Consider the following 225,744-nt stretch of genomic DNA (forward strand, 5'->3'; position numbering starts at 1 on the left):
AATGTTAGAGCTGCTTGTGGCTGTAGGAAGACTGACCACTCACAAGGACCCAGCTCATGATTTTGGTAGGAAGAGGAGGAATTTCAGAATTTGGTTATTGAAAAGGCAGCCCAGAAGATGCCTCAAGGCTGAGTCACCCCACTGCTTGCTGCTCCCCAGAGCTCCCATTTTCTGAGCTGAAAGGTGGAAAGGGGCCCAATTTCTGCAATGAACAGGGACTCAAGTGGACAAAAGCTGAGGTTTGAATGTCCCGGGGAAACATCTGGACTGGGAATGGGGATTGTCCCTCATACCTGTACTGCCCTGCACCAATTTCCCAAACCTTTCCAAAGGCAGCTAATTGCTAATCTTCCTGGGCTCCAGCCTGGCTGTCCTCCTGCTTGCTTGGGCCCCTATGAAGCCTGTAATTACTGCTTTACTCCTTTTTCCCCCTGTAGTGGAACAGAGCCTACTTCAAGCACCAGCCTCTTTAAAAATACATCTGCTCTGCTCTGCACTAAAACACATAGAATAATAGAAGAGAGTCCGTCAGCAGGGGCATCCTTTACCTGTATGGCTTTCAAAGGCAGGAATCTTTTAAAGAACACGGAGCATTTTCTCTCCTCCAGACCCAAAGCTGAGTGCAAAGCTGTGACGTGCTGCCAATATTTGAACGAGGAGGTTGACGGTGTTGGTGGTCACCTTGCTGATCCCCCATGTCCTTTACAGGTCTGTGTGGGTCCAACCACATAGCTTAGAGATGGAGACATGGCACTCAGCAACTTGCCTTGCCCCAGTTCCCTTCCCAGAGGGACAGCAAGCACCTTGGCAGTGTGATTTGGTGCAACCCTGCACCAAATTGCTCTGCCCTAAGAAACAAATGAGGGACAGTGCTTCTCTACACATCTTCAACCACATCAGCATTTGCCTGGAGTTAGCAGACTCAGTTCAGCAGAGCATATATAACCGTCAGTTATTACCTGTATGCTCAGGGGAGTTTGGTGCCTAAATTTTCTGTGGGATTTGACTTTTATGGCAGAAAAACGCAGCAGTGAATGTGTCATGGAGCTCAACAGCATGAAAGTATAGCAAAACGATCCATCTCCCAGGGCTCACTGGGCAGTTTTCCAGCAGCCAGTGTCTGAGAGCTTCAGCAGCCATGAACCTATGGGAATCTTTCCTCAGGAAGCCCTTGCAGCCTTGTCCCCATTCGGAGATGCCTCCATGTGACTCGGTCATCCATCATCTCTATTGTGAGTGCGCTGTCTGTAGAGTACTATTCACAGTCATACAGAGATGGACTGCTATGTGGACACCTTAGTTCCTCTGAGTGGATAATGCACGCTCACCTGTGCAGCTCTACTTTGAAGCCCCATCTGTATCAATGCCCCAATCCTGTCCCTGGCTCTGCGTGAGCTGCGTGTGATGTTTCTGAGTCCCAAGGGTGAGCTGTGTTTCAGCTGCCCCACCCCATCCCCATCCATCCCATTCGATTGGTGGTAAACTGGGGACCAGGTCTCCAGTGTGGCCTTCACCATTCCTCTGACCTCAGCGCCAGCAGTAGCAGTGGGTGAGAATGCACTCTTAGAGATGGACAGCCTGCCAAAGCCACAGCTTTGATGAGCTAGCTCGTATGTTAAACCCCACATGAAGAAAAAAGTAAATGAGAGAGAGAGAGAGAGAGATGTATGTCCAGCCCAATCAATACTCCTTTCGTTCAATGCTATTTTGGCTTTAGGTCACAGTTCAGGGGCTTCCTTTCCACTCCAGGAACAGGGAGTGTGCATGTGTCATTCTACCTGTGTGTGCAATTCTGCTCCTTCTTGCACAGCTCTGCCTCCTTTCCCTGCTCTGGACTTTGCCCTAAACTCTCCCTACACTGAGTGCACTGCAGAGAGACTGCATTAGAAGGTTTGGGGATCTGCTCTGCTGTTCCTATGTTGAGACCCCTATGTGCCAACCCACTCACAACACCCCACAGTGGACAGGTTCCTCTCACCTCACATGCATTCACATCAGGGAAATAATCCAGTTTAGGATTGCGGTTGAGGAAAATCGCATTGCTTGCAAACTTTGAAGAGGGGACAAAGCAGCACCTGTGAGCCTGGGGCAGCAATCACAGCTCCACAGTGTTGTTTTGAAGCTGGAGATCCTGGTTTTGGACCTGTGGGTCCCAGTTTTGGGATGGAGGGCCACTGAAGAGGCTGTGAGACGGGAGCAGATCGGAGCGTGTTATGGCTGCGAGGGAGCAGAGGGAGGGATGTGAATGGGGCGCTGCTAATGCTGCACGGAGCTGATTCTCCAAGGCCCCCCCGGGCAGCACTCAGCATCCAGCCTTCATTAAAATTTCATTGCCAGCACTTGGCCAAGGTCTATTTATGAAAATGCGCTTTTCGCTTCATGGAGGGAAAAAAAAAAAAAAAAAAAAAAAAAAAGAACAGAAAAGAAAAGAAAAGAAAGAAGGAAGGAAAGAAAAAATCAAAACGGAGGAAAAGAACAAAGGAGGGGATGCGGTCTGTAAAACCCGTGCGGGCCGGGGGGGGCTGCAAAGTGCGGTGCTCACTCCGGGAAGCGTCTCCTCACCCAGCGTTCCCTGAGCGGCTCCTTCGGATGTTTTTCCCATCTTTTTTGCGGGTTACGGAGCCGTGCTGCCACTTGTCGTCTCCCCTTCCTCCCCCCCCTCCCCCCCTCCTCCGAGAAAGAGCCCGGGTGCAGCACCGCCCCGCGATGCGCGCCGTGCGTTCCCTTTTGTTTCTCCTGGAAAATAAAAAGTTACAAAACAAAAGCACGAGGACCCGTCACCCCCGTCGGTGCGTGCTGTGCCCCCCACTCGCTGACAGCTCCTCCCGGCCCCCCAACCTGGCGGCGGGGCAACTGCAGTGCGTTTTTCGGTGCGGTTTCAATGCGAGCGGAGTTACTCTGCCGTCTCAACGGCACCGCGGCCGGTTATCGTGCCCTGCTCCGTCCCCAGATCCACGCGTGGGGCTTCGCTGTGCGCATGGTTTGCGTGGGAAAAAATCACCCCCTGGCTCTGAACGCGGTTTATCCCTATTTTCGATGCTTTTCGCCTTATTTCGTTGGTCCACGGCCCGGAGGACGAAGGACGGAGCGATGAGGTGGTGTCCCGCGGCGGAGCCGGCGTCGCCCCCGGGCGCAGTAAGTGTAGGAGGCAGGAGGGGAGGGGTGAGGTAAAACGTGCATGGTTTATTTGAAATGCTGCAGCGTACACAGACACCAAATTTCATTCAGCACACACACAGCGAAACGAAATCTCGTTTAAATAATAATAATCAGAAGTTATTTAAAAAAAAAAAAAAAAAAAAAACAACGAAAAAAATCCCACCAACAACAAAGGATTCGGAGGCAAATTTCTCTATTAAATATGCAAAGAAAAAAAAAAAACGAGTATTCTTGCCTTAGAAAGTGCAGAGTTCGGTACTGTCGGGGACGCCGCGCACCGCTGCCCCGGGCCGCCCCCGGGAGCCCCGCTGGTTTGATTGTCAAAGCGTAGGATACGTTACAGTGAAATCATACGGGCAAAAACCAAAGCAAAATAAATTTCCTTTTTTCTTTTTCTTTCTTTTTTTTTTTTTTTTTTTTTTTTTTTTTCCCCCCGGAATAAATCGTGACTTCCAGGGAAGTGCCAAAAACAATTATTTTTTCTTTCCTTTTTTTTTTTTTTCATTTTTTTAAACTTTTTTTTTTTTTTAATTTAGCTGATGAGGTAGAAACAGAAACATTATTGCAAAAATGCGAGGGGACAGCGAACAAAACCATGCAAGTGCTTGTGTGTGTGTGTGTGTGCGCGCAGGGACCGGGCAGCGAGCGCGGGGGGGTGGGGGGGGGCACGGGCCGGCGCCTTCGTATTTACAGCCGTCGGGGCGGCTTCAGCTCGTTCCCTTTCTTTTCTTTTTTTTTTTTTTAAGTTATTTTTTTCCTTTTCCTTTCAGTTTTTAAAAAGAAGAAGACGGGACACTGAGGAGGGAGCGATGCCCCAATCCCCTTTGCCCACCCAAGCCACGAAGAGGCTGCGACAAAGCCCTGTCGGGCTCTCACCGCCGCTGCTCTGGCTCTGGGCACCCCCGTATCTCCCCCCTCCCCCCACCCCCCCGGACCTTGCATTTTTTTCCCTCCAGTTTTGTCTACAAAAGCAGTCTGTACCAGTCATGACAGCGGGGCCACTTTGCCTGCAGGGGCGAGGAGTGGGCACTGAGCTGTTCGCATCGCTTTGGGCAGGTTTCCCTTTTTAGGTTTGGTTTTTTTTTCCTTTTTTTTTTTTTTTTCCTTTTCAATTTTTGTAAACAAAACAAAAAAAAAAATCAACCCAAACCCTGCCCATTTCTGGGGGGAATATTGGCTGGGGGGGGGGTCCGCATCAGCTGGGGGGCCTGGCACTGCCCCTACCGCCTTCCCAGCCTCTTCTTCAGTAAGTGGCAGAAAATTTCATCCTTTTCTGCTTCTGTCTCTGATTGCAAAACCAGACCCTCACCACGTTCTTCTTCAAGTCTAACTTCTCGGCGATGGCGGCGATTTTCTCTGAGGAGGGCCGTGGCTGCACGGCAAAGTAAGCCTCCAGCGAGCGCTTTTCGGGGGCAGCGATGGAGGTGCGCTTGCGTTTCTTGTCGCCTCCCGTGTAGATCTCTGGTTTGGTCATTTTCTCCCTCTGGGCCCGCTCAGCCTCCTCCAGCCAGGCTTCCAGGATGGGTTTGAGGGCCACCATGTTGTTGTGGGACAAGGTGAGGGACTCAAACCTACAGATTGTGCTTTGGCTAAGGCAGCCCACCCCGGGGATCTTCAGGTTGGCCAACGCAGACCCAACATCTGCCTGGGTCACCCCCAGCTTGATCCTCCGCTGCTTGAAGCGCTCGGCGAAGGACTCCAGCTCCCGCGGGTCCGTCTCTGTCTCGGGGCCCGAGATGACGGCGTGGGACGCCAGGCCGTGGGGGTGGGACATGTTCATAGGTTGGGAGTGATGGGCCATGTGGTTAATGGCCGACATGTGGGAATGAGGGTGGGACGGCGTGGAGCCCACGTCGGGACCCGGCACCCCTCCCAGGGGGAGGGCAGAGTTGAGGTGGTCCAGGAGCTCTCCCTCCAGGCCCTGCGCGGGCTGGTGGTGATGGTGGTGGGGGTGGTGGGTGGTCAGCACGGATGGGTGGTGCAGGTGCACGGAGGACGAGGTAGGAGTGCAGGACACGCTGCTCATGGTGTGGTAGGTGGCATCCGGCTTGAACGGGTGGGTTTTCTGCGATACTATATCCACAGCGGCCAGAGCCTCGGCGCCCCGCAGCAAGGTCTCATCAAAGCCCGCAAAAATGTTACCCTGGATCTGGATGTGGGGTTAGGGGGATAAAAGGGCAGCAGAAAACAAACCAGAAGAATGGGAGAGGGTTAAAGGCAAGTGGAGTTACAGACAGCTTGCTCTGCCCCTGGGCCAGGTGAGCTGACCAAGCTTAGCCTCCCACCCAAAAAATGGAAGCAGTACCTCGGGCACCAACCCTTGTCATCCAGAAGAAAGCAAAGAGGATGGAGCCGGTGGGAATCCCAAGGAATCTCCGAGTTGGGCAGCGGGACGGAGCCACTCTGAGGACGCTTGATCCCACCAGCCCCATCGCACCACACGGGAACCCCAACACAACCCCAACCCAAACCCAAGAAAGACGTGGACCCCGACGTGGGGGGCGCCTGGCTTACCTGGGGGGCGGGCAGGCAGGCTCTGCGGATGGCTTCGGAGCTGGTGTGCAGGTGGGGGTACTTGGGCTCGTGCAGGATGGGGTGCATGCTGAAAGCTTGTTTGCTGTTCATGGACATCATGGTTGGGCTGGGAGCGGGGCAGGGGCGCTCCGGGCTGCCCGGCTCCGGGGGCGCGGTATTGTCTGCCTCTGCCGCCCGGCATCGAGGGCATTATAGCCCGGCCCCCCCGCCCCCCCGGACGCTCATTGGATAGGCTTCGCCAGGCCCCTCCCTCCGCCCGCCCCGTGGCCACTCCGCTCACCCCCCGACTGGGCCCCCTCCACTCTCCCAAAGGCAAAAAAGGCACCCGGGGATAAAATCAGCGAACAGAGAAATAAGGAAAAGTTTCACCAACTTTATTTTTTTCTTTATTTCTTTTCTTTTTTTTTTCTTTTTAATTTTTTTTTCTTTTTTTTTTTTGCATTGTCTACCCCCATCTGTGCATTCCTCTCTCCAGCCCCTTCAGTATTTCTCCATCCATTCGCACCTGCACGCAGCATCACCTCGTAGCATCTCCTTCCCTCTGGGTGCTTCCATGCACAGTTCCTGTCATTGCTCGAATGCAGTGTTTGGTGGCTGTGTGTCTGCCACCCCTATGGCTGCTCCCAGCCCTGCAGAGCTGTGATGGGCAACAGAACTGCTGCCCCAGAGCAAGGAAACCCCCAAAAATGCTGAACATGGAGACAGAAGCTGTGGGGTTGGTAGGAGGGTGCTTGGTTATACTCCGGGCAAATCAAGGGAGCAGCTTGCATTAATCCTAGCCAGAAAACCCAGCCCTGGCACCTGAGAGGCTGAAGTGCCCCCAAAGTACAGTACTTTAGGTCTGAATCTGCACAGGAAAAGATCAGATCCAGCAATAGGAGATGTGTGCGTCTTCTCAGATGCAGGCACAGCCACTGTATGATGCTCACGCAGCAAGCAGATCCTGTGGAGTTGCTTGCACACAGGGGCAGAGGGAAGGCCTCACAGGGCAAAATCCTGAGTCCTGCACCCCTGTTGCCACCAGAAAAACCTCATCCCTGTTGGCCTGAGGGATGGCAGAGGGACAACGGGCAGTCCCCACACACCCTAGTCCAGCATACTTCCTTCTCATCTACCGAGTGCCAGTGAAGCTCTGCCAACACGCTGATGCTCTGCCAATCCAGGAGCTCAGAAGCTTTTTTCCCCTCCTGCTTTCCACCAGCACAGCTCTGAGTCATGGTCTCCCCTCTGCTGCTTGCGCAGAGATTGCAGCATCAGGTGATGGGTAGGATGCGACTGCCAGAGCTGTTTGCTGGGAGCTCTCTGCTCTGTGGAGACACAGGCAGAATTATTGCGGAGGTGAATTGGCCCTCCTGGGTGCCTTGTGGTGAGCCCAGGCATTTCCAGCTGGCAGCTCCTGGTCTCATTCACTCTCTTTTGACATTCAGAAGCTTTCCTGAGGAGTTTTTATCCTCCTTTCGTTGGGCTCTTCCTGGTGGTCACTCTATTGCCCCTCTCCTCACTTTCTGCATTTCAGCAGGTCCTGGATGTAATTCCCCCCGAGGACACCAGCATCTCAGCAAGCTGAGTGATGCTGCAAGGAATCGAATGCAGGCTCTGCCCAGAATATGTCCTGGAGGTTAGGGACTATGTGCTCTTCCAAGCACACAAACCTCCACGTTTTGAGTGTTGCCTTGTCTAAACGACACAGCTCTGAGCACATTGCCCTGGGTTTGCTCCATCTTGGCTATGAACTTTCTGAACAACCCACGTTGGCATTTCCCATGACCTAATCCAGCTCTAATCCATGGATGAACCTGTCCTCCTTCTACCTCCTGAATGGGTTTGTGGTTTGTGGTGTACCCCTGTGCTAGCCTAGGCAGGGAACAGAACAGGTGTCCTTCATAAATAGTCCCAAAGCCTCTGGATTTATCTAGGACTTACCAGTTCCTTGGAAAGAACATATCTTACAACCAGGATGTGCAAAAACACAACAGAACAAGTAGGAATGCTTCTAAAGAAGTAGTAATGACAAACATTTTAACAACAGCCCCATAGGTTGGCTTTGGAAATTCATCCTGAGACAAACCCTTACACAGATGTGATGAGCCAGAAAGCCCTTCAGGTCACTGCTACTCCTTGTGAGGGTCAGATGTGGTGGTTATCTGCCACAGCATGCAGAGTTAGCAAAAGGAGTCGGGACACTGTGGTACCATGACACTTATAGATGCTCATAGGGAACCAATTGTCTCCAGCAACCTCGATGCCTAAGAAGTTCCTTTTCCCTGTTGTTTTTATAAGACAACTCATAATTTCTCCTTCTGTCTGTCTGCCTTTAGCCAACGAACCCTTGCAGTGCTCCTCCTAATCCCCACATTTTCAATCAAAGGGCACCTCAGTGCAGACTTTTCAGAGGATTGTCCTGCCTGCCATGTGGTTGGTGCCTCAGGCGGTTGCCTGCAGACTCCAGCTGTTTTTATTACCTAAGTGGGTTTGATTGCTCCTTCATTTGTGCCTGAATGAGAGCATTTGGCACCCTCATGGGCTTTAATGGGGTCTGTGTGCTCTAGCTACCAATTATACCCACTGGCAGCGATTAATAGGAACACAGAGCAAAGGGGATGCAGCTTTCCAGGCCTCCAGGAGAGGATCCAGTGGAAAAGGCACATGGAGGACTTTCTGCAGAATGTTGGATCAGACCCTACAGCTGCCCTTAGGTGACCACTGCCACAACCTTCTCATCAGCTGTCTAGGCTCACTCTGTGCAAGCTCAGACACTTTGGCCAATGGTGGGATGTTAAAGGTGGGTGTGTTGGTGGGAAGCCAATGGGGTATACCCACTTCCTTTTCCTCATGGTCCTTCCCAGAGGTTTAGCAGGAGTTGAGCCAAAAATGGTGAATTGATGAGGCCCTGGCACTGCTGCCCAGGGAGCTGTGGGAGCCCCATCCCTGGAGGTGCTCAAGACCAGGTGGGATGGGACCCTGGGCAGCCTGAGCTGGTGGGGGCAGCCAGCCCATGGCAGGGGGTTGGAATTATATGGGATTAAGATCTCTTCCAACTCAAACATTCTGTGATTCTATGAATTTCTAGTGCACTGGAAATTTTAGGTTTATGCTTCACTCCAGCCCTGAATAAGTAAATTTCTTGTTTCCCATCGCCATCACAGCTCCTGCACAGGATGGTGCCTCCAGCAGCATCTTCTCCACCCCAGGCTGCTGAGAGCACGTCTCATCCCCACCATCTGTGGGGATCCCCGGGGAGGATCCATCCATCAGAATTAAGATGTTCGGGGATTAAATGCTTCGATCTCATCGGAATTGACATTTTCTGATGGAAATTGGATTTGTCGGAAAATGTGTAAGAGGCTGTACCTGCACGGGTGATGGTTTAAATGGCTTGCTTGAGTGCAGGAGCAGAAAAATCAAGCCCCAAGCGCTTTTTAACGGATGCACTAAACTCTATAAGCTGTCTTGCTGCTGGGAGAGGCATCAAGGAGAACATTTCACAAGGCACTCACACTGATTTAAACTAGGTGTGTGTTATAAAGAACAGACCCAGGACAAGATAAAGTGATACCCCATTCAGATCTGGAGAACAGAGACTCCTCAGAGCCAAATTCTGCATGCTTTCTCACCCAAAATTAGGAGAATTAGAAAAAATCAAGTCGCAGCTCAAAATATCATGCTACACAGCAGCTTTTCCAGGAGACTGGAAGAGGGCTATGGGAAGAGTTCCCAATGATGACAACACGACTTTCTTAGCCCGATTACCAGAGTGTGTCTTACTGCACAGATGTAGCACTTGGGGTGTAAGAGGAAAACCTATCCATGCAGGCCAACGCTGCACGCCAGTTTGTAAAAATCCTTATTAAAACCCCGCTGAGCCTAATGGCGAAAGATAGCTTTTAATTAAAAAGTGCAACATTCAGCCAAGTTTTACAGGGAGATTGCTATGACCCTGGGAGATGCCAACCAGCAATAGACCAAACTCCTTCCGGAGGGAGGGATTTTTCCCATCCCTTGCCGTTAGCTGGCAGGGAGCATCTCCGACTGTTTTAAATGGACAACTTCACAAGTTTCCTGAGTGTGGTTTCTTCCATTAGGAAATGGGAATCCTTTAACAGCTCACCCAGGCAGCAAAATTCCTCCACTCCATCTATTGCATTAGGAGCCCAGAGTCCACGCTGCTCAACTCGGTGGAGCAGGGAGAGAGAGCAAGAGAAAAGAAAATCCAGATGGGGCAAAGTGTAGCTCGACTTTTTAATGCTAAATTATTTACAGTAAGTAAAATCGTGTGTGTCAATTGTGAAAAGAGTCCAATTTGTTTGATTTACATTGCAGGGGGGTGCCCTAGGGTAGGGGGTGTTTAACTATCTCCTCTAATGTAATTGCCTATGGCAGCCCGTTAAATATTTGATAGGCTGCCTGAGCAAAGTAAGGAACTTTGTCTGATACGCTCCTGCAACCCTTCCAGCGTATCGAATGTATCTGCAGCCAGAGAGTACCTGAGCCCTTTCTATTGTGTAACTGGTGCTAAGAGGGCTTATTTTAAGTCCATGTGGATTGCAAAGGGCATGCTTTAGCCCATTTCTGGGGGTATGTTTGGATAGTACGGCAATATGTGCTTCCCATCAGAAAACAGGGCTCTTCTCCAGTACCATTGGTTTTCTCATGCATAAGAAGCCCTTCAGCCACAGGGTGGTCTGTCCTCGGCTCACATTCTGGCTGCAGGTAGTTGGGATGAGGATATGTGAGATGTGGGAGGGACAGCAGAAGGGTCTGTGGGCAACAACAGCAGAGGTGGACTGCAAAATATATTTTAGGGGTCCCAGACTATGCAGCCCAGCTCCAAATCAACCTCTTACTGCCTTTGTATTATTAGTGTGCAAGGTGGACATGCTCAGAGTGATTTACGTGTGACTGAGGAGGCACAAAAGTTCTTAATGCTGCCCCACACATCTGCTGCATGCCTCCACGGGAAGGGCAGACTGGATCCTTACTCCCATCACGTCTGCATCCAACTCTGGTCCCTACGTGTGGAAGGGCAGCTTATCCTAAAAACTGATTGTAAGAGCACTGCTCAGCTCCTGGCCTCTGCCATCCACAGCTCTGTTCTCAAGAGGACAACTGTTCCTTAACCCATGAAAAGAGGAGAAAAATAAAGCATTTGACTAATCTGACCCTGCAAAGTCTGTTACCTGCCTTGTGGATTTGCCCCATATGAGCACTTTGGTTAGGCTGAAAGGCTGTGGGGGATGTGGACAAGACTCATTTGGTTGTAAGGGAACTTCTATGCTAATGCTCTCCACCACTGCAGGAGATGAATCCAGCTGCTTAATGAAATGCTGGAAGAGGGAACAATTTCACTTCATGTGATAGCTTTTGAGGACCATCTTAGTTCCAAGGATATTCATAATTTTTCCTCTTTCTGTGTGCATTTGTAGCATAACTGACTTGCAGAGCCTCTGAGAAAGGCAGTCATGCAAATACTGCAAGGCCTATTCCTAAACCAGAAGAATCTACAGTCCAGAAAGGATTATTGTCCTTGTATTATGCAGGGAGAATCACACCCTGCAAGTGACTTGCTCTGTACCACCAAGGGATGGACCTGGAGCTCATCAACAGAGTAACTTGAGACTCCGGGCAATAACAGGAACATCTGAATTTCAGCCCTGGTTGAACTGGGAGCAGGTGACAAACCTCAGAGCACAGCCTTCTAGAAGAGGACTCTCAGATATCCTCAGTGGTATATCCCAGCTCAAGGGACATTTTATTTTCTGTACCCGAGTGATGACCTCCTTCAGCCACCACTCAGGCTAAAGAAGAAAGTAGCTTGGAGCAGACTTGAGCCTGGAGAGCTTGAGTTGTACTGCAGATCAGGACTGCACCTTCATATCATAGAATCATAGAATTGCTTGGGTGGAAGGTACCTTAAATATCAACTAGCTGTGGGGTTTCATACAGACCCTGAGCTGCCTGTAGGAGATAGAAGTGCCTCAAGTTACTCCTTGCATCCTCCTCCTCCTGGGGAGGATGCAGGGAGCTGGAAGACTCCCCAGGAAGCCCTCATACCTCTCTGATCAACCTTACCAGACCCTGGGAATTCCTAGAGGGCAGGAAATATCATATCACCAGCCTGGGGCAGTAAATATTTAACAAGGGGAAAACCCCTTCCTTTCTCCCACCCCCTTCCACATGTATTTAGTTCCTACATCTCCTTCAGCTGATGGCTCTGCCCTTCAGCTCTCAGGTTTTTCCATCACAGTGCCATGGCAGAGCAGCAGCAGGGAAGGCCGAACCCCTTAATTGAGGTAGGCATAGATCAGTGACTACCATGACCAGGTTTGCCCAGCAGTAGATAAACGTGGAATAGCTTGTGTTCCCACTGTCAGACACCCTTGTCTTCTGCAGATGTGCTTCTGGGACTTTCACAAACTTGTGCTAAGCCCAAAATACAACCCTGATCTGCCAGGGCAGGGTAACAGCTGGTTTGGGTAAAACCATACCTTCTAGTCTAATATTTTTGGCACCCATGAGGGCTGTCCCGCAGCACTCCTTCACTCACTGCCATATCCAGACACACAGTGAGATGTGTTTCATTCAGATGTCCATCAAAAAAGTGAGATAAGGCAGAGCTGCACTGCCTTCTGGACATGACATCCTTGTCACAACAACCACGCCACGTCCCATAGTGGTGGGTTCTCCAGATCCTCCACTGCTTGGAGGGGTATGGTGAGGCAGAACTGGAAGAAATGGAAATGTCCAGCCAGCACCCTATTATGCAGGTTGCTCATGGCATTGCACAACAAAGTTTGAACATCTCTAGGGATGGAGATACCCTACTCTCTCTAGGGACCCTGCCTGGTAAGCAGGGAGAGGCTGTCAAGGATCTTAATCTACAAATGCAACCAAAGCTTGCCTGGGGGTCTTGCATTTGCCTGATATAGCATGCAAACACTGCAGGGGGATGCAGATGAAAGAAGTGGGCTCAGCTAGAGCCAGCACCCCAGGCAGAGAAGCGAAAATGAGACCCACACCAAACCATACACTTGTCCTTGTGAATGCACTGGGGCTTCTCAGAGGGTTCTTGGAGTGGTGGTCAATGGGAGGTAGGGATGGCTGGATGGTAAAAGGGGGATAGAAGACCATCAGGTGAGGATCAGGAGGAGAGACCTGGTGGGCTCCTGGGATGCAGACAGGTTTTGCAGAGCGTGGACAAGCAGGGATCCAAGCTGATGCTCCCAGGCCCCTGGGGACTCCCAGCCTGCCGACACCAAGACTCTCTGTGGTTCTCCATCCCTTGCTGTTTGCTCCAGCTCTTACAGAAACCAGCTCTATTAATATCCCCATCTCTTCCTCTCGGCCCATTATTCTCCTGGTGGCCCAAATTTCCAGTTAGCTCCTCTCCAAATTTAAACGATTGCTTCCCCCTCTACTCTCAGCACCCCCCCACCTTTCCGAGAGATGATGTCACTGATGACCTATATTCTCCTTCCTCTCAAATGGCTGGCGCCGGGGCTATTAGATCCCTGCTGCTGGGCTGTGATTGGCTGACAGCCAGTCCTAACCTCACAAGTAACCACGACCATTCACTACCAGAGGGAAACTCGGGCACTGCCAGAAAAACTGGGGATAGGAAGGAAGAATGGAGTGGCTAGAGCTCACTGCCACACAGGAGGGATGGTGGCAGTGAGGGGAGAAAGAGGAGGAAGAGTTGGCAGCTTTGACCAGAAGAAAGCAATCATGGGAGATGTAGAAAGCATCTTCAGTGCTCCACTTGCCCTTGGAGGCTGTGAGGATGGAGTGGCTGAGACCTCCATGGACCACTGGCAGGACAGCTTCTCCTTTCAGCTGTCTTACTCCTAAAGCACTGCAGATACTGATGTAGATAGCACATTGATACATGTTTGCACACCCCGTATCTTCTACCCCAAAGCCTGTAATAGCCCAGAATGCCAATTCAACAGTCCCTTGTGAGCCTGGATGTCTCAAGTGTTCTGTATTTCTTTGCTAGGCAAAACGCAATATCGAAAGTCAGTGTATTTTAGTGCTGTGTCATGGATCCATGGAGAATCTCAGCATCTACCTGCACAAAGTCATTAATCAACCAAGAGGCCAAAGCTCAATCAATCTAAGGAAGAGGAGCCCATGAGCAGCTGGTTAGAAGAGACCTTCCTGATGGTGAGAATAAACAGGATGCATGCTGCCCACGTCTCTAATCATGGCACTCCATTCCTAAGGCCTTCTTAAGGCATCATCTCTGGCTCTTCTCAGTACACAATGGTGCTTCAGTCCCATCCAGTCCCAAGATAGGGAAGAACTACCAAAGCCAATGCCTTTGGTACCACCTGGTGCTGATCAGCTGGAGATCACATTTCTGAATGGGAGGGAGAGGAAGGGGAAAGGCAGCCATGAATAGGAGTAGGAATACAGCCTGATACATCATGCTCATTTCTTGGATGCAGCAACCCCAGCAGACTCCCTCATCCATAAGCATACTCCATCATTACCAACTTCCACAGCTGGCAGGAGACTTATCTGAACAGGTGGAGGGCTCAGCCATGCAAGAAAGACGTCCCAGAGTCCAATTGTAACCTCCTAAACAAGTTACTTTTTTCTAGAAGTGAGCTTTTGGCTGAATAGTCCAACATCTAGCTTCAATGGCACTTCTATGCCACCCTTTCACAGGGTTCAAATGCTCTTGAGCCAAAGCAATACAGCAGCCACAGGGAACAAACCTGCAGTCTATCTCCTTAACCAAAGAAGATTCCTTCTGGGCCTCACTCTGGTTTGTTTAGCAAAGGGATTTCCCTAGATGTTAATGCATTTTGGATTTCCAGCCAGAGAAAGAAGGGAAAAAAAAAAGAAGAAAAAAATGATAAGAAAAAAAGGAAGAAGGAAAGAAGAAGAATAAAATGAGAAGAGGAAGAGAAGAAAAATAAGGAAGGAAAGAAAGAGTCTTGGTTTTCTGAGTTAGAAGCAAAATTATCTTGATTTCCGTTTGAATAATTCATGTTTGCCACGGGCCATGTATTCCTGAGCTTGGGTGTCAAGTGTTTATTGAATATATCTCTTGACAGGGCACTTGTGTGATATTCAGCCATTGCCAGAGCATTAAAAAAATACACACAACAAATGGAAAAGGGGGGGGGGGGGAAGGAAACACTGAAATGACGGCTTCCTCCACTTCAGTTTGAGAATAATTGGTCCAAATGAAGCCCCTTTCCTTTCAATAAAGTCTCCCCTGCCCCCACCCCTCTGTGGGGAGCTATCTGGGAGCCCAGCTCTGGGCTGGGACATTGTCCTTACTCCCCAAGGGAGAAGCACTGCTATAATCCTAGAAAGTGCGCTTGGCTGGTGCTGGAGGAAGCGGAGCCTTTTTCACCTCCTCAGGCTTTATCAGGCCATGGAAACCTGATCCAGAAGACCAGAGATGTCCCATCCCAAATGCTTCCACTTGTAGGATTGGTTTCTGGATATCTTGGTAAGGGCAGGGTTCCTCACCTCTGACAACGCTGTAGTCATTACGTTATAACCATGCTGCACTCCTAACCACAGCTCTGAACAGGACAGTGCTTGTAGGCAGTAATTCCTTTTCTCCTGGCAGTATTTTACCTGGAGGAAAAGCAGCAGCTGTGCTCACGTCCCAGACTTGCTGTTGTCTCCTCTCCTCCCTTAATGCACAGGGCAAACTTTGAAGACAAAAGGCTCTTTGTGGAGCAGGAAGAAGGACAGAAGACATGACATTTGTTGAGATTTTCTGCAATGAAGGTGCTGAAAACTCACCCAGCCAGGACAATCAAGCAATGCTAGGCTACTAGAGGACTTTGGCCATCTCACATGGCTTCTTCCATATGGTGTGAAAACTCTCTATGGAAGGCCATCGCTTTATCCACATCAGGGGAACACGTCCCCCCCACAGTGCTGTGCCATCTCATGTCCTGCCCCAAGACTCTACAGCTGCCCTGTCAGGCACACAGGCTGCCCCACAGCACTTTGCATCCCATAGCAGATGGATGGGGGTGAGGGAGCAACACTGGCAAAGGGGACAGAGGAAAGAATAAGGTAGGGATGCTGAGTGTGAGACCAGGACCACCGCTCTCATGAACACTCAGACAGCAAACAAGACCTCCAAACTGCGTCATGTGAACAACTGCTGGGGAAAAGGGAGGCAGCCAGACAGGGAGATGGAGCCCCTGCCGCCTGCTTTCTCCCGGCACCCAGCTCACAGCTGGTGCACCAGCAGGGATCCCTGCCTGGCCATATGCTCTACGTGCTGCTTCAATTACCCCTGGAGGAGCAGGGGCTGGCGGGGCTCCTGGGAGAAGGAGGAGGGGTCATGGGGGAAAGAGGGGGGGGGATCCGGCCGCAGCCTCCACCAGACGCAGCTCGTGGATGGGAAGGATGTGGAAAATGGAGAAGGGCCGGTGTAAGAGATGTAAGAGCATCTTTACTGTGGTCCATGAGGGACACCTATGGTGCACCCCCAGGGCTAGCCCCATGGGACACTTTTGTATAAGGAAGAGCATCCCCTGTATGAAAGCTTCCCCTTCACGAGAGCATCCTCAGCATACATACAAAAGCATCCCCAGAATTTGAGAGCATTCCCAGTGTTTGAAAGCATCCCCAGTGTACAATACATCCATAGCATACAGGAATATGCAGTCGGTTTTAACTGCCCCCACCCACACAGACTGGGAGGCACCCCAGGGTACGGAGCTCCTCTTGTAGGTTGGATGCTGTTCAGAAAGCTCTCAGCCAGAACTCAAGTCTTGGTAACAGGCATCAGGACTTAACACAAAACTGTAAGGGGATGTCCCCGGTTCTCTCCAAAACTTTCCAAACTGAGCCCTTGAAGAAACTGTGTAAGGTGGAAATCAAGTTTTTATACTCCTGCTTTTCATAGGTGCACCCTTTTAATTACAGTGTTCACGGAAGGGATCCTGATTCTTTGAAGATATATTTACTGGAAAAACCAAGGGCCTAAAAACTAAGATTTTTCACCTCCAACCCTCACTTCTTGTTCTCTCACCCCCTTTAACTTTCTTCTGAAATTGTTTGTGATTTAGAATTTAATTAGTGGAGAAATACATAATTGGGATTACCTGGTCAAAGTAAAAATTATTTGAGTTTCCTGATCAGTTCTAGTAAATGGCTCTTTCACTATACCTCACATTTAGATCTGAGGAAGGACATTTGCATGAGTAACACTAATTGATTTGGTGCTCAGTATTGCTTGGCCTCTTCTCATGAAAAGAAAATCTCCTTTTCAGACACACACATCTTTAACATCAATCATCAGGACTTGATATGAGACTTTTTGGATGATTTAGAAATTCACCACCTTCCTTTTGATTTTTTTCCAATAACTGGAAATATTTTAATGAGCAGAAACAGCAGAATTCATTCCAAACAATCATTGTGAAATATATAACATCAACACGTGCTATCAAGAAATCAGCCAACCAGGACACGTCAGCATTCAAGGCAGCATCTGGGGCCAACAAAGACTCATCCAGTGGGTTTTGCTTGTACTTGTTCTGATTTTGCTGCAGCATTTTGCTCCTGAAAGCATGAGAGCTGCCTCTACTGTGACTCTGGAGCACAGCCAGGTCTAAGCCTTGGTAGACACCCTTGGATTCTGATCAGTCTGAGCACAAACAAGTTGAATATTAGGAAAAATGTATTTTCAGAAACAGTGGTGAGGCAATGGGACAGACTGCCCAGGGAGGAGGTGAGTCACTGTCCCTGGAGGAGCTCAAGTAAAGGGTAGACATAGCACTGAGGGACATGATCTAGAGCAGTCACAGGCATGGGCTGATGGTTGGACTAGGTGATCTTAGTGGTCTTTCCAACATTAATACTTCTGTGATTCCATGACAATGTTCACCAACAGTAGTATGTTGGTATTGTGTTCGTAGTATGGAAACTCAGTGCAGGAACATGTTGTGTCATCAAAACAAAGTTAAGTGAAGGCAACTAAGCTGTGTCCTGGCAGGTGGACAACCATTCTCTGCAGCTTTAATTGCAAATAACACCCCACTGTATCTCTTCTCAAGCTCCTCATATCCACACTCTGTCCTTGCCACCTTGACTACAGCCAGCAGCTGACCAACACCAAACTATTGTCAGCATTCCTGAGACTACCTGGAATAGGAATGACAGTTTTTTCATTCCCCTGGACACTATGGGCTGCAAATCCTAAGATGCCAACATCACTAGCAGGAGACTCAGCCTGTAACCAGGAATCTCCCACCAGGTGTCTATGGACAGTTCAGCCACATGTCCATGACTACCTCCAACACAGTAGTAGACTCTTAGACCAGAACACATAGCAGAAACTTCCATTCAAATGGCAGTAGCACTTCGGTGTTTAGAAATCCCTGAGGGCTCTTTTCCCTTGAGATGTTGTGTAAGCATCTAGCAAATCCTACAGGAGAGACTGTTTTTTCAGAGAGGAGGAGGAGGGAAATGATGAGGGAAGCATTTCAGGGAGATGATTTATTTGATCTTCGTGCATAAGTCTTCGTTGTCCTTTCTGACAGGCTGCATTCTTGCAGGCAGGACCCAAGGGGGGAAAGGAAAGGATTAAGAGCTCTCCAGGCTGCCCCACAGCCCTTTCCTTCATTGTCCCTTTTCTTATCCCCGACCTCTGGGGAGATCAGCAGGGAGCAGATTAACCTGGTCTGTGCCTCACAGGCACTCTGGAGATGAAGCGTGTGGGACAGAGAGGCTGATCTTTGAATTCCAAAATACTTGTATGTCCATGGTCCAGAGGGCTGGAAGGATGCACAAAGACTGCAGAGAATATTAACCAGACACATCAGTCTTTTGCTCTAAGGGAGAGATGTCTATCCATTGGAACCTGTGCATTCCCAAAGGGGAACAGCACCTCAGAAGAAAAAAGGTCCCTTTGACGAGGTGCAGAAGCTTCAGGTATGGAATGGGAGTCATCAGGTAGACACACCTGGTGGTGTACAAGGCAGTGAGGAGCTCAGCAGCAGGCTGAGTCAGGTGGGGAAACTGCTGCCCACAGATCAGGGAGAGCTCATGTGAAGTTGGTGTGAGCTCTGGTCTTGCCCAGATGACATGAAATGGGCTGAACCTGCTGTGAACTACATCCTGGGAGCCCTAATTAATGCCCTCAGCAATGCATTAGGATGAAGGGTGCAGCTGAGCCATAGCCTTGCCATGATAGCAGGGCTCTGCAGTAGTGACTGCTTGGCTAAACTGAAAAATCAGGGATGGAGAACAAAAAAGAGATTTCCAAAGTAATTTGATTTCAGATATTCTTGCAAAAAACCTGAAAATCTCCCAAGTCAAGAAAACCATTTTGTCCAAGCAAAGCAGATGAGTTATGCAAAGCACAGGAGCATGAATGGATGGCAGGACTAGGGTGCATGCTGCTCACTAGGGCGGCGGTGAGAAAAGATTGCTTTTTTTCTGATGGAAAGTTTCAGTATAAGTCCTGAGCATGATTCCCAGCTCTTCCCAAAGGGATTTAAGAGAAAATCACTGCTGCTGGAGTTGAATCCTGATCTCAGGCCATACAGGGGCTCAGACCTCTCCATGCCTGTGAAACAACCTCCACTCCGTCAGGAACACTTCAATATCCACTCAGACCATGGGGTGATCGTGACTTGAGTCAATTGGTTATATCTCAGCTTCACTCCTTACACTTGTGATTTCTTTAGTGACTGATACAAAAGAAGGCAGCTCTCTGGGGAAAGTGCATCACCGTAATCTCCTGCAGCATAAAGGGAGACTTGGACTCAGCCCCTCCCATTGGCTGAGCAAGAACATGGTGTTGCTGTCTCTAGCCGTACTGGTTTATACCCATAATGGTTTATCTCCCTTCTCATCTTGAGGGAGATCACAAAATCACAGAATGTATTGGGTTGGAAGGGATGTTGAAGGTCATTTAGTACCATGCTGAGTGGTCTGCCTTGTAGTGAAGGGAGTCAGATCTCCAGTTCATTCTGGTTGGAGCTAGAGCTGGAAGCCATGAGGTTACCCCAAAGATTGGTACGAGACCTGATTCCCAGCCTGTAATTCAAATTTCTGCTGCTAAGAAAGAAAAAAATGCCAATTTGGAATAAATCATCAACAGTTACAATTCATGCAACGTTCTCCCAGTTTGACAAACCGAATGAAATTTTACTGAATGAAATGTCAGGGGAAACGTTCCCTGCAATTTGCTTTTGCTTTGAAATCCAAGGAGAAATCTCCACAATGTCTCCTGGTTCAGACAACTCTCCCCCAGAACTCAGCCAAAAAACACTTGTGTTCCCATGGAGCTCATCCATTTCATTACGGGTTTCATCTACACTCAGCCAGTCTGGAGGGAACCAGAGACAGAAAAGAGAAATCAATGGATGTGGAGCTGAATGAGCTGATACTGATGGGAGAAGCTGTCGAGCTTCATATCTGTCCATCAGATCTGGGCATCGTTGCCACAGGTGTGTAAGTGCAGCTGAGCTGGCACTGGCACGAGGCTTTCAGAGGCATTTAGGAGAATACCCATGATGTGAATGCAGATAAAACACCCAAGCAGCCTGGTTCTGAGTTAGCCCAAGCAGAAGAAGGGGCACAAACCTGCTGCTTGCTCAGTGCATGCAGAGCTGTTTTGAGGACAATTTTTAGCTGTTACCCCAGAAGATAAAGAGGGAAGAGGAGAGTTATGCAAGGGCATAACTAAACACATGTAGTGCCCTAATTCTGAGCCATAAGTATGATCTCAGCAACCTCTCACTTGTGAGAAAGCCCTTCACCCCCAAATCCAGCATCTCTTTTGCATCTCCATGTATTTAAACCAAAATCTTCTTTCATTGATCAAGGCCTGAAATCAATGGGCATCAGAGTGCTAAGACACCGTCCAAATAAAGATAATACAAACAGCAATAAAATAGCACCATTGATTTTAAAATACCCTATCTGAGCCTTTATAAAGTATTCATTAAATGTCTATTAGGATAAATTGAAAGCATTAGGAACATAGGTAACTGGTTATGCAGATTTGCGACTGTTTTTGGTTAATTTATAAACTCTGCATCCACATAGATAGAGAAGTAGAAATTGATATAATTATTCCAATCCGTTTTGTTATTCTCTCTACAGCTCTAAGTTGTGAATATCATGCTATCAGAACCAGAAAGGCAGTGGCTTCTTTCCCTCCTGTATTTGCAGGAGGTCAATAAGCTAAGAAAGGGGACTGAATTTTTCATCTGTTAAAAGGAACAAAGTCGCATTTAGCCAAACCTTTGCACGGCTTGGAGAGAATGGCAGTGCTTCATTAGAAAGGCCCTGATGCTTGCTGATTACACGGTTGTTAATATGGTCAGGAGGGTCACAGTTTTCAAGCACATGGTGCGTTGTATCATTTTCATCTCTTGCAAAGGGAAGCTTCTTTGGTAACAGTGGGGTGCGTGTCATGTATCTATTGGGCCATCAAGAAGAATGGTAACTCGCACTCATTTAATGGTTGTCAATCAACTGTGGGGAGCTGTGACGAATCCTCTCCTCAGCAGCCTCAGGAGGAGATGCAGCATTCACCTCTGAGATGTGGAGCTTGTGGATGGCCACAACAGGTGAAACATCTCTGCCTTGAAGACCTCACCAGCTACAGCGAGAGGCTGGTCCATGGGTCACACTGCCCTGCACAGACTTCTCTGCTGGTGCACAAAGAGATCATTGATGCCCGGCTCCAGGAGGGAGGGACAGGACCTTGTGTGGCCAGGTGTGTGAAGCCACAGGCCATAACCCCTGAGACATAGCTGTAGGGGAGCATGCCTGGAGTACCGGTGATCTTCCAAAGTCCACTTCTGGGGAAGACTGTGTCTCCCTGTGATTCACTTTCCCCCTTTGAAATCAGAGAGGAAATCTACCCTTTTCAGCAGCTGGAGGTACTGAAGATAACAGAATTACAGAATCATAGAATCATGAAGGTTGGAAAAGACATCTCTAAGATAATCTAATCCAACCATCCACATACCACAAATATTGTTTACTAAACCATGTATCTAAGTACCACATCTACCCTTTCCTCAAACAGCTCCAGGAATGGTGACTCCACCATCTCCCTGGGCAGCCTGTTCCTGTACCTCACAACTCTTTCTGGAAAGAAATTCTTCCTGATATCCAACCTGAACATCCCTTGGTGCACATGCTGAGAAACCCTTGAAGGAACAGTACCAAGCAGCCCATGATGCTTCATTTCTGCTCTTAGCCCCTTCCTTCATCACTCTTGCCCCTGCTTGCCTCCCCTCTTCCCTGCTTCTCCTCTCACTGAATGCTCTGAAAATACCTGGTTCAGTTGCTTTGTGAATTATTAGAGGCATTTACTATAGGCCCTCTCATTAATTATTCACAGCTGTTTTGTTCTGGGGCTCAGATGTAATTAATGGCTCAATTAATATTTAAATATTAACTATTTTTAAAAACCCAAGACATCTCTGTTAAGCTTGTCCATTGAGAAATAACATACTGGGCAGGCAAGGCTTGAGCATGGAAGATGAGCAGCTCAGTGTGGAATGGACATCTCAGTCCTGCAGGCACAGGTCCTTGTGGAAGTCCAGCCACAGAGAGGAGGCAGAGGGTGAGCCCTTGAGTCCTGTGAGGCTGTCCTGGAAGGGAAGGCAAGGAGAGAAGAGCAGGAGGTTTTGTTTTCTTGGTTAAAAATGAGTAATGCTCCATGAAAGCAGCAGCATGAAGGTGGACAAAGTCTTAGAATAGTAGAATCATAGGATATTCCAAGTTGGAAGGGACCCATAATCATTGAGCACAGCTCCTGGCTCCATGCAAAACCACTTGTGCTTGATGATCCTCATCATCCCAAGCCCACAGGGTGGGCGGGAACAAGAGGCACACGGCCATGCCTTCCCTGCAGGAGTCTGGATTTTCACTCCTGTGCAAGAGCTTCTCTGAATCTACCCCTCTACACCCACCAGTTTCCAGCCCCAGTGTCCAACCCTGCATGGCCAAACATCACATCCATGTAAACCCAAGTGGCCCTGGAGGTTTTGGGAAGCAGAGTGATAGTTTTTTTGCATTGATGGTGCTGCTGGAGCCCCTCCCCTCAATGGACATCCAATGCTTATATTGTTGATATTTAGCACATTTTACAGATGTGTTTGTAAAGAATATAGAGACATGAAGAAGCTTGTATCTGTGTTTGATGGAGAATGCAAAGACTGGATTTCCCTGTAAAAGACATTCTCTGGGAAGAGGGACTTGGAGAGAGTACTGGGGATATTCCAGTTTGTGACAATGACATTGCAATGAAAATGTTTTTACTTAGATTAACTGGAAAGGAAGAAAAGATTTAAAAGCAAAATTATGAAAAAAAAAAAAGTTGATTAAGAAACAGAAAATCAAAGTGTTGGATTCTAATAACAGAAGTTCATCACCATTAACTCCACTCATTTTTGTTTGCCTGCTTATTTCCAAACTGAGATCTCATCTGAACAGATTTATCCCTTCCCACCCCCAAACTCAGTGGCAGCAAAACCTTTCCCAGCAAGAACAGCCCTTGGGAATTTTCCCCCCAGGTACACTGCAGACATATTTTCTCCTGCTCCGCTCTGGTTTCCAATCATTTAACACCTTCAGGCCATCAGGAGGGAGTGATCTCACCAGAAACTCCTGGTTCATCCCTCTGAATGGCTTTTTGTCCCCCATCCATCTGGTGGTCAGGAAGATCAGACCCATTTCCCATTGCCTGACCCAGTGAGAGGTTGCCCACATTTCTAGGGAAGATGCTGGTCTCACCACCCATCCCTCTGACGGGAATTCATGGGATGGGTTTTGCTCGTGCTATATAAAGCATTACTGGAGTCAGGCACCTCCGAGTGGTTTCCGCCAGCCGTCTGCTTGCATCCTGAGATCTCACAGAGGGTGATTTACAGCACCGCCCCTGTGCAGGCACTGACGCCCACCTCGCGGGTCAGCTCGGCTCTGTAAGCCAACACATACGGTAGCACACGGCGGCTGAATAATAGATGGCTGGTGCTTTGTGAAGGCCCCGTAATCCGATCCTGGTGGCAGGGACACATGAACAGAAATGGAGCAGGGAAGCCGCCCGATAATGCGGAGCACGGCCACCCGATACGCCTGCGAGGCCATCCCTCGAGCACGGTCTGGTGCCTGGCCAATAAACGTCTACTGAAGAGGAAACGAGAGCCTGGTTTTTTGGGGACAGGTTGATGTTCGCAGCTGTGATGCGCTCGTGCCCTGCCTGCTGCCATCCCCCCGGCCGTTGTCCCAGCGCACTCCAGCTGGAGGCTGGTGGGCTCCCTCCTCACCACATGGCACATCCTCAGCATCCTTCAGAGGATTTGGGCACCTAAACTTTCAAAGAAGAACCACGATTGAGTCCAGAGCAACTATTCCTCTTCTGTTGCATCTTTACCTGTTTTATCCAATTTATTCTAAGAAATTGAGTGGGACAAGGCACTCCTCATGCTATTGTGAATTCTTCTCCCTGCGCTCTGCAGTTTTCTCCCATCCTTCCCATGAGGATGAGAGGCTCAGAGAAGGCTTGTTCCCAAGCACTGCAGTTGCTGCACCCTTTTCCCATCCCTGAGTGTATCCAGCTGGGAAAAGCTGAAGACCATCAGATCCTCAGTGAGCTGAGCCTTCAGACTGACAGATGGTGAAACAACCCACCTGAGCATCCAAGGGATGAGGATGGATGTCCCAGACCTACTTATGCCTGCTGTCTATGAAGTCCTCATGGCATGGTGCTGACCATCCCTCTCCCATGCCATTATAACTGGCTATGTAATGGGAGCTGCTCTTGAGAGCTGCCCTGTATAACCCACACAGAACTCTGCCAAGCTGCAAATCTCAGAAGGCAAAAAAAGCTTGAAGTTTCCTTTTTTTTTTTTGACACTCTCAGACACCTTCTGGTATGGTGTCCCCTGTGGTCCGTGTCATCACTGCATGGCTATGGTATGACACCAGGTGGGCTTTGGGCATAACCCCTTTGCAAAATGCATCAGGTACTGCAAGGGGCCATGCAAGACGGCGATGCTCTCAGATATGACAGCAGTGAGGGTTATTTCAGCACTATAAGGACAGACAGACGTGGCTGGCACTGCATGCTGCTCATGTGCAGGGGATGCTCACCTCCAGACCCGCAGAGAGGGTGGTTCGGTGAGACCGGAATAAAAATCAGCATGGGTGGCTGAGAGGGGAAGAGAGGGGTCATCTCCCGTGGGATATTTCTCTCGCTCAGTCCCGGCCCATCCCCGAACCCTCCCTCGCAGCACTTTAACCCGGGAATCCTGCTCTCTTCATCCGCACGGATTTCCATCTGCCGCCTGGCTTGGGGGCTGCGCCGCTACCTGCCATGCTCACCATATTGCCGACAATTTCCAACTCGCCGTAATTACCGTGTAGAGCTATTCTCCCCGCCCCACACCCGACAGCCGGCAGCTTGCGTGCTCAGCCCGGGCTTGAAAGGAGCGTGGTGGGGCTGCCTTGCTGCGGGCGGTGGCTGCTCCCATCCATCGCACGTGCGCTGGTCCAGCGCCAGACGCAGGGCGAGCAGCGGCGCGGGGACCCGTGGGGTCACCGGAGCCGGCGTCAGCTGTCAGGCAGGGCTGCTGGCAGCCAGGGGGCACAGGCAGGAGGTGGGGATGGAGAGGGGTGAGAGCGGAGTTGGAGCTTGGGTTATTCGGTGGGATGCTGAGATGGGGAGGGAGAACCGGCTCCTGTGCATTCCTAAAGCAGCTCCTGCGCTATCCTGGTCGTTGGGAAAAAAGCAGTTTGGATGCATGGGAACCCTGGATTTTTTAATTTTTATTTTTTTTCATCAGGGAAAAAAATTAAAAGGGTGCCTTATCCTGTTTCTGAACACAGCACTGGACTTCATTTTGCAGCTATTTACACTTCAATTTGTTTTCAGCTTGTCACTTCCCATTCAAGACTGATTAAGAATCATACTGCTCTTGGAAAAGAGCCCCCTGCTAATAAATACTTGACAATAATTTCTAATAACTACCCCACTTTCTTATCATGGAATCTTCTTTTAACTTGATCTGTATTTCAAGAATGAGTTTCAGTTCTATTTGGGTGAATACAACTTAAACCTGTTCATGAAATGCAAATCAAGTCAAAACTTTGCAAAACAGAGTCTTGGGGAGAAAAAAAAATAAAAGAAAAAATACATGTTTGGAAGCACAATTGATTGTGCTTTGTTCCAATAAAATGTTCCGCAGTGTTCCATTAAAGAAGTAGGGGAGAGTAGAGAAAGCATGGAAGATGAGAAAGAGAACACAGACAGAGGGGCACCCCGGGGACCCTCCTGATGGGACTGATGACATCAGGGAGAGATTTTGCTGGGGGAATCTCAGATGTCACAGGGCTCTCACATGGGGTAACGTAGTGCCTTTGGTTCTCCTCTGTACCTCAGTGCCACTGCTCCAGAGAAATCCCAATGACCTAATAGGTGAAAGTTGTTCCCACACTCACATCCCATTCCCCCATCCTGTCCTTGACTGCCTGTACCTATTTTCTGGTTCTTGTTCACAGGCTTTGCAGGGCAGTATCACCCTTTTCATCTTCAAAGGTCTCATCTATGTCTGCCACCACCAGCAGGTGATGACAACAGACCCATCAGTCACCAGGGTCAAACACTGGAAAGTGGGCACCAGCATGGAGAGGTGGCCAAAAGTGATGAGAACATGAACACTGCTTATGGATAAGCATAAAAATTGTGCTTGAGATAAATGGGAAGTGGGATGAAGGTAGATGGAGCTACAAGGGATATGGATACAAGTACATGGGATGGGTCATGACTAACCTTTATGGAGGGCTCATTAAGGTGAGAAGTGACAAGCCAAGTGTGAGCAACCCTCAGCTGATGGTCCATCACTGGGAAAGAGGAGGAGGAGAGGGGACTGGGCTGTAACAGGAAGGCTCCCAGGGCAGCCCTTATTGTCCACACAGTGCTCCCAGCTGCTTTCCTGCCCATCTCCATAACGGGAGCTGACACGGCTGCTGTGGGCAGGCGTGGGATCGAAAACCCAGCCTTCAAGCTCTCTAATTGGAGTTAACTTCTGCCCTGGGATGGACCCCATTACCAGGAAACCCCACGGAGGGGTAATGGCAAATTGGGGTTTGATGGTTCCAGAGTTTGTTCCCCAAGGCTCCCCTATTGCTTCACAGCAGACTTCCTCCAATCCCTTCTACTCTCACCAACCTCTTTCCTCTTCTCCTGATCAGCTCCTCCCTGGGTGGAAAAATATTGACACCCCACACAGATCCACAAATCAATTAGAGACACATTTAGCTGAAATATGGCTTTTCCAAGTCCATCGTCTTGATGGATACTGCAAGAGGGAATAAAAGGTACAAGCTGGAGCCCCAGTGTCCCACCCTTATGGACACCAACAATTTTTAGTGACCCTTTAAATCAGTTCTGCTGGAGGGATATGGATCAAAGCCATTATCCTGTGACACTTACGACCAGGTCTTACTGACCATTCTGTCCTGCAAGCCTGCTGGGTTTGTCCATCAGGAAATGAATAATCCTTGTCTTCTCTAAACATCAACCACCACAGCTGGGAGACAAGGAAGGCACCAACCAAACCAGCCGTCTACGAGGGAAGGGGAAGGAGGCAGCAGTTTTCCCATCTGCCCAGGGAAGTGGTGGAGTCTCATTCCCTGGAACTGTTCAAGAAGCACGGAGATGTGGCAGTGATATGGTTAGTGGGCATGGTGGGGATGGGCTGACAATTGGAGTTGGTAATCTTAGAGGTCTTTTCCAACATTAGGGGTTCTATGATCTCTATGATGGTTCCCTCTTCTCCCTCTATTTCCCCCCAGCTACATTCAAAGCTGTCCTTTGTACAGACAGACAGCCATCAGGGTGGACAGCAAAGCAAAGCACCAGCTTAAACTCAGTAAGCAGATTGTGAGAAAAGAGTCCTTATGCATCACAGAGGATCTTCTGCCTCCCCTACATCCATCTGATTTTTCTCTCCATTAATGCTAATGAAATGCCAAAAATAATGCTTAAAAAGCTTCCACAGGCTCCTTCAGGACAGGACCCAGTGCTCAGCCATTGTAAATGCAGACAGCAAGAAGTGAGCTGGGTAGCACAGGGACAGTGGCTGGGCAGGGGAAGAAGGAAGGGGGCAAGAAAATGGAGAGGCTGCTGTGCTTGGGCCATCATGTTTGCTGGATGGTTCGAGGCAAACCAAAATGGTTCAGCTTGTCCTAAATACCCACCTTGTATGCCACAAAGTCCATCAGCCTGCCTACCAGGACAGGTTGAGCTATTGGTACACTCCTGTCAGTATCTGCAAGCAATGTTCCCTGTATCCAGAAAATTGGGGTGAGGAGTTAAAATGGCCTTGTGGGTATTCACTACTTTGCATCCACATGCAGTAGCTGGGGGAGAGGTGACAGTACCTCAGGTTGCAGAGCTTCCATCCAAACTGGTTGCAGAACAAGCAACAGAGCACCCGTGTCACTTCCAATTTTGTCTGTGCACCTGCAGTTCCCATGAACATTGCAGGTATTTTTGCAAGAGAGAAAGAGAGAAAGAGAGAAAGAAAGAGAGAAAGAGAGAAAGAAAGAGAGAAAGAAAGAGAGAAAGAAAGAGAGAAAGAGAGAAAGAGAGAAAGAGAGAGAGAAAGAGAGAGAGAAAGAGAAAGAAAGAGAGAAAGAAAGAGGGAAAGAGAGAAAGAGGGAAAGAGGGAAAGAGGGAAAGAGGGAAAGAGAGAAAGAGAGAAAGAGAGAAAGAGAGAAAGAGAGAAAGAGAGAAAGAGAGAAAGAGAGAAAGAGAGAAAGAGAGAAAGAGAGAAAGAGAGAAAGAGAGAAAGAGAGAAAGAAAGAAAGAAAGAAAGAAAGAAAGAAAGAAAGAAAGAAAGAAAGAAAGAAAGAAAGAAAGAAAGAAAGAAAGAAAGAAAGAAAGAAAGAAAGATAGATGTGGGTCAAAGAGTCAAAGAGCGCCAGGCTCCTCATTCTCCTGGGCTGAGCAAAGGCACTTCGGTGCTTTTTGGGACAGGGAATGGGAAGTTACCTCTCGAGCCTCGCAGCTCTGGGGCTGCAGCAGCTGCTGCATCGCCCCATCTAGCGGCAAAGGGCGGCCAGAGGGATGGCTTGCGGCCCCATTAACGCAGGGGAGGATCAATGAACCGTTGCCCCTCTCCGAGTATTTTTAGTGTGCAGATGTTTCACGCTGTAATATATATCCCCTGGTTGGGGATGGAGCATGGCTCCATTTCCTCCCAGCATTACGAGGATGCCGCTGCAGCCAGACTGACGAGAGACGGGTTTCAATTATCACACGAGGAACCACATCTACGGGGCTGGTCCGTAAGGCGCTGTGTGGAGAGCTCGGGCGTGCTGCTAGTTCCAGTAAAGGTACAATGGTTTAAGTGGAAATGACTGGTATTGATCTTGGCAGGCAGAGACCAGCAGAAGTAAAAATAAGCTGCTCTCAATTAACCCACATTGATCTGAATTAAAAGAAAAATGGATCAGCCCTGAATAAAATACTAGCTTCTCAAGTAGGACAGACTAGTGGCGGATGGGTTTTTAGCAGAAACAGGTGTTTGACTTGCAAAGGAAATGCCTGGTTTTAAAGTGCAGTTCTGGTCAAAGAAACGATGGTTCAAGACTGGATGTTCCTCTTATATCCCCCTCTGGATGTCTTCTGTACCACGTGAGCCTCATTGGCAGGTGGAAAGAGCCTTTTTTGAAATGCCGGTCTCCCTGTGTCCATCAGCAACTTGTCCCACAGCAGCACCAAGTGCAAGAAACCAGAGGACGGTCAGGGGGCACAGATCCCAGTCACCCAGTGCTGGTAGCCTGCAGACCCTTTGCAGTGCTCAGCAGAGCAGGACCCACAGTGGGAGCTGGTGGAGGCACCGTCCCTGGAGGTGTTCAAGAGATGTGTAGATGTGGTACTGAGGGACATGGCCAGTGGGCATGGTGGTTGTAGTGCACAGTTGGACAAGATGATCATAGAGGTCTTTTCCAACCTTAATGATTCTGATTCTATGATCCAAGAGAGGGATGATGGATCTTCTTCCCTAAAGGCAAAGGAGCTTTTTGAGTACAAACAATGATAGAAAGAGCAGAAGGGAGATGCTCAAGCCCTGGCCCGTTCTCTCAGGGCAATGTTTTGGCTGTAAGGAGTCTAGTTCTTGCACCAGACATCTCATCCTGTTCTCCTAGATTCCAGGCTCTGTGCTACCACTGCTAAAAGCTCATTTGCATCAGTCTAATCAGAGAGCTGCCTTAAAGGCTCATGAGGAAGGCAGAGTTGACACACGAGCTGTGAAAGACTACATTATCTTCCCCCATGGATTTTATAACACACAGCACAACAATTCCTGAAGGGCTCTGAGCTGCCTGCAACCCCATCCCTGATTTATTTCAGGGCCAGCAAGTGAGAAGAGGGAGGGAGGAAGGCTTTGGGAAGGGGGGAATCATCTGCCTTCCCTGGACTTGAGCTCATCTGCTGTTTGAACCTTGCTGCTCTCTGCAAGGAAATTCACAGCATCATGAGGATAAAACACTTTTCTTCCCCTTCCCCAAACTTCATTCCTTCCCTGTAATCTGCAGTGTCACCCACCCATCTTCTACTGATTTGTCTACTGATTCTGGAAATAGGTCATTGAGAGATTCAGCTCAACTTCAGGGGAGCATCCAAGGGAGTATCCATTAGTGGGAGTGGATGGGAGGTCTGGAACAAGCAGATGTAAGGGATGATCAAACAGATCCTCCCTCAGTCCTCCTGAAAACCAGCAAGCCTTGGAGAAGACACACTTGGAAGAGCCTTCAGGGCTAGGAAAGGAGAGGTGCAGTGAAAGCATGATCACACACAGCTTCTGCAAGGGAAACCCAGTGTGTGCAATGGGTCCAAAGCATCCCATTGCAGCCTCAGATTGCAGTGCTGCACATCAGTGGCCAAAGCACATCCAAAAATAGGCCTGCATTACAGAGGTTGTTTTTCCTCAAGTGCAGAGACTTGAACAATGTTCTGACAGCTCTTTGGAGCAAGGAAGGTTGGCAACCATGGGCAATGATATGTGTGCAAATCCACTTTTTGTCACTGACATATAATCTCTGATCTATGCAAGACAGAGCCTGAAGGTTTCTCTGCTAGCGTGAGCAGATTAAGGACCTGCTGAGGACAGAGCAAAACTTTTGGTCCACGTTCAGCTTGGTTTCCAGTCAGTGCCTATGAGAAGTTATAATATCCACCAGTTACAAAGAGACACAGAGTCTAACTTGCATCTTGGCACCTTACTCTCATTGATTTCAGATAGGAGGTAGGTGCCAGAAGAGGAGCAAGAAGGAGCCACACCACCTGGCTTAGGGCAGAAATACTGCCACTTCCCCAAATCATTGCTCCTACACTATCCAGTCTGCATCTATTTCAGGCACTAATTGTGTTCCCAGACATACACCAGCTGCTGGGAAAAGAGTGGCCCAACAGTCTGGAGGTAAGACTAGGACTCGGAAGGCCTGGCTTCTAAATACAGAGAACAGATCTCCATCTGTTCACAGCAAGGCTGTGAACAAGTCACCACACCTTTTAGGAGGTAAGTTTCTTTATGTTGGAAAAATTGGGAGAAGAATTTCCTGAGCAACGTCCTGAGTTCACCTGCAGTGCACTCAAATTCTGGTGTAAACCTGTGTCTTCTCCCACATAGCTGAGTCCTGGGAGAACCCAGCAGAGGAAGGGAGCAGATGTGAATTCCCCCCAAGTCCCAGCCTCAGACAGCAGGACTGTTCTTCAGCTCCAGATGTCTTTCCCCTACATCGCCTCCTCAATTCGGGTGCCTGATGTGGGTTTGGATGACTTTTTTTTCAGGAGAGCACTTTTATTAGGGAAGCCCTTTAATTTTTCCATTTTGGAAGAACCCCAAATGGGCTTCCCGGCAAAACTAATGTGCAGGCACTCGGCATTAAGCACTGAGTAATCCTGGAAGTACAGACCTGATGTCTCTACAGGCAGCAATAAACTTTTCAGCACAATACTGTAACCTCAACTCTTCCTCGTTTAATGGCTTTTCTCCATGCCATTAGCATTGCTGCAGAAGTTTCTGTGCATGGCACACATGCACAGATGCATATCCACACACTCAGAGGAAGGGTCTTAGGAGTAAGGGCTCAGGTGCAGCCATTTCTTCAGCATCCTTGAGTTGGCATTTCACACTTCAGAGCAAAACACACAAAAATGCCAGGCTGAGTTTGAGTGCTTCCTGCCTTTGCTCTCTTCAGGAAATGGCCATAAGTTGTGCCTGGGGATGTTCAGGTTGGATATTAGGAAAATCATCTCAAGAGCAGTGAGATATTGGAATAGGCTGCCCAGGGAGATGCTAGAGACTTTGCCAAGGTGCCAAGGACCCCGTCCTTGGAGGTGTTCAAGAGAAGGGTCAGTGTGGCACTGAGGGACACTGTCACAGGTGTGCACTGAAGATTGGACTAGATGTTCTTAGTGGTCTTTCCAACCGTAATGATTTTATGATCCAGTGTCCTTGTGCTAGTTTGGGAGTGGAGAAAAAGAAAGGGGAAATGCTCTGCTTGGGTGCCACCAGAATCACACCTAGTGAGATAAAACTTCTCACCCTGGGATGTGTTGAGATATGGGTCATATACCACGCACACAGAAATCACAGTGGATGAGGCAGGCAGCACAGAGAACCATAGAATGGAATCATACAATGGCCTAGGTTGAAAATGACCACAATGATCATCTAGATTCAACACCCCTGCTATGTGCAGGGTCATCAACCACTAGACCAGGAATGCCTATGCATGGTAGTTCAGGTTATGTCATCAGCCACAATGTCCATGGTCTTGACCCCATGTTTGGGAATTGCTAATTCATGGCCTGAACCAATGCTTGGGCACCTGGTGGAGCGACACAGCCAGCCCTGGGAGCACAGGTGAAAGCAATTCATCTGTTCAACAAGGGGGGAACCTGGTTCCACTCCTCCATAAGCCTCATTTAAGGGCTGGCTGGCCGTAGGAAAAGTTCTCTACCTGGAGATTCTTCTTTTGGAGTGTTTGGCAGCCCCTGATCCTTGGGATGGGTAAGCACATCTTTCTTTAACTGGATTGTGACCGTCACCCTTTTTTGGTAAATTAGTACTGGTTATCTGTTACTGCCTTTCCCTACGCCCCAATACAGCAAGAAGCTCTTGCATCACTTCTAAGCCTCATCTCCTCAAGAAAAGGGCTGGGAGATCAGGGAAGGGAACTATAAGCTCAGCCAAGGGCTGAGGGTTATGAATGATCTTCTTAGCTCTTGGAGGTCTTTGTGGTTGGTTGCATGGCAGGTCCATGTATCAATATCTCTTGACTTCTGTACGCAGCTTCCATTAGCCATTCAAGTTTGGGCCCTGAAACAGACAAGGAAGGTTGCTTCAGGAACACTAAAGAGACCTTGCTCAGATTATGGTAACTTGTCTTAGGCTAGTCACAGCCTCCTGTTGAACTGCAGCATACCAGCAGGGAGCAGGACTTCTGCAAATAGCGGTTGATTGCCTCGTGATACCTCTTGCAGTAAGAGCAGAGGGATTCATACAGCAGTCTTCCAGGTGGGGTGGCCACATCCCTCATGGTGCTAAGGAGAGTGTCCCAAGAGCCTGTGGAGAACTTGTGCTAAGGCAGATAAAACCCACCAGTTTAGCTACAAACTGCAGCTGAAAAACATAATTTTGGTTAGATGGCTGGGGATGGGGTCTAGAGAAGTTTTCAACCACATGTGGATGGAAGCATTTACAGAAGGGAGCCAACTCAAATCCCTATCTTGGTTTCCTCCTGCTCTAGCTATTGGTGGCTGGGAGGGCTGTGGAGGGGAGGATTTGGCCCCTGAGAGCACTTTGTCAGCTCAGCTGGCTCCCACCAGTCAATTAAGAAGCACTATGGATTGGCTTGGAGGACAAGCCAGCAACTGAACCAAGAGCAAATTAATGCAAGGAGGAAGGGGAGTTCTCTGCCACTCGGCAGCCTGTGCTGCCCTGACACGAAGCAAACTCAGAGAGAGATGGGGCTGAGACCTGCTCTGCTTTTCTCTAATTGAATTATATTACATAAGATGGAGACTAGGGGAGTCTGCTACAAGCTGGCCAGTTTAGCAGGAGACTACAGGCAGGTCAGACTGCAGCCTTCCTCAGCAATTTGGTATCTGTAATCACGGAGAGGAAGACTTTTGAGTGACATGGGGGCACTGAATCGGAGGCAGAAGCATGGGAACCTGCATTAGCAAGTTTCAGCTCTCAGCTCCTTTTATTCTCAAAGGAATGAAAGATGTAACATTTCTCTCTGGAAGGGGAGAGAGTTGTGTTTTTTTGCTATAAAGAAAGAATTTTTGGGGAAAAAAAAGAACAAAAACGAAGTTTTCTTCTGAAATCAATTTTCACACCCAACTAGTAATATCCCAGATTGCGTGGGGCAGAAGATGCCTTCAGACCCTCCAGAAGAGGGCCTACAAGCTATCATTACAAGCAGATATCCATTTAGGGTCACCCAGGACATTGGTGCTGTCATCTGTGTTTCTGCGTTAAAAACTGAGGTACAATGAGTCTCTTCTATCCTGTTCAGGATCTGACTCTTCACCTGGTTCCCATGTCCTTTGTCCTCAGATCTGGTAGAAAGGAATACAAATCCCAGGGCTGATAGACTAAGAGCAAGATAAATACTCAGATGTTTCAAAATAACTAAATCCCAAAGGCTGGAGAGCCTGCCTTCTCCCTCCTGCTGCATGCAGGCAAGCCTAGGCATCATGAGGTACCAACCTAAATTAATCAGGAATGATCAGTGCTGCCCATATGCTTCCCAGCTGCTTTGGTCTAAAGGGAATCTTTACCTGAAATCTTTAAGTTCTTGCTTTTCCTCAAAGTTTCAGAATCAGGATTAAGGAAGACTCCCTGGGACATCCTGCTGAGGTTAGAATCTTATCTGCTTTTCACAAGGAAAGCAGATTCCAGTGAGGCTTGAGGATGATGCCCTCCCTGCAGTGATGTGCTCGTTCCCTTGGTTTTATGTCACAGTGAAACTCAGAGCATCAAAACATAACTCAAATCCTCAGGGTACTGCACCACAGTGATGGACAGGTCATGGTTTTCTGTCTCAGAGGGAGCTCAGCAAAAAAAAAAAAAAGAAGGATGTGGTCAAGGACGTGAGCTGACACGCTCACACACACGCAGTGCTAAGTGCATGAATGTGGCTCTAGCAAAGTAGGTCATGTCAACAAGAGGCTGGCTGAGCAGAACAGGATGCTCTGGTGTTCCATTAACATCAGCATTAGCATTAACATGATGAGTCGCTCGCTCCTCCCATGGGGTCCCCATGGATGTGGCTGCTCCCTCCCCTTGCTGGTGAAGCTCAGAAGAAGGAGGATGGCCTTGGGAAGAGATGCTGAGAGCCCAACCCTTGTGTGTGTGGAGGGAGGGGTTCTGGAGACAGATAGAGCCTTTTGCCCACAAGAGGTGGGTGCTGGAGAGAGGGAGCAAGGAAGAGGGGAAGGTTTCTAGCCCAGGGAAGGAGAGAGGAGGCTGGTAGGTCAACATCAGTACTCAGCATTGCTAGTCCCTCCTTGCAGGCATCATATATAAATTTAAAACATCTACTCATGGCTTGGGTTCACTTGTCAGCTTTCTATCATGCTCATCCCAATCTATTCCCCTCTGCTACTTGCTTCAGCCTGGGCAGCAGTGTAGGAAGATCCCAAGGCTGTGACCACCTATGCTGGTGTTTCTTTTTCTCCAGGCTGGAGCAAATAAATAAATAACTCATCCCTAAAGCTCCTCAAAGGTGCCATTAAGGAGCAGAGAGTTAGTGATTAGTGGCAACAGGAAAGGGGGGAAAAAATGATAAACAAAGAAGTCATTGTCTTGTCCGTGGGGAGAGCACTTCTAAAAATCCTTTAACAGGGCTCGTTAAATATTCATGGGCTCTGTGGCTGGCTATACATCCTGATTAGCCCATGGCTTCAGCTCATTGTGTCCGGGATGTTTCTGCTCCTCATGGAGGAAATAAAAGCTGATGGTCCATCCTGCACAGCCATTGGATCTGTGCATTGGTGTAGATTACTCACCTGACCTTCCTGCTGATGAGTATGGTACAGTGGGTGTGGAACAGGGCCACCTGAGTGAGGAACAGGGAGGTGAGGTGCTTAGGGATGCTGTGTATACCTTCAATTGCAAGGACTGGGTGACCAGAACTTGGGTGTGCTCTCTGCCCTCAGTCCTCCCTTGCTCTTCTGCTGAAGAACATGTGGTTCACCCACTCAATCAGAGGAGCAGTCCAAGGCCTCTTTCTATCCCCCATTCCTTTAACTATATTAATATTTTATTACTTTTCATTGGAAGAAACATGCAAATGAATGTGTGTGGGAAGGCCCTGGAGTCTTCCAGTGTTAACAACACACGTAAACAAGGATTGTTCCTCCTTATAATTGATGTTAACACAATATACAAGTGTTGTTCTACAATCAATAACCTCATAGGAAACTCTAGTGGATGGAGGCTCTGTTACTATATTAACTCATACTGTCATTAGAAGGTTTCTGCTTTACTGATCAGTTTTTTCCCCAAAAATAAGATTTTAAGCATTATAGGAGGATCAGAGAAACACTAGACTTCACAGGACAGCACAGACCTCTTCCTAGAGTCTCAGGAGCTTTCATAAAACTCTCAAATACTAAGGAGTGAGGCCATCCTCCATCCTAAGACTATAGCTTAGCACCAAGGCCATGGAGTCAATAGGCAAGGCAGATAACAAGACTTTGTGGAGCAGTGAAGCTGTTGTAGCAACTAAAAAAGCAGCAGAAAGCTGCTAGAAACTATCATAAACAATGTCTTGATATCTGCAGTGGAATTGCCAGGTCACAGCCTCAACGGGTGGTTGAGCATCAGGTGAGAAGATGTGGCTAACCCAGGGTGCTCAGGTACAACCCCTCATTTAAGGGTTAGCAGCCAAGGGAGCAGCATCTGTCTGAATAGAAACCACAGTCCTCTTGATCTGTCCCTGGTTGTTAGAAGCTAATTTTCCTTCTTTGTTACCTGTTATTGCCCTGTAGTGCCTAAATCCCATTCGAAGGGATTACAGTTACCTTCTTTTGCCATATGATATCTCTGCCTGGAAAGAAAGATGAGACCAGGAGTCTCATTTGGTCTTCCAATGCTTGAGCTAAAGGAGAGTATTGCTCTATAAAGGTCTTAGTCAGATTGGCTGCTTGTGGGAGACATGCTGAAATAAGAGATATGGGAAGGTGCAAGACCTTAGATCAAGATTTTATAAGAAACAACCATCTCAGGGCACTTGGGTAAGAAGGAGTGTGTCAATTTCTAGCCACAGATCTCAATATGTATCCTATTGAAAAGCCAAAGTATTGCACAGTGGGAACTTTCCTGACTCAGATTGATGTCCTCTAAACACCTAATTTTCCCCAAAATCATGGTAACTGCTATGTAGTATGTATGGGATCCACGAGGTTTTTTTTTTTTTCCCCGAAAAGTATAAACAAATAGGTCGATGGCATCAGAAAATAGAAGAAAACAAAGACAGGATTAACGTGCAGCAAAATCAAAATTACTGAAAGCAGGAGAGAGGTGCCAACAGGCCTGTGAGATTTTGCCCTGAAGGAAGTTTTTTTGGGGTTAGATTTTTACAAGAATTTGTAAGATTCATAAGAAAAGCTGTTTCATTATTTTGAATTTCTTCTGGTTTCAGTCATCTCTTCATGAGTCTTGTACATGAAAGGGGAAATTATTTCATGTGAAATATGGCTCATGTGGCTCCAAGGAAACAACTGCACTGAGCAGATGGGATGCTCAGGATAAGCACGGCAATTGTGGCTCTGCATGGCTAAGGCAGTCTCTTCCCAGACCCAAATCCCATGACTCCTTCAAACACTTCCATAAACATCTCCCTGTGAAACAGCAGCCTGTTTTTCTCACTGTTCAGCCTGACTTGGGCTGGTGGGTAGAGTAATTATGTTAATTTTACCATCAAAATGATTAACCATTCCATTTCAGCCAAGAAAATGCTGGAAATTGGCTCATGATTTATTCTGCGCTCTTATTTCATCTCATCCTTTTAACACAGCACTTTGGTCTCCCTGCAGCTTGCTGGCCAATTAGTCGAATCAAAGGAGACACATAGAAATGCAGGCCTTAAATGCAGCTCTGGTCCAGGCTTTGGTGGGATCTGGACAGATCCATGCCCCAGAGGGTTGGGGAATAATATCTCCTCCACCAGGCTGGACTTCATCTCCTTCACATTCAAGAAATCACCTCCCTGGGGGACAGGCAGCTCCCAAGTTCAGGGCTTTCTCTGTGAAGTGGAGAGTCTCTGAGCTTGGTGTAAAGATGAGACTGGTCTTTTGCCACCTAAAATAGTGATAAAACTACATGAATGGAAGTGAAGCCCACCCCAGCTGGAAGCAGCTGTGACTGGGCTGGAAGGAGCCATGTTCCTTCACCCCTGCACTGAGTTGGATGGCTTGCCACAACCAGAGCACTTTCTCTAATCTGTTTTGAATGTTTCCCCCCCCCATGGGATCTTCTGCACTTCCCTGGGAAACCTTGCATGGCCTGACGCATCCTTTTGTCAAAGACATTTCCCTGAGCACTTCATTTTCAGTTAAAAGTCCCATCCCTCTTCATTGTATTTTCTTTATGCCTTGACACTTCTTTTCCCTCTCTGCACACACGTTTTGCTTGATAGCAAGTCAGAGACCCAATCCCACATGTCATCCATCCATGTACTTTGTCCTTTCACCATCCTCTTTCCCTGCTCTGCCTCAATTTTCACCCTGACACAAAAATTTCAGACACTGCCCATACCTTGAAGGTCCATGAAGTATTCAGAGGGTAAACCAAGTGGATGTCCCTATCTGCCATACCCATAGCAAACCACTTGCACCCTGCTGTTCTGTGTGTTCTGATATGTATGTCATGTGTGTGGTGTGCTATCCAGGATGTGTTCACTCAGTGACACATGGCACTGTCCACAAGCACGTGCTGTGTCTACACAGCCAGGTTTGTCTCCTGCTCACCTGTCTCAGGCCAGTTCCTGTGGGCTGCTAAGTGGAAGTGACTCCAAGGTTCTCCTGGGGCTGCCTCCCCATTTATCTCAATGAGAGCAGTGACATCCCAGACTGTGATGCATGAGGCGTGCCACATTCCCCCACACTGTGACACCTCTGGTTTTTCTGCTTTGCTGCCTCTCTGTGGCATTCCCTCATGGGACACCCATCACTGCTGAGGGTGACAGCTCCTGTACCCAGTTCAGCAGGAAGCAATACATCCTGGGAGATAATGTTCTCCTTGTTTGCTTTTCGAGGAGAAAACACGATGTTTTCTGGAAGGAAAGGAAAAAAGGGAAGGAAAGGGAGGAAAAAGAAAATCTGATGTTCAAATACTTGCTTTTGAACTTTTTGGTTTCCTTCTGCAAAAAGACATAGCAGTCTCCAAAGAGGCCAATGTTTCTGGATATTAACTCCACGTATATATACTACTGCTCCCAAACCCCAAAATGAGCTTTGGGAGAAGGAAGAGCAATTGAGACTCTAGGTGTCTGGAAGAATACAGCAGCCACATCAAAAGGAATGTGACTGTTCAGATGTCACAGCTATGGCACTCAGGGCTTGGGGACAGGTGGCTTCACATGGCAACTTTGGCACAGGTACGTGGCTGAAGCCAAATGTCCCAGGCCCCAGACTGGTGAGACTAAGAGATACGTTATGCTTCAACAAGCTGCAAACCACACAGACCCAAATGACTTTTAAATTAACTTAGCAAACTGTTCTGGGAGGAGTGTTCCCTCTGAATAGCGTAAATGATGGAAATTTGGGCACTGATCTAAATAGTAACGCCTTTCCCAAATTAAAATACTACAGGAAGGTAGTGAGAGCAACATCCCCCCCGTGCCACAGCCCTGAACTTCTCTGCTCCAGAGCCAAGGGCTATAAATTACCAACAAGTGACTTTTCTTGTAAATGATTTTAATTTTTGTGTTTATGTTCGAAGGGGGAACTGCAGGATCTATAACACAACAGATTGCCACTGTTTCTTTCCACACTGCTCCTGGGCATCTCTCAGCCTTTTATATTCTGCTTTCCCATTAATGGGTAGCCCTAAAGCAAAGCCAAGGAGGCTCACTGTTGGTCAAGTCCATTCCCAAGACCAACCTGGAGACCAACAGATGCAGCCAGTGTCAAATAATGGTCTCTTCCACGCCACAGCAGTGAAGTCCTAAAAAGAGGTGCAGTTGCATCTGCCTAGGGCATCCCCTGAACATCTGATACTTCCTCCAGGCTCAGTTTGTCCTTGCTGAGCTGTTTTCTGTTCATGCACAGAAGAAGGGCATTCTGCAAAGGTAGGCAGGTGGATCTGGAGGAGGGGTAGCTGTGTTGCATACTTTTGAGACACGGAGAGGCTGGACATCCTCTGAGGAGAGGGTGAGCAAAAAGCCCACCTAGAGATGGGAAGGATTTTGAGGTCTGGCTGGAGGATTGGCACCGACTGTATTCCTAGCTGCAGTGCTGTGGTTCTTACATCCTTATGGCACATAGAAAAACATCTCAAATCACTATTTCCTTAAGTAAATAATATCTTCCTAACATCTAACCTATTGCCCTTATGGACTCTGGTCATTTTGTCTCCACACAAGCCCAGATAATTCCTCAATTGCTAGTTACTCCAATTGCTCACCTATCCCTCTCTCCTCCAGAAGCTACCAGCACTTGGAGGGCCCACAAGATGATCAGGTGGATGAAGCAGATGGAGATGCTGGGCAATCACTATTTCTCGCCCCGGAGAAAAGAAATCTAGAGGAGGAAATCCAATCATTGCCTTCAGCTATGTAACGAGGCATCATGGACAGGGAGGACCCAGACTCCTCAAACATCACTGCAAAAGGGCAATGGGAAAAGCTGAAATTGAGGGAAACTCCCATTGAAAGTGCAGAGCAGGAGGGTGACCCGCAGGCTCGGAGAGCTCTTGTCCTACACAACTTTTGCAGGTTTTTTTACTGGACCCAGCTACAACTGACCCAACAAAAATAGAATTTGCTGCTGGATCACTGCCTGAGCTTTGGAGGACTTGGTGGTGGAAACTGCGTGACGCCAATCCCATCCTTCCCGACAATTCTGCTGCATTTGTACTTTGGGTCGCAAGAGGGAGCAATTGCCTTACTTGTCGTTTCCTGGCAGGAAAGCGTCTTGCTGGCCTCAGCCCCTGGCTCCGGGGATTTGGGGCAGGCTGGATCTCAGAATAAGACCTAACAATATCCCTGTCCCCAGATTTCAGGTCTCAGCGAGGCTGCCAGAGATGAGCGTGACTGCACAAAATAGGCACAGATCATCAACCCACTCGAGCTTCAGAAGGTAATCGAGATCCCGTGTGGGATGCAGAGCCCACAGCCTGCAGTTTTAGGATGTCACTGCATCTCCTAAATCTCCAGGAGCAGTGGGGACAGGGGAAGAGCTGCCCTATTGCTTAGGGATTTCAGGACTGTTAGAGGCTCTCACTTCCCATAAGTGCTCATTCAGCTGGGAAAACTGCAAGAAAAACCCTTTCTCAGCAACTTAGTCAACCAGAGGCCAGGCCAGCAACTTCCCTTGCTCCCCACCCAGGCCATCAGGCAAGGCATGGCTGCACATACCCTTTGACCCCGTGCCAAATACTTTGTGGAAGTTCAGGGCCACTCAGCACAAAGCCACAGCTGTATAAACATCTGGACTCCGGGCCAGAAGCCTTCTTCTGGAATCACTGGGACTTCTCAGCGTGTGTGAGGAAGAAATGCTTGAGCTTCCCTGCTATTCCCAGTGGGAGCTAGAAAGGGAAAGGTTCCATCTTCTCTCCCATGGAGTTGCAGCTGGGTCTGTAGTGAAGGTTTTGATTTTTCAAACAACCCCTCTGCTCAACCGTCCATGTACCTCTGAGCCATTGACCTCCTGCACCCAGCTGCGGCCCTGCACGAGGTCCATCCACCATAAAGTAGATGGGTGGAGATGTCACCACTCACTTGGACTGTATTTGGCTGAAATCTGTGCTGATGGCTGGTGTGCCTGCAATCGGTCCTAAGGGGACGAACCTTCTCAGGATCCCATAGCACTTGCATGGGATAGCCTGGGTCCAGAACTCCAGTGGGTTTCCCCAGCAGAGCCCAAAGATTTGCTAACATCATCCATGGAGCAACAAACATTCCATGGGGCAGCACGCTGCTTTTCACCCCCTTCTCCATGAGACTCCCAGCTTGAGATGGGATGAGATCCGGACTTTCCCAAGCTGCCCTCACCTGCTGGGTAGCCAGCGAGGCTGAATGTGAAGGGCAGTGCCACCAGACCCCATTAACCGTGCACACAGAAAGCCCCAGAGTCTCATTTCCCTGACTGGTCCTTCCCATCCCCACCAGCTGCCCCAGCTGCTCATTCCAGGCATGTTTCTCATGGCCGTGGAGGAATGCAAAGCCCTGGGGTGTTTGGGAGACTAGCGCTGAGCTCTTCTGAAAAGGGACAGTGAGTGATGTCAGCGGAAGCATATTTTTAACTCCCGTTTGAATGAAAAGGAAACGACCCAGAGGAAACGCATCAAAAAGAAAAAAAAATTCCTCCTGACAATGAAAAGCTCAGCTTTACTTTCAAGTTTTGCTTTTCCCAGGACACTGACTGCCTTCTGCCCTCAGCCAGGAGGGGAAAGGCAGAGCGAGGGAGCACAAGCCTGCCTGCACACCCTGCAAACAGGATGCCTTGGCTACAGGGAGAGCAGGAGGCAAAGCAGCAGGATATGGGACATGCAAGAGTTTGTGACAGCCCCTCTGGCCACTGCCCTTCGTGAAAGTGGGCACACTGGCTGTCTCAGGCTGTGTGGAAAGGGGCAGAACTGATGATGTGCAAGCCATCAAGACCTCCTTTTTTGAGGCTGTGGACAGGTGACAATACAGTGAGATAAAGCCAAGGGAAATGAAGGCGATGGTTCTGCAAGGAAGAACCCTCAAATGTTTTCCACGCTAAGCCGTAGCTCAACTGGCAAAAATCCCTGCAGCAAAACCTGGTGGAAGCAGGGGCTTGATTGCCTTTGGGATCGAAGATCAAAGAATCATAGAATCACAGAATCATAGAGTGGTTTGGTTTGGATGGGACTTCAAAGACAGACTAGTTCCAACCCCCCTACCCCAGGCAGGGTTGCTAACCTCCAGATCAGGTTGCTCAGGGTCCCATACAGCCTGGCCTCTCATCATCCCATCAGAGTGCAGGCCATCATCCAACAGGACCCAAATTTCACTCCTAGGGAAAACTGTTAGCATCAGGTCCACCTCTGCCCCAGCCAAGGATGTTCTCTTGAGGGGAGGAAGCAATGGGAGAAATTCCACTTGCTCCGTAGAATGGAGCATGAAGCATCTGTTGAAATCTCTGCTGGAAAGGCTCATTAACACCACCAGATGCCCCATTTTTTGAGCAATATGTAGTTCCTGAAGAAGGGAGGGATACAGGAAAGTAGAGCTGGTACACTAATGTGGGGCATGCCCATGGTCCTATGCAATACCATGACCTGCATGTCAGTGGGGCCAGCATCCTTGGGCACCATCCTGTCAGAGGGCTCTGCCTGCCTCTCCTCATTTTCACAGGGCTGAACTCTATCCAGACCTGCATAGGGGAGTTATTTTTAGGCACTGCAAAGCAGGGGACAAGAAGGGTTTGGACTCAGCCACAGGAAAGTGGAGCTCAGTGAGGCAGGAAGAAGCTGCAGGGTGGATGTGAGCAGCACTCCCTGCCTGCAGCCGCGGCGGCTCCTTCCTCTATCACCAGCTTCCCAGAAACCACTCCCAGGAGAAGGCAGAGAAGAGGACAGAGGAGGGAGAGGTGGAAGGAGAGGAGCCCTCAGAGCACCCCATGGGACCCCAGCCTGGATGATGCTGCCAACCCTGAGCAATAGCAAACATTCCCATGGCAAATCCTCAACCTCTTTCCTTGCAAAAATGTAGGCAGCACAGGGGTGCCCATATCCCTCTTCTGCATGCACGTAAAATAGATGTAATTAGGGACAGACTGGTTGATATTTTTTCCTGCACCATATAAATCTCTGATCCGTTTGGTGTGCATTTCTTCTTGTGTGCCCCATATTTTTGGGAAATGCTGTCTGCCTCAGTGGTCTGCCTGCAAAAGGAGGTGCTTGTCCTTGCTGCGTATCTGAAGTTTCTGCAGGGAGATTTAATGTAGCTGGGACTTCGTGGCAGATTTATTTTTGTTTTAGGCAAGGAGATGCTCTGCAAGAGAATGCTGGGGTTTCTTCCAAGTCCTTCTGAGCTACCTCCATGACTTAGCAGAGTGCTGGTCCCCAGCACTCAGAAGCACATATCCAACCATGCTTGCTGACATACCACTCACCTGCTAAACCAAACTTTGGCTGCAGATCAGGTTTTTCTCTAAAAAAGCTTTCCATCCTCCAACATTTATCCTGCTGCAAGTTGGATATTGGGAAAACCAACTTCTCAGTTGTTCAAGCAGTGGCACAGGCTGCCCAGGGAGGCGGCGGGGTCACTGTCCCTGGAGGTGTTCACAAAAGTGGAGACGTGGCACTGAGGGACGTGGTTAGTGGGCATGGTGGGGGATGGGTTGGCGGTTGGACTTGGTGATCATAGAGGTCTTTTCCAGCCTCAGTGATTCTATAATTCTCTGATTCTATGAAATGGTCTCCAGGCTTGCATCAGCACGTTCCTTGTGGCTGGTGGTCCTGGCTGGGAGAAAAGCAGTGGGGTCAGAAGTTTGCTTTGCTGATGCAGTCCCTACCTCCTGCCCTGCAGGTATTCCCACAGCTTCCCCAGTTTTGATGGACAACTTCCTTCAGGCTGAGTGACACTTGGGGACCCACCAGGGTGTGCGAGGCGTTTTGAGGACGGCTGACCTGCTCTCCACCCTGCAACAGAGACAAGAATGAGCCCTTGCCCTCTTCTTCACCCACCTCCGCCCCATGGCCTGGAGGAGCCACTGAACCCTGTCCCTTGACCTGTGAAAGAGGAGGAGGATGGCAGAACCCGCGGAGGCTGGCTGCCACCAAGTGTCCCCCAGCGTAGCGGGCCACCCCCAGCATTGTGTGGGGAGGAAGGGGCTACGGGGACGGCCCCATCCCGCCCGCACCGTGAAAGCTGCCTTTGTCACAGGGCTGTCACCCGGGGCGAGGCATCATGGCCTCTGGTTTCCAGGGCGACGGGAGGAGGAGGAGGATGGGGAGGAAGGTGGGAGATGGCAACGGGGAAAAATATATTTTTAGCCCAATATTTATGGTCTTTGTGGCTCTCTAGTTCCACCTGATTTTCAGGGAGTTCAAAGGCATTTTCCTGCTTCCTACGAGCACAGGGCTATTGATGGCTGTGTCAGACACTGGCAGCCCAGCTTCTGTGGACAACAGCCATGGAAATGGCTCATTGCTTGGGAGCAATGTCAGAGCAGCTAAAGTGACGAGATGCTGCCTATAGCCCTGTACGTGAGGCAGCATCTCAAAGGGAAGGCACTGAAGAACAGAACAACATGCTATTAGAATTAGAAAAAAAATCCACAAAAACAACAGAGTTTACCAGGGAGATCTCCACATTTGGGATTCTCCTCAAGAGGAAGGATGCTAATCCTGCCCCATGGGCTATTTCTAGCAAAAGTAGCTTAGTTGCTGTAGCTCTTCTTGCTGGTTGTAGCTCTGGGGATACTCTTGTTCTTTCTTTGGTATTCAGGAGAGGATGAATATTGTATTTGCACAACATTTCTGTATATCTCAAAGCTCTGCTTGTTCTGTCCTGGATGCTTCTTAAATGAGAAATGGCTTTCCTTGGCTGGGGACCTGTTACCATGGGATTCCATGCTGCAAGATCCAAAAGGGTAATTTCTTACACAGGGAGGAACAGAAGGGGACCTCAGACTAGAATTCTGTCTTTCCATGGTGACCATGGTGTCCACGGAAGGACTGAGCATTTGGGTCTCTTGGAATTAGGAGAGTTGAACTGGGCATTGTAGGTGTGTTGCTTTTTTTCTCTATAAAAGACACGTGTCCCATATCACTGGGAGGACAGAGCAGGGTAACAGTGGGCATTTCAAAGCTTGAGACACCAGGGCTCCTGCATCCTTGTAAAAGAGCTTGCATACACCTTTCCCCTCTGCATTAGCTGTCAGCATATGGAGCATGGCAAACTATTTAAGGAAAACGCCCAATAGCATTACTATTACTTACCATAAAAGCCTCGTGTTTCCAATAACAGCCTAATGTTCCAGGCACCTGTCCAACAAATTCAGAGTTTTTCTTACCTGCCCACTGCAGGATTCACATCCCTCATACCTCCCAGCAAGCATCTAGTCTGGCACTGTACAACTGCAAGGCTCAGGAGGAGCTCAAACCCACTGCCACATTTGTCTGTAGTGGGGACAGTGGTCAGGAGGATCTCTCATCCCTACCTGCAGTCATCTGCATGCACTCTAGTGGGTTGCAAGCAACAAGCAAGAAGCAAAGTAAAATCCCCAGATCTTCTTGCAACCAGTTCAGCCTCTTGCTGGCTGGTGACATCTGCCCAGCTTTACTTCTGTTGTAGCTCCAGCATGGCCCCTGTATGACCACAATTTCTCATGGTAGATGACAACAGAGGGGCTGATGAGACCCAATGCCACTCTCGCCTAGTGACACAGTCACCCTGTTTCTGGAATGAGGCGGAAATGAACAAATGGATCAAAAACAAAAGGGCTCAGAAATGTTTTTCTTGATCAGATCCCATGAGCCCCATCAGCAGCATCCGCAATGGCTTTTACAGAGCAGGCTGGGCGGCGTGATTTTGTTCATGTTCCCAGGGAACAAAACAACATCACGAACATGCGTCTTGCTGAAAACACTCCCTCCGATCTGAAACCATGATTGTTCACCAGCAAAGTTACTCGTGGGCTTGGGAAATAATTCACAAGCAGAGGAGATGGTGTAACAGGATGTGGGCATCTAATCTCTCCGTACCAGGAGACAGTCATAAGCACTGGCACTTACCCAGCAGTCAGCTACAATTTGTTTGCACACAGGGTTTGCTGGAAAATTGCATCCAGCCGTCCAGTTAATAAAAATCATCTTCACACAGCTCACCGGCAGTGTTTGCTGAATGAGAGATGGCTGCTAAATTATTCACTCTGCACTACTGGAGTCTCAGCGGTGGAAGAGAGGGGAGGAAGATTTTGCTGCTGCTAGTCATGTTATGCTGTCAATTCATTCTCAGGGCTGAGAGTCTGCCATCTGCTACTGAACTCACCAAGAAAGATGGGGGGGGGAGAAAGGCAGCATTTTTAAGCACTGATTGCTCATCATATGGCAGCTCAAGAGCACATTTTCTAACATTCATGAGAAGTATGAATCCAGGGGGAAGCGCAGAGCGGAAGGGATAATATGCCATTTAGAGTATTCCACCCACACAGATGGAAAGGAAATATGTGAGGGCACAAAATCCCATTCTGCCTGTCCAGCCTGTCCAGCCTGGGAGGTCAACAGAGATGGTCGATGTAGCATAACCTCCTAGATCTGTTCCTGGGCTTCACATCAGGCACTTTCTCACTTCTCCAACCATTTAGTGGTCTCCTTGGCTGCCGAGCTACCTTTCAGCCCACTTGAATTTTGATGGATTTTAACCCTGATATCAGGAAAGTAAAAATTTTTGGATGGTGATCGGTGTTATGGAAGATCCTTATTGCTCGGTACACAACTGATAATGCCAGAGGAAACGTGGAGAAATTGCTCCTCCTCTGGTGTCAGTGTTGGTGGAACTGCACAATGACCAGACTCTGGATGCATCACCTGTGTCTGGAAACACATCCAGCCCTGCTGCATACAGCACCAAGCAGTTTGCTTTGTCAGATCTAACCAGAAGAATGCATTAATGAACTGAGCAGTGTGTGTCCCTGCAGGCAGAGCTGCAGAAGGAGATAGAGCCCCTTGGCAGGGTATGAAAGGAGAGCAAAAGAAAAGGAGGAGGCAACAAAAATCAGAAGGGAAAATGAGCTCACTGACTTGATCAGCCACAGACTGACATCATGGAGCAATAGAAATCCGAGGGTCTTCGGTCAAGGATGAAGTGGTGGAGATAAAGGCACCACATGATTCATTAATGTCTTCTGTGGCCTAGACAGGAAGGAGGGACAAAGATACAGAACTACCATGTGCTTTCCTATGCTGCATCACAACGCTGAAACAAAATATTCTGGGTAAGTCCATTAGTTGAGAGGCTTGTTCCTTTTCATGTCTTTTCCTCCAGCTGATCAACTTCTGAATGGCCAGCATTGCCCTGGGATGTGAAGAAGGAGCTTGAAGAACAGGTTAAGATCCTCAACATGCTGTAGTTTGGACTTAAAGCATCCACAAGACCCCAGGCATGTGTATGCGAACTGCTAAGTCATGGCCTGAAGCAATGATTGAGCACCTGGTGTAGGGACAGCCAGCCCTGGGAGTACAGGTGAAAGCAATTCACCTGCGTGACTGGAAGGAGCTAACCTAACTTAACCTAACCTCATTTAAGGGCTGGCTACCACAAAGGGAGGATCTCTATATGGAGCTCCCCCCTTCTGGAGTATTTAGTGAGTGTTGGTCCTTGGGATGGGTAAGCAAATCTTTCTTTCTTTAACTGAATTGTGACCATTGCCTTTTTTGGGTGATAATTTAGAACTGGTTGTCTGTAATTGCCTTTCCTTATAGCACAGTACAAAAACCTTCCTTAGGATGTAACCTAGACAAACATCCCATGAGTTCTGTTAGCTTTTTTTATTATTATTATTTATTTACCTATCACATAGGCTGCTTCTTCACCAATGTTCACGCCTGCTGTCCCTTAATACAAGAAGAATTCACTGATGAATAGGGCCAGAACCTGTTTTTGCCTGTTCTATCCTCAGTACCTCCTTATCTGTCTTTTGCCATATGCTCTGCCCACTGCCTTCTCCACCTGGCCATAGTGTCTCATAGCAGAGGAAGAAAGCTCTGAGACAAGCTTGAAATTCCAGTCCTCTTTGGCTTCTTGCACCCATCCCATCTCCTGTTCTGGAGCACAGACTGAAGATACTGCTCTCTTCTCATGCTCTCATCTTGCTGGTAAAGTATCACAGAATCATAGGATGACTTAGGCTGGAAGTAACCTTAAAGATTATTGAGCTGCATTGTCCCCACTGTGGGTAGGGTCACCAATCAGAAGAGATGCCTCTTGTGCAAGCGGAGGAGCTGGATGCTTATTTTCCTCTTCTCTCTCCATTTCTTTTTTTTTCTTTTTCTTTTTTCTTTTTTTTTTTTAAGTTCATCTTTCTGTGCTGAAGGACATTCAAAATAAAGACAACCTTCCCTCAAAAATAACAGGCTGTATAATCCCAGAGGTGCACCTTTCAGGTAAGGCACGAACATGCTCATCCCTTGATCAAGGAAAAGGCATTTTCCCCCTTATTTGCTCTCTACCTCAGACTCTCACAGCCCGTTTCTTTCCCTCTGAAATATGGTGGGATTTTGGTCTGTGTGCTGGGAAGGGGGGGGTATTTGATTTTTAATGCTTAGTTATTTATTTTTGACATTGCACAGGCCATTCCAGCGCCCGCTTTATCTCCAGTGATCTCTGACCCCTGCATGTCAGGAGTTCAATCTGGTACGTTCCACTCTTTGCCCCCACTTAATTCTTTTTTAGCTGCTCGGCCTTTGAAACCTGGTGCCATATGCCAGCCCCAAAGAGCCCTGATCAATACTGGGGGACCGCGTCCCTGTGACCTTGCAACCTGCCCCGTAAAGGGCAGAGGGCAGAGCAGAGTGTTGGCCATGTTCTCATTACGAGATTTCAGCTGCATTCGTTGGAGGGGGAGGGAGAGCCTTTCTTTCTCACTTTCTTTCTTGCTTTCTTTTCATGAAACTTAGACACCAGAACTCCTGGCTGTCTATTGACTCCTCGACTTCATTTAAGGAAAGTGAGCAAGAGAACAGCTGAAAATCAAGATGCCTGAGGATTTAAGATAGGAAGATCAGCAGCATGTCTTGGTGGAGGAAATGGACTGTTTGTGTCAATCCTTTTCAGGATGCTTTGGGGTGCAATGCCTTGGTCACCCTTTAAACAGGGGGATCCATTTAAGAATTGCTTGGTCTGCACAGAAGAGTCCTGGAGACACTTCAGAAAGAGGCACCCAATTTCTCTCCTCTTGCATGGCCTCTGTCCAAAGGAAGAGTCCATAGGAACATGCTGGGGTGCCCTATTCCCAGACCCTACACTTCAGTCATGGGGTAGTGCTGGGGGAGGGGAGGGGGTCCTCGGCCCATTCCAATGAGTGTGAACCATTCCTTCTTGGGCCACCACATCTTGAAGCCACTCCTTTTATAAGGCATAGATCTGCTTCTTGGTCATCTCTTTTTGGCTCTGTACAAAAAAGTAAATGTGCCTGCTTTCTGCCCTTGCTCCTTTCCTTTTTAGAACAAGGATGGAAATAAAAAGGGAAAAGCTTGCAGTGCCTCCATGAGACAACATAGCTTTGATGGGACAGCTTCCTAAGTAAGATTTAACCCAGCTTCATTTCCTCACAGAGAAAAACCCAAAGTTAATGCTGAGGGAGAGGCACTCACCCAGGAGCAGCCATCTGCCAGGTGATATGGGGTGGGGAGACAGAAATGCTCCTTTGGCACAGGATATCCTATGTCTGCCTCTGTGGATCCAATTCCCATAGTGATGGGGACCACAGGGTGGTTTGGTTGGAATGCAATTGGCTGCTAGTTTAATTCCTGGGGTCAGCACAACTGTGTAAACCCACCCCACGCTGCTCTTTCCTCCTCCTCTCCTTTGCTTCTACCTCTGCAAAGAGATGGACACACCAAGCTCTGTGGGACAAACGCTGTGTCCCATGCAGTGGTACTCCAGCTGACTCCCCCAGACCACCAGTTTAAGGTTAGGGGTTTCTATAAGCCTCTAAGCAGACTTCAGGGAGCATTTCCGAGCTGAGTTGAGAACTCCCTCATTCACCCTAATTATCCAAAGGATGAAAACATCCGAGCTCTCCCCAGGATATATTCAGGGATATTCCCTGAGGCTGGAGAGCAGAGAATTCCACATTTTGCATTGCACTGCAATCCAAAAGTTCACCCAAGGACAAGAGCAATGGGGCACTTCATCCTTCTGATTGAGTGCACCATACCCATGGGTGGCAAGGGGAGCCAATACCCCAGACAGAGGGCACTGCTGCACACCATCCAATTAACCCTTCTGATAGCTTCGATTAAAAATAAAGGGGCCTTCAGGTCCCTGCTGGAGTGGCCTGTTTTATGTGTGCATCTCCTTGGTTTTGCCTCAGTGTATGATGTTCAGGAAGCGGTTATTTCAGGAAAGGTATGCTATAGATAACTGATCTGCCAGCCAGGTGTCATATTCCTTCATTTATTTTCAATTACTTTGTCTCATTAGCTCCGGTGAGAACTGCCTGGTGTCAATTCATTTGGTCACCTCTGTGTGTGCTGCACCTCTCCAGAGGCAAGTCTCTGGTGTGGTGTGATCACTCCCTGGGGGATGCTGTTACAAAACAGCTCTGCTTCTCTTTCAGCTTCATCTTGTTCTCATCTTCCGGGCAACCCCCTGCTTTATGCCCCTCCTCAGGGTTTCACAGAGTTCCTGGACAAAAGCAGGTGAGAAGTGCAGTCTTTGGGATAGGAGCCACCCCTATGCATATTGCAGCAATAGGTGCTAACGTTCACAAGCTGCAAAGCCTTCTAGCAAACCTTGTTCCCAAGTCCAACTCCCTGATATGAGGTTTTGGTGGGTGGGGGTTTGTGCCTTCTCCCCAGTAACAGTGACAGGGTGATAGGTATTGGCCTTACATTGCACCAGGGGAGGTTCAGGTTGGAAATTAGGAAAAAATTTTCTTCTCCTAAGTAGTGGTGAGGCATTAGCATAGGTTGCCCAGGGAGGTGGTGGATTCATCATCCCTGGAAGTGTTCAAGATAAGGGTTGATGTGGCAATGAGGGCATGGTTTTGTGGGCAGTATTGGTGGGAGATTGACAGTTGGAGCCTACAGGTCTTCCCCAACCTTAACAATGCTATGATTCTCAGCACTGTCAGGATGGAGGTGAGATCTCAGGACCTCCTGGACTGTCATTTCATTCCCTGCGCTGTGTGTACACAACTCATAGAGCTGCCTCTAAGAGTGCACTTCTGGTCAATGCCCACGTTCACCCCTTTACCTAGAGGAGCAGTCATTAACACCCCAAAGCCACTATGGCTCTAGAGAAAGGTGATTTGTGCTGGTAGTCCCAGGACTCATCATGCTTCCTGCGTGAATTCTCTTTTTAGCCCTTTTGTTCTGGTTCCATGTCCATTCATTTATGCCCAACCTCATGTAACAGAGGCGGGGACAGATGCTGGAACAGATGGTAGCATAAAGAGGCAGAAGAAGACATCAATGCCATCAGATGCATATGGAAGAGAGAAACTAGCCCTCCAGCTCTAGCTGCAGATTCCTCCTACTTTTCAGCACAGCATAAAGCCTTTCAAAACCAAACTCCCTACTTCCCAAGGGATGTCCTGACCTACTGTTTGCCTCTAGGATCATCTCTGGCTGAACCACTCATGGTGGACCACCATGAAGTAGATTTGTGCTTGCTCACTGCACAAGGTTTTTGTGTTTTCAACTGTCCAAGCATGAACTGAACCATACCTGGCATGTTCCCCAGGGTGACATGAGCAACTTATCTGCCTGCTCACTGTCAGCCATGTGGCCAGCTCAGTCTGGTGGTGACAACAGCAAAGACCACAGAGGACATGATGTAATTTTCAGATCCGTTGGGGAGTTTTCAGCAGTGATGGCTGGAAAAAAACAGCAGTTTCTCTGTGAAAAAGGGCACATTCACTCTGGTTCCAATGAGAAAGAAATAAATAGAAAGCCTGGTAGTGACTGTCCTTAATTGATTAGTCATTTCTGCAGATGATAATTGCACATCAAAAGACAGGGATCCTACTGTTTCATGCAAATGTCCTCAAGAATAACAGCAAGACACAGGGGAAGTGGGTAGGGGAAATAAATCCTTTAAGGCGCTGCCCGGGAGAATTCAGAGCTTGAGTTCCATTTTGGAAAAACAATGTTGCTCTGAACATGTCTGGAAGAAATATCCTCGACCTCCTGAGTGCCAGAAACATGGAGAAAGAGGAGGACAGGAGAGTGCCCCAGCCATACCAAAGTATCACCTTTTCAGACACCAGTGGAGTGCTTGAAGAGCTGCTGATGAGACAGAGTTGTAGTTATTCATTGTGGGTTCTGCAGCGATCCCCAATTTTGGGTCCTTCCCACACACTGCAGTCTCCTGGGCTCTCTGACTTGTTCCTGGTGTGTCCAGTCCCATTCTGCTCCCCATGCTGCCACATCTGGGCCACAAGCTAAATGCCAACCCTGGGGCTCATTTGAGAACCTCCGTTCTCATTTAATTATTTCAGTGAAGCTGCTAGCCCTGGTGTCTGGCAAAAGAGGCTTGTGAGCATGACTCAGTCAGCCTCCAAAAGCAGCAGTGAAAAAACAAGAATCTGCTGTGAGCTGCATCTTGATTTTTTTAAGCCAACCTCGTGATGCTTTGCAGGGCCAAAGCACGAGTCTGTAATATCAGAACAGTGCTATAAACTGCAGGCGTTTTGGGGTGCTTATAAGAAAAATGGTCATTTTTCACAAGCACACAGCCACCACTGGGGTCGTGGAGACCCCCTTGTAGGGAGTGAGCCCCTCTGCATCACAGCTACACTGTGGGAGAAGCCTTTGCAGGTGTCATTTCTTGTGTGGGCAGTTTCCAAGGTTCCCAGCTGCCCTCCTCACTGCCCCTGGTAAATCCCAAAACTGTGATCCCTCCAGGTCCCATATCCCAAACTCCCTGAGCAGTGGTATGCAAAGCAGAGCTGGGGACAGCACCAGACTGTTATCTTGCATCCGCTTAGACCCACCAGCACTGGATTCTTCAGAGCAGTGGTCAAGGATTTTCAGGGCAATAAGCTGTCCTCAGCCCTACCCAAAGGATGACTGTGGAAGACCTAGCAGGCACTGGTGGTCGTGGAAAAGCCATTTAGCAAATTCCTCCAGCCTAAATTCCCACTCTGTGGTCCTTGCAGCCTCTGGCGGAAACGAGATCTGACCTTCCACCTCCTCCTATGCAGCTCTGCATGCCTGGATTCCTACATGCTCATCACCTTCAGCGCAGGTTAAGGAACAGCTGGCATTTAAATATTCCTTCATCACTCCATCCACGTCATCGATAAAGTCACAGACAGCGTGTTGGATCTGGAGGTTTGCCTTCAGATCCTTTACCTTCAGCCGTCTTCAGCACAGAGTTGCTGCAAGCTCCTTCCCCTTTGTAGTCAGCAAAGAGAAATAGGCGCTTTCAGGGCATGAGTCATCTGACCTATTTAGCCATCTTAGGAAGAGATGAATGAGTCCTTAAGAGGGCCCGTTTCTTACTGCTGTCTAGACAGCCAAGCTCTCAGCTGCAGACGCCTACCCTTGCTCTTCGGGCTGGGAAGGACTGCTGGCTAATGGTGGGCTCCCAGCTCTAGCAAAGCATTGGCTCACACCTGAGTACTGAGGAGAGATTTGAGCTCAGCCTGGCTTTGTTCCCTCTGAAGGGAGGATTTCAACACCAAAAAGGTGGAAACCCACTTCTGCTGTACCTGCAAGGGAGGGTTTCGTGAAACTGGGCTTCCTCTGCTGTGACAATATGGCACAGGGCATTTCAGGTCTGAATGTCAATGGGCTGTGTCAGCCAAGAGGAGGTGTTTTATTATTCTCAGCTAAACCAGCAAAAGGGGCTCAGTCATCCTGGTGGCATCGCTACGTGACTGTGACCCAGTGCCAACACCAGCTGGTCTGGGATAAACTTGAGCCTGTGGAGCACTTGGTCTTCACGAGGATGCAAATAGCAAAGGTCATGCAGTTCAAAGAGTCAGCCGGTTCTAAGAAGAAAGCCCAACCACCAGGACTGTTTGTGATTCCTGGGGCTATTATGAATTGCTCTGTACAAGAGAACAAAAGCGTCCAAGTGAGTGGTGACCATCTCTTTCTGATTGCCTGTGGGCCACTTGCCCGTGGCTCTCTGTTAATCTGCATTACCATTCTTTGCCTTGCCTTGCCTTGCCTTGCCTTTCCTTGCCTTGCCTTTCCTTGCCTTGCCTTGTTCATAAAGATCTGTAGATACCCACAAGATTGGTGGCATGGGCTGAGAGGGACAGAGTATGGAAAGGTGGTACTACACAAACTAAAAAGGCTCTAACATAGTTAAAACAAGCTGTGCATCTAGGAACCAAACTGGTTGGCTGTGCCTAAGAGGGACTCTGGCAGTGACAAATGGCCCAAAGTCATCTTTTGTTTTAGAAGCAGGGGAAGAATGAGTCACAGCAGGGACTGGACTCACATCTGTCCTCCAAAACCCTGAGGCAGATCCTGAATGCTGTGGTGAGGCCTTGGCATATGTGTTGGAAAGCATGTTCTGGTACCAGAGACAGGCTCCAAGGCCAATGACACAGCGCGAGAGAAGGCTCTATGCTGAGAGGCGTTAGAGAATGTACTCCAGAAAAGGCTTCAGAAATGTGTTTTGGGGACCAAACCCCAACAGATCTCAGGGATGTCTTACCTCACACCCTTCTTTTGCTGCCCAGGAACCCACCATGCTTCAGGGACCTGGAACAGCCACAGCAGGGAGTCAAACACTGAGATTTTTGAGGTTTTCGTTAAGCACCAGGAGAGGGGAGGTGTCACAGAGCCAAAAAGGATCCCACCAACACCCATCCCATGCCAGCAGTGCCTACACAGAGCCAGCACCTGTCCAGAGCCTTGCCAAAGCAGGAGCCTGAGTCATGCCCTGGCTGTCATGAAGACAAGCAGACACTTTCAAAATTAATATATATTTTTATTGAATAGTTGCTCTAACTGGGCTTGTGAAGCCACCCATAGAATTACTTCTTTCATCTCAGCAGTGGTTCAGTTATCAGTTATTAGCTTTGCAAGAGAAGAAAACCAAACAGAAGGAGGTGCATTAAAATAAATAGGTTATTTTTTTTTTATCTTTAAAATAAACTTTTGAAATAAATACTTTGTTATTTTTTTAGAGGTTTTTTTTGTTGTTTTTTTTTTTTTTTTTCCTTTTAAATTTACAAGAGTATTGTCAAAAAAAAAAAAAACAGCCATCAGGTTATAAACATGTATTATACCTTATAGAAAGGAACCCAAATAAAGGCAGCCAGGGAGGGATCTCTTTATACACTGTACAGAATGCCTTTGTACCAGTTAAATGGAGAATTAGAGGCTTCGGTTCTTGGTATGATGCTCTCCTTTGAAGCCAAGGGGACCTGTCTTCTTGGGAGAGTTTTGTGCTGAGGACACTGCAGAGGCAGGCAGCTACCTGCCCACTGAGCATCACGAAGGCCTGAGGGAACTGCCAGGAGGTGGGAAGATGAGGAAGAGAAGGTGGACAGGGAAGGAGGGGACCAGCCGCACCAGCAACTCATCGGGGAGGATTTGATTCCGCTCCTTTTGAAGCCCTTTGTGTGTTTGCAAGAGGTCCTGGTCCTCACTAAGAAATATCCTGAAGCATGTGAGCCTGTAGGAGGTCACAGCTTTGCTTCAGATCTGAACCAGCCACCTCCAGCTGCTGTACATATCTTAGAGGAGTGGGCTCCATGGGCTCCTAGGAGACCAACCTCACTTCATTTCCACTGAAGAACAAGATTGGGGTTTCAGGTGGGATAGGGGAAGATCTCTTCTCTGCCTTTCTTGTGTACTGATCACAAAAAGATAGACCTTCTGATATCCAAAGACCTCTCAGTGTTCTCCAGCCTCAAAATACCCGTGGACCGGAATGAGAGAGAGAGCAAATGAACAGTGCAGGTGCTGGAAACAGCAAGCTTGGGGCATGCCATGCTCCTTCCTGGTGCATCCCACTCCTGTAAACCCAGTTCATCCCTCTTTATTGCACTACAGCAGCTGTTGATAAACTCTAATTTTGTGCTTTGGCATCTTTTGGCCAATGATACTTCCCCACCATTCTTTTGGATCATACGTGAGGATAGGGGAGAGTTGACTCAACAGGATTTTATGGGAATCTGAGAATGAAATCTCAAAGACCTTCCCCTCCAAAATCCAACCCTGCCAACTGCTTTTTGATGTCCTTGGCTGGCAGCAGCTGCTTTCGTGGGAGACAAAGAGCTTTCACAGGGATGAGTGCCAACCTGAGCTACACCCCAAACATCACCTACTTCCACTGGGAAGACTGGGGGAACTGGGATAGGTTGTGTGCTTCAGCTTGGTCCACAGTGACTCCTCCTCAACAGTTCTGGGACCGATCACACTGTATTAAAGGAGTGGAACAGGGCTGAAAGAAGCCATGGCACAAAGCAAGCACCATCAGGAGTCTTTGGAGAAGATGGGAAGAGCAGAGCAGGGGGAGCTCAGGTCCTGCTCAGCAGCTCCTGCCCTGCCTTCTGCTCCTTGGCACCTGAGCAGCTGTCCTTAAATTTGCCCTAAAGCTCTGCATGTTTCCTGGGAAAGGAGCCCATGACCAGCACAGATGCACAATGTGGAGAAATGCTCTTTTGTGAAGCAGTTCCATCCTCGTCAGGTCCCAGGAGTGCATGGAAAACAGAGGACTTGTCATGCAACTCTCCAGACAGAAAACCAAGAAAGACACGTAGGGACAGAGAGACACCCAAACTGTCAGGGCAAGCAGCTGCACACAAACATCTGGAGCAGATGTTATCTGACTCATTACAGGGTGGGGCAGGAAAGGGGCTCACAACTCCAACCAAAATTGGAGCCCTCTCTGAAGGAAAACTGAACCATCCAGCAGCCAGAAATGGGAAGGGAGCAGGATGGAACTGGTCTGAAGACATTAGGAAAAGCTCAGGAAAAATAAACATGATTAGAGGCTACCCACAGCCTTCCTGACACCAGATGGGCTCAGTGAACTGGAGCTGGCATCTTTGGAGAGCTTTTGCAAATGCCAACTCTGAACATTTCCAGTCCATGCAACTATAGGACCTCAATGTGGCTCTGATTTACCTTCAACACAGTCCAGCTGAGGCTCTGCATGGTCTAACAGCCCTCTGTGCCCAAATGGGCACTCTCCAATTCCCTTCTACATGCCCCATATTCCATAAAATATATCTCATGAGTTTGGCTTTTACAGGAGGTGAGACATTCTAGAGACGTGGCCAGACTCCTCAGCCCTGCACTCCGGTATGGCATGATTCCCTATTGGGAATGGAACTTCAGTGCTGACCCAGAAAAAGCCCATTAGGTAGACAGCATCCTGGACTCCTACCAATTGCTGAAGGTAAATATGCTGCAATAGTAGTGCTGGGTTCCACCTCACTGCACTATGCCAAGGCAAACTGGCTCCGACAAGATGATATCTGGACAGCCATCTTCTCATTCTATGGCTCCAGCACCTGAAGGAGATCACCCTATGCTTGCATGATTTGAGAGGCCGTGAAAATTATGAAGCTTCACATGTTGAGTCATTCCACCATCAGGAGAGGAAGCAATGATTTGCAGAGATACAGAGGTGGTAACTAAATTTATAAGACGGCTCCACTTAAAAAGGAGAAGGAAAAAAAAAATCAAAGTAGAGCAAGTTGGAAAATTCTGTTCATTAGTTTTCTTCTGAAAGTTTCAATGAACTATTTCCCGTTCTTGTTGAAGTGAGCCAGTTCCTCAAATTCTCAATGAAAAAAAAAAGGGACTTTTTCCCCTCAAAAAGTTTTACACTTTTTAGGAGGAATAAATTTAATCAGCACCAATAGATAAGTGAAGAGAAAAGGAAGGATGCCTCTTGGTGGAAGTCTCTCCTCCAAACACCACTTGGAAATACCCACGTGCCAAGCAACTGCTGGCATATGGATAAATACATTTGTGGAGTATTTTGTAATTGCTTGCCACAGAGATGAACTGACCTTGTGTTGGTACAGACATGTACAGGCTACTGTCTGAGAAGGTCATTGCCTTAAAACCCAAATGGCAAAACTGCACAGGCATCATCTTCTCCCTTCTTATCAGAACAAGATCCTTGCTGTAAGCCACGGCATCATCCTGAATTCTCTGCCACTCACGGAGGTGGGCTTTGCATTTTTAGAAGCATCTTCCATCAACGCCCCTTGGGCTCTGAGTGAAACCAGGATCAGGATTTTGGTCATGCCCATACCACACCCCAGGCACAAACTCTCCACCAGGGATAGGATTCACCTCCACTTCACTCCATCAACATGTAGCTCCCTTAGAATCAAAGGAGTCAAGCACCAGCAGCACACATTTTAATTAATGTTTCTGAGGAGGATGAATCACTCCCTGGAACTGCTTTTTTTTTTTTTTTTTTTCCCCGCAACAGAGGGAGCTTGGATCAGCTGTGATTTTTAGATAGCAAATGTATGGGAAGATGAATCCCATCAAGAAATGCTACCTCCTGGCTCATCCCACAGCCAGCACTAAATCCTACTCCCTCTCTGCAACCTCTATACCTCCCTTTCCCCCTCACCCGACTACCTAGGAACTCAAGGTCTAGGATTAGCGATAAACAGATCGGGAAATCATCTTCCAGAATGTGGAAGTGTACCAGGAAGCCAAACCTTGCATCTGGCACCATTCACAGCAGTATCATGGATATTATTAGTAATAGTCCTAGCCATCCTAACGTTATATTTATATATACAAAAATAGATCCACAGAACTCTACGGAAAGAAGTGGCTGAGTGAATGCAATGGGCAAGCCCTGGACAGCAGATTCTTGGAGGAAGCCAAGGGAGACTTTGCATATATTTCTCCAGGGGACCCATTTACTTCCCTCTGCACACACTTGTGTCTCAGAGGAGTGACAGCCTTGGGACATAATCCCAGCTCCAAGCTCCCCTGACCCACCAGTGGCAAGTGGAGATGGGGCTGAGCCCAGGTCTGGAAGGATCTACCCACAGCTGCAGCAATGGGTTTGGCTTTTTAGCATCACAGCACATAAACCATGAAGCACTGATCCCATATCATGGTCTGCAGATGGCCCAGCCCAACGGCTCCATTCAGCCCCATCTCCACTGTTACAGAATACCCTCAGCAGTGACAGTGCTGTGGCATACTGATGGCCAAGGAAAGCAAGATGAGGGCTCAAAGGCAATTTCTGCAGGGAAGGAAGGTTAGGGTCCCATCTGCGGAAACCCCCTTCAACTCTTCCTCCCAGTGGGAAGAGCCATGGCCCAGGGACCCTGAGTCTCATTTTCCCCAAGCCAAAACAGGACCCCCACCTCGGATCAGTGCTAAGCAGCGGGGAGAGAAGAGCTGGCTGTCGACAGTTGGGTTTGGGGACTTTTTTAAAGTGATTTCAGTGCTGGTGGAAGGTACCAGACAGGCAGAAGGCAGATCTAGGGAACAGGGTGTTGGGACAAAGCTCTGTCCCCATGGCTATTTCACCCTACCTCGAGGACAAGCCTGGAAGTATAGAAAGGGAGCTGCATCTGCTCAGTGGTGGGATGGAGATGGGTGATAACATCATCTTCTCTCCCATCCCACCATGGTTTGCACTTTGGAGGAAGACCCTTCACCTCCAGGCATGAAGAAATTAATAGTTGTTCCAAACCAGCATCCTGCTCTCCATCACATCCCAGGGGAACCTTCCCCTCACTGCAGCTGGGCAGCAGCTGAAAGGTTTGAAATCTTCCCACAATTTCCCTTCCTCTTGGAGGCAGGAGAAATGAGGTGCCACCTGATTGGCATCTCTTGATGGCTTCCAAGCAGGCAGGGAGGCTGTTGCTGCTTGGTCGGACCCTGCGGCACCTGGAGGATGAGGGACGTAGGCAGTGGGAGAAAATGGAGACCACCCCTGAAAAGTGCTGGAAGGAGAGAACAGGTCCAGGCTCCTGAAGGACTCTAGCTTGGGATGCATGGCCCCAGCTCCTCCTCCCATTGGGAAGAGCCATGGCCCAGGGACCCTGAGTCTCATTCCTAGGAGGAAGGCAGGGGGCAGGGGAGCACTGCAGAGCAGGGATAGCCAGAGGAGAATGGGTACGAAGGGGAGAAGATTAGGAGGAATTGTCTGCTTGTCCTCCCGGGGAGGGTCATACCGGCTTATCCAGCGCCTTGGGGAACGGCGTGCCGCTGGAGGAGGAGATTTTTCTGCACACTGTGTTGGTGTGGGTCTGACAGCGGCAGCCGGGGCGTTTCAGGCCATCATAACCCCGCTGGCAAAGTTTGAGGCACCCCAAGGTGGGAAAGTAGCAGCAGAGGCAGGGCATGAGGAGGGAGAGGAAGCTCATGGCAGCCCAGCGGGCACAGCAGGAGCCCGGCCCGCAGGAGCATGGGTCGTCAGCGCAGGTGTCCTCGTCATCGCTGGAGCAGTGGTAGAAGAGGCCCTTGACGCAGCAGAGACAAGTCCCGTAGTCGAGGAGGCTCTCTGGGGAGCACAGGCAGCGCTGATTGCACAGCCAGCAGGAGGGCAGGCCGCGGGCGGCCGTGCAGCGGGCACACTTGCAGCGCCCGCACTCCTCGCAGACGAAGAGGTGCCCGCCGTGCAGGCTGCCCTTCTCCACCGCCCCTTTCAAGGGAGATTCCTCCGCTTTCAGCTCGCCGGCCCTGGGCTGCGTCCGGATGAGCGAGTGGCCCGAGTGGGACGGCGTCAGGGCGCTGAGCAGGCGCTGCTCGGAGGCTGTGGTGCTCTGGGACACGGAGCTGGCCGTGCTGGAGTGGCTCATGGCTTGCTGCAAGGGCGGCATGTGAGGCTGCTGGCTGTGGCTGCGGTGCAGGTCCTGCAGCGTGGAAGATGCCAGGCGGTCCTGAGTCCACTCCTGCTTGTGCGGTGGCTGCGAGAGGGACGGGTTGGAGCGGGCTTGCTGGAAGCAGGTGGCTGGCCTCTCCACGTAGTTGTTGCTGGCACGGATGGAGCGGATTTGGTCGATGGACAGGACCTGCTGGAAGTCTTCAGCCGGGGGTTCCATCGTCTCGTCACAGCTGAGTTCAGCCACGCTGGAAGAGAGCTGCATCGCCAGGAATTGGGGGAGCCTGCGGCATCAGGGCACATCTAATAGTCCTAAAGGATGAGGTGGGAAGAGAGAGGAGCATTTGTGTTATGCTTCGTAATGGTCCATCCCTGCAGCCCATTGAACTCCTAATGAATTTCATAATCACAGAACGGTTGGGTCAGGAGAGACATCAAAGCCCATCTGGTTCCAACCCCTGACATCAGCTGGCTGCCCCCACTAGCTCATGCTGCCCTGGGCCCCATCCCACCTGGCCTTGAGCACATCCAGGGATGGGGCAGCCACAGCTCTCTGGGCAGCAGTGCCAGAGCTTCACTGCCCTGAGTAAAAAATTTCTTCCTAACATTTTATTCCTAACAACTCGAGGCACTGCTGAGTCCAGGAGGATGTTGGCTGGACATTTCCAAACACTGGGACAGTGAGACTTGTCCCTTGGCTCAGGTGGATGCAGCATCTTCCCATGCTCTGTGTCCTCCTATGGAAGGTTCCCCAACTCATGCCAGCACCAATGGGCACTGCCTGTCCTTCCCTGAGGAGGGAAAGCTCAGTGCTGAGACTTGTCCAATGATAAAGCTGGGAACAGCATCTCCAGCTCAGGAAACTGTCATGAACCAGGGGCACAGGGAAACTGTCATGAGCCAGGGACACAAGTAAGGAGGGGAACCAAACACATTTAATTACAAGTAACAGCAACAAATCACCACTAATACAACGTGTACTTGGCCAGGGTCTGGGATTCCCTAAGACCTCACATTTTGTAGTGTCATGGCCAGATTTCCCATTCACATCCCCATCGCAAAAGGGCAGACTTCTATTTAACCCCAAAGGCAAAGCTGATATAAGTATCTTGCTCCTACATCAAAGCTGCCATGCAAAAATGGAGCAGCTATGCGGATGTGCTTCATTGCATGCCAGTCCCCCCAAGAACTTCCAGTCCAGATTTCAGTTGGATATGTGCTTCGTGTGCACAGCCAACTTCCCTGGAACAAACCTGTTCCCTGGCAGATCAAACATCTGATCCGCGGGTGACACTGGCATTGTCACAGTGCCCACAGGAAGGCTGTTCTATAGGAGCTCCTGTGGCCAGCAAAGGCCAGCAAGTAGGTGAGGGGCCACAGGTAAATCTGCTCATGCAGCAGAGAGAGGCAGAGGGAAGATTGATTTTCATTAGCTAAGGCTGACCTTGAAGTGCAGGAAAAGCAAAGGCAACTTACTTTGACAGTTAAAGCAAGAAGTGCCCTCTCCCATCCCCCTTTCCGGAAAGAAAATGCAAGCATCTGCTTAGATTTGTGGGCTTTTTTGGTTTTTTTTCCTTTCCAAGGACCCCACTTTTAAGCCATCCTGAGCAAGATGCTTGCCCCATGCAGAGCAATTGAGTGGTGGATGGCTCACTGTTGGATATCCACAGCCAACTGGGAGTGGATTTCTTTAGTGGGAATACAAGGTGAGCCAGGAGGGTATGGCTAACCCAGCATGAGAGCATGTTTCCAGGACAGGAATGGGCCATGCAAGCCAAGCTCTCACTGAAGCACAGTCAGAGGAGCTGCAGTCCCCTGGACCCCTGAAGAGATGTGATGCATCTCAGTCTGCAGATGGAACCATGCAACAGGGAGCATAGCAGCTTCAGTGGGTTCCTGCATCTCTCAGGGCTGGGATCCCATTTCAAGGGGCGTTAGGCTGACTGACATCCAGTGCAGCTGGAGCTCCTTACATGTCAGTGTCCATCCCCTTCATTTGGGTGCTGGGTTTGGTATGCTTGGGCATTAGGACTCGAACCAGGCAGACGTGGGGCTCTGGGCAGGTTCACATGGGGGGTTGAAAGTGAGATGTGACCCAAAAGGAGAGACCTGGGACAGCAGAGAGTCTGTGGGGATGGAGATGGTAGAACTGGGAGACTGAGAGCAGCCAAAGGGCAGCTACTCCCACCCAATCCCATACGCAATAAGTAAAGACATGCTTAGGCAGGAGGAGCAGTGTGGAGGATACTGCAACATGGGGGGGACAGGAGGCAGAGAGGAGCTGGCAATAGGAATACAGAACATTGCAACCTGAACACTTAAGATCTGGAGCCTGGACTTGGATGCAGCACCTGAGGCACGACATTTCCTTGGAGAACCCAGGGCACACAACATGGGTCCAGGTGCTCCTGGACCTACAATCCCCAGATGTAGGAGTTAGACTCTTCTCTTTCTGGGACCTGAGCGAACACGAGCTGGGGTGTCCACGGGGAGATGGAGGAGCTAGGGGTCCCCTGGTCCAGTGGAATGGTGGAGAGGGGGACTGAACACCCAAGGGGAGGACCCTGCTGTTGCCCCACAGAACCCCACTTGCTCCAATCGCTCCTTGCCCAAGGCACAGGGGGGCTGCAGCACGTCCCTGCCCTCTTCCCACAGCACTGCCACCCCCTCCCTGCCTACCTGCCTGTTGGGGGGAGCAGGGCAACGTGTCCCCAGCCTCCTCCTCCTCACACCCTGCCTGCCAAGCAGGCATGCCAGCTCCGGAAACCGGGAGCTTTATGACCGGCAGCAGCCCCAAACATATAAAGTTCGTGTGATAATGGGCCAGAGGAAGGATAGTAAAAGCAAATGATTTACAGGCACTGGAGGTGGTTGCGAGCTGGGGATGAGCTCTGCAGAGCACTCCGGTGGGAACAGAGGGGGCTTCCTCCATGCAGGACCCCCTCGTTCCCCGCGCATGGGCACATGCATGCCAGGTCTGCAGCCCCCCCACACATACCCCACTCCTGTCCAGCACTTCACGCGTGAATCCCCGTGAATGCTCCCCACGACCCAGCACCGCCACCGGCAGCCACGCGTATCCCACGCTCCACGCGTGACCAAAACCCCACGCACCCACCCGTGTCCCGTACCCCACTCACCCCGCCGGCCGCTCCATCCGCCGTGCCCAGCCCTAGGGGCCGCCGGGCGGCACGGGTATGGGGCACCGGCCGCCCCCCCCGGCCCCGCAGCCGGGGGCAGCGAGGCAGAGCCCTGCAGGGCTGCCCGGCTCGGGTTTGTGAATGCAGGCAGGTCCTTGTGAATGGGGGCAGCGTGGAGGATGGGAGGGAGGGAGGGATTTAGTGCTGCCCGTTAGCATCTCTCCCTCTCCCTCTCTCTCTCTGCCGCTCGCTTTCCCGGAGCTGGAGCTCTTAATGCTTACCTAAGTGGCGTCATCCAGCTGAAATTGAATCGGCCCATTAGCGGTCCCCATAGAGCCCTGTGCATCCGCTCCCTAGATAATGACTGCAACAGAGCCGAGCGCTGCGGGATGCAGCAGGCGCTATTTAAACATTTCCGTCTCTTCTCCGGCTCTGCTTCCCCCCTCCGCGCCCACCGGGACAGCCCCGCCGTCCCCGTTCCTCGGCCCCGGGGGACACAGGGACGGCCCCATATAGCCCCATCCCATCGGCACTCGTGGGTTCGGTTTATTTTGTCATCACCATGGGCATGGTGTGTCGGAAGCGCCTTGGCTCTGGCAGCACAAAGCAGGGGATGGCATCGACCTGTGCTGTCACGTTGATGCGTAAATCGCTGTGCTTTGGGCACTGTCACCTGCTCCCCGATCCCAGTCACCTCTTCTGGGTATTTGGGAGGCATCGGTGGGAGCCTGGATGCCATCCAGAAAGTTCACACTAATTCCAAATTAGAGTTCAAAGCTCAGATAGGATGGAAAGGAGCTTTTCTTTGCCACACTCTCCAAAATCAGCCCCACAGCCGCTGCTCTCCCAGGAACAAAATGCTGCAGACTCTGGGTCCGAGCAGGACATGGACCTTCTGTCACTCGTACACCCTGTGCTCCCTTCTCGTGCTGCCTTCTGTGAGGCTTGGGCACACTGAGGACCCTTATGACACCCCTGGGGCTCATCTAGAAATTAACAGGAGCTGGGTTAGCAGTCCCGAGGACACGAGGCTTCTCCTTGGTGACACTGCACACAGCTATGGAGGCAGCTTGAGCTCCTAGTCTCTCTATTTACCCCTCAGCTCTTCACGAATGCTGTCAAGCAGTGCTTTTTGGCTGAAATGGCTAAAAGCATTAGCAGTTTGAGGGGGCTGAGGACATATCTTCAAGGAATTAGGATGAAGGCACCAAGAACCAGCACCCTTTGCAAGCTCAAGCAGCATGGGAGCCTGCACCCCAGGGCAGGTCACCGCTCAGATCTGGGCCAGCAAGGCTGGATGTGTGGCTGGAGAAGAAAGATAAGGGTGACAAACAACCCTGCCACTTGTTGCCCAACAGATGGGCTTCAACCAGGATGACCCTGCTGAGCTCAGCGGCTCTCTCCCAGTGTATGCCAGCAGAAGCCCAGCACAGTGACGAGGCACCCTGCTCTCTGGTGGTACATTGATGTGCCTGTCCACACTCGTTTTTAGGCATTTCAATGCTGAGCATCCCTCCCGTGGGGATGGGGGTTCACACAGGATGCTTCTAGAGTTGCTGCACCAGGAGTGGGAAACGGACCCCCAGCAGCATCATCCCACAGCCAAACTGCCACATCTCGCTCCAATCAGTCCCTCCTCTTCATCACATCGCTCCCAGCTCAGGTTTTAAAGGCTCAGAAAGGACCGAGGTGCCCAAACCCCAGCGCCCGCCCCCAAAAAAGCACGTGTGCGCGTCCTCCTTTTCCCAGCCCCGATCTCTCGCTCCCACCTCAAGGCGTGCAGCAATTCGGGCTTTCCCTCCACCGTCTCGCAGCATCCCTGCAGCCCGCGTCGTGCTCGGCGCCGCTTTATTCCTCGCCTGCTGCCGAGGGAGGGCCGAAAGGCATGAATGCCGAGATGCCGAGACAAGTGGGAGGGTGGGAAGCAAAGGGAGAATAGCAGCCTCCTGGGGAGTTATTGACCACAGCATCTCCGAAGAGATAGGGCTGGGAACTGGGATGGATTTGCAGAGGAGGAAAGTTGAGAGATGCTCCCGTAGGGTCTGAGGCAGATCCTCCATTCAGGTGGAGTGTTCTGGTGGGAGTGGGGGGGTTATAATTGGGATAGGAATGTCGTCCCCCCCGACTGTGCACAGTCATAGCACAGAGGATGCTGCTATGACTACCCTGCTCTATGATAGCCTCTCCTCATGAGAGCAGAGGATTTAGCATCCTGCTGTGCCCGGTGTCCCCTGCTACCTGTGCCAGCCAATCCCATCTCCCCCTACGGCCCTTTGGGTCACTGCTCCCAGCTGGAATCTGTCACCTCTTAACCCCTCCAGCACCCCTGGGGTCCTATCCTAAGTAGTTCCCCAGACCCTGTTCTCTGGTCTTATTTTGGAGCATCTCCTCCTGGGACAGCTGACAGTATGGAGTTATACATCTTCCTATGCTCAGTAACAGCTCAAAAAGGTTTTTAGATCTATGCACAAATTCATACCGATTTTAACAAAGCCAAAAGGGCTAAATCTGGAGCCTGAAGTGTTCAGCTGGCATTTAAAGCAGACAGGAGAGCTTCCAAGCACCCCGGTCCCCCTATGCAGAACAGCTCATTGCTGTGATCAGCCCAGGGAGAAAATCCCACAGCAAGGCTGAAGGTGTCTGATCCTTTCTGGTGCTCTCAGCCAGACCTGGGCACCAGCAGAGGGAAGATTCATCTTTGGTTCAAGATGATGCAGGGGGAGAAGGAATAAGGGGGGTGAAGAGAACATATGATTCCCCTGATTAAATCAGACAGAAACAAAGAGGTGCTGGTGCCCTCTAATTTCTAGATTCACAGATTTTAGGGCCAGAAGGGACGGTGATGTTCATCTAGCCTGACAGTCTGTATTATGTGAAAGCCACTTGAAGGCAGACAGCACCAGCAGCTCTTCAGAAGCAGCAGCAAGTGCTGGGGAGGAATTAAAAGGCTGTGATTCTCCCAGGGTGAGAGATGTGGGGATCCCAAAACAAGCCTCAGTGAGGAAGAACCAGGTACATCCGCCTCACTGTGCACAGAATGAACAGACGGCTGCACAGGGAGGGGAGAATCATCATTTCCCTTCTGCATCGTGCAGTTCCTTTGCTCAGCAAGCAGGAGGGAAAAAAGCAAACCCTTTCTTGCGCTTTTATTTTGTTGAATGTAGACACTTCTCCCTATGCCCTGGTGCATCTGGTGAGCAACAAGTGCTGCTCCATGGGGTTCCACACCTCAGATTCCCTCACCTGGGTACCGCATTTCCCAACCCAGTGGACACAGCTCATCCCTAGGAATGAAGCAGGATGGCAGCTCCACCCTGTTTCTTTGCCTTCATCCCTTGGAGCTCCCATTTCAATGTCACTTTAACTTGAACGCGTGTGTACAGGGGAGAAAGGCTTGGTATTAAATTGCCAATCTGGTCACATGTTGCCTGGGATTTGGCCGTAGCTAAGCAGCACCACCCCCGCATTCACTTTTTTGGCTGGTGACTCCTCTGCTCGGCGTAAGGCAGAGCCGGTGAAGAATAGGGGGGGGAAAGGGAAAAAAAAAAAGAAAGAAAGAAAAAAAAAAAAAAAGGCAAGTCATTGTGAATGTCAGGAGCTCCTCAGCTGCGGGTGTGACAGCGATCCTCCCCCTCCAAACTCACTCCGGTTGAGAGCCAAAGGGAGAGGGATTTCATTAGGATCTGGTGGCGGGCTATTTTCAGAGCTGACATCCTACCCACAGCTAAAAATAGCTGGTCCCCTCCATGCAAACCAGGGTTTCTGTTCGGTTAAACTTTAATAAACCTCAGCAAGGCTCAGACCTTGCTTTCTCCCCACACTTTGCTCCCTTGCATGCTCCACTCCCATTGCTTTGCCCCGTCTCCATCCTTCATTCCCCCTCCTCCTGGGTGTCCTCGCTCATCTCTCACCCATTGAGAACCCATCCAAGGTTCTTGCTGGATCGTCCCAAAAGCACCAGGGCCACCAAACCAATTGCAAAGCAGCAGGACCTTGCTTTGTTCACTCACAGAGAGCCCAGGTCATGTCTAGGAGGAGCCTAGCCTAAAAACTGTGTCCAACCACCACTGCTGGTCCTCATTTCTCCATGGGCTGCTGGTAATTCCCTTCCTTCATTAGCACCGTCACCCCACAGGTATTTATAGCCATTTATAGCCATTTATAGCCCGCACTGACCCTGCTTTTTAACAAAAACATGAATTTAACTCCTTCTGATGCTCCTCTTTCCTCCAGCTCATCCTGGTGATCCAAAACAACCCAGTTTGGAATAACCAAGCTCTTCTCTTCTTAATGTACATTCCAATCCCAAATATTCCTTCTTTCTCTGTTCCCAGCATAGTCAAAATGCTTTGGGCTCTGCTGCCTGTAAGACAAGAGCAAAGGTTTATTAAAGGATGCTCCAAGCATTCCCAGTTCTTCCAAGCTGGGGAATTAGATCCATCTCTGCATCCTTTGCACCACATCCAGCGCAAAGGCACAGGGGTAGGACACAGGGGCAGTGTTGGAGGAGGGACAAGCTGGCATGCCATGAGGACAGCAGGGACAGTGTCATCGGGACAGGGACGGTGTGCTTGCCTTCTGCCTCACGCTGGGTGCACGCCGGCCCTTTGGAGCCACTGGCCGCCAGCCAGCCAGCCATTTCCTGGTAATCTAATAGCCGCAGCAGATGAACTGAAAATGCATTTCCTGCCACCGTGCTGTAAAATTTTTTATTAATGTAAGGAGAGAAACGCAGCCCTGGTCCAGGGCTGCCAGGGTGAGGGGCATCTGCCTTGGTGGAGAAAATGGGGATAAGGGACATGGAGATGGTGAGGAGGGGATGCTGTGGGAAGGTGGTGGGCATCCCCTGAGGACACACACAGAGGGAAGCACCAGGCTGGGGTTGTGTTGAAATCCAGCCTTTGGTATGGCTTCAGCTTCCCTGTCTTGCAGGAGCACCACGGTCACTTCTCTGCCATTTCCAGTATTGCTGCTTGGGGAAGGATGGGGCCTGAGGATGAGGTGGCCTTGGGCTGCCTTCTGCCACACTGGAAATTCACTGAAAATTCATGGAAAGCACGTGTCTTGGTTTACCCTGTTGGACAGAGACACATCCCTGGAGATCTGCAGTCAGAGTATGTGCCAAGCCAGGCATCACACAGGGATACTGAGGCACAGGTGAGAGAAGTGCCTTTCCTGGAGGCTGAAGTGCCCCAGCAGCAACTCCAAGGCAAAGGAACACCACAAGTGGGTTTGATGGCATCTCCTGGAGCATCCCCACCTCAAACCCCCACCTCAAACACCCCAGCCCAAGTCCCCTTGTCCCAGTTGAGGCCATTCCAGAGCCACCTTGGTGGACACAGCCCCAGGGCTGTGGGGCTGGAGACATTGGCGCAGCCCTTTTCCCACCCGGAGCCTGCTTCCTGCGCCAAGGCAGAGCTAAATTGGAAAAACACACACAATGACCTCTTGTGGAATGTAGTATGAATATTTGATAGGTCTAATGTAATCATATCCAATCGATATAGGCAGGAATATCTTTCCTCCCTCCTGTGCTCTCACTCTGCCCTGTCCCTTCCTCTCTTTTCCTCTCTCTCCCTCGCTCTCTCTTTCATTAATGCATTCTCCACTTTACATTATTTATTAACTTCCTTCCTTTTTTTTTTTTTTTTTTTTTTTTTTTTTTAATTTAGAAAAAATAAATTAAATAACAGTGGTTATCTGGAGGCTCAGCCTCTCCTGCCTAAGCGCTTTTGGGCCAAACAGTGAGCTCTTATGAGGTTCCCCAAAGGCCCCTGGGCATGTCCACCCATTGCACACAGTGGAGCAGATTTGTGCACAGACCCATCTCTCCCATCTCCCCATGGAGAAGTATAGCAAATTCATGGAAATCAGGAAATTAGGTTAGTTCATGGTTCCTGACTCAGTTTCCCTTTCCGGTAGGTATGGTTTATTCTTGGTCTGCAGCCACCTGGGAAGGACCCTTCCTGCTCCCATGCTTTGGGACATGCAGAAGATGTCCAGGGTATGGCCAGAGCTGGCTGCCATCCCCCAAGATCTCATGATCCTAAGTATCTTCAGCACGGACTATCTCAGAGCAGACTGCAAGTAATACAATGATCCAGTCTGTATTGATAGAACGAGTAGCAACAGCTTTAAAATGAAACACAGGAGACCTAGATTGGAATAAGGAAGAATTTTTTTTACACTGAGAATGGTAAAACCTTAAAATATGTCTCCGCCAACTTCTCCAGCCCCACAGCCCTGGGGCTGTGTCCACCGAAGAAGTTGTGGATGCCCCATCATTGGAGGTGCTCGAAGTTGGGTTGAACAGGGCTGGTGACAGATGTCCCATGTCATGGGGTTGGGCCAGAGAATCCTTAAGGGTCCCTTCTCCTTAGAGCACAGTTTGCAGGCTGGCCCTTGTGCGTGTCACCCAGCCCTGGCTTTTGCTGACTGAGGAAAATCACTAGCAGCTGTCTGCTGAGGACCACAGCCTGGGAGAGAGAACTGGGGAGGAGAAACAGAGGAGCACAAAGGGAGAGGGAACAGGAGAAGGTTTGGGCAGGGGAGAGCCATGGGGATTTATCTCCCATCCCTGGGGGAGGATTTACTCCACCTCCTTGCAGTTCCCCTGGCTGTTGCAGACACATGGGAACTGGAGAGACTTCTGCTTTAATGTGGATTTGCTTATTGACTCTGCAGAACTAAGGGTAGAAGATTGAGAGGAGGAAGTGTTGGGAAAGAGCTCCAATTAGGAGTGTTCAAGCTATATATTATCCTCTGAGCCAGCAGGCAGTGAGTCAGGGTGGTGATTGGGAGCAACCTGCAACCCTGTCTATCCTCTTAGGACCCCAGTGCCCATATCTGCAAAAGAGTGTGGGACTTGGGGTGGGTGCTTGAGACCACAGAGGGGTTTGGGTTCGACTCCCAGAAGATGGGAGCAGAAGATGGGAAGCAGAAGATGGGGAAGAGGGGACATTCATATTTCCCACCATCCTCTCCTAAGGAAAAGATCCCCCAGATACTCAGCTTTCTTCAGGGTTCCCTTTCTGTTCTAAAGCAAAGAGCACTGGTAGCTATTTCTCCATTTCAAATACAGAGTACCTCCCCAGCTGCCTTCTGTCCCATCATTTCCCACCTCACCTCTCCCTGCAGCATCTTCCATTCAACCTGCAAGAGCCTCCTGAACTCTTTCAAACTTATCTCCCACCCTAATGTTCCTGGGTGGGCGTTCTTCCCAGAAGAACTTCAGAGGCCTGTAATGGCCTCAGACATCACTGCAGTTGAGCAGGACCCACCAGTGTTATAGCCTGGACCACGGTTGGGACTGAAGGAGAACAAGGTGAAAGCCTGTTAGAAAAGTACAGCCCAGCCATCTTGTTTTAATTTCCTAGAAAGGTTTCAGGTAGAATCTTGGTTGGAAAGGGGGTGGGAAGGGGTCTTTAGCCCCTCTCCACATACAGTGCTAACAAGGCTCCCAATCTTTGATTCCTTGGGGATCAAACCAGGACTCAGAAGAAAAGGCTGGGACTTCATGGAGATGCTATCCTTGCAGATACCTGCACTGCTCTCCTAATAAAGGTCCCATAAACCAAGCAGAGCTTGTCAATTGTGGTGTTCCAGCACTTTCTTCTTGATCTCCACCCCTACTCCTACCAGGTGTCCCGCCATCATCCTACTGGTCCAGTCTTGTGCTGCCTTCCCATGCTTCCCACCCACATCTCAGGTATGGGGACATGATGACAAGCACAGGCGGCATGGAGAAGACAAGGGAGTGAAGGCAGCTGGCAGCCCCCAGGCCAAGCTAATCAGAGAGAAACCGTGACGTAAGGGCAGGGGAAGCGGGGTCCCGGCCTTTCCCAGGCTCTGCCGTGCTCCACACTCTGCTTCCCTGCCAGTTTATCAGCCACTGGAGCACGACCAAGGGAACATCGGCCAGGACAGAACAAATAAACATCCGAGTTTGGGCTTCCTTCCTTCCTCTGAATAACCAAAAAAAAAAAAAAAAAAAAAAGGAGGCAGGGGATTAGATCAACTTTTAAAAGATTGAAACAAGTCAAATAAATAATTATTTATTTACGTTTCCATGGGAACGTGATGCATTCCTGGGGACTGGGCAGATCAGCTCTCTGCCCTGACTGCAATCCCCAAGAGGATTTGGGCTCTGCCCCTTTGGCTGGTCATTCAGTCACCTTGAAACCCACTGTCCAGTATCACTGCGAGAGACAGACATTTGGAGGTGACTTTATCCATGGAAAGGGAGAATTACGAGGAGATGGAGGCTTAAATTAGCTTAAATTATTAGAAAATCCACTTGGACTCTCATGTCTTCAACACACAGCCACTTTTCAGCCATTCATAGCCAGTGTAGAGGTGCAGTCCCAGTTGATATAAGTTGTTTTGTTCTTATTGCTGTTTTGTTGCAACAGCCTTGCAGCAAGGGGAGCTACAGTCCATGGACCCTTCTTACCTTGACCTTTCTAAAAGGTCCTTCTGGATCATGCTGTGCTGTATATGATTTTGTTAAGCTGAGTTGAGTGTGGCTGGGCTGTATCACTCAGGCTGGCTCAGGTTGTATCACTGAGGCATATTTGACTGGGTTGTATTTGGTTGCACCATTCAACTTGTGTTGGGTTAGACAGTGTCACTTGTGTTGGGTTGACGTGGCCATTTTGGCTGGGTTGAGTTGTGCTCCTGAGTGGTGTAGCAGAAATGCTAAGTCACAGCTTGAAGCAGTGATTGAGCACCTGGTGGGAAGGCAGGGCCAACCCAGGGGAGCTCAGGTGCATGCAATGTACCTGAGTGACCAGAAGAGGTGCAGACAGGATCCACTCCTTCCCAGACCTCATTTAAGGGTTGGCAGTGGAAGCAAAGGTATTTTGCTGGAGATAGCTCTATATCTGTGGCCTTCTAAGGGTAAGCAGATTTTTTCCTTGGTTTCTGTGTCATAGTTGCTGTGTTTGCCAAGGACTTTAATACTCCTCTGTCATCGCTGTGCTTCCCATCGCATTATGGCATTACAGGTGGTAATGGGTTTAGCTGGAATGTACATTCAGGTTGGGTGGTTGCACATCAGAATGACACAGTGCCTACACACACACTGGCGCTTTTCAGTATTTTTGTTCCAATAACCACTTCCAGGAATATCCCCAATTAATCACTTTCTTTGTTCTTGCAGCTTGTGTGGAAACTGCTGTGTTTCCCATAAAACGTTAATTCCTTGTCCTGACCTGCGGAAATATCCCTCAATTTTTGTCAGTGCAAAGCTATGCCTAAAGATTAAACCTGCATGTGCTCTGCACGTCAAGGAAAACACCATTTGACATCAGCACCAGCAATGTGACCTCCAAGAAATCCCGCAAGCAGAGAAGGAATAGCAACATCTCATACAAGCCTTTGGAAGGGACTGGAGGATACATCTGTAGGATGTATAGTAGTGACGTGCTGCTGACCTCGCAGCCCTGGGGTGTTGGAGCTGGTGGCCAGGATTGGCAGGGCCTTTCCCATGTGGAGGGCTAATTCTGTACCCTCAGGACCGGATGCGGTATCTCGTCAGCAGCACCCGGCTGGAGAAGGGAAGAGCACTGTGTGGGCTGTTGCTTTTTTTAAAAACCACTTATGACCCTGGGAGGAGCATGTGAGCAAGAGGAGAGCATGTGAGCATTGCTGCAAGGAGGGGTGGAAACTGGGGAAAACTCCCAGCTCCCGAATCTCACAGGGAAATCCCTAGAAAGCTCCCTGGTGCCCCCTTTCTCAGCATACAAACTCCTATGCAGTGGGAATCAGGTGGGACCAGAAGCACTGGTGAACTCCATGCCACCCTCGCTCCTTGATGTGAAGAACAACCCCATGACCTTGCGGTGTTGCTGCCCACCCCATCAGCCAGCACAGGAAGGGCATCCTCCAAATCCCTGCTCTCCCTTTCTTTTGGGTACCCAGCAGCCCAGCAAGGGCCAGTGACAAATTCTCACGGAGGCTGAGATGCCTCTGCTGTGAGCTCAGTGACTGACTAACTCGTTTATCTCCTCTGGGAGCCGCACTGAGCTGTTGGGAAGCAGCAGAGCCCCGCCAGCTCCTCTGCCTGTTCCAGATGCCTTCCCCATCGCTTTCCTGAAGGGGGAAGAAAAACACACAAAAAAGCTTGGAAAACTGAGCTGTGGTGACATGCAATCGCTCAGGGATGGCACAGGAAGAAGGAAGGCTCGGAATGCCTTAATTTCGGAAAGACTTGGGTGAAAAATCCATGCGAGTGCGGATGTGGTGCCAGGGCTCAGCGCTGCTCAGGCTGCGTCCCGCGTTACGACAGGGCTGCGCGGTGCTGCGGGCTGTGCCATGAAGCGACAGCCCGGATCGAAACAAGCTCGGCAGCTCCGGTGCCACCACCGTGCCGCTCTGTGCCGCCTGCGGGCCCGCACTGCAGAGCAGCTCCGTCGGCAGGGCGGCCGAAGCGCTCGGCACCGGCAGCCCGCCCTCAGGAGCTGCTCTGCGGCAGGACACGCGGACCCGGCGGCTGCTATCGGCGGGACGAGGCGGCCCTCCAGCGGCCGGACCGGCACCGCCGCCTGCCTCGCACCTCGCTAAGCGCCCCACACGCGAGCCGTCGCTTCTCAGTGTGCAACTCTGCAGGTGTTTCCCCACAGAAGCCGGGCCTCCACCCCGCCCGCACCTCCGAGCGCGAACCCGACCCGCGGCCTCGGAACACAGCACCGTCGGACCGACTCAGAGCACTGCCCATGCGTGATCAGCGCCCTGCGGTGACTCTATCCCGCAACTCTCCTCTCTATGGTCTCTCGGCGGAGCGCTGTTGTTCTCTCCGCCCCCGCCAGCGGCGCTCTCCGCACTTCAGGCTCGCTCTATGGCGGGAGCCTTTCTATCACAGCCCTCTCCTCTCTGTGTCCGGAGGCGTTTTGCTCTCGGGTCCTCCTAGCTCTCTATGGTGTGCGGCGCTCTGCACCTCGGCCTCCCGCCTATTTATCGCCTCGCTTTCTCCGGCTGTTGGTGTTGAACGCGGCGCTGCGCGGAGCCCCGCAGGCACAGCGCGCAGCTTCCGCCCGGCCGCGTCCCCAGGTACGGCGGAGGCACGCGAAGCGACTCGGTAACAGCGCTCCGCTTTTCGGCCGTCCCCGCGCCGTTCTGCGAGGGGCTTTGCTGTGGGGCTGGGCTGGGGTTGCTGCTCTTCTCCCGCCTCGATGCTCGCTGGTTTGGGTTCGTCTTCCAGAGAAGGTAGAAATGAGAGATGTGGCACCTGCAGGCCGCCGTCCTCCTCCTGCAGGCGTTTTGCTGAGAGCAGGGTGCGGGCTGCGGGTCGGTGTGGTTCCTTTTTTTTTTTTCTTTCCCCAGTAGGTATGTATTTATAGATGAGAATATTTGGTTACTGCTTGTTTTCCAGCTCGGTGTATCTGTTTGCTCAACGTGGAGCTGCGGCTCTGTACCTGAGGGCTTTGAAAAGCACAGCTCCTTCCTGCAGATGCTGATTGCAGCGGTGAAACCACGGGCGGTCGGGCAGTCCCTGCCATCGGGCAGCCTGAGGGAAGCCTGATGGACACACGAGGCCCGCTCTTCCTTCCTCCTGCTCTCACTGCGTTTCTCTCGTCCTTACTCTCCCCAGAGCCCTGTGCTGTACTTCCGATCACAATCTGAGCTTTCTGCCTTTCTTGCAGCTCTGCCGTGGGTTCTGTGCGTGCTCCTGTCTCCCATTCACCAGCTGGTGGATTCTTGGATAAGTTGAGCCAAATGTTTTTGTGTGTAATGTCTGCACGGGGTCTTGTCTCCCTTTGGCAGAGGGGCAGAGTTGGAAATTGAAGATCTCTCGTATCTCAAAGTCCGCTTGCCTTCACGTGAAGGGTAGTTTGTTGTCCTCTCCTTCCTCCTGCCTGTTTTTTGTGAATTTCAAGGGAAATCTGGTCTTGGGACCTTGCAGCTGCTGCATTTCACAGGTACTCAGGTAAGGTGTGTGTGATGTAGGCAACATAAAGATCAGAAGTGCAGCAGGGAGGTAAAAAGGAGGACTGGAGGAGAGAGTTATCTGTTCGTATAACTAATTCCAGCCAGGAGAGTGTTATTAGCTTTTGTTAAACAAGCTCAAAGGCAAAATATAAATTCTCTCTAATTCTACAGATTTTTTTGTATGTCTGACTCCTCTCAGTTTTAATGCCTTTTGGAAAGGTTTAATTTATGGCTTCTCTCAGCTGTTTGTGGTGTCTACTTCCAGGAAGAGCAGCAGAGAAGCAAGAGGTCTCAGTGATTAGATTAAATATCTGGGTCACTTACCATTACCTGTGTTTATTCTCTGGTAAGTTTTGATACTGGAAGAAGACAGAGATAAAAAAGAACATGTGCAGAAAGAGATAACTATGGCTGGAGCTGCCCCAGGCAGAGGCCACTTTGTAAATGGATTTATGGATGAGCTTTTCCTATCAGTTTTGTGTCCTGTGCAAGGAGATATCAGCCGTGTGAAAACAAGGTTCTTTTTTTTTTTATATACTCCCTCAATTGGTGGATATTCTTGAGATCCAAAAGCCTAAATGGAGTGAGTCATCTTTCTTTCACAAAGCACAGTCTTAAAGTAACACGAGTGTTAACACTTGGTTTGGTGACTTAGCTCATTTCTTTAAACTTTGTAAACCCAACGATCATTATTGGTAACTCTTGGTTCTCTGTAGGTCCTCTTGCAGATTTCCTTCACTTAGTCATTATGTATCAAATTTGGCTAATTCCTTTTCCTATATTCAGTTTGTAAAGCATTCTCCCAAAACTTAGCATTGGCACAACTAGATGCCACATTATTTCTGCAAAACCTGACTTTCTAGTGCACAGTTTGTCTGCATTGAAGATGCTGGAGATTCTGAGGATGCTGCAGCTCAGTCAGCATCTGGAAGGAGATCCAGGAGCTTTGCAGGACACAAGATCAGTTAGCAGAGATCTCACTGTCTGCAGGTGTCAGGCAGAAAGCAGGGAGCAGCCAGCACTCCTCTGCCTGGTATGCAGAGTAAAACAGAGCTTCTAACCTGAATCTAGGTGATTTGCAAGATAGCCAGATTCCATGCAATCTGCTGAGGATGGCATATTGCATTTTAGCAGCCACAGAAATCAGAAATGTCTTTCTGCAGCTCTGCAACTGTCAGTGAGTGGTACATAGGCTGAAGCCAAGCACCTTACACAACTCAATGATTTGCATCTTAATCTGAAACTGCATTATCTTTATAAAACTGTTTCTACTTTTTTTTTCCCTCTGGAATTGACAGTCCACTTTTTTCATATTCAGCAAATTTTCTGGGAATATCCCCCTCTGTGCTGATTTTACTGTTCTTATTAACTTTCACCATTTCTGCACTAAGTCACCTATGAAGTGGAGAAGCAGGTTAGACAGCTGAGGCACCAACGTCTGTACACTTCAGATAAGAAAATGAAGGCAAATCAGAAAAGCAGGATAAGAAATTCTTTCTGTGCCTGTGTCTTGTTCAGTGATACTGCATTTCGATGTGCTTCAGATCAAAGCATTGTTAAAATTCTGCTGGGTTTAAGCCTGACCTCCAGAACCTGATGAACACATGACAGCGCTTAGTGTGGCTTCGGCTTCATGTCTTTAAACTTGCAGGATTTTGCTTTTGTTCATCGTCTTGGAGTGTTTTTATGAACCAACCTCTGGAATTCACCTTCTCATCTCTGGTCAAAAGTTAACCGTGGCTGGTTATTCTTCTGTGCTTGCTGTGTCCTTTGGCAAGAAGTTCTTCCTCCTCATTGTTCTGCATACTTTTTCTAGAACTGACCTAATTTCTTGATTCCTCTATTACTTGCTTTCCTAACCAAGGTCACTTTTCTCCACTTCCCTGATGATTACAGCTCTGTCTAGCAAGGTGGAATTCAGCTTGGGGAAGACCAGAGAAAGGACAAGTCTTGCTGCAGATAAGGTTTTGCCATTGTTTTGTAAAGGACTCTGAACACCCAGCTGTCTCTTCTGGAAGTGCTTTGCCTGATAAATCTCAGGATCTTATCTACTTCTCAGGACAATTTTCTGCTGGAGTTCATGTTGATCACAAAATAAACAAGATGTCCTTGTTTCTCCTCCTATTTCCAACTGATGTTCTGTGATTGGATTAGCTTATTTGTTTTAAAAATTCATCACCTGCTCTAATGCTGAATTCCCTTCTGTTTCCATTACACTCAGTTTTAGGGGCTTTTAGGAGTTTTCACGTACTGTCTTCATTGTCTTCGGTAGTGGTGGTGTCTATGAAAGTGTTCACTGTAGCTGGCCTAAGCAAGGGTACAGCACCCATTTTCATGGAGTAGGCTGCATGCTCTACATGTTTATACCAGAACAACAGTATAGCTGACTCTCTTTGTTCTCCTCCTTCTCCTGGCTGTTCAGGATGTGGTGCCGGAGGCTGGCGTGCCTGCTCAGTGTGCCTTGCCAACACACCAGACATCACTTGCTGTCCTGCAGCAGGAGGACCTTCACTGCTGCTGTGGCTCGCTGGCATCACACAGCCCCAGAGTCCCTCAGCTGTGCCTGGCAGTTACATGGTGATCATTTAGGTAGGTGTGTGCTTTTAAGCCTCTTTTTGGGTCTTTGGGGGAAGAGGGGCAAGATTTTCCCGAGTTTGTTTTCCCAGTAGTGATCCCCTTCTGAAACAACCCTTGTTTTTTAGAGAGATGTGTGCTGGAATTGGCGTTTTATGTTCCCTTTGGGAATTCCCAAAGGCAGGATGGAGCAGGTTTGTCTGCTGGCAGTAAGTCTTTTATAATAAGTGAGGCAGTGCTAACTCAAAAAGTAAGTGATTCCTGAACTGTTGTTGCATCTGAACCTTGCCCTGTCTGCCAGTTGTTCATTATGTCTTGCAGGTGGGATGGCTGATTCAGTGTATGTCCCAGCTCTCTGCCTTGTCCTCACTTGCAGGTTTTCCTTAAAACATCAGTCTTTGAAACAGAGTAGGTTAGAGCAGGCTTGTAGGCAACCTGTTTGTGTGTCTGGATGGCATGAGCAAGCCTTTTTGGTGTAAGTTGTTCCTCCCTGTGAGAATGCTGAAGGGAAAAGCAAGGAATGAGTGCCTCTGTGTGAAGTAGAACAGTTATAAATGCAGTCTAAGGTCAATTTGTTCTTAGTTTTTTTGGAGGTATTTTTTTTGGTTTTTTTTTGTTTTTTTTTGTTTTTTTTTTTTTTGTTTTTTGGACACAGCTTAGTAACTGAGACACATTTCCCCATGGTGTCTTTCACCTGCAGTTGTCCAGCCTCTGCCTTGTGATGTCTGCTGAGGCTGGTCAGAAGGTGTTGCTACTGTAGAGTCTCTTGTAAGCCTGTCTCAAAAGGGAATTGCTTAATATTTTATCCAATGTAGTGGTCCTCTGAGAAAGAATATTGTTTTACCACGTAGATACTTGGATTTCAAAGCTGGGAGGAAGGGCTCTCCTACTGCCTGTGCCAGCTCTGATATTCCTCTAAAGGACTTTGGGTATTCCTAAGCTTTCTCTGAAGGGAGCAAGGAGGTGACGACTCGAATGCTAAGAGGGAATTAGAGATTGTGATGTTGTTTGTAATGTGTGTTTAGTTTAGAATATTTGGCTGGTTCTTACCTGTGCTTGTGCAATGAGATCTGCAGCTACATGAGCACGAGCAATCTTGTTATGTACAGCGGCTGCTGGGTGGCTCTGAATTTACTACCCGTCGAAGAGACAAGGTAGACATGTTTGTTAACCATACTGCTTCCTGTTGCAGGAAGTAGGATAAGACTGACTGTGGACGTAGTAAGACAGGAGACCATGGCAGAATCACTGCCAGTGGTGCTCTTCACTTGAGATCTTTTGCCTGGTCATCATTCGATAAGCTAATTTGCACAAACTGCTGCAAAGTCTAAAAGGCTCTGCATCTCCTAGAAGTGACTCATAACCTATAGGCTCTTTGTGGTTTTTTTTTCCTTACTGTTGACACCAATGCATCTTCTGTGCCCGTGACTTTTGGCAGAGCTCAGGTATGCAAACACCTTGATGCGCTTTGATTTCGTCTGGCTGCGGGACCACTGCCGCTCAGCTTCCTGCTACAACGCCAAGACAAACCAGCGCAGCTTGGACACAGCTAGTGTGGACCTCAGCATCAAGCCCAAGGCTGTCCGAGTGGATGAGACCACGCTTTTCCTCACGTGTGAGTACCAAAGCACCTGCACCCTGTCTGTCAATGAAAAGCCTTAGTTGGAGTGAGGCTGGTTGATAGATCCCACTCTTAAGGCTGTCCCCTCCCAGGATACCTTATCTCTAAATCAGGAGCTGTTTTGTGAGGAGGCTTAGCTGTAAGCAGATTTTTAAACACTGCTGTTCTGAGTAGGGCTGTTTCTGTAAACACAAATCAGTCTTATTTATGTCTGTTTTTTCCTCTCCTTAGATTCTCTCTCTCCTCTTGGTTAGATATGTGTGCATCTCTAGCATCTGTGTAGCTTACTGGAGGAATGTGGCAGCAGTGCAAACAGTGAACATATCAAGAGCTGGTTCACTTTTTCTTTACTCTGTTTTATTTGAACTGATGTTCCTTATCAGAATTCATATCTTGTGTCCTTTCTCCCTGCTGCTTTCTTCCTTTTGCTGCGTTTTGCTTTCATTTATGGTACCTTCATTTATGGTCTAGTCATCAGTGCTTTACTTTTCCATGGAGTCCTGTCACCTGAGAGTAAAACTACTGAAATAGAAACACTTGGCTTTGAATTTGAGTTGTTGGCAATACTACCAGTACTTATGGCCTAAACCAAATACTTTTTTTTTTTTCTCTTGATACCAGCCAAAATATTACGTTGTTAGGCAAAATTAAAAGGGTGAGGACTGTCCTAGGTTGATGGTTGCACTGGCTGTGATTTCAGGCTGTTCATTGCAATGACTGTCTCTCCTCATGTGTCACAGGGCCGGATGGACATGTTACACGGTATGGGCTGCAGTGGCTGGTGAAGAACAGCTATGAGGGGCAGAAGCAGCAGGTCATGCACCCACGGATCCTCTGGAATGCAGAAATCTACCGCCAAGCCCAGGTCCCCTCTGTTGACTGCCGGAGTTTCCTGGAGACAGACGAGGGGCTGAAGGAGTTCCTGCAGAACTTCCTTCTGTATGGGATTGCTTTCGTTGAGAATGTCACTCCCACCAAAGAGGACACACAAATCTTAGCAGAAAGGATCAGTTTAATCAGGTAACTAGTAGTTCCCCAGGAAGGCCACAGACAGCTTTGTAGAACTGTGAATGATAGGCTGTTATTTCCTTTTTGTATGGAAAGGTGCTGCCCTTGTATTGTGCTCTGTTGCATGTTCTGCACACAAAGGATCTGGGTCTTCTGCAGTCTCTGGCAAGGACAGAGATGGAGTATTGCACAGTGGGATCTGATTCCTTTTGGGGGGGAAACCAGGGGTTACTAGGTTAGAGCTGCCACAGGAGCATACAGTGACTTTTGTGATAGTGGGACTGTGCACAGAGAGGAGTAACTGAAGGAAGTAGCCTGTCTGGGAAGACTTGAGCTTTGCAAGGAGAGAGATTTCCTGTTGTGACTTGAAAGGTTAAGAGGGCAGCCCTGGCCCTGGGAGCCAAGGGAGATCAAAAACAATTTGTAGCTCTTGCTAAAGAAAAATACTGGGAAATGTTTCTTCTGTGTTTGTTTAAAACACACCAATAACATGGCAAGCTTGGGTTTGGGTTTCAAGTTTTATGCAAGCTCAGAAACAACTTAACTTGCCTTGGGCCATTAGAAGAGAAGGGATTTCTATTTCTGTTGATGAATAGCTACTCCAAATAGAAATTAAGGGCTCTGAGGAATATCCATCCCACGTTTTCCTCCAGATCTTTACCCTCATCCTGTAGCCCTTGAGTATTGTTTGTCCCTTCTGGGTCCTTTCCTTCTCTAAACTCTGCCATGCACATTACAGGGAGAGGTCGGTGAAAACTCCAAATCTTAAGAACAAGAAAGGGAATTGTACCCACATGGGTACAAACAAAGGTTAGCTGCACTCTTGTAATTTCTAATGTTGCTCAGTCTTTCCACGATTTGGCTCAGACTCATCTTTGGAGTAAAAGGAAGATCTGTATTTGTGGAGGAGAAGTAAGACTTGCTCTGCATGTGAGATGGGCGAGAGTGACCTCGAAGTGCAAGAGAGGATCTGTTTTACAACAATACTGATCCCTGCAGCACTCAGTGATAACTGCCCACCTCTCTTGCAGGGAGACCATCTATGGCAGAATGTGGTACTTCACCTCTGATTTCTCCCGGGGCGACACTGCCTACACAAAACTGGCTCTGGATCGGCACACTGACACAACCTACTTCCAGGAGCCCTGCGGGTATGTGCTGTTGCTGGTTCACAGACACTCAGCACAGAAGGCAGGAGTGATTCACAGTGATGCGGTTTAGACTTGATTGTTTCCAGTACTGTTGATGTGATGTAGTGTTGCTAGTCATACAGTAATTCTGGATCCTGCTTGATTCGTTTGAAGTGAGGTAGTCTGTAGATGCCCTATGTTTGAAACTCCCAGCTCTTCCAGAATGCAGACAATGAAGGAGGTTTGGGTAGTCTTTGTAGTTGTACAAAGTTGCTGCAGAAGTTTGCTTCAGCTTAATCGTGCTGACCTGGGTAAGCCCTCCTTGTCCACATCAGCTCTGTGTTTCACTGGCAGAGCACTCCTAGTGGTAGCCTCTGGGGAAGGAGGGAGCAGCCTGTCTTGACACAGCCTGCACTATCTGCTTCTGCCCTCCCCAGCTGCATGAGCGGCAGCAGAGGTATGTGCTGCCCTCCTATCTGCCCTCTGCAGATGCTCTGCTTCAGACTGGTTGGGATTTGTATTTTGGCAGTAGTGCAACCCTGTAGGAAGGGCTAATCTAGCCCTTCAAAGTTTACACTTGTATGTGCTTTAAACATTTAAAAAAAAAAAGTTTGTAGCTATAACATCTCCCAAATGCAAATCTGCAGACTGCTTTTCCAGTATAGCCTATGGACCACAAGTTCTGTACCCAGTTGGAGAAAGAAAGGCAGCATCCCTGATCATGGTTCACACTGAAGCGCAGAAGGCTTAATTTCATCCATAATTATTATTATTAATTTTTTTTTTGTTTGCTTTCATCTCGGTCAAGATGGAAGTTGTGAAAAGGCCCTGGGGTTGAACTGCTGGAAGCATGGTGATTTTGTAGGACTACAGAGGAAGTCATCTTGTCCAAGCCTCCTGCCTTATAGTAGGATTAGCTCTTCCTAATTAGGCTGTTCCTAATGAGTTCCTGAGCATTGTAATGGGAAGGTTTTGTTAGGCAGACGTGGAAAAACAGATGAGGACCAAATCATGTGAGATGTTCTGGCTGAATATGGATTTCAGAGCAGCTCACTTAAAGCAGGAGAAGTAGTGCTACCAAGGAAGGCACCTGCTTGCCTGTGCCCAACCTAGCACAGAGTTTTTGGGTGGCAGCATTTGTTTTGAAGCAGCTAGGCATCAGGAGCAAGGTAAGCAGTTTCTAGTGTGCTCTGTGTAGCTAGGAGTATGTCTGTATAAAACTTAAATCCTGCCATGTGCTTCTGATTGGCTTACTTGTTTCCAGTGAACAGCGACTGTAGAACCCATATGCTTTCATTGCTTGTGCAGCCACCTGCTTGCTTCACTTGCTCTAAGAGCTCACAGAATCTCCCCAGCAATCAAATAAAAATAAATTAGTAATCAGAGCTTCAGCCTACAATTGCACTTTAATTGAACTGCTTATTGAACTGCAGAGCTCATTAGCTATTTCTGTACCTTTCTTTTGTGTAGGTATATTCTAGTCTGCAGCAAAATGAAATGTATCAAGCCATGGCAGTGTGGACTAGGCTAGTGGGCTGACTATTAATGCTTGCAAACTGTAGCTGTGCAGGTAAAACATGAATTTCTGGCTTTCCTGGGCACATTTCTCTGCCAGAAATCCTTTCTCAGACTGTTGGAGGCTTATTCTGAAACGTTTTAAACATTTTAAACTGTCTTTGACCTGCTTCTAAAGAAAGTGAAGTGTTTTTCAAGAAAGACATGTTTATTTGAATGTCTGCTTTTCCCACTGCAGTGAATAAAATCAACCAGATCTAACAAGTCTCAAATTAAATTACTACGAAGGGTAGAGGAGAGAAAATCCCCAAGACACAGGAGAGTGTGCAGTATTATCTCACTTACCAGGCAGCGAAGAACTTACTGCCCTGAGCTGCAGGAGGAGACTATGGCCTTGAAAGCACAGAGCCATGAGGGGTTGGGCAACCTATGCTCCTGCACTTGTGGTCTGAGTTGCTGTAATTATTCTGATCCTTCTGTGGATATAAAGGACAATTAGAGTCCTTGTGAAAAGGTACTGGTGAGGCTGTAGTTAGGAGCATCTGCCAAATCACTTGCTGTAGGGTGGTGTTAAGAGGCCGCAAAGGAAGATCAGGAGATACAGGCTGCCCTGAAAGATTACATTTGACTTTCTGATAAGTGAAGTTGATACTCTGTGAAAACTGACAGTATGTGACTCAAGGCAGCTCCTAGCTGTCTTTTCCTAATAATACAAGGTCTGACATGCTTGGATGAAGGGGAAGAAAGAAACTTCAGAAATTTCAGAAAAGAGCAAAAGCTGTTCAGCTGAATTGGACAGCTTCCTGCTAGGGAGGGGATGTCCTTATATGGAAGCTTCTCATTCTAGGACTCTGTTCCAGGCTTCCCAAGGGATTTTTGACATACTGTCACATGGCTTGTCTTGACTAGCTGTGGGAGACCAAGATGCATGTGCATTCATATAAGAGTGTAGTACCACCACCATGTCTTTAACTGCACTCTTGTTCCGAGTTATTCTAGTGGTCAGTTTTATGTTTCAAACCTCTACATCCTATTGCCTGAATGGACCTTGGGTGTCACATACCACACACCACTTGAAGTTTCCCTGCGTTGTGTCTTTTGGCTTAGGAGACTATGTAGACAGTAGCCCTCTTCCAGGAAAGCAAAGTATATGAGAGCTAAAGATACAGCAAGTAGAACTGCTTCTTCCTGGGCTGTCTTCATCCCCTGTCAGGTCTTAGTGAAATAAATTGTTGTGAGACACTTGTCAGTAGTACCACTAGAGAGAGGTGTTGCATCTATCTGGGTCTGCAGGGAGTGCATTTTCTTGACAGGACAGGCAGCTGAAGTCTTTCCCCTTGTGCTCTTACCCGTACAGCATCCAAGTGTTTCACTGTCTCAAGCACGAGGGGACAGGAGGGCGTACGCTGCTGGTGGATGGCTTCTATGCAGCGGAGCAGGTTCTCCGGCAAGCACCTGATCAGTTTGAGCTGCTAAGTAAGGTGCCACTGAAGCATGAGTACATAGAGAATGTGGGGGATTGTCACAACCACATGATCGGAGTTGGGCCAGTCCTCAACGTCTATCCCTGGAACAATGAGCTTTACCTGATCAGGTAACATCAGAATGAAGATGGGGAGGAGATGGGGTTGGGCAGACTGTAGTGATTTTCCAGAAGACAGCTTCAACAGAAAACCATTGCATGTTTCGGGGCCGGGGAGGTGGGGACCACAAAAACACCATGCATTTCCTTTTGGGCTTTGCAGTGATGTTTTCAAGAAAGTGTAAGAACCACTGCTGCTCTCTTGAAGCTTCCAGCTTGGCTTAGCGCTAACTAGTCTGCAGTTTTATTCTGAAAAACCCCTAGTCCTGTCTGTAGCTGGTGCACCTGTTGCATCCTGCCTCTGTTTGGAGCCTGGCGTTTCCTAAACAGTGTGGAGCTACTGACTGACCAGACAACTGACTTCTTTGCTTCTTGGAAGGAAAGAAGTTTTTAATATCCCAGTGCTGATGGGCTTCTCTTTTATTCCCACCTTTTTCTCCACTGCTGAGAAAGTACAGAACATCCTTCTGTGAAAAGCAGCAAAAACTGTTGGACTTAACAGTGAACTCCTCCTTGCTCCAAATGTTTGCTGCATAACCTCTGTACTCATTACTGTTGCCTCCTTTAATACTAATCTTACGGCTCCTGAGCTTCTCTCTAGAAACATGTGGCTGCACTGTGCTCTTAGGACCACATAAGTGATCTTTTCTCTTTTTTATTTCTAGATACAATAACTATGACCGTGCAGTCATCAACACTGTGCCTTATGATGTTGTGAATCGTTGGTACACTGCTCACCGCACACTCACCACTGAGCTCAGGAGACCAGAAAATGAACTGTGGGTCAAACTGAAGCCAGGCAAGGTAGGACTTTGGAGTTGGAGGCTCGTGTGCTTGGTACAGGCAGGCTTTGCCCTGAGTTGGAAAGGCTGATGCTGGGTGCAGTTTTAGAAAAGCTAGAGCTGCAGTTGTAGAGGTGTTACAGGGTATGTTTTCGTCTACCAGCTGTGTCTGCTTGAAAAAGTTTTTATTCCTGCAGGGTCTATATTCAGCTTGGGTCCCAAAAATGAAAGTGAAGCAGAAGTATTCATACCAGAATCATTTGCACCTCTCTGTTCTCAAGGCTGTCTGGGGAAATGACCTGACAGGCTGATGATGACCGTTTTCTGTTGTTGGTGAATTATGACCCAACATTTTTGGCAAAAAAAAAAAAAAATCAGAAGTACATTGCTAGGTGTTGTTTTATGCTATGGTTAGCAGCAGAGCTACTGGCATCAGGTGCAACATACATACTAGATCACATCAAAAATCTACTTATAGTTTCATGTGCTGTGTCTGACAGTGTTGAACTGGGAGGGTCAGACAGATGGTGGTGTATCCCTACCTACTCTTCCAGAGAGGGATCTCCAGAACCTGTCACATCAGAGGGTCCTGGCTCGGTGTGGTGCTCACCCTGTTCTGTTGGCTTTCTTCTTCCCATGCAGGCACTGTTCATAGATAACTGGCGTGTCCTGCATGGGCGGGAGGCATTCACGGGGTACCGCCAGCTGTGTGGCTGCTATCTGACAAGAGATGATGTGCTCAACACCGCACGCCTACTGGGACTGCAAGCTTAGCCTGGGTCATCTGCTGTGCAGAGGCAGACGGAGCTCCACGCCATGCTGGTGTGTCACCACGACCATGTTGCACATACCTCAGACACCTCCGCCCTCTCTGAGCAGTTCTCTCTCTGCCTGTGTGGGAGAGGGAGCAGGTGGAAGCCAAAGGTTATGGGAGCTTTATGGGACTGTATTCTGCCTTTTTCTGAGCTTGGTCAGCTCTTGCTGTCTGTGCACTCAGCCTGGTCTTTTCAGCCAGCCACTTTGTTTCAGCTCCAGTGAACTAATCACACTACAAGAAGTGCTCCTCCAATCAAGTGCCTTCAGAATCTGAAATCTGTTTCTCCCTGTTGTTTGGCCTTTTTTGTCAGTTACCATATTCGTTTTTTTTGGCATAACAGAGAAGAATGGATATATCTGGGATCTTGTTTCACCTCAGACCAGATGCCAGACCAGAGAAAAAGGAAGTCACTGTTTGTTGAAAGTGCCACTACTTAAATTGAGGGCTGTTGGCGTGTATCTGTGACTTCTTTCTTCTTAAACAAGTTGTGTACCCCTATCTGACGGGCTCTGGTACAAGCAATGCTTCTTGAGATTTGGCCTGGAAAGCCAAGCTCATATAGTTAAGGTACCTCTAAAGGTTTAGGTAGACAGAAAGGGGAAAGTAGTGAGATCTGCACAATGGAAAGGAGAGGTGGCTTTATACGAGGAGAGTGCTTCTCACATTTCCTTCAGTAATGTAATGTTGAACTAGTGGTCTGTCTGCCTGTTATGCTGTACTTCAGTCGAAGGTGAAGGCTCATCAGCTTCAAAACAAGGTTTGACACATTTCCTACTCTGCCTGCTCTTCCGGCTTTCTTGAAGAAGGAATTTTTGTTAGAGCATCTTTACACTGGCTGCTGGATGAGGCTGACTTTTTTTTCCACCAGATTTTCCTGCATATGAAGGTAATGAACACAGAGGTATCTTTCAACTCCTGGTAGCAGGAAGGTAAATTTGTACAGTGGCACACTGAACAACCACGGTGGAAATCTCTTTTTAGGTATTATTTTTAATTCTTCCATATTTTTGGGAGGTATTTGCTCTGCTCTGACTGGACCCTAAAACACGATCCTGTTCACTTCTGGCTTTCATGTATGAGAAAGATATTGTTATGCCTAAGGTATAAATGGGGTGTAGATGCCAAACCTGCTGCCTTTGTTTAATCTAAATATTGAATGTATACATCTTAATGTTAGGAAGCACTCTTAAAAGCTCCTGTTCCTGTGGACTGAGCTAACCTATGCTGTCATTTGCAGTGAGACACTACTCCATCAGGAGTTGAAAGGGTTTCAGAGTGAAGGCTGATGGGAAGCTGTGTATCAGAGGATACATAAAGAAGTGAAACATAAGCAATGGCAGCAGACTTGAAGGTGAGCTGGCTTCTGTCAAGTGTGTCTCCCAAGGCTTGTGAACAGCCTCAGACATAGGCAGGCACTTGAAGTTTCCTATAGACTAAGCCAGTGGGTTCCTTGAGCCTGCATCATGCATTGCTTCTATTATTTCTTTTCCAAATACTTGTTTTAAAGGTTCTCCATAGATGCCAGTTACACCAGCATAACTTACGTGTGAAGCTTTGCAGATCTTCATTAACCACACAGAAGTAGCAAACCCCTGTGGTTACATCTGCTTCTCACATAACCCATCTCACATGCTCCAGGGTTGCTCCACTTTGTACTTCTGGGTGAAGCTACGACCTGGAACGTGTTGGGGAGAGGTCATGACAAAATCATTTCTGTGTTAATTGACCCTGGGAGGGGGACAGAGGAGCCTGATCAGTGTTTCAGGATGTCAGAGATTTCTGAGCTCCTCTTGTCTCCTTGTGCCCCCAGGATCAGCATAGAAGCACTTGGGTTAAATTGGGACTCATCCCTTAGTTGCTGAAATGAGCTTTACTTCCCATTTTTATCAGCTGCAAGCCAAAAATCTGCCACTACTCTGAGCTGGAGAGTGCAGGGCTATGGCTAGCATGAGGGAGAACTGACTCAAAATATACTGACAATTGTAGTGATACAGGTGCCTTTCTGATGAAGAATGTGGTGATCGTAGCTCTGTCTCCCACTGAGCAGTGTGGAGCTGCCAAGAGCTGTGGTCTTCAGCCACCAGACTCCTCTTTTGAGCCATCTCCAAGCCAGCACACTCCTTGAGGTGATTGTGTAATGTGTTTTGGGGAAAATTTTTCACCATGAATGTAGCAGAAACACATTTCCTCATAGGTGTTGTTCAATTCAGTTTAGCCATTTCATAAGAAAATGGGGAGGGAGCTTTGTTTAATCTTGTGCTCCACCTCTTCCTCACTTCCCAAGTGGACTGACTTGTTCCTAAGCATCTTGTGATCATCAAGGTTTTATTTGTAGAAACAGGGCTTCTTGGTGACTGCAGTCTGTCTGATATGGACATCTGTTGTGTCGTGTTATGGAACAGGTGGTTTGCTGTAATGGTATCAGATCAATTTCTGTAATTAAGCTTTACCAGTTCTTTCAGCCAATAAATGATGAACTGCTTCTTTCTCCCTCCCACTACACAAGGGCTCCACTGTATGTGTTTTTAAAACATTTCCCAAAAGTAAAAAAATGGAGTGATGATGTACTAAATGAATTATAAAGTGGTCAGGTTAACAAGACGTCTGTGCCTAGCAATCATGAACTTGATAAGTACATTACCCATCAAAGTTGAAATAAATCTGAGAAGGGTAGATCAACGCATTGCCTTTGGCTTTTTGTCATTCATTCTTTGCACTGGCCACACGGTGGCAGAAGATGCATGGAACAGCATGAAAAATCAGTGTTAAAAACTCAGTATCAATTCATATCCACCTGTGGCTGTAGGGTTGCTGCTGTTTCTGTCTCTTCTGCTGTGCTACATCCATTTCTCTTGAAAAGCTCAGGGACTGCTGGTCAAACATCTGCAAGACAATGAATATTTTTAAAGAGCAGCAGGACATGATGTACATTGTACTAAAGGTGATGGTGAAGGGAGCAGAGATGTTGTGAGGACACACAGAGGGGATTTGAGGGAGCATGGAGAAAAATGGGTTGGTTTTGAAGGTGTGGGGAGGAGGAAGGAATCTGATCTAAGCATAGGCTAGGGGAAACCAGAGCTCATCAGGTGGCTGATGGAGGGCAACATCTAACCTGAGGCCCTCAGTTCCCACCCATGTGTGTCCCTGGACTCACAGATTGGTTTCCCAGGGGCCAGTTCTCCCTAACCTTGTGTACCTGAAGATTCCTGCATTGCACGTGCACCTTCATTTATCTCTGCTTGCCCTCTGGTCCTTTCTAATGCTTCCTTTTGCCCTGCAGTGCTCCCCCGTGTCCTCTTTTGGAGTCTTGTCCCCTTGGAATCATTCAGCTCTGAAGAGACTTCAGTCCTTCAGTGAAACCAAGGTCTGCTCCTGGAAAATCCCTTTTGTTTCTGCACTTGTCATGCTCAAATTCTCAGCTAGGCTGAAAAACATTTATGTTGTTATCTGCTCATTTCTTTCCTTTTTGGATATACAAAACACAAACTATTTTAGTAGACTCCTTCAGCTAAGTAAACTGAAAAAGATATTACAGTTAGCAACTATCTTAATTCAACACTAGTTCAAACCAGAACTTGTACAGACAGGAATGGATTTTCTGTGGAAGTGGAAAAATATGAAGTCACAGGGGAAAAAAAAGTGGGAGCAAATTAATAGTCATCAGATACCACAGTTTTGACAAATGATAGAGGGGAAATTCTTTGTCACTGACCTCTGAGACATGCAGGAAGGGTGGACTGCTGTTTGTAGCATGTAAAAAAATAATGTGCAGACTACACAGTAAGCATTACAATAACCAACTATCTTTGAAATGTTTCCCTTCACCTCTTGCTGTACATATGTCCTGTAGGTTTTTAAGTAATCCATAGCAACACGGATGTCTCTGATTTCGTAGTTCAGAGCAGCAGTGTGTGAGTAGTCTCTCTTCAGTGGGCCCTTTGTACCTGTTAATTTTGCTGCATGTCTCTTTTCTCTTCACTCTTTTCTGTTAGAACTTTGAAGACCTCATTAGACAGAGAAATTACTTTTAATGTAATTTTAATGCTAATGGGAAATATCCATTTCCAGTTCACTATTGAAAGCATAGATCTAATATTAAGCAAAACAAATTCATTTTGACTTAAAGAGCATGGCAGCCCTCCTTTAACAACCCAAGTTAATTGTATGGCACGGTGTAGTGTAATTGCTTACAATAGGAAAGCTCAGAGGAATGATTTGGGAAGGAAGGGATAATTCTGCACGAAGAGTGATACCAACCTATTCCCAAACTTCAACTGCACAAGACAGTTGTACCTATTTCTCTGTCAAAATTTTGTTTTTCCCTTCAGCTTCTAAATATAGTGATAAATTCTAAGTGACAATTAAAGTTCCAGACATAACTCAGGTAATAGGACTGGCCTGCCCCTTTTATACACTGTTCTGCCTCCCCAGCTTCCTTCCTCCCTGCTCCCATTGTGCAGCAATCTCCATCCTCAGACACTCCCAGACTGTGGTTCCCCTACTTAACATCAGTGTCAAAGCCCAGATTGGTCTTCCTGCTCCTAAGCTTTGGCCTCTGTAGATTTCTGTTGGTATGTGACCTAGAACTGTAAATGCTCTGGGAGATGTTAGGTGATCCTTGATAGCAGCCCACTGATGAGTTCCCACTCTGATTTGTGCTCCTGTATGTTTTTTGTGGGTTCCTTCTGTTCTTATTATCCCGTGTGGCATTGAAAAGGGTCCTTGTCCAGACACCTCTAAAGAAGCAGATGCTCTCCTTCCACACTCCACATCTCTGGAGTGATTTTTTTTTTTTTTTTCCCATTTCTTAATATATAATTAAAAATATGTATTGATTATTAGTACAGGTTGCAACACGTGAAGAAACAGGTGAGAAGAATGAAGCCACAATCATTAGGGTTGGATAAGACTTCTAAGATCACCAAGTCCAACTCTCACTCCATCCCCACCATGTTCACTAACCTATGGCACTCAATGCCACATCTTCATGTTTCTTGGCCACCTCCAAGGACAGTGACTCTGTGACCTCCTTTGGCAGTCTGTTCCAGTGCCTTGCTACTCTTTCTGACAAGAAATTCTTCCAAATATCCAACCTGAACCTCCCCTGGTGCAACTTGAGGCCATCACGTCTCATCCTATCACTGTTACCTGGGAAGAGGCCAACCCCCACCTCACTACAGCATCCTTTCAGGCAGTTGTAAAGTGGTAAAGTCTTCCCTGAGCTCATGGGGAACTCTGAAAGCTCAGGAGAGGTGGCTCTATTGATTGAGGCTTGGTCTGAATTTCATACTGCGATGGCTTGCAGCAAATGCTTGTATGCACATTTACTGAGGAAACAGAGGAATGCAGAAGATGGGGAGAGAGGACAGCAGGTTTTCTGCTCTGCCCCCAGTGCTTACATGTCATAGTGTGTGCAGTCAGCCCTTCAATTCTCGACTTCAAGCCCAAGGCAGGAAGCTGAAGCAGGAGTGTGCTGTGGTTAGCATGGGCTCGCAGAGGGCTGTGGTCAACATCACCCTGATGAAAGATGTGATGCTGCTCACAAAGGGCTTTGCATCTTATCCCACCACATCTCATCACAGGAAGTAGCTGCTGCCTGTGTGGTGAAGCGTTTGAGCAGATGGGCTGCTGCATCGGCAAAGTCTTCTGCTCCCCTCCAGCTGTTGGGGCAGATGAAGCCTTTGCACAGACAGATGAAACATTATTTGATTAAGAGGGAAATACAAGCTTTGCTTGATCCCAAAATTGGCCAAGCTCAGCTCCCAGAGCTTGGAGTGTCACTTCACTCACCAAGCGAGAATCACCCCTTGGGTGCAGCACAGTGAACAGGAACAGGATTTGACCCATCTGTTCATTCATTTCCTCACACTGTTTTCTTTATGTCATGTTCTTAAATACCTGCAGAAAGCTGGCAAAAATGATTTCATCTGCCTGTTAATATGAAGTACACATTGAACCAATACTGATGCTTTTTTTTCAGAGACATACAAGAAAGGGCTAAGTTATCTTCCTGCAAAGGTTTAGGGAAGGAATAAACTAGTTGTATCTTGAATTAACAGATTATGTGTGCCGAAGCCCTTGAGATCTTCCAGTTTAGCTCATATGGAAAAGCTCACATGCTCCACTGGCTGAGCTGCCCAAACACAGCCTGAAGGCCCGAGCAAGGCTTTGCATCATCAAGTCTGCAGCAAATCAGCTGGACAGAGGATGCACATGGGTTTTTCCTACTTGGCTTTTCAGATTTAATTTTGATACAATTAGATTGCACATGTATCTGCAACTGTTACATGGTTTGAAAGTTGCAAGCATACTTGTAAGCTGCAAATGTCGCTGTCACCATCATTTTCACCTGTCTTCTTTGGCACCAGCCCTCCATCCTCTCCAGTGAAGCCCTCTGATTCATCCTTACCCATCCAGCATCCCCTGGTCTGGCTGCACCCCAGCACTGAGCTTCAGTCCTTCTTGGCTAGCTGTGCTCAGCAGCATTAAGCAGAGCACATTTTCCTCCTTCTGAGCTTCTCATCAATGAAATAACAAGTCTTACAGCAAGGGTCATGCTACAGTCTGCATCTGCAATGTGATTTTAGCTAAGCAAAAGCTGTGGTTGGAAAGTACCCACCCAAGCACTGCAATGGTGAAGATGGGGCAGGACCTGTTACCCCCAGCATGGATACCCCAAACCCATGGAGATCACACACAACCTGAATTGCAGGAGGAAGTCCCAAAACCTGTGATGAATCTTGAAAATCTGTGAGCAAAGAGCTGGGTTCCATGAGGGTGTGAAGGGGTGTGAATTTTCTGATTGTCACTGAAGAGTTGTTCTTTGAGCTGCCAGTGCTGTGGCTATGAAGTCCCCCATTGCAACTTCCTACATTTCCTTCCCAGATGAGTGACCCAGCCAAGTGAGAATCATAGCCCAGTGCTGCATATCCAGCTCCTGGACACAGCAAATCACTGTCATTGCCCAAGAGACATTGGTAATGGAAGAAAAAAGAGGTGTGAAGTGGGTACTGCATGCTGAATGCGGGATCACCATGGAGATCTGGTCAGGTCTTCCTGCCAGGAGTTGAAGGTGCCCTTGAACCTTGTGGAGATGACCATGTGCATCCCTCCCTGGGCCAAGCCTTTCCCACCACGTTGGATCTCCATGGAGAAGACCAAGCCCTGGTCTGATGATGAGACTGCTCTGATTTCTCCTACCTGGGAGCCAGCAACCAAGGCAATCTCATTAAAAAATGTGAATATTCTCATCAGGTGAGATATAATAGAACTGTAGAATCATGGAGTAGTTTTGATTGGAAGGGACGTTAAAGAGCTTGTGTTTCCAACCCCCTTGCCTTGGCAGGCACACCTTCCATATCCATGCATCTTCCTCACCTCTCATGAAGGCTGAATTGTGGAAGAAATCCATGCAGTGAAATAAATGGAGAAGGATGGAGGCCATCTCCTGTGGTCCTGATCATCGAAGATATATGATCAGGACTCCAAACCAACCCCTCTATTTCACCTACATACCACTGGCTTTGAAACAGAGCTGGTGGTTCCAGACTTGCATCTCAGACCAACCATTCTGGAGAAGACTCTTGGGTCTTTTCCTTGTACTTATTGACAGCCTGACTCTTGCTCTCTGCCTACAAGGAGGAAGCTTTTCTCTTGCTACTGAGAGGTTCTTTCATCTGCCCGTGGAGACCGATGTTATTTATAGTTCCTAAAAATAAAAATCCTCATTAATTCCCATTATCTATTTATCAGTGCATTATGCTTTCCTCGACTCTTTTAAAGCATGGAGCCTTGTTCTTGGTGCTCACAGTTTAAAGGGAGTGCGCTTTACACCCTGCTCACTTCCATTGGGGTCCTCCTGTCACCTGGGATTCCCCCCACACAACACGCACTGCCCGCGGCCTCCCCTCTGCACCTACACGCACAGGAAGGAGCCCGGTCTCCCCCACCCGCAGCGAACCCAAACGGTGCAGAGGGGCTGAGCCAGAGCCGCTGACTTCCTCCCGGGCCAGGAGAGCACGGCAGCCGCAGGAGATGTGCCACGGGCGGCGCTGCTGGAGCCTCGGCTCCCTCCTGCTGCTGCTGCTGCTGCTGCTGCTGGGTGAGTCGGGGCTGGGTTCGCTGGAGGCTGCAGCCGCTGTGAAGCCAAGGGCCGGCGTCGGGCTCCTGGCTGCCGGGCAAGGGGCGGTGGGAGATGGGGTGCTGCGAGCACCGGGTGCTGAGATCGGGGCTGAATGGCTGCTGAGCTGCCTCCTCCTGCTCTGCAGGGCAAAACCTGGCTCTTCTCATCGAGATCCCGCAGGATGCGGTCAGTGGCACCGTGGGGCAGTCCGTGCTCCTGCCCGTCTCCTACAGAGTCAACAGCTCCTTTCCCTTCCCACTGCCAATTCAGTGGAACTTTTGGAACAGCTCGCAAGTGCTCATCACCTGCTCAGTGCAGAACTGCTCCCTGGATGCTGAAGGAGCTCCCAAGAAATGCTCTGCACAATATTTCCCTCACACCCCATACCGGCACCGCATTGAGTTCTTCCCTGAGAACGCATCCCTGCTGCTGCGGGACCTGCAGCTCAGTGACAGCGGGGTGTACAGCATTGCCTTCCAACAGCAAATGCAAAGCGGGCAGATCAGCCTGGCAGTGCACAAGCAGCATGTTTCCACTGGGCATCCTGACAAAGGTGAGTGCCCATGTGCCTGGACAGACTCCTCCTGCATTCCCCCTGCAGAATGCCTGCCCACCCTGCACAGTCTGGGTACAGCAGAGGGGTCTCTGGGGGAGATGGCTGTCTCCAGCAGCCACTTCTCCTCTCTCCTTTCACAGGCACAGAGCGAGGAGCGGGAGGTACGGCTGCACGCATCCCTTGCTACAGCCTTGGAGCCTGCTACTGCTTCATCCTGCTGCTCCTGCAGCTGCTCTTCCACCTGCTGTGCCTGCGGGGTGGCTGCCAGCAGCAGAGCCGACCTGGAGCAACATGAGGCTGGTGCTGGGGAGAAGAGAGCTGGCGAGTGGGAGCAGACAGAGCTGGCACCTCAGGACACAGCAGTGCCCAGGCACAACGAGTGTGCTCAGCAGTGCGTCGGGCTGTTTTCCCTGGCACCAGTCGCTGTGCTGGAGAAACCCAGGCGTCCACAAGCACCTGTCCCTGCCTGCAGTTTGAAACTACTTCCCCACTCCCATTTCCCCACCATTAAGTAACTCTTCCCCTGGGCAAATAAACGTCCCTTCCTCCACCAAATATGTCTTCCGAGTGCCTGATGTGAGGCTGCAGCTTCATCTGTAAAAGTCCCAGCAGCAAAGCTAGAAGTGGGAGCTGGTTTCCCAAAGCTTCTGGCCTGCTGTGGGTGGTAGTGGCTGGGGCTCGGGGCCCAGAGGCTGATGTGCAGGGCAGGAAATGGGCGGCTTCTGAGGCTGAAGGAGGTCAGAGGGTCAGCATGGGCAGCACCAACAAGTTCTGGCCTCAGCCACCAGCTGCAGCCTCAGCTCCTGCTCCAGCTCCAGCACAGGAGCATCCAGAGGTTCCCATGGGCTCCTGCTCTCTTCCACGGGGATCTGCGCGGCCTTGGGGTCCTCCTGTCACCTGGGATTCCCCCCACACAACACGCACTGCCCGCGGCCTCCCCTCTGCACCTACACGCACAGGAAGGAGCCCGGTCTCCCCCACCCGCAGCGAACCCAAACGGTGCAGAGGGGCTGAGCCAGAGCCGCTGACTTCCTCCCGGGCCAGGAGAGCACGGCAGCCGCAGGAGATGTGCCGCGGGCGGCGCTGCTGGAGCCTCGGCTCCCTCCTGCTGCTGCTGCTGCTGCTGCTGCTGGGTGAGTCGGGGCTGGGTTCGCTGGAGGCTGCAGCCGCTGTGAAGCCAAGGGCCGGCGTCGGGCTCCTGGCTGCCGGGCAAGGGGCGGTGGGAGATGGGGTGCTGCGAGCACCGGGTGCTGAGATCGGGGCTGAATGGCTGCTGAGCTGCCTCCTCCTGCTCTGCAGGGCAAAACCTGGCTCTTCTCATCGAGATCCCGCAGGATGCGGTCAATGGCACCGTGGGGCAGTCCGTGCTCCTGCCCGTCTCCTACAGAGTCAACAGCTCCTTTCCCTTCCCACTGTCAATTCAGTGGAAGTTTTGGAACAGCTCGCAAGTGCTCATCACCTGCTCAGTGCAGAACTGCTCCCTGGATGCTGAAGGAGCTCCCAAGAAATGCTTTGCACAATATTTCCCTCACACCCCATACCGGCACCGCATTGAGTTCTTCCCTGAGAACGCATCCCTGCTGCTGCGGGACCTGCAGCTCAGTGACAGCGGGGTGTACAGCATTGCCTTCCAACAGCAAATGCAAAGCGGGCAGATCAGCCTGGCAGTGCACAAGCAGCATGTTTCCACTGGGCATCCTGACAAAGGTAAGTGCCCATGTGCCTGGACAGACTCCTCCTGCATTCTCTGGACATGGGCATCAGACATGGGCTGGAATTTTGCCCCTTTTTCTATTGGGATGAAATACTGCAGCAAAGGGAGGATTTCCTGGGGTATCACAACTGATGCTGTTTGTGTTGCTCTTTTATAGAAGGAAACCCACCCTGTTCCGCTCTGCCTGCTAAATTAGAAGTATGAGAGCTTCTTGTACATGCAGCTGGTTGTCTTGTCTTTGTGCGAAATGAATGGCTGCAGAAGGGAGAGATGGGTTCAGAAAATGAAGCACTGGGTCTGAGTCCTGTGCCTGAGGCAATCCATTATTTGCTGGGTTTAATAGGGTGCTTGCAGATAAATCAATAGCCACAGAGGCTGTGAAACATACACCAAATATTCGAATTCCACTTTGGTGCCACCCTATTTACAAAGCAAGGAAAATAATCTCTGCTGTGGTATCTGCTACCCCCGCATTCCTTTGGGCAGCACTCACAGCAGCTGTTGTCTTCCAAATACCAGACACCAAGGCCCAAGACATCTCCCGTTACTACACAATTGGAGTTTGCTCCCTTATTGGCCTCTTTCTGCTGCTCCTGGTCCTCTGCATATGGTGGCGAGGTAGGTGGATCTGCTCCTGCATTTCTCCCTTTGGGCTGCACCTCTGGGGATGTTCCTGGGGGATAAAGGCAGTGGAGGGCTCTTCTCACCAAACTACTCCTTTCCTAAGAGCTCCTTAGATGTGCCCCTCTGCCGTTCGTAAAAGGTTCCAAGTTTGTGATGCAGCTTAACAAGCAGAAGCACAGCACGGGGCAGTTGTGGTGGTTTTCTGCAGAACTTGGATGTTTTAGTGCTGAAACCAGAAATGACAATTGATGGACTCAGAAATGCAGCCTCTGAGCGCGGCTGTGATTATTTTGTTGTAGACACCTTAAAACTCCAGCTGGAGAGAATATCCTGGATGTGTCCACTTGAAAATAAACCTGAAAGATGCAGGTCTCCACAGCTTCCATCAACACCATCACCCCTGAGGATGGAAGGAAATGCATTAGTTTCCAAGTGGGAGATTTTACTCGTACTTGAGTAAAATAGCCACAGAAATCTCCATCTTGACGACAAAATCCATGTCAGCCCCTGGTGAAAGTGCCACCAGTGTACCTCTGGGTCCCCAGGGCTTGGGGAGAGGGAGGGCACAGCACATCTGTGTGTCTGTCAGGTACTAAAACTCTCTTTTTCTCAGGTGCACTGTGGAAGAAGATGAGAACTATTACACAGCAGCAGGTACAGGAAAATCTTCTGAAAGCTCTTTGGGTAAATGCTAAGTGCTGGCTTCAGTATGATGCACTGAGCTGCAGGGATAGGTTGCTGAATATAAAATTAGGAAGTTAATTCAGTGCTGTTAGAGTAAGTTGTGAAGTGCCTGCCCTTCCCCCAGCTGCACAGTTCCTCTTTGCCTCCTTCCCAGAGCCCAAAGGAGCTGTTTTTAGGGACCTGAGAAGCTTGAGGACAGCTTTGACCAACGGCAGCATCGAGGAAGGATGGTTACATGCGGAGAAATGTGGAGACAGTATTTCTTCCCTGATTGCCAGCCTTGTGAATTTATGTTCAGAATGTCTTTGGGGTCCATGTGGGCCATCTAGAGACTCATCTCATGCAGGGTTCCAGCTGTGAGAAATAAAACCCCAAGGAAGAGTCAAAGAAGCCTAAATAGGAAACATGAGAGCAGGACAGCCCCAGCTGCTCTGCAGGCTGTGTTTCATGTAGGGACTGGCTTTGTCTGAAAGGTCCCTGTGTAAAATGCATGTGGTCAGCAGCTCTGGATTCCTTCTAATTCCAGCGTCTTTGGTGTTTTCTCTGTACTTCTCCAGGCCTCAAACACAGAGGATATCCACATGGAAAACACCATGGTAGGGGACATGGCAACAATTTATGCCACAGTTGGAGAAGACTTTGAAGAGACAAAGCCAAGAGCATCACCAGAGACTCTCTACACATCCATAAACTTTCCTCAACTGCCTTCTGCTTTGGCTCCAAAATTTGCTGCAGAGCCAAGGTGATGCTGTTGCCACTCCGTCCATTGTGATCAGACCCTTGGTGAGCCCCCTCCTGCCCATGGAGTGTTTAAGTGCTTGGAGCAACAGATTATGGAAGTGCATTAGTTTGCCTCAAACCACAGTTTCTCTTGAATTTGAGGAATGATCTGCTTTTAGTTTCATCTTGAGATTTCCAGAGAGCACAGAGACACTGAACGCAAGAGAAAGATGCCTAAAGCAAAAGCAAAACAACAGTTCACCTATGAGGAGCTCACTTCCAGAGACACGCCTTAATTTGAGGGGTAATGAACACTGAATGTATTTCAGACGTGCATCCCAAAGTCCCTTACCAATTGCTTGTCATATTAAAAGAATGTACAAAGATCTTTGGACCTGGTGTCCTTGTATTTATGAGTATGCCAAGTCATACTTGAACAGACCCTTTTTGCTCAACCTTGGGGTCCCACAGCAGTAGCATTTTAGGGTCTCTGCAAAATGCAGTGAGAGCATAGATAATTTTCTTCCTCTCTGGGTTTCATAGAAAACTAGATAATGTACTGAAACTTGGGGCCCCATCAATAATAAATGGATATTAAGACCGGTAAGAGTGCTAGGCATCTCCCAACCACAACCAGGCTTGGAGACAGCACAGAAGCCTCTACTGCTGCCTCCCTCCCATTTGGGTGCTCCTGTGTTGTCTGGGATAATGTTCCAGAGGGATGACAATGGTAGTGGTGGTCAAAGCCCCTCTACTGGCACCAGCTGAAGTACAGGGCTGTTCTACCCTTTTGAAACCCTGCTGACGTTCATTACAGCAGTTTTTCTTCTGAAAACAGAAGTGCTTTGTGATGATAAAACCACAAACGCTGAAAAGCTGCCCTAGGTATGAACTGTGCCTTTGCAGTGGTTATCGTAAGACCCCAAGCATCAGGGAAGAGGAAAGAACCAAAAAATGAAGCAGCAGCAAGTAAGTGCGTAGGAACTGTGGGTGTCAGTACTGAGGATGAAGCACTTGCGGTCACTGCCTTCCTGCTTGTCCTTAAGCACAGCTGCAGTTGTCCCTGCCTATCTTCTAAAAGACTTGGAAACACCATCCAGGGGGAGCAAGGAGGGTGAGGGAGGACTGCTGAGCTCGACCTGCTCTTCTGCAGCTGCGAGCCCTATCAGACAAGTCTCCCAGGTGCCTGCTAAGCAACAAAGTAACCTCAATACTGCAGCAAAATTAATCCATAGATCTAAATTTGTAGCAACCAACGTTCACTCAGTAACAAAACCACATCACTGTGAGCCTTACATCTCCCAGAGCAGCTTCTTGGAGAAGACATCTTCGGAGAGCTCAGCCCCTGAAATGTCATCTGTAAGGAGAATCTGCAGGACAGGAGGCATTAAATCCTCCCTGTGAGACTGGGATCTTGTAGGGTGGCAGCAGGGAGAGCTTGTAAGAGGTCCAAGTCCATGCTCAGCACAGTGAGCAGAAATGCCCATCCTTCCATGGGATTTCTCAAGTCCAGGAATTGACCTGATGTGGCACCCAACATGTAATGATCTGATCTCAGCTCAAGTGCTTTTTGTAGGAACGTGCTACAGGCTGTTGAGACGTGACACTAAGATTTGGGCAAGGTAATGCAGCTTCTCTCTTGTCGTGAGAACATCCATTAGCAAACAGTGGAAAGACTGTCTGCAGAGCGGCTGGTGTCTGCTGGTGAGTGGCAAGATGCAACATTGAGACCAGTTCTCTGCAGTTTTGTGCTAATGAGGCTTGCCCCGTCCTGCCCTCCATGCTGGGTCATACACAAATGGGACAGCTGTGCTTGTAACGCAGTGTGGTTGAAACTGCACTTACTTGGTAGGCTGTAAGAGTAGCCCAGGGGACAGGAAAGCAGGTCTTCATTCAGCAGAGAGGTGTGGGGAGTCATAGAATCATAAAGACTGGAAAAGACCCCTAAGATCATCTAGTCCTATCACAGACCCATCATAGATTCCCCGCAGCAACCCATGGTTCCTCTTGCATCTCACGCTCTGTGCAGAACACAGAGCAAACTGCAGAAACCAGCGCACAAACTGCAAGAGAAAGGAAGAATGGTTGGCCACAGTTTCTCCATAAGGTTTGCCTGCTGCCCAGTTCCTGCCCTCTTCCCTCCCCCCTCCCTGACGTTCTGCTCCCCCTCTTGCTTCATGTTCTACCAGTGACATTTTGTCCCCACCTCCGCCATGTCATGGCCTCTAACTTGTGCTGCAGCCTCATCAGCTGCCTCTGCCTTTCCATTTCCTCCTCTGAGCAGCTTCTTCACAGGGCTTTGTGTCTCTGGCCCCTTCTTGCCTGCCCTTTGTAGCTCTTAAAGGTCAGTGTGGCTTTCTTTGCGGCTGCTAATGGCTTGGTGCTTGCAGGCCCCCCCTCCAACACTGCTGGCTGCATCTCAGAGTAGCTTCCTCTGCCGGATACTTGCAGCCTTTGATTTTAAAGACTCACCTAGTGCACTGTTCCTCTCAGCAGCTCTGCTGCTTGTCCAAGCCTCTTCTTCCACGTTTTAACCCATCCCATGTGGCTGAAAGTCATCTCCTGCTGAGCACAGCCTGCTCTGAGTGGGGCAGGGGACCTGGTGATGAAGGGCATGGAAAATGCCAACATATCTGATGCCTTCTTCACCTCGGTCTTCACCAGTAAGACCAGTCTCCCTTGGTTGGAGGGAAGCAGGTTAGGGAGCACCCAAGCCAACTGGATGTATGTGGGCACATGGGCCTGATGGGATGCACCTACAAGCTCTGAGGGAGAGGCTGATGGCGTGGCAAGGCTGCTCTGGGTCGTCTCTGGGAGCAACTCGTTCATGAAGGCTGGTGGAGGGCAAACATCACTCCTGCATTCAGAAAGGAGGACCAGGGGGAGCTCCAGCCTGGTCAGCCTCCCCTTGAATCCTGAGTAGGTGAGGGAAACCACTTCCCAACATATGACAGGCAAGAAATCTATGGGAAGGGTCAGACTGGATTTATGGATGAGAAATCCCACTTAACCAACCTGACATGGTTCTGCACTGAAGTGGCTGGTTGCTAGATGAGGGCAGAGCAGTGGATGATGCTTTACCTCAGCCTTACCGAGGTTTTTCATGTCATCTCCCAAAACTTCCTCATAGAGAAGTTGACAAATGTGGGTTGGATAAGTGAATTTGTCAAGTTGGTGGGGCTGAAGAATCAGGCCAAGACATTCAAAACCAAACACAGCATGGTCCTGGTGACCGTATGTAAGACCCTGTGTGAGCAAGGCAGTGGATTAGAAAAAGTGCCTGCAGGCCTCCACTACCCTGCCATTCTGGGACTCTGACATCCAATTTACTCAGAGCAAAAGCGTCATGGACTTTACCAGAACTGATGTGATGGAGAAGCTGCATTACTGATTTTTTCCTCTCTTTTAAAACTATGTGTAGAATTTAGAAAAGCTCTGGGTAAACCCTTCAGCCAAGCACCTCCCTGGCAAAGGTGCTCCAAACAGCTTGCAAAAGGAATGCTGAGATCGACCAACAAACACAAAGTTTTTCTTTATCCTGACACTTCTGACTTCTAGCAGAGACAAATGATTGCCCCTTCATGACAAGCTGGGTTACAGCAGCGTGGGGCTGGGAAAGTGAGGCCTGAGGCTGTGCCTTTGGACAGGCTGTGACACTGGGTACATATGTGCTGATAGTCAGCTACTCTTATCTCTCTCCAACCGCAAGAAGGTGCTGTGGCCCAAAGCAGCATGTGTGCAAACTCTTCCTTGCAGCCAGTATTTACAGGTTCGTGCTGCTGTGTTTGCTGCTTGATCTTTCCCAGACCTTTGAAAGGTGCAGGGTGCAACACAAGTGCCAGAAAACCTTTTGAAGTGATCGTGAAAGGATTTAACTAATTTTTCATGTCATCCATTTAAGATTAAATGTTGAATATGATTTTAAAATTTCCTTCCAACAAATTGTGGAAGGAATAACATGGTAGAGTATCCTGGTTGATAAGCATGTCTCTTTGGAGAGGTGGGTATGGATGCTGGGGACATGGTGGGAGCATTGCCTCCAGGGAGGGGACAGAACTGCTGCTCCCAGTGGCAAATCGCATTTTAACACCAGCATCTTCACACTTGTTTTGGTTGCTTTTAGTTTTGTGGCTGTCCTGAGCATCCTGGCTGCAACATTATGACTGAATACAAATGTCCGGTGATGTGACCCTGCACTGAGGAACTGAGGAACAGAGAGCCTGCAGTTTGCTAGGCACAGGAAAATAGGGAAGTTTTATTAAAAATGAAAATGCACTGTTGGTGTGAAAAGATCCAAGTGGGAACAGCCTGTGCTTTAACAACAACAACAACAAAAGGAAAAATATGGGGGGGATCACAGGCTGTGGGAAATCATAGTGTTAGAAGCATCAAAACTCAGACATGGAGCTGCAAGCTATGCATGGGTTTCACATGTGGCTAAGAATGCTGAGGTAACCTTATCAGAAGCACCAGAGAAAGCTAAGACAGCCCATGCAGTGGTGTCATAAACATTAAATTTAGGGATGGATGTACTCCAAATGCTAAATTTGGGTGGTGAGGCACTGGAGCAGGTTGCCCAGAGAAGTTTTATGGAAGTGGTCAAAGTCAGGTTGGACAGAGTTTTGAGCAACCTGATGCAGTGAGATGTCCCTGCCCATGGCTAGAGGTTGGATCAGAGCATCATCCAACCCAAACCACTTGGCGCTTCTATGATGCTGCGTAGCAAAATGAGGAACAATGCGGGGAAAGTAATGATGGGCGTAGTTATTTGGAAAGAGACAAAGACAGAGAAAGGAAGGGTCAAGAAATGGGAAAGAAAACAGCAAAATATGAAAGCCAAACATGGGTCAGAAAAGGGTTGGTGTCAACAGATAGTTCAAATGAGTTTCCACGGCTCAGATGGAGGATGGACAGGGGTGACGGAGCTGCCAGACATCGATATGTTGGTGGTGCTTCCTTTGGGCTTGATGACATCCACCCATCACTTCCCAAGGCTTTGCAGCCTGATCCCAGCATCCATCTCACTCTGGATTCAATGGTCCAGAGGAGCCAGATGGAGACAGCCACGCTCAGCAGGCCAAGAAACCTTTCTCTGGAGCTCTGGCTCCGAGCTCCAACCTTCCTAAGGCTCTCATCTCTCTGACCATTAAATGTGGTTTCCAGGTGCTCCTCCAGATCACACTCCTTTAAAATGAAATTCCTCTTGCAGAAAGCTTGTGGCACATGGGTAATCCTATTCTACATCTGCCTTGGTGGAGAAGAAAACCACTGCTAGGAACAGGTTAGGGGGTGAGAAACCACCTCAGGGAACTGGGATGCTCTCCGGGGGAAGATGCATGAGCTGTAAAAAAGAGATGGAAATGGATCTGCTGACCTCATCTGGAATTTATATTGCTTTCAGAATGGAAATAGGAATCTCTCCTGGAGTGGGATGGGTTCTTTCCCTTGGGCTGTCCTGGCCACCAATTGCTGCATTTCTTGCAGGGGCACAGCCTGGCTCCTTAGGACAAAGTGCCCTGCTCCCTGCGGGAACGGGATCGGGATGGACATCACAACGCCGGGGCGGGAGCGGCTGCTGCCGGCAGAAACCTCCCAGGAAGGAGGAGAAGCTGCAGCAAGGGCAGAGAGGAGCGGCCAGAGGGGAGACGTGAGCGTGGAGCCAGCCCAGCCTCAGCACTGCCCTCCAGAGCAGAGCCATCCAGCTCCTCGCAAGCAGTAACCTAACTTGGAATTAGTATTTTTTAAATACAACAATTTTGAATCTTTTCTCCTCGACGGATGCTGCTGCTGCACCACCCTGTGGAGCTGCTGGGGATGCTCCTGGCAGGTAAATGGGGGTTTGATGCCACCCAGTGGGCTCGAGTCTGAATCCTCACCTGGGGCACACCAGCACAGGTGTAAGCAGTTGGGCAGTTATGCATGGGGATCGCTGGCCTATAAAGGGTCAGGTTTTTGTTTTTTGCTTTTTTTTAAAGCAGGGCTAAATGCTCATCCTGCAAGGAAAGAGCATGTCTGTTTTGTTAGTCAAAGGCAGAGGAGATAGAAGCAGCTCAGGAGAATGGCACTGAGGCTACAAGTTTTCTGCAGGTAGGTTCATACAGAGATCAATATATGTGACAACACAACATGTATTGCAGTCATAGGAATAATCTTGCTGTGGTCTTACTGTATGTACTGGCTGGCTTGAAGAGCAAATGGACAAAGGTTTTCAGGCTGGGCGTTTAAAATGGGAAAAAATACACAGTTGTCCAGATGTTGTAGTGTTTGTGGATGCTGAGCACCTACGCAATGAGCTTGGGCTATTGCAGTTGTAAGATGTTTATAATGGAATATTTACTCTTATTTCATGTTGATGATGCTGTGTGAAGAGCGTTCTTCTATAACAAGGGGATTTTCTGTTATAAATGGATCACTTATCTTCATTGCACGCATCTCTCAGGTGATGGTGGCACAAGAACAAAGCCCCATGGCTGTTTCTATAGGTTACCAGTATGAGAATTGGATAAACTGTCAGCTGGGCTTGTTTTGTTTGCCTTGTTATGGCTGACTCCTATCCTGTATTGCAAAATTGTGGAGGGAAATAACGAGTTTGCTCAGGAAGGATGGTTTTCAGGAGGGTTTGCAGTGTGAATGTGTAGCGACAGCTTTCACTGGGGCAGGAACTGAGACATGGTGGAGGGAGAGGAGGAAGCACAGCCTTCACTGCCTGCTTGGTCTCTGCTGCTGCTCTTCACCTCAGGCCACCTCCAGCAGGATGCTCAGGATTAGCCTGGCTGTCCTGTTAGGGGAAGAGAGCCTCAAACAGAAATCCTGGAGTTTCCATCAGCAGAGGCGTGGGTGTGTTTGTTATGCTAGTTGTGTCAGCAGCGATTCATTGGGTTTGTGCCTGGCTAAAAAATAACCTTTCTTTCATGACTGTTATCATTTCTAGGTAAACAAATACCATTCCTCTCATTTTCTCTTCCTCTAAACTAATTAAATTCTTCTTCATTTGTTTGCTTGTGAGGACTCCATCTTACAAGTCAAGATTTTAGCAGTTATTTCTGCCTGGCTTTCCCTGAAAACTCTCTACTCTGTTTGGTCTGGGTGCTGTGTGCCCTGGAAGTCCTCAGAGCCTCATAGAAAAACCCATAAATTGACATTCATTTTGGGGAAGCAGCTCTATCCCTCTCAGGTAGGAGCAAATAGATACTTTCAGCTCCAAACTTGATCAGGAACTGGAGTGAGATGCTTGGAAAGTGCCTTCTGGGCACAGACTGGTAGGGAAAGCAACCCTAATGCACAGGACTTGAGTAGAAAAGGTGTCAGGCCTGCGGGCAGACTTCTCAGACCATCCAATATAAGCTCTAAGTGGAATATCACACTGCCTGATGGAGATGGGTTGTGAGATATGAAGACCAAGCTGTCCAGATTCTACCTGTGTGTCCTTGGCACAGTGAGTACCATTCCCAAGACTTGCTCCATCTCCCTGGCTTGTCTTCTCTTCATCTTCTTCTACCATCTAGGGATGCTGGTGCCTTTGAAACAGGCTGCAGAAGTGGAGAGAGCCCTGCAGAGAAGGATGGCCATGGTGGGTTCCTCAGTGCTGCTTGCGGGGCCGCTTAACATCACGCTCATCCACTCCATACGATGGGAGCACCTCAATGGCACTACTTCCCACACCATCCTGCAGTATGAGAGGCACAACCTGACCATCTGCATGCCATACATTGCACGAGCCCACCTGCATGCATCCAATGGATCTCTCCTCCTGGAGGACCTCCAAGAAAGTGACAGTGGCATCTACAGAGTGACTATCAACCAAGCAGAAAGGGAGAGCTTCTCAGTCTTGTTGGATGTCCTCAGTAAGTGGTGGCTGTGAGAGAGAGGAGTGGGGTGATGGATGCAGGCAATATTTTTGAACATATATGGATTATCAGCATAGCAAAGGGGTATGGGGAAGAGATTTGGGCTGAGCCTGACAGGCCAGTGATGGGGAGGTTGGACCAGCTGTGGATAGAGACCTTCCCAGAACTCTGGGAGACCACCAGATCTGGTGATGCTGCTTCAGCTCTGGATATGACAAAGGGCTTGACCCCGTACTGGAAGGTCTCTTCCATCCCTTGTTCTCTGCTCTCAGAGAAGAGATGGAGAGGCTGGCAGTGTTGTGGCTGGTGTCACCCATGCTGCATCATTTCCAAGGGAAGCTGGCATCACTAATGGAGTGAAGCCCAGCAGGGTGGTCTTCATGGAGAAGTCACCAAAATCATCCTTCACACACCATGCTGTCTGTGGCTGTTTGCTACTTCCAGGCACAAAGTGCTGTTGCTGAGATAAGAACATGCTTTAAATAACACACGAGTCTCTTCTTGATGTTGCTCTTGCCAGTTCCCTTAATTTGCTCTGGTTATTTTCTTTCTAGTAATGCTGCTGCCATGATGTTACTGCAACTTCTCTGCTGCAGAGAAATTTGCTTTCCTTTTCCTTTTTTTTTTTTTTTTTTTTTTCCCCTCATGTACTAAATGTGCTGTGTTAACCCAAATATGATTTAAAAAAAAAAAAAAAAAAAAAAAAAGACTTAACTAGGAGTACCAAATAAATGCCAGAAAGCCCAATGCCCTTGTGCAGTGCAAGACTTCCTAGCAAAAGTCACCTGCAATCACATCCTTGCAGATTAAAGGATGCTTTAATGAACACTACCACCCTGACCCCCACTGTGGATGGATGGTCCTGCTCAGGTCTGAGAGAAGTGCTGGTGTTTCTGTTTCCTTTCCAGAGCCCGTGTCTCACCCTCAGCTCTGGAGCAGTGGCCTGGTGGCCAAGGCAAGTGGTGAGATACTATGTGAGGTAGCAGAGGGCAGGGCAGACATCTTCACCTGGAAGAAGGATGGGCAGATGCTTCCCCCGGACAGAAGTTACCACCTCTCTGGAAGCCTCAGTGTTTTGCACCTGAGGATGGTAAAGAAATCGGACTGTGGCTCCTACTCTTGCAATGTCAGCAATGGGATAAGTTGGCAGGAGACCTCCCTGAACGTCACTGTTGCAGGTGATCACTAAAATAGTGGCTAAAGATGAGCTTCCCATGGGCTGCCCTGAGGGGCATGGAGAGATGCTGCTCTCCAGAACCCAAAACTCTTCCTTTGCTCCACCTGTCCCCAGTATCCCTTGGTTACTTCACTTCATTCTTCTTCCTCCATCTCCCAAGGTCTTGCCACCCAGGATGTCCACGTGCTGTCAACCAGAGCTCGCTATTGTAGGATGATGGGAAGCAATTTGCAGTCTTCCATCCCACCTCTAGCCGGCGCCAAGACAGATCTTGGTGCAATGAGCAGAAGAATTTGGCCATTCCTTCTTAGGGAATGTCCCTAAGCCTAGGTCAACATCACAACCCTTGACTAAAGCAGTGGTGGGCAGGATATGGTCAGAGTGTTGGGCAGAGTGCCTGTGGGCAATGTTCATTCCCAACTGAGTGTTTCATGGATCAGAGCCTCCAGCAGAAATAAATCCACCAGCTAGTAAAGTGAGAAATCCAACCTAGCCATGGTGGAACTCCATGGCCCACTAGAGCCCTCCATGCTGTTCCTACTGTGACATTGCTCCCATCTTCATGGATTGTTTTTCTTTTTTTTTTCCCCAGGTCTCTCCCCTCCCTTGCAGGATGTGCTGAGGATTTCAGTGGTTGCTCTGGTCTTTGCTGCTGTCTCAGGATGGGGCATAATTTTTCCAGTCTGCCAGTCTGAAAAGCTAAGAATAAGTGAGTCTGCACTGGGGACCCAGCTGAACACCCAGTTTTGTCCTCCAGTGGTGTTGAGTGAGGAGCGATGCTGTGGGAAGAGATGGTAACCAACTCATGTCCCCTTCCTGATGACTAAACATCTCCCCTTCTCATCTGGAGGCGTATTTTAAGAGTAAACTCTCCTTATTGTTGTGTTTTGTTTGTTTGAATGAAGAAAACTGATTTTTGTTATGTTTTCAGGTCCGGTTGAACCCTAGCATATCCTTACATAATTTTGCTCAGAGTGTTGAGGTGACTGAGAGACACATTAATAGAAAACTGTAGCATCTCCGAGCATTTTCATTCCAAGACTCCATTTTAATAAAGTATTTTATATACTCTGTGCCATGGTTGCAGAGCCTTTAAAGCCATCCCTTCTTTTAAGTGGGTCAACTCTACCATACCCTGGATAGGGACACCCCACTGCTGCATCCCACCCAAAAGAAGGGCTGGGGGCTGGTGGTGGGGCAGCATGGGGGGACATAAATGTCACCCCACTCTGCTCTGATGTCTAGGGGGAGAGCTGTGGAGGTGGCTCAGTGCCTACACCTGTGGGCTGGTGTGCATCTCCTCCATCCTGGCTGGCACTGCTGGGCTCCTCTGGATGAGAGAAGAAGGTAAGAGGCATTTTGAGAGTGTTGCAGTGCAGATCCCTCACAAAGGGTACAGCATGCAAGAGTAATCACTGGAGATGAACCACCATCTGAGTGGTGGCTGGAGAGGAGAAGGGTCCTTTATAGAGGAAATGGACCCCTTGGGCTCAACATGTTGTTGTTGGCAAGCTGAGAAACCACCATATGGATTAGTCAATTAGTACTGATACTACTAATATGGTTGTTCTTCTTTTTCACAAAGCCTTTTCCCAGTGGGTAACTGCAGAAGGGCACTTAGAATGACCAAGGAATAGAGCTGCAGGTTGGGGGGGGGGGGGGGGGAGGAGGGGAGGTGACTGGAAAGTCCAGTCATGAGAAAGGGACATGATGGAGATTTATAAAATCCTGAAAATGGTAGGCAAATGGAAAAAGTGGTGCTCAGCACTGTGCTGTCTCTTCCAGGCCCATCCATTGCTGTCATACTGCCAGAGATTTTCCTTTTGTATGTGATTGTGATCACCTTCCTAGTGGCCTCCACAGTGACATTCCAGCCTACAAAGCTCATCCAGCTCAAAAGCACAGCAGGTGAGCTGTTCAAGAAAGGCAAGAATGGAGATAAAACCAAATGATAAGGGAGTTTATTTTTGCCACACATCTTATCACTCGTGTACCAGGTCATTCTGGCAGCCCTTGTCCACCTGTGGGAACACACACTGACATTTCCTTCTTGTTCTTCCCATGGCCAGCACAGCGCACGATGGGCTATGCTGCTCCAGGAGGGGTGCTCTTGGTGGTGCTGACGAGCAGCTTCCACATGAAGAACATCCACCAACGCCATGGTGAGAAAGTTGTCTGCCTTAGCCCTTCTACTCTACCATTCAGAGCTGGGACTGCTCCAAAAAATCCATCAAAATGTTGTGTTTTTTTTTTTCCCAGAGATTTGCTTTTTCTTTTTTCTAAGTGTATTTAAGCATGTTTCTATAGTGGCCAACTGCTTTTTTTGTCTTTTCCTTCTGACTGAGTTTTCTGCTGCTTTTTCCTTATCTGACCACAGAAGAAGGCTGTGCAGCATTCATGGATGTCACCACCCTTGTGGTCAGCACAGCAGCAGTGTTGGCCCTGCCGATCCTCGCCATCTTCCTCTGCTGTAAGTGCCTCTCTTATTTCCCCAAGCCCAATGTGAATTATTCAAAAGTTGTTTTTCCTCATTCTGAGAAGTCCTCCTAACCTCACAGGCGACAATATCCATTCCCTATCCCAGCCCCAGATGCCATCTCCTGAATTCACTGACCCATGCTGTGCCTCTCTGGTTGCTTTCAATGATAAATGTGCTTTTTCACAGATCACACAACACAGGGGTGGCTGCAGGAACATGACTCCAATTGTGCAGACAAGGAAAGGTACAACCTCCTTTGCCTTTTCCTGTGTAAATTCAGAAATATAAACTTGGAGTGAAAAAAGTGGGATATGGAAACCAAAAAATGCTTTGTTCCAAAGTTTAGACCCCAGGAAAGGTGCAGACCAGCTCTCACCTTCCAGCCTCTGATTTCACCCTGGGTTTGTGATGGGATGCTCGGGGGGGGGGGGGGGGGGGGGTCCACATTCTGTGCAAATCCAATGCACAGCCTTAGTCAGCTTCTTTGTGCCCCAGCTAAAACCATCCTGAGCCAGAGGAAGGAATGTCACAGCTGTGTTTAGGGTCTTGTTGGGTTTGGAGATGTGCAAGGTTTGGGGCTTCAGGCGTGGGGCAGGGCTGCACTTATGGCTCCTCTGATGATCAGCACATGGAATCACAGAATGGTTTGGGTTGGGACAGACGCTGAGGATCATTTGATCCAATGCATCTGTTAACAGATCAGGCTGCTCAAAGCCCCATCCAACCAAACTTTAAGCACCTTCAGTGATGAGGCACCCACAACTTCTATTACACAGCACCCTCACTGTGAGACATTTCTTCCCTCCAGGTCCATTGAGATGTCACTGCCCATCAGCAAGGATCCTGATTTAACCTGCTAGACACTGGGGATGTTTCCTGTGTGGCTGCTCAACATATTAATGGATCTCAGTTTCACAGGTCTGAGCCTGTGATATTGGCGATATAAAGCAATGAAATTAATCATTTCTGTCTTTTTCTTTAACACAGCACTAGGGATTTCTAATGCATGTTTTCCCATTTATTTTCCACTTTAAAACCAGACTCCGAGTTAGAGAAATGCCTTTAAAACTAGTTACAAGCATGTCCCTTGCCTGTTTATGGCATTAATGAGGCTGTGTATGTTTCTGAGTGTGTGTAGGTAACCAACCATGCCCACCCCAGCCTTTTCCTGCTGCCACACAGGGCCGTGCTTGATGCTTCCTCTCCACGTGCAGATGACACCAGGGTGATTTGCTTGTGTGCTTCCTGTGCACCTCCTGAAGACCTGTGCAAATGGCAGCATCCATGCCTGTGGAGACCTTCATGTGCTTTAAAACTATTTGCATTGGTTAAATACAAATCACTCTGTAGGAGCACTGTGCCTGTCGCTGGCTGTTGACAATGGCTCCTCTGTTCTCTCCTGGGTTTTTCTGCACAGGAAGGAAAATATGGGGTGTTTTGGGGTGTAGTGTGTAGGCCAAGGTATCAGCAATTCTCTGCTGGACCAGACTGCATCTGTTCCAGGGGTGAGGGTTAAGAATTCATTCCTTTTTGCAGCTTTTAAAATCCTCTCCTTCAGTTCACCGCAAGCAGCAGTAGCTGAGTGCTCACAGTTCTGCATGTGGGATTCTCAGGGTTGGCCCGAGGGGAAGCAAACACAAATCAAACACGTGATGGGATTTTGCTGCCCTTTGTAAGGGAAGTAATCTCCCTGCAACAGCAAACTCTGGTTGCAATGGCAGTGCCACCTCTGAGGCATAAGCCATATGTGTCTATTTGCCCACCTTCTGTCACACTTTCCTGTTGCCCTGATACTGTGGGTGCATTATCTATTGACTTTTTTTCTTTGCTTAGTTTTGTTAGCAGTCTTGGTTTCTCTCCAATATCATTGAGCTTAAAAAAACAAAAAAAAAAGCTATTTATTTTAGCAGGCTGAGGTAGGCTGTGGGATGCAATGATCAGACCATGGAGGGAGATGCTTGTCCCAGCACAGGGTGCCCCAGCGTGGGGCTGTTTCTCCCTAGGGGCATCACTCTGTATTTCCCTTTTCTGAGCCCCACGTGGTCCCTCAGCCCACTTAGCTGCACCCTGGATGCCAGCATCACCATTGGTGCCACACATCCCAGGTTGGTGGCACTGCTGAAGATGCTGAGCCCTGGGGCGTACTGCCTGCAGGGTGCAGTGCTGCTGCCCATGACTAAGCTGCTCTGCTGGTTGCCTGCCTAATGTAATGCTGACAAGTAGGACAGAGAAGGAAGCAGGGCACAGCAGCTTTCAGGATCTCTAGCAGGGACCTAGAAGGGACCCCTTGACAGCATTGATTTGAAGAAGTAATAGCACAAAGTGTTCTGTTAATATATCCTTACAAGCATAGTTGCTGAATTGTTGTATAATACAAGTAATACTTGCCTGCAACACCACGGTAGCCTTTACATGTTATGGGTGATAATTGTGATGTAGCACTGTGAATGGGGAGGCACATCGTAATACTGTTCTGTTTGAACATGATACAATTTATAATAATATAGTTAAACTTGCTGATGTTTGTTGATGGATACCCCTGCCCTGCAATTTGTTTAGGTAACAGAAAGAGCTGTGTCTCTGAGCCACGGAGATACGGAAGTTCGGCTGAGTCTGGGTACGAAGAAAATAGGGGGTCCTGCTTGGCATGGATCATGAATACGTAACATACTCCTGGGAAAACTTCTGCTTAGACAACAGAAGTTATGTATATAAACAGATCTTTTGTGTAAGGTATGCATGATAGGAGGATTACCCCCCATTACCCCAGTGCTGCCCATGAGAATACCTGCTTAGCGGTAATAAACTTCTGCTGATGCAAAGAGACTTAGCAATTTCTTCCCCTGAGAGTGTCTTATCCTCTGGAGACGCTGTCATATGAAATCCAGGAAGAAAACTCTTGAACTCCAATGTGGTGTTAGAAAGTGGCATTGCTTTATTCCTCACGATGTGTGCCAGCTGACTTGACAAGCACAACCGTGCTCTGTCAGAGCTCAGGTTTTACACGGTTAAGATACACATATGCAGTATGTTGACGTATATATATTCTTTTTTTTTCAAAGACTCATTAATATATGCTAATATCCCTCTGGGCATGCTCAGTGATATCTAGGATGGTTGAGTGTCCACCCACTTTCCCATTTTTCACTATCAGCTTCATCACTGAGACTTTTGACTCACTTTTACCCACTTTTCCCCAATTTGGGAAATTTCTATTTCTTGTCAGCCATAGCCACCCACTTTTTAATGTAATACGTATGGAATGCGAGGAAACCATCTTTGTGCTTGCTGAAGCAAAAGATGAAAGGGCTCTGCTATGATTGGAGGCAAAACCATTGAGGCAAAAAAAGCCAAGCGTATCAGAAAGCTGGGCCTGGGCTGCTGGAAAGCACCGCCCATGCAAACTGAACAACACCCTGCACAGTGAAAGCTGGGGCCTTAAAAGGGGAGCTGCAAGAGGAGGTGAGTGCATTTATGGCCTGAGCTGGCTGAGGGGTGGAGGGATGGGGAAGGGAGGAATGGGGCAGAGCAAAACGGGTAGGGATGGAATGAAGGGGATGGAGCCGTGGGACTGAAGCTAGGGGGATGGGAAATCCTGTATTGCTTCCCAAATGGTGCTCCCATTCTCTCCTGTAGGGAACCCGTTTCTGCACCTCTAGCTCAGCTCTTTCCTCTTGTCCAGCCCTATGACAGCAAATCTGTAGCACTTCTGAAAAAGCGCTTCTGAAGCGTTTTAGAGCTGCCAAACCACCTCTCACTGCCCGCCCAGCGCTCCCCAGCTTCAGCTGCCTGCGCCCAACCCCTGGTCGTCGCTTGGCATCTCCCACACCTCCAGCACTAGCTGTGAGGCTCCCTAAAGCAGAGGCGCTCATCACTGGGCTTAGGGCTGCAATTTTGCACGGAGCTCCTTTTTTAGATGGTTATTTCCCTCCCTCTTTTTTTGGTTACTCTCGCTTCTGTTAGAGCACAAAATGAAGAACTAAAAAATTGATTGCTGCAGCCTGCAGCAGCCGTGCTGAGCTCCCAGCTGCGTGCAGAGGGTAAAACTTGTTTTTTCCTACTATATTACTGCCAGCAAGTGGTGTTTTTCATTTTTTTTTTTCACTGGTTTTGACAGTTCTTTGTTCAGTAAGGCAGAACTGGCTGAGGGAGACATTTCTCACAGCTGGGCTTCCTGACTGCTAACGTATTTAAACTTCTGAAGCTTCCGTTAGGGAAGTCCACAGACAATGGCTTCTGCAGCACACAAAACAGGAAGGCTGCCGACAAGAGGAAATATTTGCCTGCTGTATATCAGCTCCATCCATATCTGTACCCAATCATATACGCTGGTTCTGTGTGCTTCTGAGTGCATTTATTTCCTCTGAAGATCTGTTGTCAGTGAGCTCTGCGGCAGCGTGTGCACAGTGCTTCAGTGTGATGTGCATCACAACCCGATTCTGAGCTACCCTGGAAAACGTACGCAGGTATGGGCATGGCTGAGATCTGCTAGGGTAAACTCAGGTGTAATGGCAACAAACAGTCTGTTAAATACTTACTTATATCCCACTGCGATACTTTGATCTATCTATTCCTTACTGGTGGTGAGCCGGGATGACTTGGAGAGAAAGATGAAGGTAGAGAGATGTCACTACCCTTGGATCCAGCGATGGATGCCACTTAATTAGGGCCATTGCTCTGGTGATGGGCGCACACTGAACTGCCACTGTTCTGCCTTGTGTCTGTGCTTCCCCCACCCACTGCCCCCGCTTCTGTCAGCTGCTGCAAATGAGGCAGAGGCCTCTTGTGGTCAGCAGGCCTTCTCTAAAAGGCTTTACTGCTGCGTAAGTGCGGCTTGAGATTTGGAATAATCTGTTAATGGGTCGGAGGGGATTTTGTGGGTCTCACTCTCTTCCTGCCCTCCTTGGGAACAGGCGTCATTTGTGAGATGTCCCCTCCTTAATTAAGTTTGCCTGTTACGATGCAACAAGTCTGCATATTATTACATGGTGAGAGAAGTCTGTCCAGAAAAGTGCTTCAGCTGCTCCTTTTCTCTTTTAGCAACTATTTGGTACATGAACCCTTTTGCTTCTCAGCGTTACAGCACACGATGCATAACATGCTGTGTGCAGGCAGTCACCTCCTGATGAGGGCAGATAATTACTGACTGCCCATCCCACCTCTGATCTGCAGTTATCTGCAGTGGTTCTGCCTGGGTGTTGCTGATAGCGGCCCATATCACCAAACAAAACATTGGTTTCATTTTTGAGAGCTGCATGCTAACTGCCTGAGCTGTTCTCAGTTCCTCTTCCTGACCCACAGAAGGAAGTCCCCTTGCCTCGTGCTGTTCCTGTTTTTTTGGAGTGGCTGCTGATACTGCCCCATATAAGGATCATAAAATTGGGAAGGAACCTCTTGAGGCCACCAAGTCCAACCCCCCTGCTAAAGCAGGTTCCCTAGAGATTACACAGCAAAGTATCCAGGCTGGTAGTGAAGATCTCCAGAGGAGACTCCACCACCACCTCTCTGAACGGCCTGTCCCGATGCTTTGTCACTCTCATTTTAATTTTTTTTTCCTCATATTCAAGTTCCAGTTTGTGTTATCTGTTCCTTGCCCTCTTGTTACACACCACTGAAAAGAGCCTGTTTCCCTCACCCATTTGGCAGGAAGTGCCAGCCTGGTTTCACTGGGACAGAGTTGATTTTGTTCATAGTGTCTGCTATACTGCTGTTTTGGTTTTAGGATAAAAACAACGTTGAAAACAGATTGTTGTTTTTATTGTGGCAGTGCAGTGCTGCACACACCCAAAGACCTTTTCAGCCTCAGTTTCTAGCACAGTGCTGCCAGTGATGGGCTGGGGAGGCAGGGAGCTAGGAGGGGATGGGACCAGGACAGCTGACCTCAACTGACCGCAGGGGCGTTCCTTAATACATGACATTATGAAGAAAAAATGTGAAAAATGGTGAGGAGTTGGCTGAGCAGATGGGCATTGGTTGTCGAGTGCAGAGCAACTGCCTTGTGTATCACTTGATCACTTATTTTGTGTGTAGATATATATATATATAAATATCATTAAAATCTTTTCTTTCTTAGTATATATATATTTATTTCAACCCACGAGTTTTACTTCATTTTTTTTCTTTTTCTTTCTGTTCTCCTGTGCTAAACTACAGCACCACCCTTTAGATATTTCTAAGCTTCGATAAGATCCCCTCTCAGTCTTCTCTTCTTCATGCTGAACAGCCCCAGATCCTTTACTCATAAAGGAGGTGCTCCAGGCCTCCCATAATCTTTGTGGCCCTCCACTGGATATAGAAGTTCCCTGTCTTGAGCTCAAGAGCCCAGAACTGATCACAGTGCTCCAGATGTGGCCTTACCAGGGCAGAGCAGAGAGGGAGGATCGCTGCCCTTGTCCTGCTGGCCACACTCACATTAATGCACTGCAGGATATCACTGGCCTCCTTGGCCACAAGAGCATGCTGCTGGCTCATGGCCATGCTGTTGGCTACCAGGACACCCAGGTCCTTCTCTGCAGAGCTCCTTTCCAGCAGGTTAGCCCAGAACTGGTACTGATCTATTCAGTTATTCCTCCCCAGGTGTAGGACTCAGTTCTTGAACTCATTGAACCTCATCAGGTTCCTCTTCACCCAGCTCTCAGCCTGTCCAGGTTTCACTGAATGGCAGCACAGCCTTCTGGTGTGTCAGCCACTCCTCCTGGCTTTGTATCTTCAGCAAACCAGCTAAGGATACGCTCTACTCCTTCACCCAGTTCATTGATGAAGACGTCAAGCAAGACCAGACCCAGTACCAACCCCTGGGGAACTCCAGTAGTTAAAGGCTAGACTCTGCCCTGCTGATCACAACACTGAGCTCTGCCAGTCAGCCAGTTCTCAGTCCACCTTCTTGTCTGCCCATCTATCCCACAGTTCTTCAGCTTACCTGCAAGGATGTTGTGGGAGACAAAAGCTTTGCTGAAGTCAAGGGGGACAACATCCACTGACCTCCCCTCACCTACCCAGCCAGTCATGACATCACAGAAGGCTATCGTGTTCATCAGGCAGGATTTCCCCTTGGTAAATCCATGTTGACTACTGCTCCAGCTGGCAAAAGGGAGAAGATAACTTGCACGCCAGTGTTTTCCACTTGTGCTCCCAGGGCTTTATATTGGCTTTATATTCTTTGATCCTGCTCATGTTCCAGCTCTCAGTATCAGCCATGCCCACACGGAAGAGCAGCAGCAGACAGCTGCTGTCTGGAGAGCCTCACTGCCTTTTAACAAAAGGCTCTTTGTGGACCTGTCCTCCCTCTCCATGTTCAGCTAAAATTTCTTTCAACCTCTGCCCCCGTGGAAAGTTTTAGCATTTGCTATCAATCCCACGCTGTAGCAAACATTCATGGGAGGAGGTGATTTTCAGTTCCTGGCACAGACTTCCTCAGAGCGTGAGATAACTAACTGATGTTGACATGAATTCCTTTCCCCGGGGGACCTTATTTATTTCTCCCTATCACAACCGGAGAAGATGGAGGAGGCATCTGTTTTATAAAGGGGGAGCAGCAATTTGCAGAGGAACTTCATCACATGCCTGCTTGCAAACTTATCTCTCAGTGAAGCAATACTGTCTGGGTGCTGGAACTGTGGCCTAGAACATTTCTTTTCTCTTCTGAGTGCTGCAGCTTTGTGCAATTCATTTGAGCTGGAGGACATTTCTGTTCCTAGTCCGGAGCCAAAGAAGGAAGGTCCTCCAAACCACCATCCTTCCTCCAGAGGAGTCTTTCTTGCAAACTTGCCTTGTTCTTTACTGGGGGAACTTCAGCCCCTCCCTGTGTGCACAGAGAGAGCTGAGATGGACTCTAGGACCCAGATGCCCAGATTGGGAAATAGGGTGTGCCAGCTGGGATTTGCTTGGAAAATGGAAATTCTTCATCTTTAAATGGTGCCTCCTCCACAACCCTTGCTCCCACATCCTTCAAATAGCTGTATATACCAGAAAAGAATATTTTTCTTGTTTCCCTCAACTATTTCTTGAATAAACCTCAGACATCATGAGGATGCCAGAGAAAAGGCTGGAAAGTGGCTGATCTTTGCATTAGCACTCCCTCAGCCCTTTGCCGCATAATGTCGTCCAAGGTCACAGGCATTTTGCAGAGGGAAAGCAGACCACATTTCCCACTTTTTCTCCACTTCAAAGAATTCACAGAGGATATTCTTTGAGCCCATGAAGCTCCACCAGCAGCCCTGAGTGTGTGCATTCACATACAAGCCTTGCCACCAGGGCTCTGTGCCTGCAGCAACCGCTCTGCCTCAGATAATGCAGTGCACAGAAGTTCACGTGACTTCTTCTAAAAGCTCATTTCCTGAAGTCCTTTGATCAGGGCAGAAGCCACAGAGCTGCAATCAGCCCCTTGGGTGGTGAGGACAGCCAGGACTGGAGGTCTCCATCGCAGGCTTGAACATGATGTGCCCTGCCTATATCCCTCTCTCCTTGGGTTTTGGCTACTTTTGTGGTTAGGATGCTGGGTTGGGAATGGGCTCAGAGTGGTCCAAGGCAGCTCCATAATTGAAATTGTTTTTTTTCTTCCTTTCCTTCAGATGCTTCTCTGAACTATGCTGGGGCCCATGGAAGACAAATGGATCTTGCCAGGAGGTAATGACTATCTGAAGTGGGCTCAGCTTTCAGCACAGGGCCTCATCTGTGCATCAGAGCTTCTTTTCTCACTGTCTCAATTCAATTGTTGGAGGGGATGGTTCGACATATGTATACCTGGAGGAAGATTAAGGCAATAAAATGTCCATAGTACATGCCCTTCCCGTTGGGTAACTGGCAGTTGATCATTCGACTGTGGCATGGTGGGTAGCTAGGCATGGGCACTGACTGCACGGTGGTCCTCTCCTCTGAGATGACCCCCATAAGTCAGCTTGAATGTCCAAAAGAAGCGACAACCCAAAAGGTTTCTCCAGGTTGCTCAGTCGTGTATGATTCTCTGTGCTCATGGTAACATTGACTCCAAAAACTTGTTGAGCAGGTTATGTTTCAGATGGGTGCCATTGAACAAGCTTTGAGGCAAAAACTGTGTCCAGCTTCTTACACCCAGCCATACTGTGTCCCTAAACATGTCCCTAAAGCAGAACACCTTGACCTCTCTTCTGGTCCCATCTGAAACTTTAATTTCAGGGTGGTGAAATCTCTTCGCTGGAAATATGAGCTCCTCCATCATCATCCTTCTTCCAGAGCTTTGCAAATCCCAGCAATAAAAGCGGTCCCTGTTGTCCAGATGCCAGATCTTGTGTCTGGGCTCTGAAGGCAGCTATGAGCATGGTTGCACCTCACTGCAAAGTGCATTGTGCACAGGCAGATTGTGCTTGAGATCTCCCATGAAAACAGATCAGCATTGTACATACTGGAGTTTCTAGAGTAAAGAAAGTCTCCTAAAAATACAGAAAGTCCAGAGAGCAAAAGCTAAAAGAATTATGAGACAGAGCTCAAACTGGACAGGAACATTCAATTTGGAGAGAACTGGCTGGTATGGAAGTGGAATTGAGGTTTTCCAAGTCATTAAGAAGGTGAATAAGGCAGATGCAGTGCCTGCAACCCCTCAAGAGCTAAGTCATCTTGAGGTGGTAAAGGAATGTGTTCAAGCTGAGGAAAAGTGCTTCGGTACATGCAGGGAACATGACCGTAATAGCCAGCAGCTCTTTAAATGAATACTGAAGGGACAAAATGGAGCTGCAGCATTGCAAATACACAGTGCATGGGAAGGGGTGCAGACAAGATAGCAACAGCATTACCACTTTGCATGGTGTCATTTGCAGGTGGGGACACTATTCCTAGAGAACCCCACCAAGAGTACATCACTGCAGGAGAAGCTCAGACCTAATGAAGGCCTGAAGACACCCGCAGGTCTTGGCCATGTCAATCACACACTGTGAGTATGAGAGAGGAACTCAGCTGTGCATATCCTTGGGCTGGGTGCTGCTGGGCAGCTGTGCTGCTTCAGCAGAGCTGGGAGAGGTGGAGGGCAGGTCCTGAAACATTTTCGTGCTCCCTTACACCTCTGTCTTCGTCAAGGAATGAGCATCTCTGCAGGTGAGGTGCAGCAGTATCATTGTGCCTGGGTACCACTAGGTCCTGTTGCTGAGACAGCATGAGGCCTGGGGGTGAAGGTGTACTGCGTGTGGTCCCATTGAGCAGTAACCACCATTATGGAAAGAATGCTAAGTCACAGCCTGAACCAGTGATTGGTGGGAAGGCAGGGCCAACCCAGGGGAGCTCAGGTGCATGTAATGTACCTGAGTGACTGGAAAGGGTGCAGCCAGGATCCACCCCTTCCAAGACTTAATTTAAGGGTTGGCAGTGGAGGTGAGGGTGTCTTGTTGGAGATCCCTACCTACCTGAGCTCTTCCAAGGGTAAGTAGCTTCTTTCCTTTGTTTCTGTGCTCATGGCTGTTGCATTTGATCAAATTCTTACTCATTGCAGCCTAGGATCTTGCTGCTCTGCTCTCATTGTTGCACTTTTTGTCATGTTACTCTCGAGGAGTATGGAGTCCTGTTATCCTCCTTCCAAAGGTAAAGAACTGTCTTAGCTTGCTAGGAGCCATTTATATAACAGGTCAAAATTGATGTGTTCTTATCTTAAGAAGGGGGAAGTAAATCAGATGTGGCATAATGGGAGCCAAGAAATCAAAGAGTCTATGAGCCAATCAAGTTGTACTCTGGCTTCTCGTTTAAACTAACCCACCGTGCTCTGGCATCTCTCTTGTTTCCAGATGTGTTGCTCCTTTTCCTGGGATCCTGCCTTGGGGTGGAAATCACAGAAAGAAAACTTGCAGCAGAAGGATCCTCTGTTATGATGCACGCACCGGCAATCAGCAATGTGAACGTCACTGAGTGGGAATGCATAAAGGGCAGCAAGGTCGAATTCATCTTGCAGTACTACGCCTCCTCGCAGTCTCCAGTCATCTACGCCGCATACAAAGACAGGGTGGTTTTCTACCAAACGAATGGCTCGCTTCTTCTGCAGCAGCTGCAGGAGGCAGACAGTGGCCTTTATAAAGCAACAGTTGACCTGATGCAGGACAGGGCTAGGACAACTATCCTGGAAGTAATCAGTAAGTCGGAATAGGTTGAAAGCATGTTTTGCTCTGGCAGAGATTTGCCATGAGTATGATAGATGAGACCACAAGTGTGCATTTTCTGGTTTTGTCGCTGCTTTGAAAGACATGGACAGGAGTCAGGCACCCTCTTCCTTAACGTGTACTTCCTTGTTTCAGCATTAGCAGCTGAATTAGGAGGTGAACATCCTAAAATGCCCTCCGACCTTAAAATCATAAACTCAAAGCATGGCTAGGGTTGGAAAGGACCTCGAAGACCATGCAGTTCCAAAACCTGCTCACGGTAGAGACAACTTCCACTAGGCCAGGATGCTTTTTGGCTAAACTTGATGGCTTCTCTTATGCCCCGTGCTTCCCCATACCACTACTATGTGTGAGCAGTCCTTTCCTCTTGGAAGAAAGTGTCCAGGAAGTCCCTGTCATCACTTCCCAGCATAATCCTACCTGGTACCCCCTTCAGACTGCTATCCCTGACCCCGGGGTGCCATGCCTGACCTCCAAAAGTCAGCACCACCCATCCTTGAGTTGGCACAGTGCCTTGATGGCAGCAGCTGTTGAACTTTGTAGTCATTGCCTTGCTTCTGCAGTATCTTCTGTCTCTCTGAGCTGAACCAAGGCTGAGTTGCAAAGTGGGAAGGTGCTGCTCTCCCCATAGGGCTCACAGTTCTTGCATCTCAACCGGGGCTGGCTTTAAGGAGGGAGGAGTGGCAGTCTCACTCTGGCTATCAGATAAAGAGATTCTTTGGTGTACTTGGAGTAAGACTGAAACACAAGAAAGAAAAGTCAAATGTTGTCTGACCAGTTTATTATCAGTTTAAAGTGATTATTACAAATTAGGTGATGGGGAAAGGATGGTGGGTGATAGGAAAAGAGCGAGACTTTTATGTAAAGCAAGGGCTGATTCTCCTGGGCCTGCTACCTGATGAATAAAAAAAGTGTACAGGCAAAGGAAGGGAGGGGGAGTGAATAAAATGCTCTGTACAATCACTACAGAAGATTTCCTGGGTTTGGTGACAAATGTTGCCCTGATCTGTTAGACTTCCCCATCAGTTGAAGAGGTTACAAAATACATAGAAGATAAAATGTGTTGAATAAGTTGAATTAAACACAGGCTGGGACAAGGAATGGACATAAGAGCTACAGTAGCACAAAGTAGATAAAATAGTACACGTTTTACCTACGGACCCTCTGGAAGCAAAGAAAAGAGATCAAAAATCTATGTTTTTTCAAGTTGGATGGGAACATGGGCTATTTGCTGTATACCTTTAGCAATTTGCTGAACAACATCACCATTGTTGTCAGTCTTTAGAACTAGAGTCACAGACACTCCCTTCTTAGGCTGGTAAGCAGTCAAGAACTGTGCAGTGCTGAAATACTGCTGCTTGCATCTGCGTGGTTTGATCTGCAAGGAGATCCAGGGCATGAGCCATTTCAGTAGTAATAATTTCAAGGATGGTTTGTAATCTGAGAATGCGGTTCAGGTTATAAATGGGTTCTCGAGCACCACTAAATCCATTCATTGGGATTCTGGGTGGCTGGCCTGTGGTGTTTGGTTCTATACTGAGGCAGCCAGTTGTCCTTAGTCCAAGTTTGGCTGCTACCACTTGTTGTGGAGGTGTCAATGGACAGTCATCCAGACAATGAGAATGTCGTATACTTTGACACCTAATTCATCACCACCTCCCCCAGAAGCAAAAAGAATCCTGGGAGAATTGTTCCCATATAACTTACCCCAGACCAATTTGCAGGTAGTTGCTTGTCGGCCATAATGGGCACAAATCCACCAGTGTCCCTTCAGTGCTGCTGATTCCTTTTCAAATATCCATTCCGTAGCAGGTTTATTTACATATTCTTTAGCTTGGAAGTACGTGGTGTTCAGAGGTCCTGCCACATTACAGTTCCAGCCTTTACCAGCATCGCTTCCATCCCTGCGCCACTTACAACTCCAAGATCCAGCATAGGGCTTGCAGGAAAATTCATACCTCCAGTTTTGGAAAACAGCGTGTTGTTTACGGAGGACCAAAAATAAGGATATCCATCCTCAGTTCCCAAATGATTATACCACCCCCATTTTTAATTAGTGTGCTTTTCTCTCATAACCCATTTTATAATAAACCCAAGTGCAACTGTTATTCCCAACCTAGATACCACCTGGCTGAGTTTGGTTCAGACAGTAATTCCCTAGTGGGATATTGGATTGGCTGTGAAGATGTGTTCTTCCCAGCGGGTGCTGCAATCAATTCTGCTGTAGTTACTTGCCAACCAGGACAATAGGGGTTGAAACCCAGGGCTAGGTTTTAAGTTGTGTGGGTCCTCCAGAGACCCAGCAGTTGGTGAGGTTAAAAATGTTTGCTGCTTGCTCAGCCAGTTGGCTAAAAGAGTTCCTTATGCCATTCTCTTAATCCCCAAAGTCCTGAAGGGGATAATGGATTGTTCTGGGGCTCGTGACCCATACATTACACCAAAACAATAGAATTGACATTTTGCTCTACAAACCCAGCCTAAAATTCTGAATTTTACAAAGATAGTCATCAAAATATAAGTGATTAAAATCAACTGTCTGCCTTACTGCATTCAGTCATGGTCTGTATTTTCATCTCTAGTTAATTAAGTATTGGGCAACCCCGCACCCACTATGTCCACAATTTGTATTCCAGTTATTGACTGTTAGGGATTACAGTTCCTTCTAATGTTGTCTGGATTGTTTCTCCTTGAGACATAACCTGTATTTATCCTCGCAGTTGTATATCCTACAGGTTTCAATGGTTCTGGAAGCCCCCTAATTATAAAGAGGTCATCTGCTTGGGATCGATGGGCATCCTAGTGGGTAATTTGTGGTGGCCTGAAGCTTTTATCATAGATCATGTGAAGACAAGCAGCCTTTTTGAACACTTTCTGCTAATTGGTCAACCTTCCCAGTAGTGGCAAGAGGGTCTCCTTTTTCTAGTGGGTTGGGACTGCCTGTCCAATAGGCAGCCCTCTGCATAAAGGACCAGGGGGCCTGATTGTTACCATTAGTCAAAAATACCTCTTACAGAGGCAATCCAAGGGAGTGCTGCCATGTCACTCTGTTTTCCAGAGCCTGTACCCCAGCCTAAACTCCTGAAGAGCTCAAACCTGAACAGTTCCCTCATCAAGCTGATCTGCCTGCTGCCCAATGGAACCGTGGCTGCTGTCTCTTGGAAGAAGGATGGACATTCCCTTACCCCACAGAATTATTATCAGCTCACTCAGAATTCCACTGAGTTGTGGATAAGGAAGGGAGAGAAGTCGAACTGTGGTTCCTACTCCTGCAATGTCAGCAATGCCATAAGCTGGGAAGAGGCAACCTTCAAACTCACGATAGCAGGTAAGCATCAGCCTGTGGTGGGGCTGCAGTGCTTTGCTGCACGTCTCAGAATTGTCTTCAGTGTTAATTCCCCTCACTTCACTTTGCAGGTCTCTCGCCTCCTCTCCAAGTTGCACTGAGGACAACAGTGGCTGCACTGGCTCTCACTGTCATCACTGCCATCAGCTTTGTCATCTGGCTTCTGCAGCCAGGGAAGCACAGACTTGGTGAGTGCCCACACCCAAATCCCCAAACTGAGCCCTCTCTCCATGCCGCAGAGAGGACAGAGGGTGCAGTAAAGCCTTTCTCTACTAACTCACTTTGGTGGAGGAACCTTGCTCAGTGTTCATGGAGTTCATATACTTCTTTTTATGCACCTGTATATTGCACAGAAATACAGAGTCCTAGCAACAGTTAATCCCAAATGGCTTTGGGAGAAATCAAGCTACTTATGCTATGTATACAATGCATGCCATGATATCATGGTATGAAGCATGCTAGTCTGTCCTCTGCCATTTCTTGGGCATCCCTGGGCTGAAACAGAACAGGCAGGACACAAAGAGTTTTCCTGCATGAAGGTGCTGAGAGCTGACCCAATACCACGTGGCATTGGTTTCGGTGACCAAGCTCACTGGCATTTGGGTCAGGACTCTGCATAATGCTGTGCATCCATACCCAAGCCTACAGGTTAATGTGGGCGCTTCAATGACAATCAATATTTGGTTACCAGAAAGCAAACCATAAGACCTAGCCAAAAGAAAGACCAACGACAGTCTTTGTAGTCTTCTTCTATCTTCTTCTACCCATCAAGAACAACCCCCAGTATAAGGGAGACCGACTGAGGAACAGAGATGAAGACCAACCATACATGGGAATATTGTCCTAGACTGATCTGTCTCCTTGTATTAACAATGGAGTTGTGAGTTAGGTCCTGTTTTGGGGGTAATCTTTCCTGAGGAGCTCTATATGCCCAGTGCTTGTGGTGAGAGCTTGTGCCATCTGAGTTCTTTGTAAACTGGATCTCCAGAAGAAATCCAGTGTTTGCCACTGTAAGAGGCAAAAACCTGGGCAGAAGTGCATTAAGGTGCCAAACCAGATGAAAATGCTGTTTTGTTCAGCTTAGAGCAACCCCAGACCTGGCTGGAATCTCACTGTCTCTCCAGAAGTCAAGCAAAGCTTTTGTAAGCCCATCAGAACCCTTTGAAGTCCACCAGGATTTGTCATCAGGGGTTCAAAACCTTGGGGATTTGATTCTTTACAAAGAAAATCTGTGCTTGCATTCATTTTCCTTCACAGGCTGCACCTCATTGGTGAGGTCCTGAGCTCCAATGCAAGTCTGATTGCCTTTTGTAACAGGAAAAGAAGCACGGACATGGCTAACTCTACCCATCATAGGGCTGCTGGGCATCTCATGTCTCCTCCTGTTTGTCACCTCTGTCATCTGGATGCAGGAAGAGGGTAAGATTCACTGAAGCCCTGCATCCTTGTCTGATGTCCTGGTAGCTGACTGGTAGAAATCAGTGTTGGGGTCACTGCTCAGCCTCAACCAGGAGAATCTTTCCCATCCCAATTCTTTGTTTAATTCTTTTTCCCATAGGTCCTTCTGCTGCCTTCATCCTGCATGGGCTTTGCTTCCTTGCTGCAGTCATGACTGTGGTGCTGATCGCCATGATCTCTCAGTGCAGACCAGAAGCACTCACCCGGTATCCAGACCAGACCAGTGAGTTGCAGGTGGGGACACAAACCCCTGGTGCTAAAAGCCCCATAAGAGCCCAGGAGCTGCCTCTGAGGTTATCACTACAGGAGGGATGAACGCTGCTGTGGGGCACATCCATGTATGGTGCCCATGCCCTGCTCCCCACTGATGCCCATCTCCTCCCTGTTCCAGCTCCTCTTCACCATTGCCCCCCCACCCATCAGAAATTCTCCTCTCTCCAGGGTATCATGTCATCCTGTGCAGTACAGCCATGACACTGGCAGTCAACTTGTCATTCTCTTGTCTCTTGCTCCACAACTTCCAGCAGGTCCATGGTAAGGGCTAACTGGGTTTTCATTGCATGTACCCTTGCTTGCCTTCCTCGTGGGGAGGGTTGGGGTGTCTGTGGGGCTGGGCAGTGGGACTCCATGGGTGGCTTTGTAGGCTGGTGATTCAGGAAGGGGATCTGCACTTGGAGTAGCCAAGGCAAACCATGTGATGAGCAGGGAGGGAACAGCAGGGCAAGGTTTGCCCCTGGAGTTCAAATGTATGAAATCTAAGGATGCTCCTCTCCACCCGCATCTGGGACATTCCAGCTCTGGAGCTGGTTAAGTGGGATGGAAGAGAGACCACTGACACTTCTCACTGTCTCCCTGGCAGAGCGTGGCTGCTCAGAACCTGTCAGTGTGATTGCCAGCTGCGTCTTTGCTGTCCTGGCAGCTCTCCTGCTGCTGCTATTCTCCTTCTGCTGTAAGTACCCAATGATTCTCTTCCTAACTAGCTGCTTGGCCACAAAGATCCTGGGCTCAGCTCTCACACTCTGGCAGCAGCTCCTGTGGAAAGGGGAATCCCACACTTTCCAAGGCTGTAGAAAGCATTTCAGAATCCAGAACAGAGGGAATATTGTACAGCATAAAGCCAATGGGTGGCATATTAGAGGTGCAGAGCTTGCAGGCAAGCTGGGTGTCCATTTCTGTGCTGCTTTCTTGCTCTCCATCTGAAGCAGAAATCTCGTGTTTCTGAAAATTGAGGGGTTTGGCCAAGAGAAAGTCTCTCATATCCACTGCACCCTGCAGCCCCATTTCTTTCCCATGCCCCATGAAGCGCACACAGTGTTGGAATCCCAGCAGCTGATGCCCTCTCCTTCACTTCCAGATTACAAGAAGAAGATGGATGGCAGCACACAGACCACAGGCACCCATGTAACTCACTGCCCGCCTCGGTTTCTCCTTCCCCTGCTAATTCTTTCAGAAATCCTCATTATTTAATGAGGAACATTCAGTGCTCAGCAGAAAGCACCCACCTGCCTTCCTGCAGAGTGACATAGACTTGATCACTACCCTGGGGGGGACACCAAGAGCCTGCTCTGGCCATAGTGTAATTGTTCCTTTGGGCATGTTGTGAGGTGCTCTCATGCCAAACATGCATGTCAGTTTGGGTATAAACACGCTCCTGTCCTCCAAAACACAGAGCTGTGAGTGAGGGAAACCACAGATCCACAGCATCACCATTACATCTGCATGCCTTCATGTTGCATCCTCAACCCCTAACACCAGACTTCAGATCCTGCCTCTATGTTTTGGAGATACCAGGGGGTTCTGGGATCTGGGAACCCTTCTCTGTCCTGCAGTTGTCATAGGGCAGCCCTGTCCCACCTTGGGAAGGGATCTCAGTGCCATGGGGGATTAGGGCCCACCAAAAGGGATTATGGCCCACCAAAGGGGATTACCACCTACCTTAAGGGGATTATGGCCCACCAAAAGGGATTACAGCACACAAAATGAGATTATGGCCCACAAAAGGGGATTATGGACACCTAAGGCTCACCCCCATGTTTTTGCAGGGGAAAAAAGAAGAACGAAAACAGAACCAAGACAAGGAGAGCAAACTGTCCCTTCAGCATCCTGGAGATGACATCACGCAGGAGCCTGGCTAAAAAAAGGATGTAAGGCACCGCAAGCTCTGCTCTCTAGCAGAGTGAGGCAAAAATTCAGCCAAAATGTTTAAAAAAAAAAAAAAAAAAAAAAGAGAGAGAGAGAGAGAAAGGAGGGAAAAAAGATACACATTCCAGACTTAGCTGTAGACAGTTCTGAGAAGTTCAGTTCAGCTGTCCCAGCTATGATGTATTGCTACTATTTGTCAGCATAAGAGCAGTACTGGCCCAAGCAGTACCTTTTGGCTTCAAAAGATTCCTGACCTGTTTTGCTTTTAGCACAGTTCTGAAAATTTCCACTTACCGACCTGCTTTCTTGCTGTCTCCTTATTTGGTGCCTTATAGCTAAGTTGTTGTGTTCTCAGCAGCTACAGCACCGCCCTGTGTGCCTTAGAGGCAGAAGTCTTTATATGGCTTTTAAGGCATCCCAGACCTCAAATGCCCTGGGCTGATTTACATTCTGCCCAGACTTTGTCCCACTGCACATCAGTGTGCAGTGGGCTGACACCAGGACAAGGCGAGGGCGCAGTGCAATGCTGTCATAAATAATTGTGTGCATTTTGTTACGTTGGCTAAGTATAGTTCTGTGAACAGTGAAAAAGATGCAGCTTTGCTTTCAGTTTTGCAAAAGAAATTTGAGAATAGATTTCAAGATTGCAAAAAAATTGATCAACTTACGTTTGAAACTCCAGTTCCAGTCGTCATAAATTCATTACCTGTGAATTTTCGAATGGAGTGTGTTGAGTTGTGATCAGACATTGAACTAAAAAATCTGATCCTGTCTCTTAACCACATTTTCAGACCAGGGAGAAATACCCCTCAGTTCACAGTCATTCCTTATTTATGTTACTGCTTGTTGATAGTATGCATATTTGTGAAAAAATATTGTCAAGAAGAGCACACTTCCTTGCATGGGAAAAGTAAAATTTAATCTCTGATGAACACCTTGACAACTCACTAAGAATTGCAACCACTGCCACTAAACAACCTGATGCATCAGTTTCACAAAAACAAGGTGATATATCCCACTAATTTTGTGATTTTATTGCTCACTTTTTTTAAAGATGTTTTAATTTTTAAAAAGTTAAAATAAATTTTGTTACTTATGTACATTAGCTACATTACATACTTATTTATACTTAACAATGCCACCTATTTTATGATGTTAGTCCATGATGTTAGAGGCAGATGTTTGTAGGATAGCAGTAGAAGTTGAACCTTCCCACCAGTATTCTGTTACATGTTGCTGTGTGACAGATGGCAGGAGAGAGCAGCATGACCAAATGGTGTCTGACATGGAAGGGCACATGACCAAAGATGTGGAAAAAATGGTAACTATTGACATTCAGCACCTGGTAAACGTTTATGGAGACCAAGCAGGGTATGTGAGCACAGTGAGGAGGTGGATGGTGCATTGTGACAGCACAGTGGGTCACCTCCTCTGGTGCACATTTTGACAAGCATAGCATGTAGGCTTTTGTTCAGTGCTGGTAAAAAAGCATAGCTAATGGTGGTGACTATGTTGAAAAATAATGCTTTCTAGCTAGTAATTTTATCTATCAAATATTGTTTTTGTACTGTTTATCAGTTGCAGTTTCCATGAAAATATATAAGTAATAAGAGAAGTAATTTTGGATACTTTTGGAGTGATCTTTGTATATGCAGCTCAAAACAATTCCTCTTTACTCAATGTGGTCAAAGGGTTGGACAACAACTCAGAAACATGTTCCTTCATGAGAAAAAAAACGGAAAACCCATTTAGATCACCATTTCCATCACTTTTTCTACCCCGATAACCATATCCTATGTGCATCCTTCTGTCTGCGTTCCCTTTATGCAGAGGGAGGCCCAGGCTCTTTGGGACCCAGCTCTGGGGCTGGATCCTAGCCCAGCAAGCTCTGCACCATGCTTTTGGAATCCAGGAGGTGGGAGGGAGCCTTAAACATCCAAACTCCAGCTCAGCGATTCCCCGGGTCGCCACGAATCCCATCCCCAGGGCAGGGACAGCCCCTGTCAAGCGGACAAGGCAGAAGTTCTTGGTGCCGGGACGCAGACAATGCAATGGCGCGACCCTGTGGCAGCGAGGGGAAGAGCATGACAGCATCTTTCCTCTAAGCAAAGAACCGAGAGGCCTCAAACTCAGTCACTCACTTGGTGCACTAACAAGTTGATTCGTGTTTGAGAAGATTTTCTTTTTATTTATGTCCGACAGGAACATAAGTAGGACCTTCTGCTCTATAATGGACCGTTTTGGGTAGAGCTGCTGCCTGCCACGCATCCGAACAACATCCCCACACTGGAAGGTTTATGAACCCAGACAAACCTTGCATCCTAATGGCCACCTTCCAGCAAAGTTGACATTTCCTATGTCCATATTCATAAGAAATTGTCCTCCTCTCACCCAACAGCAATAACAATGATTTTGTTATTTTTTAGCTTTCTCCAAATCTGGAGCAAGCACAAAAGCAGGTTTTATTTTTCTTAGGACTGAGTGAGAGCAGTGATGTGCTGGTCCTCCAGGAACGTTCCCACCCAAGAGTGTCTTGACAGAGAACAGTTCTGATCACCTCCACTGTGGTTTTGTTTTCGTGATTTCTGGATTAATTTCCAGAATTCCAGGTAAATGTAATAATCTGCAGTAGTACCAATGTATATAGTTTGGTGTTGTCTGCAGAATTTGAAGTGGTTGTCACTGCTCAAAGAGTCCAACACCAATTTATTTCAACTTGAAACTATGGGGATGTTCACTTTAATAGGGAATCAGAACAGTTACACACCATATTCCTAATCAATCACTGAAATGTGGGAGAGTTTGACAAACTCCATGTTAGCATGCTTCTGAACAGGACTCCTTTTGCCTTCTTAAGCTCTTTTTTACCTAAGAGGTGAAATATTTTGTCTTGCTAGATCACTTAGAACATTTCCATTTCACACGCCTTTGAGGCAGCCAAGTTGACAGCATTACACACATGCTGTGTGCATGCTGGACTGGATGGAAGGCCTCCAAATCACTCAGAGGTAAGCACAGATTTTTTTCTTCCCTTCACAAATTACGTATTCAGCTTCAAGAGACAAAGATCAACTGTGTGCAGGTATGCTTTTTGAGCACAGACCTTATTTTCTTGCTTGCACATCCCTGCCCTAACGCAGCCTTTTTGCACAGGGGTTATCTCCCAGACACGAAGACGACGGCCAAACAAACACCAAACAACGTCTAAACTTGATTATTTAAACGGACAAACAAGCAGCGGCTTCATCGGAACTTTGTTCTTATGCTCCAGCCCTCGCACAGGACGCACTGCGAAGCTCCATGAGGGGTGCAGCTGGCAGCCCGGCGCCCGGCGCCCCGTCCTGCCGCCGTCCGTCAGAGGCGGGGCAGGGCAGCACCTTGGACAGAGGCACACGGCACAGCCCAGCCCTCCTGCTCTCGCCTCACAGATGAAAGCGCCCGTGTTACCCGCTGTACTCCCGCCACCTTTGCGTGTGGGAAATAACCGCCGCGAGGTACCCAACTCTCTCCAGGGTCCCACTGGCCTGGTTCCCGCCGTGCCCAGTGCCGCGGCGAGGACGGACCGCGGACGGCGGCGGAAAGCGGCGGTGCCACGCGACCACCGTCGCCGCGCTCCAGAACGAAAGCACGGCCACTTCCGGTGCGAGGCGGATATGGGCGGAAGTGGCGGCTCTACGCCACCTCCGTGCAGGGCGCCCCCTTGCGGAGCGGAGGTTAACAGGGCAGGCTGGACCCCACCAAGCGCGTCTCATCCAGGCTGCGACCCCGCCGTTGTCCCTGATCGCTGAGAAGACAAATGGACCGAGTTCTTGCAGTGTGTTGATTCTCATTCCCAACACCTGCTCCTCTCCATGTCAGCTCTATGGAAGTAAGATGGCAGTTTGGGGCTTAGATGTTGACAGGTGACTTCGGAGATCAGTGCCCACAAGGTAAAAACTATTATCCCAAGGAGTAAGCCAAGGGCAAAGAAAAATCTACCCTTCAAGTCTCTGACAGAAAGAACTCTGCATCACCTGCTTTGAACTACCTCTGAGAATCTTTTATATCCACCATATATATATGGTGGAACCCATTATGGCAGTGAGTAAGCAGTAGTGGATTTCTGCTTCCTTACAAAGATGCTAAGTCCTTTCATACAGAGTATGCATGAATAACAGATTCTTAGGATTTGGAGTCTAACATCCGCTGTGTGCAGATAAAGTGGCATTGAACTGAAAATCATCTTATGACTTCGTACTTTGCAGAGACATGAACTCTGACTCCAAGAAATAAGCAAATTAAAATGTTTAGACAAAAAGTGGTTATTTATCTTTTTAATTCTAATACTACATTTCCCTATCAAAGAGAAGTTTATCTGGAAATGAATTCATGTACCTGTGGACTACTGAAAGTGACTTTGATGGACCTTAACTTTATTAGAATCATGGAATCATTACGGTTGGAAAAGACTTCTGAGATCATCTGTTCCAACTGCGCATCTATGATCAACACTGCCCACTAAAACACATCCCTAAGTACCACATATATATCTTTCTTTAACACCTCCAGGGGCAGTGATTCCCTGGGCAGTTGCACAGGAATTGGCACAGGTTGCACAGAGAGGTGGTGGGTGCCCCATCCCTGAAGGCATTCGTGGTCAGGATGGATGGAGCTCCAAGCACCCGATTAAGCCCTGTTCATTGCGAGGGATTTGGACCAGGTGACCTTTTAGGATCTCTTCCAACTCAAATGATTCTATGATTCTGGTGGAACCTGCTCAGCCCCTAGGGGCTTGGTTTTTGGTGTCTTACTTTGCCTCTTGGCAGTTTTGCTTTCTCAAGGTGCAGCTGACATGCTGAAGGCTGTTGTTTTCCACTTGTTAAAATTCATTTCTTCCCTTGATGTTGTCTCCTGCATCAGTGTCCTGCCGTGTGAAGTTGGAGCCGGAGGAAAAGTGTGCCGATGTTTTACTGATGCTCGCAGCTCTCCAGCCCCATGGTCAGTCCTGGACGGCAGCCGACCACCTTCCCATGGCCAGAGTCAGAGAATTCTGTCTACGAATGGATCAGGGCGAGCAATGCGGGCTTCCCCCACACGGTGGCACCTCCAGCCCACCTCTGCCGGGTGACACCAGAGGCGCTGCCACGCTGTGTCCAACGCTAGTCCCTTCTCACTGCACACCGATTGCCCACGCAGGGCTCGCATCGGAGCTGTGCTGAGGCTGCTGGGTGGCTGTCAGAGAGGGGATGAGGTGTTTGATAATAGTTCTGCTCATCACTAGCTGACTCAGAAGAGTATTTCTCAAAGCTGCCTCCTGCTGCTCCTGTTCCTCACACCTCAGCTCTCACCTGGGCCCCATGCATCTCTCCACCACTGCCATACTGAACTGCTTTTTCCAGATGAGCTCTCCAGAGCACCTCCAAGAAGTTCCACCAATATCTTTGCAATCCATCTTTGCTCATCTCTTCCAATACACATATTACCCCCATTTCTGCTTCTTCCTGTTCTCCTCCTTGGGTCCCCATACCTTGTGCTGTCACCACAGAATCATAAAGGCTGGAAAAGACCTCTAAGGTCATTTAGTCCAACCATCCACCTACCACCACTAGTTGTAAGGTAAAAGAGGGAGCGTGAGGAATAGCATGGTACAAAAGGCTGCTATCACAAGTTTTCATTAGAGGCAATGCGTTGTGCTGGGCAGCAAGCACCTGACCAGGAGGAGGACTGATCCCCACAGTCAAGAGCTTGTTAGATTGCTACAGCTGCAGCTACTGAGATACAAGGTCAGCTGTGTTGTGAATGGGAGGTAGGTGCTCCTGCTTGCTTTCACCCTCTTCTTCCTCCTTTTTTCTCTGCCGGTGAGCCCAAGTTGACCATAAAAGCAGCAGTACTGGAGAGGGATGAGAACATAGAGGTGGTTTCACCCTCAGAGTCCTGTTCAGCCTGACCGTGAATGTCAGGAAGATGTAATGTGGCAGGAGGATCGGAGAAGTGGAGGTGAAAAATATTTTGCTCCAGTGCAAGGTAACAAATATGTGTCTGTGCATCCCTACCAGTTGGGAGGGATTCTGAAAGGGCGAGTCAAAGTGGAATGAGGAGGAGAGAAGACAGCTCTATAAAGAGTGCTGTGGGCTTCTCCTTGATCTGTGTGACTTTTCACTGCTCCTTTAGCCTGGAAAAACTCATTTTATCTTTCTGATTTATATACTGTTCCTGTACATGCATCCTCCTTGCATTTCAGGCAGAGGAAATCAAAGGTGAGAAATGTTGCCTGAAAACAGGTTCTTCAAAAACCAATAGGAACTGGCAGTGCTCAGAGCTCAGAAGGTGGAAGGCTTTTAGTAGAGCAAAAATCTGCATAGTTCACTGCTAAACTAAGCTGCAGGAGCTGAAAGCAAAGCTGGTGAATTCCACAGAGGAGAAGGCTGAACTGATGGAAAGACTCAAAAATACAAAGATGCACTTAGATATGTGCTAGGAGGGAGGCACAGATTTCTTACAGGAATCCAGAGGAGGGAGATATAAAGAGGTCAGAACTGTGAACTGGCTGATTGGCAGTTCCTATTGTCCTTAAAATCTAGGGAGAGGGCTGGAGATGGGCTGCCATCTCCATAGGACACCGCGTCCCTTGCATCCATCACTCTGCTGTGTAGGTAGTGGGATTGTAACTGAGGGCTCTGCTGTTGTGAAGAAGTGGAAGCAGCATTGGATCTGAATTACTTGATCAGGCTTCAAAGATGCTCTGCCGAAAAATGTTTTGTCTATACTGTGTCAGTCCTACATTACGGCACACTCTTTGCAAAGTGTTGGGTCTGTATTGAGATAAGAATGGAATACAGCAAGAAACTCAGTGCATATGGTCCTCCTGGCAGGGAGGGTAGCAGCTGTGTATGGGATGGAGGGATCAAATCCAGACTCTCGCCTTTGACTCCTCTCTTTACCTTTCTTCCCTTACAACCGTGCTAGGGAGAAACATAAAAACCTGTGCATGAATGTGAGCTGGCTTCTCTCATTCATTGCCTCTGACTTGGAGCTCCAACATATTGACTCTGAGTTGGGTCATGTGGATGACATCTTGTAATGGAGAAAATACACATGTTGTTATAGCCATTCTCTCCTGCTGCTGTGCCTTTTGTACAGTATTATTAACAAATCACTGGTTTCTTCAGTTGCGCTCTGGGCCATCATTTTGGTGAGGCAGCGTGGTTAGGTCCTTCTTGCCTTCCCCTCATCTAACAGGACCAACGTGACTGGCAGGGAAAGCTTGATGAAGGCTGTCGGAAGTATCCCAGGAGAGCACACTGGAACACTGCTGGGGCAGCATGGTGTGAGATTTGGGATTTGGGACTTTTCAGCCTGGGAAGCAGCCTTGAGTCCACAGCCCAATCAGCCCACGCAGCAGCTAAACTGGGTCCCTGCCTGCATTTTCCTCTTGAGCGTGTCTGTTTGTTAAATAATGTAGCAACACAAGGTTCCTTGAACTAAATTTATCTTCCCATGTAGCTATGGGAACAGTTGGTGGCACGGTGACGTTGGGGCTTGCAGTCAGATCTGCTGCAGGGTTCTGGGCTAGTGTGGCTAAGCCCAGAGTCCTTCCACAGATGCTATCCTGCGTGGGAGCTTCTCCTTTCTTCCAGATCTGCTTCCTTAGGCAGCATAACCACCCTTTTGACCCAGGGAATTTAGAAAAATGTGAGATTTTGAGAGCAGCCAGAGGCCACACCTGCCACGTGGCTGTAGGGATGCTGTAGCTCCCTGCCCTGCCTCATGGCTCGTGGGAAGAAACTAACGAGGGCAAGTGCACATGGTGGTTTGCCAATGCTCTTCAAGGCTGTATTTATCTCCTGCTCAGAAGCTTCCTGAATCGAATGTGGTTTCCTGCAAGTATAAAACTAAATGAGTTGAGAACACCCGCTCAAATTCTTGAATTCACCCTCCTTCCTGAAGAACATTCCCTGGGTGTGGAAGGACAAGGGTGTGTGTGGCCAGCACAGCATTGCTCTTTTGACTTGACTTCAACACTTCATTTATCCTGCAAAGTCACAAGACCGCGTGATAGAAACTGCTGGCTTAGATGGCGTCACCAGTTGTGTCGTGTGCGTTGTCCGAAAGTCAGGGTTGAGCAACATGGCTATGTGGATAGAGAGTGTCTCATCCTGCATGGTAAGGACTCTGCTGTGTCCCCTGTGGCTGGACTTGTGTGCATTACTGCACTGCTCACTTTCACTGTTGCTAGTGCGGATAGAAAGGACGTGTGTATGCAAGTGTGCTTTTTTTTCTGCAGTCTGTAGGTACTGTGCCTGCGTCTACAATTTTTGATCTCCTGTCTTTCTGGCTGAATCCTGGTTTGTTTCTAGTTCATGTTTCCAGATCTCAGATCTGCTTCTGTGAGCTCTCTTGACATTTTCAGATTGTGCTGCCTACTGTGTTTTCAGGTCAATACTGTGGGTGGTAACACTGGAGTTTGAAGGTAGCTCTCTTATCTCCCTCCATTCATAGTTTGAAGGTAGCATTTCTTATCTCTGCTTATGTTTATTTGTTTTTCTCTCTCTTTTTTTTTTCCCCTTGTTCTTTTTAAAATCTTGTCAGCCGATCCTCAAACCATAGGGCAGTACCCTCATGGCATTTAATTTTCAATAGAGCTGTCCAGGACATTGAATCTATACCAGGATATCTCAATGAATCGAAGTTTCCTTTCACAGTGTTAGAGGCATTTGCATGAACTTTGCAGTTGCGTGAAATATGATTTCGCATAGCCAGAGCCCTGGGGAGCAGCTATGTTTCTGGCCATGCTAACAAGTTCTATCCCATAAGCCAGTCATCCTTTGAATCGTCTGCCCTGGGTATGGCATGAGACAGAGCTTTATTTTCTCTAAAGCTGCTTCTGAAGCAGGCAGTGTCCACATATTCTTTAGGCTTGGTCTCCACATGCACTAGCTAGTAATCTCAGTGGCTGCTGCACTTCTTTGCACTTCTTTTATTCCATCCCATTATATCTAGCTCTGGGATCTGAACTTTCTCCCTAATCCTACTTGACCTTATTTCTTTGTAAGATTATTTTCAGGCATCTGTGAAGTTTGTTATGTGATGCGCCTCATCCCCAGGAACTTGGCTGCATTGAGAGCCGAGGCAGAGCCCACACAACTCAAAGCTGCTCCTGTTTCATTCCTACCACTCAAGGAATGGGTGCCGTGCATGCATGACGTGTAAAAAGCAGATACTGGGTGTTAGCAATAGGAATGAGCTTTTCTGAATGAGGAGGTGGTGAGTAAAGGGCAGCTTTGATGCAAGCATTGATCAGCAGGGATCTGAGCCTACAGAAATGTTTAACAGCTTGCGAACAGATAGCAGGTGTCATACTCTCAGCTCTCCGTGTCTCACATTGCCAGCAAGGCAAAATATGTACTCCCTACAGCAATATGTGGGTTTTTGACATTTCTTGAGCTGATTTGTTTTTGTCTTTTTTTTTTTTCTCCTCAATTTAAAGAAATAACACAGAAAATAGTTTTGTGATGGAGCATTTCCTAAATGAATACAACTTGGCAAACAGCAGAGCTATTTATTTTCTTTAGTAGATAAGCTGCTATCAGAGTACCTGGTTCTGAAACTTGGCACTTCTCTCAGGCATCTTTCAAAGCACGGTTAGTAGTGCCTGTGCCAAAACTTGATGCCATAGTCATCTGGGGGAATTAAATTGTGTAGTGGAGGTAAATACTTTTTGCAGGCGAGGAGGTCAATAAAGCATCTTAAAAGATAAGGCCATTTGGCAGAGCTTCCAGCTCCTAGAGCTCTGTAAGTTCTTCCTGTCAGTACCATGCTGTGAAGCTGTGGGGCTGCAGGCAGCCCAGAAAGGTTGGTGGGGAAACCCAGCCTAGCTTGCCTTAGTTTCCAGCCCTGAATGAGGCCCGCGCAGGCGGAAGGAGCCAGGGAAGAGCAATACTCTGTTTCCCCTCAGCCCATGCTGCTGTGTGTGGTTCATTTGCTTCATTTCACCAGTCAGCTGGGAGTTCCACACTATGCTCTGTAGGCAGCTTCCCTCTCTTCTACAGAGATTTCCCGTGGGAAATGTTTTCAAACTAAAAGAGGGGAAATTTAGATGGGATATAAGAAAGAACATTTTTACAGTAAGGGTGGTGAGGCACTGGCACATGTTGCCCAGAGAGGTGGTGATGCCCCATCCCTGGAGACACTCAAGGTCAGGCTGGACCGGTCTCTGAGTACCTGACTGAGCTGTAGGTGCCTCAGCTCAGTGCAAGGGAGTTGACCTATAAGAGGCCCTTCCAACGCAAATGATTTTGTGATTCTATGACTCTAAGATGGTGATCTGTGCAGTAACACTAACCTATTTTCACCAGTGGAGACTTACAAGCCAGAATCAGTGCGTGGAGCATATGGGATGCTAGTCCCTGCAGCACAACTGGGAGAGGGGCTAGTTTAGTTTTTGGGAGCAAGCTGTAACTCACAGCAAGACCCTTGTGTGCAAGCATCCTGTGTTGAGGAACTACCAGGTCCCACAGTGTCTGTGCTCCTCACCTTGAAAGCAAGGAGTTAACTGCTTCTGCCACCTGCTGTGTCTTATCAGTGGCTTCCCCTCCAGGGTGGGATACAGTCCTGCTGCCTCTGCTAGCAGATGGAGAAAGCAGCTTTGCAGTCTGGCAATACCATTACAATAAGGCGAGTTAAAAATGTTAGATGGCCAATGAGGAAGTCTTTGAAGGTAGGGAAAATAGGGCTAATCTGAGATTAATTGCTCTGTTTTCCCCCTGCTATGTCAGTTTTGATGTCTGGCTGCAGCCAGTGGAAAATCCAAAGGTGAAGGGTAATGCTGTTTCCAGTAAAACCATATTGGAATAGCTCAAAGGGTATGGGAGCATCAAGGTTGTGGAGCCTTAGTTCTGTAGTGCCGACACACTCCTTGGGTATCTCTATAGTTTATTTCCCCCCTAAAAGGAAATGACTAAAAAATTGGGTAATGAAAATACATCTGTTGGAGCAATCTTGGGAGTGTCAGCCAGGTGTAGCTGGTGTTGTGGGACTTTGTTCTGATGACCTGAGGACCCTTGAAAGAGGCTTTCTTGAGAAGAAAGTTCCTTGCAGTTGTGCTGTTCTGTGACGTGGGTCTTGTCCTGGTTTTAGCCTTTTTTTAGCAAGCTGGACATCTCAAAATAGAGGCTATCACAAGTTCTGTGAAAAAAGGCACCTGCTTCAAGGAAAGATTAGTTCCCTGGGGTGGGAAAAGCTTCATGAAATCACACCCTTCCTTTGAAATCCTGAGCAGAGAGAAGAGGCAGCCCCAGGGCCATTGAAGCCTCCCTGGGCTGTGTGCACGGCTGAGAGTCAGGAGAGGTCAGCTGTGTCTCAGGCTGAGCATCTTCTAAGTACAAACTCAGGTTACAGCTGCCAAAATGTTGGTGCCCGTGGACTGCAGCCCTCTAGTTTTCCATGTATCCTGAGCTTGGAGACAGCAGGCTTGCTAGGGATGACTCTGTGAACTGCTTTACATGATCGCAACTCACTTTATTCATGTAAAGGTGTTTAGGACTTCTAAGTCTTGATCCCCTCCTTGCAGCAAACTGCCAGTTAACCAGAGCTCAGCACTGGGGCTGTCCAGAGTGCAGTACAACCCCTGCTCAACTCTCTAGGCATCTCCCAGCTCTCCAAGAGAGGTTTTGTCTAGAGATGTCTGCTTTCACCAAAAATTCTGTAAAGTTCCCCCTGGTATAGCTTCTGTTTACACTTCTATACAAATGTTTCTTGCTGATAAAGCTTGCTTTGCTGGCTCAGTTGATGTAGGCTCTGGTGATACTGTTCTTGCTACTGCAGATTGTAAATGTGCTGAGTTTGCTGAGATTCTTAACTTGGAGCTTCTGTAGCATAGATTAGACTTAAATTATGGAGAAATGTAATTGTGGCATTAATGAAATGCCTTGAAGATCAAATCTCTGTGTCATCTTAACGGATTTAATATGTAATTTTCCGAGGTAAATAAATTTTATAGCTCGCCTGATAAATTTCTGAACTGCTGTTCAACCCTAGCCAGGAAGGTTGGGAAGGTGCTTTCTAGCAATCTCCCTGGGTGCACCCAAAGGTCTATTTCCTCTCTGTGTTGCTGTGTCATGGAGTTCGTTCCGCAGTATTTCTCGCATGCTTTTCTTTAAAGATCAAAAGATCCTTTATAGCTCCCTTAGCCAGCCTGTTTCCAGAAGAAGTATGCAAAGCTTTGAGGTTGTGGACTAACTTTTCTTCCAAATTAAGGTGTTTTCTGAGGAAGAGCTGGTTTCTTGATAACCCTCACCTGCACTGTGAAGTGTTCCATTAAAACCAGAAGGGCTGGACACCAACAGGGTGATCCCCATGGCTTGGGGAGGACAGGAAGCCTTTGGAAATGAGGAATGAGTGCCATTGATGCATGAGGAAGAGTTGTGTCCATGCTGTGCTGAGGCTGCAGCATGGCATGGCAAACAGCTGAGGAAGGAGGAAAGCAGAGGAATGCAGAGGCTGCTTCCAAGTGCCTTGGCCCATCAGGATCTTGGCCTGAATTTTCTTCCCCTCCCTCCCCTCCTCTCTGAGTGCTTCCCCGGGTTGCACAGGGATGGCCCCTCTTATCATCTGGTCCAATGCTGCTTAAAGAGTCTGCATGAATTATTTGCTGCTTCAGATCTTCAGTGGGAATGAGATGTGGGATGACAGAGAGCTAACTAACCTCCACGTACCTGGAGGCATAAGTGGGGCTGAGGGCTGCCTCTTTGTCTATGGGATGCCCAGAGAAGATGGAGGAATCTCCATGCTGACTGGGGCAGAGGTAGCAGCCAGGCTTGATGCTGGGCACTCATCCTTCCTCTTCTGACAGCCTGTTCCAGTGCCTCACCACTCTTTTGGGGAATATTTTTTTCCAACCTGAACCTCCCCTGGTGTGACTTGAGGCCATTCCCTCCCATCCTATCACTAATTATGCGGGAGCAGAGGCTGACCCTCATCTTGTCACAATTTTCTGTTCAGGGAGTTGTAGAGAGCAGTAAGATCTCCCCTGATCCTCCTCTTCTCCAGACCAAATAATCCCAGTTCCTTCAGCCACTCCACATAAGACTTGTGCTCCAGATCCTTCACAGTTCCACTGCCCTTCTCTGGACTCGCTGTAAGGCCTCAGTGTCTGTCTTGTAGTGAGGGGCTGAATCCTGAACACAGCTGAGGTGCAGCCTCAACAGAGCTGAGTAAGGAGATGATCACCTCCTGCTCCTGCTGACTGCACTATTTCTGGTACAAACCAGGATGCCATTGGCCTTTTCGGCTACTTGGGCACATTGCTAGCTCACATTCAACCCCCCTGATCCAGGGAGGTCGGAAGGGAGTGGTGTGACTGAAAGGCATTTCTTGTAACTGTCCCTCCAGGTCTCAGCCCATGGCCCAGGTGCAGCTGCAGGCTTGTGTGCTGGGCATTTATGGCACCTCTATCTCCTCTGAAGATAAGGGCACGTTAATCCTTTATTGCCCCCTTTCTTCATTTGAGGCACTCTCTGGAGTAAGAGGGGAAGTTCTCTCCTTACAACAGAGGATTAGTCACCAGCACCCAGCCCTGCAGAGGGGCTCCTTCCATCCTGCAGGGCCACCCTGTTGTCTGCGCACCATCCCACCCCTCCTGTTCATGTCCCCTTACATGACCTCACTCCTCCGTGCCCTCCTTGCTCCCGCTGTGCAGGCGAGGAGCTGTGGGGCTGACCCTGTACCCTGGCCTGCCTGGCTCTGCTGCCCAAAGGCATGGCCTCATCCTGACTGCCGTCCTTCCTGGCCCTGGGCTGGGCTGCATCCAGCCTGACCTCAAGGACCCGGTTTATCTGACTAATGGGGAACGTGGCTATTGCATGAGGCAGAGATAACCACGGCTGCATTCATGCACCTGCTGCCCTTCATTTTCCCTGTTTTCATTCCTGCTCTTAGACGAGGAAAATCTTTTCCGGCCTGCCTTTCCCTGGAGCCAAGTTTCTTTGGGTGCATTCAGCTTGGATAGAACCCACAAAAATTGGACAGGGGAAAATTTCCTGGGTCAAGGGACCGCAATCAATTGCATGGGCCAGAGAGAAACCCTTGGGCTGTGGGGCAGTTGGGGCCTGCAGTGGGGCTGGGCCCCAGAAACCTTCCCCAGAGTCAGCACACTCCCAAGCAGTGCCGTGGCCCAGTGCTCACATGCCCAAACTGAGGGCATTACTGGTATTGGTTTCGGCTGCACCTGCCCATGCTGCTCCCCAGGTGTGCAGGAGCCAGAAATCCTCCCTTCTGCTGCTCAAACAATAGTGTTAATAAGGCCAGCAGTGGTAAAACTCTGAATAGAGTGTTTCCATCGCACATGAGTTTAATTAAGCCAGCATCTGCCCACAGACACAGGCCATGCTGTCAGCCTTGAGTAGGAGTGAGGAGCGAGGGCAGAGCATTCTTCCTCCCCTCCAGCAGGAAGTCTCTTGCCAAATATTTTCTTGCCTCCTCTCTGGATCAGCTGCCAAGGAGCAAAACATTCGCGGTGAAAGCCTTGAATGAAAGGCAGTGCCTGCGCACGGCAACTCAAGTGGTCATGGGCTGCAGCACCTGCTTGCTCTGCACACCAGCCCCCATCACCTCAGCCCTCTCCCAAAGCAGCAATGAGTAACTCAGCTTTGTCATCTGGCTTTGGAAAAGCGGGTGCAAGGCCTTTGCCTTGAAATCCACTATGGCCCCTGATAATGAGCATCTTTCTTGGTGAGGAAGGAAGAAAGTGTGACTCACACTGTTATCAGTAGCGTTAGCCCTACAGGTAAATGCAGTTTCACTGACGCAAGGTTAACGGTGACGTCTCAGTGGGGAGCCTGCCTCAGCAGGGAACCTGGTGCCCTCTTCTTCGGGACCTAATCTAAATCGATTTACAAGGGGCTGGCTGGTGGACCAAACTTCCCTGGGCAAAGGGGTTATCTTGTATCCGGCAGTGGGATGTGGTATCAAGGGACAAAGGAGATAGCCTGAGGGTTAAAAAGTGCTCGCTCCTCCATGGGCATCTTGCACCCTCCCTCTGCTCCCCCTCCTTGGCACAAGTGGCTTTGCTCAGCATCTGCATAAGCCCCCATGCAGACCCTTGCCAGCTGCTGGGGCTGCAGTTGCACAGCACATCCCACCAGTGCTAAAGGGTTGCAGGGAGCAGGTTTGACCCTGTGCTCCCATCCCAAACCTGCCCCTGCAGGAGCCCACAGGCTTAGACCCGCCTGCAAGACCCCTCTGTGTTTTATTTCATTGCCTTTATGGCCAAAAGCAAGGGACGGGGCTCCCTTTGCGTCCACCTTTGCAGGATGGATGAAGCAGGCAGGTGAGCATGGCCCTGCCAGAGCCTGCCCTGCCACTGGTGAGGTGCTGGGGTGCTCCTTAGTGCCACAGAAAAGTTCAATCACAGCCCATCTAGAAACATAGATTTATTGTGATATCAGCTTGCAATCAGTACTCCATCCCCCCGCTCTCCCCCAAAGATTCTGGGCTCCTGTGGGTGCCCTAATCCCCCCCCCCCCCCCCAAGTGTTTCCAGAGCCCCAGATAAGCAGGTGAGCCCCAGTGGCACAATTTCACTGTCCTTGCTGGGCTGTGGGCTGCAGGCTGGAGTTTGGCCATGAGAAGACTGCTGTGTAGGGGCTATGGGTGTGCTTCCAGCTGGCTTGCAGGGGCAGCTCCGGCAGGCTGATGGCAGCAAAGTGGTAACAGAAGGTGGATTCAGGGTCCTTCACCATCAGATGAGACTTCTGAGCAGTCATATGTCAAGGTCCCCAAGCAAGAGATACGAGCGTGGGAGACACCGTTGTGTCTTCTCCTCTTACTGTGTGCCTCGGTGCCAGCCCAGGTGTTTTGGGAGCTGGGAAAAGTGCTGACCAGACGCCCTGCTGCTGCTACACATATCCCGTCAGGTTGTAGGAGCTGAACTCACTCTTGGGCTTCTGCATCTGTTTGATGGAGGGCTGGGGACTCCTGCTTGCCAGCAGCCGGGGCGAGTAGGGGCCTGATGGGTCACGGGGAGGGCAGGAGGCACAGAGGATGAAGCCACCAATGAGGGAGAGCAGAGAAGAGATGATGCCCAGGTATAGAGCCTCCCCCAACTCAAATTTGGTGCTGTCAGGGAGCAGGGGGTTGTGGAAATCTCGCAGCACCACGTGGATGTTCCACACAAGTGGGATGAAGCAGAGCAGCCCCCCGAGGATGAAGACCACACCACCCGCCACTGCCACTCGGTCCTTGGCTGGTGAGCCCTGATTGAAGACGGTGCACCTCATGCCCACCACGGCCATCAGGCAAGCAAGGGAGGAGACGGCACAGGAGCTCACCATCAGGGCCTGGGCCGCCTGGATGTCAGGAGGCAGGTTGAGCAGGGAGCTGTAGATGTCGCACTGAGTGATGCCTGTGCTATACGTAGCACACTCCATCCATAGCCCCTTGGTGAAGCTCACGGCTGTCACGATGCTCGAGCCAATGTAGGAGCTGATCTTCCAGTTGGGCAGCAGCGTGGTTATCAGCGTGCCGATGTAGCCCAGGAAGGCCACGATGTAGCCCACCAGCTGGAGTCCCATAGAGACCATGGTTGGGCCGGGTGTCACCTCTCCCGCACGTTTACCTTCCCATGGCCCTGCTAGCGGCTCTTCTCGCTGTGCCGAAGCTTCACCCAGCTCCTGTGGGTTCTGGTTTTGTGAGGGCACGGGCGCGTGGGGGGAGCCGGGGGGAGGAGAGGTTACCTGCAAGAGTGGAAAGCAATCCCTCCCCGATTAACGATTGACTCGAGCCTGCGGAGAATCGCCAAGCACCCTTTCACCTCTGTTATCTTCCCAGGCAGGCTTCAAGAGGCAGCACAGCGCAGCCCGGGCAGGCCGCCAAAGCCCTTCCTTGTGCTGCGGGCAGGATGGGGAGCTGGCTGGTCCCCATCAGGTCTCTGCTGGATCATCTCTTACTGCATGGTGTCTCCTGGTGCAAGCCTCCCCAGCCACCTCTTCCTTCACCCTGTGTCCTGCTTAATGGAAATATTCTTTTGCTGCTGTGCACTCCTCCAGCTGCTTTTGCAAACTCAGCTAATCTTTATCTTTCCCTGTTTCAAGGCAAAAAAGAAGCCAAAACACTGTGGCTGCGTGTTGTTTGTTTGGAACTGTTGAAGGTGCTTTAGAGTGGTGGCCCTGAGGTTTTCTCAGCAGAGGAACGGGGTTCCTAAAGCATCTCTTGCTATCCCCCCACCCCACAGAGAACTCAGCAGGAATGGGGCCAAGGGATGTGTTCTCCTGAGGGTGAATCACAGCTATCAGCCTTCCCATGTGATGATGAAAGAGAGGAATGGCAGGAGACAGTGACACCTACATCCCTACGAGAGCCCGGAGGTCCACGAAGGACAGCAATGCACTGGGCACAGTGTGTTAATGGTGAGTCCATGCCAGCTCCTGGGAGCATTCTGTCCTGCAGCAGGGTGCAGCATGCAGCTTGTGCTCCCCATGTGGGTGCTAGTGCCATGGGGTTTTTTTCTGCCCCAGCTGGGGGTGAGCAACAGGGATCTGGCAGACACAGGGCGGTTTGTTTTCCCTTCACCTTGTTTCAAAATTCCCCCTGCCGTGGTTCTTGCGAAACAGCAAACCACACAAATACTGCCTGGCCAGCGGCCTCCTGCCCTGGGAAAGTTGCCGGCTGAGGGTGCAACCCCTCCCGGAGCCTCCATTCCCTTTCCCCAGCCTTGGAACATCAAATGTTTGCTGTCAACATTTCCTGACTTTCATCTCTTTTCCCATGTGCAAACCAAGATACAGCCTCTCAATCCTAGGGGTGCTGCTACAGAATTAACACTCAGGTTTTGGGGACTGGCAAACTGGGGCATGCGAGGGACTGCGTACTTACAGAGATGGCTGGAGATGTGGTGCGGGACCGAGGGCAGCTGCAGTCCTACAGGAAGAGGCTCGTCAGGGCCGGGGATCAGGGACTGCGAATAGTTCACCTAGGCTTTGCAAAATCCATCCACAAATCTCAGCCTGGAGGCTTATTGCAGATCAGAATTAAACCCTTTCGGTGTCAGGAAGGATTGAGGAGCTGAGATGCCTTGTTTTGCTTGTTTTCTATTAATTAGCAGGGTAGGTGGTTGCCTATGTGACTTGGGATACCAGGCTAGGGCGGGGGCAGTGGTGTGTGGAGGAAAGGCGGTGAGAAGAGATGGGGTGGAGTGAAGGGAGCAGAGCCAAGGATGGAAACCGGCTGTAGAGATGAAGCCAAATTCCTCCCTTGCCCTCCATCTGCGCTGGCTTCAGGGGCCCTTTGCTCTCAATGGTGATGCCCGACTAGCAGGGGAACAGTGGGGACTTTTCTCCTGCGGGGTTCAACAGCCCCTGAGACCTGTCTTGGCCAGTGCTAAAAGAGAGTGGCTGGAGATCAAGCTGGGCATAGGGCAATGCAGTGTGCAAGCTGCTGAGGTGTCCCACAGCACACCAGTACCCCAAGAGATGGACAACCACAGCATTTCCATCTTGTGTGCTGAATCCTGTCCATGCAAGGCTGTCTGCTGGAATCCCAGGGCAGCAAAACACCGGCAGGTTGAACTCCCCAGCCTTGCTTGTCCTCTGCGGGGTTTGTTATTGTAAGACTCCTGGCCCAAATGAGGAGCAAATGGGGACGGTAATGAGGGCTGTTGCTCGTGCCGTGCCCCCTCCCGCTCCCCGGCTGCTGCAGATGGACAGGGGCAGGAAGGGCCCCTGGTGACAAATTGTGCTCAGAGCCAAGCCGATCCTGGCCAATGTTTGGACACTGCTGGCAGAGCTACAGCAGGGACCATTTGCTATTTTCTTTCCTTGTCTCAAACTGAAACTCTCCCAGGATCGGGGAGTGACCTGCCTGCAAGTGGCACCTCGCATCAAGTGCCCAGGAGCAGCGTGAGGGGTAGGATGCATAAAGGTATGACCCTTTCACTCTCCTACTGAGAATCTTTCCTGCACCTCCTGATACTGTCTGCATCCCAAAAAGCCTAGGGATATCACTGGCAAACACTGCAGCAGCAAATTATAGAATCGTAGAATTATTTGCGCTGGAAAAGACCTTCAAAGACCATCTAATCCAACTGTCCTGCTCTGGGCAGGACATACTGATCATACAGCAGATCATACTGAACCGTTCTGCCAGGAGGGGACAGCCAGCTTGGGTGGGTTGTGTCAACTCAGCAGAGTTTGCCACTGCTTTTGGTTGCCAGCTTCGTGCTGCAGCTGTGCCCAGCCCTGCAAAGCTAAAGCTTGGGGAGAAGCTGCCTTGCTGCCTTGCGTCTGTGTCCCGCTCACCTAGGGGCTGGTCCTGCAACCAGCCGTGGAAATATGACCGCCATTATACACTATACATTACATACAGCACCTCTCTGCTGTAGGAATAAAACCTGGGATCTCCCTGGAGGATCTGAGCGGGGACATGTGTGCCTGAGCAGGACCGCTGGAATCCCCTGGCACCTATCTTCACCCCTGTCCTCTCTTGAGCATCCTTTCTCACACCTTCTGGTTGGTCTGTGCTTGCTTCTGCTGCAGCCCATCACACTGTTACCATCATGCCATCCTCATCCCCTGCCCATCATGATGCCCAGCACTCCTGATCATTTCCCCAAATCCCCTTTCCCTTATGCAAATGGCTACTAAGAACACTTAATCATCCTTGTTAATTGTCTTTGCCCTACCCTCTTTCCCCCCACACCCCCCCGAGCCCTCCTGGGGACTTTCTCACAAATGGTGTCTAACTTTTCCCTTCTGTGTTTTGCTTTTCCACAACACCCTGCTTCCAGTCCCCCCCAGTCCTCTGTTTACACAACTGGGACAAATTTCACACCCTGGGGACTGCTACCCCTGAGCCCCCAGTCCAACACTCTCCTGCCACAAAGAATTTGCGAGTCACTGGTGAGGGCAGAGCTATATATAAACCTATCCTCACAAAGGGCCTGCAGCCTTGGAGGGGACACCATTGCCACCATGGAAGCTGCTGCATGTTGCCTGTCTCTCCACCAGCTCCCGTTGCACACAGCTGGTGCTTGCCCAGCCCCGGGGCTGCAGCAGAGGGGAAGGTACTTTGGGTGCAGCATGGCTGGGGGGGCTGGAGTGGGCAGCAATGGTTAGGTGGGAAGGCTCCAGGTGAGTTTGGGTGAAGGCTGTGTGCTCCTGGTTTAGGTGCGGACTCCCACGATCCCAGCATTTTCAGTGCAGAGCCTAGGAAGAAAATCTGGGAGCTCCTGCAGGGAAGGGACCACAAGTGGGGTGGTGGATATGCCTGGCACCAGGGCAGGGGTTTTGGATGTACTGGCAAAACTGGGGTGTGTGGCTGGGGTGTGGGTGAGCAAGGCAGGGGGGGGAAATGCAGGGTGGCCACTGTGCTCATCTTTCTGTCTCCCCAAGACCCAAGCCACTCTGGAGACCATGGCTGCCCCAGGAGGAATACACAACCAGATGGCAGAGGGAACAGATGGACACTGTGAGTCATATTCTTCTTGCTGTGGCCCACTTTTTTTTTCCATTGGCAGTCACCAGTTGGGGTCACCAGCCTCTGGCCCCAGATTCCTTTATCCCTTGCGAGGGCTGAGCAAAGGGCACTGTCCCCAAAAGTGCCTGCGCCCTGACATCCTGCCCAAAGCCCACAGGAGGACGGCTGCAAGAAGGGATGAGCAGGGGGTGCTTTGGGTACCCACATTCCCCGGCATCTCCTCTCCACTCCCCAAGCCTACAGCCTGCTGGGGCAGTGCCAGCTGCAGCAAACACAGCTGCTCTGTGGGGTCTGAAAGGGATGCCTGTTCCCGGCCTGGCGGGCATTCCTCAGGGGGTTAGCAGGACGCGTGGGCACAACGGGGGAGATTACTCTGGCAAAAAGCCCTTGTGTGGGGTTTAGATGCCAGCTTCCTTTGCGGGAGTGCAGGGAACTGAATCCATTCAGCAGAGAAGCGGGGAAAATCAGGATGCAGTCTGGCCCCATAGACACACTGCTCAGGGGCTGTGAGGTGGTGTGTAAACCTCTGATGTTAGGAAGGAGAGGTCTGTGTCTCTGCCACCATAGCAGGAGCAGGGGCAGAGGGAAATGGGGCAGGTCCCAGCCCGGCTCTGTTCCCACAGGTTCAGCCCCTCGATGCTGCAGGAGACCACAGCAGTGACAAAGCACTAACACTGTTCCGCCACCCGGTCAGGTACGTCCCTGTGCCAGCGCCATGCCCAGGGCTGGGACGGGCAGGTTCTCACGGTGATTCTCCCCAACAGGCTCCTGTGGCCCAAATCCAGATGCTTCGACTATCTGTACAGCGTGGGGGAGAAACTGCTCGAGAACTTCCCGGTGCAGGCCACGCTCTGCCTCTACGATGACTCAGACAGCGAGGGGGACGAGGCCGAAGATGACGATGAGGACGGGGATGAGGGGAACGAAGGCGAGGCCGGAGGTGCAATGCCTGCGGTAGGGGCAGGCTCCCCGCGGCCGGCCTGAGTGCAGCACACGTGGCACAGGGACGGAGGATGACCGAGGCGCAGGGCGGTGCGGGGCCCTCGTGCCGCAGGACGGCGTGAGCCGGGTCCGGCTGCTCGAGCAGCCGTGACGCTGAGCGCGGTGCAGAGCCCAGCCCCGTGGAGCGGGCGCAGGGCCCGGCGGGGCTGGCAGACGGTTTGTGGAGAAATAAAGCGTGTGAAACTCCGACGGCCTCCGCGGTGTGAGGGACGGGGCGGGGCAGCCCGCAGGCCGTGACCGATCTCCGATCGCGGCCCTGCAGCGCCGCCCGCAGCACGAAGCGCTGCGCCGCAGCGGGCGTGGGACTACTACTCCCAGCAGCCTACGCGGCCGCATCGCGCTCTCTCATTGGCTGCACGCTCACAGAGACCGCGTTTGATTGGGGAAAGAACTCGTAGGGCCGCCCACTCTTCCGCTCCGCGCTTCTTATTGTAGAGGCGGGAGGAGGAGGCGGGGCGTGCTGGCTGAGGGGGGATGTGATTGGCTGAGGGGTGGGGGGAGGCGGAGCTTTCCTCTTCCCCGCCGTCGGCGGGAGGGAGCGGCTGCGGCGGGGTGCGAGGCCGCCATGAGGTACGGGCGGGGCGGCGTGGGGCGGCAGGGGGTACTGGGGTGATGTGGGGTACTGGGGATATGGGGTATGGGGAGGCTTCGGGCTGGGGCTCTGCGTGGGGAGGGGGATGTCAGGGCCGGAGGTCGGTGTGTGTGCTGGTGGTGGGCTGCGGGCAGGGCGGGCGGGCCTGGCTGGGTGCAGGAGGTGCTGAGGGGTCGGGCTTCACCGTGGCGCCGCTGGGGCGGGGTGCGTTCCGCGGAGCTGAGGGCAACAAATGGGGCCGGGGTCTGGGCGTGGGGGGAGGGGGCCGGGCAGCAGAACGCATTGAGGACTGCCGTGAGGTGAAGCTTCGGGCCCCGCGGGGTCTGGCGTGCGGAGCGGGCGCAGCCTGGCACCGCGTGGTGGATCCTGGCACGGAGCATCGCTGGGGAGCAGGAGGAATCCCCGCTGGCTGGAGCACGGCTCTGGCGCTGGTCGGTCCCTCGTCACACCTGTGCCCTTACCTGGCGCGGTGCTGCTGCCCGCTGCTCGGACTCTGCGGGCTGGGATCGCGCGCCAGGCTTTGCCAGCACGATTTCCTCCCTTTGGCGTCAGGGAGGGGGGTGTGGGGAGCCCGGGGGAGACACAAATGTGCGACTGCAGCACCCTCGCGCTCACGGCCGCATCCCTCGCCGTTGCTGTAGCAACCTCCCGTCGGTGGGGTATTTATAGAAGAGAGCTGAGAAGCGTGGGGTGGATGGGGCTGGGTGGGTGTCTGCCGGGTCAGCCTCCAGCTTCTCTCACACGGTGGGTGGGTGCTCAGGCAGTGCTGCTCGCCGGCTGCCGGCCCTCCCGCTCATCTCACCTGGGGGCGGTCAGGGATCTGCGTGTGGAAATTAAAAATAAATACCCGTGTTGCTCACCCTTGTTGCGTGCACCCGGGCAGGCATCTCTTGTGCTTGCAGGCTTGTGTAGAGCAGGCTTATTGTTGTGCTGGAATAAACCGTCTCTTGTTTCTGACGCTGGGTGGTGCATTGGCACGGATGTTTGGGGAAAAAAAAGTTAAAGATGATGAAACTGATCATTGCTGTACTTTTATGCCTGTGGTATCAGGCTCCACGAATGTAAAGCACGCTTCATGGAGCCTGAGATCCTGGCAAGACTAGTCTTGAATATGTTTATTTCCGTGACTTGAATTCTCATCAGATGTATCAGATGAAAAAGGTGTGATGCTCATTGCCTGAGATAAGGAGTGGTACAAAGTTTGTGTGCTGTGTGGATGCTGGGGCAAGTTTTCTTTGCAGCCTGCTCTTTGATACAGAGGATTTGAGTTTCTTCATTAAAATTGACAGCAACAAAATCAGGTCAGTATCTGCTCACAGCTGACAGAATCTATAAGGGAATATGCGGCTCCTGCGGCCTGTGTGCTCCCATCAGACTTAGGAGTGTGGTTTGGAGGAGCAAGATCAAGTGTTCCATTCCTTGCGAAGAGAAATGTGGATGAATACCCAGCCTGGGGAGCGTGAGATGACAAACCTGTCACATGTAATTGTTCTGTTGCTTTCACACTGTCCTGTTTAAATCCCAGGCTAGATGTTGCAGAATTTCTCAATCTGTTTAAAAGAAACAATTATTTACTGATGGAAAGCAGCTCCAGGCATCCCCGGTCTCTTGTTGCTTTTGGTACAGAAAACATGCAGAACTTGATTTTGGCAGTGAGCGACATTAGCTTTACTGAGAAGGTGTTTGGTGAGATCTGATACCTCCTGATGTAGCAATACACCAGCACTGCTGTGTGCCTGGATTCCAGCCTTTTGATGAAATGGGAAGTGTGTTTCCTGTGCTGCTGACCCAGCGGATGGCTTTGTACAACTACTGACCTCACCCCAGCAGAGAGCTAATTGAAGCGCTTTGGGGATTACTCAGAATATCTGCAGTCCTGGACCTCAGATCAGCTCATTTTAGTTCCTGCTGTTTCTAAACTGCCTTTGCTGCTACATCCACAATACATCCCTGTGGGAGCTGGCTCAGTCTTTTGATGGAGTTGTGGTTTTGTCACAGCAAGGTGTCACGGAAGGTGAGAGATGAGTTTGGCCAGGATGGTCTGATCTGTGGGATCTTGAGTGCAGTGAAAAGACAAAGCATGGAAAATAAATGAGTGGAATTCCTCCTGCAAGCAGATAATAGTTTACTTCTTTACTGAACTTCACTGTTGCGGGATTTTTTTGGTTTTGTTTTTGAAGTGTGAAAGGTGCTTTTCTAGCAGGAGAATTGACATCCTAGGTATGCAGGGAGTACTGCTGCTATTCTGAGCTTTGCCAAACACCCTTTAGGAAATGCATATCCTTTCCTCTCCTGCTAAATAGTCAGCTTGATGGTAATGGAGAAAACAATCCAACCATCCTTACTGCAGACTGTGGGTAAGCATTACAGAAGTGAGAATTTACATGACTGCGCAATGGATGCAAAACAAGTTGATAGCTTTACCTGTATCCATCAATCCCCTCTTGGAGGGAAGAGCACCAGCCTCTTCCCACCAGCTTCCAACTCTCAGGTCATCCTGTATGCTGATCCTGATCTTCCTAGTAACTTGTATGTTTGCCTCCTGGGGCAGCACAGGTCCTGCAGGCACTTGCCCTGGGCAGCTGATGGTAGCAAGCATGCCAGGCAGAGGAAGGTTCTGGTGCCAGGTGTACTCTGTCTCCAACAGAGCATTGTTGATCACTTGCCAATTACATGTCCTTGTTGGCTGTGCCTTGTTTCCGTGAGTGGGAGACTCTTGTTGGGTGTATTGGAGTCTGCTTCTTTCAGTAGAATTGTCGCTTTCTAAGCATTCTTTGTTCTGTGAACTCAAAGGCTAGAAGATTAACTGGTTGCAAGGTTAGGCTGACAGTTTCATGGGTCTTACAGATAGCACACTGCTTTCTGCACCATTCTGACCCTGGATGGTGGAGGGCTTGGGCTTTAGTGTCTGCTGGGCTGCAATTGAAGCTGTTGATGACTCTCCTATTTTCTTTCCTGCAGGTAGGTGGGAGTCCCCTGCAGCCAAGCAAGGCAGCATGGCAAGTAAGTGTTCCTTGTTCCCCTACAGCACCACTACCACCTGTTCATCTCCAGTGGGGAAGTGTTTTGCAGATGCCTCACAAGCAACCTGTATTTTCTGGGGAGGGTCAGATGCCGTTGACTCTTATCCCTGTACATGGTCTGAGGCCCAGCCTGCCTTGTTCCTCTCTCCTCTGTGCAAGGTGGGAGGTACTGATGGGCGAATCTCTCCAGGACTGTCTTTATTTCTCTGAGGCTTGCTGCACAAAGCCTCCCCTGAGGCTTTTTGGACTGACTGACTCCTTTGCAGGCATTGCTGGTCTGCACCAAGATCTCCCAGCCATGGTGCTTGCCAGGAAGGTGGCCTGTGATTTGGGCCATGCTGTCCTGCAGCCTGGGTGGCCTGGGACACTGCAGCTCTTTCTTATGTTCCTGACAGAGACTTTGGCAGTGGTGTAATGTAGCCCCGTGCTGGAGCGTGTTGCATCTTGGTGAGTGAGTGCCTAGCACGGGTGGCCATTTGGTGCCAGCAGCTGTGAGGAATGGCCTGGCAGAATCTGGGCTGAGAACAGTAAGGGTGCAGGGTGGAAAACAGTATGTGATCTGTGAAGGGCTGGACTCAACCCTCTGTCCTCGCTTATCTGGGCAGCCTGCACAGAGGCTGCACACAGCGATGCAATGGGAACTCTAAGAGGATGGTGGTTGTGAACAGGAAGATGCTAGAGCTGAAATCTCAGGATCTGCTCAGGGTGTCACCAGAGCCAACTGTGAAGGTGGAGGCAGAGGCCAAGCTGGACAGGAGGAGAACTCCAGGGATGACAGGTATGCCTCCTTTTGTTGTCTGTACTGTGCTAGGTGGGGGAGGAAACAGAAATCTCCAGGCAGGTTCTGCCACAGAATGTACTTCTAGTCTTGTGTTATTGAGGAGGGTACCCAGTTGTTGCCCTGCCTTCTAGCACCTTCTCTCCCTTGCAGATTTTAGGTGCTGACTTGGTAGCACTTGCTTCTTGTGAAAGCTGTCCCTTGAGGTGGCAGTGCCCCCTGCCAAGCAGTTTCTGTCATGCTAACCCTGAAGGATGTGACTTGCAGGAGTGGTTTGTGGTGGTCAGCATGTTTGCCCACATGTGCTTCCCCAAAACTGCAGCCCTGGCTGCTCCTTTCCAGGCACAGCCATGTGTCATTTGGGCAAGGCAGCCCTGGGTAGAGGTATGGCTAAGCCTGTCTACCACCAGGGGCCAGCATCACCTTAGGAAACTTAAAAGGGATGGCAGTGAACTCCTGCTCCCCCAGCCTAAAGCTCTAATCTTTCCTGTGCACTGGTGCTCCAACTGGTGTGGGGAGACTTGGAGAGGCACAAGGAGTCAGTACAGACACTGCTGGGGTTTGAAAAGTCTTCCCTATGTCTTGTGGTTTGGAGATAGCTCCTGCTCAGCTGTCTGCTGTCCTGTGAGTGGAGGATCCCAAGTCAGAGAGGAGAGTTTACAAGGCTCTTCTGTCTTGAAGGCCACTGGTTTTCCTGCCCCAATTCCCTTGCATGTGGAAACTGTTTGTGCTTTCCACATAAAAAAGGGGAAAGATCAGTGACTTAGCTTCTGCTCTCCTGTCATTTCTAGGTCCTCAGGGGAGATTCTCTGGGGGAAGAGGCTCATGCCTCCATCACAGCATGTTTTCAACTGAGACATTGTTTGTGATACTTGCCTGTGTGTCTGTTTTTATTTCCATCATAGTGACCAGTTCAGCAAAGCAGGGGTCAAGTGAGTGGTATCTGCAGGGATGGAAAACCTTGCAAGCGAGATCTGCAGCTAAGCTTGTTGCTCCAAGGTGGGAATGAAGATGGAAAGAGTCTCAGGCTCAAGTGCTGAGGAGGGGAGAGTTAATAGCACAGCTTGATCAAGTCAGGAAGCCAAGGAGGTAAGGCCAGATTTCTCCAGTGAAAGATGGGACATTTGCAGAATAGATGGTGCCTTTGTGAAATTTCATCCAGTTCCGGAAAAGGTCAGGAGAAAGCCAGCCTGCCAGCCTGCTCCATCTTCAGCCAGGACAGCCCTCCTTGACTGGGAAAGCCAAGGGAAGCTGATCCTTGCCCTCCAGCGGTATGCCTTCTGTGCCTCTTGAAGATGCTTTTTCTGGTTATCCTTGTTATTTAAGGGGGGGGGGGGGGGAAAGATATGTTTGCATAATAAAGTTGGTTCTGAAGGGAAAGTCTCTGACTCACATCATTCATGCTGTTCTTCATTCACACCTCAGTGGTTTCAGCCTTCTGCAAACTCTCTCACCGAAGCAAGCCATTAATAAATCACTAGGGGGAAATGCACCTACACAGCACATAAAGAGCACAGTATCTCCAAGCACAGAGTTGCATAGCACTGTGGTAGTTTCTTATGTTGTGATATTTCCCCTGCCTTGACACTTGTGAGTATTCTCAAAAATACCTTGCTATATTATTTTAGGAGCAGGATAAGTGGAAGGTGAAGCTGAAGGAAAACATGTTGACCTCCCTGGTGGTAGGCTGCTACTGAATGTTATGTTTAATCATTTACTAAGCATCCTTTTCTATTGTATCCAAGCTGGTCTAATGGGAGACTCTGTCAGTCCCCTTACCTCCTTGTCCTGCATCTGTTCTTATTGCTGCAGTGTGAATTAGTTCATCTGGTTAATCCATTGGAAGACTGAGCCTGAGGGTAAGAGGTAAACAGGCTTCTGTAGATCAGCCAGCTGACCTGATTCATCTTACTCAAAGAATGCAGTGAGATTGGCTGAGTGGGAAGAATCAGTTGGATGTGTTTGCCTGCATACAGAAGGGCTGCCTTACGAAATGTGTGTGGGATGTGTGTATCCTGGGAAGGGTCATGGTCTGTGTGCAGTGTTGCTTTTTGGACAGCATCTCACCTTTCCTGTGCTAACGGGGTCAGTGTCCCCATGCTGGGAGCTTCCTTTTCCCCAGGAAGCCTCTGCCTGACCCTGGCTCCTCTTTCTGATGTAGTTGCCATGTAGTAAAGAGGCAGCAATGTGAGATCCTATCAAGGGCAAAAGATTTAAAAACAAGTCTGTTGGAGCTGTCCTGTGTGGTCTGACATTGCCAATTTCTGTATCTAGCATCCAGTCCCGTTGGAAGGATGTTGCTGGTGCTGCATGTCTCTGGGCAGACCCCAGAAACCCTACTACTATGTGTACTTCCTCAGCAGGCAAACTGCTGCACTAACTGAACTGTAGCTGTGGGCCATTTGGTGCTTGGGATACCTGTTTCACCAAAAGCAGGTGGGAAAACCTGGCTGTACAGAGGCCAGGTGTGGGTTTGTCGCTGTTCAGCATCTGTGCCTTGTGTGTTGCAGTGTTCTTGGGGGCCAGGAATGCCCACTCAATCCTGAAGCGTTTTCCCCGGGCCAACGGCTTCCTGGAAGAGATTCGGCAGGGCACCATCGAGCGGGAGTGCGTGGAGGAGGTCTGCAGTTATGAGGAGGTCAAGGAAGTGTTCGAGAACAAGGAGAAGACAGTGAGTTTGTCCCACTTTGCTACTCAGTGGATGTGTGAGGCACTTACACCTTAGTATGCTGTGGGTGGAGAAAAGCACAGTGGGAATGGCCTCTCCTGTTTCCTCTGTCCTCTTCATTCCACGGGCAGTATGCAGTAGCCTCACTTTTCAACATGTTTTACCCTTGCAAGACAATATTCTCTCCTCGTCATTGCTGGGACGCCCTGCACAGCTGTAGGTTGAACTGGCACTCCCCTGGCATGTATAAGAGATTTATACTGTTGTCCCCACATCTCTAGATGGATGTTGACTTTGGCCATATTTCTCCCTGCTTAATATGGGGACTGGTGGCTACTGTTGAGGTTTGTTCCCATCATCTTTTTTGCTGGGTCCTGTAATTGGTTCAGTGGGGCCACTCAGCCTTGGTGAGAGTGTTGCAAGGCAGCTGGAAAACGCCTTTTCTGTAGGCTTGGGGACAGCAGTGTTTATTGCATGTGATGGTTAGGGGCTGCTTGTCCCATGCAAAAGCACATTGGTGGTTCCCCTCTGTGTTTCTGCTGCAGATGGAGTTCTGGAAGGGCTACACCAACTCTGTATACTCTGTCAAGGACCCTGGGCACAGCACAGAGCGCTCAGATGCTATGTATGTGGTGGTGCCCCTCTTGGGAGTGGCTCTTCTGATAGTCATCGCCCTCTTCATCATCTGGAGGTGCCAGCTGCAAAAGGCCACCCGTCACCGCCCTTCCTACGCCCAGAACCGCTACCTGGCCAGCCGAACGGGACGCAGCCTCCCCAGGGTTATGGTGTACCGTGAGCGGTCACAGAGCCAAGGGGAAACTCAGTATCAGCGAGAAGCAAGCAACCGAGGGGCTGGAGACAGCAGAGCAGGGGGCACCCCCCAGCAAGATGGCACTCTCTGTCCACCAGAGCACTCGGTGTCTGTCCTCTCCAGACTGTCCAGCGCCACCCCTCCACCTTCTTACGAGGAAGTAACGGGGCACCCAGACAGTAGCAGTGGTGAGGAGACCAGCATCTCCTACAATGACCCTCCACCAAAGTATGAGGAAATTGTGGCTGCTGCTCCCACTGCAGGCAAATAGAGGGTCTGCCTCTCTCTTGCCTCTTCACACACTCATGCTCATGCACCCACACCCCTTGCCATGCCCAGAACCTTGTTCAGGTGGCATTGATATCCCTGTATCACTTGTACAACTGGTGCCATCACACAATAGCCTTACCTTCCTTACCAAAAACAACTGTCCCCAAGCAGGGTGAGAGTGGGATATGGGGCTCTGGGTTTGACCAGCCATCCCCCTTCCCCTTGCTCCCTGCTCACATAAGTGCTGCAGCAGCCAGAGCAGAGCAGCAGCTTGTTCCTGGCTCAACGTGGAGGTCCTCCCCACGGTTCATTGGATTTTTTCACTTCCCTTCAGACATAACATTTCCCATGACTAAAACAGCCTCACTGCCTCCCTGGGGTTCTGCTCAGCCTTACCCTGTGTGCATGCTGGCTCATGGACCTGAGGCATGTGTGGGGCTGGTGTTGGGACTGGTCTTATACATACCCACATCAGCAGGGGCTGGTTTGTGATGTGCTGAGACCCCAGTCCTCACTGTCTTCTGTTTGATGCTTGGTGCTCTGAAGAGGAGGCGAGGAGGTGGGAGCGGTGCTCGTTTCTGTCCCCACAGTTTGTGACTGGGGAGAAAATTCCTCCTTTGTGTGGATTTGCTGCCTGGTGGGAGTGGGGAACCCAGTCCATCCTGTAGTAACTGTAGTGATATTTGTTGTTGGGAGAAAAAGGAGGGACTGGCCAAGGAAGTGCTTTGTGATCTAGAACCCTTTGGAAAGGGAGAAAGGTTTGTGGTGGTCTTGCACGTGAGGTAAGTTGCTTTGGAACCACCAAGATGGCTGCATGGCTTTAAGCAGTGGGGATGTGCCTCCTTTCTGCAGGTGTGTGCCTCACCTGTTTGGTGTCCTCACTAGGTGTAGGATGCAGGCTGTAGATGTGCCAAACCTCCCTTCAGCCTTTCCCTAACCTCTCTGTCCTGGCTCTCTTTCCAGGGCTCTTGTCCTCCAAGCTGCTCTGGTGGGCAGAGCACATGGGCACGGCCATGGTGCAGAGGGCCTGTTGGCAGAGATGGCTGCAAAGGTGAACAATGATTGTGCCACCAATCAGGCTCTGGCAGCTGGGGATGCTGATGGGACAAAAGCAGAGCTGAATCCTGCCCTTGGAGCCAGGGCAGAGTAGAGCACGTGCTTTGCCGTGGGACCAGCGTGTCCCCTTTTCCTAGGCAGCCACTTCTGGGGTCCATGCAATGGGGCTATCCTTGCCATCCTTTCCAGTCATGTCTGATGGGCTATAAGGAGGTTCTCCTCACCAGCCCCCAGTACCAGCCCAGAACCTTGTAGCACTGCCGCCTGTAGCATTCACCCCAGCACCAGTCTCCACCAGCACCAGAAGGCTGTGGTGTACCGCAGGCTGCCCACACCCGCTGTCCTCCGTCCCAGTGATGCTCTCAGCCCGGAGCTGAGGCTTGCCCAGCATGGCTGTCCCTGGGGCAGGATACAAGCCCGTGGGGTTTGCAGCTGCCGGCACCTCGTCTGTCCCTTCCCAGGCCTTCACTCTGCCTTTCGGCCTTAGTAAATGCAGGTGATGGGACAACCTGGCAATGAGTGCCAGGGTCAAAGCTGGGAAAGACTGGAGGGAGTCAGAGGGCATTCTTGGATCCTCTGTCTTTGATGCACGGTCATTACCTTTGCGGTTTGTATTCTGTAAAACTTGGTATATTTCTGTGCAAAAAGGTATTTATTAAAAAACCCTCACTGTCTAAGCGGCACAGGGTGGCTTTTTCCCAAACTGCTGGGAGAGGGATGTGGGATGGGGCATTGCACCCCGCATCTCTAGGCATGGTATCAACTGAGAATGTCCTACGAGCCCGGCTGGTATGTGAGTGTGAGGGATTTCCTGACGGCCGGGAGGGGATTTGGGCGCACAGCTCGTCTCTGCATTCCTCTTTGCGCGCCTAAACCTCTTAGATAATCCCCTTTAAATAGCAAGACTAGGGCAGCGCGAGATTTATTTTAAGCCCTTTCAGAACTGGATTTTATGGTAAGGCCTTGGACTCCGTCCCCATTCAGAAGCTTTTAAAACCGTCATTCATCCCAAACGGATAGTTTTATCGCTGCACGCTCCACTGAGAGGCGGAAGAGCTCGGCTCCGGCACGGCGATGCCCGGGGGAGGCCGGCAGGAGCAGCGGCTGCGCCTTTAAGCCCGGCGTTGTGCCAGGAGGGGAGGGTTCGCCCCGCTGACATCACCTCTCCGCCGGCCGGGCAGGAAGAGCGGCTGCTAACAGGTTGAGAAGTTGCTTTAAACTGCAAAAAAAAAAAAAAAAAAAAAAAAGTAAGTGCCCACTCCCACCTCCCTCCGCCCTTTCCGCCAGCGGGGAGCGGGCGCTGCGCTGGGGCAAAGCCCGGCTGTGGGGGGCGAACGGGGGGGCTTTGGGAGAGGAGAGCAGAACAGAGTAGATCTGCGGGCACGAGCCTCAGGCTGGGGGTGCCAAGCTGTCTGGGGCGGAGGGATGCTGCTGCCCCTCCTGTCCGCGCCGGGAGGGGCGGGAGGTCCCTGCGCAGGGCAGGACGGGGGGGTCCCCTCCGCTTCCTCCCTCTTCAGCGCTGCGTCCCCCGCACTGCCAATGCGAGGAGAAGCACAGCGCGGAGGTGGGGATTCCATCGGCGTGAGCAGGATTGCTCGGTAGCAGCTAGAGAAACCCCTGCAGAAAGTTAAAGGCGGAAATCCGGCCATTTAAGCTCTTTCTTATGGATTTTGACATTTGTGGGTTTTTGTTGTGTGTGGCTTAGATTGTGAGAGCCCGCTCCTCGCTCCCCTCTCATTCCTTTTCTCCTTGGGAGCTGTGGCAGTTCCGTAGGTGATTAGGACATGAACCTCTCTCCCCTTTCTGATTTATCGCTCCTCATATGCTGCTTTCCCAGAGAGAAGGATGAGAAGACAGCGCAGGGCGTTTATATCTCTAAAACCCCGAAACCGGAGGTGGAACCCTGTGCTTGCCATGGCTGCGGGCCGTGGGGCTGCGTGTCTGATACAGCATTCCGCTGCGGGAATGGCACCTTTCTGGGACAGTCCCAGGACTCGGTGTCGGGGCCGACCCGATTTGCAGGCACGGGGATCTCGTTCCTACACACATGGACGCAGCAAAGTGCCGCAGCTGATGACGCTGGGCAGGCTTCTGTCCCTTTAATTAAAAGGTTTTTAATGATGGAGGAGGAGAGAACAGAGTGAAGTGATTACTGTTGGCGGGGAGCCGCCCTGGTATGCCTGGAGTTACAGGGCTGCTGGTGCTGTGATGGGATTGGTGCTCTGGGGCTGCATCTCCGGCCATGTGTGCGGCTCCAGGAGTGCTGCTGCTGCTCCCGGGGGGTGGGATGGGGATGGGAATGGGAATAGGGATGGGGATGGGGATGGGGATGGCAGTAGGGAGCCCTGGCTGCTGCCAGCTGGGAGTGGCTTGCTGGGCTGGCAATGCAGCGTCAGAGCACAGGATGCTAAAAATAGAGCCCGACGTGATCAGAGCATGCTGAGCCCCTGCGTTCTGCTCCTCCCCTCCTCCCGTTCTCACTTGCTGAGCTTTGAAGAGGAAAACGTCCCCTTCCTGCAGTGCTTTGGGCTGTGCTGGGGGATTTTGACTCAGAAGCAAAGGGGGATTCTTCTGTATTTCGAGGGCAGAAGGGAGGGCCAAGGGGTCTGTAGGGGAATGGGATTGGCTGCGGTCTGGAAGAACCCAGAACAGTACAGCAGTAATGTTGAGAACAATAAATCAGAAAGCAGAGAGTCAGAGGGACTGGGGACCTGTGTCCCTGCTGTGTCCTTGCTGGAAGAAGCTTCCTTTCCCTGTGGGAAGATGGTCAGTGTCTGACACCACAGCCTGAAACAAAGTCCATCCCATTCAGCTCCTTGGTGTGGATCCCTCCAGGAGATGGGCATGGATGCAGTACAGCTCTAGAGGATACTATGGTGAAAGTGTGTGTGGGGACAGTTTAGTTCTTCCATCCCATCCTGCTGACAGCTGTTCCCACCCCATGCCCTTGCCCCTGCCACCTGAGCTCCATAGGACTCCCTGTTCTCCAGCACATCTCCTATGGTTCTGTTTGTTGTTGCTTCTGTGTGCGTGTAGATGCCTTAAGCACGTGTTTTGCCCGGTGCAGGTGTCACTCAGCTGCCTGTGCAATCTGGGGAAAACAAACAAGATGTGGCAACTTTTGGAGCAGAAAGTGAACGCAGTCCGCTGTGACCTGCTCTTCACTGAGGACATCAATCGAAGGATGCAGGTCCCCAACAGACTCACTGTGGCAAATAGCTTCAGCCCTGTGGATGAGGAGCCCATGCCTGAAGGTGTACCCCCTTCCTTTCCAACACACATCCCTGTTAGGATTTCACTTGCAGGTAATGTACTGGGTTTTTTTGGGGTGCCTGAAGTTTGGCGGGGCTCTGTAACATTGTAGGGAGAACTGTTTTCTACAGCGCTCAGTGGTTTGCTTTGCAGGAGAGGAAGGAGTCAGATATTGTAGTCACCTTTCTTCTGGAAGGTAGTGTGGGAAGGTGGAGATGCCTAAGGATGAAAGGTGGATGAAGGTGACTAGCAGAAGGCAGGAGGGGCCTTCAATCCAAAATGTGAGGAGTGAAATCTGGAGGCATCTCCTTCCATGTCTTCCAGTTTCCTCTCAGTTTTGGGGATGCTGAGACAAACTGCTCTCAAACCTTGCTTTCCTGGAGTGGTACATCCAGTTGATTTCCATTCCACATCCCTCCAGGCTCTCTAATTGCTCACATCTTCAGAATGTGGCTTTTGATGTACATCCATTAACAGTGGACATAGGGCTGACAGCACTATGTGAGAGAATCTCTCTTCGCTGCTGCCCTGAGGACAATGGGGCACGTTCATTCTTGCTGTTTCATTCTTCCCTCTCTCTTTTCTGTGGAAGCATCAGATGCAGATCTGAGACCCATCCTGCTGGACCAGCAGAGGAATGTCCCCTGCACTGAGGTGTGCGTGTCCCTAGACTCCTCGGCTCAGCACTTTGCACTGGGGGAGCTTCCTTTTATGCACATGGCTGGCAGATCAAGTGCCCAGAATCGCAGACGACTGGTACTGTTAATGAGAGTGGGTGGGCTTGCATGTGTTGGCAAAGGGAGCATGTTCCCTGTGGTTGCTTTGCTCTGGAAGTCCAGGATCACCTTACTGGGCTGGGGCTTGAGCAATGCCCCTGCCACTGAGGGCTTTTCATGGGGCACAGGGCTGGCTCTGCCTAAACTGAGGGTGGTGGTGATGGGTTGATGATTGGACTGGATGATCTTAATGTCTTTTCCAACCTTAATGATTCATTGTCTCTAATGCATCTGTGTTTGATGCCAACAGGGCCACCACAGCAGCAGGTCACGGCGGCAGAGCCAGCACAGCAGTGGATCACGGCGGTCCCCAAGTGACAGCACCCAGCTGGCCTTGCCCAGCCCAGCCCTGCACCATGAGCGGTGAGCATGGACCTGGAGTGGTGCAGGGTGGGTAGGGACCAGCATCCGTGGGGTCGTTGGTGCCCCAAGATGGGGGGGGGATCCAAATCAGGGCTACTCTAGTCTTGCATGAAGCTAGTTAAGAGGAAAGTGTCCTCTGGCATCAGTAAGGAGAGGTTTGCTGCCACCTGAGGCACATGGGACAGCATGTCCCCACTTGGAGCTTGGTGGCAGCGCTGTGGGTCCTTGCCTGGCTGTTAGGTTTGCAGCCAGGGTGAGCAAAGAGCACGTGTGCTTTTTGTGAACAGTAATGTGGTTGATATCATGGTCTTTCTCTCCAGTGGAGAAAATTCTTGAGCTTAATTCCAGAGCAGAGCTATCTTCTGCCTAGAAGAAAGCCTGTCCTGGGCTGGCAGAGAGGCGTGGTTGTCACACTGTCATTGCTGCCTTTGGAGGATCCAAGTGACTGAACCTGGGCTGCTGGAGGAGCTCCTCTCACCTGGAGACACAGAGATCTGGGTGTTGATGGCATCGCCCTGTGGTGCTCAGAGCTGCTGGAGGGACGTGGGGCCTGTGATTGTGCTGTGTGAGGCCAGGCAGTAACCACTGTGGTTCTGTGTGCATCCCAGGCTGGATACCTGCCCCCCACCAGCTCACAGTGCTCCACTTCCCCTCCTTGCCAGGACGGGCAGGATCTATTCCATGCAGAACATCTTCCAGACCATGTACCTGCTGGGCCAGGTGCTCTTCCACCGTTTCCAGAACTCTCTGCGAGACCCAGTGCCATCCAGGTGATGTTGGCTTGTCCTGAGCCACCTCCCTGCTGCTCTACATAGACCTAGCTTTGCCTTGCCAAGGCGGGAGCCAGCCCTGAGCTTTCTAACCTCACAGGACATGGCTGCTCCAGCCCCTTCTTCTTACCTATACTGCCAACTCTGGGTGCCTCCTGCTTGTTTTTGTGCCACCCAAGGGACCTAACACCTCCTGGGACACTTCTGGGTTTCAGCTACTCTTCAGTGCTACTCTTTCTGCATGCCTTGATAACGTGATGGAGAGAAATGTGGGAAGGGAATCAAAACCCAGCACAGATGGCCCAGTCTTGATCCTGTCACCAAGACACCTCTCCCATGTCCTCACAACATGCATGACAATCTCTTGTTTGCTCTTCAGTCACCTTTTCATAGAACCATCTCCTATCCTGTGTTGGAAGGGACCCATAAGAATCATTTAACCCAAATCCTGCTTCCACACAGAAGCACCTAAAAATCACAGAATCACCAAGGTTGAATTATCAGAATACTAATGATTCTCCTTGAGTGAAACCTCCAGGCAGATGGGGAGGAGGGGGAGCATCCATCATCCATGCCACCCTGGCACATGGTACCTTCCCTCCCCATCCGGAGCAGGGCTGCAGGCAGCAGAGTTTCTCTCTGCAGGCAGTACCAGGTGATGGCCAGCGCACTGCTTAAAAGCAGGGACATCTTCAAATGTGGTGTTTTTTTTTAGCTTCTAAAAATTTGGTTATTGCACACATAGACCTTCTCCTGTCTGACGTGGAGGAGTTTTAGCTGTGATACTGTGGAGGAAGGAACTTAGAGAATGGGGTGAGTCCTGAGTTCTCCCCAGCTCTCCATCTCCCTTTGGAGCCAGGCAACTTGGAACGCCTTTTCTTGGTACTCTGCATCATATCAAATGCATGCATTCTTTTGTACTCCCCACAACAATAAAAGAAGTGACTGAGCTCACTTGTTTATCCTGAAATTTTAATGAAGAAAGCTCTGCCCTCAGAGAGAGGCTGCAATACTTCCATGGCAGTGACCTCTTGAAGAGTATGAGTCATCAGAGGTAATTTCTGTTCTCTACTGTAAAGGGTGTTCACTTGTGTCAATGGGGATTTTTCAAGTAAAAGCTGCAGGAAGTGTCCAATTTTAATGGCTTTGTACTTGGTGAAATTGGATATTCTTTCTGTTGTGACTTTCATATTTACCATTGCTGCGTGGTAAATTACGTGGATGCATTGTCTCATGAGTGTGTTTTCAGGCCAGTTCCTCGAATGTAATGAGTGAGTTCCCCAGAAGAACTCACTCAACCCCATTAACCCATAACATGTCAGTGAGGGCCTGTGGCAAAACATAGACTGGTTTGAGTTGGAAGAGACCCTTAAAGGCCATCAGATTCAATTCCCCTGCGATGAACAGGGACATCCACAGCTCCATCAGGTGCTCTGAGCCTGACCTTGAGTGTGGAGCATCCACCATGTGTACAGGAGAACTTTGGAGAACAGGTGTGTACAGGAGAACTTTGGATTACAGATGAGCTGATGGAGTGCTACCCTATAATGATGGGAACAACAGATGAACATGGCAACTCTAATTTTTCAGCGTGGACCTTCTTTATTTGTGGCTTTGTGCTGTAAGCCCTGGAGCAAGGTTGTATCTGCAGGAGATGCTCATCCATGGCCTCTGTCCCTTTGTTTTCGGAGAAGGAGGGAAGCGATGCATGGTTGGAATCCTTATTTATGCTTCTGGTTGCAAATAACATTTGCTGTGAGGGCAAAAAATGCCTTTTGTGAGGGAAGTATTGGAAAGGACCAAATCCTGGTGCCAGCAAACCCAGGCAGGCTGGCACATAGTCAGATGACAGGTCCCCCACTAGTAGCTGCTTCCTACCCACTGGGTCCTCTCTTGCTGGGTAAATACCATCCCTCCATTTGGGCACTGGCTGTGGGACCTCTGTTTGCCTGACTTGCTCTAATGATGGTTTATCCAATCCTCAGTGGATTCCTCTGGCTATAGGAAATGGACTCTGGGTAAATATGTTTTCTCTCTGTTGGGTCTCTAAAGAAACTAAGCATGTGGTTTTCCTGTTGCTTGTTGTAGCATGTGTTGAGTGCTTTGTTGTGACCACTGCGGGCTGCATGGTGGAGGTATAAGCATGGTGGAGGTATAAGCATGATGGGGGTACGAAGAAGTTGCTAGATGCCGTGTGAGCGTTGTTTCCTCTCTCCCAGTGCTGCATGCTGACAGCACGACCTGGCTGTGCACACAGTGCTGCATGGTTGGGCTCCCCATGGCAGTGCCATGTGTGCAGGAGGGTAACTGCACCTCCTGAACAGTGTGCATCTCTGTTTTCCTCCCGCAGCTCCCAGGAGGTTGGCGCAGCCCCAGAGGAGGTCATCGTGGCTGAGGCTGCAGCAATGAAAAAGGAGGTGAGAGAAGTAGCGTAGGGCTGCAGGTGTTTCCTAGGAAAGCTGCAGGAGGGTGGCTGAGGGTGCTCCAGGGCTTGTTGCTAGGTCCTGGTTTGCTGGCATTGCCAACTAGCCTTGGGTGGTGATCCTCACTCTGCTCTCCTTGCAGCTGGCAAGGATCTCGGAGCGGCTGTGTGTGCTGGAGGAGCAGCACAAGGCCTGGCGGAAAGAGGAGCCCCTGGTGTACTCCATGCTGCTCTCTGCCTGCCTCGTCAACACCTGGCTCTGGCTGTGGAGATGACTCTGTGCCTTGGGCTCCCTGACCCACCCTGGGTGAGAGCAGAGAAAGGATCCTTGCTCACTTATTGTGGATGGTAAAACTGTGTGTTTCTTCTGAACTTGACCTGCTTCTTGGTATCCTTTAGGATCTGAGGTGGAACCATAAAGCTGGACTTGGTGCCACAGCAGCTGGAGATGGATGACAGGGAGTGGTGGGGTGGGACAGAGAGCATGGTCCAGTGTGCACAGTCCCAGGGCTGGGCTGTGTTTGGTGTGTGGTAGCAACTATGTGGCATGTTTGATGGGGTCAATGGTCACGTGGGAAGCTGCTGTGGAAAACCCAAGCCTCATAAGAAATTTGTGAATTACACAGGAGGTATTTGTCCTGCATAGATCAATGGGAGAGCCTCTGCCCCTTGGGCTGTGTATTGGAGGAGGCACAAAGCCAAGTGTTAGGTTTCTGTGGACATCAGGTCCTGTTACAATCTTAGGCCATGTTGAACTGGTCCCCTCCTGTGTCACAGCTTGGATAACTTAGTTCTGCCTCCATAAAATTTCTCAGCCAATTCATAGAACCGCAGAATGGCTTGGATTGGAGGGGAACTTTCAGCCCACCCAGTCCCAGCCCCTGCCATGGGCTGGCTGCTCCCAAACAGCTCAGGCTGCCCCCCCCATCCCACCTGGCCTTGAGCACCTCCAGGGATGGGCACCCACAGATCTCTGGGCATCAGCACCAGTTGCTGTGGTCCCTTCTTCAACTTCTACCCCAAAAGCTTGTGCAGAGTGTTTGGGTGTTTTTGAACTGCTGCTAGGTTTTCTTTGTTTCCCTGAGCAACTGTGTGAGTTGTCCTGTGCCAGGGCAGCCCCTGCTCCAGGAGAGGGGTGGGCCTGGAGGAGCCAGGGGCTGCCATCTGCAGGGGAGTTGGACCAGATGACCTTTAAAGGTCCCTTCCAACTCAAACAATTCTATGATTCTATGGTCTCTGCTGTGGCACCACCTCCTCGGCTCCTGTTGTGCTGGAGGCTCTCAGCAGTGGTTTTGCAAGCACTCGGATCCCAGGTGGCTATAAGAGCACTGCTGAGTTCTGGACTCTGGACTTATCCAGGAGCTTGGCTTTTTCCCAGAGAGATGTACATGGGAAACCTCCCCAGGGTAATTGTAAGACCTTGTAATAACAGCGCAGGCAGCAGACAGGCCATGGACAGTTGCCCATTTGGGCAGCAGTGGTTATCTGTGAGATTGCCAGTGCCAGAGGGCAGGATCACTCCCAGTCTGCTGCCAAGTTGTAACTTCAGCATGGTACAACAGCACAGGTGAGGGGAATCCTTGGCTCAGGTGCCAAAAACCAAGCCCAGTTCAACAGCTCTGCTGTTTCTTTCCTTCCTTGATGTTTAGGAACACTTGGATTCACAGTGAACTGTGGTTCATCCAACACATCTGCTAGAGTGGTGCCTGCAGGCCTGGGGCAGGTGTTGGCAATAGGACTTCTCTGTCCCACCTATAAATGATTGTAGCTGGATCTGCAAATCACCCAGATGTCTCAATGGCTTATTTACAGACATGGATGCTTAGCTGTTCCCTGCCTGCTGCTGCATCAAGTCTGCATGGCTGTAAATCTGGCAGCTGGACATTTACTAATAAATAACTGTCCCACAAGTAATTGCAGGTCTGAACCTGTGGCTGATGTCTGGGTTGAGGAACAGCACTGGGATTTACTGCAGGTGAGAGCAGGAAGGGGGTCTGTGGTGCTGTGTTTAAGGGATGGCAGCAGGGCTCCTGACATGGCTCAGGGATGTGGACAGGCTGGAAATACATGGAAGTGAGGTGATCAGATGGGATGTGTTCCTGAAGGCTAATTATTGGCAATTTGTATTGGGTAGAAGGTGATTTTTTTGTCCTGGTTTCAGCTGGGACAGAGTTGCATTTTTTCTTCATAGTGCCTGGTATGGTGCTGCATTTTGGCTTTGGGCTGATAACACACCGATGTTTGGCTGTTGCTGAGCAGTGCTGCAACTACCAAGGACCTTTCAGTCTTCAGCTTCTGGCACTGTGCTGCCAGTGAGGGGCTGGGGAGGCACAGGGAGATGGGAGGGGATGAAGCAAGGACTGCTGACCACAGGGGTGTTCCATACCACATGGCATCATGTGGAAAGCCTTGGCAGTGGTGGGGAGCTGGTGGAGCAGCTGCTGCTTGGGGACTGGTGGGCATTGGTAGGTGGGTGGTCTGCAATTACATTGTGCATCACTTACTTTGTAAATATATGTTATTATCATTACTGCTTTCCTTTTTCTTCCTTTTCTGTCTTAGTAAATATCTTTAACCTCCACCTATGAGTTCTTTGTTTTCTTTTCCCTGATTCTCTCCCCCCTCCCACTGGGGGGAGGTTTGAGCAAAGGGCTGTGTGGTGCTGAGCTGCTGCTGGGTCAAATCCCAGCCCTGTGCCTGAGGCTCAAGTCCTTCTTTAAATCTAGAAACACTGACCCATGAAGTGCATGTTTTAATAAACCCTATGTGTGCTGGATGTGTCTTCTGTGCCACCTAATCCTGGTTTGGGGTGGCTGAGGTTTTCCCCCTTGGCAGCAGGACGCTGCCCCGCTCTTTGGTGCATCTGCAGTGCATCTGCAGATTTCCTCCTTCGTTGTCCCAGGCAGGTACATGTGGGAGAGCTGCGTGTCCCCTGGGAAGGCTGCCACAACAACGTGCTTAGAATAAGAGGCAGCTCGTGCAGTCTGGCACTGGAGGGAGGTGTGTGGTGTGCACCAAAGGGACAGAAGCAGCGAGGCTCCTGGAACTCTCACATTTTTGGAGGGGGCTGCAGGCAGGGAGCAAAAGAGGTGGGAAGGGAGACAAGCTGCTGCCACTGCTTCTGGCCTGTTGCTGGTTCTGTGGCATGGGGACAAGGGGAGGTGGTGTGTCCCTCCAGTGCTGCTAACCGAGGCTGCAGAAGTTCCACATCTATTCAAGCTCACTGCTGCCAAGATTTTCAGTGAGGTGGGGAATGAGGCTTGGTGAAGAGAAGGTAAAGTTTTGGTGCTGAATGGACCCTGGATGCTGGTGCTCTCAGATCACACTTGCACGATGTGCTTGAATCTGTGCCCATGGAAAGGACTGACCCAGCTTCAGTCACTGCACACATTTGGATGTGAGTAGGAAAGAATGAAAGTTAACCCCTTCCTTATTGTCTTGGGGTTGCAAGTGTTCTGCCAGCTGATTGTCAGAGTGGGTCTGTGTGCAAAACAACAAGGAAGACACCAGTGACAGGCTCAATTCAAGATCATCATCAAACTCTGCAGCTCTATTCTCTGGGATTCCTGAGAAGCAAATGTGGCTTCCTGCTGCCTGAGAAACAGGTAACTGGATGGAGGGGAGGGAGGGCCGGGGGGGAAGAAGGGGATGCATGGGAGGGAGCAGTGTCCCTCCTCCCTTTGATCCCTGGGTACAAAGCTGCTGTGGCTGACTACTCTGACGCACACTATGCTGTCTGGGGCATTGAGGGAGCCCAGGGGCTGGGAGTGTGCTGCAGTGAGGGGGGACACACACTGTGCATCGCCTGTCCTGGATGCTGTGGGGACCCCTCACACGCAGGCTGTGGTGTTTGCTGAGGCTGCTATGAGGAGATGCCCCCTGCCAACTCCTGCTAGCTTGCTGGAGGCCTCAAGGGACGTCAGACTTGTAAGTAGGCAGTGTTGGCATCTTGGTAGTGGCTCTGTCACTGTGGGGAGGTGGCTGGGTTTGTGGGCAGCTCTGCGTGGTCCCTGACCAATGTGTGTGCATAATGGTGACATGGGCAGGGCTGTGCAAGGCATTACCCCTGAGCATGCAGTTCATCATCAGTGAGATTTGCTGTGGGAAAGCACTAGTGACCTGTCCCCAGGAGCCTGCTTTGCCCATGTGCCTGTGGCTGCAGGGTGGTGGAGGGGCTCAATGGGCAAGCTGCTCAAATGCAAGGGTCTTGTACATGCTAAGCCCATCTTGTGCTGCTGTGTGAACAGCATCTCTCCCCTCAGTGGCCATGCTCTCCCATCCCTCCTGGGGGCTGTTTTCTCACCCTTGGGCTGTGGGAGAGCTGCAGCTTGTCACTAGGGCACAGTGCTACGGATGCTGTTGCCCTGGCAATGGCTGAGGAGCCCAGGTGGTGGGGAGAACATCTTTCAGGGGCAGATGTAGGGCCTCCTGGGGAAAGTGCAATGCCTCATAGGGCTCTGCAGTGAGAGCTACGTGGAAAACGTGGGGTGGGCACATCTCTTAGGCTTTGCCCCTCTTTCCTCTGGTGCTGTACCATAACTCAGTGCTCACACCATACACTGCCTGCTGCCTGAGCTCCTGCTCTTTGCTCTTCCTAGGTCCCTGGGGCAGCTCGCTGGAAGGATGATGGCAAGGAGTAACGGCCTGCAGCTGCCTGGCCCCTGCCCACCCCTACCAACCAGAGCCAGGACTGATGCACAGAGCACAGAGCTCAGCACAAGCAGGTCAGGATGGCTCAGGAAAGGGTGGCATCGGTGGAGCAGGGCTGAGTCTCAGGGCACAATGGCACACCCCAGCTGTCTGCTTCTCCTGGTTCACCCAGTAGGGTGTGGGCTGGCACTGAGATGTGCAGTGAAGCCATGGCCCTCCCTTCTCCCCACTGCAGGACCCACTCGACCCAGGATGAGACCTTGGAGCTGCGCAGAGGAACTCCTGCATATGGGGGGGAGCAGCCAGCTGCCCCCCCTTCCCAAGGCAGACCAGCTCTGGCCAGGTAGCGGTTTGGGGCCAGGCTGCAGGGCAGGATTGGGTCCTATGCATTTCCAGAGCATGGAAGGAAGCTGGAAAGCTGTTGCACAGGCTCTTGTCTGAACGTTTTGTGCCTGGCTTTGACCTGGCTTTTGTCATAAACCTTTGCTTTGCCCTTGCTGTGTGGGCAGCTCCTGACTCTGCCTCTCTCCCCCATTTAGGATTGTCAGGCTTGTGCTGGTGCTGCGGGACTGGGCCAGCAAGAGCTTGCAGGAGGAGCAGCAGAAGCCAGACCCCTTCCTTGAGCGCTTCCAGGGTCCTGAGCTGCAGACAGTGCCTGCTGATGCCAGCAGTGATCCAGAGGATGAGGAGGCCGAGGAGAAAACCAAAAAGTAGGGCCCTTCCCTGTGACGCAGCCTCCCTGGGCTGAAGATTGGCCACAGGCGATGCTGTGTCAGCAGCAATGGGAGAAGGGCAGGTGTCCCACGGGCAGTGGGCTCAGCTCTGCCCAGGGACAGGGGGTGGCAGCAGCGGGAGGGCTCCGCTGTGCTCTGCTGGCATCTGAGCCAAAGTGGGTCTGCAAAAAGCTGTACTGGCCAAGGAGGAGCCAAGGGACGTGGAGAGTCCACACTGGATGCCAAGGCAAGCACAAACCAGTGGGCTCCTCCAGCCTCATTCATCATTGCAGGAGGAAGGGAGATGAAGGGAGTGCGTTTTGCTGCCCGTCTCCCCGCCTCCGAGGGCAGACACCGTGACGGCAGCTTTCTGAAAAGGCTCATTCAGACCCAGTGCTTTCATCTCCTCACTTCGCACTGCCGGTGAAAAGCAATAACCTGGCTTTTCTTCAGCTGGCTAATTAAGGGGCAAAGCTCACGACTAGTCTGGACCCTACCATTGTACACGGTAATTAAAACACCAAGAAATGAATCCTTTTCTATAGGAGGCAAGTATCTGAGCCTTGTATCAAGGCTGTTACTAGTCACGGGAAAAAAAAAGTGCTCTGCCCTGCGAGGTGAAAAGGAGCTTGTTAATTACTGGAGGGAGAGGAGCTGATGTGTGCTGAGAGGGCTGCTCCGTGCCTACGGCTCCCTGGGAAAAGCTGCACTCTGCACGGTATCTGCAGGGGATGGGACAGTAGAATTTAGTGCCATCACCCTACGGTCTGTAAATCCCTGCTGAAGGGATAAGATTAAGGTCCCTGGGCTGGGGGAGGTGTGTACATTTGGTGCTGCCCCACAGACTTCAGAAGGGGGACAACTACACTCCTGGGGAGATGGTGGCATTGGTGACTTAAAGCTGAAACTACCAACATGATTATCGTTGCTATTGAGATTATTAGTACTTGTGATACAGGTATTACAGCAGTGCTGGCTGGTTGCAGGTAAGTTGGTATTTCCCAGATGCCAGTTACCTTATGCCTCAGATTGCAAAGGGTCCCTTTCTCAGAAAATGTTTTAGCTGCACATCGATCCTGTCCCGAGCAAAACACAACTGTTTACTCCTCTAATGTGGGGAGAACCACATGGTTGTCCAGAGTTGCACCCAGAGGGAGAGTGAAAGAGCACTGCTGGCCCTGCTCTGAGCTCCAGTCCCACCTGCACACCACTGGTGGGGGCTTCAAGGCACACGTCTGCTTCTGAAGCTGTCGGAAGCAGCAGGGTGAGCACAGAGAATGTGCTGGCAAGTGGGTTGTTTTTCCTATTGCTGGAGGGAGCTTTGCACATTCCAAAGCTGGAAGGGAGGTGAGGATGCAGTGGGAGGTGTTTTGCCCTAGCAGGTGGTGGTGGCTGAGCCTATCAGTCCAGCTGCAGAGTTCCTGTTCCCCAGCTCCTCCAGTGCGATCTGGCCATGGGAGCACATGCATCTTATCTCAGAACCCCAAGATGAGCAGGATCAAATGATTGGGAGCAGTTCAAAGAGGGCTGAGCAGTCTGCAGGCAGGCGGTGTGGGATGGCAGCTCTGTGATGCCGGCCACTGCTCTGGGGCTTGGGCAGCCCCATGGTGCTCCCTCTGGTGTGCAGCAAGCTTTCCTTCCCGCTCTAATTAATCTTCTTCTCTCAGATCTATCTGGCTCCAATCCATGCCTCATTTAGGAGAGGCAAGGTCATCTAACAGAAGTTTTCTGGTCACCCTCTTCTGTACATCTGTTTCTGGCTCTGCCTCTGCAGCTCACAGAGGCCACCTGCTCTGCCTTGCCATGCTGTGGTTTCTCCTCTGCTATGCTAATGAGCATTACTTTGGGGATAAAGGAACTTAAACAATGTGGGACATTTTTACTTATCACTCCTGGGACTGGATTTAGCTTACAGACTGGCAGTCAAGCTGCAGCTGTTTGATCCAGGCTAGTGCAAAGGATGAAGGGGATGATGCGGCTGGTTCCTTCCAACCCTATTTTCTATGTTTAGCCCTTTATTCACACATTGCCAGCCCTGGCCTCTCTCTGCTTCCAGGAAGAAATGGCAGTCCTTTGTGGTGGACCCTGCAGGGGACTGGTATTACCGCTGGCTGGCCGTCATTGCTGTTCCTGTCCTCTACAACTGGTGCTTGCTTGTGGCCAGGTGAGCTGGGATGTTGCAGGGCTCCTGTCTCCTCTAGCCCTCATCTTCACCTCCTTGTTGTGGCTCAGGTGAGGCTCAGACAGCTGGTGCTGATGACTGTGGGGTGGTGGGAAGCTAAAGGAAAGAATCACCCTACGTTTGGTTGGAAGAGAGATTTGTTGGTCTCACCACCTCATCCTGCAGGGCTTGCTTCAGTGACCTGCAGAAGACTTATGTTGTCCTCTGGCTGGTGCTAGATTACATCTCAGACTGCATTTACGCTGGGGACATAGTGATCCGCCTGCGCACAGGTGAGCATCCTGCCTTGTGAATGCTTTGCTCTAATATCTTAAAAGTGGAGGGACCTAATCTATAGCTCCATTAAAAGGAGTGTTTTGTCTGCCTTGGTTCTCACTAGTATGAAGCAAGTCTCCAGAGAAAGAGTCTAATTTAAAGATCTGAGAAATGAGGTAAGTTTCAGAATGAAAGATTAATCATCCTGGCTTCCAATTTCACCTTTGAATAATTGTACAAAATTACCCACATTACTATCAGTATTCGGGCAGAGTTGAATGTCTGTATCTCTGATTTTGCACAAGTTCAGCTAGTGAATTATCTACATGGAAAAATGGTAGTATTTAATGCTCTTGGAATGGAGGAGGTGGCTGTACACCTTCTGTCTGGAACTGCAATAATTTCTGATCTGGAGAAGGAAAACCATGGTGTTCCTATTTCTTCCTGGAACAGAGTGAATTCCTAAGCATTATCTTTACTTGGCTTTTCCCAAATGCTTGATAACAAAAGCTTGTAAGCCACCCACCTGGCTTACAGGTGGAACTGGTAATGTTTGGAGGATGGAATATATGCATTTGCATGGCGTACCATGAAATGTTTATCAGAAGTGCTTACAAAGCTTGCCGTAGAATTTAACAAAAGCCAAAATAATTCTCTCATTCCCTTCTCTGTTAGGTTTCTTGGAACAGGGCCTCCTGGTTAAGGACCTGAAGAAATTACGGGATAACTACATCTACACCTTACAGTTCAAGCTGGATGTTCTCTCCATCCTGCCCACAGACCTGGTGTACTTTGCTGTGGGACTGCACCGCCCTGAGCTGCGATTCAACAGGCTGCTGCACTTCTCCCGCATGTTTGAGTTCTTTGACAGGACAGAGACCAGAACCAGCTACCCCAACATCTTCCGCATCGCCAACTTGGTTCTTTATATCCTGGTGATCATCCATTGGAATGCATGCATTTACTATGCCATCTCCAAAGCCATAGGCTTTGGAGAAGATACCTGGGTCTATCCCAATGTCACAGACCCTGAATACGGGTATCTCAGCCGGGAGTACGTCTACTGTCTCTACTGGTCTACACTGACTTTGACTACCATTGGAGAGACCCCTCCTCCTGTGCGCGATGAAGAATACCTCTTTGTGATCTTCGATTTCCTCATCGGTGTCCTCATCTTTGCCACCATTGTGGGGAATGTAGGGTCCATGATATCCAACATGAATGCCACCAGAGCAGAGTTCCAGGCAAAAATTGATGCCATTAAACACTACATGCAGTTCCGCAAGGTGAGCAAAGACATGGAAACCAAAGTCATCAAATGGTTTGATTACCTGTGGACCAACAAGAAGGCAGTAGATGAACGGGAAGTCCTCAAGAGTCTTCCTGATAAGCTAAGGGCAGAGATTGCCATCAATGTTCACCTGGAGACGCTGAAGAAGGTGAGGATCTTCCAGGACTGTGAGGCAGGTCTACTGGTGGAGCTGGTGCTGAAGCTTCGCCCTCAGGTGTTCAGCCCAGGGGATTATGTTTGCCGGAAAGGAGATATTGGAAAAGAGATGTACATCATCAAGGAGGGGAAGCTGGCTGTGGTGGCAGATGATGGAATAACACAATATGCTTTGCTCACTGCAGGCGGCTGCTTTGGTGAGATCAGTATCCTGAACATTAAAGGGAGCAAAATGGGCAACAGGCGCACAGCCAACATCCGTAGCTTGGGCTACTCTGATCTTTTCTGCCTGTCAAAGGAAGATCTGATGGAAGCGGTCACAGAGTATCCCGATGCCAAAAAGGTCTTGGAGGAACGTGGCCGGGAGATCCTTAGCAAGGAAGGCCTGCTGGATGAGTCAGCTGAAGAAGAAAGCATGGAAGGGAAGAGTGTGGAAGAAAAGCTGGACAGACTGACCTTGAACCTGGACACACTTCACACTCGCCTTGGACGCCTCCTGACAGAGTACAATGATGCCCAGATGAAGCTCAAGCAGCGCATCACTGTTCTGGAGTCCCAAATGAGGCAGCAGGATCTGGAGGACTTCTTCTCAGATAGTTCAGACAGTCTGTCTGAGGTTGAGGGTGAAGCTACACCTACTGGGTTGCAATGAGAGGGTGCAGATCTCAGCTAGATGATGTCTTGCCTTGTGCTGAGGCAGTTTCTATTTCCCGTGGCTTTGACTCCCTTGACAGGACTTCTCTCATGTTCTCAGCATTGCCACTGAGTGGCAGCTCCTGAGATGGCTCCAAATCAGGCAGCTGTCCTAGCTCCTCCTCAGTCTTGTTTCATTTCTTGTGAAACCTCTGACTTGGGTCAGTAAGAAGAGAAGGGTGGCTAATGCCACTACTGATGTTTCCTTCCAGCTTCAGGAAAAGGTCTCTGTCAGTCACACTTCTTCTTTTTGCCTTAGTAGAAAGTGGGATGTGAACCTTGATGGGGGAGGGCATACCTGGACTCAAGTGAGAAAGTCAACTTGTGCCTCTCATATCTGCAGACAGGGAAGCTTGTCTGGGTCACTGTCACCCCATAAGTCATCTCCACCTCTTATTCTGAGGCTGGGCATCCAGCTGGAAGAGCAGGCAGCTGCCCACTGTTCTTTCTGCTGTATTCAGAGCTCAGCCATCAAATTGCCCCAGCACAGACACCTGGATAGCCCAAGCATCTCTCTTACCTGGCAACAGCAGTCCCTCCTGCTCTCCTGCTGCAGTGCTGGAGGGATTTCTATTTGGACTACAGAGAATTCGGATGATGAGTGCAGTGTGGAGGTGAAGACTGCTCCTTGTTGAATGACAGCGCCTGTTGCCCTGTGAGAGGAACGAAGATAGCAGCTGTCTCTCATCTATCTAATGATGGCTGGATGTGCCAGGAAGGGTATGACTGAAATGACATATTTTTAAGGAACAAAGCGGTGATAGGACCCAACTGTGCCCATATTTGCTTTACTGTGGGTAGCTCAGAAAGAGTGTAGAACACGTTTATTTTCTTAGGCAGGAGGTTTTCTTGTAGTCGGTGGGAGTTTAGGGCCAGTTGCTGCCTGGAGAAATGAATGGCAGTCATGGGGATAAGTGTGCAAGGACAAAAACCTTAAACCGTCACTGCCACCAGCAAAGCCCTGTAGGCCCATGGTGCAAGCAGGTAAGAGTGGCCATGCAATCCCTGCAAGCTCAGCACTTCCAAAGAGGAGGCTTCCAAAGAGGAGAAAGCTTGTTAGAGAAGAGAATTCTTGGGAAATTCATGTGCTGGGTCAAATTCAACTCATAGTTTGGCTAAAATAGTGGGATGACAAATGAGGGCATGGCAAAGCACAAAGGCTCATGGTGGAAAACGTTTGCTTTGTCTTTTCTTTTCCCTCCAAAACGAGCCCAACTTCCTTTATTTTGGATGATTTTCTGTTCGAAATGAAATGGCCCTGCGGTCTGGGATTTCTGGGAGAGGGAAGATTAAATTACCAAAATTAGAACATGGTGCATGATAACGTTTTTTTTGGTTGCCTCGATGAAATATGGGAGGGGGGGGGTCTGTCAGATCTAAGCTGATTGTGGTTGGTGATGAACCGTCTTCTGCTCTGACTTCCCCTTTCGCTACCAAACCCTCGGCTCCCGGCTTCTCTCTCTTCTCAGACCGAGCGCCGTGAGCCACCCCAGGCTCGGGGAGACGGGAGGGAGGCTGCGGCTGCTGCGGTAGGGCCGGGAGAGGGAGCTGTGAGCCGCGGAACCGCCGCACGGCTCCGTACTGAAGAGCAGAGCGCCGGGTTTGCTTTTCTCTGAGCTGGGTTTGCAGGGCGATGCGGGCGGACCGTCCCGTCCCTGGAGCAGGGCAGCTCCTGCCTCCGGCTGGGGGAGATGCTCACAGTTTAGGGGATATCTTCGCTTCTTGCTGGAGAAAACGAAAAAAAACCAATCTTCCTCTCACCCCCCTCAGTTTTAATCCGAGATAATAATCCACTCGGGAAACTTTAAGCTGTCAGACAAATTACCCCGGAGGATGGCTTTCCGAATGCAGAGCAGATCCCGTTTGTTTTCTCGAGGCAGCAAGCCAGGAAATCACAGATTGATGAACCGCTTGATGGGCCTGCTAATGAAATTAGCAGTAGCTCCATGATTTTTCCAGCGAGCCGACAGGCAGATGCTGGAGAGAAGAGCACAGTGGCACAGCTGCACTGCTGGGCTGCCCGCATCCCCAGCAGAGAGGACATGGGGCACAGCAGATGCACCCTGTGGCTGCCCATCACTGGTGGCTGCAGTATGAACTTCTCCCTGTAAAGTTTTCCTGGAGATGCCAAAGGCTGTGCATGCTGGTTGGCACCCAGGAGGAAAAAATGAGGGTCCATTAAACTCTTCTGGCCGTATATTATCTATAGTTTTGTTTCTGCTGGATCTCTCCTATTGAAAAAAAAAAAAAAAAAAAAAAAAAAAAGAAGTAATCCTCTGTAGGACAGAGGCTCTAACACAGCTGTGTGTTGTGAATAGGAGACATCAAATCTGAGCAAATATTTTGTGGCTTTCCCTCCAGAGAGGGCAGAGGGGGAAAGGCGTGGGTTGCCAGGCAGTTCCTTTCAGTGCTGTCAAGCCCGAGGAGCCCCCTGACCTCTGCTGCAGATTTCTGCAAATCTGCTGTACCAGAACTGTAGAAAAAGGCTGGGTGAATCAACCATAAATGCTTTGTTTGGTATTGGGTTCTCCTTCTCCTCTCTGAACACTGTTTCTAGGAAAGAAGTAATCATCTCCAGTTGATACCTAGAAAATCTCTCTTGTGGGCCTGTGGGAAAGGTAAGTACACATCTCACAGCTGGGGGAAATGGAGAGGTCCTGCCAGGACACAACGGGGATGACTCCTGCCCACATGCTGTTTGTTCTTCTGAAGATGCTCATGAAGAGCCACTTTGGTGAACTGAACAGGCTCCAAACAGATCTCTTCTCCTTAGACAATCAGGCTAATAACCTGGATTTGCTCCTGTTCCAGAGAGGTAAGTTAACCAGTGTCAGGTCAGCAAGGTTCATATAGGCCTTGACCATTGAATTTTAGGGTTGCAGAGTGGTTCCAGATGGAGCCCTGGATCTGGTATGTAGGCTTTTCCTAATGCACCGTATCTGCTGAGGTTCAGCTGAGCTGCAGTCTCTTGAAGCTCCAAGCTCTGCCAAAGGGTCTGTTGTGGTTGAGCAATGGGAGTGTTGTTTGCAGCCCTGTGTGTCTAAGGACTTGTAAGAGAAACCTTCCTGAGGTATTATCACTGAATCTTAACTCACTGATGCAGGCTCTGCCCTGTGGAGGAAATGTGGCTGCTGAGCATCCACTGTGCCATAGAGCCTGGTTGGTGCTCAGGCCCTCTTTGGTCCTGTGGAGCTCAAGTCCTCTGTCAGCCTCAGTGCAGGGTCTCAGTGTGCTCTGGAGAGAGTATCTCTGGCCCCAGGGGCGCATTGCCCAGCTATGAGGAGCAGAGGTGGAGTGGCTGAGTTCTGCAGCTCTCTTGAAGGTGTGGTGTTCTTGCCTTGCTGAAGCACAGAGTGGGTTATCCTGTCCACTATCCATCTCTGATTGTCTTGCTTGCTTCCCTGTTCCTCTCCTGCTTGAAATACCAGGGTGCTGCCTCTCCTTGGATAAACAAGCAGAAGTACCCATTCTTTCCCAAATGGGGACATGTGTTACCATGACAGCGGCTCAGGGTGAGCAGGAGGTGAAGCCATTCTTGTCTGTCTCTCTTGGAGGGATGGAGGGAAAGACTCGGGATACCTTCCCAGCACCTCTCCTGCCAGCCCCACCAGTTGCTGCCGCCTGGAGATAGAGGGAGGCTGAGTGTGCACATGCAATCCCCCATGACTTTCCTGGGGCTCAGAAGAAGCCCAGAAAACACTTAAGGTGGAGGCTGAAGAATATTCCAGGCCCTGTGCCCATGGTGTGGGTGCAAACCTTGCTGAGGAGGCTGCCAGGGCTGTTCTGAAGGTCGTGAGTTTTGAAGGTACTCTGGTATTACTCTGAGGAGTTTTTGGAGCCATATGTAATAGAAAAGTCCTTGCCTGCACGATCACCCCTGCCTCTGTACAAGGGTGATCCTGAATCATAAATCATAGAATGGCTTGGGTTGGAAGGGATCTCAAAGATGATGTAGTTCCCAGATGGTGATGCTGCACTTGGGGACCGTGTTCCCAAATCTGGGTCATGGTGGATCTACTTGGTGTGTGGGATCATGGGGACCATGTTTTTGGCTCTTCTCCCATGCCATGAGGACAGCTGTTGGTAGCTACAAGGGATGAAGGGGTGTGGAGATGGTGACGTTTAGTAATGAGCAGAAGAGCATTGGTTTCTCATCTCATGGATGTCTGCAGGTGCTTCTGAGTCTATTCATAGCTCTGTCACTGGCAGAGAGCTGTCAAGATACTCTTCACTCTACTTGTTTTTTAATTACAACTCGAAGTTCTAACTCCTGTTGAGAAGTGAGGATTCAGCAGACATCCTCCACTGCAGACAGACGTGCTGGCCAGACATGGAGTCTCAGCACCTGCCTCATCTAATGAACCAGATGTTTCTATTGAGAGAAACCCAGCCACAATAGAGCCCCAAGTCCATGGTGATGGCCTCCATCTTCCCTTTTTCCATTCCCATGGGAGCTGCAGACACAGATTTTGGTACTGAAAGCCATGCTCTAATAGTGGAGTGTGGTTGATGAAGTGTAGGATGGATGAACTGTGGATGAACTGTGGACCAGCCAGACTGGGACCATCTGGATCTGCTGCCCCAAGGTTCCTTCTAGTCCCTCCAGCAGCTTCTCCCCAGTTGATGTACTGTGTGTGCTTGGCTGTGTATAACTGAACACAAAAGCAGTGTATTTTGTGTGTTTGCACACAGCTTTACAGATGTGAAGGTCAGAGGGGACAGTGAGCGGTGACCTTTAAGCAGGCTGTGCCACTGCAGCAGCTGTGTGCTTCCCCCATTCCAGGATCTTTGTCTGCTTGCCATCTCTCTTAGAAATACCTTGGGCATAGTGAGCTTCAGTTGGTGTTGGCACAGGGCTGGTGTAATTCCAGGCTTGGGAACTTCAGTACAGAAAAGACCTGATGTTTTGGAGACAGTGCCCTGTAGGAATGGGACTGCTGGAGGACAAAGATCTTCCCCATAGTGAGAAGTCCCAGGGAGCAAGGTGCACCCATCTGAAGGGCTGCAGTCCTCTTTTCCCCTCTTCTGCTCCAGGTCCCTCATCTCTCCTCCCCTCCTGGCCCTCTCTGCATGTCTTTGAATGCCACATGAATCGATACTTTTAATTAGCTGCTATTCCTCATTTCCGCTTTATTGCTCGGATAAGCAAATTAAAAGCCAGCATGTTGCAGTGAGCAGCTCCACAGGGAGGACTGCAGGCAGGCACTGCTGTTTGCCTTGGGTGGGGGGGGGGGCACCAGAGGCTGGGGGCTGTGGCCAGGGGCTGGAAGGAAGGGCTGGGGGCTGACAGAGGGGCTGGAGCAATACCTGACTCTCGCTCCCAGCCCTGCAGCATCCTTCTGTGGCTGGGAATGACTGTGAAAGGGCTTTGTGGGGCAGAGGCAGTGGGTGAGCCCAGCCCCCAACCCACAAACACCCCTTTGCAGGAAGGGAGCAGCAAGTGTCAGCTCCCACTTTGCCCCGAGGAGAGTCTCTGCCAAGGGAATGACGGGAGGACAGCAGCTGTAATTAAAACTTTTAACAACATAACCAAAAACGCAATGAGCCGTTGTTGTTATTAGTCCAGCTAAAATGATACTAGCACAGAGAGCCTGAATTCTGTAATTAACACTTAGCACATGCCATCAGCAGCGCTGCCATTCCCAACCGCTGTGCACGGAGAAGTGGCATTGATGTGTTTGCCAGGAGCAACGTGCTGCACGCGGGGCTCTCACCTCCTGTTGTTGGGTCTGCTTAGGGCCATGGCCATGCATTTCCCAGCAAGCATTATGTATTCAGCTTTTTCCCCAGTCCGTGAGCTCACAGTGCAGCTGACGTTGCTTCACCTGTATGTGTGCAGAACTTCTGCTCTCCAGAACTCCATTTGCTCACTGCAGAACTCAGTGTTATCTGGGTGGAGCTCCAGTGCAGCTGTATTCCCTTTCCTTGGAGAATGTCTGCTTTGAGATTTTCTACGGCAACCAGCTCCCATAGCATCTCCCTTGGAGAAAACATAATTGCAAGGCCTCTCTTGTGCAAAGTCCTGCCTTGTGCTGGTGCTCTTGAGTTTCTAACAGTGCAGTGGCCTTCTCTGTTAGGAGAATAAAAGAGCATTGAACGTAGCTGGGAGGCAAAGTGTGGTCTGGCAGTTCCTCTGGCTTGTCAGAGCCTTGGAGTGATGGGCGCCAGTGGGCTGCTGTCTTTAAAAGTGACCTTTTGAGAAAGACAAATTGAGAGAAAATGTCTCATGAAAAAAAAATCAAACGAGAAACAAAAACACCCAACCAACAAACCAGCTGCTGTTTGTGGAAATCTCTCTGCTGCAAAGCAGTGGCAAAGGTTCCTGTGAGCTGGCCTTGGCTTGATTGCTTTCTGTCAGACACAAAGGGCATAGCTGGTGTTTCTGTGAGAGCTCAGCAGCCTTACCTGTCCACATAAAGCAGTTAGCTTTTACTTCTTTTCCTTTCACCAGTCTTTTTTCTGCTACAACCTTACATGGACCTGGCATGCTGAAATTTTGAGAGGAAATTCTGGGTGGTATTTAGGAACCCAATCACCCCAAATTGCTCTGAGCCTGAGCAAGAGATATCAGCATTGGTTTCTGTGATGGGGCTCGTGCCCCTGTGCCATCCTTGTTTCATGTGTCCAGCAGCAGCAGGGAGGCTGCAGAATACAACCTTGGGTGCTGGAGAGGGGAACTCCCGCTTGGCTCAGCATCTCCATAGGCTTTACTGTAGTAAAGCCCAGTGCCTGGGACCTCCAGTTGCCTGGCCTCACTGTTTGGGGATGGGCTGTAGGTTGCAGCATCTTGGAGTCAATTAATTGTATTGATGTTGTTAACATTCTCTGTAAATTCACGGAAATTACCAGATGAATATTTGATGAGGCTAATTAAGCCTGAATTACTGCCCCACTCCCCCTTTCTTTTCTGCTGTTCTCTCTGGAATGCGGGTGAGGATTTGATTTCCTAAATTGTCCTGTCCCCAAAGCCTTGGTCTTAGACTCGTAGAACTCTTTGAGTTGGAAGGGACCCTTGAAGGCTGTCTGGTCCAACACCCTACAATGAGCAGGGGCACCTACAGAGTGGGACAATCCCTTCCCTTGCCTGGTGGCAGTGCTGAGCCTGTTGCACCCCAGGATAAAGTTGGCTTTCCCAGCTGGCTGGGCTATGGTTGACTCACGTTCAAACCTTTCTCCTTCCTCCTGTTCCGCTTGCCAAGCATGGCCTGTGTTAATGTTAATGAGCCGGGATAAGTAACAAGGCTTTGTTCTTAACCTTATTTTTTTTTTCCCACTTCACCTTTAAAGACAAGAAAGGTGAAAATAAAACAAAAGCAGCTCTGTGGGTGCACTTCCCCCCCCACTTTTCCCAGGCTTTTCTTCCTCACATTCACCTCTCCTGCTCCCTGCTGTGCCCTGCCATGCCCTGAACCTGCCAGCGCTGGGAGCTGACTCTGCTGTCAAGGATGCCCTTATCTCCAAGGGTATGGCTTGCCTTTTGGATTCAGGATGGCGTTAGATCAAGGCTCTGACTAATGTCCTCTGATACGGTATGCCATGGCAGGGCAGAGGGTCTGGCAGCATGGGCTGCTGCCTGATTTGTGTTCATTCTCCCCCCCTCCTCCCCAGACACAGCTATGGAGACACTGCAGGGTCTGCAGAGGGGAGTCCTTCTCTGCACAAAGCAGTTTCATCCCCTGGGCTGCTCAGCCCAACAGGAGCTGCACACTGTAAAACAGGCCAGGTGTGATGCAGTAAGTGGAGTGACAGGCAGAAATAAGCACAAAAGAATTAGATGGATAGATAGGAATGAGGGATCAATAAACCAAGACTAAAGATAGCAAGAGAGATGCTCTGAGTGCTGTTGACAGAGAAATAGATGTTGCAGGCAAAAAGATCCTTGAATCAGAGAAACATCAAATGGGAGAGATGAGGCTTTGAGAAGGGTCACTTTAAATGCACTTTAGTTCCGGGCCAGGATTAGCCAAACAATACCTGGCTAATGCTTCCTCTTTTCTCTCCTTGTTTTAGATCCAAGTGGTAGCAAGGAGCACCAGCCCTACTTTCAGCACCTCATTCAGAATTCCATCTCAGCATAAGCCATCTCCTCTTCTGCAATAATGCCTGCTTTCACCACAGCTCAGCCTGGCTTTACCCCTTCCCAAGGTAGGGACGCTGTTCTGGGCCCACATGGGGCTGCTTGGGGTGACCTCACGGAGCTGGGCTGCATCACATCTCTTGACCTGATCCATCTGCTGCACAGCCACAGTCTGGATTTCAGATAGATTTCAGCTGAGGGCTGCCCTTCTCTCAAGCCACTGCCAACCGAGAGGGCAGTGGTTGTGGGGAAGGAGACAGCAGAGAGCAATAGGATGGGGACTCAGGCCATGTCCTGGAGGCCGCTCTGGGACAGAGGGGTGCAGCTGGTGGGAGGGAGTGAAGCCTTCCCAGGTGTGGCTCTGTATCAGGTTGCATTGTGGCACTCAGCCTGGATTGGGCTGGGTTTGGTTGTTTCTTTTTGTGAGTGTGATGGGGAGTCATAGCCATCCTGTATCACCTGTCCTCAGGAGGTCCTGCCCCACAGGCATTCCCAGCACAGCTCTCTACCTACAGAAATCCCGAGTTTGAGGCAGCATGGTACTTTATTACACTGCTTTATTTCTTCTTCCAGGGGCTGGTCGGACAAAAGAGCAGAAGAGCTCAGCAGCTCCAGAGCATCTATCTATCTTCTTTTCTTTTTATTAATTAGGTGAGCTACTGCCCATCTCCCTCCTCTCCATAGGCATCTGGGCATGAAGCCGCTAAAGAGACCAGTCCATCCCTCTCTTTCTGCCTGTGAGAGTGCCCTTGGGGGACTGGTAGGTGTCTGGTTTGGAGGTAGGGGATCGGGCGAGCCCATTCTGCCAGGAGATGCCCGGTGTGGTCCTTCCCCAGGGAGGAATCTGTGCTCCAGGTGCTTTGTCTGTGGGGCTGCTCTGCGCTGGAGCCGTTTATCAGTCCCGATGCATATTTAATGCCAAAGTGGTGAGCAGAAGCAGAGCAGTGTTTGCAGACAGGCGAGCTGGGGAGCTCTGCCATGGCTGTTAACAGTCCTGCATTAATTATGATGGAATAAATAATTCACGGGGCTAATAACAAAGGCTTGTTTTTAATGGCGATGGAAATCCCGCTGCTCCCAGGAGGCAGCGGAGGAAATGCTGTGCACTGAACCCAGTGGGCAGCAGAGCACGAGGGCCCTGTGTGGTGGCATTCTGGGGGGCCCTGCACAACCCTGGGGCATCGTGGCTCTCTATGGCACCTGCCTGGAAAGCTTGCAGGATGAGGGTAGGAGGGATCAGCTTCTGTGTGACCCATACTTGTGCTGGAACAGCGGGCAGCCCTTCCATCTTCAACCTGTCTCATTTTGCCTCGCTGTTTAGCCTTGTGCAGTGGAAGTGCAGGTCCCCAGCTCTGTGCCTTGTCCCGATGCAGTGGGCACAGCCTGTATCTCCCCTGTCCTTCCCTCAGGCTGTGTCCCTCCCTTCCTTCTCTCCATTACCCGCTCTTTGGCTTCTTCAAACATTAATATGAATGTTTTCTTGCACCTCTATTGTCCTTCAGCTTAAATAGCTTTTTTCCCCTCCCTAATGTTTACCCTCCAGATATATTTATAGAGAAAAAAATCACATTGCTGCCAGTTTGCTTCATCTGGGCTAAGCAATATCTGTTCCCTCTCTGTGCCACATGCCCTGGCTCAGCCCACAGCCTTGCTCTGCTCCTCCTTACTGACCCTTGTTGTGGCCATCCTCCTGGCTGAGCCACCACGCTGGGTGACTTTGGGCAAACCATGTTGCTTTGCCTGCCTCAGTTTCCCTATGTAGGGAGAATGGTGACTCCATCCTTTGGCAAGGGCTGGCTATAGAAAATGTAGGAGCTTTCTCCTTCCCAGTGCTGATCCTTTATGGATGGCTCCTTTATGGAGGCTCATTTCAATACTCTGTGTTTACAGCTCAGTGTGACCACAACCCTGTCCCAGCCCATTGTGGGCAGCCACAGAATGGCACAGGCTCAGAGCTCTGCACCTACAGAGGAGCAGTTTGCACAGACAAACAGCCACCCTTGGAGTGTTCCCATCCAAAGAGGTGTTTTAGAGGAGACTGGGAAGCCCCCAGCACAGGCTGTTGACACAGGAGAATGCAGCAGATTTCACCTAGAAAGGGGCTGTTTGAACAGAACAGCACAGCTCAGAAGTGCTTATGTCTGGAGAGTGGATGTTTACACAGGGGAATAGCGCATCCGCCTTGCTATTAGAGAACAAAACAAATGTTTGCCCAGGTAAGCACAGAGCCCAAGCTTAGGTTTGGCATTGGGTCTATTGCTTCTGAATGAGCACTGCTGCTGTTGGGCTCTCCCAGGTCCCTGCTGTGCTGGAGGATGGGGTGCATGGCTCACCCACAGCCAAAGCCACCTCTCTTCTCAGCCAGCTCAAGAATTAAGAGCCACGCTGGTGAAAAATTACTATTTTTTTCCTTTCATTAGACATGCTCTCTCCTTATCTTTTTCTTGTTCCAAAAGAAATCAGTGGAGAAAGCCTCTGAGGGATGTCCTCTCCTCTTTATTTTAATAAATCCCCAAACCACCATGTTTGTATCACACTTCCTTGAGTCTTTAGAGAAACTTTTGGGGCAGGCACGGAGAGTAGCTGGGGGGTGGGCACGCAGGTCTGTGCAGGCACTTTGGGACCACAGGCAGGGCTGGGGTAATGCAGGTGGCACAGGCTTGTGTTGCAGCAAACGTTGGTGGCTGTGGGGATCGGAGGGAAGCGAGTGCCAGAACGGCTGTGCTGAGGGCTGCTGTTGTGGTTTCAGTGCTGGAGCTCGTGGGTTGGAGAGGGGGAGGCGAACCAAAATATTTATACCATAAGATGTGCACTTTTTTTGAGCCGAAGCTTGGGCAGCATCCCAGCCCTTCCATATGTGCCTGTAGACACGGCTTTACCTGATTCTTCTCTCTCCCAGTGAGAGTGCAGCTCAGCTGCTCTGTTGCAGAGGCAGAAGCGGGCATCTCCTGTGCTGGATGCTGGGAGTGTGAAAGCTCTTCCCCTGCCCTCTTGTGCTCTTGGGTTCAGGACTGAAACATCACCCAAATGGAGATGGTGGGTTTGAGAGGACTGAAATTTCTCAGGATCCAGCCCCAGAGAGCTGCCGTGGGGTAAGGAAGAGCATGGAGCATTCCTTTTTCCTGTGGCTGGGATAAGCAACACCATGGGCTGGAAGTGCTGCAGAGTTAATCACAGCTGTGGGAGCTGAACAACACTGGTGTGCGTTGGAAAGGACCAGAATGACATCCCTGTCTCTTGAGCCTTTGAGGTGAGTCCTTCAGCCTATCTTGCATTCAGGCTACAGCAGCCTGGCAGCACTGACCCTCCCTGGACGCTGGGAGGGATGCTGAGCCCCTCTGCAGTGACACCTGTGCTGTTTGCCTTCCCCTCCTTCACAGTCTGAACACAGTACCCACGGCTCAGTCCCAGCCCAGGAACATCAGCCCCTTCCTATGCAGCAGCTGCTTCTGTGAGGGTCTCGTTTTGCAACTCTGCTGCAGAACAGCAGCGTTCAGTCTTCCAGTCTGCACACCAGAGATGGCCCCTCTTCTCCTCCCTCTGACAAGATTTAAGATGGTCACGGATAACTGCTTTTCATTATAGTTGTGCTCATAAATCCTTCCTGCATCCCCTTTTGGACAGGCTTCTACCATCAGCCACACTGCCCACGTTCTCTGCAGTGGCGGGGGCTCCTCTGCTCCCCATTTCCCCATCCCTGCCCTCACCCCAGTGCCTGCCCCCATTTCCACGTGCAGCCTCTGCTCTCCATCATTTGATATCTCCTCCCTCTCATTTCCCCAGTGACAGGACAAACTCTGCAGGAGCAAAAGCACTTGCTATGCAATTTTCCTGCCAGTGCTCATGCAGTTTCCCACTGCACCTCCGCCCACCCCATAGTGACCGATGCCCATGAGTTCTCCTCTCCAAGCTCTGATCTCGCAAGTCCCATTGCACCAGGGCTGCTCATCTAGGCAAGGCACAGCTCATGCTTCATCAGCCCTGGGGTTTTGAATGATATCTGCTGCTTTCTTCCAATTCCCAGCTCATTTATGTCATGTTTTTGGCTCTGGCTACCCAGTAGTATTGATCGGACTTCTTATGCTATGAGGGCTCTTCCTCTATTTCTTTACAATGCAAGACACATTTCTGTGGTACAAGAACTACAAACTGGAAAAAGAAAGAAAGAATGAAAAGAAAACATCACATAAAACCAGACCTTATGTCCTACTCCTCTAATTGCCTGTGAGCAGAGATGCAATTAAATATTTGTCAAAGCTTCTTATTTCATGTTAAGAACACTGCTTTTGGCAGCCCTCTGGCCCTAAATGCGTGAACGATGTGATTTGAGTGTGTGGAGGAGCCCACAATGGTTTTCTCATCCCATGAGAGCTTAAAAACCCTGCTTCTTCCTTTTCTCTGGAAGCAGAAGGGTACAGACCAGTGGTGGGAGTTTTACTGCCATGAGGATTGCCTGCTCTATTCATAGGATTGTGAAATCATAGAACAGCTTAGGTTGGAAGGGACCTTAAAGATCATCAAGCTCCAGCCCCCCACTTTGCCTAAGAGAAATATATGCTTTTGGTTTGCAGAGGTGGCAGTAGGACCCCTGCAGGCCTTCTAAGAGCCAGCTGTAGAAAATCAGTGTTGGTGAAGGGGCTGATGTATTGCATCTGCTGCTTGAGCATCAGGAGGAAGCAGAGTGGATAGCAGGGGAGGTGGGACAGCTGGGAGTCAAGGAGAAGGGATTCACAGGAGGAAGCCACTGCATAGCCATTGCTTTGGGATTTCTGCCCATAGAGTGGGGTCAGGGCTGGTGGTGAGTCTGTGGCCACCAATATCTGAAATGCAACTGAGTCAGTGGAGGGAGAGGCTGGTGCTTCCAGGAGAAGATCTCCCAGGAGCTGTGGTGGGAAGACCTGCCTTCCTGGTCTGTATGGGGAGCGCAGTCTCACCTACTCAGCTTGTAGCCTCTCCCTGCCAAAATGTTTGAGTGTGGGGTATGGATACCTGCCAGACAAATTTGAGTGCAGCTCTCTGTAATGGCCAAACAGCCACAGGAGATGGAGTGGGGCTTGCTCACCATCTGTCTGAGCTTGTAGCAGGGCTGTGATGCTGGGTCTGGACACAGCTGAGCCTGGGGGTGATGCTGCAGGGCTAAGCCCCCAGGAGCTGGGATCTGTGTGTGTGTGATGTTGCAGCAGCAGCAAAGGTAAAAGCACCACACCAAGCACTGCTTCTTGCCAGTGCCAACCTGGGCATGGAGCTGCTTGGACTGCCAAACTGAGAATGGAGAGGGGTCCTGTGTTCAGTGGGTGCCAGTTTGGAAGGAAAGCACAGCTCCTGGGCCAGTTTTCTGCTCCATTTGGTTTCCCTGTGGCTTGATGGGGATGTTAAATGGCAGGCGTTATGTGCCAAGCTTAGGCATCTCATCCCCGTGTGGAGGAGCTGATGAAGAGCTGTTCTCAGGCATGGATGCAGATATAATCATTATTGGAGCTGACTGTAGTTGTGGGGGAGATGGCAGTGAGGAACAGCCAGCATTCATTGCAGGAGCTCACAGCCCAGCCATGGGGTGTCTGGGCAGGAGACAGAGGGCTTGATTTGTGGGCTGCGGCATGCGGGGGAGAAAATTCTTTTGCAGATAGACTGTGCCTTGCTGAGCCCCAGGTGGGTCATACCCTCAGCTGTACATCCTGGGGTGGCGGAGAAGGGAACTGTGCATCTCTGCTGTGCCCACAATCCATCCCCAGGCTGTGCCTGCTCACAGCAGGCGCACTTCAAACACGGTCCGTTTCCCCTGCGCTTGTCTGCTCATTGAGTGGATTTCCAATAACATCACTGCAGGTCTTGAGCAAAGTTTTCAAAGTTAATCCTCCTGCACATAATCACCAGAGAAAGCCTTGTTTTAGCAAGGCACTGCCTTACGCTTGTTAGGAGGTGAACGGCAGCAGCTGTCACTGAATAATCGTTCTCATTAACTCATCTTTGTACCTTCTTTTGCTTGATGAAACCCTCTCTCCAAAACACAGCCTTGAGGGCTGCTCAAAAACAAAGCAGACAAACAAAGCTAGCTAGCAAAGCAAATGAGGACAAATGGGAAGGCTAAACATTCTTCTACTTTCTCTTTCTTTTTGTCCCATAGAAAACGTGGAGGGAAAATGTGCCCTGGTTTCTGGTTCCTGCCCTCGGTAGGGCAGCCCACCAACGGTACCATGTGGAGGGCATGGCCCAGGTGTAGCACTGGATCCAAGGACCAGAGGTAATGGCTTTGTTGCACCAAGGGAGGTTCAGGTTGGATACTAGGAAAAAGTCCTTCTTGGAGTGATGAGACATTGGAACAGGCTGCTCAGGGAGGTGGTGGAGTCACTGTTCCTTGGAGGTGTTCAAGAGACATCTGGATATGGTATTTGTGGATGTGGTTTAGTGAGGATGAGGTGATGGATGGACGTTGTGATCTAGTGGCGTTTTCCAATCTTAATGATACTATAATAATGGAGAGAGCAAAGAGGCTTGGGTGCTAGATGGGTATCTGTGTGAGCAGTGCTGTGGGAGCAGAAGGGTCCTCTGCTGTCCCAAGTTACAGATGGTTTCTGGGCATTTACATCACTCTGGAGACTGTTCTCTCTGCCAGTCCTCAGTCTTTTAGGGAAGCAGGATACCTGGGAGCCCACTGTGAGATGAAGAGCTCTCTGCCTCCTCCTGCTCTTCTCCCTGCCTCTCTCTGGGATGCTGAGCATTTCTGGTTTCTCTTTGACCAATGGTCTCCTGCTGACAAGGAGCATACGGCCAGGGAGGGTGCAGAGGGAAAAGTCATAGATTATCCTTAATTGAGTAGAACAGATGGAGCTGACCTTCAGGGAACAAAGCCATGAATCTTCAGACAATGGACTGAGTGCCACATGGATTTACTGTCCTCTGGCTTTAAAGGCCTGACCTCCACCACCCCTCTCCCACTACTACAGGAGAAGAAGGACAAGGAGGATCTGCCTGGGGATGCCCTGATTTACATGTGTCTCCTGGCACACAGGAGCTTTCATGCATGTTTTCCTTGCGAGCTCAGGGTCCCAAATGCCTTGATGTCTTTGAAACAGGGTGCTGTGCTTCTGCCTTTCCCTGGGCTCAGTCAGCCCTTGAGGTGGCTGGGATTGGTGGGCAAGGCTGGCTGCTGGGCTCCAGGGCTCATGCTGTATGGGGAGGGATGAGAGATCGAATGTGACGGAAGGGTCTTTCTGTGCAGTTTCCTCTTCTGCAGTGCCAGTAGTCACCAAGAATGTGTTGTTGATGCAGGAGGATTCGTATCAGATGCTCGGTCACTCTGAATCAGCACGGCTGTGTTGATTTGTACCAGCTGCAGCCCGGCCCCCCCTGCAGACATTTGGTTGTGCTCAGTGCTTAGGAACCAAGAGTAGGCACAAGTAGGAAGGAGGGGGAAGGAAAAAAAAAAAAAAAAAAAAGCTTTGCTGCCTAAGAGCAGCTCTGTGAATATCAGACAGCTCCTATGGGCAAAGCCAGATGTATGGCTGTGGTCTGTTGGGCTAGCTTTTCAAAGGAAGAACAAGGGTGTTTGTCTTAGGGTGTGGGAATGGCATTATTGCATCCTACAGGAGATGCTGGGACCAGGGGAGCTGTATGTGGGTGTGGATTTGGTGGGCATCTCCTCTCTGTTCTTCCTCGGGACACAAATGGATCCTGCGAAAGAAGAGAGAAATTCCCTGCGCTGCCAAAACCCATCTCCTGCAGGAGGAAGGCGAGGCCTCCAGAGGGCAGCACTGCTGGCTTGGTTGTAGGCAAGGGGAGAACGCCTGGCAGCTCCGCGCTTTTCCATCTGCGTAATGGAGTGTTTGGGAGGGAGAGGAGATGGAGAGTGACAGCCCGACCCTCTGGGTGATGAGTGTCTGCGCATAGAAGCTACTGAACGCAAAGAGCCGAGGGAACGCGGGCTGCTCGGCCGTGCTGAGGGGCTTCTGAAGGCAGGAGCTCTGTCCCAACCCTCTCCTGCCTTGGACTGCTCCACGAGGTGCCTCAGGACACGACTTTGCCCTATGTTACCTCTGCAGTACAGAGAAAGAAGTTTAGCAGAGAGATGAGTGATGAGCTCACGTGGGGATGAGCTCTGTGTCCTGGAGCTCCAGCTCTGTCCAGAGACCTGCACCATTTGAGTACCCTTCTACCACATTTGTAGTCCTTACATGCTAATCTTGTACCACCCAGTGCTTGGAAGAACAGTGGTCAGCAAGGTGCTGCAGAAGCTTCTGGCATTTTGACACCGGGTGCTTCAGACTTAGGCACTAACCAACTCTTTCCTCCTGCTGTCACGTCCCTCAGGTCCTGTTTACACTTCCAGGCACAGCTCTGCCTTTGCAAAGTGATTTAATGCTGCAGCACCTGGGGCACTGCAAAGCAGCTCCAAGGACCAGGGCAGAGTGGACCTGGCTGATGGAGCTGCTCTGTGGCATGCAGGGAGACAGCTTTGTGGTGTTTATTCTTTTTGTGTCCTGGGCTTCTGCCACAGCCACGTGTATGTGCTAACTGTAACATGAAAGTGAAGCTCCAAAGGTCCTCTGCTCCTGAAGGCTTTGTTCCATCATGAGGATGGTTCTGAACAGAGAGTAACAGGTGCTGAGAGCTCTCCCAGCAGTGATCTGACATCCGAGAATCTCGAGCCCTGTTGCTGTGCTGGGGGATCTCCCCACATCTCGCTGATCTTCTGGCACCAGAATGCATCCTCTATGGCAGTGTTTGAAACCCAGCCCCATCAGCCCCATCGTGTGACACACAGAGTGGTGCATGGAGGATGCTCACTAGGGGAAATTCCTCCTGAGAGAAGGAAGAATGTCGTCTTCAAAAGAAATGTTCAAGAGAAACAAGCTGGGGATCCTTCTGCAAATTGCTCCTCTTTGAGTAATTTGGATCCTTGTGTATTTCTTATGGGTTTACCCAGACTCTATGTTATAACTATGCATTCAATTGGGAACTTCTGGGTTAAATATTCCAAGTGGTTTCTATATTCCTTTTGCAACTAGGAACTTCAGTCACATCCTAAATCATTATTATTGGTGGATCTGCCCAGCTTTTTGCTCATTTCTTCCATTTTCATTTGATGGCTGCCACCAAAGGCATTTCCCCAGGGAAGACCTCTCCTTCCCAATTTGTGACCCCAGTGACCCTGCAGCACACCACAAATTGTCTGAAGAGTCACTCGAGGTGTTCCTTAATGGTATCCTTTGCCCAGTCAGTGGTGGGCACCTCTTTCAGTAATTTGCACCTCATTCTTCCCTATGTAGTTCTGTTGATCTGGTTATACTTTAGGTCTACTCTCATTGTTAGTGCTATTATAGGTTCATAGAATTGAGTTGGAAGGGACCCTTAAATGCCACCTGGTCCAACCCCCCTGCAATGAGCAGGGATACCTACAGCTCCATCAGGTGCTCAGAGCCCCATCCAGCCTGACCTTGTTTCTCTCCAGGGATGGAGCACCACCACCTCTCTGGGCAACCTGTGCCAGTGCCTCACCATCCTGATTGTAAAAACTTTTTCCTTTATAACAAGTCTAAATCTCTGTTAGTTTGAAACCATTTTCTCTCACCCTGTCACAACAGACCCCACTAAAGAGCCTGTCCCCTTCTTTCTTACAGCCTCCCTTTAGTTGCTAAAAGGTTGCTGTTAGGATTAAATCTGCTTTTTCCACCCAGATCTTGCTGAAGGAACAGATGTGATCTCACATGAGTGTAATCTTGCCAGCAAATAAGGTACTGCTATTCTCATTCCTGTTATGCTTTTTGCCTGTTATCTTGGCATTGTACAAACTTGTAACTCAGAGTTCCCTGAAGAGTTAAAGCAAGCATGACAAATGAAGGCTTGGGAGCGAGGATGCAGCATGCTTGAGTGAGGTTTTTGTATGTGGTGGCATGTGTGTAAATTCAGTGGAAAATGATGAACAATTGGGAGTAATACTACATTTTCAATTATGTCATATTTCTCAAAACATACATATAAAATAATAAACTCATAGCGATCTCGGCTGAAATGATTGGCCTTAGAAGAAGTTATTAATTCTTAATCACTTGCATCATGTAATATGCCTTGTGACCGCTTGTTCTGTTTGAGGGAGATGAGAGAGCAGGCAGTGAGGCAGTATGAAAGCATGTCCCCAGCAGAGGATACCGAGAGCTGCTGTGCCAGGCTGAATTTGGGAGGATAAAGCTTCACAGCAGAGAGCTAAAAGGGAAATACTGATAGGGAAGCACTGATAAACTGAGCTATTCTGGATGTAATGGAACGTAGCCATGGGATTGTGTCCTGGTTCTGAGGTTGCTCTGCGGTGGGAAAGTGCAAGTGAGCTCCTTCTCCAGTCCAATTTGAGTGACTTGGACAATGATGTGTGGTGGTGGCTTGCAGAAACTGCAGAGGTGAGCAGAGTTCAGTGTGGGACCGAAGGGGGCTGTGTACTGGGGGCTGTCGTGGGGAGCTGGCTCTGGGGCTGGTGGGCAGCACAGCTTGTGTTTTCTTCACCCACACATGGGGACACGTGGGTACTTGCTGAGATGTAGGAGGAGATGGAGGAGCAGAGGAAGGTAAGGGGAGTGGAGGTGGAGAAGTTTTCCAGTTTGGAATATCATTTTAAAGTTTAAAAAAAGAAAACTAAAATTCCCCTGTTGGGAAACCCCTTGGAGGATATCAGAAAATGAGGCCAAGCAGAGTTTCTTTGGATCCTGTGGAATTTAACACAGATTTGTCATCTAGCTGTCAAACCCACTGGAAATGTCTCACTCTCTATTAATAGTTTCATAGATTTTAGAGATTTTCTGGCTCAAAGGACCATTCTGTTCATCTCTTCTGACTTCTTGCATAAAGTGGGCTGCTCCTGTATCAAGCTCATCCATTCCAGCCAAACACAAGTGTATCTTTCAGAAGGATCTCCACTGAGACTTAAACACTTCCAGGCACGGCGAATCCAATTCTTGCAGAGGCTAATTGCTCTCACAATTAACCATGTCTTTCTGAACACATCCAGCCTTCCAGCTGCAGCCTTTGATCTTGCAGGCAGGGATTCAGCTGGGTTAAACAGCCCTTAATCGTGAGGTTCCCTGTCTGGGGATTTGTTCACTTCACAGAATCACAGAATGGTTGGGTTGGAAGGAACCTTAAAGTCTATCCAGTCCCAACCCCTGCCATGGGCTGCTTGCTCCTCTCCAGCTCAGGCTGCCCAGGGCCCCATCCCACCTGGCCTTGAGCACCTCCAGGGATGGGGCATCCACAGCTATCTGGGCAGCCTGTGCTGTAGTTCCCCTCTCAGCAGCATATGGCTGTACGTGCACCACTGTGTGTAGTTGTGTGTAGCAGATATGTGGTTATGTGCATAGAAATGTGTGCTCTGTGGTGTGAAAGAGCCCATCTGCCTCACAGGTAGGTGCACATCAATCCCACCCCCATTTGTTGGTGACCTGAGGCCTCTGCCCTTTCCTCTCCCTCTGCAGCTGGGGAGGTGTGGGAGCTGTTACAAGAGGTGGCATGGTGCTGAGCTCTCCTCCCCACTGTTTTCCAGGGTACCAGCTCCAGAGACTTGTGCCAGACCTCATAATTAAGAGCCCGTAAAACCTTCCCCTTGCTGCCATGGCTTCTCCATGTGGCATACTGCAGCTGCGTGATTTAGAAGTGTTATTGGGGCTGGGACGTTTTTATGAGATGCTGCTTTCACACTCCGTCGCTTGAGAAGCCCAGGCTGCCTTAATTAAAGACCTGGAGGGACACAACTCCTGGACAGGCGAGGGGTGCCTCTGCAGCACTGTCATCCAGCTCCCTTAGGGGCCTGGGTGCTCCTAAGGACCACTGCCCCAGGACCTCGACTTCCCCCTCTGCCCCAAGCAGCCCAAGGACAGGGTCAGTGCCTATGGGGGGAGAAGGACGCATCTGTAGTGCAGGATTAGTTTTCATGGCTCGTCTTCTTAAAGCACCTGCAGCATCGCGCTGCTCGTGCCTGGGGTTAATCCATCATGAGACAAGTCTCCTTCCTGTGCTGGGCTGTACGTTACAGTGATTGTCCTTGGAGCCTGGGTCGTTTGGATGCGTGACTCCAGCAGAAGTGAGACCCAACGGGAAATGAATGTAGCTATGGGCTGGCGTGGAACTGCTCAGCCTCTTGGTTTAATGTAGCAGCTATATTTTCTCCAAATTAAAATGTATTCCAATATAAGCCGTACCTCTCTTTGTCTCTTCTGCCAGCTGAATGCTCTGGTGCATAAAAATCTGCACATGGGCTGCACTTAATAAGTGCTAACAATCATGTGCTAATTCTGTTAAATTTCTTGAGACTAACAGCTAAGATAACATGTTCAGTGCTTAGATGATGACAGAAATTCATATTTTTCAGAAAAAGAAACAAATCTAATCCATCCTTTCTGATGGAGAACTTCATGAATTGCACCATCTCAAAATGCTCTTTAGTCATTAAATCTAATTACTGAAGCTGGTTACATCCAAATTTACATTTGCAACCGCAAGAGCAAGAAATCAAGATATTCCAATAACTATGTGAATGTACCAATGTTGTTAACTCTTCTTCTCCCCACAGAAGCAGTGTGAGCTGGAAGGACAGACCTGAGCAGCCCTGTGCGGGAGGAGGTGCCCTGCTTGCTAATTGCCAAGCAGGTATGAGCCGCTGGCTTGGCTTCGGTAATGAAGCATCTTCTTTTAGTTTATTAAGAGTGGGTTAGAGGTGATGTGATAATGGTCCAGAATTACCTACATGCAGGGGGAGGCTTCTGGGAGACTCTTTAATCTCTTAGACAAGAGCACGGTGAGACTGGAGAGTTAGCCAGAAGAAAGGTTAAAGGTATACATGCAACGTGAGTTTAATTATCCAGAGGAGCAGCTCTCTGAGGGTGACGTCTGCTGTTTTCAACTTATTTTGGGGAAGTGATGCAGCTCAAGGAGCTGTGGCATTGCTGCCGGTGGGCACCTCTGAGCCCATCTCAGTTCCCAAGCCTCCCATGGGGCAGCGTGTTGTATATCTGTCCCAAGGCTTTGCACAATTGCTTTATTTTCAGCTTCCTGCTTGGTGCATGGTTCATAAGGGTTCCTGGGAATTTATGGTAGCCTGGGAAGAGCTGGTGAGTCAGGAGGCAGCCAGTCATTAATTCCCAGTAATGCCTTGGACTGAGTTCATTACTGTTATCAGAAGATGAAATGATGTGGAAAGTAGATTTATTTATTTTTCCGAGGCTGATGCAGTTTGCTGTTGGAAGACACTGCTCTGGGGAAAAGCAGTGCCAGGATATTGGCAAGCGAGGAGCCCCGAATCCTCTTGCAGCAGTTTGTTCGGCGCAGAACTGTTTGCTCTGTTGAAACAAGAGGTTGTATCAAGGTCACCCCAATGAGATTCAGCTTTGCAGCCTCTATGAAAGCAGAGCTCAGTGTCCTCGTAGATCTTTTTTACTCCCCTCTATACGTAACAGGCAGGTCTAGCAAGCTCCTGCAGAAGAAATAAAAGGTTTGCAGAATGGGACTGTTATATGACCAGCTCTAAAGGGCCACTCTGCATCACAAACCGCTCTGTGTGCCGTCACACTGGGCTCAGAAAGTTGATCTTGGCTTTAACTTCATTCCTTTCCTGCAACTTAAAGCAGGCAGAGTGTGTCCTGGTTGCCCTCCCCGTCCCCGCTGATGCCATGGAGAGGAAGCAGGATGCACCCAGCCCCCAGAGCACAGCGGGGCTGGCCCAAATGCTGACGGGGAAGGGGATGAATGCAAACCCTGTCAGCGCTGGAGGAGGGACGGGAGCACTGATCCAGGCTGGAGGCTGGGCAAATAGAGACACTGATCATCAGAGAGTTCTACAGGGATAATAGAGAACATCATAATAAATGGCCATGAATATTTCATGGCAGGGGTGGCACTGATATGATGTATCATAGAGGAGCAATGGGGTTTTTCAGCATTCAGATGCAAATGGAGAATGTGCTCTATTTTTTAAAGGTTTCTCCCCAGACATGCTATGTTTTCTGAAAATCAGATTGACTGGGAGAGTTTGATATGAGAAACAACTTCAGGGCTTTGGTTTGTTAAAAATGAGACAAAAATAGTGCAAGCAGTATCAGAAGTTTGTCGGTGCCAGAGATTAAAAACCCAGTAGATCGGGTAGCCCATCTCCTTTAATCAAGGGACCCAGGTGGGAGTCACCAAAGGGAAATCTGCCACATCACTGTCCTTGGAGCTGCAAATTGAAGCTGAATTCTCCTTTTTCCTAGTGGCAGCCTCTCCACACTTGGACTTTGAGGCATGGGATGACAGTGGCACAGTGTTGGTACCTGGGAGAGGACATGGGAGCCAGGGCCCAGATCCTCCTTTGCCACTGACTGCTTTCTGGTATGTGTTGAAGCTTGCTTGGGATCAGTCTGGGGCAGGCAGCAAAGGAACCTCCTTTCTGGAGGGGACTAGTTGAAACTCACGTATTGGGTTTGCTTTGGTGGAACAAATTCATCTGCAGGGATGTTCAGTCCAGCTTTTCTTTGCCGTGATGATGGTACACACAGGGGTGCCTGTCTGGGTGTGGTTACCCTGTGCTGGGGAGAGCCTGCAGGAGCCAGACCCACATTCCATACTGCAGCCAAAGGAGGTTTATTTCTTGGTGTTGGCTTCCTTCTGGCATATGTTTGTGAATGAGCACAAGCATGTTTCGGGGCAAGTGTTTGCTAATATATGATTTATTGTTAGCCTTACATCTCTGTGCCATCCCATACACAGGAGTGCACACACACAGATGAGTACAGGCAAGTGCACACAGCTGCCAAGGATGAGGCTTTGTCCCCATCCAGCAGCAAGGGGGAGGACTGACAGCCCTGTTTCCTTTCCCTTACTGATGTATATCATATAGCACTTACCCACTCTACAAACATCTTCTGCATGTTTGTCCAGGTGGAAACCCTGTCAACCTTGCTTGTAATTAATGCCCTCAGGTCCCCAGACTCTTAACAAAACAATGTGCATTGTATGTTCACAAGTTTTCTTGTTGAAAAAACAGTTTCTATCAGCTTGTCTGCTACCTCTTTCCGTCTAATGTATTTTTTGACACAGGTGGCAAAGTTGTGATTTAAGATGAGAGATGGGGCAAGAGGAAGGATGTCTTTGTGGCTGTGCAATGGAGCAGGTGTGAAGGAGGTGAGTTGCAGTCTGTCTCCTGTAGCCCCTCCATCCTTCTGCATATGCTATTACAAATACCCCACCACTGTTTCTCCTGTGTTTGTAAATTGCCAGTGAACCCACAGTGATTCCCTTGAGTTTCTCACTTGGCTCCTGTAAAGAAGGTCTTCTCCTCCCCATTTTCATTTCACTTCTGGTCAGGTCACAGCACCCGAGGCATCAACGCGCCAGTGAGCAAACAGGTTGCAGCCATCAGCAGAGCAAATTGGCAAACCTCAGCTGATGTGTTCGTCCAGATGGCATCTAAGCATAGCAGGGCCCAGCAAACTCCAAGTACTGTTCCAGAGGAAAAAAAAGAGGGAAAAAATGAAAGAAAAAACATAGATTAAATGCACTTGTTTCTTTAAATCTGAGCCTGAGTGGTGCTGTGAGCTAATTCTTTGCAAGCTGGGTGTTGTCAGTTGATGAAAACTCTTCCATAAAGGTGTAAAGCTCACTTGCTGGATGAGAAATATTTCTTCTTCTTGGAGAGTGCTGATGATGTGCCTCGATCAGCCAAAATGGGGCTGATTTTAATGTGCTTTACTATAAAGCAGTCATTACATCTCTCTTTAGGATTCAAACGAACATTTCTTCCATATTTCAGTTGTGCTGAACTGGCTTTGCAAAGACCCCTGCAGGCATTTGCTCAGGAACTGGTGAAATTACCCTGCCTAATGGCCTCCAGAAGTGAATGTACCCAAGCAGAAAGTGTGCCACACAGATCCCAGGAGCTGTGCAGAGTGAACGGCACGTTGGTTTCTGTGCCAGTCTCAAGGTAGCAGCTGAAGCATAAACTGGGGAGAGAAAATGTCTTAATATGCTCATCCTCTTTATTGTTTTGTTTTCGGGCTTTTGTTGTTAATTTATCTGTCGGTGCCCCTCCTGGAAAATGTACGGATGGGAGAAGGAGCATTTGTCCATTTGTTCCATCTGCTGTGTTAGCACCTGGGGTTAGCAGGGCTGGGGCTGCCATTGGCATGATGCTGAGGGACCCAGGGCTGTGGCAGGTAGTGAAGCAGCTGTGAGAGCAGGGGACACCCTTCTGCTGCCTCTGTTGGGATTAAACCCACAGATGCTGGCCACAAACGCCTGTCAGCTGGACTGGCACTTTCTGACTGAGCCTCTCCTCCTGTCCCGCTGCAGGGAGAAGAGCTGTCTGTGGGCTGAGCACAAACTCAGATTTCCTTTGTCCGAGTGTAGCAAGAAAAACAACCTGCATCAGCTCCCAAATAGCAGAGCTCCAGGTAGTATTTTCTGCAAAATTTGGATCAAATCAGACAACAGATTTCTGAATTAAGTCTCCCCAGGCACAGAGTTATAGTTAGGAACACTTGGGAGCACTTACATGTTCTGCTTTCTCACTCAGAAAACAATGGGGAAGAGAAGGAGAAAGGCTGGTAACCAACCAACATCTTGTCACCAACTGCACAACAGCTCCAGGGGACCCCACACTGCAGACAGGGGGTCTGAAGGCTATGAAGAGCATTGTGGTTCTCACGTTTCCTCCAGTGCAAGAGCTTCTGCTGGGAGCTCCAGAAGGTTAACTGTGAGTTACAGATCTTCATAATTAACATCTTTATCTTTACACTTGGAGATTTCGTGGCTTAGGGTCTTTTAGGTTTGGCAGGTGCTATTGTACATGATAGAGAAGGAGGTGTGATGAAGTGCCATTAGAACAAGGTTGGACTGATTGGGAGCTCCATCACTAAATGTCTTCATCTTCTCCCTGCATCGGTTTAGCCAAATAACTTTGAGTTACTGTGGACCACTGGGATTTGCTCTCCATATGTTTACAGTGGGTAGCTGTAAAAGGAGACATCACTTTCATTTGTCCTGTTTTAAACACAAATGAAGCACTTCTCTTCTAAAAGCGTTTTAAGATGGATTAATTAGCAAGCAGGAGAACAAACACCAGTTTAGAGCTTTGTGAATCTGTTTATGCTTCCCTCAGGACCCTTCCTCTCTCCCATCCCATTTCTCCTGCTTCCCTTGCATTTTATGACCCTGAGCTGGTGAATCACATCCAGGCCAGTGCTTGCACCACACGTAGGTAGTGGTGTGATCTTGTGCAATAAATGTGTGTGATGGAAGCGCCTTCAGCCCTGCTGCATCGCCCTGGGCTGCGAGCGCTCAGCTCATGGGTTTGTTATTTATCTTGGCGAGCTGCGCTCAAAGCTGAGGAACTGACTTCGTGGCCCTGAATTATTGCACCAAACGTGTGTGTGAGGACCCGCGTTTCAGCAGTGACTGATATGAATAGGTCTGCCTGCAGCTAAAAATAGAAAACGCGGGGCAGGCTTCCTGGCAGAGCTGTAGTAACTTCTAATAGAAGATGGCTCGGCAGCAGTTCCCATGGCAAAGCTCCCTCTGAGGCTCTGGGAAGGCTGCCGTGCGCACTTGAGCCAGTATTAAACAACAGAGATTTCTGCTGGCAACTGTCTTGCGAGGCACAAAGGCCAATATTGAGTTCTGAAGTTTCCTTTTTCCCAGCACAGGGGTGTCTTGGCCTGGAGGAACGCATGCTTGACTTTGTATTGCTCTGTGCCTTAGTTTCCCCTCTGTGAGGCAATCTGGGTGCTGTGTGGATGTGTTCTAATTGTGCAGTGGAGACCTCATCCTGCTCCTAAAGAGCCCATCCAGCTCTGCAGCATCCTCCTTCACTTTCAATCCTCTGTGCAATGCCTTGCTCCTTCCCTGACTCTCAAATCTGGAGGAAAGATAAAGTTTCTCAGCACCCCTTTCTGTTCTGCTCCAACTATTGCTCCCTGGCTTGCAGTGAAGTGTTTCCTCCCTTGCAAGGCTGGACATGCCTGTCGGAGCTCTGTAAATCTGCAGCATGCTGAGGTTATTTCTCTGCTCATTAGGGCTTATTTGCTGTGAAAATCGGCTCCCTCCCCGCTCCCCAAGAGTACTTGTGCCATCAGTCATGACAATGGTTCATCTAAGCAATGCTCATTGCAGTGAGTGGCTCATTGTCCCCTGTGCTGGAGCATATGGTCTCCTGCCTTAACGCTGCCCCATGTGAAGGTTTTTGCATGAAGAGCAGCTGTGAGAAGGCTCAGTGGTTCTCCCAAGTGTAGTATCTTCACTACAGGAAGCTCACTGGGCAACTGCATGGCAAGAAGAGGAAGCAAGAAGGCAAAGACAGCTCTCAGTGTGGCCCTGCCCGTTGCAGAAGTGCAGCTGCCTCTGGGGCAGAGGGTAGCAGCAAGATGACGTGAGGCCGGGGAAGGCAGAGTGAGGACTTCTTGTCCACTGCCTCATGTTTGTGCCAAATCAAAGTGCTATGATCCTTTCATGCCTGCAGGATCATCCTACTCCTGCATCAACCAAAGCAATTCTGTAGGGTAGGACTCTGTTTCCCTGGAGCCAAAGGGAAGTGTGAGGTGGAAGGTTTCCTTGAGTTTACTGATAGTACAAGAGAGGAGTGCAAGCCTGTTGCTGATCTGGACTCTGTGGCCCTTGTCCCAGCACCTCCTTGGGGACAAGGCAGGAAGACAGGATGGTAATCTTAACTTCAAGGCAGAGTACAGAAGGAAAAAACATCCAGGTTCGGGTCAAATGAGCTGTCCAGGACACAGGTTGTCATGACTTTCTAGGTAAAACATCCCCCACCAAGTAATTCTTGGCTGGCTGCAGTGAGTAGTTGTGCTTGGGGCTTTTTAGGTGCCGAAGTTGCCACAGAGGGTTAGTGTGAGCTTGACAGCTAGGATCAGTTTGACTTTGGATGGAAAAGTCATCCTTCTCATTTAATTTTTTTTAGATGTATGATTTTCCTCCTCCTTGCATTGAGCTTGGATGCACAAGGTGTCCTGGGGCTGGCTATGGTTCAGGCATTGTCATGTTTGCAGGGTAGAAGTGAGGGCATGGTGGGTGCCAGGAGCTGCAGAGGGAGGAAGGGGCTGCTCAGGAGGGAATGCGGACGTACTGTGGTTAAAGGCAGTCCTTTACTTGGGATGGGAACACTCCCAGAACTTAGCTCTCCTGTCCTTGGAAGGCTTCTGGCAAGCCCCATGACAGTCAGTCTCCAATGCAAGCAGAGGCCTCCCTGGGTAAGCACAAAATCCTCCTGTAGGAAGGCTGTCACTTGGTGTTGTGCTTATGGTCCATCATTTGATGCGGTCTCTGCTGCATACATCTGAAAGGCGGGATAGAGCAGTGCTTGTGGCTGCCCATGAGCCCTGGTCACTTGCAGATCCACCCCGGAGCAGTCTTGCTTCCCAGAGTCCCTGCCGTGGGGGCTGGCTGATGAGTAAAGGCACAACCCTGCCCTGGCAGAGCAGACCATCCCCCAGCCGCTGCCTTGAAGGCTTGGCAGCATCCATAGGGCATGTTTTGATGTTGTTAGAGATCAGATGTGCTACTGAAGGAGCCTTCCTCGATCTGCTGTGATAATGGCTTTAGGACCGTGGTTGGCAATCACTGAGATGAAGGTATGCTGGGGGTTTTTAAGCTGTCTTTCCTCCAGTTTTGTTCTGTTTTTCCTCTTGCTGAGATCTTGCATCCTCTTGTTTCAGGGAGCTTTCCAGCCTGCCATTAATAGGATGTGATGGAGTAGATTTTTGTCCCAGCACCAATAATGTTAGCTCAAGATTGAGATTTCCAATGCTAAGCCAGTGCAGGATTCCTCTCAGTGTCTTCAAGTCCAGGAATGATAGAAGGGATGGGTTGCACAATGGAGAACCACTTATAGAGGTAAGACAGTGGAGCTGCAGATTCTTTTGGTGTTGTGGCTTGCAGCTGAGTTAGCATGCATTCCTGGGGTGCAGAGCACTCTGGTTCACTGTGAGACCCTTGTGGGACCTGGAGAAAATCACTTGTGTCTGAATTTTGCATCTGCAAAGGGTACTCTGAGCAGCTGACTGCCATGTGCCTGCACCGCTCTGTTCATGGCAGAAACAAGAAAGTCATGTTGGCTGCTGCTACTGCTGCTGGGAAAGGGGCTGGCAGATGCAGAATGGTGGCTGACCCCAGCCTATGGGCTATGTATGAGAACTACTGGATGAGACTGCCTGGAGAACCAGAGATGGGAGCTGGCTCACTAGATTTTCACCTATCTTCTCATAAACTAGAGGATCAGGCCCTTCCCTTCCCCAGTATATTTTCTTATGGTCTCTGTTCTTAAGCTTCTCAGCTATGCCAGGTAGTCCAGTGGCCATTTGTAGAAAAGAATCAAACTCTACGTGGGTGTGCTGTCCTCTACTAGGAAGATGAGGGCAGATGCAGGATGTCTTTGCTGCTTTAGCACTATTGTATCTACAGTGCGTTTGTATCCAAACTTATGGGAACTGGTTTCAGAAGAACAAACTTGAACCCATTAAAATGGATAGACTTTGAGTCCTTCAGACCTTTTGGTGGCTTTCATTCCTGCCTGTATGGTCAGTTTAAAGAAGGGCTGCTCTGCTGGAACATAAAAGTTCTAACTGAGGGATGGCCATAAAGTGTTTGTGAATGAAACTAGATGTTAAATAGCTGCCAGGATAAGAAAGGTCTGTGAGCTGAGCAGTGTTACTGCTACATGTAGATGAGCATTGAACTGGGCAGAGCCTTGGCTGTTTGCAGAGGAGTGGAGAGTTGATCATGCCAGCTGAATACATGGTCCACTGCATCCCCTTTTCTAGTGTGGAGAAAAATAGCTGAATGAATGGAGATGTGCAGGTGATCTGCAGTTCAGGGACTTGCTTTCTGTCTTGTGTGTATTTTTGGCATGTTTTGTTTTGTTTTTTATTGGTGAGCTCTGAAGGGATTTGGATGGTTGACTCTCTCCAGCCTGCTGGCCTTGGCAAGAAGGCTTTAGCTTCTCAGCACTGAGTAAGATAACTGTGCAAGCTCAAGTGTCTCAGCCAGCTTCGATGCAGAGCTGATTTATTGCTCAATAGAGCCATTGAGGAGCTGGAAATTGGATGTGATTTGTACTCAGGGCCAGTTCTGGCTTGCAGGGATGAATTCTGTTCAGAGAGTCACCTGTGACTCCTGCCTTCCGTGCCCTTCACTTCCAGAGAGAAGATAATACCAAAGCTTTCACAGTGACTTCCCCTTCTCATGGAGGGAGTTCCCACTGCTGCCCCCACATCTCCTGCCCACACAGGATTAGCCAGCCCAGGTATAATCTGTTCATCCCTACTGAACTGCTGAGAGATCCTGCAAAGACTGCTTTTAGGCAAAGAAAGCTCTTTGCTAATTCACAACACTAGGAAAAAAATGATTTAAAAAAAAAAAAAAAGAAAGAAAGAAAGAAAAAAGAAACTAGGGAGAATAATTGGCCGATTCCTGGCATCCTCGATGGCTGCTCTTAAGCAATTACGGGGACTCAGCAACACCCGTATCACAGCACGTTCTCAGAGATTAACCGTCTGCTCAGCTGGCAATTAAAGCTGGTTAAATGGGAAGCTGCCACTTAGTTTCGACTTTGTAGCGGCTGTTTTCACTTCTCCAAGTCAGGCTCCAGGCTCTGAAGGGAGGGGTGTGAATACGTGTGGGGAAGATTAAGTGTGAGCAGCCTTTCTTATGTTGGGAGAGAAAGGCTTGTGGATGTGATGGCTGGTGGGGAACTGAAACAGTGCTCTGGTTTCTTTGTTAAGCCCTGTGCCCCTTTTGCATTAGCTTTAGAAGAATGGACTGCTCCCCACTCTCATGTTGTCTCCTTCCCTAACTTTCCCTTCATCTTTCTCTGCAGCCCTGGGAAATGACTTAGCTTGCTCATGCCATCTGTGGAAGTACCAGTGCTACGTGTTGATGAGCAGACGTCATCACATGCAAACGGCTGAACTGAGTTGTGGGTTCATCTCTGCACAGGCTCCAGACTTCCTCACAGGGGTTGGAAGAGACCTCTGGGTATCATTAAGTCCAACCTGCTGCTAACGCAGGTTCCCTACAGCAGGTTGCATCCTGCTCAGGTCACCAGAGGTCACTGACATGGTGCTGTGGTACCAAGGAGGCTTGCAATGTTCCTACTTCTGGTGCTGTAGGGTGGCAAGCTCTCATCCCCAGGGTTCTGTGAGGATTAGGGTTTTCACTGCAGTAGCACCAAGCTCCTGCCTACCTCCTTTTGTGGGGCTGAAGGTCTCAGATAATGACACCATAGGGGAAAGATGAGTAAGGAGGCCACAGGTTGCTGCTGATCCACCTCAGCCTTGTTTCATACTGCTGGTAGAGAGTGGGCATACAGCTCCTTTCTGTCCTGCAGAGAAGGTCCCCTGCTTGTGGTGAACACCATGCAGCCACCTGCTTTCTTTGGCTACAGGTCCTGCTGATGTGAAGAGCTTCAAAGGTTGCCAGCCCTGGCCAGGCCCTGATCACCGGTCCCACTCGGCAGTGAGGAGCCCCTCCTGTGGGCTCAGCAAGAGCCTCACGCTGTGGAATTAGCTTCAGCTTTTTTCTTGCCGATTTATCTTTTGAGCTTTCTAGGCCAGCTGTCCTCCTTTATTATCTTCTCAGTACCTATTTATCTCATCTGCCCCCTCTTCTCCCCGCTTTCCTCCCTCTGATTGCCTGGCCGTAGCTCAGCTCTTGCCCGCCAGCGAAAACAAGCCTCAGCGGCAGAGCGTGACAGACCCCGCTGGAGACACATTGGGCCCGACAGCCAGGGCCGAGTCAGCAAAGCCGGGCCCTACTCATGTTCCTCGGCACCCAGCCAGTGTGTGAGAAGAAGCTACTGAGGTTGAGGGACAGATCTCTGTGGCGCTGGCCCTACTGGACATCACCAGGCTGCAGATCGTCTTCCTGGAAGTCTTTGGTTATGGCCCATATGGGCCTCTAGACTTGGCCTTGGTGCTGACAGTGATGAGTGGATGAGCTTGGAGTTTGTGTCTGCATTCAGATGAAGTAGTCTTGGTTGTCAGACCCAGAGGGACTGTGGATACAAGGCAGAGCCCAGGGGCTTATCATCTGGCCAATAAAAAAAACATTAAAAAAATCACCTACATATGCAGCTGCCATCACAGCCTGTGCAGCTGTGCCCCTTGCTTCCACATCTGCCATCATGAACTTTGGCAATCATACACAGCCATGAGCTAAACTGCAGGAGCCCTTAAGTTAAAGGAGTCCCATGGAAGAAGATGTACTAAACCCTGCCCCAGCATATGTTGTGGAACAGGAATATTCCTTCCTTCCTATCCCATGTGCCAGTTCTGTCCCACAGCAGAACTCTCATCTGCAATCAAAGAAACTGATCAGAAATAGTCCTGTGCTTCAGAGATGTGCTTCTACTGAGACTGGAGAGGAAACAAAGCCTTCATTGCTCATAGCTGTAGGATACATCTGCTGATGCCTGGTCCTTTCCAAAGACATCTAGTGCCTGTGTCAGAGCTGTGCTGTTGGGAAGCTTTGGGCTTGTGTATGCATTGCCTGAAAAAAGAGAAACCTCAGCACTATGGGATCCCAGGGGAGGACCAGAGGGCTGACTCAGGTGAGACCTTGTACTACAACTGACTTACAAGCTCCAACCCTCTGGATTGAGGCTGTGTGAACACATAAACATGACTGTGCCTCTGGACGTGCAGAACATTCATTAAAGCCTCTGGCAGGGGGAATGAGAATGAAACATCAAATTGAACTTTCCTGGTCACACTCCTTCATTTCTTTCTGGCGCTTTCAAACTTCATTGGGAACCTCCAGACAATGAACTTGGGTAAAAGTAAAAGAAAGCAAGTAGTCAAATTCCTTTTGACTCCTGGAAGTGACAAGAAGGTGGCTAAGCTTCAATATGTTTTTCAGCTCAGCAGACAGAGCTTGTCCTGCCCTGAGGCACACAAAACCTCCCACAAGCAAATTGAAATGTGGAGTTCCAGCCAGGGTGAGTGTCTGTGTGTTGCCATGTGCTGTGTGACTGCTCCCACTAGGCTGTACTGCTCTCTTCATCTTCTTGATGGATGTGAACCAAAACTCAACGCAGCCAAGGTGAATATGACTATAAGCATATATAGGAGGATGCTTCTTGGCAGTGACACCAATCAAACTCAGCTTTGTGAAAGTCATCATCAGCATCCTTAGCTAAAACTGTGCCCTTTACACTGGGCAAACTATCTGTTGCTCTTGTGAGATGCAGACATCTTTTTGCAGGCCACTTGCTCACGATGAACTGAGGTATTTCAGTTATACATTTTTAAGACATGAACTTACACAGAGGGAGAGTAGATTTTGTTTTAGCAAGAGATTGCAGAGGCTGTGGGTATGTGAATGCCTTCATGCCACTGGACCATAGATTCATAGAATTGTTTTAGTTGGAAGGGACCTTTAAAAGTTGTCTAGTCCAGCCCCCTGCAGTGAACACCTACAACTTCATCAGGTGCTCAGTGACCCATCTAGCCTGATCCTCAATGTCTCTAGGGATGGGCCATCCAGCACCTCTCTCAGGAATCAATTCCTATGCTTCACTACCCTTATTCTAAAAAATTTTTCCTTATATCAAGTTTAAATCTCCCCTCATTTAGTTTGAAACCATTTCCCCTCGTCCTGTCACAACAGAACCTGCTGAAGAGTCTGTCTCCTCTCTTATAGCCTGCTTTTACATACATTCTGCTGGTTTGGGGGCTGCATGGAATGTTAGTCTCTAGAAGAATTAGAGAGAACGTGGAAAGGATAGCCCAGAGTTTGGATTAAAGATGTCTAGAAGTCTCTTGCATTAGCATGCTCTTGTCTCTCAGAGAGATTAGGAGTGCAGCATCTCTCACCATGCTGTTAATCTGGTCTCCATGGAGACAAGATGATGTTAGCGGTGACGCACTCCCCTAAATGGCTGCTCAGCAGCTCTGTTAGAGGGGGGAGTCTTGCTTTAGTTTTTCACTCAAATCTGATTAGTTTGTGCCCTATCAGTCCTGGATGGCTGCTGCCAGCGGGATTTTTTCTGCCTGTTCTTTGCTGGTGACACCTGCACCAGACTCCTGTGCTGCAGGTATTTTCCTGTCAAGTTCACAGAATCAGGTCTTCACACCTTGCTCAGACAGCCCATAAAAAACTGCAGTTATTCACACAATCCCAGTGTAACTGGTGATCTTGAAAGGTACAAGCTGTGGCTCTCCAGAGCTGTAAGTCTCCCACCTTTCTACACTTCCCAAGGTGACAGAGGTAACTCCTTATCCTGAGACCATATTCAGATCTACTGGGTCTGCTGCAGTGACAGCTCTTGAATTAGTTTTGCAGTGCAGTCTATGGACAAAGCACTGAGCCAGAAGTCAGGGCACTTGCCTTGTCTGAGTGCAAATCCAGCCTTGCAATGCCCAGCCAACAGCAATCACTGAAGTTTTCTCAATCTGCTTGTTCTGGGGATAGGAAATTCCCATTGCAGAGATTCACCCCAACTGCTGACCGGCTTGGTCTGTAAATGTTTCTGTGTCCATCTAGGTTGAAAGTGAAATGGTGGCTGGCTTGTAAATGTTCCCTGCATCTTTCTAAATCCCTTTTCATCCTGAGCCACGCATGGAAGGAGCGTGGGAGAGTGTGAGTAGGCAGAGAGAGAGGGATGGGAGGGCTGTGTGAATTTGGGTATGCACATCAGCAATCAAACATTGTGCAAAATTGCTGTGAAAGCAAGCAAAAAAGATAAGTTTCATGTCACAGTCTTCAGATGATGAGCTACTGCTGCTAATGTTTTCTGTGCTAATGGAGTTAAAGTGGGACTTGGTTACTGAGATGAGCAAGGTTTCACCTCAATCTCTCTGTCCTAACCCTTTCCTGTTTCTTCCCTCTACTGCTTCACAGTTGTGTTTCTTTAGAACAAGTCCATGTTTGCTTGTTTTTTTTTTTTCTATAAAACTTACTACTTTTTCAGCCCTTCACAAAGTTCACAGGAAACACGTCTATCCCAAAGAGCCACCTCAGATTTGTTCAAAAGGCATGTACGTACCAGTGACAGCAGAACCATCCCGCCAACCCCAAAAAGATGATTAGAAAGGCCAGACCAGGTTTGGCTGTGATGGAAGACAAGGTTATACATTGTCTGAGTGCCCCAGTCCCTGTTATCAAGCCCTTCAGCAGGATCCTGCAGCCTTTTGTGTCTTTAAGGAGCCATTCTGCTCTGTGAAGCAGGGAGCAGCTCCCATGTGGGCTATACCTCAGCAATCTTAATTCCCCCGTTTATAAATAAGATGTTTTCCCTTGACTGCCATATCCCAGTAACATCTATATGTCAAGCTGTGATCTCTATGGCCTGTGAATCATCACTGATAATGGCGATCCTGCTGGCTGACTCCGACTTCTGCCATCTGTGCAGCACCAGGAATACACACCACACCTAGCTCTTCTCTCACTGGGATCTATGTACAATTCTGGGGCTCTGGCAGGAGTCTGGATAGATTTTGCCTTTCTCTCTTAATATATACAGGGCAAGCAGACAGCAGGAACATATTTTGGTGCTACCATCAAAAGTTGGGTATCCATCCATGCTAGTGCTGGAGGTACAGCTTTTGAAGAAAGTAAGGCTGTTTTATAGATGTGCTTTGCTCAGGCTCTCTGTCTTTTGAAAGGACAAATGAGAAAAAGCAGGAGATGCAGAGCTGTCGTGTTCGATTCTTCTTGCTGGCTGAGGGATGCCCTGCTGGGCAGCAGGAGGTGCAGCTCACCTCCCTATGCCTGAAAGGTATTCCTGCTCTCCTGACCCAGCATGGGGGAGGCTTAGCCTCTCCCTTCCTCTTCTTTCACATTCATGCCTTCTGCTGGCATCAGGACCAGTTTAGGTCTCTTTTACCCTCAGAACTCTTCACTGCCTGTCCCACATCTCCAGCAAAAAGAGGAAACTTTGGCTATACTTTGGGCTTCAATATCTCCTCCTGCTCCTCCATCTGCGCCATCAGCATCTGGACCTCTATCCCTGAGATTTTTTTCCTGTTACAGAGCTCGTGTAAGTCCTCTGCTCTACTGTCCTCTTTTCCATTGCCATTGCATCACCCTTCTTCAGAATGAAAATAACATTAAAAACTCTGGAGCTGAGCTGTAGTAATAGGCACCAGCTGAATCTTGTGGGTGAGAGACTGAAGCCTGTGCATTTGCTGGGAACAAAAGATGACACTGGAAGGACTAGCTGTGTGGTGAGGTATCTTGAGTCCACTGCCTGTCTCTGCTACATCTGTCTGGTGTAGCTCACGGTGTGTCATTTAGTCGCTCTGTGTCTTCCCTACAGCCAGGATAACAACACCTTGTGGGGGTGAGAGTAGATGTTCCTTGGCATTTGTCATCTGTTCGGCTGCAAGCACCCAAGGGAGGCCTATAAATAAGTGAGGGGCTGTGATTCAGCAGTCACTGGAGGAGCAGCAGCTGCCACCGTGTCCATTTCTTGATCTCAAAAGCCTAACATTTCTTTTTTCTTTTTTTCTTTTTTTCTTCTGCATTAAATTTGCAAGAGCCCCCATACACAAGTGGAGCAGGGGGAGGTGATCTTCTTTGCCTCCAGGGAGGATGGTGTGGAAGCAACCATTGCAGGAATGACACAGCCCATGAAACTGATAGCAGGCTCCACCATACCATCCTCATTCCTTACTGATACACACCTGTTTTCATGATTCTTTCTTCTGTTTGCTTGGGTGAGTTCTCCTGATGTCTGTTATCAATGGGAAGAGAGCACACTAAAAGAAGCTGTTGAGGTCAGGATTGGGGAGAAGCAACCAGGTATCTGGATGGACTTTGGAGATTGCAGCACTTTTCCATCTGGAATTAAAGTGATGGATCTAACATGAGACACTGATCTGAGCAAAATCACAACTGTGTACAACTTGAGGCTTTGACCATTACAACGGCAGCCTGGATTTGGGTTCTGATTGCTGTGTTCAGCTTTGCTTATGTAATTCACCCAATGCTTTAGAACATTACTGGCAGTTATGCTTTTGTAAGCCTGTATGGGCCTGTGTCTGCTGGGACGTGCTGAAGTAAGGGTCCTTTTCTGTGCTTACATTTGGGAGAAAAGTGTCTGTGTATGACCTTCCAACAGCTACAGCATCAGCTCTGCTCTGAATGACATTTTCTGGGCTGTTTTTGCTGAAATCATTCTAGTGAAGGCCTTGGCTTTTTTCTCCATTTGGGAGGATATGTGTCCCTTTATTGTCCCAGCAAGTACACACCTCCAAAATCTGATGAGGTCAAGTTTGCTGAGCAGAGTTGTCCATTTCCCCAGTGATGAAGGTGGGAAGAAGCCTCATAGGACAGCAGGAAAGGGAATCAATTGGCCCAGAGGAAAGTGGCTAGTAACACTGAGAGCAGGCATGAGATCTGCAGTGCCTTAGCTGATCCCGGTGATCCTCCGTACTGATCCAAGCACAGCAGCACCAAGCTCTGCCACTGACTTTAAAAGATGCTGACCATCAGTCCAACGATGAGTTTACACCTTGGTGACTGAAGATGTGTTTTCTGTCCTCTAGATGAGATGGTGGGGAAGCAGCTGCAGAGGCATCACACAGACTTCTTGCTGAAGCACAGCCAACGTGGAGGGAAAAGCTGTCATCCAGGTCATTCTATGGCTTTCACCCTTTCTAATGAACCCTTGTTCCTGGTGACCACTCAGCCCTTCTGCTTTCAATTCAGCAAATTACAAAAGAGCTAAAAAGCAAAGAGGAGGAGAAAAAGACAGAATGATATATTTTTGTGCACACTCTCCCTCTCCCTCTTCATTCCTTTGAGCCATTTTTAACCTAAGCTAATTCAGCTGGAAATATTAATAACCCTATAAGGACGCCACTTCCTTGTAATGAAGTGTAAAGGTCACTTCTGCTCAAATCACACAACTCTTTCATTTTGTTCTCTGCGAGGAACAGCTCCTCTCTTTAATTATTCAGTTTGCTTTTATATTGCAGTCGCTGCTCTCTTGTCTCTAATCTCTGACACTTTCCCATTACGCAAGTCCCCGGGAGGCTGGGCCAAGAGACCTGCTGGGTCACACCAAGCACCCGGCTGCTGCGAGCAGCACTGGGGACCTGCTCTGGGATTGGAAGGAGCGACTGGAAATGGAGAAAGAGAGATGATTCTTGGTTTTCAGAGTTGTTTCTTTGATGCTATGGGTCAACTGGTATTTCTTCAAGGTTTGGGCACTGTAAAATATGTTAATTACTGGTGGAGTTAAATCCTTTCTTGTGAGGGGAAACTTGATGTGATGAGAAGTTGGGCTGGAAGGAAGTTGGGGTCCCCAGGATTCACCCTCTGGATGGGAGGTTTGGGGTTGGGAAGTGACCTCTGGCCACTGACTGCCAGCTGAGGAATATAGTTCCCCGACAGCCTTGTGCTACAAATATGAGGACTCCCAGGGCAGGCCATGGGAGTCACTAGCACAAAGATAAGTGATGGATTTGGTGAATTCCAATCTCTTGAAATGATTTTAGGGTCGTATGCAGACAGGTGTCCAACAGAAGCCTGGGAAATAGGGCCACCAGGTTCAGGCCACAGTCTTCCATTGCTCCCAGGCAGGCTTTGGTTTCGTAGTCCCTTCGGGTTCTTCTATCTTCTGTGCTGTCGCCCAGTGTGTCCTTCCAGGAAAGCCTCAGCAGCCAAACCAAACAGAATCATAGAATGGCTTGGGTTGGAAGGGATCTCAAAGATCATCTAGTTCCAACCTCCTGCTAGGGTTGCCAACCACTACATGAAGCACTAGATTAGGCTGCCCAGGACCCATCCTGCCTGGCCTTGAGCAATTCCAGAATTGGGGCATCCACAACCTCTCTGGGCACATGCTCCCTGCTTCACTCCCATGTGGGCAGATCTCATCATCCTCCAACCCAGGATCCTGTTAATGTAACTAGAGGGTAGTGGGGCCCTGGTTGGGGTGGTCCTTCTTCCTCGCTGCTGGGCCACCAGCCTTTTCTTTCCCATGGGTGCAGCAGTGAGCCTAAGACCACAGGCAAAGAAGGAAGAGGCTACATTGGAATCTGTGAGGCCTTCTGAAATCTACAGGGGCTGGAAAGGGCTATTTCAGTGTCTGATATTATTCTTTTCTACTTTCTGTGATTATTACTATAGCATCCTAAATAATTAATAGCCATAAATAATTGCATGAACTCAAGAGACGAAGAACCAATTTTTTGATGGCTGTAACCCTTCTCTCCATCCAGAACTCCTCTGTGGTGTTTTGTCTCCCTGAATGGAATGTTTAAATGATTTGAGCAATGTGGGGTTTCCTCCATTTCCCTGTGGGATTCTTCCTTCTCTGGTCTAATTATAACACGATAGTAGCTGTTAATGCTCGCAAACAAACACAGGTCTGCGGTAGCTGCAACATGAGTTAAGGTTTATATAATCATGTGAAGAATTGAGATCTGAAAAGCTTTCTTCTGTGTGCTGCATTAATCTTTTAAAAGACGCCTGACTGATGGCTTTTGCGTGTGTGTGTGGCTGTTTTCTTTTCCCTCCCTCCCCATGGAGTCCAGCTGTTTCTGGCAGTATGTGGTGCGCTCAGCACCAGCCAAGTCATTGCTACAGCTAAAAGGATTTATCTCGTCTCATGTTCACATTAATCTGGTGAGGGTTGGCTAGAGTGCCAAGTCCTGGACAGTGTTGGTAGTAAAAGGGGACCTTTGATGAGAACCTGTAGAGGTTTGGCTTATTGATGGTAAAATGCACTTCATGGCCAAAGAAGTTTGATACTGAAATAACAGAACTGGCATGATTGTCTCCGAAGTATAGCTGACAGCTGAGGCGCAGAGATGTGAAGCAACACTGTCATAGTCACATGGGAAATCTGACGAAAAACAGAGCACTGAGAGTTGAGATGTCCCCTTCTAAGCTCTGCTGGTTCCAGGTGTTTGTCCTCTCATTGCCCCCCTTGGATGTGCCATGTAGTAGTGACATCATAGTTAACTCAAGCTACCAATCTAAACTTTCTTCTACAGTACATTCTTTCTGATGTTTCCTGAACATTTGGCTTTAACGGCTTCCATCCCTGATGCAACTTGTTGCAGAGGAAAACCATTGTTCATGGCTAAGTTTTGCATCAGTGTTCTCCATCCCCCCTCCCCTGCCTTGCAGGCCATTAGAAACAGCAATCTACAGTAGCATAAACCAGACCAGGGCACAGTTTGCTCTTTGTGAAGTCCTACAAATGTATCTTAGTTCCACCTGTATCTCTCTGAAAATCTGAGCTTAAGCATGCACCATTTTTTTATTCAAAACCCCACAGTTCAAAGGCTGTGACTTTCCAGAGACGGGAAAGAAACAAACAACTGTGAATTTTTAGGTGAAAACACAGAAACATTTGGCAGTAGTTTTGCAGGTGTGATTTCTCTGCTGAATCCAGGATGAGCTTTGGATTTTACTATGTGAAGTTTGACACCTTTGATCCCACCCACCCCCCTACCAAGCTCACAAGCGTGGCCTCCGGCAACAAAATTCAGGGATATCAGACAGTCCCAGAAGAGATAAGGAAACATTATCAGGGATAGTATGCTGACACTGGGGGATGAGACTGAAAAATTGTGCGGGAACTATTAGCTGGAATGGAGGAAATGTCACTTTCCAGAGTCATCAATAAAGCAAATCCAGTCTTCTGACTGAAGATGTGAGCTGTTTTATAATGAAGACATTGGGATTAGAAACAGAAACTGAGAAAACAAGAAGACTTGCTCAGGCCTATAGGTAACAATGCTCTGGATAATTCATGTCCTAAACCTGTTTGTTTGAAAGCATCTCTGCTGAAATTGATACGGCAAGTACTCCTATGGTAACCGTATGCTATGGTGCCTTCTGGCCCCAGCCAGAGGCACTGCAATTAAGGAAACAAATGCTGTCTTTTTCTCTTGGTCTTGCTTAATACTCCAGATGTCTGATGCAGTAGTTTCTTGCTCTTTGGTGGATGGTCTTTGCTGCACAGTGACAGTCTGCACCTCTGTGGAAATGCTAAGCTCTGGCACACAGGGGCTTTGTGAATCTGTCTTTAACCTGAGGGAACAGATGGCAAGCCCTGACAAATGCATGCTGTCCCCCCTTTCCCTGCTCCTTTCTGCTGCAAACTGAGGCCTTAAAAAGGATTGATGGGGCTAACAACAACCTCATCTAGGATAACTCTTTGGGGGATTAATGACTAGTCGCTGGGGAAAGGTTTAATGGTCCAAAGAGATCAGCAGTCTCAAGCCACTTTATTAATCAGCTGAAGCTAAGGCAGTTATAGCTTAGCAGCTCAGCTTGAGAAGGGGCAGAGGGGCAGCTCTGAGCCATTTCCACACAGAAACAAACCAACAAAGCAAAGAGATCCCTAGTGCAAAAGCTTACTTATGGTGAGGCTGGCTACCCACCCAACTTTGCCTCTAGCTGTGGCCACTTGCAGTGGCCATTAAGATGGCATCCCCATGCAGTGGCCTGGGCAGTTGAGAACTGCTATTGGGAGAGGAAATTTATTCCTAACATCTTGTTCAGAGATCAGGTTTCTGCCCTGGAGCATGAACACTGAGGTTCTTATTATTTTTATCACAGCAAGTCAAAGTACAGAAGTTATTCTTATTCATACAAACGTCTAATCCTACTCTGATTCCTCCTGAGCTGTTGCATTTGCTTTGATTACTTTTCCCAGTTATAGCTAAAATAAATTTGGCAATATAATAATCTGCCTTTACAGTGCAGCAGTTGCTGGGATGAAGAGAGAAGGCACTGAGCAGGTCCTGCTGAAGACTGTGTCCTAGCTCTGGCTGTGCCATAGAAGTTAGATGCTGTTAGTATGGAGGAAGGGGTAAGTGCAATGCCTGGAGTACCTAACATGGAGTATTAATGCCTGAATCTAATATTTGCTCTTCAGTTTAGAGCTTTTGTGAGAAATCTAGGTGCCTTTTAATCAGGTTTCCTGAACAGTGTATGAATTAAGAGACCTGCTCTGGGGGTACAGTGTGGACCTATGGTCCTGCTCCCAGGTACCAGAGGTCCTGGAGGAATTGTCAGACGCCTCTGTGTAGAGGTATGTGCTAAGAGTTGCTGCCTTCTTCTCAACAGGAGTCTGGGAGGTATCACAGCATGCTGGTATGTGCAGCCTGGGGTCAGAACACTCTTTACTTTCTTCAAAGCGCAGTCCACATGCTTCATCCTCATAGAGTTTGTTTTAGGCAGCCTACAAAGAGTTTGATCTTCTAAAGAGCAGACTGGCTTTGCCCTAGAATCTGATCACGGTGAGAAACTGTCTCTCTTCTGACACGTTTTTAGATGACCGAACGTTTACATTATTTTTGGATTTTTCATTTTTATTGCTTGCTTGATCCAAAGTCATGAACTACATGTGAGAGCAAATGCTTTATCTGCTGTTACCAGATGCCTTCCTGGGTAAAAGGACTGTTAAACACATACTTTGCTTTTCCTGTAAATTCAGGTGTCAGCCATGTGCATTTCTGTTCCCTTGAGACCCTTGCTGAGCCACTCTTGTTTCCCTCACTGTAAGGCTCCTGGAGTGCCTGGCACAGTGGCTGGCCTGCAATAGTGAAACCCAGCATGCTGTATACAGTCCAGTGCAACATCATGTACACCACAGGTCTCTCCAGTGATCTAAATACTTGGCATTTTGTAGAGTCACTAGGACAAGCTCTTCCCTGGAGATGAGCCCAGACAACCAGCAGGTGAAAGCTATTTCTGCAAGAGATAGTTGGTGACAGAAAGTGTGTGTTTGTGCTATGGGATACTTCTGGAAGAAACAGGGAGAGCAACCTCCCGTGTCTTGTGATGGCATCAGAGCATCCTCAGAGGAGGTATACTGGTCCTACCCTTAGACCAAAGTCTGAAGTTCCTTGGGAGATGACAAGTTCAGTGAGGAAACCATGTTAGAAACATGATGAACTGTATTTCAGCTGCCAAGTTTTTTCCTATTTTAAACATATGGGCTGATGCTGAATTTAAATTCAAGTCCTAAGTACTGTACAAATGTTAGCTGTGTATAGTCCACATAGAATGATGATTCTGTAACCCCTAAAACCAGTGACATGTATTAATGACTTATCTGAAGTCTCTGCAGCAAACATTTCAGTCTCTTCAGCCAGGGAGATGGGGGTTACTTTGTGAATATCAATACAGATCAAATAAAACTTATCTCAAGGACAAATGTGTTTGTTCTGAAAACTTGGCCAAAGGAATTAGACGTGTTTCTTTAAAATATATCAGCCCAGAGTAAGTTTTTATCTTCTCTTTTGATCAGTAAATGTTGGTGATCAAGCCAAAATTTGAAATATGAGGTAGAACATAGCAAAAAATACTGAAAACAAAAAACACCATGCAGTTTGCACAGTTGGATCTGAAGATCTGTTCTGTAGACATGAGGCTATTTTTCTTTCATTTGATTTCATGTATGTGTAGTCACTCTGGCTTGTTCTGCATTGATCACAAGTGCTCTTGTGTTCTCTTTGCTGTATCCACTTATGCATTTTTTGTTTGTTTCTTTATCTACTGGGCAAGATGGCAGGTGTTTTGGGAAAGGGATATTTATTTTATTTCACGCACTTGGCATAAGTGGACCATCAAACTTAGAAGAACATATGTAAGGTGGGTAAGTAGAGAGATACATTATATGCGATCGCTTTTTTCTTTTGTTAGTTATGTAAAATTAAAGTCTGTCTACCTGTATTTTAAAAATCCTCTTTTCTCCTCTGGACTAAAGTGGTTTATGCCTTCAGAAGGAATGTGTACCTTCTGGTTCCAGGCTGCGTGGAATAATGCTGGGGCTATCAGCAGTGCTGGAAAGGGAGAGGGAAAGGAGAGAAGATGATGATTCTAGAAGTTTCCCTGTCTTGTATTTTATTTTTTTGCTTTGTATTCTCTAGATGGTTTAGGGAGAGATGCTTTTTCCTAATTTGCTGCCAGATGAATATCTTGAAAACAGAATATTGAGAAATCATGAGAAATGTCTGAGAAATGTCTGAACAAGCTCAGCATGTTTCTCTACTGGGCTGTTAGGCTTATGTATTGCAATGAACAAAGAGGGCATGCAGGCACTTTGAGATGGTTCCACAAGAGTTGTGTGCTTTGTTTTGATTTTTGGATTTTTGGTTTAGTGCTTGCTTGGCCAAATCACTTGCACTTGGGATTACTCACGAATGTAGACAGGTAGCATTGCACATGCTCTTTTTTTGAGGTGTGATAATTCTAGCTCACTAAATTCTGCAGCTTTTAGTTCTTACATTTTGTCTTGGCTTTCTTCCCTGAGATGTTGATCCCTGTTGGATGCTATTCAGGGCTGGCTGAAGCGCTGTGATAGAGTTATTGGTGAAGGACATTTACATAGAGGAACAATAGATCTCTATTATGGCAGACAGGTTACAGTCTGAATGCCTGAAATGGTGTCACAAGAATTTCTTTGACCAGATCTGATGTGTTTCTCCTGGAAGATATATGCAAAGAAGATGATACTACACTGTCTGCTGGGAATTTTTGCTTCCAACTTGTTTCTGGTCAGATAGTGATTTACTCTGGAGGGAATGAAAACACCATGAAAAGTAGAATAATCTGAGGGGAACGTTTCTGTTTCACCTTGCATCTAGGAAGAGGAGGTGTCTGAAAAGATTGCCTTTGGAGTTTGGTCAGGGTCAGTAGCACATAAGAGACACAAACCAGAAATGCTGCAGACTGATGAAGGGCAGAAAATTTATGGCAACAGAATAAAAGTCTTTTTCTAGCAGTTGTGAAACACAAGTCACTACTTTGTTTTGTTCTGGAGTCTGTGACTGGGCTTGAAAGAGCATGCTGACACCCATAGGCACACTCTCCTGTTTACTGTAGTTGCTTTCTTTTGGAGCCCTACAGCCCTGTTATGACATACATATCAGCCAGAAACTTTAGCCAGGGTCACCCGTCATCTGCCCACTGCATTTCACACCATGTGCAACTTACATTACTGCTTTTTTCCCTTACTCCTGTACAGCTGGGGGTACCTCTTAGACCTGCTGACCATATGAGTCCAGCAAAGGGTCATCTGATTGCTGGAGAGGTGCCGCAGTGTTATGCATCAGCTAAGGTAAGAGCATTCTCTCACAGTTAACCAGGTGGTTCTGTCATTTGACACCAAAGTTGTGTGCCTTGACATGTGCTGTCCTGTGTCTTGGTTTAGAAGGCAGTCAAGAGACCTGAGTTCTTTCAAATAAATGGCTCAGCTTGGAGCACTGTGGTTTGATGTTCCTAAAGCTGCTAATCCTAATTAACAGCTTTTCTGAGTCCATTTTATACCACTCTATAACAGCCCAAGTGGGCTTTAAAGTGAATGGAAATGACCCCATGGAGAGCCCTCTCTGGAGATGTTGCTATGCCGACCTGCTTACAGCAGCTATTAAAGTTTCAGTTGCTCTCTCCCATCCTGCAGTGCTGTAACTGTCAGATGGTGCCAGAGTTGTGTCTCCGATGGCTGGGGCCTGGTCTCAGTTATTTGTTTTTCTGGAAGACATGGGGAAAAGGGGGGAAAAAAGGGTAAGAATGGCAATATCATGTCAGGCAATAATATAAAGAATCTGCAACAGCAGCAGGAAAAAAAAAATAGCTGCACAAGCCTGAGATTCCTCTGGAGAGGAAAAAAAAGAAAAAAAAAAGGTCAATTTTCTTTCTCCACAACCCTTTCAAAAAACATTTTTTTTTCCTAAACATACCTCTTCATTGAACGTCTGCAGGCAATAAGGCATTCTTCCTGGTTTCTTCACCCAGTCTGATGGGAACACCAAGCACCTAGCCATGTTCTGTCCCCTGCCAGTTCAGAGGGTACATCCTGCTGCTAATGGGCTGTCAGAGGTTGTGCTATGCTGTCAGTTGACTCCCTTTCTCCAAAAGGAGTTTCTCTTGCTGGAGAGAAGAGGTCACACAACCTCTCTCAGTTGACAAGGGGCAGCAGGGGCAACAAGTTTAGTGTAGTGCAGCAGTCATCTGGATGGCAGCATCCACCCCAAGCCCCTGCCATGATGGCAGAAGCAGAAGTGCTTCTGTCACCCTTCCTTGTGCTGCAGCACAGAGCTTGAAAAAAATTTGGCCATGCTCATTCTACTTAAATCCATCTTCCCAGAGCCCATAAATCTGAGGCATTAGGAGAAAGACATTATGAATATATTCTAGCAATATAAAAAGTAACGACTTAATATAGCTTTTTCTCCCCCCTTCATTCACAATCTCATGTTTTTAACATTTTGGCAACTGTCAAATCTTGAAGGGATATAATGTGCGCTAGAGAGAGAGAAGAGAGATTTTCCCTTTCTAGGATGGTGTGAACTGAGCCTGCAGAGAGCTTCTCCCCTCCTTCTAGATCAGAGCTTAAGCCCAGAGGTGAGTAATGACCACGTGCCTGCCTGCTGTGCTGTTCTAGGCATGGGCAGAGACATAGCACATTTCAACAGAAAGAGAACAGCATCTTATTTTATCAATAGCCTCCCTTTGTATGAGGAGTCTGGCATGAAGAGGAGAAAGAAACCCACACAAGAAGGGCCTTGAACCACGGGGCCTCTGGCCATGTGCTGGGGCAGCGCCGGGATGTGCTGGCAGCCCAGCCTTGCTCAGAAAGCAGCACAGTCCCTCACCACAACCTGAGTAAAAATAACAACACCTCCTGTTAGCAATCAAAAGGTAAAGAATAAAAAAGTGCATTAGAAGCACAATGAATTTTATAGTTTGAGCGCTGGCAGCAGCTCCGCGGCCTAATGGTTTCCATGACGATGGGGAGGCCCTGCTGCAGCCCTGCTCCACGCGTGGGAGAAATGATCCTGGGGATGGCACACTGATGTACTGGGAAAACCCAGGAAAAAACATGGCCCCAGAGAAAAATTAAAGGAAGAGAGGGAATAATACAATGCTGTGAGAGGTGGCACATATAGGCTGTATCCTTTTGGAGGCAGGGTCCCTCCTTCAGCCTCCCTTCATGCTGTGGATGAGGATGTGTCTGCAGTGATACGTGTCCCCTTGGCAAGTTCATAAAGTCCAAATGGGATGTCTTAAATGGTGTAGACAGACAGTGTTATTGGAGACAGAGAGTCCATTTTGTTGTTTATTATCTATAATAAGTAGCATCCCAAAATCTCAATGAATGATCAAACCCTAGTGTGCTAGGCTCCATACAAATACACAATAAGAGAGTCCCTGCCCTGAAGAGCTTACAGTCTAAAAATGGTCCCTTATTTGTTATAATTTGGAAGGAAAGAAATTGGAGACAGAGAGATGAGAAATCAACTTTTTTTTTCTGACTTGTTTCATCTTCTAAACAAAAACCATCATACATAAATGCTGAGATCATCATTTTCAGTCCCCATCATTAGCCAGATGTTCTTGGGCTCCATACCCTGGAGCGAGCTAGTCAGACTGGTGAAAAGGCAACAGCTGTCCCAGGCTGAAAGATGCTGCAATACGAAAAAGGCACTCCAGCTTGATGGCAGAAACTACAAAATGCAGGGAAAGGCAGGTGGTTGAAGCAGTTTTGGGAAGGAAGCAGTGGGGCTTGGCTCCCCATGCCTGCTCAAATACGGCCACGAATTCAGGCTGCTGAAGATCTCTGTGCCCCATATTCCCTGCACCTGTTTTTAGGAAATGGAAGCTTTGCAAAGTAATTTCCCAAAAAAAAAAAAAAAAGTCTTTTCTTGGCTTTCCTTTTTTGAGAAACTGTCGAAGCTTACCTAAAAACATACTTGAATTTGTGCATGCCTTTATTTATTGAGCTATCTGTGATGGGCATAGATTTCCCTATGCCAAAAAGCCCCCTCCCTCCTCCTTACCAGCCTAAGTAATCAGTTTCCTTGTGCTCCAGCCCACACTGGGCTATTTTCCTCCATCAAATTCTCCATCACTGGTTAAATAACTGAGGTGTGGTTGGCTTTGTCTTTTTTTGGTGTGAAACGTTATAATCATTAAAGTCTACTTTGCCCAAGTCATCCTCTTAGGTCAGCTGTACACTGTGCTTCTCTCCTGACTTACTTATTCTGTTAGAGGTCTAATTTCAATATGCTGCTGCTCTCAGGGCTGAAACCTTTACTCTGGTGTCCATGATGACCATCTTCATCCACCAAGGTTCCCAAGTGCTCTAAAGCTGCAATGAGTTTGAGATATTTGGACTCTTTAGGGCAAGTAAGATACATTTTCTTGTCCAGCAGCCCTGTCTTGGATGCTCCTCTTCCAGGTATTGTTGCCTGTGGTCACCATAGCCTACATTGCCTGCATATCTTTTATGCTACCATTCTGTTAATGATCATACTTGGCATGGGCCCTGGCTTGCCACCAGGGTGTCCCCTTCCACACACATACTAGCAGCTGTCTTCTGACATCTGGAGACATGTTTCACTCAGAGGCTGTCACGTGAGCCAAGTTTAATCTAGGATGCTCTTTCCTGTTGAGATCACAGGTCCCTATCTAATTCAGCTCCCTGTCTGAGTACAGTTGAGTCATAGGAGTTTTTTCTGTTGCTACATCTAATAGTACTTTGCTATCAGGATCAGAACATCAACCTGCTTGGCTGGGAGTTGGCACTGTCACCCAGCAGCCCTCCTTGTCTGCAAGTTGTTTTGATTCTTTTCTTAGACTTCTCCCTCTCTGTGTGTCTCTCTCTAAAACATTAATTTCCTCTAATTAGAGCCTCCTTAACAATTCTTTTTCCCCTCTCCTCAGTTAATTTCCTCTAATTAGAACCTCCTTAATAATTCTTTTGCTAAATCAATTTCCTTAGTTAGAACCACCCGCCATAATTTCTTTCAATCCTTTCAGAAGCTGTCGGAGTAACTAAGCAAATTATGCTTCTGGGTAACCTTTATCTCTTACTTGGTATTTTAAAAGAACTGTACAGGTTAGACAGGCACAATTTCCCCTTCCAGAGCTATGCTGGTCTGACCCCATTAGGTTATACTTAGCTGAGTGTTGTACTATTGTATACTTAATTAGGCACTCTAGCTGTTCCTCTGGAAGCAAGGTAAAGCTGTATTTATGAATGAATTAAACATGACACTTCATTACTCAGATCAGATTTAACAGTGTCAAAATCCATCTTTAAACCA

The 225,744-nt window shown here is 49.2% G+C and overlaps 12 protein-coding genes and 1 long non-coding RNA gene across 39 annotated transcripts; 10 read left to right on the plus strand and 3 right to left on the minus strand.

Annotated features, from left to right (window-relative positions):
• Nucleotides 1-4,095: 4,095 nt before the first annotated feature.
• On the minus strand, nt 4,096-5,865 carry LOC116229444 (brain-specific homeobox/POU domain protein 3). Its single transcript, XM_031593916.2, has 2 exons — nt 5,674-5,865; nt 4,096-5,308 (listed from the first exon to the last, which is right to left on the minus strand). The coding sequence occupies exons 1-2, from the start codon at nt 5,791-5,793 to the stop codon at nt 4,403-4,405; spliced, it is 1,026 nt and encodes a 341-aa protein (XP_031449776.1). The 5' UTR covers nt 5,794-5,865; the 3' UTR covers nt 4,096-4,402.
• Nucleotides 5,866-48,189: 42,324 nt separating this feature from the next.
• On the plus strand, nt 48,190-52,203 carry LOC149916003 (uncharacterized). 3 transcript variants are annotated; one of them, XR_016471074.1, is made up of 5 exons: nt 48,190-48,258; nt 48,945-49,034; nt 49,221-49,284; nt 51,212-51,293; nt 51,959-52,203. XR_016471074.1 is itself a non-coding variant. In XM_090150239.1 (4 exons), exons 1-4 carry the CDS (start codon nt 48,208-48,210, stop codon nt 52,113-52,115), a joined length of 354 nt encoding a protein of 117 aa, XP_090006365.1. In that variant the 5' UTR covers nt 48,201-48,207; the 3' UTR covers nt 52,116-52,203. The 3 variants fall into 3 exon arrangements, 1 of the variants encoding a protein (XP_090006365.1); XR_016471075.1 differs by lacking the exon at nt 48,190-48,258 and adding an exon at nt 48,562-48,746; XM_090150239.1 differs by lacking the exon at nt 48,945-49,034 and having other exon boundaries at nt 48,201-48,258.
• Nucleotides 52,204-55,823: 3,620 nt separating this feature from the next.
• Nucleotides 55,824-66,412, minus strand: SPRY3 (sprouty RTK signaling antagonist 3). Of its 3 annotated transcripts, none has more exons than XM_031594374.2 (2): nt 66,293-66,412; nt 55,824-61,695 (listed from the first exon to the last, which is right to left on the minus strand). In XM_031594374.2, exon 2 carries the CDS (start codon nt 61,646-61,648, stop codon nt 60,728-60,730), a length of 921 nt encoding a protein of 306 aa, XP_031450234.1. In that variant the 5' UTR covers nt 61,649-61,695; nt 66,293-66,412; the 3' UTR covers nt 55,824-60,727. The 3 variants fall into 3 exon arrangements, with proteins under 3 accessions (XP_031450234.1, XP_090006326.1, XP_090006325.1); XM_090150200.1 differs by lacking the exon at nt 66,293-66,412 and adding an exon at nt 64,805-64,958; XM_090150199.1 differs by lacking the exon at nt 66,293-66,412 and adding an exon at nt 64,524-64,773.
• An 8,978-nt stretch (nt 66,413-75,390) lies between these two features.
• Nucleotides 75,391-90,159, plus strand: TMLHE (trimethyllysine hydroxylase, epsilon). 5 transcript variants are annotated; one of them, XM_090150201.1, is made up of 9 exons: nt 75,391-75,572; nt 76,287-76,449; nt 78,874-79,040; nt 80,464-80,640; nt 81,387-81,666; nt 82,686-82,805; nt 85,657-85,893; nt 86,547-86,685; nt 87,306-90,159. In XM_090150201.1, the coding sequence occupies exons 3-9, from the start codon at nt 78,875-78,877 to the stop codon at nt 87,435-87,437; spliced, it is 1,251 nt and encodes a 416-aa protein (XP_090006327.1). In that variant the 5' UTR covers nt 75,391-75,572; nt 76,287-76,449; nt 78,874; the 3' UTR covers nt 87,438-90,159. The 5 variants fall into 5 exon arrangements, with proteins under 5 accessions (XP_090006327.1, XP_090006328.1, XP_031450231.1 ...); XM_090150202.1 differs by lacking the exon at nt 76,287-76,449 and having other exon boundaries at nt 75,391-75,600; XM_031594371.2 differs by lacking the exon at nt 76,287-76,449 and having other exon boundaries at nt 75,435-75,572.
• Nucleotides 90,160-95,354: 5,195 nt separating this feature from the next.
• Nucleotides 95,355-100,286, plus strand: LOC116229708 (uncharacterized). Of its 2 annotated transcripts, XM_090150223.1 has the most exons (6): nt 95,355-95,581; nt 95,748-96,155; nt 97,458-97,865; nt 98,392-98,490; nt 99,110-99,150; nt 99,738-100,286. In XM_090150223.1, exons 1-6 carry the CDS (start codon nt 95,515-95,517, stop codon nt 99,924-99,926), a joined length of 1,212 nt encoding a protein of 403 aa, XP_090006349.1. In that variant the 5' UTR covers nt 95,355-95,514; the 3' UTR covers nt 99,927-100,286. The 2 variants fall into 2 exon arrangements, with proteins under 2 accessions (XP_090006349.1, XP_090006348.1); XM_090150222.1 differs by lacking the exons at nt 95,355-95,581; nt 95,748-96,155 and adding an exon at nt 96,455-97,291.
• Nucleotides 100,287-105,321: 5,035 nt separating this feature from the next.
• On the plus strand, nt 105,322-112,670 carry LOC116229707 (uncharacterized). Of its 3 annotated transcripts, XR_016471059.1 has the most exons (11): nt 105,322-105,727; nt 107,406-107,744; nt 108,656-108,925; nt 109,517-109,633; nt 110,170-110,271; nt 110,710-110,832; nt 110,994-111,086; nt 111,302-111,394; nt 111,590-111,647; nt 112,212-112,321; nt 112,586-112,670. XR_016471059.1 is itself a non-coding variant. In XM_090150205.1 (10 exons), the coding sequence occupies exons 1-10, from the start codon at nt 105,679-105,681 to the stop codon at nt 112,261-112,263; spliced, it is 1,296 nt and encodes a 431-aa protein (XP_090006331.1). In that variant the 5' UTR covers nt 105,322-105,678; the 3' UTR covers nt 112,264-112,363. The 3 variants fall into 3 exon arrangements, 2 of the variants coding, with proteins under 2 accessions (XP_090006331.1, XP_031450229.2); XM_090150205.1 differs by lacking the exon at nt 112,586-112,670 and having other exon boundaries at nt 112,212-112,363; XM_031594369.2 differs by lacking the exons at nt 105,322-105,727; nt 112,586-112,670 and adding an exon at nt 105,807-105,987.
• Nucleotides 112,671-114,684: 2,014 nt separating this feature from the next.
• Nucleotides 114,685-131,079, plus strand: LOC116229706 (hepatic and glial cell adhesion molecule-like). 6 transcript variants are annotated; one of them, XM_090150204.1, is made up of 12 exons: nt 114,685-114,865; nt 115,773-115,869; nt 119,974-120,028; nt 122,149-122,490; nt 125,573-125,842; nt 125,932-126,048; nt 127,178-127,279; nt 127,419-127,541; nt 127,760-127,852; nt 128,178-128,267; nt 128,673-128,719; nt 129,361-131,079. In XM_090150204.1, exons 3-12 carry the CDS (start codon nt 119,989-119,991, stop codon nt 129,451-129,453), a joined length of 1,317 nt encoding a protein of 438 aa, XP_090006330.1. In that variant the 5' UTR covers nt 114,685-114,865; nt 115,773-115,869; nt 119,974-119,988; the 3' UTR covers nt 129,454-131,079. The 6 variants fall into 6 exon arrangements, 5 of the variants coding, with proteins under 5 accessions (XP_090006330.1, XP_031450224.2, XP_031450227.2 ...); XM_031594367.2 differs by lacking the exon at nt 115,773-115,869 and adding an exon at nt 121,195-121,307 and having other exon boundaries at nt 114,690-114,865; XM_031594364.2 differs by lacking the exon at nt 115,773-115,869.
• Nucleotides 131,080-131,181: 102 nt separating this feature from the next.
• On the plus strand, nt 131,182-151,228 carry LOC116229705 (uncharacterized). The gene is made up of 8 exons (XM_090150206.1): nt 131,182-132,069; nt 132,358-132,468; nt 132,614-133,389; nt 134,360-137,602; nt 146,666-149,491; nt 149,820-149,895; nt 150,528-150,598; nt 150,669-151,228. The coding sequence occupies exons 5-8, from the start codon at nt 149,160-149,162 to the stop codon at nt 150,886-150,888; spliced, it is 699 nt and encodes a 232-aa protein (XP_090006332.1). The 5' UTR covers nt 131,182-132,069; nt 132,358-132,468; nt 132,614-133,389; nt 134,360-137,602; nt 146,666-149,159; the 3' UTR covers nt 150,889-151,228.
• On the minus strand, nt 144,856-147,362 carry CLDN2 (claudin 2). Its single transcript, XM_031594361.2, has 2 exons — nt 147,307-147,362; nt 144,856-146,168 (listed from the first exon to the last, which is right to left on the minus strand). The coding sequence occupies exon 2, from the start codon at nt 146,013-146,015 to the stop codon at nt 145,332-145,334; it is 684 nt and encodes a 227-aa protein (XP_031450221.1). The 5' UTR covers nt 146,016-146,168; nt 147,307-147,362; the 3' UTR covers nt 144,856-145,331.
• Nucleotides 151,229-151,408: 180 nt separating the features above from the next.
• Nucleotides 151,409-160,757, plus strand: PRRG3 (proline rich and Gla domain 3). Of its 7 annotated transcripts, none has more exons than XR_016471062.1 (5): nt 151,503-154,501; nt 154,788-154,968; nt 155,089-155,299; nt 156,205-156,981; nt 157,810-157,826. XR_016471062.1 is itself a non-coding variant. In XM_031594359.2 (4 exons), the coding sequence occupies exons 2-4, from the start codon at nt 154,495-154,497 to the stop codon at nt 159,047-159,049; spliced, it is 705 nt and encodes a 234-aa protein (XP_031450219.1). In that variant the 5' UTR covers nt 151,409-151,476; nt 154,460-154,494; the 3' UTR covers nt 159,050-160,757. The 7 variants fall into 7 exon arrangements, 2 of the variants coding, with proteins under 2 accessions (XP_031450219.1, XP_031450218.1); XR_016471063.1 differs by having other exon boundaries at nt 155,127-155,299; XM_031594359.2 differs by lacking the exons at nt 154,788-154,968; nt 155,089-155,299; nt 156,205-156,981 and adding exons at nt 151,409-151,476; nt 158,513-160,757 and having other exon boundaries at nt 154,460-154,501; nt 157,810-157,970.
• Nucleotides 160,758-160,902: 145 nt separating this feature from the next.
• LOC116229700 (mitochondrial fission factor homolog B-like) lies at nt 160,903-170,415 on the plus strand. Of its 5 annotated transcripts, none has more exons than XM_090150208.1 (7): nt 160,903-161,351; nt 163,172-163,409; nt 163,949-164,112; nt 164,383-164,495; nt 165,104-165,265; nt 167,616-167,682; nt 167,831-170,415. In XM_090150208.1, the coding sequence occupies exons 2-7, from the start codon at nt 163,214-163,216 to the stop codon at nt 167,960-167,962; spliced, it is 834 nt and encodes a 277-aa protein (XP_090006334.1). In that variant the 5' UTR covers nt 160,903-161,351; nt 163,172-163,213; the 3' UTR covers nt 167,963-170,415. The 5 variants fall into 5 exon arrangements, with proteins under 5 accessions (XP_090006334.1, XP_090006335.1, XP_090006336.1 ...); XM_090150209.1 differs by lacking the exon at nt 160,903-161,351 and adding an exon at nt 161,367-161,668 and having other exon boundaries at nt 163,955-164,112; XM_090150210.1 differs by lacking the exon at nt 160,903-161,351 and adding an exon at nt 161,368-161,668 and having other exon boundaries at nt 165,158-165,265.
• Nucleotides 170,416-170,541: 126 nt separating this feature from the next.
• On the plus strand, nt 170,542-178,940 carry CNGA2 (cyclic nucleotide gated channel subunit alpha 2). Its single transcript, XM_031594360.2, has 6 exons — nt 170,542-172,411; nt 172,573-172,680; nt 172,877-173,047; nt 175,107-175,214; nt 175,398-175,504; nt 176,163-178,940. The coding sequence occupies exons 1-6, from the start codon at nt 172,311-172,313 to the stop codon at nt 177,584-177,586; spliced, it is 2,019 nt and encodes a 672-aa protein (XP_031450220.2). The 5' UTR covers nt 170,542-172,310; the 3' UTR covers nt 177,587-178,940.
• A 9,781-nt stretch (nt 178,941-188,721) lies between these two features.
• LOC149916004 (uncharacterized) lies at nt 188,722-201,390 on the plus strand. Its single transcript, XR_016470958.1, has 4 exons — nt 188,722-188,954; nt 198,258-198,358; nt 199,933-200,050; nt 200,759-201,390. It is a non-coding gene; the product is annotated as an uncharacterized LOC149916004 (long non-coding RNA).
• Nucleotides 201,391-225,744: the final 24,354 nt, after the last annotated feature.

This window comes from Phasianus colchicus, chromosome 14 (assembly GCF_987193195.1).
Source record: "Phasianus colchicus chromosome 14, bPhaCol1.hap1.1, whole genome shotgun sequence".
Taxonomy (NCBI): Eukaryota; Metazoa; Chordata; class Aves; order Galliformes; family Phasianidae; genus Phasianus; species Phasianus colchicus.

Bases quoted from the DNA above. Each gene is read 5' to 3' on its own strand.
- LOC116229444 (XM_031593916.2), bottom strand. From the start codon at position 5,793: ATGATGTCCATGAACAGCAAACAAGCTTTCAGCATGCACCCCATCCTG. The intron at 5,309-5,673 runs GTAAGCCAGGCG...CCCCACATCCAG, and splicing joins CCTGCCTGCCCGCCCCCCAG to ATCCAGGGTAACATTTTTGC.
- LOC149916003 (XM_090150239.1), top strand. From the start codon at position 48,208: ATGGAGCTCCCCCCTTCTGGAGTATTTAGTGAGTGTTGGTCCTTGGGA. The intron at 49,285-51,211 runs GTACGTTCCACT...CTTCTCTTTCAG, and splicing joins CATGTCAGGAGTTCAATCTG to CTTCATCTTGTTCTCATCTT. The intron at 51,294-51,958 runs GTGAGAAGTGCA...TTCTCTTTTTAG, and splicing joins GAGTTCCTGGACAAAAGCAG to CCCTTTTGTTCTGGTTCCAT.
- SPRY3 (XM_031594374.2), bottom strand. From the start codon at position 61,648: ATGCAGCTCTCTTCCAGCGTGGCTGAACTCAGCTGTGACGAGACGATG.
- TMLHE (XM_090150202.1), top strand. From the start codon at position 78,875: ATGTGGTGCCGGAGGCTGGCGTGCCTGCTCAGTGTGCCTTGCCAACAC. The intron at 79,041-80,463 runs GTAGGTGTGTGC...GACTTTTGGCAG, and splicing joins GTTACATGGTGATCATTTAG to AGCTCAGGTATGCAAACACC. The intron at 86,686-87,305 runs GTAGGACTTTGG...CTTCCCATGCAG, and splicing joins TCAAACTGAAGCCAGGCAAG to GCACTGTTCATAGATAACTG.
- LOC116229708 (XM_090150223.1), top strand. From the start codon at position 95,515: ATGTGCCACGGGCGGCGCTGCTGGAGCCTCGGCTCCCTCCTGCTGCTG. The intron at 97,866-98,391 runs GTAAGTGCCCAT...TCCAAATACCAG, and splicing joins CACTGGGCATCCTGACAAAG to ACACCAAGGCCCAAGACATC. The intron at 99,151-99,737 runs GTACAGGAAAAT...GTACTTCTCCAG, and splicing joins GAACTATTACACAGCAGCAG to GCCTCAAACACAGAGGATAT.
- LOC116229707 (XM_090150205.1), top strand. From the start codon at position 105,679: ATGCTGCTGCTGCACCACCCTGTGGAGCTGCTGGGGATGCTCCTGGCA. The intron at 105,728-107,405 runs GTAAATGGGGGT...TCTACCATCTAG, and splicing joins GCTGGGGATGCTCCTGGCAG to GGATGCTGGTGCCTTTGAAA. The intron at 111,087-111,301 runs GTGAGAAAGTTG...ATCTGACCACAG, and splicing joins GAACATCCACCAACGCCATG to AAGAAGGCTGTGCAGCATTC.
- LOC116229706 (XM_090150204.1), top strand. From the start codon at position 119,989: ATGCTGGGGCCCATGGAAGACAAATGGATCTTGCCAGGAG. The intron at 126,049-127,177 runs GTGAGTGCCCAC...CTTTTGTAACAG, and splicing joins GCCAGGGAAGCACAGACTTG to GAAAAGAAGCACGGACATGG. The intron at 127,542-127,759 runs GTGAGTTGCAGG...TCCTCTCTCCAG, and splicing joins CCGGTATCCAGACCAGACCA to GGTATCATGTCATCCTGTGC.
- CLDN2 (XM_031594361.2), bottom strand. From the start codon at position 146,015: ATGGTCTCTATGGGACTCCAGCTGGTGGGCTACATCGTGGCCTTCCTG.
- LOC116229705 (XM_090150206.1), top strand. From the start codon at position 149,160: ATGGTGTCTAACTTTTCCCTTCTGTGTTTTGCTTTTCCACAACACCCT. The intron at 149,896-150,527 runs GTGAGTCATATT...CTGTTCCCACAG, and splicing joins AGAGGGAACAGATGGACACT to GTTCAGCCCCTCGATGCTGC. The intron at 150,599-150,668 runs GTACGTCCCTGT...TCTCCCCAACAG, and splicing joins CTGTTCCGCCACCCGGTCAG to GCTCCTGTGGCCCAAATCCA.
- PRRG3 (XM_031594358.2), top strand. From the start codon at position 154,381: ATGGTGGAGGGCTTGGGCTTTAGTGTCTGCTGGGCTGCAATTGAAGCT. The intron at 154,502-157,809 runs GTAAGTGTTCCT...TGTGTGTTGCAG, and splicing joins CAAGCAAGGCAGCATGGCAA to TGTTCTTGGGGGCCAGGAAT. The intron at 157,971-158,512 runs GTGAGTTTGTCC...TTTCTGCTGCAG, and splicing joins TCGAGAACAAGGAGAAGACA to ATGGAGTTCTGGAAGGGCTA.
- LOC116229700 (XM_090150208.1), top strand. From the start codon at position 163,214: ATGTGGCAACTTTTGGAGCAGAAAGTGAACGCAGTCCGCTGTGACCTG. The intron at 164,113-164,382 runs GTACTGTTAATG...TGATGCCAACAG, and splicing joins CCCAGAATCGCAGACGACTG to GGCCACCACAGCAGCAGGTC. The intron at 167,683-167,830 runs GTGAGAGAAGTA...CTCTCCTTGCAG, and splicing joins CTGCAGCAATGAAAAAGGAG to CTGGCAAGGATCTCGGAGCG.
- CNGA2 (XM_031594360.2), top strand. From the start codon at position 172,311: ATGATGGCAAGGAGTAACGGCCTGCAGCTGCCTGGCCCCTGCCCACCC. The intron at 173,048-175,106 runs GTAGGGCCCTTC...CTCTGCTTCCAG, and splicing joins GCCGAGGAGAAAACCAAAAA to GAAGAAATGGCAGTCCTTTG. The intron at 175,215-175,397 runs GTGAGCTGGGAT...CTCATCCTGCAG, and splicing joins TGGTGCTTGCTTGTGGCCAG to GGCTTGCTTCAGTGACCTGC.